This window comes from Mesoplodon densirostris, chromosome 5, assembly GCF_025265405.1.
Source record: "Mesoplodon densirostris isolate mMesDen1 chromosome 5, mMesDen1 primary haplotype, whole genome shotgun sequence".
Taxonomy (NCBI): domain Eukaryota; kingdom Metazoa; phylum Chordata; class Mammalia; order Artiodactyla; family Ziphiidae; genus Mesoplodon; species Mesoplodon densirostris.
The window spans coordinates 123037381-123325738 of record NC_082665.1 but is presented as its reverse complement, the minus strand read 5'-3'; the positions used below and the strand labels follow the sequence as shown (position 1 = coordinate 123325738).

The following is a 288358-nucleotide window of genomic DNA, read 5'->3' as shown; positions in this document are numbered from 1 at the left end:
TGTAAGATGACCAGAAGTTGAAGTATGAATGACAACTTGGTGAAAAAAACCCTGCGGCATATACCAAATACCAAGATGTGCATCCTCTGCCCATCCTCATTTCTGTATTCCCACTCATCCCATCGTAATTAGATTCTGCCACTTTTCTCCTGAGCCCTATAATAGTCTCATGTCTACTCACTTCCCATCTCTTCCCCGTCTTTTAATCTCAAATGCCGTTCATACATACAGAACGTCACCTGAATGATGTTCATAACTGATGGCTGCTTGCTTTCTTAAGAATACTTAAAAGATGCAGTGTTGGAAGAGAAAGCTGTCACCACCTGCTGACTTGTGCCCAAAGTCTCCGAGGCTGAAACTTCTGCTTTCATAAATGGGGAGGCCCAGCACAGAAGTGAAATGAAGAAGTGCCATAAAAGAGCTTATGAGCCTTTTAAAGACTTCCCAGGAGATATACACACACACATACATGTACACAAGATGTTCAGTGTGATTTCAGAGAAATTCTCAGAGACCTCATATGTCTCGAACACTGGGTAAGACCTCTGCTTCCAGACATTCTAAAATTTACTCTTGAATAATGCAACCCAGAGAGCGGTGTACTTGGACCAAATTACTTATATCCCTTATAGTATTATTTCTGGCAAATTACCCCATCTGCTTTTGGCTTGCGTAACAGACAATTGCAAGAATTTCTTTTCTATCTATTGGTAGAGGTCCTCTTCCATCACATCCTTTATACAAAGACTATATAAATGCACATAATGTCTTACATATTATTTCATAGGTTTAAGAGATACTTGGTGTCCAATGTAGAATAACATGGACTATGGGCTAACCATGTTCTATAAAGAATAAAGTAGTTCTTTGTAAACTAGACTGTTTATATATTTCATACACACTCTGTTTCCCAGTTATTCTCTCTTATCACTTAATAAATTTCTTTTGATGTCTTTTCTAAAAAAAAAAAAAAAAAAAAGAAAAACTATGGAAATGAAGGTGAAGTTGACTAGGCCTGAGGAAAATGAGAAGAGTGAGTTCTACCAGCCTTTTCTCCCTGCTCCTCCATGGTGTAAAACAGCCTCTGCTTCTCTGATTTGCAAATGTCTGCTCAGTGATGCCTCTTGACTCAGAAAAAAGCAGTTTCAAAGCGATTGCGAGGAGTATAAGCGTGAGTAGGCAGCCAGCAGTGTGAGCCAGGGCTGGAGATGAGGTTGTCAAACAGTATAGTTGTGACCCCAACACTTGGGAAAAGGACTAGAAGGTTTTCTGACCGGCAAAGTTCAGAGGGAAATTTCTGTTAATCGGGTAGCCTCCTCAAGGGCCAATTGTGTTGGAGCAATTCAATGGTGTAGGTTGGTTTGAATGTAGATTTGGGGGTTTTCCTTCATTTTGATGGAACCACTGAAGTCCTGGTCCCTGGCCCTACTTATTAATGTGAATGTATCAGAAATGACTAAAAAACCTTTTTTAAAGTGAGAAAAGACTCCCAACCTTCCTCTTTACTTGGCTACTCTCATGGAAGTCAGGGATTTAATTTGTCCCACTACATCAGCCCTTTCATCTTTCACGAAGTTTGCTAACACAGCGTGATGGTTAAGAATTCAGACTCAGAAGCCAGACTGGCTCAAAACTGCCACTCTGATATTTACCAGCTGTGTGATCTTGGGCAAGTTATTTGACCTCTCTGTGCCTCTGCTTCCTTCTGTATAAAATGGGGATGATAATAATAGTACCTATTATTATTATAAAGATTGGATGAATTAACAGAAGTAAGACGGTTAAAATAGTGCCTGGTACGTAGTAAGCACCATATCAGCATCAGTGATTTTTGTCATTATTGTTACTTTTAATAAGTCAGTCACTTTCACGGTCAACTGTTTAGGCAGGTCTTTTGAAGCCACTGTGAAGATTATTAGGTCAGCATGGCTCAGGCCAACCCCCAAATTCAGGCAACCTGCTTATGAGATTAAGTGTTAAATGAACAAACTATTATGCAGGTACTAGGGTTAAAGGTGAATAAATGGGGCTTAAGCAACATTGCTCAGTGGACAGACATCTCTGCAAGTACACATAAGTGCCCTTGAGATGTGTGTTGCTATGCTGGGCCATGTGAATATAGGCCCAATAGAAGCTAAGGTACCATACCTTGAGATTTAAATGGCATTGGCTCAGAGTTCAGTGTGCAGTTGATATAGCACACATCTCTTTCTATATCTCTGGGAATTCTGAAAGTATGATTTATGGTTTCCAGGTCACTTCTGGCTCCAAGCTTCTGTTCCTGATGAATTATTTCATCTGTGGATCATCCTGCTGCAGACTGTGCAGTCCCTGTCTATACTATGTTGCTCCGGAGAGGGAAAAGAGACACTTTCTTGACGGCCCTCACAAAACGCCACTGGCACAAAGCCTTTGTGTATGTAGTAGAACCTTATTAAACGTTGGAAGCAATAGAGGGGTATTGTGTTATGGAGTCAGAGCAAAAAGCCATAAATCTTTTGGCTGTTAACCATCTACTTAAAAGCACTTTGGCTGACCTCACTCTCCACCTATTTCAGTCAAGGTTTTTTGTTGCAAGCAATAGCCACAGTACTTTTGGCTAATTTAAATAGAAAAGGAATCTCATAAAAGACTGAAGAACCAGGTTGGAAGTCTGTGTCTGCAGGAACAACATGTGGAATCATGTTGCAGAACTGGTCCAGTGAAGGAGCTTCAGCTGCTACTGCTGGCTACTGAATGGCATCACAGCTTGCACAGCTGACCTCAGTGGATATCGCTGCTCTGACTGATGCCAGGGCTGCTGCTGCTGTCACTGCTTTGTGGCATAATTAGTCCCCTATTCAAAATTTAGGGTCGGTGCCTCTCATTGGTGTTGTTTAGGTCACATGCCCAGGTCTAGCTGAAAGAGAGGCTGGGAAAGCAGTCTCTCCCTGTAAAGTGAGGGATTCTCAAATCCAAGAATGCAAGTTGTTTAGGGCAAATATTCTCTATGTCAGTGCTTCCTGAACTTTCATGTGTTTGTGAGACATCTGGAGATCTTATCAAACTGCAGATTCTGATTCAGTAAGTCTAGGGTGGGGCCTGAGATTCCACAGCACCCAGATTATGCAAAGCTGCTGGCGTGAGGACCACACTTTGAGTAGCAAAGCTCTATACCAAAGATTTTCAAATTTAGTTGCATATTAGATTAACTTGAGAAAACTTTTTTTTTTTAAGAAATACTGATGTCTGGGTCTCATCCTGAATTAATTGGTCTGGGGTAAGGCCTGGGAATGTGAACTTTTAAAAGCCTCCAGATGACTCCAATGTACTCAGATAACATCTTCCATTGCAGGCTCCAACTTTTCACTTTGCAAGCTTATTCCTTTTTTCCAAATTCCCAGATTTCCACTTTTCCAGCCTTGCTCGGTTTCCCTCTTCAGATCAAATTACTCCCATTTATTATGAAGGACAATAGGACACTCCACCCACTAGTTCCTGGGACCTAACTTTGCATATCCAGAGACTGGATAAAAAGTTCTCCTAATCCAGTCTTTTTCTATTGCTCTGGGAAAGTGTGATCTGAAGTGATCCACAGACCAATATTGTTTTAAATGTTAATAATTATATATTTTAACATGCATTGCTAAAAAAAAGTAACTAACACAATAAATGTGATTTCATAAATATTTCTGCTTATGACAAGTCAGTTTTTAAAAAGTTAGGTAAATAATGAAATAGAGATTCAGAGCAGATACAACTTAAAATATGAAAATGGTTTGCAAATGAATGAAGTTTAAGAGTGTTTATACTGCTAATTGTAAGCCTTCTATCCAAAGCCACAGGCTTTAAGAGCACAAAAGAACTGGCAGAGGAGTTTAAAAATCAGTCTTTTTTCTTCTCACTTCCCTATCAGTCTTGGAGGATAAGGAAGCAATATAGAGATTTATTTCTGAATTTATGTGAATTATGCTACCAATCTTAACACATAGAAATAGTAACAGTTGGGCTTCCCTGGTGGCGCAGTGGTTGAGAGTCCGCCTGCCGATACAGGGAACACGGGTTCGTGCCCCGGTCCGGGAAGATCCCATGTGCCGCAGAGCCGCTGGGCCCGTGAGCCACGGCCGCTGAGCCTGCGCGTCCGGAGCCTGTGCTCCGCAACGGGAGAGGCCACAGCAGTGAGAGGCCCGCGTACCACAAAAAAAAAATAGTAACAGTCAATCTTAATCTTAAATCAATTCTTTTTCTCTATGTTACGTGACGATTCCATAAGGTTTTAAGAAAATACTATCAAGCTTTGAAAAACTCATGAGCTAAACAAAAATCACCATAAGAACTGCTTATGGAATATGAAAAATAGGTTAAATTCCCTAACCAGTTAATCTTTGACAAGAAAATGGGTGAAATTTTTTAGAATTCTTGAAAGCTAATCTACAAATCCAGAGAGCCCAAAAACTCCTAAGGCGAAAAAAATTTTAAAACTGTACACCTTGTCACATCACTGTGAAATTTCAGAACACCAAAGAAAAACAGATCTTAACCAGCAATTAGATTGATAGCAGATTTCTCAGTAGCAACAGAAACCAGAAGATAACAGAATAATATGTTCAATATTCTGAGGAAAAAAGACAACTGCTAACCTAGAATTATATCCAGTAGAATTATCTTCAATGAACAAGGGCAAAATAAAAGCATTTCGGGTGGGAAAAAACCTGAGTTTACCACACATCACACTTATTAAAGGAAATTCTATGGAACTTACTTCAGGCACAAGGAAAACAATGCAGAAGAAAGATCTGAGATATGCAAAGAAATGGTAAGCAAAATATTTTTACACATGCAGGTGGCTTTAAGAAACATGATGTCTAATTCATAGAAGGAAAACAGGATAGAACTAAAGTAGTGATTAATAATAGCTTATAAATTGGGAGGGGTGTGCCAACTTAAAACATCCTAAGGTCTTTGAATTATCGAGAGGAGAGCAAAGATATTTACTGGTTTGAGACTTTGTTTACAAGTTATAACATAGTAGAAAAATCACCTTACAATATACATAGAGTGTATGACTCCAAATAAGAGAAAAAGACATGTGCCCAGGCGTATGCACACACACTCCAAAAGAAGTTTCTTTTGTTAAGTTTTTGACATTTTAATCTTCATCGTTTGCCATTCTTATTCATGGTAAATGGTATGTTATAACTTTTCACTCTGAGTTTAACTTTAAAGGGTTCTTTTCTCATGAGAATCCCTTTCAGCCTTTTACGGAAGCATCCCTCCAGGTTGGTTTTACATTTTTTTCTGCTAGGCATTCCAGTTGCACCCTGTCTGGGATCTTTTTGGGGGGAGGAGGCGAAGGTTAAGGGGAATCAATTTCTAGCTTTTGAAATCCCAACGCCACATAAGTGCTCCAGATTTAAACTCCAAACTCCAAACTCATGAAATGCAGGTCTAGGATTTTAAAATTTCATTGGAGTTAAATAATTTTCATTTTCACCCAGAAATGGGATAAGCTTCCTCACTTGCTTGTCCACTGGGTGTTTTACATTGTCCCTAGTCCACCCTTCTCCTGAGCTGATGTCTCTCTGGGACAATGGCTTTTTGTAGCGTATTCAGTACCAGCTCCCACCCTGAGCTATTCCAGACCCTTACCTCCTGTCCCTATACTTTCAGGCCTCAAGTTACAGAAATTAACGTTTTGCCCACACCTAAGATGACCAACTCTCCTGGTTTGCCTTGGACCTGGTCTCCAAGAATTTGGGTGTTTTCAGGGCTAAAACCAGGAAGGTCCCGGTCAAACCAGTTGATTAGTCACCCTACACTCCAGCCCTCACACCCAGGGGCGGAGAAGAATCTGTTCAACAAGTCACTGCTCTCTGATTTTCAGTTTATTTTGATTTCTGGCCTCTTGGGATTTCCCTTCATTTCTTGAGTTTAACTGCACATTGAACTGAAGACATGAAGTTATTATATTATCCAGTAATGCTAGCTGTTTGTGGTCAGTTTTCCGGTTACAGATGACCACCATTTTGCCAGCTCACAAAGTAACATTTTCTAACTTTTCATCAGTACCAAAGTGAAGTTGGAGGATAAAAGTCACAGTCAGTTACCCGCTGTGGATACAGGGTGCTGGAGTGGTTCCCAAAGTTATGTGACTTGCTCCACCAACTGCCCCACAGCTCTCCCTTGCTCTAGGCCCTGTTTCTCCGACCTTGATAAAGTTCTAGAATTCTCTAGACAGGCCTAGCTTCCTGTAAGGCCTAGAAGAAAAAGTCTTCCCCTCACAACTTGAACTCCCGGAGCGAAGGAATGTTTGGCTGTTTTGTTCACTCCTACACCTTGGGTATCCGGCAAATCGCACACCTAGATAACTATTTCTTGAAAGAATGAACGTCTTGAACACCAAGTTGGCCTGCCCTAACTGGTGTTCCTTCCAATCCAACCCCATCTCCCTCAGACTTGACAGAAAGTCGTCCAAGTTTCTGGACTTTTGATGTCTCCCTACCTGTTCTCCATATACGTGTTTCTATTTTCTATTTCTGTTGGCATTTCAATTGATTCTGCGGCCGATGATAGGAATAATCGCCATCGATCATGCTAATCCTGTAACTTCAGGACGCCATTTTGATACCAGCGCCTGGACACATTAAAGTTTTGTTTTTAATTTTAACACATATTTGGGAATGCATACTAATTTCAGGCGTGCCTCTAAGGCACTTTTGGGGTGATGCCTGTCTCTGTGGGTCGGTGGGCCCCTTCGTCTGGGGCCGGTGCCTGGGGCAGGGGGAGAGGGGCATGATGCCGGCCCGCGAGCACCCCCTGCGTGCCCCCCGGCCGGCACAGTCGTGCCCCGCGAGCCCCCCACCCCCACCCCCCCGCCATGGGGGGCGGCAGCGTGGCCGCCCATTGGCTGACGCACCTCTACGACGAGCCCCCCTCACCCTGCGCAGGAGCCACGTCCGGGCGCTCCGCTGGCCACGCCTCAGTCGCCCTGCGCCCCTCGGCCTCGCCAGCAGCCTCCGCTTCTCTTCGCTCGTCCACCTCTGCTTCCTCTGCCCAGTCAATCCGGGCGGTGGGTACGAGCAGGCCTAACAGCAGCCCCGGTGCCTGAAGCCAGCCTCAGCTTCTTCTCGAACCCCTCTGTGGGAACACGGGCTGCCGCCATCATGGTGAGTGGAGGAGGCCTGAGGGGGTCCTCAGGGCGGCCGGGGCGCTGAAGGGGGCGGGGGACAGGAGCCGAGAGCGTGGCTACCTGGCTTTCCTGTACTTGGGCCCGGCCTGAGGGCGAAGGGGAGGCGGTCCAGCACGGCCTGCAGGGCGTTGAGGGCCGGTGGAGGGGCGGGAGGCCTGGCTGTGGGAAGCGAGTGCCCGGGGCCCCGCCTAGCACATGTAAGGCTTGCGGCCATCCCCCCACCGCAGCCAGGGTGTGGAGGAGCGTCCGGCCTCCACCGCCAGACTGGGGGGCGGGGACCCTGCTCCGCCCCACCCCCACCCCACCCCAGAAGCTTCCCTTCCAGCGCTTACTCTGAGGAGCCAGGCGGTGCGGCCGCCACGAGATGGCGTCGTGCCTGCTGAGCGCCGCGTGGCGTGGCCTCGGGGGCGCCTGCGTGCAGACGCGGAAGCTGGCCCGAGCCACCTGGGGAGGCGGGGCCCCACGGGTCTGCCGCGGGGTGGGGGTCGGGGTTCCTGCGGGGCCTTTGGGGGCGTGTCCAAGCCCGGAGTGGGGGCGGGGCGGGACCTGGAGAGCTCGAGCCTGTGATGCCCCTGGGGCAGCCTCGTGCCTGCGCAGTGGCGGCCGCGGGGACCTCAGGGCGGAAGCTCACCCGACGCCATCATTTCCCTACGAGGTCGGCCCTGTCCATGCCTCTGAGCGGCCGCAGGTTGGGGAAGTCTAGCAGTTTTTAACCCAGAGAACACTTTTCCCCAAGAGAAACCAGAAACCTTCAACAAAACGTCCCTAGAGTATTACATGCTCTGTTGGGTGACATTTATGTGAGTTTTGTTAAGTGCATTTAGTTGATTTCACCACCTCAAGGTACAACTCGGAGAACACTTTTGATCAACCATCAAGTCACAGGTGTATTATATATGTGTAGTTGTCTGTAGTGTACTATTTTCTGTTTTTATAGAGGTAAAGGGAGGAAATTTATATACAATTTATTAGAACATATAAATTTTAAAGTAAAAAATTGTGATTGTATGTAACTTTGTAATAATTATGTCATGTACGTGTCCATATCAATAATCAATCATCGGAGTTACTGTAATTATTTCCAACTTTGTCTTTTTAGATGAAAAGGGGAGATGCTAATAACTTTATTGATTTTTTTTTCTGATACAAAACTAATACATTAACTCTTTGGAAGGTAATCAATGTAAGAAAGTAGAGGTCCATCTTAATCCCAGCATTTAACCACTATTGAAGTTTAGATGTACGTATGCCCTTCCAGATTGTTTTCAAGCATGTATTGCATATATATAGGTGCATTTTATTTTATAAAAATTTTACTGTGCTATATAATACTATCTTACAACCTGTATTCTTCATTTAGTGTAGTGGGCCTTATTCCAAAGAGAAATTTAAAATAATTTTGAATATATACTTAGTTATTTTGCCAAAAATTATATATTTCTATATTACCATTACTTAATTTTACCAATTCTCTTATAATGAATAATTTGTTTATGTTCAAACAATACCATAATGAGTATGTTTGTGCAAATGTTTTGGCATGCTTATCTGTTAATAACTTGAAATAAATTGCCAGGAGTGGAATCACTGGGTGAAAAGGTTATGCCCATTTTATAACAATTTTGAATTATACATTTTTCTTAGTACCTCTTGATAAAGCATGCACTAGTATATATTCCCACTGATGGTGTGTAGTATGACCCCTTCTCCACACAGTTTCCAATGAAAGGTATTGCACTTTTTAAAGTTGCCAGTCTAATAACTGGAAAATATTTTACTGTGTTGATGTACTTTTTCTTTTGTTTATCATTAGTGAAGTTGAAGTTTGTCATTAGCTTTTTCCATTTCTTTTTTTTTTAATTCTTAGTCCACCTTTCTATTTGCATATTTATCTTTTCTTGGTGATTTATAACAACTCTATATTAACATATTAGTCATATATAGGAAAAAATTTATAGGTGTGATGAGAGACCCTTATTTCTAATTTTAATGTAAATTACTACCATGTTTCACTTTAAGCTTGATGATAGCCTAGACTTAGATCAATAGAAAATAAGATGTTTTTATTTTACTTGGGTTTTCTAAAAATTAAGAAATGGGGCCTCCCTGGTGGCGCAAGTGGTTGAGAGTCCGCCTGCCGATGCAGGGGATACGGGTTCGTGCCCCGGTCTGGGAGGATCCCATGTGCCGCGGAGCGGCTGGGCCCGTGAGCCATGGCCGCTGAGCCTGCGCGTCCGGAGCCTGTGCTCCGCGACGGGGGAGGCCACAACAGTGAGAGGCCCGCATACCGCAAAAAAAAAAAAAAAAAAAAAAAAAAAAAATTAAGAAATGGATGCTGTATTTTATCAAATGCTTTTGCAGTGGTGAATTACAGTAACAGATTTCCTAAGAATGAACCATCCTTGAATTTACAGTGTAAACTGTTCTTTTTTTTTTTTTTTTTTTTTTTTGCGGTATGCGGGCCTCTCACTGTTGTGGCCTCCCCCGTTGCGGAGCACAGGCTCCGGACGCGCAGGCTCAGCGGCCATGGCTCACGGGCCCAGCCGCTCCGCGGCACATGGGATCCTCCCAGACCGGGGCACGAACCCGTATCCCCTGCATCGGCAGGCGGACTCTCAACCACTTGCGCCACCAGGGAGGCCCTAAACTGTTCTTAATTGTATATTTTTTTTGTATGCTGCTAGAAATTTGCATCTCAGTGTTGGGGGCAGGGGTGGACCATCTTAACCAGGTATTGTTATTTAAATAGTGTTAGTTTTATAAAATGCATTGAGAAGTATTTTCTTCTTTTTTTCTCTGAAAAATTTTTTTTAATATTTGAATTTTCCTTCTCTTCCACTCTCTCTCCTGTCTACCGTTGTTTCTGTCTAGGTGCGCCCCCTCTTACCACCCCGCTTGCCCTCCACACAAAAATTACCTGTTTCTTCATAGTCTGGGAAAACTCCCAATGAAACTGACCCAGGAATTGAGTGCTCTTTCTTTTCTTAAGTTTGTCCTTTAAAGTTTACATTTCTCTGGAAAGTTAGTCACATCAAGATTTCCAAACTTAGTCCTACAGAGCATTCTAATCTGTACTCATATCCCATTTTTTCAGGACTAATGTGTATTTTTGTATTCTTGCCTTTTTCTTGCTTAGCTTTCCCAGGATTGTTTGTTTATTGGTTGGATTCCCCCTGTCCCCCCGAGTCCATTCTTTGATTCACTTAAAGGGTTTTATTCTGATTTTCATTTACTATTTCCTTAATAGAATTTCCTTTTCTCTGTAATAACTACTACCTTCTGTGGATATGACGCTGATGACTGCAAATTATTTCAGTTTGCTTTGCATGTAGGTGTAATAGTTGAAGAAAATGTCGGAGAGCTGACATCCCAGAAGCTTCAGTAATGATAAAGGTTTTTTCCCAGCTTTTAGTTATCTTTGTCATTTGGTCATCCAGATATAAAAGGGAATATATTACTGTGAATAGCAGTGATGAGAATTGTGTATATGATGGCCTCCAAGTTCACCCCTACTTAATATTCCAGAATTACTCATTTCAGAACCCATCAACTCACCTGAAGGTGTAATTAAGAAAAATAATTACTTCTTTCATTTAATTTACATTCAGTTTATTTTCTACATGCTGTTGGTAGGTAAGATGAATTCCTCACCAAACTTTGCTTTAGCCTAAGAATTCATTTGTGAAGTATTTCTGGCAATAGTTTAAAAGTAACCAAAGGTTGTGTATGGTTCTGGATTTGTATATATAAGTTATAACTATGTAAATACACACACAGGCAAAGTTTTAAAATCTGTTTTTCAGGCGTCTTAAAAGGGAGTACTTTCCTTAGTTTAGCTTTGAGCACCATCTGCTGGCTCAGGACTAGGACGGACATAACGATGCCTTCCTTAAGACATAATGACACTAGTGAAATGATTTGATCAGTTTTATACTTAATACTTCAGTTAAGCAGACAGTCAATTTGTACAACCCGAAACCAAACTTTCTATAATATCTAATGGCTTTTTTCTTTTTCGCAAATTACTGTTTAGTTGTCTTAAACATCAACTTTACTTTTGTAAATAGGATGTAAGAATTAGAACTTCTGGGCTTCCCTGGTGGCGCAGTGGTTGAGAGTGTGCCTGCCGATGCAAGGGACACGGGTTCGTGCCCTGGTCCGGGAAGATCCCACATGCCACGGAGCGGTGGGGCCCGTGAGCCATGGCCGCTGAACCTGCGCGTCCAGAGCCTGTGCTCCGCAATGGGAGAGGCCACAACCGTGATAGGCCCGCGTACCGCAAAAAAAAAACACAAAAAATTAGAACTTCCCTCTTCAATTCTGGCAACACTATCACAGGTTTCTCAGCTGTGACCCTGTGCAGATTTGGGGCCAGATAATTCTTTGTTGTGGGAGGCTCTCCTTTGCATTATAGGATGCTTACTGTATCTCTGGCCTCTGCCAACCAGATACCAGGTACAACCCTCAATCGTGACAACCAAAAATTACCCCTGGGCCACAAAATCTTCCCTGGTTGAAAATCAATATATTATCATAACTCTTTATAATCTGGTACAGTTTTCTGGTCTAATGTTATACCTCTAATTTAAAATACATTTATCCATTGTGGTTCACAGACAGCTAATACTATAAATAGTTTGTCAAATAAAAAGGTATCCAAAGTTCATCCACAAATGAAGGGGAAATTGAGAAGGAGAAAAAGTCTATAAGAATTTCAGAACCACTATTTTGTTTTATTCCTGTTTTGGGTTTTTGAATGTGAGCTAATTGAAAGAGATTGGTAAATTGTCTGTCACGAAGGGAAATCTAGTCAAATTTCTCGATAGTTCAAGGTGTGTGACTTACATAATATGGTCCCATTCAGAAAAAAATAAAATTATAAAACATTAAAAAATGGAAAAGCTTGAGAAATAGTTTTTACTTTCTCTGATTTTATTTTCTTGGAATATCACTGTACCATAGTTAAAGGAGAGAATCAGGAACTATTCAAACAGAAACACTGAATAGCAAATATGAACACAAGTTAATAGAGAAAAGCCCAAACACTCAAATTTGGTAATTTAACAATTTTGATTTCATAGCTAATTAGTACAGCAGTTTGTAGAATCTTAAATTTATCAGTAATTTCTAACACCTAACAAAGTAGGAACTCTACCTGCTTTTCATTATTGTAACTAATTTCTGTAAAAATTATTTTGCTTATCTTTTAAAAAATATGTATCAGTTGGTCTCTTTTGTCCTTTTTGTTTTCCTTCACAAGCTGAAGTGTAATAGCTATCTCTCTCTCTTGCAGCCTTTTGTGTTTACTACTTATAATCAATAGGCACTTCATAAATGAATTTCAAATGAGCAAATGTGCCATAAAGTAGTTTCCTGAGGTTCCAACTCAAATTAGTTGTTAATTAGTAGAGTATCTACGAAATAAGTACATAAATCGTAAAACCAGGAAAGAAACCTTTCTTTAACCTATTGAAAATAAATTCAGATACCAGGATGCTAACTTGTATTGGCATACCACTTTATAGTTTACAAGATGAATTCACAGACGTTATCTCACTTCATTCTCAAAGCAGTTTTCCAAGAGATAAACAACTGCCAAGTAAGTGATTTATAACTTAGTAAGGGACACGAACGTCTGACTAAATCAATTTTTAGATCTCCTGGCTAAATCAGTTTTTGTTTCCGAAATATGTATTACCAGTAAATCCTGATTCAGAAAAATCTACATTAATCTTAGCGTAGGAAGCCTAAAGACAGAGTTCTGACCAGAATTCAGAAAAATAATAAGTTTCTTGTGTGGGTCTCTGAAAATAAAGATGATACCATTTGTATCTTATCAGCCCATTGTGAAAATTAGAATTATCAGTAGGACTTATTTGGTATTATTCAAGAAGAAAAACATTATTTTAAAGATGCTATGAACACCCTATCATTAGGGAAAAGGATTATAAACCCTTTTTTTTTTTTAAGCAGGAGCTATGATATGTGAGCAAATGATGTTTTCATGATCCATTTCCAAAGTAAAGCAGGCATACTAACAAAGGAGTGTTAAAATTATAAAGTCCGTGTTAGTTTTGGTGAATAGGAAGATGAGGCAAAACAAATTGGTTTAAAACTTTCTTGTTTTGGGCTTCCCTGGTGGTGCAGTGGTTGAGAGTCCGCCTGCCGATGCAGGGGACACGGGTTCGTGCCCCGGTCTGGGAAGATCCCACATGCCGCGGAGCGGCTGGGCCCGTGAGCCATGGCCGCTGGGCCTGCGCGTCCGGAGCCTGTGCTTCGCAACGGGAGAGGCCACAACAATGAAAGGCCCACATACCGCAAAAAAAAAAAAAAAAACTTTCTTGTTTCCTTTTGATGCAACTTAAAAAAAAAATTGGTTATCTTTAAAACCATACTTTTGAATAAGGTACTCAGAAAAATGAGAATTTGCTTATTGACGTACAACAGGATGATTTTAGTAACCTTACTTTTTACAATTCTAATTACTTAACCAGTTCACGTAGTATTTCACAAACTCAATATAAAATCAGTATTCTGCCACAGCACTGTACCAGGGATAGTGGTGAGTGACACTGGGTTTGAGAAAATACTATATACCCTTCTGTTAAAATTTCATGATGATCTACTCTGATTACCCTAGACCTTGAGCCTGAACTAAGCTATATTGATGACTAATTTACAATCAAAGTAATTTATATGAAAATATTTTGTATTTTAAAAACATAAATTATATTTCATATCATCTGTGATTTTAGCCTGTATGTCTAGTGCTGATATCTGCTTTCCAAATTACAGTCTGCTGCAGATCCTGACACTCCAAACTCAACCATCTCCAGAGAGGCCAGCACCCAGTCTTCATCAACTGTCACCAGCCAAGGCTATGTTTTACCAGAAGGCAGAATCATGCCGAACACTGTTTTCGTTGGTGGAATTGATTTTAGGGTATTGTATTCATGTTTCATTTATTTTTAAAAGTATTTTGTGAATAGTGGGATTTGGGACCTGTTGTAAACATAAGGCTTTTGGGGGGGATTGTTTTTATGTTTAACCTAATAGGAACTAAAAATATCTTTGACAAAGAACTACAGGTAGTTTGGGGATACATGGAGGAGGTACTTCCACATCATCAAATCTTCTTTATAGTATACTTGAAAATTTTGAATGTTGAATTTTTAATCTTGAAGTCAAATTTTTCTTCATAGATGGATGAAACCGAAATTAGAAGCTTCTTTGCTAGATATGGTTCAGTAAAAGAAGTGAAGATAATCACGGATCGAACTGGTGTGTCCAAAGGGTAAGTGAAACATATGTTCAATATAAATTATAATAAATACCTGAACTATAGCACCTATAGAGTTTCAGAAAATAAAATTTCAATTCTGGTATTCTAACATTTGTATAAATGTAATTTGTTACTTTGTAATTTCTTTCATGTAGAGGATAAAAGTTTGCTGCCAGCTCTTTTATTTAATCATTTGCCTAGTGTTTGTATTGAAATGTTTCCCATCTTCATTTGTTTCACTTAAGTGGATTAATCAGTTTTATTGAAGAATTGTTTTCTTCACACATTTCACAGTATCTTAAATTTTAACCATCTTACCATAGATAGTAAGTTAAATTCAGGTTCATAGGTATGAATTTTCTGTTAATCTTTGTGCATTCTGATATAGATGACGGTAGGAAAATAAAACAGTATTTATAGAGGATCTATCATGTATATCTTACAGTTATTTATCTCAGTGTATTCTTCATCCTTTATCATTATTCTGTCAATTATTTCATGGAATACTGAAGTTTCAAACCATGTACTGTTACGGTAGTGATTTTATACTCATCTGCCTTTCTAGCTATGGATTTGTTTCATTTTATAATGACGTGGATGTGCAGAAGATAGTAGAAGTAAGTAATCTTCTTTTGGAAAAAAATCTCTTAATTACCTTATGGATGCAGTGTTCAGTATTGTTTTGAGTCCTGAATATTTACTCAGTCTTGTATAATGTATAGAAATAAATATATTTTATGTTTGAAATCCAGACTTAGAATAATCTTACATAACTTGTGAGAACCTATTTATTTTTGATTGGGCATCCAGCCTCATGATCCAGAGACAGGAAAGATTAGAGACCAGAGAGTAAAGGTTTTTGATCAAATTCCACAATACCTCTCAACATTTGATTAGAGTAGTGAAGGTAAGTAAGGTATCTTCAGGCTGATAAATTTTGATTTGGTATGTTCTTAGCACTGATCTTCTCCGATAGTAGTAATTTTAGAGAACTTGGGTGTTTACCAAAGTCTTGGAAGTAAAGATTTAGACATTGATTGTAGTTTTGTTACTGTTTTATTTTCAGTCACAGGTAAATTTCCATGGTAAAAAGCTGAAACTGGGCCCTGCCATCAGGAAACAAACTTTCTGTGAGTAAAGAAAGCAGTTGTTTTCGTTGACACGTGTAGCTTTTCAGAGAACTAAAAATAGGCTTTGTTTTCTTTTTGTTCTTTAAAAAGGTGCTTATCATGTGCAGCCACGTCCTTTGGTTTTTAATCCTCCTCCTCCACCACAGTTGCAGAGCGTCTGGAGTAATCCACACACGGAAGCTTACGTGCAGCCGCCACCCGTGATGAGTCCTATAACTCAGTATGTTCAGGTAAGAATTACCTACATTCCTGTTTTTTTTGTGTATTCTATTAGAAATCTTATACAATGAGATGGGGGCACCTTAAAAATTAAGCCAGTCTCATTTCTTACCCTCTGTGGAATTATGTCAACAATTTCCATAATAAGTGACAATATTATTCCTGTTTGAATATTTTTGAGTGGTGGGACATCTGTTACTTCTGTTAGAAATCTGTCATTCTTAGTGTTACTTCTTGTACTAAGCTAAAATCTGCTTCTATATAGTTTGCAAGCCTTTATCTTAGAACTGATGGCTGTAGCCACATAGAATATATCTTTTTTTTCTTTTTCCCAGATAACTCCTAGAACATTTGAAGGCAGCTTTCCTCATGTGTTTGCCTGGTTTGTTCTTTTCTAGGGTCAGCTATTCTTTATTTGCAATGATTTCCAGATGCCTCCTCATATAGCTTGTTGATTTCTGGATGTATTATGGTTCTAGAATGGATAAATATCTGATGACTTAACTATATTTGTAAACTCTATGAGTTTCTGGCATATAATTTGTCTTGTCTTGGTTACTTTAATATTTGAAGTGGGATTTGGAATACTTGCCTCCCATTGATAATATTTAGTTTCTTCTTAGTTCAGTTTACTTTCTTCAGTTTAAAAGACATTTTAGGAAAAGAAAGAAAATAATAGTGAAATAGTTCTGCAGTGTCTCTCATTTGTTTACATTTTCCATCTACCTGAAGTGTAGGATATATCTTTTTTTACTTTTCTTACTTAAAACACAGCTAGAAGAAAAGCCCTACTTGTTCCTAACATTTACTATGAGGTATTATTACCTATTCTGGTATATTTATGTATGCTACTACCTAGATATTTTCAATCAATAAATACCTTTTGAAAGATATAAGACATTGTATTGTCTCTTTTCTAGTTTGGGGTAATACACTGCCCTTAACTTTTAGAAGTGAAATACAGAAAGAGCCAGAAAGTCTGTAGCAGGATCCCATGTTACCCCGAAATACTGTCAAAGGAATACAAAACTGCTTAAAAGTATTTTTACAAAAAAAGAGAACACATGTATTAATATAACTCTAACATGGAAATCTATTCTAATAGAGTCTTATCATCATGGAAGAAAGAACTAATGGGTGGGAATAAATACACAGATAAGGTAAACTTAGGCTGGCAAAATCAGTCACTTACCTTATTTATCTCTTCCTTCTCCCAGCCCAAAAGACTAACGTTTGACAGAGAATACTTATTTCTTCATGAAGCCAGTCACTCAAATAGAATCTAGCATTGTATATGAAGAAACTAAGATTTCCTTATTTTCATATTTTTGTTACATTGGGAATAATATTCCTTCTTTCTGATTTTTAAAAATATACCTCATTCATTCATTCTTTCTGTAAAATTTATTTTCAGGCTTATCCTCCTTATCCAAGTTCACCAGTTCAGGTTATCACTGGATATCAGCTGCCTGTTTATAATTATCAGGTAATTTAAGAGGGATCAAAATGATTTACATTGGAATATTATTGAGGCCTTTATTTATGTAAATTTCCCTAATAGTTTGTCGTTTAAAGTAGTTGAGTGTGCTTAAAATTTTTTTAAAAAGTTGGAATTAGTCTAGAATTAGGGCTTCTCTATTACTTAGAAATAAGGGAATGAGCTTAGCAAGAAGCTTTTGACAGGAATGAGTTTAGGAAGAAGCTTTCTCTTGTACTGTCTTACAAGATTTGGTGTCGCCTTCTATATTTCAACATGTATTCTTCATCTTTTCTGTCAAACAGCTGAAACATCCAGGCTGACTTTTATGAGTTTTTCTAATGGCATAGGTTGAAATAAAATGATTACTCAATTCTTAAGAGCATTGACTTCCAGTTACGTTTGATAGTGTTTATTTTAGCTGGCTGCTACAAGATAGTTCTCTGAATTTCTGTCCATGGATATGGCCATATCTATGGTAATATATTCAAAGAACTGTATGTTTGAGTTTTCCTGTAGACCAACTCCAGAAAATTGAGAAAAAGATGGAGTTTATATATGAAAGTAACAATAAAATCCTTAGGTATCAGAAACAAAGTACTTTATTCTTGCATTTTGTTTCTTTTATTATAACAAGGTCAAGGAGCCAGCATGACAGATAGCTCAACATTGTCTATCTCATATCTTTGTGAAAACGTGAAGGTATATTTAAATAATTATTTCCTTTTTTTTTCCTAAGATGCCACCACAGTGGCCTGTTGGGGAACAAAGGAGTTATGTTATTTCTCCGGTAAGGTGAATTAGCGAAACATGTACTTCCTACTGTTTAACTATTATATATTTTAAAGTAGTTTATTGTTCAGCTGTTATATATTTCTTGACCTTTTGCCATATCAAGTATGCCTAGAAATATTTTAAATGCTCTTTTACATTGTGTTATGTTTTATTTCTTGTCAACCCAAGTATATACTCCCATGGGAGAAACTGTGCTTTTTGTTTCTCAGGTTGTTGTGTGTGTACTTAAGCAATGGCTGCCCTGCATACAACAAGTGCTCAGTTACTTGTTGATACAATATGTAACCAAAAAAGGTAGTATTAATAACTATGCTAATTCTAACTCCAGGGATTTAGAATTAGTATTGAATCTGCCTCTAGTTTTCTAGCCATAAAAAAATGTGATGAAGAGAAGCAAAAATGTTTTGCTGTCAGTACTGTTATATGTCATATAAGAAAAGGAAAAAAGAGAGGGTGCTACCTCTAAAACACCTGAGCCTTTGTTACCTTCTGTCTTTCATCAGGATTGGATATTCAAAGGATATAGTATGAGCTGAAATTCTCAGGCACTAGGAAATTCCGTTCTCATTCCCTTACTATATGTTGGAGTTTCTTTTTCTTAGGGAAATTCTCCTAATTCTGATTGTGTTGACATTTCAAAATAAAAATTGCCTTATTGCATTTCAATTCTACAGTTTGAAATAGTTTCTGAAATAATGTAATTGAACTTCACAATCCACATTTAGACTTTCAGTGTCAACTCACCATTTTGAAGAATAGATTGTTTAGAAATGTATCTCATGTACATCTCTTTAATTACACTTTTATCATTTTAAATGTAGGCTTATACAGCTGTTAACTACCACTGTAATGAAGTTGATCCAGGAGTTGAAGTTTTGCCAAGTGAATGCTCAGTTCATGAAGCTACTGCATCCTCTGGAAATGGCCCACAAAAGGCAAACATCTAATTTTGCTTATTAATATTTATATTTTTATATTTATTTTTTTCAAGTTTTAATAATGGCCGTTTGAGAAGCAAGCATCTTTGCCCAAATTTAAATACATTACAGAGCTTGAGTCATTGACTAATAACTTTGCAATTTACGTAAAAGTTAATGAAATTTTAGGCATCCCCAAACTTTCAGTGTGTATATATAGTTGCTGATTCACTAGTCCTTCCCTCTGTTCTGTTTTCATTGGGGTTTTTTTGGTTGTTGTTTTTTAACCGTAGTTTAATAAATATTAATGTGATTTGGTGGAGTGCAATGGGTTGGTTTCCTCAAGAATCCTACTCTTCAAAAGAGGGATTAGTATGAATTATATCTACTTTGTCTTTTGCCAGTTTAAACGTTTATTTAGCTAAATAGTAATATACAGTTATTTACGGTATTCTCTCCGTAACATTATATATGGTAGCAGCTCTCAAGAGTGGTGGAGCCACTAGTAATTGAAATACTAAAACAGGCAGAGTTGTTTCTTTTTTATCATTAGAGCAGATCCCTATAACAGTGCCCTCACTCTTGAATTCTGTGTTTTCCTGTATGGGTGAGAATATGGAAGTAATTGATGTGATTGGAATGTGCATAACATTGGATGATTCCCATTGGAGTATGTGTACTTCGTTCATGTGTTTCTCAGTGGAAAAATGTTGAGAACTACTGAACCTGGGGGGTGAAAAAATTCCCAGATTTGTTACACAACTTAAAATTTGAAAAAATATCGAAATAACTTACAGTATAATTATATTACCAAAGTTTAACCTAAATGTTTCTTGAAATGTTGAAGTTCACTGTTTTTTGGGTTTTTTTGTTTGTTTGTTTGTTTTGCGGTACGCGGGCCTCTCACTGTTGTGGCCTCTCCCGTTGCGGAGCACAGGCTCCAGACGCACAGGCTCAGCGGCCATGGCTCACGGGCCCAGCCACTCCGCGGCATGTGGGATCTTCCCAGACCGGGGTACGAACCCGTGTCCCCTGCATCGGCAGGCGGACTCTCAACCACTGCGCCACCAGGGAGCCCGAAGTTCACTGTTTTTTATCTAACAGGAAAAATTAAAGAGGCTGAAGCAAATATCTTAGGGCTTGACTAACTGAGCTTTTTAAATCAGTACTCTTATCACTAAGTTTCTGAAATTATTCTTAAATTTGGTACAAAAGTTAACAAACTAAGTGACATGTGGCACGTATTACAAAATTACCTGAGAATTCTTTAGAAATAAGTGTATGTGTTCATTAAACTTTTTCAAAAAGCTTGTTACCAGTGAGTAAAAGGAGGAATAATCTTTACCGAAAACTTTTGTGTTTCAGAAATCTGTGGACCGAAGCATACAGACAGTGGTATCTTGTCTGTTTAATCCAGAGAACAGATTGAGAAACTCCTTTGTTACTCAAGATGACTACTTCAAGGTATGAAAGGAATAGTACACAGGATAAAAAGCACAGTTGTCAGCCATAAAGTATCTTTTTTCTGTGGTATATATATTTTGATACTACATAGAGCATATATCAGTAATTGAACTGTTAGCTTTTGACTGTAACCCAGTAAATCTGTGAGTGAGTTTTAAGTGGCAGTGTATTCTAGCTGCTCAAGTCTTGATATAGTGTAGTTTGCCCTTAGGGAAGATATCTTTAGCAGAAGCCTATACTGTAATTGATAGGGTTCATGAGAGTTGAATGAGAATATTGGCTTGGCCAAATAGGAAAAGAGAAAATTTTAGAAGCAGAAAGCACAACTTAAGAGTACGTAGATATTAGACTAAAGAAAAGAAATCGATCACTCAGATGATGCTTGAACAGTGTTTTGGGGGGAGAAAAGAGGTAAAATGAAATAGTAAAAAGAGCTGAGTAGAAAGAAATGGAAGTTGATTCAGAGTTGGTAAAGTGGAGAAGAATATGGGTGTTTGAATTTAAGAAAGTTCTGGTTTCTGATTCTGGTTCTATCACCTTGGACAAATCACTTAAATCTTATTAAGGCTCCAGTTTTTACAAGTCTGAAATGAGTCTCTAAGATCCCTTTAAGTTCTGAGTCTCTGAATATGGAAAGGAACCGGTCGCTTCAATGGGGGAAGAATACTGTGCTTTTTAGTGAAGGGAAGGTTTTTGTTGTTTTTGGTAACAGGTTTATTGAGATAACGATTTTCATACCCTACAGTTCACCCATTTAAAGTGTGCAATTCGATATTTTTTAGAATATTAACAGAGTTGCGCAACCATAACGACAAATCAATTTTAGAATATTTTAATCACCCCCAAAATAAAGCCCCTACCCATTAGCAGTCACTCTCTGTTCCCCCAAACTCTCTAGCCTTAGGCAACCACTAACCTCCTTTCTTTAAGGATTTGCCTGTTCTGGATATTTCATATAAATAGTATAATATGTGACCTTTTGTGACTGACTTTCACTTAGCGAAATGTTTTCAAGATTCATCAATGTTACAGCATGTATCAGGACTTCATTTCTTTTTATTTATGGATCTGCCACTTTGCGTTTATCCATTCATCACTTATTTGATAGACATTTGGGTTGTTTCCACTTTTGGGCTCTGATGAGTAACGCTATGAACATTCGTGTACAAGTTATTGTGCGGACATACGTTTCTATTTCTCTTGAGTATATACCTAAGAATGGAATTGCTGAGTCACATAGTAACTATGTTTAACTTTCCAAGGAACTGCCAGAATTTTTCCAAAATTCACCATTTTGGAACCATTTGTAAGCCATTGCTTTGTATCTTAAAACAGGGAAAGGAGGGCTTCCCTGGTGGCACAGTGGTTGGGAGTCCGCCTGCTGATGCAGGCGACGTGGGTTCGTGCCCCGGTCCGGGAAGATCCCACGTGCCGCGGAGCGGCTGGGCCCGTAAGCCATGGCTGCTGAGCCTGCGCGTCCAGAACCTGTGCTCCGCAATGAGAGAGGCCACAACAGTGAGAGGCCTGCGTACCGCAAAAAAAAAAAAAAAAAAAAAACGGAAAGGAGAATAGCTTTTTCCATCTATGAATGGAAATAGGATAAAGCTTAAACTGTTTTTAAAAGGAATACTTAGGAGTTCCTTTAATGCAGAAGACTAGAGCTGTAGCAGAGTTAAGTTCTTAACCCCCTTCTCATTGGGGAGTAAACCCATTCATTTAAAGTTGATCTTTGTTCTCGTTTCATTCTGCATAGGACAATTTAAAAGGAAAGAACTGGGAGCTGTAGGACAGCTTACTTTTGCCCAAGGTTCTGCAGGTTAAATAGGGAGTGCTAAAGGATTTGTTTGCAAAGCAGAAAATCTTTAACCAGCAAGTCTTTAAGCTTGAATTTTTACCTGGTATTAAAAGTTTCCCTTTGAACCTTACAAAATTTTCTGCTCCTCTGAGCTAAGAGTTAGAAGTTGTGTAGCATATCTAGACCTATTTTGATTAGCTAAATGTTGTTATTGTTGTTTTAATTGAATTAGAATGCACTGAGGCAGGATGTACACTGTTGCCATGATAAATCCCAGCTCCTTCATAATCTTTCATATCCTGCCTGATCTCTGAAGATACTTGAGTTTGTGACCAGTTTTCTGGGCTTTAACCTAAATAGGATATTACCCTGTTAACAGATTACATAATTTCCAGAAGTCACCCTTCTTTATGTGACAACGGAATTTAATCCCTAGGAACAGGGCACAATTAAGCTAAAAGTGTAGAGAAGAAATGCTATTATTTTATTGCTGGTTTACTCAGCTCCATTCCTCTTTGTAAGGCCTCATTTCTTCTATCTGCACATCTGCAAGCAACATAAAGTGAAAGGAAATTTTTGCATATATTTTTTCTATTCATTTCCTTAAAAATTATATATCTTCATTACAGGTTAAGGATATGCCTTTAAATATGCCAGAACTTTTTGTCTTTTAACCTAAAAGCATAGGGTTTCAGATTGAAGTGGATTACTCTTCTCAAGCCATGATTTCTGTCAGACGTATTTTAGTAAAAATAGGACTTTTAAAAATCTCATGTGCTTTTCACCAGCTGTCTTTTCGGGACATCACTGCCAAATCATGAGTTAATCTACATAAAAGGGTATTGATTCGAAGTCCTCTTTTTCTGAGTTACTGATATTTCTTTTTTAACTAAATTGTTGAATAAAACTGGTCATTGGTACATTGGTTATCACAAAGTTCAGGAATGCTTCCCCAAAAGGATCACTTTTCTTTCATTATTTATAGTGTTTAAACCCAAAATAAATGCTTTAAGTACAATATTTTTCAACTGTCTTAGGTCATAATGGTAATAGGAATTTTCAGTGAAGTAAAATGGAGTATTCCTGTCTTTTCTAGGATAAACGAGTTCATCACTTCAGAAGAAGTCGGGCAGTGCTTAAGTCTGTTTGATCCTCTGCTAACTTTCTAGTCTCACAGGAAGTTCGAGGTTTTGAATAGTGAGACTGAAAGTTTTTCCACTATTTTAGAGATTTAATTCTGAATTTTGATAAATCACACTCAGACTTTCTATACAAGTTATATTAGATTGCTTAGTTTTATTTACATTAGAACTGTTTTTCATTAGACATTTACTTAGAAACTGGTTCTGTGTTGAATATATGGTTAAAAGTAAAAAAAATTGAGACTGAAAGGAATAACTTTAAGATTTATCTGTAAGGATTTTTTTAATTGACATTTTAAGAGTTTAAAAGCAAATGCTGATTTTCAGAAAAATTGTTTTAGAAAACCTATTTTGAAAGGTCAGAATTTTGATGGTTTAAATACAAGCACTTCACTTCTCCAACAAGTACCTATGAACAGTACAGTATCTACAATACTGTGCTTTTATGATTTGTCTAGAAATTTACCACAAAAGCAGAGTTTTTAAAACTGCATTTTTAATCAGTGGAACTCAATATATAGTTGGCTTTATTGAAGTTTTCCTTATCTAAACCCAGTAAAACAGATTCTAAACAAATAGTCCAATCAGTGGGTCTTACACTTATTAGTTCAAAATATTTAATCTTATCTAGAATCCACACATAGAGATATCGAATTGGGATGGTAACTAGGATAACTAAAATTCTGGGCCTAATTTTTTTTTTAAAGAATCCAAAACAAACTGAACTTTACTAGGTACATAAGCTTCTCAGTGAGTTACCATTCTCCTTTTTTTCTTTTACTTTTTTTTCCTTGAAATGATAAATTCAGTGGCTGTATCTTAAATTGTGCAAAATATTGGTATTAAAGAAGGCTGAAACTTTTTTATGTCACTTAAAAGTTAATCAGAGTATCTGAAAGGAATTGTTTTTATAAAAAACATTAAAATATTATTTGTTAAAGAACAGGTCGATTTTTATTTTTGTTTTTTTTAGCTTCTTATATTTCCCTTTTAAAAGTAAAATATGTCTAGGAGAATCGAATTAGTTTTGACATTTCTAAACCACGAAAGTTGTTGAGTAATACGCATAGCCCAAAAATATACTAGCGTTAAGTATTAACAATCCATTTTTAGATTAGCTAAGCTCCTGGTTAGACATTGTAAATCGTGACAAACAACTAGAGATCCAGAGCCCCTTTGCTCTACCCACAGTCTTGCTTTTCCAGTCCATAGCACCATTCTTCCAGGAGGTTTGCTCTTAGAATAGGTGATGTAAAGAAGAGAAGTAGCAGTATAAGCAGTATTTGGGCTAATAAGCCTTGGAAAGGTAGCAATGGGATAATACCTTTCTAAGGGAAACACTTGTATCAGGCATCATTTGACCTGCCGTGGACATGAGTTTAAAGTGGCTTCCTGGCTTTTCTTTCATTGGCCTGCCCCTTCACTAAAACATGGAAACTCCATTTATCCTTATCCTAATGAAGCTTCCATGGGCCATATCATCAGTGCCCATTGTTTTATAATCCCTAATAATTTTCATTCTGAATCTGAAGGGAGGAGTCTTTTAACTTGAGGATCCCCAAGAGAGCTTTCTTAGGCCTCAAAATTTGAAAGTGCCCTGAAATTTGTTCTTTTTAAAATTCTTTGTACTTTTTTGTGTGTGTGCTATAACATTCTTACATGTATTATTCTGTGATTAAATCTCCAGGTTACTGTAAATGATACCTAAATTCTAAAGAGCCAATTCTGATTATCCCAATATGACCTTAAGAAAAGGAAGGAAATAAATTTTTGCCTCCTGTTTTGTTGGACTGAAGTATTTAAAAGAGTAAGGTAGAAAGAGACAAAATCCTGAACCTTTCAAAATGGAAAATTAATTTTAAACTTAAAAGTTTAAACTTAAAAGTGTTCCTGTTACCTATGCTGATACTGTCTTTGCATAAATGAATAAACAAATAAAACTTTTTTGAAAAGCGTTTTAACCTACTTACTCATGTCATCTAAAAAGGGATTTGGGTGGGTAGTATGTGACAAGATTTAGATCCTTGAAATTCAGGAGTGTAAATATTGTTCAGTTTCTTAATCTGGCCGAGTTCGTTTATAAAAGCACATTTTGGTACATTGTATTTTTGCTCCTCTCTCATGAAATTAAGAGATTTTCATGAGAAAATAATTTCTCTTAGTTGAGTTGGAGATGGTTAACAGTGGGTTCCAATGCAGTGCATCAGCAGAGCAGTGCCTAGTAGGAATGCTGGAGAGTCATGTGATATTACTGCAGTCCCATGGCCAAGGTCCCTCTCTGTAAACAACTTGGACTTTATAAACACTTAGTTGCACACTTTTGGTCTAATCTCTGTGACACTATTATTTTGGGGAATTGCAGTTGTCGATAATAGAGCTTAGATTTTTCATATTGCATGTATTTCATTAAAAAGAGTGCCTTCTGAATCACCAAAGATTAAATTTTGATGTTTAAAGTATAATTTGCTGACGATTAGTAGTACTTAAATGTCTGTGTATACTCATACATATATACTAACCATTATCCAGATTATTTGATTAGTTCTGATCAAGCTAAATTACAGTTTATAACATTTTGAGATCCTGAAACTATATATTTTAAAACAGTGGCTTTCAATCTACTTCATAATTTAAGCATATTTGCAGTTGAGGATTACCACAAAATTCTCAACACAAAGCCAAGTCTTTGGGATTGAAAAAAATTTCATAGAACACCTTTTTGTAAAAAGTTGCAAGTTACGGCAAAATCAAACAACTCCAAAAAGTTTGCTCACCTCTGTAAGAAGTTTATTCTGCGTGCTTTTTTTTCTTTTCCTAGTAAGAGCATGTTATCTTTGTAATTGTTCAAAATAACTATTCAATATTGATTAGCACCCTTAAATTGCAAGGAAGTCATTGAGTTTCAAAAATAAATACTCCACTGCAGTTTCCTGTAGTTTATAAAGCCCTGTACCTACTGCTCTAAAATTCTCTTGGTTGTCTTTAAAGGTAAATTCATAAAAATGGGCTGCCACATTGCTTAATCGTTTTGCCTGCTTTCATTGCCATTGTTTGAGGGTAATTAGCAACAGCGATAAGGCAGCATGCCACTCTGCTTTCACAAAGAAGTATTGGAGAGGGTGGGGGACCATAAGGCAGAGAAAAGCTTCCCATTGACCAAATCTTACAAATAGGCCCAGCTATTGAGTGTGATCATTTGGAATCCCTGTAACACTTCTAGATGAAGATTGCTCCTGTACATATTTCAATAACTATGTAATCTAGCCCTTCCCAACATAATGTGTAATATGTTTTCTCTGTGTGTAACTGAATCTTTTTGAGCAGTTCCTCACCACCCATCATCGAAGACTCTGTAGACAGTACATTTGGTAGTAGAACACAATAAACATAAGTTCAAACTATAAACATGCGTTTTTGAATGTTCATGCAGAATATTCAATCTGTATAGCAAAGAAATGATAGGTAATTCTGCATTGCATTTAGAATTAAAAACGTGTCCAGTATGGCTGTAGCTGTGGGCCAATCCTAAGAAAATGCAAAAAATTGTCTCTCAATACAGAAACTGAAACTGCCACTGTACAATTAAGCTCTGTGGTAGCTATGTTTTATGTTTTTAACTGGTCTGAAAGCTTTCCAGTTGAGTCTCTAGTTCATTTTCCCAAGGCACACGGGGCTTTGTATCATACATGCACCTCTATTAAGCCTGCGTGCCAGGAATTGGCTTTTCTCGTACGAAATTCCCAGATACCAGTTCACTAGATCTCTTAACAATAGAACAAATGCTTGCATTACTGGGATATTGAAGTCATGAAAGCTCTTTATAAATTTGAAGCAACAGTAACATTTCAAGCAGTTCAGAAAGTTGAAGGTTTTAATCCTTAATCAGTTCTTTACAAAAAGCAAATGTAGCAAAAGTACATTAAGGCTCTAGTCACATCTGTTGTCTTTCTCCAAAAGAAAATGAATAGAGACACGCTGTATTCTGGCTCAGTGTTGGGTGAAACTATTTACTACAGAAGAAAGGCAGGGCTGGCACTCAACTGATCTGTGCTGGTAAAGCCGGATCAGCTGTTTCTAGTGGGCTCGTCCCCTCTGCCCATGCACACATGTTAAACATTTTTAATATTAGCAACAGCCCCATCCCCCAGGATAAATCTGGCTGGACCAGTGAGAATGGGGAGGGGTAATTTAAAATACAGAGGCCATTTTCTCTTTGATTTTATCTAAGCTAGAGCCCCTTCACGGTCAAGTCTGAACAACGTTAAAATAGTATACCTGGTAAATGAGAAAAGTTTAACTGCACTTTCTTTCTGAACAGGGCGTGGTTGCTGCTCATTATTCTGATTGGTGGTGTGTCTGTCTTGGACAAAGTAAAAACCCATACACTCACTATCCAAGGTTTTATCAATGATTAGATCAACCTCATATTTAACAGGTCAAGTTTCAGTGATCACAATCTCACAGGGAAGTCAAAAAACATCGGAACCATCACCTGGGGTGTTTCTCAGAGATTCAGACTCTGGCCCCATGCTTAGATATACTTACTCTGTAGTCATGGGTGGGCTCAGTAATATGCATTTTTTTTTAAGTCCCTTGGGATTCCTACCTCTGTGACATTCACTCTGAGAAGTACTGCCCCAGATGGGGATCTCAGCATCTCAGGCTACCCCTAGTTTGAGGATAGCTGAATTTGGAGAACAATGCTGTCAAGTCCATTTTGACTCCTTCATAAGGGAGTTTGTTGGCTTGCTTAATCTTTCCCTGCCAAGCCTGTGCCCAGGAGCGCCAGTTGTCCTCAGACCAAGTTGACTCGTGAACAGGCTGGAAAGTGGATTGAATGAAGTCTGAAAGCCAAGACTTGTGACCAAAAATGAATGGTAAGAGAGAATGACTGCAGGAGAAAAGCCGGATGTTGAGGCCAAGTGTAGGCCGCGTGTGAGCGACTAGGCTCAGCTTGGAGGGCAGAGTGGACTTTATGGAGGCTGAGATGCCATACTTCCTTCCTGGAGGGTCTTTGGCCCACTTGGCTAATTTTAAAAACATACTACCTGGATTTTAGAAAAGTAAGGCCTGTCATTTCTCCTATTCCTGCCTTGGAATTAACTAGTATGTCTCATTCTTAACAAGAATATTAATAACACGTCAACATTGGAAATAATATGTTAAAAAATCAAGTTCCAGGGGCAGTCTTGAGCATACTGAAATCTGAATTGTGTTTATGTGTGTGTATTTAAAAAATTCACCCATAATTCATGTGAAAATGAGTATAGAAATAAGTATACCTTTAAAGAATAATAAAACACCCAAGTTAGCATAAGAATTTACCAATGAATAACAATTCCCTCCTCAAAAAAAATAGCAATATTCCATTAATTTAAAAATTCCCTATATGCCTTCCCTCATCACACCCTCTTCCTCAACAGGAAGTAATCACTAAATTGAATTTTGGTTTAATTATCCACTAAATCGTTGGTTGTTTCTTTTCATATGTTTTTTTAGATGCTTTTAAATTTTTCACTTTTTTGAGGATTTTATTTAAAGACTTCATTTTTTCAGAGTAGTTTTAGGTTCATAGAAAAACTGAGAGGAAGGTACAGAGATTTCCCATATCCCCCCTGACCCCACACATGCCAGCCTCCGCCATCATCCACATCCCCCAACAGAGTGGGACAGTTGTTATGATGGATGGACATCGACACATCATAATCACCCAAAATCCATAGCTTACTTTAGGGTTCACTCTTGGTGGTGTACATTCTATGGGTTTGGACAAATGTATGACGTGAATTCACCATACAGAGTATTTTTACTGCCCCGTAGATCTTCTGTTGCCTATTTACCCCTTCAACCTTACCCCCAATCCCAAGCCCTGGCAACCACTGATCTTACTGTCTGCATAGTTTTGCCTTTTCCAGAATTTCATATAGTTGGAATTTTACAGTATGTAAACTTTTCAGATTGGCTTCTTTCACTTAGGAATATGTATTTGTTTCCTTCACGTCTTTATGTCTCGATAGCACATTTCTGATGAACGATATTTCATTGGATGTACCACAGTTTGTTATCCTTTCACTACTGAAGGCATCTTGGTTGCTTCCAAGTTTTGGCAATAAAGCTGCTATAAACATCCATGTGCAGGTTTTGGGGGGTTTTTAAATTATTTATTTTGGGCTGCATTGGGTCTTTGTTGCTGCATGCAGGCTTCCTCTAGTTGCGGTGAGCAGGGGCTACTCTTCGTTGCAGTGCGTGGGCTTCTCATTGTGGTGGCTTCTCTCGTGGAGCACTGGCTCTAGGTTCGTGGCTTCAGTAGTTGTGGCACACGGGCTCAGTAGTTGTGGCTCGTGGGCTCTAGAGCACAGGCTCAGTAGTTGTGGCGCACGGGCTTAGTTGCTCCGTGGCATGTGGGATCTTCCCGGACCAGGGCTTGAACCCTGTCCCCTGCCTTGGCAGGCGGATTCTTAACCACTGTGCCACCAGGGAAGCCCCCATGTACAGGTTTTTGGGCAGACAGTTTTCAAATCGTTTGGGTAAATTCCCAGAGTACAGTTGCTGAATCATATGATAAGAGTATGTTTAGTTTTGTAAGGAACCACTAAAGTGTCTTCCAAAGTGGCTGCACCATTTTGCATTCATTCCCACCAGCAATGAATGAGAGTTCCTGCTACTCCACATCTTTGCCAGCATTTGGTGGTGTCAACGTTCCAGATTCTGGCCATTCTAGTAGGTGTGTAGTGGTATCTTGTTGTTTTAGTTTGCATTTCCTTGATGATATATGATATGGAGCGTCTTTTCATATGCTTATTTGCCATCTGTGTATTTTCTTTGGAGAAGTGTCTGTTAAGGTCTTTGGCCCATTTTTTAATTGAGTTGTTTGTTTTCTTATTTCTGAGTTTTAAGAGTTCCTCATATATTTTGGAAAACAGTTTATCAGATGTATCATTTACTTTTACTTTCTCCTCCAGGATGTTTCAGATGTACCTTTTGAAAATATTTTCTACAAGTCTGTGGCTTGTCTTCTCATTCCCTAGAAATTGTCTTTTGCAGAGCAGAAATTTTTTATTTTGACAAAGTCTAGCTTATTGATTATTTCTTTCATGGGTCATGGTGTTGCATATAAAAAGTCATCTCCATACCTAAGGTCATCTAGGTTTTCTCCTATGTCATCTTATAGGATTTTTATAGTTTTGCATTCTACATTTAGTTATATGATCCATTTTGAGTTAATTTTTGTGAAGCGTGTTTAGATTCTTTTTTTTTTTTTTTTTTGCATGTGGATGTCTAGTTGTTACAGCACCATTTGTTGAAAAGACCATCTTTGCTCCATTGCATTGTCTTTGCACCTTTGTTAAAAATCAGTTGACTACATACTTATATGAGTCTCTGTCTGGGCTCTATATTTTGTTCCATGATTTCGTTTTTCCTCTTCTGGTTTTTCTTTTCTCCCTTCCTTCCTTCCTTCCTTCCTTCCTTCCTTCCATTTTAACAGCTACATTAAAGTTGTATAATTGGTGTACATTAAACTACATATATTTAAATTGAACAATTTGATGAGTTTTGATGAGTATAGACATACATATATACACAACCATCACAACAATCAAGAGAAGTAGCATTTCCATCACCTCTTTGTAATTCATTCACAACTCACCCTCAACTACTAACCTTCTTTTTGTCACTATAGATTTGTACTTTATAGAATTTTATATAATGGAATCATACAGTGTATATATTCTTTTATGTCTGGCTCTTTCAGCACAATTATTTTTAGATTCATCCATGTTGTTGCATGTATCAGTAATTTCTTCCTATTTATTGCTGTGTTGTATTCTGTAATATAAATTTACCACCATTTGTTTATCCATTCTTCTGTTGATGGACAATTGGATTGTTTCCAGTTTTTGGCTATTGCAATAAAGCTGCTATGAACTTTTGTGTACAAGTCTTTGTATGGACATATGCTTTCATTTCTTTTCTATAAACACGTAGGAATTGAAGAGCTGGGTCCCATGATAGGTTCATTTTAAATTCGTAAGGAAACTTCCAGACTGTTTTCCGGAAACACGCAAGGATAAGGTAGCATCATCATCTCTCCTGTTAGGTTTGTGCTACAATGATGTTTGAAGGTTCTTATAAAATTAAATGAGAGCATCTGTTTCACCTGTGCCTCTGATTGCCTGGAGATTTCTTCTTTTTTGCTCCTGTAGTTCCTAAAACAGTGCTTTGTATAAGGCAGATGTTTAATCCGCCTTGGATGAATGAATATCAGGTAATGGTTTATCTGAACAAATGTGATGATGATTTAAGCACCAAAATGAATGACAGAGCAAAATTTGAGAGATCGAGAAATAGGTAAAATAAATAAAATAGGTAAAATAAAATAGGTAAATAAATAACACTGTCTTTTAAAAATTATGCAAGTAATTCATTATGGAAAAATCAGAAAATACAAAATAGATTAAAGGAGAAAATAAGTCACCTGTGATCCTTCCCATTCCCTCTTTTAAAAAATATTTTACTGCTGTTCTGTTTTTCCCCCAATATACTCTTATTAAAGTTAGGGCCAGTGGTTCTCAACTCTGGCTACACGTAAAATCACCCAGGGAGCTTGCAATGGACTGAAGCCCTCATGAGTGGGATTAATTCTCTTACGAAGGGCCTGAGAGAGTTCTCTTGCCCCTTCTGCCATGTGAGGTTACAGAAAAAAGATGGCCATCTAGGAAGAGGGCCCTCACCAGGCACCTGAATCTGCCAGGACTTGACCTCAGACTTCCCATCCTGTAGAACTGTGAGAACTAAATTTCTGTTTATAAGATTATAAATCAACTGGTCTATTGTATTTTGTTATAGCTGCCCAAACAGATAAGATAGAGCTCTTATCTGGGTAGGTCCAAAGTCTGGGTTCCATCCCAGAGATTCTAATTTAATTGGTCTAAGGTGGAGTCTGGGTGTCAACAGTTTTCAATCAACTTTTTCGAGGTGTAATTTACATACAATAAAATGCATCTATTTTAGGTGAACAGGTACAGTTTTGGCAAATGTATATCCCCTTATAAACACTATAATCAAGTATAGACCGTTCCTATCATCCCCAAAATAATCCCTGTTCCATCACCAGGTAACCACTGATCTGGCTGGTCACTGTAATTGTGACTCTGTAAGCACTAGAATTTCTTGTAAACAGAATCAAGCAGTCTGGCTTCTGTCACTGCATCATGTTTATGAGAGTCATCATGTCGCTACATGTTTCAGCAGTTCATTTTTTTCATATAAATGTTTTTTAACATCTTTATTGGAGTATAATTGCTTTACAGTGTTGTATTAGTTTCTGCTGTATAACAAAGTGAATCAGCTATATGCATACATATATCCTCATACCCCTCCCTCTTGCATCTCCCTCCCACCCTCCTTATCCCACCCTTCTAGGTGGTCTCAAAGCACCAAGCTGATCTCCCTGTGCTATGCAGCTGCTTCCCACTAGCTAGCTATTTTACATTTGGTAGTGTATATATGTCCATGCCACTCTCTCACTTTGTCCCAGTTTACCCTTCCCCCTCCCCGTGTCCTCAAGTCCATTCTCCTATTACCATTTTCTTAATTGTTTCAGGTTTGTTATTGTAGGTCTTTTCCTTCTCTTTTGTTTCCTTCCTAGAGAAGTTCCTTTAGCATTTGTTGTAAAGCTGGTTTGGTGGTGCTGAATTCTCTTAGCTTTTGCTTGTCTGTAAAGGTTTTAATTTCTCCATCGAATCTGAATGAGATCCTTGCTGGGTAATCTTTGTTGTAGGTCCTTCCCTTTCATCACTTTAAATATGTCCTGCCGCTCCCTTCTGGCTAGAGTTTCTGCTGAAAGATCAGCTGTTAACCTTATGGGGATTTCCTTGTATGTTATTTGTTGCTTTTCTCTTGTTGTTTTAATATTTTTTCTTTGTATTTAAATTTTTTTTTTTTTTTTTTTTTTTTTTTTTTTTTTTTTTTTTGCGGTACACGGGCTTCTCACTGTTGTGGCTTCTCCCATTGCGGAGCACAGGCTCTGGATGTGCAGGCTCAGCGGCCATGGCTCACGGGCCCAGCTGCTCTGCGGCATGTGGGATCTTCCCGGACCGGGGCACGAACCCGTGTCCCCTGCATCGGCAGGCGGACTCTCAACCACTGCACCACCAGGGAAGCCCTGTATTTAATTTTTGATAGTTTGATTAATATGTGTCTCGGTGTGTTTCTCCTTGGGTTTATCCTGTATGGTACTCTCTGTGCTTCCTGGACTTGATTGACTATTTCCTTTCTCATATTAGGGAAGTTTTCAACTATAATCTCTTCAAATATTTTCTCAGTCCCTTTCTTTTCTCTTCTTCTGGGACCCCTATAATTCAAATGTTGGTGCATTTAATGTCTCAGAGGTCTCTGAGACTGTCCTCCATTCTTTTCATTCTTTTTTCTATATTTTGCTCTGTGGTAGTTATTTCCACTATTTAATCTTCCAGGTCACTTATCCATTCTTCTGCCTCAGTTATTCTGCTATTGATTCCTTCTAGAGAATTTTTAATTTCCTTTATTATGTTGTTCATCATTATTTGTTTGCTCTTTAGTTCTTCTAGGTCCTTGTTAAATGTTTCTTGTATTTTCTCCATTCTATTTCCAAGATTTTGGATCATCTTTTCTATCATTACTCTAAATTCTTTTTCAGGTAGACTGCCTATTTCCTCTTCGTTTGTTTGGTCTGGTGGGTTTTTACTTTGCTCCTTCATCTACTGTGTATTTCTCTGTCTTCTCATTTTGCTTAACTTACTGTGGTTGAGGTCTCCTTTTCACAGGCTGCAGGTTCGTAGTTCCCATTGTTTTTGGAGTCTGCCCCCAGTTGGTAAGGTTGGTTTAGTGTGTTGTGTAGGCTTCCTGGTGGAGGGGACTGGTGCCTGTGTGCTGGTGGATGAGGCTGGATCTTGTCTTTCTGATGGGCAGAACCATGTCCAGTGTTGTGTTTTGGGGTGTCTGTGAACCTATTATGGTTTTCCACAGCCTCTCTGCTAATGGGTGGGGTTGTATTCCTGTCTTTCTAGTTGTCTGGCATGGGGCATCCAGCATTGTAGCTTGCTGGCCGTTGAGTGGAGCTGGGTCTTAGCGTTGAGATGGAGATGTCTGGGAGAGCTTATGCTGTTTGATATTGCATGGGACCGGGAGGTCTCTGGTGGACCAGTGTCCTGAACTCGGCTCTTCCACCTAAGAGGCTCAGGTCTGACACCAGCCAGAGCTCCAAGACCCTGTCAGCCACATGTCTCAGAAGAAAAGGGAGAAAAGAAAGAAAGAAAGAAAAATAAATAAAATAAAAATTATTATTTTATAAAAAAAGTTATTAAAATTTTTAAAAATTATTTAAAATAAAACAAAGAAAAAAGTAATAAAAAAGAAAGAAGAGAGCAACCAAATCAATAAACAAATCCACCAATGATAACAAGTGCTAAAAACTATACTAAAAAAAAAAAAACTGGATAGAACCCTAAGACAAAAAGCAAAGCTATACAGAGAAAATCACACAAGGAAGCATACACATAGACACTCACAAAAAGAGAAAAAGGAAAAAAAAAAAATATATATATATATATATATGGAAGAGAGCAACCAAATCAATAAACAAATCTACCAATTATAATAATCTCTAAATACTAAACTAAGATAAAAATTAGAAGCAGAACGCAAACCCCAAGTCTACAGCTGCTCCCAAAGTCCATCGCCTCAATTTGGGATGATTCATTGTCTATTCATGTATTCCACAGATGCAGGTACATCAAGTTGATTGTGGAGATTTAATCCTCTGCTCCTGAGGCTGCTGGGAGAGATTTCCCTTTCTCTTCTTTCTTCTCACAGCTCCTGGGGTTCAGCTTTGGATTTGGCCCCGCCTCTGCGTGTAGGTTGCCTGAGGGTGTCTGTTCTTTGCTCCGACAGGATGGGGTTAAAGGAGAGGCTGAGACAATGGTCTCTTGCCTCTTCGGCAGGTCCAGACTTTTTCCCGGACTCCCTCCCGGCCAGCCATGGCGCACTAACCCCTTCAGGCTGTGTTCACGCCGCCAACCCCAGTCCTCTCCCTGCGCTCCGACCGAAGTCCGAGCCTCAGCTCCCAGCCCCGCCCACGCCGGCGGGCAAGCAGACAAGCCTCTCGGGCTGGTGAGTGCTGGGCGGCACCGATCCTCTGTGTGGGAATCTCTCCGCTTTGCCCTCCACACCCCTGTGGCTGCGCTCTCCTCCGTGGCTCCGAAGCTTCCCCCTCCGCCACCCGCAGTCTCTGCCCGCGAAGGGACTTCTAGTGTGTGGAAACCTTTCCTCCTTCACGGCTCCCTCCCACTGGTGCAGGTCCCGTCCCTATTCTTTTGTCTCTGTTTTCTCTTTTTTTCTTTTGCCCTACCCAGGTACGTGGGGAGTTTCTTGCCTTTTGGGGGGTCTGAGGTCTTCTGCCAGCGTTCAGTAGGTGTTCTGTAGGAGTTGTTCCACGTGTAGATGAATTTCTGGTGTATCTGTGGGGAGGAAGGTGATCTCCGCGTCTTACTCCTCCGACATCTTGAAGGTCCCCATATCAAAATTTCTTAATCTCTTCACCTGTTGATCAACATTTGGGTTGTTTCCAGTTTGGGACTTTTACAAACAAATGTTAAATGTTGCTACAGACATTCCTGTATAAGTCTTTGTATGGACATGTGTTTTCATTTCTCATGTAGATACCTTGGACTGCAATGGCTGGATCATATGGTAGATAGATGTTTGACTCTAAGTAAATGCCAGACTGTATTCCATTTTGTATTCCCACTAGCAGTGTAGGAGAGTTCCAGTTCCTCCACATCTTTGCCAACACTTGGTGTACTCAGTTCTTTTGATTTTGCTTTTTAAACAGATGTGTAGTTGTTTTAATTTGCATTTCCCTAACAACTAATGATTTTGGACATCTTTTCATGTGTTTATCATCCATATGACTTCTTTGTGGAAGTGTCTATTCAAATCATTTGCCCATTGTTTTATTAAATCATTTGTTTTTTAATCACTGAAACTTGAGAGTTCTTTCTATATTCTAGATGCAAGTCTCTTATCAAATATGTTCTGTGGAAATATTTTCTCCCAATCTCTAGCTTGTTTTCTCATTCTCTTAACAGTGTCATCAGAAAGACCAGAAGTTTTAAATTTTGATGAAATCCAATTCATCAGTTTGTTCTTTTATGAATTGTATTTTTGGTGTCATATCTAAGAAGTCTTTGCCTAGACAAGGTCATAAAGATTTTCTCCTATGTTTTCTTCTAGAAGTTTTAACATTTTAGGTTTTACATTTAGGTCCATGACCCATTTTCAGTTCATTTTTATATATGGTGTAAAGTATGAATTATTATTTCTTAATTTGAATATCCTATTGTTCTAGCACCATATATTGAAAAGACCATCCTTTCTCCATTGCTTGCGTTTGTACCTTTGGGAAGAAAATCAGTGTCCACATATGTGTGAGTCTCTTTCTGGTCTCTCTGTTCCTTTTCATTGACCTCTTTTGTCAATACCTGATGTAAATGTTCAACAATCAGCCCTCAGGAAGGACCCTGTTTGTAGTTTATCAGTGGTGTAAATACTCTCATAGTGGCTGATTTCAAGTTTCTTTCTTTCCTCCTTCCTTCTCTCCTTCCTTCCTTCCTCTCTTTCCCCATCCCTCTTTCATTCCTTTTTTCCTCTCCCTCCTTCTTTTATTTTTTCCTCCCTCCCTTTTCTTATTCTCTTCTCCCTTCCTTCTCCAGAATTTGCATTGCATGACAGAAAGATCCAAATGTTTGTCTTAGTCGTTGCTTAGTAGTGTCAGACACACAATAGATGCTCAGTAGATATTTGTTGAATGAATGAATGACCCATTTTTAATGCTGTACTTCCAGCATTTAATAACTGTTCAAAGTAGATGGCATTTTTTTTAATTTTTAAAAGAATTGTTATACAATTTTGAAATGTTACTTTCCATTTACAGTTATTACCAAATATTGGTTATATTTCCCGTGTTGTACAATACATCCTTAAGCTTATCTTACACCCAGTAGTTTGTACCTCCCACTCCCTGACCCCTATGTGCCCCTCCTCCCTCTCCCCATTGGTAACCACTAGTTTGTTCTCTATGAGTCTGCTTCTTTTTTGTTATATTCACTAGTCTGTTGTATTTTTTAGATTCCACATATAAGTAATGTTATACGGTATTTGTCTTTCTCTGTCTGATTTGTTTCACTTAGCATAATGCCCTCCAAGTCCATCCATGTTGCTGCAAATGGCAGAATTTCATTCTCTTTTATGACTAATATTCCATTGCATATATATACCACATCTTCTTTTGGGGGTTTTTTGTTGTTTTTTTTTTTTTTTGCGGTACACGGGCCTCTCACCGCTGTGGCCTCTCCTGCTGCGGAGCACAGGCTCCGGACGTGCAGGCTCAGTGGCCATGGCTCACGGGCCCAGCCGCTCCACGGCCTGTGGGATCTTCCCGGACCGGGACATGAACCCGTGTCCCCTGCATCGGCAGGCGGACTCTCAACCACTGCACCACCAGGGAAGCCCCACCACATCTTCTTTATCCATTCATCTGTCAATGGATATTTAGGTTGTTTCTATATCTTGGCTATTGTAAATAATGCGGCTATGAACATCTGTGTGCGAAAATCACATAGTTTTAAAGTAACCAAATACTGTTTAGCACTTTCAAGTTTGCAAAGCACTACCTCACATGTCATCTCATACAACCTGGGCACCATCCTGAGAAGCAGCCAGACAAGGTGTTCCCCTCCCCACTTCACAGATGAGGAAACAAAGACGCAGAAAGGTGGAGGTGCCCACCCCAGGTCACACCACAAATGACATAATCTGCAGGGTCTGACTCCAGGTTTGGGGCTCTTCCCCAAGGCTGCCAGTGACCACCCGGCTCTGGGGGGATCTCAGCAGGGAAGGCTGGCAGCTTCAGGGAGAGTTGTCCCAAGGAATAGGAAGGCAACAGAGGGAGAGTGGGAAGGGGCAGCTGATACCAGGGGAAGGCCTACCTGGGCCGCTACCAGGCTGTGACTCTCACCTCAGGGCCAAAACAGTGGTGACATCAGACCCCCCACCCCATTCCTGTCGCTGGACGTTCACGGCCCCCTCTCACACACCCAGCTTCCTCCAGAGAGCAGGCTCACTCCTAGCATCCGCGTCTTCTTACATGTCTATAAAAATGAACAGCAGAGACTGAAAGCTGAGACCCACAAGCTGAATTCAGTCCCCATGTATGACTTATTTAGTCCCTGCAGGGTTTTAAAATGTGGGCCAATTTACAGAGCAGGAGACTCCACGTGGGTAGTTGATTTCTTTTGGCAAAGAGGGAAATCTGGCCACCCAGGCTCACAGTCCCTTCTGGATGCCCCCTGAGACCAGATAAGTGTTGTCCAGGTCACCACAGTCCCCACCATTTCCTAGCACTTCTCCAACCTCGAGGACAGCCATCACCTGCTGTTTACTTTCACCCTCACACTGTTTATTCTTTTTGTTGAGAAACATACCTTGGAACCCATACCGCTAACAAAAGGAGGAACACAAAACATGTAGGACCTCATGATTTTATTACATCATGACAGGTAGTCATCTGAGTCTGAGCGCCTTGATTTACATCTGCTTTCAAATACACCCTCTCAACAATCCCACAAAGAAGGCTTGGAGAACCACCATTTAGGAGAGGATCCTGGGGTTCAGAGGTTGAGGGGCTTACCCAAGGCTTTATAACTAACTGGAAGCAGACATAAAACTTGAACACAACATCTCACCCGGCACGGAAATCTGCATAAATTGCCTTTGCAGCCACACACTGCCTTTGTGTCCACTGTAGGACAGTGGGTGCAACCTGACAGAACAGCCCTGTGTAATCTTCCGCGTGCCCATTAGGTGGCGCCCTAAGCCAACAAAGCTTTTCGGGACAATGCCTTTGTGTAAATTGGTTTTCTTCCATTATTACTGAATTTTAAGCAGAATGGTTTTTCCACTTTCTCTAAGAAAAAAAAAAAAAAAAAAAAAAGGTCTTTCAGCACAAAATAGAGCATGGCTTTCGTGCCAGGCGTAAAATGAAATTTGCTTTAATCCATCGCCTAGGGAGAAAGTGTTTATGTGTCACAATTGACATCTGTTAAATTTTAAAATGAAGTAAGCAAGCAATAAGAAGGTCTGAAACACATTCTTTGTTCAAGAAGTTGTGCAGACACTGCTCAGCTGTTCTGTACAATTAGAAATAAAACAAGCACCTTTTCTTCCCCAGCAAGCCCCGCTGAAAGCCCCAATGAGGGAAAAGGCGGAGGGCGATGGACCTGGACTCTGAGAGAGGTTAGCACCTGCGTTCAGGCAAATCTGCCCGCACAGCAGGGATGACCTGCTTCTGCCCAGAAGCCCTCCCGCTCCTTACCTGCTCCTTTTTTTGCAGAGTGTAAGAAAGTGTGAGGAATTTCAGAGCAGCCAGGTCAGTTTTAACCACCAGCATATTTTATGGTGAAATCTATTCTTAAACCGATAGACATTTGTTCTTTTGTATTTCACACTAGCAAGGAATTTGGAACCAATCGCTCCAAAGTTAGCCCTTCCTATCTATTATTCAAGCTCCATTATTAAAAAGAGAATGAGAGCAGACATAATTCCAATATGCAGCTTAAGTATCAGTTAACAATCTGGCCTTTTGAAGATATCCTAAGACCATCAAATGAGAAAGCAAGACCTTGCCTATAAAACCAAATATTACAGTTGTGGAATGGGGTATTTGGGTATTGAAATTTTTTGATAAATGTGGGAATAGGAAGCAAAGTCCCCTTCACTGACTGTATTGGACATGTTATAAGAGAAATACTTTTTTGGTGTGTTAAGCCACTGAGATTTGGGCTTAATTTGTTATTTCAGCATAACCTGTCCCATCCTAGAAGGTAGGACTGTGCCTTTGATCACTGGAGCCTTGAGCCCTCGGTAAGGAGTCGAGGGAAAGAAATGCTTGTTGAACACGACTCATTTGGACAATCTTCCCTTAGATTATTTGAAATACTTCAGTATTCATGAATAAACTCTCCTTTCTGATCAGCTAGTTTGAGTTGGGGCTTGCCATTTTCAAATAAGATGTCTGCTTAACATAAGTCATTTCTCTCTCCAGTTCTGGAGTCATTCTTTTTTCCTGATAAATAACTCTTCTTTTCAAATTTTTCTTCTCTTGTCTTATATGAATTGGTAAAAATGTACAAGTGAAATACATGTAAGTATTTAATTTTTGTTTCTTTTATTCAGGAAAATGTCTTCAAGTTTAATAATGGTTTTCTTATTTCAAAAGCATGATGTACTTATTAAAGAATAATCAGAAAATACATATGGGCCAAAGAGGGAAAAAAGTGCCTACAATCCCCATGCCCAGAGAAAAACATGGTTCATATCTTACTGTGTGGCTATAAAGATAGTATGATTTTTACAAAATTGTATCACATTATATGTATTTTATTTTATTTTATTTATTTATTATTTTTTTTCTTTTTTTTTGCGGTATGTGGGCCTCTCACTGTTGTGGCCTCTCCCGTTGCGGAGCACAGGCTCCGGATGCGCAGGCCCAGCGGCCATGGCTCACGGGCCCAGCCGCTCCGCGGCATATGGGATCCTCCCAGACCGGGGCACGAACCCGTATCCCCTGCATCAGCAGGCGGACTCTTAACCACTGCGCCACCAGGGAGGTATATGTATTTTAAAAGCAGATTTTTTTCATTGAAGTACATCTTTTCATTTTGGTAAATATATTTCTATAACAATGGCTACACAATAGTTCATTCTGTGACTATTTGATCATTTAAACATTTTTCTATACATGTTAAATATCATAAACATCTACCAGATCTTTGTCTGAATTGTATCCTTTGTTAATTTCTTTTTTAAATATTTATTTGGCTGCTCCGGGTCTTAGTTGCGGCACACGGGATCTTCGTTGCCGCATGCGAGATCTTTCGTTGCGGCATGTGAGATCTTTCGTTGCGGCATGTGAGATCTAGTTCCCTGACCAGGGATCGAACCCGGGCCCCCTGCATTTGGAGCACGGAGTCTTAACTGCTGGGCCACCATGGAAGTCCCTCCTTTGTTATTTTCTTAAGATAAATCCCCAAACATGGAATTTCTGGGTCAATGAAAAGACACATCTTTAAAGACTTTTGATACATAGTGCCAAATTGCCTTCCAGAAAGTTTCTGACAAATTAGAGAACATAAGTGCCCATTTCCCTGCCGAGTATTGTATCTTAAAATATTTCCAACTTGGTAAAACTCATTGTTTTACCAAATTACAATAATAATTTGTATTTTTAAATTACTAGTAAAGCTATTAGTAAAGCTTTTTTTCATACGTTTATTCTAATAATTTTTTGTTCATATGTTTGTTCTATTTTTCTGTTAAGGTATTACTGTTTTGTTGATTTGTAACAGCTTTTACATATTTGGAGATTAATTCCTTCTTATCATGTATTTTGCAAATATTTCCCAAATTTTTCAGTCGCTTTTTAATTTTTTATATACAGACATCTTATATTTTATAACATCAAATGTACCTAGCAATCTTTTTTTTTTTTGTAATTTCTGCCCTGGAGTCATGCTTAGCCAGGTCTTCCCCATCCTAATATGACATAAATATATGCTCATATTTTCTCCTAGTTCTTCTGTGGTCTCCTATTTCCATTTGAACATTTAATCCCCTTGGAATTTATTTTGGTATATTAGTTTTTAACCAGTTGTTCACAGACTATGTAATTAGTCTATCTTTTCCCCATCTATTGCAATTGCCAATCTAATATATGATAAATTCTGATCTCTGGATTTCTGGTCCAGGAATCTATCTTTTCATTCCTACATTGGTAACAAACTTCCTAAATTAGAGTATTTGGAAATATGTCTTACCATCTGGTAGAGCCTGTCCCCTTTAATTTTAAAATATTATCTTAGTTACTCACAAATATATTCTTCCAGTGGAATTTAAAAATCAATTTGGCAAGTTAAAAAAAGTAAAGTCAGCAGCTCTAGCCTTCTCATTCAGATGCATGATGTTTCTCTGCACTATTCAGTCTTGTTTCTGTCCAGGTCGTATATTTCTGCTGTATTTGGTCCTAAGTATAGGATCATTTTTGTTGCTTCTGTGAATGGGATATTTTTCTCATTCTATTTTCCAATTTTTGTGACTGAACATTATTCCATTGTATGTATATACCACCGTTTATTTATCCATTCGTTTTTGGTGGACATTTGGGCTGTTTCCACCTTTTGTGAATCGTGCTACTGTGAACATGTGTGTACTTGTGCTTGTGTGACTCCCTGACTTCAGTTCTTTTGGGTGTGTACCTGGGGAGTGGAATTTTGGGTCATATGGTAATTCTATGTTTACTTTTTGAGGAACTCCAAACTGTTTTCCACAGCAACTGAACCATTTTGCATTCCCATCAGCAATGTACAAGTTCCAATTTCTCTACATCCTCACTAATTCTGGTTATTTTTTTTAATTGCCATCTTAGTGGGTATTGAAGTGGCATCTTATTGTGGTTTTAACTTGCATTTCTTTAATGACTAACGATGCTGAGCATCTTTTCATGTGTTTATGGTCTATTCTATATCTCCTTTGGAGAAATGTCTGTTGAATTCCTTTGTCCATTTTTTAAGAAATTGTTTATCTTTTTGTTGTTGATTTCCTAACTTTTGGACAGGAAAAAACAGCTAATTGAAAGTTGCCATTTCATATAGAATACTTTCAAAAGCAAAAACTAGAGGCAATACAAAATGACTTAAATGATAACTTTTTTTTTAATGTTTGAGTGATTACTATATGCCAGGTATTGTTCTAGCATCTTCACGTATTAATTTATTTAAATTTAACAACACTGCAGGGTAGGTACTCTAATCAGTATCTCCACTTCACAAATCAGAAACAAGAGGCACAGAGAAGTTCAAATTCACATAACTGGTAAAATTAGAATTTGAACCTGGGAACTATATTCAATATCCTGTGATAAACCATAGTGGAGAAGAATATGAAAAAGATTGTGTATATATATATACATATATATGTGTATACGTATGTATAACTGAATCACTTTGCTATATAGCAGAAATTAACACAACATTGTAAATCAACTATACTTCAGTAAAATTGTATAAAAAATTTTGAACCTGGGATATCTGACTCATCTCTGTGTGACTCAGTAAATAAGAAAGATTTATTTTCTTACATAATAATAAGTACTTAGAGAGGCATTACCAGCATTGATTGGGTTAGGAGTGAAATATAATTCATGAATCAGGATTTTCCTATCTTCCTAACATGAAAAAGTTCATCCTAAGCATGCTGCTTTGGCCTCGAGATTGTTCCCTCATGGTCACAAAATGGCTACAACAGCTCTAAGCATCTTTCCCAGCAGCACCCAAATGCCAGAAGCAGAAGGTCTCTTTGGTTTCTTCTTCTTTAAGAATGAGGAAGACTTTCCTAGAAGTCTTTCTGGCCCACTTCTCATTGGCCAGAATTGTGTCACATGCCCCATGTTCAACCAGTCACTGACAAGGGAAGCAGAACTACAGTTTGGGACAGAGATAAATCAAGATTTTCACTCTGACACTCCAGTGGGGTCCACCCTCCCAGAAGCACCTGCTGCTGAATTCCTGAACAGAATCGCTTTTCTGTTAACCAAGGACTAGGGCATGGCTACTGGGTTGGTGAGCAACAGCTTCTGCCACATTGCTGTTTGCCTCTGCAAAGCTCAACGTCAGTGATGTTTCCTCCATGGGCTGGTGATTCCTCACCCTTGATTTCTCCTAAGTCCTCTCTCTGATTCCTTGTAGGCCATGGATGCAATGCATGCAGGAGAATTTGAAATTCTGTCGCACAACTATTTGCAAAACCCCGTTTGCCAACTTCTTTCCTGCCACTGTTTCCCTCTGTGGACCACAGGGGCTCCCTTAGGCTGACCTTCGTGAGTTCACGCTGATTACAGATTTAAACTGTAAGCACCAACACTCATAAAATCCTAGCTTCCCTATGTAAAAATTCCCCGAAGTAGCGCTTACTTTCACATGCTTGCCAAATCCTAAATCCAGAAGCAAAAGCTGATTTACCTTTGTGCTGAAACTAAAGCCAAACAAAGCTCTTGGCTTTGGGGACACACACTGGTGTCCTGGGCAACACCTCATAGCAGAGATTTAAGTTAGGGGTCTCCCTGATATTTTAAGTGTAATTGAACTGCTCTGGCTAAAGAGAAATGGACAAAGCTTTCTTCCACATGTACAAGGGTCACAGGCTACCTCTCCAAATGACCAAAATGAAGTAATCCTGGGACAAATCATTTTACTCCATGTTCATACGGTGGATACACTGCCTGGAACATCTGTGAATTTACCTTTTCCTTTTATGTTTCTGCACCCTGCCCTAAGCCAAATTTAATGTATTTCTGAGAATGAAAACAAAAATAAACCCACTTAACCTTCAAAAAGGCAAATGAATGCCAGTCACTTCAGAATCTGAGACAAATATCTGTAAGCATCTGGTCACTGAATCTACACGATGGTCCTTCTGCAATTACTCTGGAGCTTCTGCAAGGTGGCTGTGATTTCACAAAAAGCCAACTCAAGTGGGAAAGCTTGTGGGAGTTAATTTCTTCTTAGAGAAAGGTAGGGAGTTTCCCATCACAGGAAGGATTCAAGCAGAGGGTAGTTGATCTTTTGTCCAGGATTCTTGAATTTGGAGAGGTTGAACATAAAGAATTTATTTAAGATCTCTTCCAAAGGATTGTAAGATGAGTCAGAAAAAACTCTATATTCATATGGTGCTTTACAAGTCATAAAGCCCCTAGTCACATGTTTTATCTCATTTAAGCTTCAAAACAATTCTGTCACGTGGGTGGGTTTATAACTTTCATTTTAGAGATGGAGAAATCAAGGCTCAAAGAGAGGTCAAGCAATTCTTCCAGACTCACACTTTTGGGAAGTGGATAGTCTTAGGACATCGGGGTCAGAGATATGGCCACTCTCAGGACAAGGGGTTGGCCTGTGGCCAGCCCATCACTAAGGCATCGACTCTGGGCAGCCACGCTGAGGCCCAGAGACATATCTGGTCTGGACCATCCCTTTCTCCTACTCCCTCAGGATGTTCCTCGGCGAAGCTGTGTGTCCTCAGGACCTCTTATGGACTCTGTCGGTTACTAGAGTGTGGACCTTCCTGTCTCCTCAGAAGTGGAGTTTGTGAAGCCCAGGGTTTAAACTTGCTCTGTGTTTCAGCCCATACCTGGGGTATTTCCTCTTTAAAAGCACCACAGGCAGAGTCACCCTAAGAAGGGAGCTGTCAGGGCGGCCCTCGGCATGGGAGGAGGAGGTATTTCTGCTCCATGGGGCTCTTTCCAGCCATGCCAACCTGGCCACTCCACCTAGCCCGGATTGTGCGAGCACAAAGGACAATGCCATTGCTTGGTGGGGAAAGAATGCCGGGGGAGGGGACAGGATATCCGCATCAATCCCCCGCAGCCCCCAGGCCCTGGCTGATGGAAGGACAAATCCCCTTGTGTGAGGGCCTGGGAACCGAGCTTTCTACCATGCTGTTCTTCCTATCAGATTTTGCCCTATTCTGGTAATTCAATGGGAAATGAATCCACCCAGGAGTCTGGGCTGGCCCCCGAAAGGAAGGTAAACGTAACAAAGAGAAAGTCATTGCCAATTTTAGAGGTCATGTGTTCACAGGAATAAACAGGAATACAGCAGACTGGGAAAGTGGGCGTTTCACCACACCTTGTATCTAAACAGGCAATAGTCAAGCCACGCTTTGTATCTCTTTTCATTTGGGTTGGCCAGTGGGGATAAATGAGGGGGAATAAAGTATATACAGATTGCTTCAAATATAATAGCTCTGGGTTAAAAATATATATATATCCAGTCTTGATACTCCTAATGCACCAGGAAGTAGTTCCATTTTCAATGAATCTGGAAAGAATTTTTTTCCCTCTGACTAAATATCTTTGACCACATAGTATGACGTTTGGGTCTGTTGGTGGTAGATTTTCTGACTCTGAGGGCCTGAGGAAATCGATGTTCAGAGAGAGGTTGAGTGACTTGCCCAGGGCTGCACAGCTTGGAAATGTGAAGCCGCAATTCCCGCCCAGTCTCCTGACCCCTCAACAGGTGTCTTTCTGTGCACCTGGATAAGGCAGGGCATGAGGGGGCCAGGCACCCCACTACAGAGCAGGATAAATACATCAATACTAACTTTTATGAATATTTCACCGCAAGGGCATTCTCCCACTCAAAGTACAATGGAGGCCCCTTCTGGCTCAGAGGAGGGATGCTAAGAAATAAAAGTGGAAGCAAATGTTTTCTGTCTTCTGCACCAGGGCTTTAGAGACACAAGAGCTTAAAAATCGGAGCTCTAAAGGAATTAAAGCCCTAAGTTTATGCCAGAAACTGTAGAAAGCGGAGAAGAGAGAGGCTTAGGGACCAGGAGTGTCTGGGTGTTCACACACCTCACTGAGAAAGGGGGCGTGACACACACATTTCACACGCACCCAAGGTGGGTGTGGGGGTTGCACGCCTCACAGCAGCCTTGGAGATGGAGCAAGGAGACAGAAGGAGCACTTTATGGACCAGGGACGAAAGCCTAGGACAGCGAGGACACCTCAGGGGCATGGCAGAGTGTGCAGTGACCAGGGACCAGATGGCTCCCGCACATGACAGCCCTTCCCCGCACTCCCCGTCGCCACATCAGCCCCTGAAGTGTAGGCACAGCCCTGGGAGCAGTGGAGCTGAAATATACTGGAACCATACACAGTTGCCAATTTTTGCTTAGAAATGATCAAACTGCAGCCATTTTATATTGTTCAGTGTAATGTCATAGGAACCCCAGAACTGGCTGCAGTTTAGTTTCTATCACCCGGCAGAACGGGAGCTTGAAATGGAAATCAAATTCAGTGGCAGTCAAACAGACACTTGGATTTCCTGCCCCCTGCTTGGGGGCCACACTGCTCACACACTGACACCAAGCAGTTCTTGGAATGCCCAGTGGTTCAGATCTCCTTCTGTGGGGGGCGCCTGGGATGTTTCCAAGACATTCGGCTCTGATTAGAATGGATTCTGCTCCACAACCTGCCATTTCAGACTTACACACCATTTCCTGTATTTTTTTTTTTTTTTTTTTGCGGTATGCGGGCCTCTCACTGTTGTGGCCTCTCCCGTTGCGGAGCACAGGCTCCGGACGCGCAGGCTCAGCGGCCATGGCTCACGGGCCCAGCCGCTCCGCGGCATGTGGGATCCTCCCGGACCGGGGCACAAACCCGTGTCCCCTGCATGGGCAGGCGGACTCCCAACCACTGCGCCACCAGGGAAGCCCCATTTCCTGTATTTTGATGGACCATGCACGAAGCAGGGAGAACTCGTTCTCTCCTTACAATTCAATCCAGTTTAAAGTCTTACCTGTGTCGCATGTGAGTACAGGGTTAGAGAGATGTAGGTCATTTCAGAGAACAAGCAGGCGCCTACAAATCCTCACCGTGACTTTGTAAATGGAGTGAGTTTTGCTGTAGGCTTCTTACTGGGGTAAGGCAGGCCAGGTGGGGAAGCTTAGTCCCCACTGGCTGAGGACTGGTAGCAAGGACATTTCTGGGAAACTCATCAGCACTCACTCCTCCTGGTGTGACACTTGTGTGAAACTTAGTGTGATATGTAATGTGAGGAGTCTTGGAAGAGCTGAGGAAGTGATTGCCAGAGAGGTCGGCAGGCGTTGCCCCTCCAGAAGAAGCCATATCTTGGTGTAGTGCAATGACTCATACAGCCAGGGGGACAAGGACAACTCTCTAGGGCAGTGGTTCTCAAATTGTGTGTCGAGGCACCCTGAGGTGCCTCACTGAACACATAGGAGCACTGAAGGATAGTTTAGATTTCTGAGGGAAATGCGTTAACTTCTCAGATACTGAATAAAACTACTAGCTCAAGATAGCTTATGTTTGAACATTAGGTCATGACGTCATGTCTTTGTGAAGCTGGGTTTCAGATGGTTGCTTTGATAAAAAGTACGCACTATGCAAATATCAATGTGGAATAGGAAATAATGATGTTGGTATCCAATCTGAGTCCGTCATGCAGTGCCCAGCACTACTATTAAGAAACTGTGGTATTAAAAATGAAATTAAAATATTATTGCTTATTTTGATCTATTTATATTTTTTTCACATAGGTACTAAGCCATTAAGAAAGACATAATTATTAAATTATTTGAAACTAATTAATAAACAAATCTTTGGGGCATTTCTTTTGACTTATAGGTGCCATGAAAAATTCCTGAGATGCTAAGGGAGCCGTGAACCAAGAAAACTGGGACATCTCTGCCCTAGGAGGTAGGCAAGCTAAAATGAACGTGGGCCTATGGATGAACCACCCTGCATTGCCCACTACCCTAGATGGTCTTATGAGAGAGAAACAAACTCTATTTTGTTTGAGCCATTGTACTTGGGGGCTCTTTGTTACAGCAGCTTAGCTTGTTTCCTCACTGATACAGTAGTGCTCAGTAAACATTTGTTGGTGAATAGACTTGGCATTGATTTCCTCTATAGTTTCATATTCTGGATTTGCTTATGGAACAGTAATAAGAAGTGGGTTATGAAAAAAATATATATATATAAAACAGCAAGGGGCCATGGGAAGCATAAAGGAAAGAAGATTGGATACTCACTGGTCATTTGAGTAAGCTCCTTGAATGTCAGGCTCCAATTTAGCTACCTTGTATAACTTATGGTAGTGGAAACTGGATAAGATAATAATCATGAAAATACTTTAAGGACTATTATACAAATAGAAGTAGTCTTAATTATTGTAACATTTACAAAAATACTAATGACTCAAGGATTATCTTCAAAGGGGCTTGTCCATAAGAAGGAAAGCCTGAATTAGTGGAGAGTCTAAATAATCGAGTTTCTTCTTCTTTTTTTAAATCAAACTTTATTTGCTCAAAAGCAGTTAAGCGCTGCCATTTAGAGGCTAAGTTTTAACAGGTAAAGAATCATTTATCACTTGAAAGTAAAATTCCAGCCCCAGTAGCTTACCTATTTATGTGGTATGACTACCAATAAATTCATCAGGGTCCCAAAACATTTAATTCTCTTAAGTAGTTAAGCAATCTTCTGTTTTATTGATACCTTCCATTTATTAAAAATCTTTCTTGTCTTTGTCAATGCCATTGTTAAACCCCACTCCACCCCCTGTATGAGTTCTTATAATATCAAATTAGTAGGACCTGATTTTATAACAGTTTGGGATAAATCAATCAGATCCAAGGAACCCAGGAAAGAACGATTTGAGAGGTGGCCCTGAAGGGGGAGGGGTGCCAGGCTGTCTGGCATCCACTCCCCTCTGTGACTCTCCCCTCTTGTCCCCTCTTGAGGGGTTTTCCATCGTGTGGAGACTTAGAGGTAGGAATACAGTCAGGGGATAAGGCTTTGCCATTTGGGCTCAACCTCCCTTCCAGGCTCTGAAAATCTGAAAACCATGGGGCAGTGGTGGTCCCAGTTCTTCACAGGCTAAGGAGGGATGTGCAGGTCATTCCTAGGACATGGTCCTTTTCACAACCCCCTTGGTTCTGGGATCGTAACCTACCGTCAAGTCAGTGAACCCCAAATGTCCTTCCAATTACACCCCGCTCTGTCCAAGAGAGCCAGAATCAGTTTTTTTATTTGTAAATAAATACAGGTAAATACAGATAGCCTAACTACTACAATGTCTTTTTCTGAACAGTTTTTCGTCCGCAAACACTTTTTGAGCTGATTTAGGGTGCCATTGGTGCTAAGTATTTAACAGGAAGGAAATCAGAGTGATTTTAGAAACAAGAGCACTCAATCCTGTTTTGATCGAGAATTCCTGAGTTGCAGATTTAAGATGTATCTGGAAGAAGTCTGTGTGCTCTTAAAACGTAGCCATGTTTCCATAATTGATATATTATACCTTTATCATATTCTTCATCTCTGTGTGGCTGCAGAAATTATAAAGAAAAGTTTCTCTTCCCAAAGGAGAACTCCTCTATGGAAAACTGTTTTTTTTTTTTTTTTTAAAGCCACAACCATACTTCTGAGAATGTTTATCTCACTTTACAAAAACCTCATGGGCATTCTTTATTCTGACACTTATGACTCAAGTAAGAACACCATCCACCTTGGGAGAAAAAAAGAGAATGCTTCTTTCCAAATATGCTTACTGTTCAATTTAAAGTGTGTACATAGTGGAGAAGGGGGAGGATGGATTTTTCCTGAAACTTTTGAGAGGCTAGTTATTCAACATTGTCTATTTTAAATAACATTTATATTCTGAAATTATTAAGAATTTAGGTGTTTGGAGGTTGACTTTCTTGATGTTGGTGTTATATTCAAAGGAAATGGATATAACCCCAATAGCTATGTTTTGGCTGAGATATTTGCTCCGAAGAAGAGACTCTAATTAGGAATGCAAGTCTGCCTTTTTGTGTATGGAATTATTTACCTTACCTTCTTCATTTTTGATTCAGCTCTGTCTGTCCTGATCACCCAATTCAATCACTTCCCTCTTTATCTACTTCTCTCCAATTCCACGGCCACCATCTTGGTCCAGGTTGCTGCCACCTTCCACCTATATTAACGCCTTTTATCTGCCTTCATTGCCTCTATTCTCACCTCCCACTTCCTATCCCCATTCCATTTTCTTTTTTTTTTTTTTTTTTTGGTGGTACGCGGGCCTCTCACTGTTGTGGCCTCTCCCGTTGCGGAGCACAGGCTCCGGACACGCAGGCTCAGCGGCCATGGCTCACGGGCCCAGCTGCTCCGCGGCATGTGGGATCTTCCTGGACCGGGGCACGAACCTGTGTCCCCTGCATCGGCAGGCAGACTCTCAACCACTGCGCCACCAGGGAAGCCCCCCCATTCCATTTTCAACAGCTAGAGAAATCTGCTAAACACACAAATCTGGTCATTTTATCCTCTGTCAAATATCATTCAATGTCTCCTCATTGTTCTTAGGATGAAAACAAAATCCTTAACAGACTGAGAAGGCCAACAGTATCACTGTACTTTTAGCACTAAAAAAAAAAAAAACCCTGAGGGCTTCCCTGGTGGTGCAGTGGTTAAGAATCCACCTGCCAATGCAGGGGACACCGGTTCAAGCCCTGGTCCGTGAAGATCCCATGTGCTGTGGAACAACTAAGCCTGTGTGCCACAAATACAGAGCCTGCGCTCCAGAGCCCACGAGCCACAACTACTGAGCCCACGTGCCACAACTACTAAAGCCCACGTGACTAGAGCCTGTGCTCCACAACAAGAGAAGCCACTGCAAAGAGAAGCCTGTGCACCGCAACAAAAAGTAGCCCCTGCTCGCTGCAGCTAGAGAAAACCTGTGTGCAGCGACAAAGACCCAGTGCAGCCAAAAATAAATAAGTTAAAAAATAAATAAATTTTTTTTAAAAAAACCCTGAAAGATGAAAGGGTCTTATAGTTCATACTTTGCGAACAAATTCACCAGAGCTGGATTTTTAAAAATTCATAACTTGCAATGGCCTCATCTTTCAATAACCGTTTATCAGTAAATTAAATCTGTCAAATTTCATAATTTTGACAAGAAAAAAAAAACCCTGAAATGGTGAAGCAACAGAAATGCCTGGTTCAATGGAAAGAAGATGTTGAAACTAAGCAAAAGTGTTTAAGTTGGCAAAAATTAGAGCCAAGAAAAAGTGGAGAAAACAGGCAAGCCCATCCATCAGGCAGTGCCTGGGAAGTGCCCACATCCAGACTGGAACAGGCAATCCCAAAGGTTGAAAAATATGTGGACAAAATGTACCTTTGACCTAGTGTTACTTTTCTTTAAGGGAAATGTGTGTGTGTGTGTGTGTGTGTGTGTGTGTGTATCAGTGGGAAATAAAACAATATAAGATTTTACAATGAAATTGTTCAGGCGGCAACAACTTCCTCAGTGCACATGTATCCCCTCTGGCAGGGAGCCAGAGGGAGATATTCAATGCCAGAAAGGAACAGCTCTCATAGCCCCTGACTTCAGGTGGGTCGTCCATTGGGTGGTGTCCTGAGTGGCAGCCTCAGCCTGCCTGCGAGAAAGGACTCATGCAAAACTCTAGTTTTTATTCCCCTGGCGAGAAGTGATGGATCAACCTGCAGAGATCCACTGCTTGCTGTAGGTTGAGGTTTAGGAGATCTATAAAATGGCAGGTTTGGCCATGAAAAATCTTCCATCTGTGCTGCGGATACATTCTTTAGAAAGCCAATGACAACACCTTTATTTTCTGGAGGAAACGTTTGGAGATTATTACTTATTAGGCACGTCCCATGAACCACACGACGGTCTGAATTTCATAATGTAGTTAAGGTTATTCCCACTTTAAAGATGGAGAGATAGAGTCTTAGAAAGAGAATAGACACCTGCTGTTTCCTCCATGCTCAGCATCCTTCCCCTTTGTTTCTGGTTTTCTTTGAGGGACATGCCTCCCCCAGTCTTGGTGGGAGTTGAGGGGAGGCTACCACCCATGGTATCCTGCTCTCTTCTAGCCGATCTTATGCTCTTCCCAAAGAATCCCAGTCTTGGTAAAGTACCATGGATGGAAAATGGTTGGAGCTCTCCTAAAGTATCTGCTCCCATGGTCTCCCTTCTAGCCTTTCTAAAGCCTGGTTCTTCAGCTTTTCCTCTATTACTTCCTTTCTGGCCTAAGTTGTCCAGAGTCGGTTTCTGTTGCTTGCAATTAGATAGTCTTGGCTGAAACGAGTCAGTAGCTTGCCTGCACACGTTCCCACTTCTTGTTGCCTCAGTCTTTCTGCTTCCTCTCCTTACTGCCTGGGGTTACGATTTCCGTGCACTGGGTGCATGATGCATGTGGGCCTGACCCTCTCTTCCACACAAGGAGAGTGAAGGAGGTGGTGCGTACTATGCTCCCTGGGCACAGCTGCCCCAGTTCAAGGCCGTGGGTTTGTGTTTCTCAGTACAGCTGCACTGTATACAAGCTGAGCTCCCATCTCAGTGTGATTTGAAGGTGACCAAATAGTCTGGCGGCCTCCACGTATCCATCCCCAAACTGCATCTGTGTCTGAAACTCTACCATGAGAACCACTAGCTGTGGGACTGTTTCTGAAAGTTCTTGTTGAATAGCATTAAGCTAGGGGTTTAACTCTTACATGATAGTAGGTGTGTATTCAGCATCTACTGATTACCTAATGCTTATATAATGCTTTTGAATGAAATCTTATTCATCACAATATCGCATGTATACATCTAAATAATAGTGGTATAACCCTATGCAAGATACATAAGAGATTGAGTTCATGGACAGTAAAGCATGCAGGTGGATTTGGGAGTCTCCTTGCACAAAATGTGTGCCCCCATCCCCAAAAGCCTCCTGTCCTGTAGGTGGGGAACCAGCCCAATAATCCCTGCAGTACTTGTTACCACATCAGAAGGATTCTTTCATCAGAGAGTAGGGGTCACAGGGAACAGCACCCAGACAGACCTGTAGAGGATATGGGTTCTGCAGGAAATTTGAGAGGGTGTTTGACTTGGCAGGGGGCAGGGGTGGCTTTAAAGACAATTTTTGCTGCTTTATGGCTTGTTTGGGTTTCTTTGAGCCAACTCTCTTTGAGACTGCGTGGTGGAAATGTAGTAAGTACAAGTCCTGATTTTAGGAACACCAAATTTCTTGCTAAAATTGCCTTGTGCTTGAAAACCTGGGCCCACAGCTGGGGTTTGGCAACCATACCCTGCGTGTTTTCCGGCTGAGTCTAAGGTGCTGTTGATTGTATGAGAGATTTGTGTGGGCAGAGGTTATGGGAGGGTGGGGAGCCCAGTCTGCAAGGAGAAAAGGGATGTTTGTTTAATCTTGTTTGAGGATAGACCCTGTGGAACTGATTAAAGAAACCTCAGCTAAAGTTGGAGCCAGGCCCAGAGGGGGAGCTGTCACACCCCACCATGCATCATCAATTACTCTGAACAAGAAGAGACTCAGGTCTAGGACTCCATCAGAAGGTACCTCTACTTACTATCCAGCCGGAAGAAAACTGCCCTCTGCCCAGGGCAGCCCAGCCAATCAGAGACTGTAGCAGCTCAACCAATGAGAAGCCTCCATGCTTTGGAACACTAGCTCTTTCAATGGACTCTTTTGGTTATCACAGCCCTGCCAACTCCCCCTTTTTTCTTTTTTAAATTAATTAATTAATTATTTTTATTTTTGGCTGTGTTGGGTCTTCGTTGCTGCGCAGGCTTTCTCTAGTTGCGGCGAGCAGGGGCTGCTCTTTGTTGCAGTGCTCGGGCTTCTCATTGTGGTCGCTTCTCTTTGTTGCAGAGCACGGGCTCTAGGCACGCGGGCTTCAGTAGTTGTGGCATGCGGGCTCAGTAGTTGTGGCACACGGGCTCAGTTGCTCCCTGGCATGTGGGATCTTCCCGGACCAGGGCTTGAACCCGTGTCCCCTGAATTGGCAGGCGGATTCTTAACCACTGCGCCACCAGGGAAGTCCCCCCTTTTCTTCTACAACAGCAAGTTCTGGGGCTTCCCAGAACACGGGTCACTTACTATACCCAGGTCTGTTGCTCTTGGAACCCTGGCCTCACTCCCACAGTGATTGGAAGCCTCTCCAGGACTAACCTTTAAGGAATGTGTGGCCTGTTCCCCAAATTTGTGGGCACACAGCCCAGTGAGTGAAACACAAAGAGGATATTTTGCACCTCAGTGTTATCAGCTCTAGGAGTCAGGGTATCAACCAACCTCAAGGGTGAGGCATTATTCTCAAGGAACAGAGTGTACCCCAGCTATGTAAACTTGAGGCTCAGTCTCTTCATCTGTAAAATGGGGATGGCAATGCCTCCTATTTCAGGATTAGCTTCAGTTAGAATGACAGAAAATACAGACTAACAGTAGCTTAAACAAGAGAAGTGCATTCTTCTCTCATATAAACAAATTCTGGAGAGGTACAGTCCAGAACTCACATGGTGGCTCCATGGTAATCAAATACCCAGGCTTTCTATATATTTGTTCTGCCATTCTCACTGCATTTCTTCTACTTCATAGTCCTAAATGGCTACTCTAGCTCCAACCATCACATCTGTTTCCATTCATTGGGAAGGAGGAAGGGGCAAAGGAGAGCACTTCTCTTTAAGGTCACTCTCTTCCTGGAAGATGCACATGCCCCTTCTGCTTACATCCCATTGGTCAGAACTCAGCAAATTCTAAATCTAGCTGCAAAGGAAGCTGTGAGGCCACTTATCTAGCTACAAATCAGGAGTTCCATTACTAAGAAAGAAGCGGGGGGAATGGATATTGAGGTTGCTGGGAGGATGAAATGAGTTAAATGTAGGTAAGTTATCCAGCAGAGGACCTTCCTGGCACTTAGGGTATACTAGATAAACACTAATTGTGAATCTTTCTTTCCTTCCTTTACAGGTTTCCTATAAAACATTCCTGCAAACCATTCCAATTTGGTCATATCTGCTTTTAGATATGAACAAAAAACTGATCAAACCCTTGTCTTCTGGAGGTTTTATTCTTTTCTAATTTTTCTAATTTTGTTATAGGAAAGTTTTTTTTTAATGCATCATTAATTTTTTAAGTTCCTTGCTGTTCTTGAAGATTTCTTAGTAAAGGAATGCTCTTTTTTTTTTCTAATGCTGTAATCCTTGGCTCTCTACTTTCCCTTACTGTAATTAAGGCCCATCACAGAAGGCAAATAAAAATGATGTCAGTGTCATAATAAAGTGTAATAACTGAAAAAGCAAAGCACCATACTCATCTTTTCTTGGCCTTGAGATCATTATTGATATTCATGCCACTTTCCAAAAGGCGAATAAGGTCTGCCACATATAAGCTATTAGTACTTGGGCAAGTCAGTTCCCGCTCTAAGCCTCAGTTTGCTGATCTGGAAGACAAGACTGTGGGAATGAAATGGAAGGATTGATGGGAGAAAAACTCTCCACAGACACCTGGCACATTGTACGCCCACCACAAAGGATAACTCTTACTTGCTTATTTTTCTATTCGAAAGACTATCAGGCTTAGTTGGAGATTTTTACTGAGGCTTCAAGTTCATGACATTTTAGCTTTTGTTATAATAAAAAGCAAGTACTTAACAAGATTGTTTATAGCAGATTTATTCACAGTACCCCAAACTGGAAGCAGCCCAGTGCATCAACATAAGAGTGGATAAACAAAGTTTGCCTGTTCTTACAAAGGCACACTGCTCAGCAAACAAAAGGAACGAGCAACTCTCCACAGCCACTTGGGATGGGTCCCAAACCATTGTGCTGAGTGAAAAGAAGCCAGCTACGAAAGAGTACCTAATACACGATTCTACATCTTTGTGGCAAAATTAATCTGCGGTGGAAATAAAAACAGAATAGTGGTTGCCTCTGGAGGGTGGCGGCTGGGAGTGACTGAGAAGGGATTTGAGGGAACGTTCTGGAATGTTCCAGGGTCCTCCACTCGGGAGCGTTTCTTACAGTGGTCATTTGGCACATCTGGTGGAATTCTGTCCTCCTGTCTGTGGCCCCATCAGACTGCGGGTCCCAGGAGGCAGGGACGAGGTTTGGCTCACCACCATCTTCCCAGCCCCTAGCACAGTAGCTGGCTTAGGGCAGAGACACTTAATGTGCATTGGATGAAAGAGGAGAAGGAGTGGGTGGCGGCCATGAGGACCCACCCAGCTGACCTCCAGGCACAGGGAGCACAGATGATCAGGGCCCTGTGACTGTGCTCAGAGGTGGAGGCCACACCAGGGACCAAACACAGCAGAGCCTTGAGGCAGTCCTGTTCCTGGGAGACATGGGACCCCTGGACGGCCAGCTTTGGCTCGAGGCCTCCCTAACAGAACCGGCCAGACCTCACAGCAGTCTAGAACGCTCCCACCCAATCCTCCTTCCCTCACTCCTCCACCTGGGCCAGACCTGCATCCCCAGCAGGAATCTCCTCTGATAGAAGCCTTGCAAGGTGCATCCCGTCTTGGCATCTGCTTCTCAGAAGATCCAGACTCACAGAGAGGGAGGGAATGAAGTGGTGAGTAAGGGATCCAGCCCTGGCTCAGCCCCCAGTCACACCCTGAAGGCTTCACGATGACGGCACCTCCTAGCTGCTGACTTTTACGTTGCTCTGTGTTGCAGTTCAGAGTTTCCTCAGTGCCCTGCTGCCACCGTTAGCTTCCTGAAGGGGGAAGGAATGGCGGTGTGCTTCGTGTAGTTTCTGCCTTTTCCAGAACAGGAAAGCAGACCCCAAGACACCTTGTACACAGAGGAAGCAAAGTCCTAGGCACTCAAAAATAGCCATTCAAAGGATGAGAAGCACCATTTTCCAAATTGTAGCCTGTGACCCATCACTGAGTCAACTGAGTGAGTCTCAACTACCATTAAAAAAAAAAAAAAAAGGAAACTGAAACAGAGTAGAACAGAGCAAGGTGTAAGTATCAGGTTCTGTCACAGAAAGAAGGGGCCAGTTTTGTGTCCTGAATGCTTTCAGTGTTTACAGACAGGTGTGTTTGTAACAAGTCATGGGCTGAAATGTATTTCTTAATGGTGGTGAGTCATGGTCAAAAATGTTTAGAAAACGCTGATCTACTGGCATCGACTAGTTCAGCGTTGCTCCAGGACACACTTATCAACCCAAGTGATCCTTTCGAAAGAGATTTCCTAGGCAAATTGGTAGGGCAACTGGGAGCAAACCGCTGACTCACAGAAAGAAAATCTCCTCAAGCAGCCTCAGCCTGCTTGGAGGTTTACAGGAGTTAAGGATGTTAAAGACTGCGTCTGCATCATCAAATCTATTGAACGTAGAACTTTTCAAACATGTTTGAGCTCTGCATGCCTCCTCCCTCTTTTATTTTATTTATTTATTTTTTTATTAAAAAAAATTTTTTTTTGTGGTACGCAGGCCTCTCACTGCTGTGGCCTCTCCCGTTATGGAGCACAGGCTCCAGACGCGCAGGCTCAGCAGCCATGGCTCACGGGCCCAGCTGCTCCGTGGCATGTGGGATCTTCCTGGACCGGGGCACGAACCCGCGTCCCCTGCATCGGCAGGCAGACTCTCAACCACTGTGCCACCAGGGAAGCCCCCTCTTTTATTTTGAATCACGCTGGAGCACCTATGTCTCTCTCCCTAGATGCGACCGTGGAGAGACGCTGACCCGGCTCATGCCCTGCTCCATGGATTCCTCACCACGCTGTCCTTGTTGGTAGGACCGGGGGCTGACCCTCACCCTTTGGCATCTCACCTCCCTCTCGGATGATAATTTTGTATGCAGCTTCTTCATACACTCAGAGACCCACTCAGAGGTGGTGGACATCACATGGCTTTTCCCGTTATTCCCCATAGGCCCCCAGGATACATTTGCACTCTTCTGTGCCAAGTGCATGCATTTGCATGATGGTGGCCTCTCACTGGGGTAACCCCTGGGCCATGAAGAGAGGGAAGTTAGTGGTCCACATGGGGACTGAGCTGTGACCTGGGCCTCATTCCCATGCTTGGCGATACGGAGTTAAAATAGTCAGATGCTCTCCAACAAATGAAAGTAGGTTCTATCAGCCCACCGGCCCCTGCCGCTCTCCTATAATTGGCAAGGAGGTTAGTCTGACTTTGAGGACAGTCTGGGAGTCGGGAGGTCTCAGTTCTAGACTATGTCCTTGCTGTGGAGCCTAGGCAAGCCCCTGGGCCTTATGGGTAAAATCAGGTGTCAGTCTCAGTGATCGCATTGACACAGAACAGTAGAGGCAAAGTGGGCCTCAGAAGGCTTTGGTTCATGTTTTTGGTTGAACAGATGAAGAAACTGAAGCCCAGAGAGGCCAAGTAACATTTACTAGGCCACACAGCACAGGTGGGAACTCAGATGTCTGACTCCTATTTTAGTCCATTCCTATCTGACCAGCCTGTCATCCTAAGCCCCCTTCCAAGTATTTTCCAATATATAAAGTAATCATAGTAGAGGGGCAGATGGCACACAGCTCATCTGAGAGATTTTTAAATGGCCTCTAAAAAGAACCCCAAGAAACCATTATAGAAACCGTCATTGTTTAACCGTAGTACTTGCATACTATGATATGTCTAAGTGCTTTTAAAAGGCTTCTAAGCTCAATATAAGTTCATGAATCATTTCTCCCATTTCCCCTTGGCAAACTTCTTCCTTAATTACAAATAAATGGCATTTACCTTATTGGGTGTGTTTGTCTAAGCTCTTGATTAATCAAGAATCCCAAGTACAGTGGATAGAAATTCAACTAAATCAGTTTGATAAAAAGACAGATTTATGGCTCACATAAGTGGAAGTCCACTCACAATGACATTCAGAGACTTAAACAAGATTGTAATTAGCTCTTTTTCCCTTGCTCTCACATGCATTCTAAATTCTGCACGTCCCTGTGTGGTTGTGGTCTCCTTTTCTCCTTCTAAAGACATGCTTTCTCCACGTGGGGAAGATGTTTGCCAGCAGCCCATTTCCAGTTCTACCACCAAAAATGATGATTTTTTTTTCTGTACCTCTAAATAAACAATCCTGGGGGATAAGTCTGATTGGTCCTGCTAGGGTCACATGACCACTTGTAGACCAATCACTGGGACCAAGTGGTTGGGTTATGATGAATGGCTGGGCTCAGGTCACGTGCCTACACACCTGTGGCCAGGACATCCTTCCTGGGTACAACAGTCCCACTAGAATCTGATGATTAAGTCTTGGAGGCGCATTCCCCACACCAAGATACAGAGCCAAATACAAATGGTTAGTTGACTTAGAAAGCTGAGATCATATACGAGAGACAAATGGTCTGCCTAAATTCCAGGAATGAAGTCCTTTCCTGGAGCAAATATTTACTTGTCCACACCATGTTCACAGGTATGTATTTGTAAAAATAATGCAATACCATGGATCTGGCTGATCTAACTCCCATTCTCAACCCTTTATCTATAGCTACTTTTTAGCTGGAGGTGGCCAAGTTATGTAATTCTGACCAATAAGACACAAGTTTGTGTTTTCTTTGTGGTTTTTGGAAAAGCAAACACTTCCCCCAAATAGGTGTTGTTTCTTCCTTCTTCCTTCTTTCTTCTAATGGAAGATGGGTGTGATACCTGGAGTTGCAGCAACCATCTTGCAAACATGAGGGAAAGGCCAAAAGAATCATAAGCTGCAAACCAGGGCCAGCAAGCTGTTGCCCTGAGACTTTTTATTGTATAAGAAAAACAATCCCCTATTTGTTTAAATCACTCAAGTCAGTTTGTCAGATTCTTGCAGCCAAAATATTCCTAACTGATAAAACGGATAAATGAGTTTCCTTTGTAGCCATACATAAAATCTTAGAAGTTACAGAATCTGGTACAGGTCTATGTATCTCTCTGTTTTACTCTGAGTTTTCAGTTTCAAACTTAGGGGAAGATGAAGAAGACACAGTCCTTTTACCCAGAGGAAGCTTACAATTAAATAGAGCTTAAAATTTAGGCCAGTGTTGAACAAAAAATTCCTTCTCATGTTTAATTCCCCAATGCTGCAATTAAGCCCATTTGCTTTTATTTCATCCTCAGTAGAGCTCAAGAATGGCTAGTTACCATATTTTTAAATAAGGAAGATGACTTAATTAAAAATACACTTCCATCTCTGTGATGTGCGTGTGTGCGCACGCATGCACACGTGCGTGTTTCAGTTTGTTTTCCCTGGTTTCTTTGACTTTCTTCATAGGTCTTATTTTTCAAACCTCTAATCTTTATGTGAAATTTGATCAAACAAAATGTAGGGTTAGAGTTTTTAAATATTTGTGTGGTCACTTAGGATCTCTGGTTTATCTGGAGAATAAAATTGTAAAGACTTTTTGGCTTCCTGCTTTCAAATCCCTCCAGCCCCAATGCTGGAGCCACATAGCCTCTCCTGGGTGATTAAATCTTCATGTTAGTGACTCTGGCTCCAAATTCTGGAATCAAAATTGTCCCTGGGTAGAGGAATCAGATGCAACATAGGCTGAAGGACTCCTGACTCTGAATGGGGTCTATGGGCCTTTCATGAGCATTTAACCCTGTTGTCCTAGCTCACCAGTGACTGGATTCTCCACATGCTCTTTAATTTCCTCTGTTAGGGGTATTTTCCCTGTCTGGTCTTATCCCTCTTATTCTGGCACCTGTTCACTGGTTTTCCTGCAGCATTGCCCCTTCTTTACTCCTGATCTTTGTAGTTCTAGTGAAATTAACTCCAACTCCAGCTCAAGGGTGAGCATGTGACTCAGGCTGGCCAATCAGAGCATCACATCATCTTGGTCACAGTAATCAGTTCAGTGATTGTCATGTGACCAAGTCTGGCTGCTCAAAGCCAGTGATACTCAGTGATGGGAATTTTTTGGAAGAATGATTGAGAAAGGAAAGCCCTTTCCCTGCTGGGGCTGCTGAGAGGAGAGATTATGAGCTTGGCATTATTGGCAGCCATCTTGCCCCCTAAAAGGAGAGGCTTCCAAGAAGAGAGCCCACAAAAAGGCGGGAAGAACTGAAAGAGAGAGAGAAAACTAGATCTTTTTTAAAAAATATAAATTTATTTATTTATGGCTGCGTTGGGTCTTCGTTGCTGCACGCGGGCTTTCTCTAGTTGTGGTGAGCAGGGGCTGCTCTTCATTGCGGTGTGTGGGCTTCTCATTGCAGTGGCTTCTCTTGCTGTGGAACATGGGCTCTAGGCACGTGGGATTCAGTAGTTGTGGCACGTGGGCTCAGTAGTTGTGGCTTGCAGGCTCTAGAATGCAGGCTCAGTAGTTGTGGCGCACGGGATTGGTTGCTCCGCAGCATGTGGGATCTTCCCGGACTAGGGATCGAACCTGTGTCGCCTGCATTGGCAGGCGGATTCTTAACCACTGTGCCACCAGGGAAGTCTGAAAACCAGATCTTGAGGATACTCCTTGAGCTCTGGATCCAGCCTGGGTCAGCACTTTCTATTGACTTTCTCATTTCATGATCCAAAATATTTCCTTTTTAGCTTAAGCTAATTTAAGTAGATTTCCTGCCCTGAATCCTACATGTCTTCTGAGTGGTTCCCCAAATCCCATTTGGATTAGACACCTTGATGTGCCATGAATGCACCTCCCACTCAACACTTTAGCATCTCCTGTCCTAAGGATGGACCTCCTGGACTTACCTGAGACTCAGGTCCTTACCTACCAGTCCCTATAGAAATTAGCCCCTGAATATGCCCTCAGAGGCCCTTGCACCTCACCCAGATTCCCAGTGGTTCTTCTACTGGCTGCTGCTAGTGGCTCCCATGGCAGTCCTTACCTGAGAAGTGCCCTTAGGAAACTGGAGTTGACTCTCTCTGACGTACCTGGGAGTTACAACCCATCACCTGGGGCTTCTTTGAGCTAGTGGTTGACTAATGTCAGTGTACAAGAGCCCTACTTCTTTGCCTCAATGCAGGACAGATGCTACATAACAATATATGCTCCAGAGCTCCTCCCGAGATGGGGCTGAGGCTAGAGCTCAGTTGAAACCACATCTCACTTAGCTTCTCCTCCTTCCCTGTTCCTTAATAAGTGACTACACAAGAATCCCTATTTCAAGTTCTGCTTCTAGAGAACCTGACCTGTGGCAACTTGTAATTTCCAAAGATGGCGGCCATAATGTCTCTCACCCCACGTGCTCTTCTTACAACTCAACTTCTCTCATTGGAGGAGGGCGTCTATGTCCCTCCCCTTGAATCTGGGTGGATGTGACTGTTCTGAATAACAGAGTATGGTGGAAATGTTACTCTGTGTTTAGGTCATAACAGGCAGTGGAGCACTGGTGTTTTGGTGTGATTTGTTGTTCAGTGACAGAGTCTGGAGCCCTAAGACATCATGAATCCTTAGCCGTTATGCAAATGTGCATGATGGCCTCATCTTTCCTGGTCCTGTTTGGCAGCCCAGACAAGCCAAGTTCTGGAAACATCCGTTGGTAGTCCTCCTGGCAAACACGCCTGGAAAAGCTCTGGCTTTCCAGGATTCCACCATCTGGGAGACAATGCTGTCATTTGTGGGTTATCGTTGTCATTCCAACACCCAGGAGGGTTTATGTATCAGGAATAGATGATGCACTACTTGCTGTGTGGTTAACCAGATGAGTCAGGGGCTGTACTTTCCCTCCTGAACACATTTTACTTGTAATATTAATAATGCTTTCTGGGAAATTCCCAGACGTCAAGGTTTGAAAATCCTGAAGCAGCAGTTCATTGTGTCTTGGTTTTGCTTAAGTAAAAATGCTAATGAAAGTTTCTTCTGAGTGTTAAAAGGAGAACCAAAAATAGAAACTCAAAGGTGAGGTAAACTTGGCGTTCTCTAAAAGTAACAGGAATGCTTATTGTCATTGTCCCCTTGTGAGCCAAAGGGCTCTCTATCCAAATGATCTGAAGATTGCATGAGTCCACACAAGGTGTGCATGTATGTGTGTGTTTTAAAAGGCTTAGTGGAATTTTTCTTGCATATTCTAACCAGTGTTTTTAAATAGGAAAATGAGCATCTAAAAATTATAACCCTATTTTTAAAAAGAAGATAGAGTCACAAAAACAGGTGCATCCACAGACAAAACACCACCTGATATCTTTGGCTTAGGTTTGTTTTGTAGTAGGGATGAGGAGGAAAGGCATGGGGGCGATGAGGAGACTGTGGGGGTTTGCTTCAGGTTATTAGCTTTACACTTAAGAAAACAATCTGTATGCCACTGAAATTTCAAGGTTTCCATTCATTCATTGCTCATTTTCTCATATATCTCTCTAACACCAGGAACTCAGCAATATAAAGTCTGGGGCAGGTGGAGGAAATCAACCTGGTGAGAGCATCCTGCTTAAACAAACTGTTTCTGATCTTTTTCTTACACTCCTTTGCTCCCGACTGTTCTGGTTAGCTATTGCTGCATAACAAATAACCCCCAAACCTAGTGACTAAAACAACAGTCATTTAGTTTTTATCATGATTTTTGTGAATCAGGATTAGTGGAAGTCAAGGCTAGGTGGTTCTGGTGGTGTGTCAGTGAGGGGCTGGAGTGGCCTGGGACTGACTGGGCATCTCTTCCTCATGTTACTGCTCTCAGGTCCTCTCTGTGTGGTCTCTGTGAGGGCTAGTTTGGGCTTCCCCACAACATGGTGACCTCAAAGCTGTTGGACTGCTTGCACAGTAGCTATCAGTATGTTTCGTGAGTGAATTCCAGCTATCTAAGTGGAAGCTTTATTACCTTCTAGCTACAGAAGTCACACAGCTTCACTTATACCACATTCTACTGGTTACAGGTACATCACAAACTGCTCAGATTAGGGAGAGGGAAATTAGACACCCCCTCTTTTGATGGGGGAATGGTAAGGTTCTGGAAGAGAACACAGGGCAGGTGATACTGCTGCAGGCCATCTTTGGAAGATACAATTAGCTACACTGCCCAAGCCTGGTTCTTCAGTGTTCCCATTGATTCTGTGAGCTTCCCAAAAGCCTTTTTCTGATTTTCTTTACACTTTAAGGTAATCAGAGCCCAGGTCTCTAGTGTGCAACAAGAACCCTTCCTGGCACCCTCTCAATTATTTAAAATGAAGTTTACTTACAGATTCTTGGTTAGAACCTCTAACTGGAATTAGAGCAAAGACAGAGTGAGGTGGCTTTTGGAGCCAGAGTTTCCCTTAAGATAATCAGATCAGTATAATGACCTGAAGAGAGGAGAGGTGAGAATAAGACCTTGCCTTGTGGTGTCTTGACCACCAAGGTCTTGTCCTGCATGACTTTACTAGCTGTCTTTTCAGGAATTGATAACACTTGAAAAATATTGGTAATTCCTTAATAATAGCATTAGCAAAGCTTATACTAATGCTTGGAGAAGAAGGCAGATGTTTGAAGCTGGCCTATTGTGGTCCAGCTGTTGCTTAGCAGAGGCTGCACGCCAAAAACAGGCCTTAGGCCTGTTAAAAAGTCTCTCATGCTCTTTCCCCAAGCTGCCAGGGCTGTCAGCCTGACTCTTGATACTTGGGCCTGGGAACACTAGGGCTGAGAGAAAAGGCCTCAGTGGTGACTAATGGAGAGCTCTATTCCAAAACTCCCATTTCAACTGAGTAGAGAGACAACAGACATTGGGAGGGAGGAAAGTGGGCCTGGAGCCACTGGCATTTAAACCCCCTAAATGTGTTTCACAAAGGGACAGGTAGAACAGAATGAGTTAGGAGGAGGGAAAGCGTGGGCTTTTCAAGAGACATTATTAATCCAACTTATAAGTTCTGTATTAGCTCCTGGTATGAATGGCCTTAATGTGTGCATCCCCTCAAAATTCATATTTGAAACCCTAATCCCCAAGGTGATGGTAGTAGAAGGTAGGGCCTTAGGGAGGTGATTAGTTCATGAGGGTGGAGACTTCGTGAATGGTATTAGTGCCCTTATAAAAGAGGCCCCAGGGACTTCTCTGGCGATCTAGTGGTTAAGACATCATGCTTCCACTGCAGGGGGCATGGGTTCGATCCCTGGTTGGGGAACTAAGATCCTGCATGCCATGCGGCCAAAAGGTAGAAAAAAAAAAAGAGGACCCAGAGGCCCCTGGTCCTTTCCACCATGTGACAATATATCAAAAGATGGTTGGTTATCTAAGAAGTGGGCCCTCATCAGACAATGAATCTGGTGGGGGGCAGGGAATGATCACGGACTTCTCAAGCTTCCTGAACTATTAGAAATCAATGTTTGTTGTTTATAATCTAGCTGGTCTATGGTTTTTAATTATAGGAGCCTAGACTGACTAAGACAAATGATATTCACCTGTTTATCCTATTTATTCACTTATTCATTCCTTTGTTATTTATTCATTCATCATATGAGTTTATAAGCCAGAGCATCCCAGGAAATGGAGAAATGACTAGATCAGAACCATGAGATCCCTCCTGCAGCTGGGGAAATAGGAGAGGAGTAAATGGCTACATAACAGGCAAGGCAGTTAAATCTCAGTTAACAAAACCTCTTGAAGGAAACCCCTTTTATAAGAAATCATGTTTGGAAAGGTTTTTTAAAAAGCAGATACCTTGAGAAGCTGTGCTCACAGTGTAGAGCCTGAGCCATATGCTAACTGTTAAGAGTTTTCTTCTATACGGCACAGGGAGGGGTGGGAGGAGGACCTTATGTTTGTTTGCTAATCGTCAATGTCATCCTTCAAGTGTCTAATCTCCCCTCTCATATCAGACAGACACTTACCTATTAGCACAGTAGGTACTAAGATATACTAAGAATAAAACTTATGTTCCTATAACAACATTTCAGGGGGGCAGACATGGTGGAAACTAATTCCCAGTCAGTTTCAGGATTGGCCCCAGCTCCCCTAGACTTGCGCATAAGTTCTGGGGGGCTCGTATTGTGCCAAACCCTTAGCAGGATTAGCAAAACCGATCGGTGTCATCTACATCCAGGATGGCTTCTGTTGGGACATCTTCGGATCCTCTGGTTGCCTATTGTTTTGTACTGCTCTCTGCTGTATTATCCCTAAGATTTGTCACAAGGCTCCTGTTGGTTCAGATCTCTCAGCTTCTTTCAGTACATGAGAGCATTTTTGCTGCTTTTGTGCCTTCACTCACTACAGGAATCTTTGTGGGACTATTTTATGACTTCCGTGCTTCCCTCAGGTCCTCAGGAGTCATTTTATTTCTTCCACAGTATGGTATGGTCATGGTCTTCTTCAGATCCATCTGTCCAGACATACCATGCTGGGTGCCACCCTGAGCTCTACTTGGTGAAGGAGCCATGAGTCCCTTCTGTACTTGGGTTCTTCCAAACACATCTCAGTTTTCTATTATACCACCCACCAATATTATTCACTTTTATTTCAGGTATTCAGTTTTAGAATTTCCATTTGGTTCCTTTTTTTTGTAGTTTCTAGGTCTCTGCTGCAATTTCCTATCTGTTCCTTCATTACAAACACATTTTCCTTTATATCCCTGAGTATAGTTATAACAGATGCTTTAACATCCTAACCTTATTTCAACACCTGGCTCATCTTGAGGTTGGCCTCCATTAATTAATTTTTCTCTTGGATATGGGTTACATTTTCCTTTTAAAAAATGTCTAGTAATTTTGGATTGTATTGTGGACATTAGTGAATGATATATTGTCAAGACTCTGGATTCTGCTATCTTACTCTCAAGAATATTATTTTTTACAAATGTTAGCAGGCAGTTAACTTTGCTGAACTAAAATTCCAAACTTGGTCACCTTTGCAATGGGCACTGCTTGGAGTCTACTTCAGGGGTCAGCCAGTGGTTACACAGTCTGGTGCTTCCCATCTGTGGCTCTCTCATTTTGGGGATTCTGCCTCTCCCTCTCCAGCTGCTGTGATCACTCTGAACTCTGTCCTCTGTCCTCTGATTCCTTAGCTGGTATGACTGTGGGTTTCTGTCAAAGTTTTGGCTGCCCTCTCAGGGACTAAAGGGGCCTGGCCTCAGGTGAAAAGCCATAAAAGAATGGAAAACCCACCCACGGATGTTTCCATTTTTCAAATGTGGACTCCCTTCCAGCTTATGCCTATTTTTAGTTGCTTTCCACTGCCTCCAGAGAGTTATTTTTTAGAGCTTGTCTAGAGTTTATCTGTAGGAGAGTTGGTTCAATACAAACTACTGTACCATGTGGAGTGGAATTTGCTCCCCTTCCTTCTAGTTAAACTGTAGGGGCAGGATATTGTGTCTCCCTTTCTCAGGGACCTACAATGTCCATTCACTCCCACTCCTCCTCACATTCTTCTCCCTGCCTGCAGCCTAGGGTTATGTTATGCACTCTGAGAAGTTGGGGAGATTTTTTTCTGCCTCTTTTTTTTCTTTCTAAATTTTGAGTCCCCTTGGATATTTGAAACTCAAAAGTCCAAGCTTTCAAGGCCTCAAAAGCTTTTCTTTGCCCTTTTGCTGAAACTACCATTCCTTGGGCTATAGATGCCATATGTATGATTGGTTCCCAAATCAAAGAAAAGGGATAAGATAACAGGAAGTATTGGGATTGGAAAGCACATCAATATTTCAAAAAAAAAGTATTCCTCCATATCAGGAATGACACTTATGTTGAGTGATTATTTGGCTGTGATTTAGTACAAGTGAGACTGAGTGTGTCTGATATTTAGATCAATAGTTGTAAGTATTTAAGCCTTCTTATTTCATTCATTTATTCATTCAAACATGCTTCACTCATTAAAAAAACATTTAGAGAGTGCCTATTATTTGTTAGGCCTTGTGCTAGGTACTAATTATGGAATAAAAAGTTGTATTTGTTAAAGACATTTCAGGTATCAGCCAACATTACGGAGAAAGGCATAAGGTAGCCTAGAATTAAATCTCGCCGGCTCGAGCAGACTTGAAGCAATACAGATGCTGTTACTTTAAAGTCATTTGGGATAGTGAAGATAGCACAAAATTTGGATTCAAAAAACTCAAGTTTAAGTCCCAGTTTACCATTTATTAATTGTATTACTTTGGGCCAATCTCTCAATTTCTCTGGGCCCTAATGATAGAAAATGATTCATTTTCAATCATTATTAACTGCTGAATGTTGCTAGACTGAAAGCTTTCTCCCAACAGTACCTGTTCCTTCCCTGCTGTATCCTAGCATAGTGTTGGCACACATTAGGTTCTCAATAAATACTTCAACATTAAATGAGCAAGTAAATAATAACTCTTATTGCTTTTCGATATGGACTTTTCTAGCTGGACATCTTGAGAACTACCAGGATTCCAGGTTAATATGGGAAATGCTCCTCTAATTGGGTCCCTCCTTTGTATTTCCAGCTCCCAGACATGCTTGTGATGTCTTCCAGAACATTTGATGGATTCTAATAGGTAATAATCAATTAGGATATTGTGCTGCAGAAACAAACGACTTGTAGTCTCAGTGGCTTACAACAGGTCATTTCTTTTTTTTTTTTTTTTTTTTTTTTGCGGTACACGGGCCTCTCACTGTTGTGGCCTCCCCCGTTGCGGAGCACAGGCTCCGGACACGCAGGCCCAGTGGCCATGGCTCACGGGCCTAGCCACCCCATGGCATGTGGGATCTTCCCGGACTGGGGCACGAACCAGTGTCCCCTGCATCGGCAGGCGGACTCTCAACCACTGCGCCACCAGGGAAGCCCCAACAGGTCATTTCTTATTCATGTTCCGTGATCATTACAGGTTTGATGGAGGGTTCAGCTTCTCACAACCATTCATGGACCTAGACTGGGGAGCAGCCACCATATAGAATGTTGCCAGTGGCCTTGCTAGAGAGAAGAGAGAGCTCTGGAAGGTCTTGTCCTAACAATTAAATAATTGCTGTGGATTGATATACATCACTTCTGCTCACAATTTGTGGGCCAGAACTAGCCATATAGCCTCTCCCAACCACAAGGAGCCAGGAAGAGCAATTCTACCATGGGACCAGAAGGAGGGGACCAGAAATATTGGAGGAACAGCACTGATGATCACCACAGTCCTGCCTTGCAAGGAAGATCCTGAGCTGGTCCACTCAGGCTCATCTAAGGACAGGTCTGATGGGAAATAAGTGGGAGTATCTCTCATACTCCTGGGTCTTCTCACTTCCCTCAGGGTGGCAGGGCCCTACTCTGTCTCAGGTGCTTCACAGCATCCTAGGCTATCAAATGAGGACTGAACTCAAGGAATAAGAGTGATGACCCACAGGTGGTGCTCTGGCTGCTACTGATGGGAGTTCATTTCCAAATGTCAAGCTCCAAGAGTTGTTGTCTGGTTGTATACAGGGTTCCCAAGTTGTTACAGATGGATGATTCTCATCTGAGTAGAGGGAGCTGGGTTTCTGAATTCTGACTCTGATCAGTCCCTGAGTCCTGTGAATTGCACCCTATTGACATAGCCCCTCTGTCTCTCCCTCCTCCCCCTGCTCCAGTCTGGCAACTTCGATCTATTCCTGAAAGGTGTGTGTGTGTGTGCGTGAGTGTGTGTATGGGATGGTGGTGGGTAGAGGAAGGAAAGGAGATATGATAGGGGACAATGCTTGATTTCACATTTTTCCATATCTTTTTCATTTCATATTTGGACCTTGACTTTGGAAACCCCAAAACCAAGAATTTGGCTTTTTTTTTCTGGTATTGTCATGGTAACTCTCCCTGGTGGCAAATGATGCCTTCTCTAGCTGTCTAAATTGGTGGGAAGAGGGTTGGTACAGCATAACAAGAAATACAATAGGGTCCAATAGAATATTACTCAGCCATAAAAAAGAATGAAATAATACCATTTGCAGCAACATGGATCGACCTAGAGATTATCATACTAAGAGAAGTAAGTCAGACAGAGAAAGACAAATATCATATGTTATTGCTTATATGTGGAATCTAAAAAAATGATACAAATGAATTTATTTACAAACAGAAACAGATTCACAGACATAGAAAACAAACTTCTGGTTACCAAAGGGGAAAGGGGGTGGGAGAGGGATAAATAGGAGGTTGGAATTAACATATACACACTACTATATATAAAATACATAAACAACAAGGACCTACTGAATAGCACAGGGAGCTATACTCAACATCTTGTAATAATCTATAAGGGAAAAGAATCTGAAAAAGAATATGTATATAACTGAATCATTGTGCTGTACACCTGAAACTAACGTGACATTGTAAATCAACTATAAGTCAATTAAAAAAAAAGGTTAAAAAAAAGAAAAAAAAGAAATACAGAGGGGGAAGGGAAATCAGATCAGTTCATATATCAAAATATTATCCCATCATTTATTTAGTGAGTTATTTCCACCATCTCCTTTATTTTTTTACATCTGTGGAATATATAGGCTTCCTACATATTCTTATATATATATATATATATATATATATATGTATTTTCTATCTCTGGTAATAAAGTTTGTTCACAAATGCGAGTTGATAGGTGTGTCCCATGAATGGAATAACCAGTGAAGGGGTATGGATGTGGACGGCTTTTGGTAAAGCCAGAGGCTTCCTCAGGCTGCCAACAGCAGTGTGCTTCATACTATATTCCTGCAATTTATTCTCTCGCAGCTCTTTGCTCCAGAGAGCAAATTCTATCTCAGCCACAGGAGGGCCCCTGCTCCCCTGAACTGCCTGTCAGACAGATTGGGAATTCAGAGGTGAAATGCAGAGTGGATTCAGGAGCAGAATAACAATCTTTTTTTTTTTTTTGTATTGGGGTGAATGGAACATTTGGCAATCATCTGAACATTTCCTCAAATTGGTGGTGCCTATGGGTGGCAGATGCAAAGTATTAGTTTGACTACACTTTGGACAAAATTCCCTGGTCTTGGCCCATCAATGCAAACATACAGAATATCCTGACAAGCTCCCTGCTCCACCCCAATTCACACTCCCACACGGCTGAGGGGGTCACAGGGCATGTTTGGACACTGGCATGAAGGTGCCCTGCTCCATTCTGGACTCGCCAGTGGCGTGTCTGTGAGGCTGTGACCGTCACAGTGCACGCAGGGCAGGGGGCTCCTTTGAAACCACTGGCTCTGGGGCACCTTATAGGAACTCTTATGGGAATGAATGTTACCCTACATGGGGCCAGCTTTCTGCAGCCATTTATTACAGAGCAGCTGGCCAAACTGTGATCTCACTGTGGCTGCAAACCCACTTAAAATATTAACAGTGATGATAAAGATGAATAATTCCTGTACCTCCAGGGCATATATAAGTTTGCTTATCTCTCCTGCCAGCCCTGAAATGTTGCTGTTCAGCTGCCCGGGAGATGATCTGGTTTTCGTGGTCCTGCAAATAAACAATAAGGTCAGTAGCTCCCAGGTTCTGCAGCTTTTTTTTTTTTTTGTGGTACGCGGGCCTCTCACTGTTGTGGCCTCTCCTGTTGCGGAGCACAGGCTCCGGACGCGCAGGCTCAGCGGCCATGGCTCACGGGCCCAGCCGCTCCACGACATGTGGGATCTTCCCGGACCGGGGCACGAACCCACGTTCCCTGAATCGGCAGGCGGACTCCCAACCACTGTGCCACCAGGGAAGCCGGGTTCTGCAGCTTTTGATGGGTCTGTTTTCTGCAGAAGTTGTTACTGCTCTCTGCAGAATAGCAGGCACTGAGCGTTTCTGAGCTAAGCTGGGAGAGAGGAGTTGAGTGAGGTGGGGTGGTGGTGAGGGTGGGAAAGAGGTGGGCAGAACAGAAGGTTAGCTGGGGTTCTCCCTCTCTCCAAGCCTCAGCGAAGCTGGGATGCAGCACAACTGCCCCGGCTGCTGGTACCCATGGCCTTAATTATCTCCAGGGTGGGATGATGCTGCTGAGGCCAAGGGAGAGAACTGCTCCAGCTGGGGGGCTCCTTGAACCCAGCTCTTCTAGGAATTGAACAGTCTGGCCACGGCTGCTTCTTACACTTGCCTGGGCTGGCTTAACTGCTCTTCTTTCTACTGGGGCTGTGAGGGGAACCAGTTTCCTCATTAACTTGGGGCTTGCGTTTTATTGATTGCGAACACTCGGGATCCCAGTTCTGGAGCCATCTGTGACCTGTTGTGCTGTAATAGCTTGGTTTTCCCCGTGTTCAGCTCCCTCTCCGAGTACTTAGTGTTAAATCATAGGGGGAGGAAGTGTGAGCAGAGGAAAAACAGCACTATTACATGACCCCCGATGAGACCGCTGTGATAGAATTAAAAGCTGCTGCCCTAGGACATTCTAACAGCTGACATTGTGAGGTTGCCAAGGTAACCCACCAGGATACAGTTCCAGCATCTTTGGGATTGATGCTGGGTAGGCGAGGTCAGTCAGAGGTGAGGCCCAGCTGCTCAGGGTGTGTCCCCTGGCTGGCCAGTCCATGGCAGTCAAGTGGAAAATCAAGGCTGACCTTTACACAACACGAATGAACCCAACCTTGTCTCCTCATTGGCTATTCCAGGTGAAAGAGAATCAGAATACTCCAGGTAATTGTTCAATGTAGGTTACACAGAGCCGAAAAAGGTCCGGATAGGAATGACTCACCCATTCATTCCATAATGTTGATTAAACACCTACTATGTACTAGATAGGAAGCGTCAGAATATCTAGGCGGAAAGGTCGGGAGTTCTAGAAAACCTAAGAAAATGCAGGTCCAAGCAGGGAAAAAAGACATTTACACATCATTACTACTCAGGAAAAGGTTGAGTGGAAGAAAATAAAAACAATCAGAATAACTTATTAACCCCAAGGACCTGGTGTTAAAAAAAAGGTGCAAAAATTGTATAGAGTGGAAATTATCTGCTTAAAAGAAGTTAACCTCTTCCTCCAAACACACCAAGTTATGCTGCATTCCCTTTTCCCTTTATCTTCTTTTAAATACTCCGTGTTTACTTTTGAACTACTGGTTAATACCTATAAATGTTATTTTCTTTCTCCCAGGTAAGGATCGGAAAGATTTCAGATGGGCCCTAGCTCGTGATCACTCAAGGCTTTGGGCATATAAATAACAAAGATCCCTCCTTTGGGCTTCCCTGGTGGCGCAGTGGTTGGGAGTCCGCCTGCTGATGCAGGGGACGTGGGTTCGTGCCCCAGTCCGGGAAGATCCCACATGCCGTGGAGCGGCTGGGCCCGTGAGCCATGGCCGTTGGGCCTGCGTGTCCGGAGCCTGTGCTCCGCAACAGGAGAGGCCGCAACAGTGAGAGGCCCCACCTGACACTTGTCTCCACATAATACTGTTTGCATCTGGACTTGGGCTGTCACCTGATCTTGTTATTTTCTCCCAGATGGCAAGCCAAGCAGAGGAGAGAGTGGGGGAGATTGGAGGCGGTGGTGGTGAGTGATACCAGCGAGTGGCGGGGTGGAAAGGGAAAGGGGCGAAAAACAAAAACAAAAACAAAATGGTAGTGGGGGGAGGGGGAGGAACACGGAACTGGGATGGCTAGGGAACAAGCAAACAAGGAAGAAAATCTCTGAGAAACTGTGGTTACAGGAATTCCTGCAAACAAAATAGTGCCTCCTTACCCCCTGGGGGTGGTTATTAGTACCGGAAGGACATCATTAAAACACTGCTGGGGCCTACACCAGCCCTCCATCCTGTGGGCTCCAATGCTTAAGGCCCCCTCTTTGGCCAACCAGAAAATGTAGATAATTAGATTATGTCAGTTGTCTTACTGCAGTCCCCTAATAATAATAGTAAAGATAATAATAATATCAACAACAACAGGATAATAGCTAAGTTATAGAGTGCTTTCCTAAACACTTTACTTATAAAACCCACCAGAAAAAAGTGCTACTTAACAGAGAAGGAAATAGGAACAGAGACGTTAAGTCACTTACCCAAATCACACAGAAGGTAGATATGGATGAGGGCCCGAGGCCCAGCCTGATGATTTGGCTCTAGGGTTCCCCGCTATTAACTCTTACACTGCGATTGTGCTTTGTTTAAAAAGCTCCAGGAAGAAAGACTTTTACAATGGGCTCACTGCCTCCCATTTTCCTGTCACTAAAGCAGCCCTGGCCTGGCTTTTCATTTATAGAATTGTCTCCTTGGCCGGCCTAAAGCTGCAGGCCAAGATGGTTCCCCAGTTCTTCTCAAACCTTCTGGGCGCCTGAAGTAGGTGGGCTAGGGTGTGGCATGAGGACAGTGGCATTGTCCCGCTCCTTAAGCACTGACTCCCAAGCAATAACGTAGAGCCTGGGGATGGCCCCACCTGTGGAATGGGGAGGAGGAATGGTCCACTGTTAATGGTCCTCCCCCGCCCTCTCCCAGCCATCAGCGCCTTAGTGGCAGTCACCCTCCAGCACCCAAGCCCAAATTTTGAGGGCTCCGAGTCCCCCACGCGCGCTCCTGACGCACGCAACCTTGGTTACCAGGGGTCGAGAGGGTGGGCGGGGAGCCATGGACCTCTGCGCCGTGGAGCGGCGAGGGTGATTGGCTGGGGGGAAGCCGCGTGCAGCGCGCAGGTTGCCGGCCGCCTGGAGGCGGCGGCGCGGGGCGTGGGGGGCGGAGGGGGTGCGGGGCGGGCCAGCTGCTCCCGCGGCGGCTCCCCCGAAGACGCAGCGCAGCATATTTTGCACATGAGTTCAGAGGAAGAGGAAGTGTAGCCGGCGGACGCGCAGCGGCGACGGGGGCGCGTCGGGGCTGGAGCCGGAGCGCGCCGGGCTCAGGGCGCAGCGAGCGGGAGCGCGGCGGCCGCGGGCTCCGCTGAGGGACGGACGCACGGATTGCAGGAGGGACGGACACACGAGCACGCCGTGCCGCCTGCCCCGTCCCCACCCCCTGGCGCCCACGCCTTCCCCGCGCTGCCTCCTCTATATGGCAGAAACTTTCCTCCCGGGACGGAACACGCTGTCTCCGGGAGCCCGCGCCCGCGCCTTCTCCTCGGCTTAGTCCAGAACGGTAGGTGGGCGCCTTGCAGGATTCGGGATGGAGGCGGGCGCAGGCGGGGCGGGAACCCGGCGGGCAGGGGGAGCCTGGCGGGGCGCCTCCCTTCAGGTTGCCGAGGCTGGGCGTGCTTCCCAGGCGCCGGGGCTGCCAGAGGGCCATCCCCGTCCCCTGCACCCCGGCCCGAATTGGATGGGGCTGGGGACAGGATCCATGGGACGCAGCGGTCTTGGGCCAACTTTTTTTTGGAAAAAAAAAAAAAATCATCCCTGGCGAGCCATGGGGCGGGGCACCCCAGAGCAGTCTGTTGAGGGTCGTGGGCTCCGCATGCTCGGGGCGCCTAGGAAGGAAGCAGAGGGGAAGCTTCGAGGCTACAGGTGGGTGTAGGACACTGCTGCAGGGGGTCCTCGGCAAAGATCAGGCGGGAGCTGGCCGAGGAATCCAGGTTCAGGAGGGCGCGAGGCCGGGGTGGGCTGGGGTGGAGGCGGCTCCCGCTGCCCTTCTTCGTGCGCCCCAGGAGGTGCGTTTGTTCCCGGGGCAGCGGTGCTGGACGGGCGGGAGCAGATGTGCCGCGCGTTCAGAGGAAGCGCCACGGCCAAGGAAGGCTCAGAGCCTCGGGGCGCGGGAAGTCCCCGGCACTGAAAACGGGCATCTCCCCTTCTGTAAAGGGGGTTTCTTCCCTCGTCCTCAACACTTTCCTAGGCCCAAGAGACGCCAGGGTGGACCTGGGTGAGGGCGGGGTAGCGGCGGCGTTTATTTCAGGAAGCCCCGTTGTCAGGCATGTACACCCCCCTCCTGCGCCAGGGCTCATGCCCTTCACCTAGACTGCCGCTGTCTTTGGCCACGAGAACCGCGTGGAGGCCAAAGTGCAGTAACCCAACCGCCCTGCCTCCCTGGTGCTTGCACCTGGCTGCCCTGTGTCGTTGTGGGTGGTCCCCAGGGACGCTGGGTGGTGTCAGTGAGTTTGTTAGGGGGTTTAAGAACAAAAAAGTATTAAAAAAAAAAAAAAAGTCTGGCACCAGTTCCTATGTTTGAGTGACTGACTGCCCTGGTCTCTAGCAACCTAGTTTCCTTTTTGTAATTGGTACAGCTGTTTTCAGATGGTGGGCGCAGTCGGGCGAGGCCTCTTCCAGCCCCTGCCATCGTGTGTCATCTCAGGATAAGTGAGGCCCTGCCAGGAAGGAAGGCAGGCGTAATGTGAGCCACCTCTGGGCCCGTGCGTAGGGCTTGCTCTGCACCCCACGTGTCCCTGGCCACAGGGATTCCTAATTTGTACCTCTGAACAGCTGAATTCCCTACCAAGTTCAAGTGACCCCAGATGTCACCAAACCCCACAGAGGGGTAAAGCAACAAGCTGTTTGGGGCTCTTTGGTGCGTGTGTGTGTGCTAACCTCATTGAAATCACTTTAACCTCAGAGGGAGCTCTGCATCCTCTTTTTTTTTTTTTTTTTTAAACATACAAATGTTTATTAGAATACTTATTAGGTTCGTATTTCTGCGTAACAAATTTCCACAAAATTAGCAGCTTAAAACAATACCCATTTGTTATCTCACCATTTCTGTGGCTCAGAAGCCCTGATGTAGCTCAGCTGGGTACGCTGCTCAGAGTCTCATTAAGGCTGAAATCAAGGTGTCACCTGGGCTGGGTTCCTGTCTGGACCTCAGAGTTCTCACTCAAACTCACATGGCTGTTGGGAGAATTCAGTTCCTTGTGGTTGTATGACCGAGGCTCCTGTTTATTTGCTGATTGCCAGCTGGGGCCACTTTCATCTCCTACAAGCTACCCGTGGCCCTTCTTTTGCCATAAGTGGGGTTTCTGGCCTGACAGCTGGGAGGACACCCCTCTGGCTGCATTTGTTTAGCAAGTCGCTGGGTCGGTTTTTCTTTGTTTGTCTTTTGGCTGCATGGACGTGGGGCAAATGGAAGAGAGGTGTTGTGCCGTTAGCTAGTAAATTTGGTGCAGGAACTGAAAGAGAATTAATTGGGAATACGAGTCAGTGAGTTCTTTTTCTCCCTCTTGAGAAGGAATTTTTGGCTTCCATTCAAATAATTGCTTTGTCTGTAGGGAAACAGGCAGAAAATCTTTGGCATGAGTGATGTGAGTTCCTGTAAAGCTACTTGTGTTCTTCCAGTCTTAACTTTTCAGCAGAATCGAAATTATGTGGGCCCATGGCTTGGTGGGCATGGGTGTCTTGCTAAATTTCTAAGTTGGTGGACTAGGGAGAGGGCCCTGTGACTCTTTCCCCCACTCACCTCCTTTTAAAAAATATAGAAAAGTTGCAAGAACAGTGACCACCCAAATACCCGTATCTAGAGTCTATAATTTTACAATATTGGGTTTATTACACATCCGTCCATCGGCAACTTATTGTTTTATGCATTTTAAATTAAATGACAGACATTGGTACAGGTCACCTCTAAACGTTTCAGCACACATTTCATTATTTAGAGTTCAATATATGTTCATGATTTTCTTAAGGTAAAATTTATACATATGGTGAACTTTTACATACATACATATCTCCATATAGTGAAATGCACAGACCTTGAGGGTAACATTTACATAATGTTTCGACAGATGCCTACACCTGTGTAACCCTCATCTCTATCAAGTAATGTTGCCATCTCCCCCAGAAAGTTCCTTCATCCCGATTCCCAGTCAGTCCCTGTCCTCACCCTTTGCTTCTCACTCAAAGTTAGTTTAGCCTGGTCTTGAACTTCATATAAGTGGAATTTCACAGTATTGTGTAAAGCTTCTTTCACTCAGCATGTTTTTGAGGTTCACCCATGTTTTATGTACCAGTAATTCAGTCTTTTTTATTGCTGAGTTATAATCCAGTATCTATTTATAATGCAGTTTGTTTATGTATTCCCCTGTTGATGGACACATGAGTTATTTCCAGGTTTGGGGGGTATTGTGAATGAAGCTGCTGTGAATATTTGTATACAAGTCTTCCTAGGGACATATGTTGTCATGTCTTGTGGGTAAATGGAGTGGAATTGCTGGGTCATAAAAGAGATGTATGTGAACCTTATAAGAGACTGCCAGACCTTCTCCCAACATGGTTATACCATTTTACACTCCCACCAGCAAAGAATACAAATGTGAGATTCCAGGTACAGCAACTCATTTTCCTAGCCAATCAAGAGCGTGGTAGACCAGTGTTCTTCTGGGGCCCGAGGGAGCCAGAACTTGGAACATCTGAGACAGTCTGGACCATGTTTTCATAGATGAAGGAGCTGAGAGAAATCCCTGACTCTGCCAGTAAATGGGTTTACTCTTAAATTATTGCAGACAGTCAGACAAATATTTTATTTTTAGAGATCTTCAGAGAAGGGAATTCCACAGGGGAACGTCCCCTTGGTTGTGAAAGAAGATCGACTGCTTTCTATATAAAGAAAAATAAACCCCAAACCCCAAAGAATTCCACTAAACTTCTGCTTCGAAACTCCTGGGGGATTTCTGGCGTATTGGTCTGGTTGCTGTGAATCTGGTGGAGATTCCCGTTGGATTTCACCGGCTGAGGCAGCTGGCTGTTGAAAGCGGTTGTGTTTGCTTTGTGAGGCAGGTCAGATTTGGCTTTTTGAAGGCTGCGAGAACAGGTTTCCTGTTAAAGTGATGTGACCTGTCAGTGAGAAACATGGCCTGTCAACACCCCTCTTATTGTCCTGGCTGAGAAAATGGGCCGTTCCCTCTCAGGTCCCCTTGCACCTTCGTCCCCGTCTGTGGGCCTATAGCCAAACCTGGTCTTGGCTGATCCAGGAAGTAGGAATGGAGTCTCCTGCTTATGTGAGACCCAGGATGAAGCTTTGACATCTCGCCGAGGTGTCTCATTGAGGTTAGCTGACAAGTGGTACAGAGTCTTAAGACATTGGACTATGTTTGGAGACTGTTCCCTTCACCCGCCAGCCTAGTGCATTGCCTGCCACAGGGTAGAGGCACAGAATAATTCTCATGGTACCCATCTGGGTGACTGCCTGTCTGGAGGTTGGCAGGGATGGCCAAGATGTCAGGACCCCAAGACGTATTTTACTAGAGGCCACTTTACTGTAGCCCGTGAAACAGGTTCAAAGTGTTAGGAAAACTTTGCCAACTGTAAACTTCCATTCTAGTAGCACAGTTTTTATTTTATTACAGATTTTACTATTGCTGTTAACAAAATTATCATTATAGCTACCCCTTGCCAGGCGCCCAGTCTTTGCCAGGCACGGTTAGGCTCTTTACATGCGTGCTCTGAATCTAATCCTCGTGAGAGGCAAATACTATTATTATCTGCACTTTGGCCTTGAGGAAACTGAAGCTTAGAGAGGTTAGGGAACTTGCCCCAAGTTCACATTTTCATGTTTCCTGGACATTAAGGGAAGAGGCTGTGACCTTCTGGTTTCGCAAATGCAGATTCCATCTGCAAGCACAGATTTCCAAATACACGAAGCTGTCGTAGAAGAGAAATGTAAGCTGGATGGGGGATGGAAGTTGGAACAAATGACACACTGGAATCACTTTCTTAAGTCTTTTGCCTTTTTCTTTTTGTTTCAGGCTTTCTGAGATTTGGGGCACCTGGAGCCTGGGTAGAGGTACTAATTTTGGTGACAATTTAAGATATTGTTGGTTGTGATGATTGTAATTTTATCGTAGGGAAAGAAAGACGTTGCCAGCTGTTTGGTTTGAGTGTCTGTCGCTGAGCTGTCCACTACAGTAGCCACTGGCTACATGTGGCTATTTACATTTAAATGTCAATGAATTAAAAGGAAATACAATTTAAAATGCAGTTCCAGTCTCACCGGCCACCTTTCAAGAGCCCTAGAGCCACATGTGGTTATTGGCGAGTGAATTTGACAGAGCAGATGTATTTTCATCCTTGTTGAAAGTTCTGTTTGATGGGGCTACTCTATACTAAGCATTTCTCTTTTGTCCTTCAGTTTAAGAATTGGCCACACTCTTGGCTAAAGCTTAGGCTGTTTTTCACTGACAAAGAGATAAATTTAGCCAGACATTTCTTTTATGTTTATAAAAAGGTTTGTGTGTGTGTGTGATCCTTCCTTCCATTCACATTCAGTTTTTGACATAAATTTGAGTTTCCCTTTTCTCCTGGGCCCCCAAAGGGGCTCTCGTTATTATCGTTGTGTATTTTACCAGGATGCTTTCTCTGAAAAGAACGGTACAGCGGGCAAGCGATGGCCACTGCTTGAGGCCCTGTTAATTTCCTTGCTCTCCAAAGAATTCAGTTCAGCTTTTAAATATGCATTTGTGCGACTTACTCCCTACCTGGGCTGAATTCAGGAAGAAAAAGCGCTCTCAGCGGGGCCAGAACCAAAGAGCTAGAAAATCAGGTCACATTCAATGTGTGATGGCTACCTGCCAAGACTGAGGTGGAGCAGACATCCTTTGGGGTACCTGGGGGCTTCGTTAGGGGGTTTTCCTGGGTTGGGCCTGCCCCTATGGTGCAGGGAGCAGTGGAGGGGCCGCAGCGTTGTGTCTGATGGTGCAGGATGGTGACGGAGGGACGTCCTCTTTAGGGGGTGTCCACTACTCAGGCTCGGTTCAAAGGAGAGGGGCGCCAGCCCACGGGGGTCAGTGGGGAACCCAGCTCCCCCAGAGCTGGGAAGTCAACATCAGCTATGTTTGCTCAGCTTGTTTGATGCTCACCAACTCTCGTGCTACTTTATGAAGCTGTATTGGATGTTTCCACACTTTTTCAACTAGGAAGCCAGCTGCACTTCACTGACTACGTTCTTTGGCTTTTGAAACTAAACTGTCCCATTGTGTTGTTCCATAGACAGACCCCCTGGATGGGCGGCATTTATTCTTTGCAAAGGATTATCAGCTTCCATTCGTGTGTGTGTGTGTGTGTGTGTGTGTGTGTGTTTGTGTGTTGGAAGTCCCTGAACAGTATTTCACCCCGAGGAAATAATTCTGAGGAACCTTCAAGTTTTATGGAATAACTCCCAGATTACTCAGATTTGGAGAAATTTTTGTAATAGACCTTATCCATTAAAGTCGGATGAGAAGAGATTAGGTTAATCACAGACTCTGGTTAATGGAACGTGACCCTATCGTGTATTACAAGATTTTGGAAATGCAGAGTACAAGAAATCAGACTGTTCATTTGAACACTAATTTAGAGAGGTCTTCGGGGATTTTTCCAGTGTCTTGGGACACTTTATAAGCACCCTTTCAGTGTGGTGTAATTATAGCAGGTTAACATGCTAACCTTTATCGTGGATAACAAGTAGTACTAGTAGTAGTACTTATAATGGTTAACATTTAGACAGCCATTTCTAGGTGTCTGAGCTCTTCTAAGCCCTGTTAAATTAACTTATTTAGTCCTCACCCTGCAAGTGGATTCTGCGGTCATCCCGATTTTATAGTTGAGAACCCTGAGGTTAAGTGGCTCCCTTGACGTCACTCGGCTAAAAAGTAGGGGCCCTGGAACTTTAACCAGGCACTCTGGCTCCAGAGCCTCACCAGCCCCTGTGCTGTGCTTTTAAAAAGGCGAACTTGGGAGCAACAGGCAAATATTCCAAAGGCCCTTCCCATCCTTTTCCAGATAATAGGCACCTTTCCTTCTCCAGAAGTCTGTTGACGGAGTAGGTGTTCCTGTGCATCTCTTGGGGCAGGGCATTGGGGTAGTTGTTGTTGAGGATGAAGATGTAAACTGCCTGCGAGGAGTTTGCTGTCCCATGGGAAGATGGGGCGGTACCCAAAGCTCCAGAGCTCTCTCCCTTGAGCTGTGGACTGGTCCATCCGGCTGCCCACCCCACCTCCCCTTGGTTGGAGTTAACGCATCCAGGACAAACTCCGGTCTCCTCTGGCCCAACTGCTCCTTTCACGGCGTCCCTGTCTTGGGAGGTGGCCGCTGCAGCTTTATAGGTGCTGAGGCTACAAACCTGAGAGGAGTCTTGGATGCCCTCTTTTTCTCATGCCCTGTCTCCAAACCACTAAGAAATCTCACTTCCTTCCTTTAAAACGTATCCAGAATTTGACCTCTGCTCACACCTCATCACCACCTGGTCTCCCTGTTCCAGGGTCAGAGTGATCGTGTCTCCCTCGGGGCTTGAAACCCTCCGAGAGCTCCCATCTCACTGGGGACAAAGCCAGCGTCCTGTCCTGACCACGGCTGCCCAGGCTACCCCACTTCCCCGGGCAGGTCCAGGACATCCCGGCCTGCTTGCACTTGTGGCCACCTGCTCCCTCATCCTAGCGCTCGCCCTGTTTGTCACCTTCTAGGGGAGGCCTTCCCTGATCACGCTGTTTTTTTAAAAATTGTGCCCTCCCCTGTACTTGCTAATACTCCTCTCTGCCTTACTTGTCTTTATGTGACATACTTTTAAACTTGAGCTTCATTTATTATTTTTATGTGTCTGCTCCTGAAAGTAAGGTCCACGAGGGCGGGGTTTTTCTTGTTTTGTTTTGTTTTGGTATTTGTCTCTGTTTCACTTCGGTATCCCCAGCACTTGGAACAAACAGTGCCTTGCACCTACTAAGTGCTCAGTGAAGGAGGGCGTGATGGTTAATTTTATGTATCAAATTGGCTACCCCGGGGCTACCCAGTGTTTGGTTAAACAGCAGGCTAGGTGTTGCCGTGGGGTATTTTTAAAGATGTGATTAACATTTGAATCACCCTCCATAATATGGGCGGGCCTCATCCAACTAGTCCGAGGACTTAGAAGACTGAGGTCTCCTGAGGAGGAAGAATCTGCCTCCAGGTGGGCCTGGGGCTCAGCTCTGCACCATCACCTTTTCCCTGGGCCTTTGGCCTCCTGGCCTGTGCTATAGATTTTGGACTTGCCAGCCTCCAAGTCCAAAGACAAGTCCTTTAAAACAAATCTGCCCCAACTTCTCTCTCTGTAGATATCTACATAAGGACACACATACACACAAGAAACCCAGGAGGAAGAACAGGCTTTTGGGGCAGAGTGTTGTGTTCTCTTTGGGGCGTATTCATCTGGAAGTGCCGGGAAAGTTCCAGGTGAAGATGTCAGAATGGGTCCGTGGGCATGTCTGCTGGAGTTGGACAGCAGTCAGGCTGGGAGGGGAATCTGACAGCTAAGGGGGAGATGATGCAGTTATGGAACCTTTTTGAGCTGACATGCCTCCCTGTATTGGAGGTTCCCAAACTCTGTACTAAGGCACCCCAAGGCACCGCAGCAAGTGGTACTTGCATGTTGGATACCACCCTCATTACTAGCCCGAGGTAGTTCACAGGATCAACATCAAAGGCCACCACTTCCTTTTGATGATGTCATATCTTTGCAAAGCTGGATTTGGGGTGGTTGCTAAGAAGATCATTGTTGAACAGGAGATGAGGGTGGTGGTGTCCAGTGTGACTGAGGTTTGAGAAGTTTTCCAGTGCCAAATGGATGCACACATCCCAGTAGTAAGTAATTATGGTAACTTAAGGATGCAGGAAAAACTTTTTTTTTCAGTTCGTGTAGTCTATTCTTTCAAAAGGATGCTAAGTTGTTTATACATAATTATCAATTTGTTTGGACCTGACTACTTAATAAATCGAGCTGTGGGTATTGCTTTTAGCCTGGGGGTGCTGTGAACAAACGTATAGGGTCACTGGGGGTGCCATGACCTGGAAAGTGTCATGTATTGTTTTGCCCTGTATTGTTCTGGGTATTATATGTAGTGTGTACAGGATAAGGACCAGGGACAGAAAGACAGGGGACAAAGGGACAGGAATGAGGGCTGCACCCCAAAAGTTGTATTTCTACAAAAACAAAAGATGTGAGCAAATAAAATATAAGTATCTGTTAAATCATGGTAGTGGGTACAGAGATGTCTCATTTTTTTATCCTTATCCATATGTTTGCAGTGGTTGGTAGTGAAAGTAATTTGAAGAGAGGGGCAGAAGGAGGCTGGAGATAGAAATTTGGGGGTGCCCTTGTGTTAGGGATGACAGCAGAGAGCCTGGGAAGGGAGGGTATGAGGTCCAGAGAGATTCAGGGGATGCAAGGGTGGAACCAAGGGGGTCAGCAAGAGCACATTCTTCTAGACTGTGGTTCTCAGCCCTGGCTAAGCGGCCTAAGAGAGACCCTGGGCCCTTGCGGCCTGGGTGTTAGGAGACTGGAGAGGGTCAGGAGTGGGAAAAGACAGGGTTTGCTCTGAGGGCGTTGATTCTCAATCCTGGATGTCAGTTAGAATCACTTGGGGGGGTGTCTTAAAAATGATGCTTGGGCCCCACCCCAAATGCCTGGACATCTGGACATCAAAACAGCTGTCCAGGTGATTCCAGTGTGCAGTCAAGATTGAGAACCACCGCCATGGTCCAGGCTTTCTCAAGCTTTACTGTGATTCAGACTTTGATGAATCGTGTGTGAAAAGGTGGATTCTGATTAAGCAGGCCTGGGTGGGCTGATCCGAGGAGCGCCAGTGCTCCTGGTCTGAGGACCATACTTTGTTTGAGTAGCAAGTTCTTCTGAGGGGAGGCTGTTTTGTTTAAGGGTGGTTGTGATGGAGGCTAGTGGGAGAGAAGAAAGAAAGGTGGTCTGGATCAGTCTCCACTGAGTGTTTTCCTTTGAGAATGTAAATACCCCTGGTATTGCCTTATCTCTTGCTGTGTAACACATTACCCCCAAACTGGGCAACCGAAAATAGTAATGAATGTTTATTATCTCGCAGGGCTTCTGTGAGTTAGAAATCCAGAAGCAGCTGAGCTGGGTGGTTCCGACTCAGGGTCTCTCACGAGATTGTGGTCAAGATGCTGGCTAGGCTGAAGGCTGTTCTGGAGCTGAGGGATGCTCCCACTTGAGTGTTGAGTTCGTCGTGGCTGTTGGTTGGAGGCCTCAGTTCCCTGCTCTGGGGGCTTCTCCACGGGGTTAATAGGGTGTTCTTACAATATGGCAGTGGGCTTCCCCCAGGGACATATCCTACTGACTACACAGGTCAGCCCTGTTCAGTAGAGGAGGGGACCACTGGTGAACGGCAGGAGTATTGAGGGATATCTTGCAGGCTGTCTGTGATACATCTTGTTGTCTTCGACTAGGAAACGTAATGCATATGCAACACAGAAAACTTGAAAATATAGAAAACCATAAAGAGAATGTCTCCCATCACCTCGTGACCCAGAGGAAAGTTCTGTGAATATCTTTATTTAACCTGCCAGTTAAAAAAAAATGTGGATTTTCATATACAGATACACACATAGACACTTAAAAAAAAATAGCACCATAATATAACCCCGTTTCATACAGATTGTTCTTTTCCTTGGCATTGAATCTGGAATACTTTCAATGGGTCAGTTTTAGTTATCCTTGGGTTTCTGTCTTAGTTTGTAGGATATCAAGATTTGACACCATCCGTACAGCTGATTGGATTTTCAAGTTTTCATTTACATTTCTGGGTGGAGAGAGATGTTCTTATCATGTAAAAACTTCTTAATTTGGATCATCAGTTCCTACTTTGGGTGCCTGAATGATGTAATAAACACACCCGAGTCTTTAAATATAGGATTTGAGTGGAGAAATAAAGAATGAGTTTGCCAGCTGATCCAGCATCATTGCGTATAATTGCCCCATCTCTGGTTGCTTGTCATGAGCTGTTGGCAGTTGTTAAAATTAGCTTTACAGTCTGCCTCAGATTAGCAGCAAGTGTGGTAAATGAGGGCTCACTGTTAATGAAACTAATTCGTATTTGAAAATATAACTACATTTATTGCCCCCATTATTTAAATGTGTGCATGCTAGTTGATAGTAAAAATAAACCTTTAAACTGAGGGATTTTTTTTAAACCCCAGCTGAAAAATAATTGTTTAAGGAGGTGATGCTTTTTGAAGTGGTTTTCCAGTGTTTTACGTGCGTCTGGGGAAGTATTTCAAAACCAAAGTAGAACTACTTTAAAATAAAAATTCAAACATTTCAACATTTAAAATGACACAGAACATCGTGCCCCATGGCTGATCAGCTTTTTCTGGAACCAAGTCTATGGGGATGTGCCCTCTGTTTTATATCACAGCGGTTTTCTCCGAATGCCCTGCACCCCTCCCAGACTTCTAGAACAAGCCTCACTGTACCACGTGTATTTCTTCATTGTCTTTCTTCTCCTTCACCTGTGATCTCCTTGAGGGTAGGACCTGGCCTTTTCATTTTTGTATTTCCTAATTGAGGGCGTGACTCAAAAGAGGCCATAATAAATGTGCATTGGATGAATGAATGCATGAACTTGGAACATGAATTCTCTCCCTCATGGAGCTGACAGTTCCTGCATGAAACTGGGCCCACATATACCAAAGACACACCTCCTTCTAGGCTTGATTCAGAAAGAATTGATTTTTCCAGAGTGTCACCAGTTGAGGGATCTTTGCTTCCAGGTCATTTGCAAATGACCTCTCCTTGTAGTGGGTCTCAGAAACCCCCAGTGATTCCCTTATTTTCTTCCCTAGTCTGTCTCCAGTCCTAATAACGTTCAGCCAGTTTCTGCTAAAGAACTGTAAGGATATTTTGGCTGTTTTCCCACTGTCTCACCATAGGAGTGGGGAAAGACCTCCTCTCTTTCTTCTACCTGTGAAGACCCCTTGGATGGTTTTTCTTGGTGCCTTGATGCTAGAGAGACCCATGCACTTGGGTGCAGGGATGTCTTTTGGGAAGATAAAGACGTAAAAAGAAGAAAAAACCCTCCTGTGTGACTGTCAAATAATCAGAGCTGATCCAACCATCAACGCACACAAAAAACAAGTAACCTGGTTTCCATAGGTGTCAATGTGAAGTGACTATGGGAATTTGGAAGGGCAGAGCTATGGGGGTTGGATGGACCATAGGAAAGTACTGGAAAAATGTCATCACACACAGGTGATTTTTAGCAAGTGTCCTTTACAAAAACAGACAGTAATGAAAGGAGGAATAGCCATGAATAGCACTGCTGGTCATGATTCCCTCCCAGTGAGCTGATGCCCCAGGGTGCGCAGGGGTGGAGGAGCTAAATCTGTGGAGTCTCAGAGGGTCTCACCTTCCACTGTGCCTCTCCCAGGTCAGCATCTGGCCACCCTGAGTGTGTTATTCATTAACAAGATCCTGTAGTTACCGTGTAGCCCAGCGATCCCGCCCCTAGGTATTGCCCTAGAGAAATGAAAGCTTATGTCCACATCAGAACTTCTACGTGAATGTTTACAGCCACTTTTTTTAGAATCGACCCGAACTGGAAACTCCCCAGATGTCCTCCCAGCGTGAGTGGCTGCAGCAGGCCCCTGACTGCAGGCTTGGCCAAGGAGGCAGCTGGCTGTGGTCATTTGGAGCAAACTTGATGTAGAGGTTACCTGTTGTATGATGCATCACGCCAAAACTTAGAGGCCTAAAACAGCAACAGTAGTGTATTTTGCTCAGGAATCTGCCAATTTGGCAGGTCTTGGTGGAAACAGCCCATTTCTGCTCCACGTGGTATCAGTGGCTTGACTGAGGCCAGAGGCTCGTCTTCCAAGGCAGCTCCCTGGCACGATGGCTGGCAAGTTGGTGCTGGCTGTGGATTCCTCCATACATGGGCCTCTCTTTGGGGCTGCTTGAGCTTCCTCATGGCATGGTGGCTTGGTTCCAAGAGCAGGTGTCCCAAGAGTCAGGCAGTGGATGCTCCCAGTTTCTTAAGGCTCAGGTCCAGAAGCTGGCACTGCATCATCCAACACTTTCTATAGCAAGCAGTCACGGAGCCCAGATTCAGGGGAGGTGACATAGGCCCCACCTCTCGATGGCAGGAGTGTCAAAGGATTTGGGGGCCACATTAAAAAACTATCACACTTACTGTTTACCTTCTGCCCTACCTTGACCCCTGAGACCCTCCCTGAATGTCTGTGCGGGGGATGTGCAGCTATGCCAGCCCCATCTGCCGGCATCCGGTGAGGCTGTGCCCTTCACGCCTTCCTCCTCCTCCACCTCTCACTGCCCTCCAAGGCCCATATCTGGCCTCTGCCCCAGCCTCTTGTGGGATTCTAATACAACCAGGGTTTGGGAACCTCGCAATGGAAACAGTGAAGTTTACAAAATGTAGATAATCATGTAAGGCACTATTATATCTTAGTTTTTTTTTTTTAATTAATTAATTTATTTTTGCTGTGTTGGGTCTTCGTTTCTGTGCAAGGGCTTTCTCTAGTTGTGACAACTGGGGGCCACTCTTCATCACGGTGCATGGGCCTCTCACCATCGCGGCCTCTCTTGTTGTGGAGCACAGGCTCCAGACGCGCAGGCTCAGTAGTTGTGGCTCACAGGCCTAGTCGCTCCGCGGCATGTGGGATCCTCCCAGACCAGGCCTCGAACCTGTGTCCCCTGCACTAGCAGGCAGACTCTCAACCACTGCGCCACCAGGGAAGCCCCTATATCTTAGTTTTCCTTCTTCTTTTTTTTTTTTTTTCGGTATGCGGGCCTCTCACTGCTGTGGCCTCCCCTGTTGCGGAGCACAGGCTCCGGACGCACAGGCTCAGCGGCCATGGCTCACGGGCCCAGCCGCTCCACGGCATGTGGGATCTTCCCGGACCGGAACACGAACCCGTGTCCCCTGCATCGGCAGGCGGACCCTCAACCACTGTGCCACCAGGGAAGCCCAGTTTTCCTTCTTTTTGTAAGCTAGATTTTGTGACTTGTTTGAGCATAGTAGGGACTGTAACAGACATTTTTGGAGTGATGTAAAAGTCTTTCCTATTTTGACAGGGGTGGGGGTGGTGGAAGAATGTAGGAAAGAACTAGGAGGAAAGCAAATGTGTCAGTAGCAAGCAAGGTAGGGCCCTAACACGAACGAGTAAGAGGAACAAATTCACACTAAGCTTTTGGTGGCTGGCAACGGCTTCACCATGATTCCCTTCCCAGAGAGAACTGTGCTTTAGAAGCAGTTGCTTAACCAGGGTTGCATGCCCTAAAATTGGAGACCTCAAGGATTCACTGATATTACAGTTTTGCACCTGGCTGGTACAGTGTCTGATCACATAGATGATTTCCCAGGGTCTCACTGTGTCCTGTGAGACAAGCACAGTGCCCTTTGGAGTGAACTTGGACCTCAGGTTTGGGATAGTCTGATTAAAACCTTAAATTCAAAGTTATGAATGGGGAGTTTTTCTAATACTCCCTGGCATGCCTCCCTGCAACCCCAAATTTGTCTGAGACTATCTTACTCATCCTGATAATCCTCTCCTCCTTTTTTTATGCTGTGCGGGAACCTGTCCTTGAGAGAAGAAATTAAATCATACTAAAGTGTTAGTGGCTACCAGGAGCTTGGTTTGTTGCCCGTCCCAGGGAGATATTTGCGGTTTCAAAGGCGATGCCGAGGTAGGGTGTTCTCAAAGGAATGAGTCTCTAATGCTAGAATTTACCTAATAGGATAGCAAGAATGGGAAGATTTTTGAGGAAGGGTTTTTTTCTTGGAGGTCCCCAAATGCTCAGTCTTTTGTAGGGAGGAAGACAAGTGAGTGACTGGTAAGCCTTTGGGTTATTTCCAGTTCTGTTCTGGCAGTGATAGCACTTATCTCACCAGCCTACCTGTTCCCCAGTACTTAGGGGCCTCCCTGTCTGCTTCTGCTTTGCCCCAGCGGATGCCAGGCGGTTTGCTTTTTAGAAGTTAAATATGCAGCCTCTGTGCATATCAGCTATTATATCTGCAGAACTGCAGAGTATTTTACAAGTAATCAGTTCATGCAGATTGCACATAAATCATGTCTGCTCTGGCCCTTTGGACACTAATGTTCTCTTATTAAGGCATAAGTAAGCCTTCCTGTTCTCATCTATCCTTCCAGACTTTTTTAAATTACTGCAAATATTGTCGCTTTGGTTGTCGCTTCATCAGCCTGTTCCCTCCCTCCCTGGCCTCACTGCTTTTGTGCGGTTCATCTTGTTTTTTTGGAGCTGGCCAAGTTGCCGTAGGAAGCTGGGTACCTTGTGAATGGATTGAGCCACCGGAAATTCTTATCTCAAAAAGGAAGTGGTCACCACGTTTCTGTTTGTGATATTCTTGACGAGTTAATATATTTGTGAAATATGTTCTGATGGCAGCACCGGTGCCCCAGAGAGGAGGGAACTTAGCCAGGCTCAGTCGCAAAAGGGAAATATCTCCCGCTGAAGTCTGGGGAGTGGATAAAAAGTCGTTTCATGAATGTCATTCTGCCTGAATAAACAGAGAACATTCATTGTTTTTAATCCCCTGGAAGTGCAGCCCACCCTCGTATGCACATCGTATTAACATTTCTCCGTTTTCTTTCCAAACCGCAGCCACGGATCTTTGCTCCGATACACGTGGATTCTGCTTCCAATTTCTGCGGCCCTGCTCTTAGCGTTCAGCCAGTTTTCATTTTGGTCTCAAATGACTCTGAGTCTGGAAGAACCACTCTGTTCCTGTGGTTTGGTCTAAAAAGGAACAAACAGGGACTTTTTAGACGAGGCCTGTAAAAGTACCACCATCTACTCTGAGAGGTGTTTTTTGAATGTAAAATCCTGTCTAAATAATTACTGTTGAGGGTAGAAAGGACTTTGCAAATCGTAACAACTTATTATCCCCTCTTAGAAACCACAGTGGAGCGACATCTCTCTTGTTTTTTTTTCTCAGATGGGCTGACACCATGATGCACTTGTATTGCTTTTTAGATCCCATTTTTTAATCATGTATACAGACTGTAGTGGAACTGAGGTACTCTGGGGTGTTATTTTCCTCAGATGGGGAGAAAAATGATGTAAAACGGTATTTTTTTTTTAACATCCTTATTGGAGTATAATTGCTTTACAATGGTGTGTTAGTTTCTGCTTTATAACAGAGTGAATCAGCTATACGTGTACATATATCCCCATATCCCCTCCCTCTTGCATCTCCCTCCCACCCTCCCTATCCTACCCTTCTAGGTGGTCACAAAGCACAGAGCTGATCTCCCTGTGCTATGCAGCTGCTTCCCACTAGCTAGCTATTTTACATGTGGTAGTGTATATATGTCCATGCCACTGTCTTGCTTTGTCACAGCTTACCCTTCCTCCTCCCCATGTCCTTAAGTCCATTCTCTACGTCTGTATTCCTGTCCTGCCCCTAGGTTCTTCAGAACCTTTTTTTTTTTTTTTTTTAGATTCTATATATATGTGTTAGCATACGGTATTTATTTTTCTCTTTCTGACTTACTTCACTCTGTATGACAGTCTCTAGGTCCATCCACCTCACTACAAATAACTCAATTTTGTTTCTTTTTATGGCTGAGTAATATTCCACTGTATATATGTGCCACATCTTCTTTCTCCATTCATCTGTCCATGGACACTTAGGTTGCTTCCATGTCCTGATTATTGTAAATAGTGCTGCAGTGAACATTGTGGTACATAACTCTTTTTGAATTATGGTTTTCTCAGGGTATATGCCCAGTAGTGGGATTGCTGGGTCATATGGTAATTCTATTTCTAGTTTCTTAAGGAACCTCCATACTCTTCTCCATGGTGGCTGTATCAATTTACATTCCCACCAACAGTACAAGAGGGTTCCCTTTTCTCCACACCCTCTCCAGCATTTATTGTTTGTAGATTTTTTTGATGATGGCCATTCTGACTGGTGTGAAGTGATACCTCATTGTAGTTTTGATTTGCATTTCTCTAATGATTAGTGATGTTGAGCATCCTTTCATGTGTTTGTTGGCAATCTGTATATCTTCTTTGGAGAAATGTCTGTTTAGGTCTTCTGCCCATTTTTGGATTAGGTTGTTTGTTTTTTTTGATATTGAGCTGCATGAGCTGCTTGTATATTTTGGAGATTAATCCTTTGTCAGTTGCTTCGTTTGCAAATATTTTCTCCCATTCTGAGGGTTGTCTTTTCGTTCTGTAAAACAGTATGTTTTTGGTGTCATTTCAGAATCACAGGCTGGCTGGTAATGGTATCTTATCAGCAAGAGAAAGCAGCCTGAGCATAGAGCCTCCAGTGTTCAGGTCATGGGTTGAACTGCGCTCTAGATTTCAGCCAGGCTGAGGTCCTTTATGTGTTCTTCAGGGAAATGATGGGGTCGTTTATACTATGGTGTGTAAAAACAACATCTCAGGAAGAAGAAAATCATCCCCCTGTTTTTCTCCTTTTGCTGGCAGCTGCTGAAATGGGTTGCGGATTGAACAAGTTAGAGAAACCTGATGACAAACGGCCTGGAAATATCTATTCGACGTTGAAGAGGCCGCAGGTGGAAACCAAGATAGACGTGTCCTATGAGTACCGCTTCCTGGAGTTCACCACCCTCAGCGCTGGTGAGTGCGGGGCTCAGCCCAACCCAGGGGTGGGGGGCTTGATGGGGCTTCGGCCCAATCAGCGCTGGAGGGACTGCCCAGGACACGCTGGGGGGTGGGTGGCCGGGGACCGTGGGGGGCGTTGGGAGGTGAACTGCAAAGGGTGGGCCTGTTGAGAAGGGCCTGCGCTCAGAAATCCAGATTTTTAGGTGAAATCTTTCATTGTTTTGAAAGCTAACGACTAATTTAAATTGTAACATATTAAAACCGGGTGTGAGCTAAAGAGTTCACGTGGGTGGGTTGCATTTGGTCCTGGGCCCGCTGGTTTACAGACTGTTTCATGACAAGACGCGCGGAAGAGGACAGTCGCCATCTCTCCGCGTGGTCATCTGCCCATCCACCCAGGTCTCCCTGCCCCTTGTCCGCCGGCGTCTTTTGAGACTTCTCGTCCAGCGGGCTTGGCCCTGCCTCACCCCCGTGTCCCAGTGGCCCCCGGGTGATTGGCGAGTGAGGGTCAGTGTTTTCATCCCGAGCATTTGCTGAGCACCAACTGTATACGGAGAGTTGGGGTGGTGCTGTGGGAAAAGCACGCGGCCCGTCCTGGTTTCCAAGACTCATACACATGGAAAAACTCAGCAGGCTATAACTGTAAGTCAGAAACATGTAAACTATGTTTTCGGAAGAGGAAGAGAACATTCTTCCTTGTGGGAGACCCCTGGAAGCCGTGAGCCCAACCCAGGAGCTTCCTAACACAGACATCTTAAGACTAACTTTCTCCCTGGGCTTCTGTGAATATGTTAATCTGCTAGTAAGAGAAGAGGATTCATGAGAAAAGCCCTCCGAGTCGTGGGTTTGAGCCCTGGCTCTGCTGTGGAGCAGCCGGGCCTGCAGTGTCCTCATCTGTGAAGTGGGCACACACAGACCAGCTTGCAGGGCAGCACTGAGCATCAGGAGAGGCGACACATGTTCTGAAGCTCTTAGCACGTCCAGCTCCAGTTGGGTTGCTGGCATCACTACCCCAGCTTCCTCCTCCACTGCTTTGGCCCGACCACCTTCGTGCTGAAGCTCCAGATGCTTCCTGAGCCCCGAGAGGGATGGGCAGCTGGGCGTCTCTGTAGGGCTGGACCTGGGCACCCCTCACGTCCCCCAAACTGAACCCGGCCTCTTCCTCAGCAGACTGCTTCCTTCTGGCGCCGTTGATGAATATAATGTCACCATTGTCCTAAACGGCCAGACTTGACACCTTAGTCATTGTGACCGTGCCTCCCCCTCACCCACAGTTTCCATTCTGTCACCCAAGCCTCTTAAAACTACTTCCAGAAATGCTAATGATGTAGCTGATGTAACATGGACAAATCTGAACCTAGAAGCATTTGGAGTATTTCATCATCCAGTATTTGCTCAATGAGTATTTGAGCACTTTCAGTGTGCTGGGCCTTGTAGGATGGTCAAGGAGAAAACCAGAGCATGCGTAGGAAAAAAGATCCAAAGGAAGTATAACAAGATGGTCAATATTGATTGTTAGGGTGCTGAGATGGTGGGGGAATTCTTTTTCTCTTTTTCATATCTTTGTGCATCGTGGTTACATTTCTTTTATTACTAAGAAGAGTGTTTTGCGCCTTTTGCTTTTCTTAGTAATAATTTCCGGGAATATGTCCCACCCTCTGCCCCCCACTGATTCATCACTCATTCCCTGAGCTATTTCCCTGGCCTCCTTGTTTGTTTCTCTGCTGCCTTGTGCTCCAGTCACGGCACCTACATGGCTTGTTTTGATTGAATTACCTTTTGTTTTCCGATTATAAAGTGGATATATGTTCATCATAAAAAGTTAGGAGCAACTTCCCTGGTGGTCCAGGGGTTAGGACTTCACCCTCCAATGCCGGGGGTGAGGGTTCCATCCCTGGTCAGGGAGCTAAGATCCCACATGCCTTGCAGCCAAAAAACCAAAACATTAAAAAAAAATAAAATAAAATAAATAAAAGCAATATTGTAACAAATTCAATAAAGACTTAGAAAAAAAGTTAGGAAAACTCTGGAAAAATTCTAGCTGGTCTCCCTGCTTCTCTCCCTTTGTTCCCACCACCCTCAGATCACATCACCCCTCTGCTCCAAACCCTGCCATGGCTCCCCGACCCTGAGACACCAGCTTCCCTCTGCCTCAGTCTCCCATCGTCCTGCGTGTTCTACCACTGCGGCCTTGCTGTTTCTCAAATCTCCCAGGCCTCCTCAGGGCCTTTGCACTGCCTGTTCCCTCTGCCTGGAAGTTTTCTCAGATGTACCCTGGGTTCAAACCCTTAACCCCCTTCTCTGGGAAACCTCTCTGACTGCCTATTTAAAATTTCACCTCCCCCGACACCCCATCCCTTTCCCCTCTTGATTTTCCACGTAGCGTATCCTGCCATCAACATGCTTTATATTTCGCTTGTTGTTATTCATTTCCTTGTTTGTTGTTTGCCTTCCTTCAGAAGGTGGAATCCCTTCTAATGAGAGCAGGATTGTGTCTATTTTATCCTTTGCTGTATTGTTGGTGCTTTGAAAAAAAGAACAGTGCCTGGCACATAATAGATAATCAATAATGTTTGTTGAATGAATACTCAATGTATATTTTTGTATCCTGTTTTTTTGCATCTTAACATTGTACCGTGAGGCACACACCTCGTGGTTCTATATGTTCTGAAAATATGATTTAATGGCCCCTATATGCTTGAATCACTCAGGGTGCCGTAATTTATTTAGGATCCCCTTTTACTGTTTTTTTTTTTTTTTTTTTTGCGGTACGCGGGCCTCTCACTGTTGTGGCCTCTCCCGTTGCGGAGCACAGGCTCCGGATGCGCAGGCCCAGCGGCCATGGCTCATGGGCCCAGCCGCTCCACGGCATGTGGGATCTTCCCAGACTGGGGCAGGAACCCGCGTCCCCTGCATCGGCAGGCGGACTCTCAACCACTGCGCCACCAGGGAAGCCCTAGGGTCCCCTTTTATTGGACATTTAACTTATATGGGGCTTTGGGCTATTATAAATAATGGTGTGATAAGCAACGTTGTACCTAAATCTTTGCGTGTATTTCCTATTATTTCCTCAGGAATGACTGAGATGAAAGATATGGATGTCGGGACACTTGATAAATTGCCACACTGCCCCCTGGATGGGACCTGCTGGTGTAAAGCCCAAATCTGATCATGCTGAACCCTTTGGCTGGTTCCCCGGATAAATGATGGGAGGGTTGCAGCTAGTGCTCAGGAGGTCCTCATCTCTGGAGGACCGTGGGCCTGGGCCCTTGGCCTTGCCAGCTGCCCCCAGCAGGACCCTCCCTTCCAGTCTCCCCGCTCTGGTGCCGTCAGGCCACCTTCTGCACAGTGCCTGCCCCACCCTCCCTATTGCCAGGATCTCCCCTACCTGAAATTGTTCTTTCTGGACATCCATCCCATCAGAATTGCTCTTTTCTGCATGGCCGTAGTTTGTCACTATCATCTTTCTGACACTTTTATCCCATCATATATTAAACCCATTTGTGTTTCCTTGAGGGCAGAGACCAAGCCTTTACCATCTTTCTGTTCATCTTTCTTGTTTATGCTTTCTGTCCGAGAACAGCGTGCCCTAAATAGTTGGGTTCTAGTACACCTTCAAAGTCACTGTTACAGCTGCTGTTGCGGTTCCCTGGCAGCCTGTCAAGTTTCTTTTCCAGAAGTTCTAATGGGATCATTCATTATTGCTCTAGAGTGGAGCCAACATTTGTTAAGAGCCTACTGTGTGCCAGATCCTGTGATGGGGCATTAGATCCCTGATCTCATTTTTTTTTTTAACTTTTCAGCTTTGCCAAAGTATTATTTAAGCGTACCACACTGCACATCTTTAAAATGTTCAAACCCATGAAGCCGTCACCTCATCAAGATGTAGAACGTTTCCATTGCCCCCAAAGTGTCCTCATGCTCCTTTGGAGTCCCTCCTTTTTTCCAACCCTCTGTCCCCAGACAGCCAGTGATCTGCCTTCTATCACTGATTTTATTTTCTAAAATTTTCTATAAATGGAATCACGGTGTGTAGTCATTTGGTCTGGCTTCTTCCACTCAGCTTACTTATTTTGAGATTCATTTATGTTGTTTGGTGTATTAGTGGCCCATTCCTATCTTGTCACTGAGTAATAGTCTATTGTACGGATTTACCACAGTGTGTTTTTCCATTCACCTGCTGATGGGCATTTGGGTCATTTCCAGTTTGGGGCTATTACAAATTAAGTTGCTATGACCATTCGTCTTTGTGTGGTTTCTTATGTCATCTTATCGCCACAGTAACCCAGTGAGGTGTATGGGGACACTCATTCCTTTTTTGCAGAAGAGGAGATGGACCCTCAGAGAGGTTAAGTAACCTTTCTAAAGATGCAGTGCTAGGAAGTGACTAGGGTGGAATTTGCATATGGATCTCTTGGGCATCCGAGCGCTTGTGCCTTGTAAACTGCAACGTGCCAGAGAAATAGGCATGGACACCAGTCAGAACGTCCTTGCTAGAAAACTTGTGTTATAGTGTAGAGACGCATAGGAGTACTCCTCTTCTATAGGGTTTTGGCCATAGGAGATTTTTGAGTAGCACTTGACATGCTTATTTTTCATAGAGAAGGTGGTCATCTGACACTTTAATGAATTTCAAGTTGGGGACCTTCCACCTGCTGGCTTAGGCAGGAAGGGGACCACGTGCACTTTAAAACAATCAAGGTCAGAGCCAACATTGTTCTACCTGTCCCTTGCTTAGAGCTCGGTGCTTTTGTGGATGATACTGGAACATGCAGCCTCGCTTGTAGGGCTGGCGGAGGCAAAAAGCAGCGGGAGACTCACATGTAAGCTGCCAAAAATCTCAATTCTGGGTGATTCCATTGGATCTTAAATTTTCAATTAACTCTGGTCGCCGAGGGATGAACCTGCCCTTTGATGGGTTTCATCACAGACAGAGGCCCATGAAGCATCACAATTTCTGCAAAACGGTGCCTCATTATCCCTTTTATGTGTGTGTTTTGCCAGCTTCTCTGTGCCAGGCCACTCTGACACCACTCAGAAGCTACCTGTGTCAGCTCTGTGAGAATCCACTGTGTTTATAACATGCTTGGTGCAGGGACAGTTGGCAGTCAGAGACCTGTAGGATGAAGTTAGTGCCCAGGGCGTGATCCTTGCTTGAACTGTCTAGTCTTGCACTGTCTAGTACAGAAGCCACCAGCCACATGGTTACTGAAATATAATAATTGATTACCACTGAATAAAATCAAAAATTCAGTTCCTCTGTCACCCTGGCCACACTTCAAGTGCTCAGCATGCACATGTGGCTGGTGGCTACCATACTGGACATCGCAGATGGAGGACACGCCCACCATTGCAGAAGGGTCTGTTGGGCAGTGCTGTTCTAGTTGGTTTTCAAGGGAGGATAACTCGGTGGCAGGTCTGACTCTGTATCCCTAATGCACATTAATGTACCATGTTATTATGAAAGTTTGCCCTTGGGTTCACCACGGACTGTAGGATAACAACTTATTGATTTCACAGATATTTATTGACTGTTGACCAGAGGCAGATGTTGTGTCCTGAGCACATAAGAGTGAACCAGACAGGAGGTGCTCCCTTGTCTTAGTCAGCTGGGCTGCTGTAACAAAATGCTCCAGACTGGTGGGCTTAAACCACAGATTTTTATTTTCTCATGGATCTGGAGGCTGAAAGTCCAAGATCAGGGGGCCAGCAGGGTTGGGTTCTAGTGAGAGCTTTCTTCCTGGCTTGCAGATGGCCGCCTTCTTGCTGTGTCTTCGCGTCTGAGAGAGACAGAGAGAGTCCCTTCTCATGTCTCTTCTTATAAGGACATTAGTCTTATTGGAGTAGAACTGCACCCTTATGACCTCATTTAACCTTAGTTGCGTCCTTACTCTAAATACAGTCACATTGGGGGTTGGGGCTTCAGCAGTTGAATATTGAAGGGACAATTCAGTCCATAGCACTGGTCTAGCCCACTGGTCTACATGGCTTCAGCATCTTACAGATGAAAACCAAGTGACTGTAGTACTTGAAGCTAGAGTGCTGGTGATAGAGGGGATGTGGTGGAAGGTTCCCTTGTTGGAAGATGTGTATGTCAAGGAAGGTTTGAGATCTGCAGGTGAATTTGGAGTTGGCCAGGCAGGAGAATGAGACTGGGAGCGGGCGATCTTTTCAGGCAAAGGGGACAACCTATGGGAGGGGCCAGAACGTGGAGACAGCATTGCATGTACGGGAAGCTGTAGGTGGTTCAGGTCGGTTGGAGTGTGGCTTTTCAGGGGCCAGATGACTAAAGGTCTTAGGTCTTGGACTGAGGAGTCTACGCTCTCTCAAGAGCCCTGAAGGATTTTAAGTGGGGCGAGGGTAGGTGATGTGATCAAATTTATGTTCTGGAAAGCCTGCTCTGGGTTTAGAATGAAAAAGGGTGGCAGGGATAAAACTGGGGGAGAGGAGAGCATTTGGAAACCATTGCAATCATCAGGCAAGGGGTGCAGGTGGCCTCAGCTGAAGGGGTGGCAGTAGGGACGAGGGAAGTGAGCAGGGGGGTGGTCAAGAGAGATCAGGAGGTGATCCCAGGGACTGACTGGCAGGCGAGGGAGTGGGGAGTAGAGGAGGAGGTAGTTCACTGGGTATCTGGACGGCTGGCATGGGGGCCACACGGCTGGATGCTCTGATTCTGCTTTGAAGCAGTTTCTTTTTTTAAAAAATAAATTTATTTATTTATTTATTTTGGCTGTGTTGGGTCTTCGTTGCTGCGCACGGGCTTTCTCTAGTTGTGGCGAGCTGGGGCTACTCTCTGTTGCGGTGCGCGGGCTTCTCATTGCGGTGGCTTCTCTTGCTGCAGAGCATGGGCTCTAGGCACACGGGCTTCAGTAGTTGTGGCGCGCGAGCTCAGTAGTTGTGGCTCGTGGGCTCTAGAGCGCAGGCTCAGTAGTTGTGGCGCACGGGCTTAGTCGCTCCGCGGCATGTGAGATCTTCCTGGGCCAGGGCTGGAACCCATGTCCCCTGCGTTGGCAGGAGGATTCTTAACCACTGCGCCACCAGGGAAGTCCAAAAAGCATTTTCAAATAATGATCTCACTCAATCATCCAAGTGGCCCTGAGAGCCAAAGCAAAGGCAATTTTTTTCTCTTTCTTTTTTCAGATGAGGAAATTTCCTTGATATGTAGTAGGTAGTAAGTGGGACCAGAATCCAGTGCTTGTACTCTCTTCACACAGCATTTTTCTCCTGCACGTGAAGGAGAGCTCAGGCCTCCCGAATGGCATAGCAGTATAAAAAATAACTTTATTGGGGTATAACTTATGTACCATAAAATACACCCATGTGAAGTGTATGGCTTGATGAGTTTTGGTAAATGTAAACACCCGTGTAATTACCACCACACTCAAGATGTAGAACTTTTCCATCACCCTAGAAGATTCCCTGCCCCCAACGCCCGCCCCAGACAACTGCTTATTTGCCTTCTGTCACTGTAGGTTCATCCTGCTTCTTCTCGAATACATAGCAGTGTAATCATACAGGGTATATACTTTTGTGTCTGACTTCTTTAACTCAGCATAATGCTTTTGGGATTCATCCATGCCATTGTATATATCAAGAGCTCATTCTTTTGTGTTTCTGAGTAATATTCCACTGTCTGGATGTGCCACAATTTTTAAATCATTTTCCTGTTGAACACTTGGGCTGTTTCCAGTTTGGGGCTATTATCAGAAAAGCTGCTATGAACATTTGTAAACAAGTCTTGTGTGGACATATGTTTTCATTTCTATTGGGTAAATACGTAGGAGTGGAATTTCTGGGTTGTTGGGTAAATGTCTGTTTACCTTTATAAGAAACTGCCCAGCTGTTTTCCAAAGTGGTTGTACCACTTTACATTTCCAACAGCAGTATATGAGGGTTGGGAGCTTCATCTTTTTACATGTGATAATTACAGCTGCTATTTATTAAGCACCTAGTGTTGTGTTAATCACTTTTAAACAAACTAAGGACAGTCTTATGAGGTGGGTGGTATAGAAGGCTAATTGAGATCTTGAGTTTGGAGAGGTCATACAACTGACTTGCCCTAGGCCACCAAGCTGCTGGATGTTTGTAGCAAACTCCATCATCTTACTGAACAGTAGAGCGTTCACTTTAGGCTGTCTTGATTCCTGAATCACCTGCACGCTGTGGTGGGTTTCAACTAAACTGAAGGGCTTCAACATGATAAAATTGAAAAGTACCTCATGGTCCATCACGTGTCTTCTTCAAGCTCGTCTTCTGTGTCTCCTCTTAAATTCTTGCTTGTAAAACATTCCCATGACACACATTAAAATATCTAGCATCAGTTCACACTGCCACATTTTTAAAATTCCCGTCTGTGTGGTTTTCCTGTCTAAGAGGTCTTTGAGAGCTGACCTTTGGGATTCTTTTCTTCGCCATTATGCTGACCAGGCTCATACTTGGATTTTGGCTGCGAGCATTTTAGCCTTAAGCCCTGTATATAAATTTTGGGTGGTTATGAGAATAACACAGGGTGACATTAATTATTCAAAACATGTGTATTGTGCAATGAATCATTTAAAGGTCCAGGTTTTACTTCACTTCCAGTCTGGGTAACCTTATCCCCAAACACGACTGCAGAAGCAGCTGATAATCTTTGTCTCTTTAAGTTGTCCTCTCAATCTCTCTTCCCAACTGGGAAAAAGAACTCCTCTAAAAAGATGGATCACAATTTAAGGTCTAAAAAGTAACAGGTTAAAGTGTTTTGGGGCTAAGAGCTTGGGTGCCTAATGGCTCATTATAAATCCCGATACTGTTAGCCTGTCTGATTTCATGGGTCGTCGTCAAGGGAGGTGATAAGCAAATTCTGAAATACCATCCGAAATAATGTTAACCTCCAGAGAACGACTGTAGGCCTTTAGAATTAATCTCTTCCTTAAAGTGGTGGTTCTCCAACTTGATGGTGGGTCAGAATCACCTGAAGAGCTCTTTGAAACCCAGAATCCTAAGCTCCAGAATTTCTGATTCATTAGGCCTGGGGCAAGGCCTGGGAATGCATTTGTAGCAAGCTCCCAGGTGACGCTGATACTGCTGGTCTGGGGACCACACTGAGAACCTTCCAGAACCAGATGGACTGCAGATTTCTTTGATCTGAGTGGAGATGGCAGAGAGAAATGGTACTGGTGTGATTTTTAAGTATAAAATAAATTCAGTAAATATACACGTATGTAATGACCACTCATATTTTATTTCCTTGAAGTAGCTTGCAGTATGTTTAGAAGGACAGCCCATACTCCTAAAACAAAAATACTACCAGTTGGACACAATGATTCTCAAACTTTTTGCTTAAAAGATTCCCATGGCCAGGCTGCACCCCAGACCAGTGAAGTCCATCTTGGGAAAGTGAGCTAGACCTCAGGGTTTTTTGAAACTTATAGGTGATGCCGCGTGCAGCTGTGGTGCACCCGTGGGCATTTGTGAAGGGCCAGGTGGTCAGTACAAGCCTGGGTACCCCAGCTGGTTACCCTCAGGTGGGTCACATATACTGAGACTTTGTTTCCCTTCAGCCCTTGGAGCTGTTTGAATCTCCTGCACGTCACTTCCAGTTCCCTGAAGCCTGGTTTCTTTCTCCAGAGCACTGAGCAAGCATGTGACATGGTGTAGTTGGGAAGCCCAGGTACAAACAGTTAGTTGTTCTCAAACTGTAGCAACACCAGAATCACCTGGTGGGCTCCTTACACCGGATTGCTGAGCCCCTACCTGTGGAATTTGTCGTCTGGATGTCTAGGGTGGGGCTCAAGATTTTGCACTTCTGGCAGGTTCCCAGGTGATGCTGCTGTTTGCAGTTGCTCCTACAGGGGACCACACTGAAAACCAATGGGCTAGACCGTGGGCAGTAGATTCCCACCAGCAACCACAGTCATTCTCCTGAGCTGAGTCCTCCACATCTCCGCTGTAACTGAATCCCAGCTGTCCCCGGTGGATACCCTGCCTCCCCAAGGTGCCCTAAAACCTTAAATGGTTGTCTGTCAGAAAAGCCAGTCCTGATGTGGGACCACACGGCCCTGCCCTCTTCCCCTGTGTGAACTGCGTCCTATGTGGAGCGCTGCCCTCCCCCCGCTACAGCCCCGAGGCTAACTGGGGTCCTCTGTCTTCTTCAAAGTCCTAGAAAATCTTCACCTCCTACAGGCTCTCCTCCCCGAGAGCCCAGCCCTTGCGGGTTACCAGCCACTGTGGAGGGGGGCAGGAGGTGGATGGGTTTGGGGGTGAGAGGCTGTGTAGTTGGAAATGAGTGTTTGCAGGGCGGATGCTGGGCTCAGCTGAAGGAAGAGGAGTGAGAGGTGGGTTTAGGAACAGTTTCGTGCTGGCTAACAGGCGTGTTCCCAGTGGTCTGGGGTCTGCGGACAGCCCCTTCTTGGCCCAGGGACCTTGACTACTGGGTATCTGTATCCTTCCCTCTCATCCAAGGTGGAGGGGGAGGTGTAGCCCACCTGGGGGACAGTCAGTATACTGTGGTTTGACCAGCCCACACTGGGCATATTAGGGGCCTGTTACACCTCAAACATCTGGATTGGCCTTTGTTTTCATTTCCACGGCTCATCACGTCTAGCTCGAAACACTGCACCTTAGAAGCAGGTCTGTAGGCTGCTCTTGGGCCCCAGTGGCCACATGGTACAGCCTCCTCCTTGGCGCTTTTCTGGAAGGCTTTGCCTTGATTAGGTCTCTACCACTTCTATTCCCTGCACCCCTTTTCTACTCCTTTGCTGCCCTTGCCTGTGTGACCAGGTCCCATAGAAATGACCTAGATCCTGGGCATCTATCCAGAGAAAACTATAATTCGAAAAGATACTTGCACCCCTGTGTTCATTGCAGCACTATTCACGATAGCCAAGACATGGAAACAACCTAAATGCCCATCGACAGATGAATGGATACAGAAGTTGTGGTACATATACACAATGGAATATTACTCAGCCATAAAAAAGAACGAAATAATGCCATTTGCAGCAACATGGATGGACCTAGAGATTATCATACTAAGGTGAAGTAAGTCAGACAGAGAAAGACAAATATCGTATGATATCGCTTGTATGTGGAATCTTAAAAAAAGACACAAATGAACTTATTTACAAAACAGAAAGAGACTCACAGATGTAGAAAACAAACTTATGGTTACCAAAGGGGAAAGAACGTGGGGGAGGGATAAATTGGTAATTTGGGATTAACATATACACCCTATTATATATAAAATGAATAACCAATAAGGACCTACTTGTATAGCACAGGGAGCTATACTCAATATTTTGTAATAACCAATAAGGGAAAAGAATCTGAAAAAGGATATATGTACATATATATAACTGAATCACTATGCTGTATACCTGAAACTAACATGACATTGTAAATCAACTATACCTCAATTAAAAAAAAAAAAAAGAAATGACTTAGAGTTGACAACCTAGAACGAGTGTTGATGGACTGAGCTTGAGACCTCGAGGGATCAGGGCGCTGGGGAGGAGTGATACCTGGCTGCAGGTGCCTGCAGGTGTGAGTCCCCCTTTTCGGGGAAGCCCTTGGTAGGAAGCTCTGGAAAGGAAGGAAGAGGATTGGGGGATAGGTAGTTATTTGCATTACAGGAGGAGTCTTGGTTTAAAGTGGGTTTCACCGTGGGGTTCCTTTAGTGGAGCCTGGAGTGCCCTGAAGTGTTTGTTTTGCCATCCAGAATGAGGTATTTATTACCGCACTAAATGTGGTAACTGCAGCTTTAGAACATAACAAGTTCACCTATAACATTTGCAGCTCTTCAGCAGAATCGAACATAGTCACTGATGTTGATGGCACATTTTTGCAGGGAAAACAAACAAACAAACCTTGAAGCAAAATGTCAGAAGCCAGGAAGGAGGAGAGGTGGATGGATAGAAGGAAGGCCCAAGGCAGCCCTGATGGTACAGCATAAAGCAGGGAGGGGTCCCCCGTCTGAGTTGGGGGGATGATTTTTTACACCCCCAAACATTAAGCTCATCCCTGAGGGAGGGTCCTCCTGCTGCAGCCCTTAATCTTAATGGCAGAAAGGCTTTCTGCTTCTGTGCCCTCTCTTGGTTTGCTGAGGATGCCTGCAGATGATGAGGTGTGCCAGGAGCCTTATATGATGATGATGATGATATTATTGGTAACGGTAACAATGGTAATGACAGCTAATGAGCCACGCACCATGCTTGGTTTAAGTTAATCCTCAGGGGATCCTGATTTTCGAGATGAGGAAATGAGGCTCAGAGAGGTTACCCAATATGCCCACGGTCATACAGCAAATATGTGATGGGGCTAGAATCAGAACTCAGACTTGCCTTCTTCAAATCCTTTGCTCTTAAGAGGTGTTGGCTGTACCACAGGCCTCTCAGGTACAGCTTTGAGGCTCGGTAGGCTCCGATCTGTCTTTCAAAGATTCCCGCTGCGATGGCCCTTCCTTTGACTGAGCCCTGCTCCAGGGAGAACTGACGCATATGGTTTGGTGACTCATAGCTGGTGGGGATGAAAATAGCAACTGAGGGTGATGCTGTATTCGTTGCTGTACAGACAGGTTCGTCGACTTCGGCTCAAGTAACGCAGCTCTGGAGGTGACTTTCAGTCCTGTGTATAAACGGGGAGGCTCAGTCACAGGGCGGTCCTGTGCCAGAGTGTTGGTCTCCCTGCTGCCCAGGACCCTCAGGATCTGGGGGTCAGAAACCACGTTAAGATCACGCTGCCCGTAACCTATTAGAATCACGACTGTTCTTATTTGCCACAATCGCGAATGCGGGGTAATAACCCACTGGAGTGGAGTGTTGCTTTCCATTTGTTGCTGGTTTTAAAATCGGGCTGTTTGACCTCTGGCTCAGATTTGGAGGCCAAGTAGCTGTGGATGGCTACCATGCAGTCCTGGTTTTGTCAGCGTGCCAGGCTCAGAGCTTCTCCTGTGCTGAATATAGGCGCCTCCTTTGCTGAAAATAGTATGGGCAGTAGGTAGGGGAACATTTTTCTTTCCTAGAAAATCGCTGCCTGTGCCTCTAGGCTGCACTGACTTCTGTGAAACCGTCTGTTCCTTCCGATGTAATTTCCAGACTATTAGATTAAACAGTTTCTCCTGCCCCACGTTCAGCTTCTGTTTCCTTTTGCTGTTCATTAATAAATTGTATGGTGGAGTTTTCATGGACAGGGTGTATGTATGTTTATTTAATTTCAGTTTGGGCAGTGGCAGTCGTTGGGCCCTGTGAATTTATTTAATTTCCTACCCGTGTTTCATTTTTGTCTTTAGTTTCTGTAATTGCTAAGAGTTGGTTGCTTTTTTTCGTTTTGTTTCTGAGACTCATGAAAGGAAGTCAGCTGCATGAGTTAGGGGTTGAGGTTCTGGTTGGGAGGTGCGCTAAAAACAGACCCTTCTGTTTTTAAACAGGAGATACAAGGAGTGGTAAGGAAATCGGTTCCCATTAAACATGTCTTATCACAGATAAGTACACTTTTACAGAGTCTGTGGGGTTTTTTAAAGATAAATGAGATAATATGTGTGACAGGGCTTTAAGCTTTCCTGAGCGAAACTACCAAATTCGTCTTCCGTATTGTTGCTTTTGAGAACGCAGCCAAGTCTGCTATTAGTATTAACGTTATTGTTAAATATTCACTAATGGAGGTAATAAGATTAGATTTAAGAGGAAGGAAGGCATTCTTTGCATTCCTTCCTTAATGTAAAAACTCTTCGTGCTCTTTTCCCAGTGACTCCAAATCCAGACCAAGAAACAACACTCAGTCTTGTGTGAAAATGGGCTCAGGGGTGTGTGTGTATGTGCGCAAGCAGTAAATTTCAGCAACTCAAGCCTTCCTTCAGTAAAATGAAATTCCTTGGTGATGACTGTTATCTGTCAAAGCAAAACCAAATTCTTTTTCTGTAGGGATTCATAAAGGCAGCGCTGTGATCGTGGTAATAATTTTTATCTAATTTGGTTTAAACAGAACAGAAAACAAGTTAATGTTCTATGCACTCTACTAATTATGGTTATTAGTGATATTGCTTCAAAGAATTTTTATAAAGAGGCTTTAGCCAATGTTTGGACTAGCTTTCACTGATGCTTCAGAAGAAAGGAGGCCTGTAGAATTTTTTCTATGAAATATTTTCAAATAGTGTAAAAAGGTAGGTGATTCTGCCTTCAGGTTGCTTGTCACTGTCATTAATTCTAGAGTCTTTTCCTCAGTTCTGCGTTTCAGACATGCCTTAAGCTGTTCTTTGTTTACGGGTCGGATCTCCTGATAAATAAAAGTGAGCTGGGCTTCCCTGGTGGCGCAGTGGTTGAGAGTCCGCTTGCCGATGCAGGGGACGCGGGTTCGTGCCCCGGTCCAGGAAGATCCCACGTGCCGCGGAGCGGCTGGGCCCGTGAGCCATGGCCGCTGAGCCTGCGCGTCCGGAGCCTGTGCTCCGGAACAGGAGAGGCCCGCATACCGCAAAAAAAAAAAAAAAAAAAAAAAAAAAAAAAAAAGTGAGACAAGCAGTTGGTACTTGCTGGAGTCATCAGCAGCTGAGATTTTTCCGCATTTTGTTGCATAAACATGCTTGTCAGGTGCATATATATGATTCATTAGGAGGAGGATACATTCATTTGAACAGCCTTATTGGGCCCTCTTAAAAGAGAAAGGGGATTATTTCAGTTGGGCATCTTGGGTGTAAATTCAGAGTTGCTTGGTAAGCATGAACACAATATGGAGCCATATGGAATGTGTGTTACTGTTGATGCAGGATTGGTAATATATTCCTAAGGGCTCTGGCATGCTTGATGGGTGGACTTTCTTTAATGCAGAAAGCAGTCCCTTCTGACAGGGTTATTCAACAACATCAATTCATTGGATATTTATTGATTACCTACCTGCTCTTTCTCCGGCTCCAGGCTGGGCATGCAAAGGTGAACAAGATGGCGAGACCTCTCAACATAGGAACTAGTGTCTGAATCATCCCCATCCAATTCTACGTTATTAATGTCCTAGCCCAGTGTCTGCTTTCCCATATCTGGAAACCAGTCCAGCATGGCCGTAGCCTTAACAGAGTCTGTGTGTTATCTTGGAAAAGCCTTTTCCTTGACTTACCATGACTTATCTTTGACCTGGCAGGCCCTGCATGGCTGGAGCTTTGTCTGCTGTTTGGTGGGCGCAGGAAAGCCCTGGACAGCTCAGACCAGGTCTGATCCCTGGGCCCACCAACCTGAAGCTTGGAAAACCCCTGGGTTAGTGCCTCAATCAAACCAGCTTCCCAGGGCTGAGGGACTCGTCTGGGCTGCTCGTGCCTTCAGGCTGAGCTTTGGGAGACTTAACAGGTGCATCCAGGATGCCCTGGATGTATGCTCCAGGCTTTCAGTCCATTATGCTTTTTTGGTAAGAAATGGTATGTTGGTCTAGAGTGAGATGAACCTTGTGAAAGAAAAATTACTGCTGCTTCTTCCAATAGCCTGGGCTGAGATAATGCCAGAAACATGACTAGGCACGGGGAGAAGGGCACCGAGGGTTTTCTGGATGGCCTTGCTTTATCCCCCAGACGGGTGGCCCAGCTCTCCTTGTGTAACCACTGTTTCTTGCCCATCTGGAGACTGTAAATTCAAACAAAAACTTATTCTTCTTTCTACCCGGTGGTTTCTCACTGTGGACTCCATATAAATGAATTAGACCAAAATAGCTAAAATCTAAGACAACTTTTCTCCTAATACCCTTTACTTTCTTTGCTGTAAATGAGAAGCCAGAGGTGGCTTCAAAGGCAGGTGATGGGGGCTAGTGCCCCAGAGAGGTGAGCCAAACATGGTTGTGTTCTCAAACAGGGCAGACTCTTAGAGTCCTGGACAGAGCTTGGAGCTGGGAGCCAGGTTAACGGAGGTAAAAACAGCTTTAAACTCAACGTTTCTGATTACTGGCTGTGTGATGTTGGGCAGCATGGTAGGTGCCCTCCAGGGTGGCCCCCAGTGACCCCTGCCTCCTGGCGTTCATGCCCTTGTATAACCCCCTTCCCTTGGGTGTGGGAGGACCAGGAGACTTGCTTCTAGTGAAAGTGGTGGGTTGGCACTTCCGAGATTAGGTTATAACAAGATGGTGGCTTGCACCTTGATCCCTCTTGCTCCCTTGCCCACTCCTTCTGAGGAAGCCAGCTGCCATGTTGTAGGCGGGCCAGTGCAGAGGCCTATGTGGCAGGGAACATAGGGAGGCCTCCTGCTAACAGCCAGCGAGGAACCTTGTCCAGCAGCCCTGGAGGACCTGAGTCCCACCAACACCCGCGTCCGTGAGCTTGGGGGTTGGTCCCCCAACAGACCTCGAGGTCCCTTCCGCCTGAGCTGATGCCCTCATACCACCTCATGAGAGTCCTTGAGGCAGAGGCACCCAGCTAAGCTGCACCTGGATTCCTGACTCGCAGAAACGGAGGTAATAAATGTTTGTTGTTTTAGGCTGCTATGTTTTGGGGTAATTTGCTGCACGTCATTAAATACAGTTAAGTCCCCTACATACGAACGAGTTCCATTCCTAGAGCATGTTCGTAAGTCCAACAAAGTTAGCCTAGGTACCCAGCTAACACAACTGGCTATATAGTACTGTACTGTAATAGGTTTATAATATTTTTCACACAAATAATACATAAAAAAATAAAACATTTTTAATCTTACAGTATGGTACCTTGAAAAGTACAGTAGTGCAGTACGACAGCTGGCATACAGGGGCTGGCATCGAGCGAACAGGCGAGAAGAGTTGCTGGTTGGAGGAGGGAGGGGAGGTGGGAGATGGCAGAGCTGAAGGATCGTCAGCAATAGGGGACGGAGGGCAAGCTGCAATGTCACTCACGCCTGACGTTGATGGCACAGGTTCTGGTTCCTAGCTGGATTCAATTCTATCCACCCTCTTGAAAAATGATCCAGTGATGTCTGGGTCGTAGCTCTTTTTTTCTCGTCATAGATGACACGGTAGCACTGGGTTACATTCTGAGCAGCTGCTGCAGCCTTCGTGTACCGTTCTACGTTCAGGTCCTGTACCTCAAAAACGAACAGCGCCGCCTCAAGTAAAGAAAATCCCCTGCCATTTCCTGCATTGTGAGTCTCTTCGGTTCTTCAGTTGCTTCTTCTTCCTCTTGTCTCTCTTCTTCCTTTCGCTGGGCCCCCAATTCCATCAGGTCTTCATTAGTAAGCTCCTTGTGTTGCACAGCAAGGAGTTCAATGAAGTCATCCTCTTGCAGATCTGGCTCCAGCTTCTCGCTGAGGGTCACTATGTTGGGGAAGACCTCTTTGGACTCCTCATCCGCCTCCTCAAATCCACAAAAATCGTGAACAAACTGCGGGCCATGGTTCTTCCAAACCCCATTCACGGTGACGGCTGTGACCTCACGCCAAGCAAAGTCAGTGTTTTTTAGGATCTTGTTCGTGTGACGTTCCTGCCAAAATTGTCGCAAGGCTGTTACTGATTCATCACTTGCCTTTACTGCCTGACGAAAAGTGTGATGTAAATAATATTTCTTGAAAGTCGTTGTAACTCCCTGGTCCATAGGTTGGATGAGCAACGTAGTATTCAGTGACAGATGCACTACTTTGACGTTGGGATGAAAGTCATCCATGATTGGGGGGTGGCCCAGAGCATTGTCGAGCAGCAAAAGAATGTTTTCCTGGAACGTCCTCCTTCGAGCAATATTTCTCTACATCTGGGATAAAGTGGTGGAAAAACCAGTCCTGGAAATGGCCTTTGTAACCCAGGCTTTTCGGTTACTCTTCCACACAACAGGAAGAAAGCCCTTGGCTGTGTTTTTAAGGGCTCTTGGGCTCTCTGAATGATAAACTAAGAGAGGCTTCAGCTTCATATCGCCGGAAGCATTGCCACCAAACAACAGAGTTAGCTTATCCTTTGCTGCTTTATAGCCTGGTGAGCTTACGTTTGCATCTTTGAAAGCATGCAACTTGAAGGTTCGTATGTAGGGGACTTACTGTTAACTAACACAGGAAGTTTATGTTAAAAGTCTTGCTCCTGTATGAGAGGCAGCCTTGTGAGTGGTTGAGAGCACAGACTCTTGAGCCAGACTTCAAATTCTGGGTCTGCCACTGATTAGCTGTGTGACTTTGGGAAAGTCACTTAACCCCTCTGTTACGGTTTCCTCATCGGAAAAGGGAAATGTAGTTTTTGCCTTCTAGCCTCTGTATTCTAGGAAGACTAGCTTGAGGCAGGTGGATGAGTTTTAACTGACACAGTCTACACTTTCTGCCACAATGAGTAGAAAGAAGGGACCACTTTAATAGCCTTTATGACTCTCTCAAGCCTCTTGGGTGGCTCCCATTGGGCTGAGGGCAGTTTTCCAGAGGAAGGGGCAGCTAACACACAGCACCGGGGGATGGGTGCACGGGTCCCTTAAATATTGGCCATTGGGACTTCCCTGGTGGTCCATCGGTTAAGACTCCGCACTCCCAGGGCAGTGGGCTCGGGTTCAATCCCTGGCCAGAGAACTAGATCCCACCTGCCACAACTAAGAGCCTGGTGCAGCCAAGTAAATAAATAAATATTAAAAAAAAAATAGAATGGCCATCAACAGGAGTGATCCCCTACGGTGAGTGACCTGCTAGTCCGGAAGCAAAGGACCACTGTTCATTTTTCCATCCTTGTCTTTTCTTTGATGCCATGAGCTGTGTCCATAGCATCTCTAATTTCATGCTGTAGGACTTGTTGAGCAGAGTGCATCTCTTCTCAAGACTAAATTCTATGTTTAAGAAAAGCCTTCTGCTTTGCCCACAGTTATTCATCAGTCTAGATGTAAATCAATCGTTAAGCCTGGCTTCCAGCTGTGAAAGTCAAGATTTGTGACAGTTGAGCCTATTGATGAAATGCAAATGCCCTGCGGTTACCCTTCAAGGCCCTAGCACTTAGAGAAATTAATGACTGAGAAGGAGTTGGAAGACATGGGTATCCAAAACCATGAACTTGAGAATTGTTCCTCACTGCTGCTGGCATCTGGTCACCCCAGTGACCATGACTACTGGCCAGTAGTAATGAGGTTCACTCTTCCCAAAGGGCCCCAGTTCACTGTAGGCTGTTTAGTTGTAGATACAACTGGATTTTTTCTCCCTTTTTTCTTTGTTTCTTTCTCTTTTCCTTCCTTCACTCCTTCCTTCATCCCTACCCTAAAAATAAGCGTCAATTTTTTGTCTAGGGAAAGACAAATATATATATAAATGAGACTAGCTCTCCTCAGTTTTTGAGTTTCTCGTGTGTTCTTTTTTTTTTAAAAATACATTTATTTATTTATTTTATTTTTGGCTGCGTTGGGTCTTCGTTGCTGCGCGCGGGCTTTCTCTAGTTATGGCGAGCGGGGGCTACTCTTCGTTGCAGTGCGCGGGCTTCCCACTGTGGTGGTCTCTCCCGTTGTGGAGCACGGGCTCTAGGTGCATAGGCTTCAGTAGCTGTGGCTCATGGGCTCCAGAGCGCAGGCTCAGCAGTTGTGGCACACGGGCTTAGCTGCTCTGCGGCATGTGGGATTCTCCCAGACCAGGGCTGGAACCCCTGTCCTCTGCATTGGCAGGCGGACTCTTAACAACTGCGCCACCAGGGAAGCCCCTCTCATGTTTGCTTGCTGTTTTCACTTTCTCTGCTCTCTAGCAGGAAAATAAAATTGCATTCGATTGACATGCTGTCCTGCTGGGAACCCAAGATCTATTACACCATTTTTGTATGTTCCTGGTTGTGATGAAACAGTGGGAAATCTCTGGCAACCTTAGACGAGATAGGCGCTGGCAGTTTATCCAATATCAGGAAGGAATATAATTTACTCATTATTTTCCCCATTAAAGAAACACTGCCTCAAAGAGTTGAAGCAGCTGATGCCTTGGGAAGATGAGTGTGCTTTAATGGAGATGCCATTAATAATTTTCTTTTATAATGTAATAGTTGCCATTTTTGTGACCAGAAATTTGTTTCAACCCCTGCATTATGGATGAAAAGTAGGATCAATTAATATTGAGTGATGACGGCCTTCCTGCAGAGAGAAAATGGGAAATCTTGGTGTCGTCATCTGCCTTGTGACTAAGAAATAGCTTTTCTTAATTGTACGGAACAGAGGAACCCAGGGGGATGTGATTCATTTCTCTCTAGCTTGCGATGTAAATTGAAAGTAAGGAAAAATAACCACACGCCAGAGTGGGGATGTGAACTCAGCCACTGAACAAGGTCCAACTTGTAGGGTTTGGTGGAGAAAAGAGGACAGCTTCCTCCGTGATGGACCATCTCCATCCACAGCTCCCATACCGCTGATGGTGTTCTGGAGCTTTCTGCCTGGGGGGCTGGCTCCCACATCTTCTTAGGGCTAATTCCTTCCCTCATCCAACTCTCTGCTAAATGCCACCTTCTCCAAGGGACCTTCTCTTACTGTCCTGCCTAAAACGGCCCTTCCCCTTGCCCCATTCACTTCCACCTGCTCCACCACCTGCTTTATCTCCTTTGAGGAACTTGTCACCATCTGAAGTCATACTCTTGTATTGTTTGTTGTTATTTATGGGGTCCCCCAACCCTAATGTAGGCTCCCTGAGTGGCACGGCATTGCCTTGTTCATTGCTAAGCCTCGGAGCTTTCCTGCTGAGGGCACTTGTTGACTGAATGACTGATTAATGTAAAAATTCCAGGAATGCAGAATAATTTAAAAACTCTTGACTGTGCACAGTAGCCTTCCTTAAAGGTGTATTGTCTCCAGGAAGATAACACAGTCTGAGCTGATCCTCTGAATGTGGTTTGGTGCCATTATGCTTGTATATCTCTGCCAATAGCCAGAAGTCCCAGAATGTAACCATGCCATTGACATCCTTCCCAAGACCTTCTGGGACGTACTCTCAGAGGAACCTGTACACCTTCGTGGCAGTGATCACAGTTCCTTATTTGTTCAGTGGCTTCTCCTTGCTGGGTTTTAAGCACCCGGAGGATTGGGGCCCTTTCCACCTCGTTAACTGCTCTGTCTTCAGCACCTACCACTGAGCTCCCTGAGGCTGCCTCCAGCGGGAGGGGGCGGGGTGGGGAGGGGTTGGAACCAGCTGCCGCCTCCAGGTGAAGTGCTGCAAACACAAGAGGGAGGTCCCTTCTCCCCTCACCTGCCGTCCTGTCTCCATCTAGAGCCTGCACTGGCGGACCCTGATAGGAAGTCGGCCGGCAAAGGAGAAATGCTGTTTGCGGACTTCTAGTTCACAGCAGAGATCAGGGTCTAGCAGGGGGATTTGGACCTGAGAGACAGCAATGAAATGACCAGCACAGTCCACCCGTTCTCATTCTCGGCATCCATGCACCCTTCTGCACATTTTTAACTCCACGTAATGACAAAACAACTCTGTTTCTATGTAACGAGATGCCACGGCTCTTCACACAAGTGATCTCCCTGTTTCATCATAAAGAGGAGACACAAAGCCCCAGGGGCACGGTGTCCTTCTCTGGGGGATGGGAATTCTTTTTCTTGTGCAGTCTGCAGGGTACGGGATGTTCAGGTGGGACTAGTGGAACCAGAAAAGGAGTCAGCATTGCTCAGATATGGATACCGTGACTGTGGGGACTTGGCTTTTGCCCTCAGCCAACACCTCACCTGGCTGGGGTTCATTGCCTGGTGGAATGATCTAGGAATCGAAATCCTTACTGGTTCTCCCCTCCCCACCCCCTCTCCCCCCAGTTGCTTTAGTTTTCCATAAATATTTACTCTTGGACATGAAAGTACCAAGAGAAACTCCAGAGACTTCCCTGGGTTCCATTTTTTGGCAATGTCCAATTTCCCCTTGGAAATCGGGATTACTCACACCAGTCGGTGCAGTAACTATCTTCTTAGCCTCTGGGTTCTGTGGCATTGGTCATCCAAAATGGCCTAGGGACGGTCTTAACTTTCAGCTCAGTGAAACCATTGCTGTGTTGTCTGGTAGCAGGTTTCCCTTGGGAACCAAGACCTCCAAACCAGCAGATCCAAAGTTGTGGGACCAGGAAGCAAAAGTTCTACATCCATTAGGTTTTCTTTTCTTTAAGATTTTTTTTTTTTTTTTGATGTGGACCATCTTTTTAAAAGTCTTTGTTGACTTTGTTACAATATTGCTTCTGTTTTATGTTTTGGCTTTTTGGGCCGCGATGCATGTGGGATCTCCCTGACCAGGGATCGAACCCGAACCCCCTGCATTGGAAGGCGAAGTCTCAACCACTGGGCCGCCAGGGAAGTCCCCATCTATTAGGTTTAAGAGGAGATGAGCCATCCCTACTCCCAGCCTTGATTGCTGGAAGTAGAACTGATTCAATTTATATTCCTCATCCTGCAGGAGTGAATTCCAACTTGTCTGGATGTCTCCCACCTGGCTCCACAGGGAATGTTGGACCAATACATGGTTGTTGTTTTTTAACGATGTACAGCATTTTGCATACACAGTGGTGGCTGAGGCTCTTTGGATAACACCGCATCGCATGGTGAATCAGTGGTTTAAAAATTGCATTGGATGGAAGCCTATTTTTTTCCCTCACCTCTCCTTGAGTGCTTTAAAGTGGCCATCAGACGCCTATAGATGTCCAGTCCAGCATCACTCATCACTGCAGGGCTGGCTGCCTTCCTGGGGGTGTGCTGGCATCTTTCTCATGGCCCCAGGATCAGCCTGTGTTTATCTTGGAGAAAGGGGGGCAAGTAGCAGCAGCATTAACTAATTAATCAGACACTGTTTATCAGTCCGTCACCCTGCACATTGGGGAATAGCGCTGGTGGAGTGATTAAAAGCGTGGGCTTTGGTGGAGCACAGATCTGAGTCTGAGGCTGCAGACCTAGTGGGAGAGCCATCTCTCTCATTCACTCTGTGCTCGGAGTGGGTTCCTTAAGCCCCTCAGAGTCTTACTTTCTTATCTGTAAAATGGTGATATATTCCCCGGGGCTGTTAGAATTGATTAGAGTCATCAGATAAAGTACTGGGTAGCCCCATAGATAAGGCTCAGGAAATGGCAGCCATTTTTTATCACATCAATGCAAAGAAGAGTCCATTAAGAATAGTGTCCAGGACCTGCTAATGCAGGGGACACGGGTTCAAGCCCTGGTCTGGGAGGATCCCACATGCCGCGGAGCAACTAGGCCCGTGAGCCACAAGTACTGAGCCTGCGCGTCTGGAGCCTGTGCTCTGCATCGGGAGAGGCCGCGATAGTGAGAGGCCCCCGCACCACGATGAAGAGTAGCTCCCGCTTGCCGCAACTAGAGAAAGCCCTTGCACAGAAACGAAGACCCAACACAGCAAAAATAAATAAATAAATTAATAATAATTTAAAAAAAAATACGGTCTTTGAATGCAGAGAAAGTGCTTTAAAAAAAAAAAAAAAAAAAAGAATAGTGTCCAGGAGAACCTGACAGGATTTACTGCCCAAGACGCAAAGGATAAAATGATTTTGGGGGGCCTTCCTTCCCTTACCTGCAAAATGAGGTTGTCCTTGTTGATCCACCTTTAGGATGATGGCAGGTGGTGGTTCACCACCTTGGGTGGGAAACTGCAAGACAGAACACGTTGGAAGTGGTGTAGCCCAGGCCACAAGGACCACAGGCTTCCAGAGAAGCTCCCCCTCTGAGGTGGAAGCCTCTGGGTGGGAGAAACTAGTGATGTTTGATATTAATAGAGTGCTTGCAGGAATACAGAGTGCCTCTGTGGACCTTATCTTATTTAGTTCTTTGATAATTAGCAGCTTGAGTCTTACTGGGTTTATCAATAGGTGTGATAAGCAGATGATCACTTTTTAGAAATCTGGTGCCTTGCAACACCCCATGTTGACCCAGTATCATGGCATCTTGCCCAGTTTGGGGAGCTGAGGTCCTTTACTCTGGCCAGTGGTGTTGAACCAGCTCTGCTGAAGGAACAGACCGGGAGATTGCATCTGAAGTTATAACGTGTGTGTGCGTGTGCGTGTGCGTGTGCGCACACAGGTGATGGGAAATGGGTGTTATCAACGAGGGCGTTCATGGCCAACAGTGATTTCCCGGGAACGTTTAGGAGGGAGAGCGGCCTCCGAGGTCACCCCGCCCAAGGGTGACCCTGTGCGGATGAGGAAACCGAGGCTGTTGGTGGAGAGAGCTCACCCAGGGCCAGTCAAGCTGGTGGCGCCAGGTTTCTTGGCAACTCCTAGTCTCACCACGGCCCACGCTGACCGCGTTCCTCAGCTTTCGGTCACTGACCATTGTGTTCATTACTTTGGCTTCAGATGGCCCCTCCCGTGTAATTAGGAGAGCAGACCGTGGGCCTGCGAAGGTCATCATGTGTTGGGACAAAGCCCACCTCTGATTCAGACAGGAAGTCACATTCACCTGGAGTTGGACACGACACAATCTGCCTCTGCCTTGCCGAGCTTCCTCACCGAGTCGGGCCGGGTGTCCTTGCAATTCCAGAACGTTCCAACCGAATCTCAACCATGCCTCCCGCCATACCCTTGTCAGAAATTCCTGGAACCCTTTGGGCTTCTCCAAGTTCTCCCTCTCCTTTCTGGCCTCAGTTGTTTTGGGTCTTGTTCTGAGAGCTTTTTAAGGATCTAATTTCTTCTCCTCACAAAACGAGGATGGCACGGAGGCTCCTGGCTCTGGGTTGTTACCGCCCGTGTAGATGCGCCCCGCTGCTTCCATATAGTCAGTGTGTAATGATTTCTTGGGTTTCATCTCACAGGGAGGCGGAGGGCTATGTGGGGAAGGGTGTCGCCTCTCTTCTTGGCTCCCTGTCCCAACACCTGTTTGGTTTTTTTTTTTTTAAAGGCAAAATCCCAAGTTTCATAAAGAATTATAACACTCCTCATGTCAGGCAAAAAAAAAAAGTGACTTTCCTTCCTCAACTCCTAGACAGTTGTTTTTTTACAGCTTAAACTTCTTCATGCTGTGTCAGCTGTTGGGAAAATGGGAGGGAAAAGAAAAGAAAAACAGTGAGTGCAAGAACCATAAGCACGGGGTGCCCGTTCTCCCCACACCAGAGTCTGCAATGAGGTCCTTGACAAAGATGCTGTCGGAGATCACGTGTGAGGCGAATTCTGAGGCTCCGTGTGGGCGCTAATGGAAATAATTGGGAAAAAAAAGGCACTTATGAACTACTATATATAAAATAGATAAGCAGTAAGGTCCTGCTGTATGGCACAGGGAACTCTACACAATATCCTGTAGTAAGCCATAATGGAAAAGAATATGAAAAAGAATATATATATGTATAACTGAGTCACTTTGCTGTACAGCAGAAACTACCACAACATTGTAAATCAACTCTACTTCAATAAAAAATTTTAAAAAATTTAAAGAGGGCTTTCCTGTTGGCTCAGTGGTTAAGAGTCTGCCTGCCAGTGCAGGGGACGCAGGTTCAAGCCCTGGTCTGGGGGATCTCACATGCCGCAGAGCAACTAAGCCCTTGGGCCACAACTACTGAAGCCTGCACTCCTAGAGCCCATGTGCTGCAATAAGAGAAACCACCACAATGAGAAGCCCGTGCACCACAATGAAGAGTAGCCCCCACTCACCGCAACTAGAGAAAGCCCGCACGCAACAACAAAGACCCAATGCAGCCAAAAATAAATTAATTAGGGCTTCCCTGGTGGCACAGTGGTTAAGAATCTGCCTGACAATGCAGGGGACACGGGTTTGAGCCCTGACCCGGGAATATCCCACATGCTGTGGAGCAACTAAGCCCGTGCGCCACAACTACTGAGCCTGTGCTCTAGAGCCCTGAGCCACAACTACCGAAGCCCGCACACCTAGAGCCCATGCTCCGCAACAAGAGAAGCCACCACAGTGAGAAGCCCACACACCACAACAAAGAGTAGCCCCTGCTCACCGCAACTAGAGAAAACCCGTGCGTGGTAACAAAGACCCAACGCAACCAAAAATAAATAAAATAAAAATAAATAAATTTATTTTAAAAAATTAATTAAATAAATTTTTTTTAAATTTAAAGAAACAAATTTTTTTTTTTTTTTTTTTTTTTTTTTTTTGCGGCACGCAGGCCTCTCACTGCTGTGGCCTCTCCTGTTGCGGAGCACAGGCTCTGGATGCGCAGGCTCAGCGGCCATGGCTCACGGGCCTAGCTGCTCCGCGGCATGTGGGATCTTCCCGGACCAGGGCACGAACCCGCGTCCCCTGCATCGGCAGGCGGACGCTCAACCATTGCGCCACCAGGGAAGCCCTAAAGAAACAAATTTTTAAAGGCATTCATGTAAATTTCCTAGGCTCACATCTTAAGACCTTTCAAATTCAAAGGAAGAAAATGTTTAAAAGTCAAATATTCTACTTTTTAGATATAACGTTTGGATTGAATTTGTGACATGACAAGAGTTGTGCTTTTTATGTGTTTTGCACATTTTAGAATTCTGAAGGAACTTGGAATAACCAATTTACTGTGCATTTGTGCCTATTTGAAGAACTTTTATGAAGAAGTGATTTAAAATGGAAGCATGGATCCAGGTGCTCCTCCCAGGTCTGTAATCTGCTCCTGGGCGATGCTGGTCAAGTTACCTCCCCTCTCTTACCTCCTGTTTATTGAGCACTTGACTCTGTGCCATGTAAGTCCCTGAATGTGAATTATCACACTAATCCTGTGAGGCAGGTACTCTTATGATCAACAGTTTCCACTAAAAAGAAATGATACAAATGAATTTATTTACAAAACAGAAACAGACTCACAGACTTACAGAACTAAGTTATGGTTACCAGGGGGGAAGGCTGGGGGGAAGGGATAGTTAGGGAGTTTGGGATCGACATGTACCCCCTGCTGTATTTAAATTAACCGAGAAGGACCTACTGTATAGCACAGGGAACTCTGCTCAATATTGTGTAACAACCTAAATGGGAAAATGCACAGCTGAATCACTTTGCTGTACACCTGAAACTATCACAACACTTAATCAACTCTACTCCAACGTAAAATAAAAAGTTAAAACAAAACAAAAAAAACATTTTCCAGTTGGAAAGTGAGGTGCAAAGAGGCTATATAAGTCGTGCAGGGAGACATAGCTTTTATGTCGTGAGGTTGACATCTGAGCCAGGCTGTATGACTTCTAAGCCGACAATGGTAAACCACTATGCACACTGTCCCCGCCTTCTGCATAAAATAGGCTATGTATGACATGTAGCTCAGTTTTGCTTTTTAAAAGGATTTGTGGTGGTAATATGGGCATTACAGGCTTTGATTTATAACACATTATTATTTGTCTTTATGATTTATTTAAAAACAGAGTTTTGATCATAAATTCAGCCCTTGAGTATAACTTGTTCCTTGAGGAAAGGCTGTGCATATTAAAATGGTTTGCTTTAATGTATGGTTTCTGGGAACAGATGTGAAAATTGGGGGCCACCTGAATTCGTAATGTTAGGTATAGCATATGCGAAACTTTTCAGAGCTCTTTTTCTTGCCTGACTTTACTCTCAGCTGTGACGTAGGTTCAGCAGATATTGAGTGTATTTCTAAAGCTGCTTTAAAATTCTTGTCTAACTTCCAGATCAGTATGGGATCAGTTTTCATTGATTGTCTTCTTTCTGGAGCACGAGCCACATACTCAATTGATTTTGAAATAACTTTGGATTGTATCCTGGACATTGTAACTGTTATGTCATGGAGACTCTAGATGCTGTTATATTCTTCTGATGAGTATTGCTTTTTCTGTTTGTTTGTTTTAGCAGGCAGTTTACTTGATTGGACTTCAACTGGGAACTCTGTTTCTTGGGCGGTGGCTTCAAGTCTCAGTTCGTTCTTTCAGCCTTAATTGGGCTGATTGGAGACTACCTGATGTGTGCGTGGTCCAGGGGTTAGCCAGAGACATGGACACACTTTATACTCAGAATTTGAGACTTTCTCTGTTTGCCTCTCTCTTTTCTGGAACTCCCCCTTAATATTCCAGCAGCAGAAGTACCCCTGGATTCTGTCTTCTGTTTCTCCAAGCCAGTAAGACTGTGGGTTCCTGAGTTTTAGTTGCCCCTGTGGTATAGACCGGGACTTGACCTTGGGCTAAGAGCCGTAAGTAACAAAAACTTGGTGCACTACCTTTCTTCCAAATACCGACTCCCCTTTAGTACCTACCTGCCTTGGCCCACTCTCCAGTGCCCTCAGATAGGGTTTTTTGGTTTTTGGGTTTTGTCCAGTGCTTTTGGTTGTCATCTGCAGGAGAGTCGATCTGATAGGAGCTTCCTCAGTCAAACAGAAGAGGAGCTGGAAGGGCAAATGTCAACATCCTCATTTTAAGATGGATAGATGAAGGCACTGAGGGGTTCCATCTCCGAGCTTGTTAATAATGGCTGAATACAAGTTCTTGGGTCTGTAGCCTGGTCCTCTTTCTTCTTTTCTGTCACTTCCCATCTACTTCTCTCTGAAGTTTTCTACTTCAGTGCCATTGGAAAGATACCGAAGGCCCTCCTGTTGATTCTGATAAACCGATCATTCGTGGAGGGCAGGCACTGTGGTGTGTGGTGGACAAGGCGTGTTTTAGGGTCTCTGACGGATCCAGGTTCATATTTCCCTCTGCTGCTTGCTAGCCCCGTGATCTTGAGCAGGTTAGCTCACCTCTCTGAGCGCACAGCAACATGGGGTCGCTGTCGGGGAAATGAGATGCTGTATCTGGAGGGCCTGGTACAGAGTAGACCTTCAGGAAATGTCTCTGTGTCTACAGAAAGAGTCCTTGGGGTGTATTTTCTGGGATTCATCGTCCCTTCTCCCCAAGGGGCTGGCCTTGGCTCTGCAATCCACGCATTGGTGATGTGAGAGGGGGGAAGAAGGAAGAGCTTCATGTTCAAGGTGAGCAAGCACCTGCCAGGCCCAGGGCCATCCTCCTTGGAAGTCTTGGGCGGGGGGTGGTCCCAGACTCAGGGGTCTGCCCTGAGCTCCCCTCCATGGACCCTGATCCCCCACTCTCCCTGGAGTCACGCTTCCATCCCTCAGTCCCTGGGCTGGGCTTGTGTTGAAGGCTGTAGACGTACCTTTGCAGGGCCTCTCAGCGTTGGCTTGTTTCGCTATTCCTATGACTAGTGCCCGGTGTTTGTCCTGCTAGGATAAGTGTAACAGCCTTGCAACTGGCTGCTGCTGGCAACCCCTGCTATTGTGAAATGCTTAGTAATAAAGATACTGTCATGGAGTCTTAACAACAACATCACAACAGCGACCGACTGCTTGGATGGCACTTATTACATGCCAGGCACTGATTGAAACCCTTCACGTATATTAGCTCGTTTAAGCCTCATAACACTCCAACAGCCTTGTACTATCGTTATACCCATTTTACAGATGAGAAAACTGCTTAAGGAGTAGCACAGCTGGGATTTGAACTCAGGTACCCAGCTCCAGAAGCTGTGCCCTCGGCCGCTTTGCTAAACAGATTTTTTTTTTTTTTACATGTAGCCGGGCGGGTACCTGGTGGGTAGGGACCCTGTTAATCTTTTACTTACTTGGACCTGGAGTAGGCAAGGAACTCAAGGATTCTGAGGGGGCCTGTTGCCAAAGGAACCCCCGCCCCCCAGCGGCCTGCCTTCAGATGTGGTTCAGGCAGGCTGCGGGGTGGGAGGATGGGCCGGCCTCCTGCCAGGGGAGAAGTGGCTGCATGCAGGCCTCGCAGGTCAGCCACAGGAAAGGGAAGCTCGTGTACCCTTTACTGGCTGCGTCTGACTATGTGGCATTTTCTGTCTCTGTTATAAAGATATAATTGCTCCATTGTACTGGGGCTTCGGGGCCTCTTTCAAGTCATCTTTTATGATTGGTGAAAATTGGCTCAGCTGGAATTGGCTTCAGCTAGTCGCCATTTCCTTACCATTTTGAATCTTAGATCTTATTTTAGCCTTATCTTTTTTGTGAGTCAAGTTTTGTTTTGGTTTTAAACCTCAAATGCTGGGTTGTACTTGAAGCAATGCTTCAGCCTTTTTCTCCGCCACATCACTCTACTTGGGCTGACTCTGGCATTGAGCATCTAATCGAAAGATAGTAAAGATATAAAAAAACATCTGAAAAGGTTTCTGTGGATTGGAAAAGAAAACTGTGGTGACGGGGCGTGGGGAATACATTGAACAGCCATGGGGTGTAGACAGACAGCATCAAAAGGAGCCCTGCTTGTCTATGAGAACTCCGTACATCAGAAATTAACAACAGCAAGGATCTGGAAAATCCTGAAGATAAGTTTCCCAATGAAAAAGATAAAAAGCTTGTCACCTGAAAGAGAATGAGGTATGAGCCACATACATTCAGCTGACAGAATGTCTAGAAAGCGAAAAGTGTGCAGAGGCGTCACCCACTGTGACATAAAGTACATCTCACCCCATTACCGTTCCGGGGGCTGGAGTCTCCGTATTGATGTTTCTGTGCTTCAAGTAAGCACTTCCTGAGTGTTCCAGTCTCTAAGTCTGGAGGGCTTGATTTATGAAGAAATGATGACGATCATGAATGGAAAAGGTTTGCTGAGGAATTAATTGGGGGTTGGTAAGAGTGAGCCTGCTTCTCTCAGCCTGTTGCCCCAAACTGTTGCTGACGTGCGGGCAGGGAGAGGGCTGAGGGGTGAGATGCTTTACGGCCCTTTCCTGTGGGTTAGTCCCTGCTCTGTTTGCTGGGAACAGCTCTCATCCTCCTGGGTGCTGAAGGCAGTTGGTGTTTTATTTGAAAATCGGGAATGGGCTTGAGGTCCAGCTCAGAAGGCGAGGAGGGGACGGCTGGTCACCTAGGAACTGCCTTCTTGATGGTGATGCTCAGTGAGCAGAAAGGACGAATCCACTACATTCTTTTTTTTTTTTTGCGGTACGGGGGTCTCTCACTGTTGCAGCCTCTCCCGTTGCGGAGCACAGGCTCCGGACGCGCAGGCTCAGCGGCCATGGCTCACGGGCCCCGCTGCTCCGCGGCATGTGGGATCTTCCCGGACCAGGGCACGAACCCGTGTCCCTTGCATCAGCAGACGGACTCTCAACCACTGCGCCACCAGGGAAGCCCTCCACTACATTCTTTCGTGAGCTTCCTGAACCACCAGTGGGGAAAATGAGAGTCGATGCTGTCAGGGGTCTCTACAAGCTTTGTGACTCAGTCATTTTGGCAGTACTTTTACTATCATAAGTAAATGACTATGGAGATTTTTATAGATAGTCCATCTTTAAAATAGAGTGAAATTCTCCAACATTTTTCATGACAAATTCTGAAGTAAGAATGTGGTCCTCGAGTAGAGCTTTATTCCTTTGCTGGTTCGGATGGTGGGATGATGTGCTTTGAAGGGGTTCCTCACTGCAAGAGCAGAACAGACAAGGCAGAGAGGCTGGAAAGTAAGTTTGGGGAGAGTCACAGGAATGTGGAGCCCCATGTATGCTGTGCTCAGGGGCTGGGGCTCCAGAACTGGGCATAGGGGAGCCATTGAAGAATTCAGAGCATGAGTGTCATGGAATGCTGGGCTCACCCATGGAAACGTGAGCTAAGTTCTGCTTTTGCCTTTCTGTCTCCAGAGCATTCTAAGCATGGGAGGAACCAACTTTGGGATCCTGTCAGGGTGGCCTTGAGGGCCCTTCCTTTCTCCCGACTCTGCTTTCCTCACTTCTTAGAGGAGTTCGTGTTTCTTTATAAGGACGTGATTCCATTACTTTTATATATTAACCTTTTTCCTCTCTTACCCCCTACTTTGCACTCTCCAGCCATAAGTGCATTTTTCCTGGGAAAATGGGGCTCTGTAGTTGGCAAGAGGCAGACACGCTCAGATCAGCCTTCTGCATAAGATGCAGTGAAACAGAAAAGGCTAGCTGCCCCTGACAGGTATGTGCGTGTGTGCGTATGTGTGTAGATGTGTGTATGTGTAATTGTGTATGTGTGTGCATGTGTATGTATGTAGGTGTGTGTATGTGTGTACGTGTAGGTGTGTGTGTATGTGTATGTGTGTAGATGTGTATATGTGTTTGTGTGTAGGTGTATGTATGTGTAGGTGTGTGTGTGTATGTATAGGTGTGTGTGTGTATGTGTAGGTGTGTGTATGTGTACGTGTGTATAGGTGAGATAATTTTGGCGATCCTATGATTCTGAAATTTTTAGCATCCATAATTGACATGGGGTGCTAAGTTGCACCACTCATTAGATTGTACAGTTTTATTAAAAAGAAGCAAATTACCTTGTACTTGTATTAAGCAGAGCAGGGGAAAAGGAAGATGGCCTTTCTTTTAAGTCATTATTAAGTTTGGAACTGTATCAGATGTTTTTCTGTTTTGTTTTGTTTAATCACGCACTGTGTGTGTGTGTGTGTGTGTGTGTGTCCTTGTCCTTCTTAGTTGCCATCTTCTGCTGGGGACATTTTTCCCCCTGGCTCAGGGACTGCCTTGATGAAAGCTTTCAGAAATCAAATGGATAAAAATTGAACACATTCGTAAAGGATTCTTTTCATTGTTCTGCCTAATATGTTTATTTTGTGAACAACACAATAAAAAAGTCCTGTGAAATATTAAGACTTTCTTATCTCAGAGTGGCATCCTTGACTACTTGCCTTCTTTTATTTGTTTCAGCAGATTTCCAAGGTGACTGCTGAAATTCCTCGAATTTTCCAAAGATAAAAGGGCCCTTCATTGTGTTTGCTGGGACTCCTTCTTTTTATGTATTGGGACTGTCTGGTTTAAAATCATCCCTCTCTCCTTCCTGTGTTAATCTTTAAAAATGATTATAATGAATCATTGTGATAGGAAGCAACTTAGAAAGATGGGGAGGCAGCTGGACTAAAAAACAGGGGATGCATGGATGCAATCTTCTCATAAAGTTGACTGGTAAGTCACTAAACTGAGCTCCAGTTTCCTGGATCCATATAAAACAGGCTGGCAAACTTTTTCTGGAAAGGAAAAGATACTAAATATTTTGGGTTTTGAGGGCAATATGGTCTCTCTCACAGCTGTTCAACTCTGCCCTTGTAGAATTACAAAATGCAAAAGCAGCCCTACACAATATGTAGATGAATAGGTGTGGCAGTGTTCCAATAAAAATGCACAAAACCTGGCAATGGGCTGGACTTGGCCTGTGGGCCATAGTTTACCGACCTCTGGTTTCAAAGATAGAGGAATGAACGTTGCTCTATTTTTTCTTATAGGTTTACAAGGGGAAGATTAAATGTTGTAATGAAAGCACTTTGAAAAATTTAAAGGAGGGATTTCTGTTTCTGGGTAAGATTGAGTAGTTTGAGGCAAACTAATGATCCCAAGAACAACAAGAAAACCATATAAAATGTATTTTAAAAAATCATTGTGGGGCTTCCCTGGTGGCACAGTGGTTGAGAGTCCACCTGCCGATGCAGGGGACACGGGTTCGTGACCCGGTCCGGGAAGATCCCACATGCCGTGGAGCGGCTGGGCCCGTGAGCCATGGCCGCTGAGCCTGCGCGTCCAGAGCCTGCGCTCCGCAATGGGAGAGGCCACAACAGTGAGAGGCCCGCGTACCGCAAAAGAAGAAAAAAAAAAATCATTGCGTTTACAGGCATCTGAGAGGTGTTGAAACAATGAGGACCTGGCGGGGGTGGGGGAAGGGTGCTGAGTCTTGATGCTGAGAAGATAAAGATTAGAGTTCAGGAGCGGTTTGGGGAGGTTGGGAGGAGTGAGGGCACAATGAACACACGAGACCCTCAGCTGAGAGCCAAGTCCTAGGGAGAGAGGTAAAGCAGTCCCTCACTGGTTCAGGGGATCAGCCCCACCCCACCCCAGCTCCGTCTGCCTAGCGGAAGAAAGGGAGAGCCATCTCCTGAGGAAGATTCATCAGAAGGCTCTTTTCATTTTTTTATACGTGATGTCTGATACTAAGCAGAAGTTATTAGTCATTCCATTGTCACTGAAAAAGCCAAGAGAGAAACAGATAATAGAAACAGACTCATAGGTGATCCAGAATTAAAAAAAAATTTTTTAAATAACTATGATTGATATGTTCAAGAAAAAAAAATTGGGGGACTTCCCTGGTGGTGCAGTGGTTAAGAATCCACCTGCCAATGCAGGGGACACGGGTTTGAGCCCTGGTCTGGGAAGATCCCACGTGCCGTGGAGCAACTAAACCCATGTGCCACAACTACTGAGCCTGCGCACCGCAACTACTGAGCCCACGCACCACAACTACTGAGCCCATGTACCACAACTACTGAGCCCGTGCACTGCAGCTACTGAAACCCATGCACCTAGAGACCATGCTCTGCAACAAGAGAAGCCACCACAATGAGAAGCCCATGCACTGCAACGAAGAGTAGCCCCCGCTCACAGCAACTAGAGAAAGCCCGCACGCAGCAATGAAGACCCAATGCAGCCAGAAATCAATCAATAAATTTTAAAAAATTATATAAAAACCTTTTTAGTGGAGAAAGCAGATGAAAAGATGGAAAATTTCATCAGAGAATTGGAATTGATAAAGAATCAAATGGGGGCCTCCCTGGTGGCGCAGTGGTTGAGAGTCCGCCTGCCGATGCAGGGGATATGGGTTCGTGCCCCGGTCTGGGAGGATCCCATATGCCGCGGAGCGGCTGGGCCCGTGAGCCATGGCCGCTGGGCCTGCGCATCCGGAGCCTGCGCATCCGGAGCCTGTGCTCCGCAACGGGGGAGGCCACAACAGTGAGAGGCCCGCATACCACAAAAAAAAAAAAAAAGAATCAAATGGAATCAAAGAATCAGTCAAATCTATAAAGAATCTATTCCTGGCAAAAATATCTGAACTTAAGAACAGAAGATCACATATGGCCGAAGACAAAGAGTAAGTTGGAAGTTATTCAGACTGAAGTACAGGGAGTTAAAAATGGAGCCTACAGAAAAGAACTTGAGAGACAAGTGGGCCGCAATGAAAAAAATCTAAGATAGGTATAATTGGCGTCTCAGAAGGAGAAGGCAAGGACAGAATGGGACAGAAGCAGTATTTGAAGAGCTCGTGGCTAAGAATGTCCCCAAACTTGTGAGAAATATCAACCCACAGAGTCAAGAACCTGTGCAAACTCCAAGCATAATAAATATAAAGAAAAAAATAGAGTGCTGAATGGATAAAGATGTTATTAGAAATACACAACACCCTGGCATTTTAGGTTTCTGTTACTGGTGGGTGAGACCCATCACTGGATGAGAGGCCAGCCTCAGGCTTATGTCTTTACCTCCCTGACCCCTCTCCTCCTCCAACCGAACCCGTCTACTCTACCCGGCCCTTGCATTTTCCCGCTCTCTGCTTTTGTCAAGCTCAACCCGTAACACCAGCCCTTGGCACTTCCCACTTCCAGGCCCCCTTCCCTTTGGCCTTATCATTGTCACAGTTAACGTCCTCAAGGCACGTGTAAGGTCAAGTGAGAGCTGTATCCATTAAGGTGCTGTATTAGGTTCCTAAGGCTGCTGGAACAAACTACCCCAAACATGGAGGCTGAAATCAACAGAAATGTATTCTCTCACAGTTCTAGAGGCCGGAAGTCTGAAATCAAGGTGGAGCAGGGCCATACTCCCTCTGGAGTCTCTGGGGGGGGGGCATCTGTTTCATACTACTTTCAGCTTCTGGGGGCTGACGGCAACCCTTGGCTTGTAGCTGTACCTCTCTGGGCTCTGTCTTCACGTTGCCGTCTGCTCTGTGTGTCTGTGTCCTTTTTTGTGTGTCTGTCTTGAAACTCCCTCTGCCTCATTTTCTAAGGTTACACGTGATGACGTTTAGGGTCCACCTGGACCATCCAGGAAAAATAAACTCCTCCCTTCAGAATCCTTAACTTAATCACCTCTTTTGCCATCTAAGGTAATATTTACAGGTTCTGTGGACTAGGTGGTGGACATCTCTTTTTGGGGGCTACCACTGAGCCCATTAAAGATGATGATGTTGTAATAATAATAGTAATTGCTTACAAAGGTAGTATGTGTCTAGGACTGTACTAAGTGCATTACATGCATCATCTTATTTAGTTCTTGAACCATCTGTCTAAGATACAGGCCATCATTACCACCTTTGTACAAGTGAAAACTCTCAAGCTCAGAGAGGTAAGTACTTGCTAAGGTCACCTTGCAGCTAGTAAGTGGTAGAGCCAGGATTTGAACCCAAACATTTAGGCTTTGGAACTCCTTCCCTAGCCTTCCCGGTAAGCTGGATTTCTGGTTGGACTGCTGGTGGCAGCTGGCTTTTAGAGCTTAGGCCCCGGGTGCTACTTTTTAGCTCTAAAATTCTACGATCCTATGAGTTTTTATCAGAAAAAAACAAAAACAAAAAACTCCAAGCCTGGATTATTAAGAATATAACAAATTTTTATCTGCCAGGTAATGGAGAAGAATTTGCTTACACTGCTTACAAACGAAGCTGATGTGAATTTACTGTTGCACATTTTGATATTTGCTGATGGCGGGGGCGTTCTGGAGTCACCGGCCAAATCTATACCATCTGAGTAAATTGAGGTAATTACTCAGATTATTTAGACCCTGCCTGCCAGGTAATGGAGGGAAATGGGCTTATTAATTTGAAGTAGCTAGGCAATTGGGCCTGCCTCCTTTGATAATGTAAACATGGTCCTAGTGTGTAATTGCATAATTGGCTGAAAGGGTTCTATTCTTTCTCTTGAAGCGTCTGCTATTGTCTGTGGCCTGGCCCTTGGGTTACAGAGTGTTAGATTACTACTGACAAACCCCGGTATTTAGCTTGGCTTTCCTAATGAGAAATACATACATATATGTGTATGTGTTTATATACGTGTGTGCATGTATATGTATATTCTTAAATTAAAAATGAGAATATAGGGGATATTTTGAAGTTTGACTATTGCTGATAATTCATGTAAGAATTTTAAAGAAATATTTGCTTCCAAAGCAAATGGCCTTCGAGTCTATGTGAGGAGATTGGCCCCTCTTTTATAAGAGGTTTTTTCTTTGACTCCCTACCAGAATGTCTGTATTTGAGCGTAGCAGAGATTAGGCCTTGTCAAAGATGGTCAAAGGAAAATTAGCTTCGGTTCATTAGCTGCTACCTAACCTTCGCCCAGTGGGGTCTGTGTTGTGGTTTTGCTGTTGGGTCATGGACATTTTTCTCCATCCTTCCTATGCCTGGTGCTGGCCCCTGTTGTCACAGCAGCTGGGCTGCCTCGGGAGCCTCTGTGGGCCTTTATATATCTCCCTTTCCATAATGACTGGTGTCTTCTGAGATGGCTTCATTTTATATTGGGGCTGAGCCTGCTTTGCCTATCATTTTGTTGAGGAAGTCTGGTCGTTCAAGGGTAGGCGTTGCCTTATGAAGGGTAAAATTCTTTACGGGGCGGTTGGAGGTGGGAGGGAGTGAGCTATGTCACAGCCGCGGAGGCCACCTGTCTCAGATGTTCTGAAGTCATCTGGTTCTAGAAGATTCTTCCTGGTTTCAGACCTTCCATCCTGAATTTTGGCTTGGAAAATGAGGCTCACGTGATGTCTGTTCACGTCTCTCGTTTTCATAACAGGCCTCTGATATGATACTTCTACCTTAGTCAAAAAAAGGAGAAAACTGGGAGGAAAATGTCAGTTAAAATGAAATATTCACCACCTAGCCTTTGACTGAAGTGTGCAGCTTGGGTCTTGGTCGATGATGTTGGTGGTTGACAACCATTGATCTGAGTGTTCCATTCCCTGCTTCACTTTGCTTGCCCAGATGTGGTCCAAAGAGTTCAGAGGGCTGTTCAGACAAAACTGGGCTCAGTACATTCAGATGAAATGTCCACCTGGGCTTCCTGAGGTCTTCCCTGTGGGCTGTGAGTTTATTTATAACTTGATGGGCCTTGGGGGAAGGAGAAGGGAGGAGAGGAGGAGTCTCCTAAAATGAAAACCAAATATAGCTACTATAAACCTCCCCGCGTGCAACTCACCACCGGCCTCCAATAAACGTACAAATATCAAAATAACACACAACAGAAAAAAGTCCCAATGCAAAAGAGAAATTGAGACAATTTCGGTGTTTTACAGGGCCAGAAAATTCCATGTAATTTACTTCTTCTGCAGTGTATATTTTACATACTGTACTACATTATCTGATTGTATGTAATATTCATGTGGATCTGGATCACCACTAAAACTCAGAAAAATTCAAACCAAAGCTATGTCCACATACAATGTTAAAATTAGCCAGTCGTGTGGAAAATTCGTGCTTTTAAAACCTCTTGGTTTTAGTTATCTGAGAAGAAAACATCACATTTAATTTTCTTAGTTTTCTGTTTTAGTTTGCAAATGTCAAATAGCTCAAAGTTATAGAAAAAAAAGAGATGAACTGAATGTATGTAAATATTAGAGTTTACTTTTTTCTAGCATTTAAACAAATAATAGTGGTCAACATTTCTGTAATAATATGTTCTTTTTCATCTTTTTTCTATATCATGGTACTGACTAGGTCATTATAGATAGAAGGGATAGCTAGTCAGGCAAGTGAATTCTAGAAAAACTAGAGTTTTAAAGAAAATTTTAAAGAAAATTTTGAGTGTAGATTTGAGTTTGAGTTTTCAGTCTTTTGACACATGGGAAATGAAAAATGGTCTTTCACTAGGGCAAAAGACTCTTCATATAAGAGTTTAGATGTCTGAAATACTTTTTGGACATTACTTAGTCCTTTTTGGTTCTGTTCATTCAGTAAAAATCGAGGTGTACTGGTTTGTAACTTTATAGAATCCATGAAGCCGAGCATTATATTTTCAATTTACTCTGCAGATTTTTGTACTTGCAATCTGCTAGAAAAAAAAAGATGAACAAACTCTCTATGTGTGTAAAATAAAAGTAACTATAGTCTGAGACACTCTTCAAAAGGGACTAAAGTTTATGGAAAGTTGCCATGGTTTTGAGAATTCTTTTGGCTTCTTTGTACTTTGGGTTTGTTTTGTATGCCTCTGAGTTTTTAGTTGCTGGAATTTGACATCTAAATAAGAGGCTGTTACTATGATATGTAAATAGAATGTATGGGTTGAGATACTTGTCATTATGAATGTTGAAAGGACAATTTACTATTTACAAAGACGGAAAAGCTCAATAAAGATCCGTATTGAAGAGCTGGTGCAATAGGAAAGCTGTAGATAGATGGGCTTCTTGGGAATGAACAGAATTAATGACAACTGAGAGGAAAAATTGACTTCTCTGGTAGAAAGACGTTTTCCCAATGTCAGCAAGAACAGTACTCTCTCTCCTTTCCTCTACCCTCACCTGGGCTAAAGGCTCTACTACCTGAGGCCCCAGGACCCACCCCGAGCATAACTGGACCCTAATAGTACAGCAGACAGGTGCTCTGTGGATCTGTTTCCATCCCTGCCCACTAGACTGTGTAAGTCCCCATTGGCCAGACACCTTGTCTGGTTTCTTTTTATCTCCCTGGCACCTAGTACAAGCCTGGCACATAGCAGGTGCTCAGTAAATGTCTATTGAATTAATATGTCTTGATGACAAAAAATCTTCTTTTTGTAGGAATAATTTATGTATTCATCTTATTCCCTATCCTATGATGAGAGCCGTCGTTTAATTTTTGCTTCAGGTAGCATTTACCATTTTCAATCAGAGGAACTGAAACAAACAATGAGAATTTTATTAGTTAAAATTCATAGAATTCAGTAACTTCTTTGGTAAGTCTGTAATGCTTATACTTCTGAAGTTTGAGCTTAAAACTGCCTTGAGACTTTTGGGGTACCTTGTATATTGTCAAAGAAGGTTTACTAATAACTGGTATTTGGTGTGTACTTACTATGTCTTAGGTAGCTAACCCTTTTGATTTCTATAAAGAGCCTGACACATAGATACTGTTGCTGTCCCTTTTTATGCTTGGGGAAGCAAATGCACCAAGAGATTAAATAACTCACCCAATGCCACCCAGCAAGTGTCCAAGCCAGCATTTGAACCCAGGAGATCTCCCTGTAGAGGCTGCACTCCTAACCACTAAGGGAACCTGCCTCTGGGGAGTGACTGGCCTGAATGTGGTATTTGTTGAAGGGACTTCATTTACCCAGGCAGGCCTGTCCCTTAGTGGAGACATTGCACAACCTGTGTAGAAGCAGTAAGTCATCTATACCAGCAGAGGCCATAAAACACATGTGCTGAACTATAAAATATTAAAGAGCCAGTTTTCTTGTCACAGAAAGTTGCACTTGTTGAAGTTCTCGTAGAGCTGGCATCTGTCATTCTGTAAACTTTTTATGGACGTGTTGGACACAAGGAGTGTTTAGATTTTACGACAGAAATGATTCTTGAAACAGTTGACATCTCTGTGTCAGCCAGAGGCCAGCAGTTCTCAGAGTGTGGTCTGGAAACCCCCGGGAGTTCCTAAGGACAAAAGAATTTTCAAAATAATAGTGAGATCTTTATTTGCCTTTTTTCACTCTTATTCTGTCACGTCACTTTTATTCTGTCTCGAGTCCACGGTAGAATTTTCTAGAGGCTACATGAAATAATTAGCATCATCGCTAATTAACATGTGCTTGGATATTATTGTTTTAAAAAATCTTAGTTTAAAATTTTCTAATATAATAAATTTCACTAGATATAATCCACATAAACAGAAGCTCTTAGGGAGATTCCCAGAATTTTTAAGACTGAAAGAAAGATTCTTTTTTTCTTAGAGTTTGGTCAATAAATATAATTTATTTATTAATAAATTTATTCCAAATATACCTGAGTCTGCAATCCCTTTGCAGTGTGTAAGCAGTTGGCCAAAATGAAATTTGCCTGAGAAAGACAAGCTATTCTTCTCTTTGAGCTACCTCACATCTTTTAGAATATCCTCAAAGCCCTGAGTAACTTATCTCCTGAAAGGAAGGGTATTCTTTCTATCTTCGTTCTCCAAAGATTGGGCCCTCATTCTAACCTACAGAGTGCACAGCCCTCGTTACTGTAATTGTTAATAAGGCAGCCTGCTGAGTGGCAGAACCCATTTTTGTGTGTGATCCAAACTAAGCTGCATCCCTCCTTCCTGACCTTTCCTCCACTCCACTTCCAGGTTTTGAGAATTAGCTGTTCGTAGATTAAGTGCCCTTAATCAGTTCAGCTTACATTACAATGTGAAGTTTCTCTCCTGTTCAGCAGAGAACTTGATTTTCATCTGATACGTGCGATCACAGCATAGTAAGTAGATTCCCGGGAAATTTCATGAAGAGGAATGATAATGCAGAGATGGGGTGGAGAGTGTGGGGATGTCGAGCTAACTGATTAGTTTAGAACCTTCTAATTTCCATGAGGAGTGGAGGCGCCCAATTTGTCTTTCTCCTTCTTGGCATGGTATCCTCACAGATTGTCTGATGTTTCATTATCATCTTGACAGAACAGCTGATGTCTAATTCTGTGGAGTAGGATATCCGCTGTGTTTTTGCCATGTGCATTTATTACTTCATGATTAGGTTATTTGGACTCTATTAGTTGATTAATCTGAGAGCTGGGGGAGTGAGCTCAGAGCAGAGTGGACCTCTCTGGGTCCTGAATTTTCAGTGTCACTGGTCCTTTGAATATAGTGGACACCTTCTCCCCCAGTGCTAATAGATTGGGCTTTGGGGACCATAAATGCCTGGCATGAATGTCCTCTCCTAGTAAAACTTCTGGGCAGAATATCCCTTCTTCAGAATTTTCCTCATCTCTACATACGGCCAGCTTCATAGTTTCCTGCCTGTCATCACTGGCCCCTCGCCTGGTTCCAGGGTGAATTTGTGCGCTTGTCATCCTGAGGTTTTTATTTTCCCGCCCCTGACCTGTTTATGGAGCATCTTCCCTGTGGGTTTGAAAACGCCCAGTTTCTAGCGTGAGGATTTTCACACCCACACGCAAAGCTCAGGCCAACAAATTGTGTTTGTTGGCCAAATAAGCCTCCTGGGTGTCCCCTGCCCCCTAAAAATAACGTCTTTCCTCCAAGTGACAGTTACAGAAAACCATCACAGAGCAAGTTTTTCTCACAACCACACACCACCTGAACAAACCGGGGTGGCTCTGCAAATGCTTCTGCAGCTGCTCCCTTAACCCCACTCACTGGTGCCCGACCACCCGCCTGGAGTCTCCATCACTCGCCCAGACAAGGCCGGGTACCGGAGCGGGGACTTCGCTGGCTGCCCGCCCTCATTTGTCAGCCTGTCTTGCCACCTCTCTGGAGGACCAGGGATCTTGGGGGAGGCGACACGGTGCAGAGGAAGAGGCAGTTTTACCCATTTGTCCTTCCCAGTAACTGACTCTGTATTCGTTCTTAGTTGTTTATTCGTTTGCTGAGTATTTATTGAATTCTGGTTATCAGCTAGGCAAAGAGGAGGCCAGTTGTGAGGGGACAATATGGGCAAGACAAAGTCCCAGCCTCTCTGGGGGAGGCGCTTAGAAATTGTGAGAGCTCCGGGGATGTCTGGAGGAAGGCTGGGGGGTAGGCTGAGGAAGCTTCTTCTAGAAAGAGCTGTGAAAGATGATAGGGGTTCTCTAGGCAGACAGGGACAGACGGGGAGAGGAGAGAAGGTAGGCTGGGATCTCGTCGGTCTGCGTGGATTCCCACTTCCGCCACCACGCAGGCATCACTGATCCATTGGGAACTGTCTCCTGGCGAGCTCACCCTTTGCCCACAGTCTTTTCCAGAACGTGGCTCCTGAAGCCTGTCACACAATCCTTCTCAAACGTGAGGGAGCCAAGGAAGTAAATGGCTCTGGTTGTCCAGATGCAGATCCGACTCAGTAGATCGAGAAATGGCCCGGGAGTCTGCATTCGTAAGCAGGCCTCCCCACCGCCCCGCCCTCAGGTGATCCTGATGCAGGTGTGCTCAGCAGCTGTGTTGAGAAATAGGCCCTTGATCTCCCTGGGTTTACACAGGAGTACACGCCTAAAAGATTCAGTGTATAGTAAACCGTGCAAACTTATTTTTGTTGATAGGTAAAGCAAAGTGAAGTTCCAGGCTTTGGTAATTAGAGCCAGGCTTTCCATCTACAAAGAATATCCAGTGGGATTTTCAAAAAACGTGTGGGAATCAGGACAGTTCTTAGTGGGGCTGCCCTGTGCACCGTAGCTGTCCAGCTTGCTTGGCCTTCACCCAAAGTAGTGATGAGCAGAGACAGCCATCCCCTGTGAGGACCACTGGACCAAACTTTGGGGCCATGGGGTTTTTGTGGGGGGAAGGCGTGCCAGCCTGTGTTTTTTTTTACCCAGATAGTTGGTGTAGACAGTGTATGGAGGGCAGCCTGGAGGCATCGTGGAGATCAGGAAGGCTGAGGCCGTGGCAGTGCAGAGGAGGGGGCCTCATAAAGGAGAGTTCAAGAGAGGCTTGATAGGTAGGATGCAGCGGCCAATTGGATGTAGAGAAGAGCGAGAGGTAGATGGAGGCATCTGTATTGTTTCAGATTTCGATCTCTGTCACCCTCGGCTGTGATGCTGTAAATCACATGAGAAAATGCAGGAGGCAGGGCAAGTGCTGGGAACATGAACGGGTTTTGTTTTGAACATGTTGAATTTTGATGCCTTGTGGGATTTGCCGATAGAGATTTTTCTGGACCAACTGCAGATGTGGGTCTGGAGCTCAGGAGACGGAGACTTAGGAGTGTGGGCCACACGGAATCATCTGGAAGGAAATAGTGGTTGGAGCCAAGGAGTGCATGAGGTGTGGTTCAGGTGTGTAATTCCTCCTGGCCAGTTAGGAAAGGGGGTCACAGGGACATGGGCAGCGATGGTCCTGCTGGTATTGGAGTCCACGACTCTGTGTTGTGACTCTCTCCAGCAGTCCCCACATAGTGTGGGTCCGGGGGTGGGAGTGGGGGAGAAGCCTCAGTTTCCCCTTTTGCAAAACGAGAGTCTTTTCCGACTCTAAAGTTCGAGCAGTGTGTGTGTGTTTTTGAATTGTTGAGAAAAATAGGTTACTAGGCATGAACACAAGGAATCTGCAATCTAAATTTGAATAGTATTGAGTGGGCGGAGAAGAAAGGTATCTCAGTAGCTTCAGAAGAAAGAGGGTCCTGGATATTTAACTCATTCTCTTACGGGGCTGTTGGCCCTGCTCAAACTCTCTATTCCTGGACCTCAGCACATGTGTACAGGACTGTTCTGGAGGCCAAGCACTGCCTAGCACCGTAACGGAAACCCAGTTCTAGGCACTCATTTATCTTAGGGGTTAGTGGCATCACCTTCAACTATAAATGGGGTTTTTAAGATATTAACCCAATCCTTTCATTTAGAAAGGATGCTGTGTAACCCAGAAGCCTTAAAGTTTTAGAAGTTTTGATCATGTATACTTTTAAAACTTTTATGTCAGGAAAAGACAAACAAAATTGCAATACAGGCACATCTCAGAGTTACTGCGGGCTCAGTTCCAGACGCTACAATAAAGTGAATATCACAATAAAGCAAGTCACAGAAATATTTCGTTTTCCCAGTGTATATAAAAGTTATGTTTATACTGTAGTCTGTTAAGTGTGCAGAAGCATTATATCTAGACACTGTGTACATCCCTTAATTAAAAAATACTTTATTGCTGGGAATTCCCTGGTGGTCCAGTGGTTAAGACTGGGGGTTTTCACTGCCGTGGGCCCGGGTTCAATCCCTGGTTAGGGAACTAAGATCCCGTAAGCTGCACGGTGTGGCAAACAAAACAAAACAAAACTTTATTGCCAAAAAAGTGTCAACCATCATCTGACCAGGCAGGGTTGCCACAAACCTTCAATTTGTCAAAAATGTGGTATCTGTGAAGGACAGTAAAATGAGATGTGCCCGTATGCATAACAGATAAAGGACTAGTACCCATCTTAGAAATCTTACTGCAAATCAGTAAGAAAAAGATAAGCCGGGTTATGGGAAAATGGGCAGCAGGAATCTTAACTGAAGAGTATGACATATATAATTGTATATAAAAAGAGTCTCACCTTGTTACCAGTTATAGAAATTCAGAATAAAACAAGAAAATCATTTTTCACCTATTGGATGAGTAATGTGGGGAAATAGGCATAGATTGGACTGTGAATTGGTCAGACCGTTTCGTAGGGCACTTCGGGAATTCCTATCAAATCTTGAGCCTGTAAAGATATATGAACATGGGTTTTTGGAAAAGCATTAACAGTAATGACACGAGCAGAGCAGAGGTGAATGGGGAAACCTCGTTACAGTGGCACGCCCCGCCCCATACCAGGGGATGCTCAAGCCACGTATTGCTCAAACTCTTTGTAGAGGTCCGCCAAGGCACCTGGTGACCTCCTGGCCTTGACCTTTGTCCTCTGCCTGCCCCTCTGCACTGTGGGCAGGAGTCCAGGGACATGGAGAAGATCAGCAACATGTTATTTGCATTTGCTCACCTGAATTACGTCCGTGGCCGCTTTATAAATGTCTTTGAGTATCACTGTGAAAATTTAAATTTTAATATTGGATTTGCTTTTAAACAGTTGCTTTACTTTCGTGTGCCATACCCTGAAATGAAGCAAGTCTGGTTTCTGATGGTTATTTATAATCACTAGGTAGCCATTCTTATTCTTCTGGTTCCCGAATTGTAGATTTCCTGGCTGTGAACATGGTGCACACATCCATGCTGTACTTTTTTTTTTTCCCATCGTGATTACACTGCCACATTCATTGAAGAAATAAACGCTGCATTTCAAAGAAAGGCTTTGTTGTGATCAGCCTTTCAAGGAGAACACTGATCCAAGCAGTTGACTCTTGATGGAACGGAAACAAAACGCAGAACCTTGGAAGGAGCACCATGGAGGCCACAGTTGTGCAGAAGCAAGGACACGGTGCCCGTTGGTTTCTAGGAGTCCTTTTGTTCTGATCCTGCCGCACCCCTTACAGTTCTGTGGTACAGTGAAAAGAGCATGATGTGTAGTCCAGGGGTCTTTCAGAGTCCTGATTCTGCTGCTAGGTGTGTGTCTATGGCCAGTTGTTTAATCCCAGGGGACATCAAGTTAGGATCTGTAAAATGAGGGGACTGACTGGCTTGGGCAGTTAGGGAGACTTCATAGTGTCAAGGTTAAAGACATAGGCTCTGAATGCCTGGGTTTGAATCTTAGGTCCACCACTTACCAGCTGTGCAGCATTGGGAAAGTTACTCAACCTCTCTGATCCAGAGTTTCCTCATTTTTAAAATGGAGATAATAATAATACATAGCTCAAGGGTGGTTTGATAATTAAATGAGGATGCATGTAAAGCAAATAAAACTGTCTGGCATAAGATATATGTTCAATGGAAGTTAGCTATCATTGTTATCACTGTTGTTAGTATTATTTCTGAAATACTTCTATCATTGTCACAAGCATCATCGTCGTCATCATCGTCTTTAAGGGCTCTTTTAGCTATAAAATCCTTGGAAACCATGGTTCTCAGGAAAGCAGGTTAGAAAGCACTAAAACACTAAGTGGAAAAGAATATGATAGCTGGGGAAGAACAGGCTGCAGGGTCGTCAGATGACAGTTGACTTGTCCCCAGCCTGACTTTATCTACATTTCTCCACTCACAGCTGTCTCTAAACTCTGGGATGGATGTTTCCTACTCCTTGTCTTACTGAAGGGCTTGGCAATGCTGGCCACTCCCTCATTGTCACAGCTGAGACCAATATTGGTTAGTAAATCAAAAAAGTTGGTTTGTACAGAGAATCATTCATATATATATGTGTGTGTGTGTGTGTGTGTGTGTAATATGCCTTAAACATTTAATTTAGCATCAAACACAAAAATGTACATTCATGTGCCTGTCTCTTAGGTGTGAGGATGTGGTCTTTGATCATGTTTCTGATTAAAGATCTACATTATCTTTTTGTGTAAACCCTCAATATACCATCTAAACTTTTCAATTAAAAAATTTTTTTAAGATAGAGGGAGACCTTCGATGCACACAAAGCAATCGGAGTATAACATTGTACACTTAAAAGTTACTTCTCCCTTCCTCTCTTATTATTTTCTCTCTCTCATCCACTTGGACAGCCATTTCTCTTAGCAGCTCTCTCTTATGGAATCCTAAGAAACAACTCTCGTTCACTCTATTTCGGTTTATGTAATGATTGATTAAACTTCCCCTTTATAACCGGTATAAGTGGCATCGGCAGGCTTGGGACTGGGCCCAGCTGGTGCAGCGGAAGGTCGCAGGTGTATGGTACAGTCTGCCAGGCCGGGCGTCCTAGAAGGCAGGAGGGCTTTGGCTGACCCGGGGCCCTGGGTCGGAGGGGGGTCGCTTATGATGCTTTCTCCTGCTGCTTCTTCTTCCCTCCTTCTTGGCTTCTCTCCCACGCTCTCCTGGTTTTTACCCTACCTCTCTGGCTGCTCCTCTGCCTCCTTTGCAGATCTGTCCATCTTCGCTTGGCCACTGAACGTGGAGAGTTTGGCCATCTCGGCTGTAGGCCTGCTGTTCCCTCTGCGCGGTCTCTCGTCACGAGGGATTATCTGAGCCCAGGCCCTCAGTGAGCATTTATGCTTAGTAGATGATTCTTGGACTTGTATCCCCAACTCAGAGTTCTCTTTCTTCTGAGCTGCAGACCTCATAGCCGGTGGCCTACTTACTGTTTCCTTTCAGATGCCACAGAGCTCATTGCAACCACCATGACCAACACCCAGCACTGCCTATCACCGCCATCCATTCAGTCCCTGCAGACTGGAGCTCCAGGAGCTGTGTTCACCATTTCGCTCTCCCTCATCTCCCGGCCATTTCTTTGGTTTTGTTTTCTTATGGGGGAAAAAAAAGGAAGAAAGAAAGAGACTTGAAAATAGGGTCTCCTAAGAAGGGGAACAGATACTAGGTTAGTTTCTTTAGTGTTTGTTAACCCTGGGTTCAGAGTACCTGTCCTGTCTCAGGAGCAGTCAGAGACAGGTTGATGTCTACCTGGTGTTGTTTGATGAAACTAATTGCCTACGAAAGTCCCTGGATGCAGCACAGGTATGAGAGACATTCATACCTGACCAGGCTGCTGGCAGACTTCAGGTCATACAGCTAGTGAGGCGTGGCACTGAGATTTCAACTCAGGTAACCCCTGAGCTATGTATTTTTATTATCTCCATTTTAAACATGAGGAACCTCTGGATCAGAGAGGTTCAGTAACTTTCCCAAGGTTGCACAGCTGGTAAGTGGTGGACCCAAGATTCAAACCCAGGCATTCAGAGCCTATGCCTTTAACCTCAACACTGTGAAGTCTCTCTCATTACCTAAGCCAGTCCCCTCAATTTACAGATCATAACATGATGTCCCCAGGGATTAAACGACTGTCTATGGACACAGAGCTAGCAGCAGAATCAGGACTCTAAAAGACTCCCGGACCCCAACCCAGTGCTCTTTCCACTACACCACAGAAGTGCAACCTTGGCCGCTACACCACCCATCTCTGCCTTAGCCAGCTTTGAGACATCACCAACTTTCTACCCTATAATTCAATTCCAGGTTTCTGTTCTCTATTTGCATACATTGTTTAGAATTAAGACAGACTGAACTGCAATGGTAACAAAGTAATAATAAAACTCACTTCTTACTAATATGTGGGAATTCAGAATATCATGAAGCCTTCATCCTACCCTCAAAGGAACCAGGCAGGGAATCCCAGGAAGGGAGACGGCTCTGTTAAGTAGAAACGTGGCCACAGGGTTGTTTATTAAGTGCGTGAGGGAGAATTTGCATTTCTGGAATGTAACATAAATCATCCAGAAAATCCAGTCCAAAGCACTTCCAAGGACTTAAAATAGACTGGCAGGTCTATTGATATTTCTGATATGAATAATCTCAGCCACGATGCTGGCTGGCTGGTGGCCTCTGCAGCTGTTGCCGGTTTTGCCAGAGCAGTGATTTACAGGTGAGATGCTCAGTTTGAGATTCCCCGCGTGGGGGGAGAGGTGAGATTCGGGAGGGTGTTTGAGCTGCCGATGGAGTAGGGACAGAAAAAGGCTGCAAACCCACTTGCTCCAGAGGAGTGAACACTTTAGGAGCTGGTGTGATTGTGATACTAGGAAGTCTCCAAGGGCAAATATTCAAGGGCTCAGGGACGAAAACATTGAACGCGAAGATTGTAGGAAGTTTTGCTTTTTCCCCCTCCAATTTGGAGTAGTGACAATGAGTAAGAAGAAAAGATTTAATGTGCTTGAAGGCAGGTGACTCACTGATCCCACACTGTAAATATTCTGGCAGCTTTGCCCCGTTCCTTGGTGTTAACAGGTTTATTTTGGGAAGAGAAGTGACCTTACTGATGGCTGTGGCTAACGTATGCTTAGTAAGGAGGTAAATTGTCAGTTTAGTAAAAGAAGAGCAGGGATCATGTTTCTTAGACTGAAATAAGTTTAAAATAAATAAATAAAATAATTAATTAATTTAAAATAAAAGGTTCTAGATCAAGCCTATCCAGTTGAAATATAATGTGAGCCATAGATCTAATTTAAAATAAAATTAGAGGGCTTCCCTGGTGGTGCAGTGGTTGAGAGTCCGCCTGCCGATGCAGGGGACACGGGTTCGTGCCCCGGTCCGGGAAGATCCCACGTGCCGCGGAGCGGCTGGGCCCGTGAGCCATGGCAGCTGAGCCTGTGGGTCCGGAGCCTGTGCTCTGCAACGGGAGAGGCCACAACAGTGAGAGACCCGCATACCACACACACACAAAAAAATAAAATAAAATAAAATTAGAGCAGGGATCATGTTTTTTGGACTGAAATTAGTTTAAAATAAAAAATTTAAATAAGTAAATAAATAAATAAATTTAAAACAAGAGGTTCTAGAACAGATCTTGTCCAATAGAAATATAATGTGAAGCATGAATCTAATTTAAAATATTCTAGTAGCCACCTTAAAAAAATTAAAATAGGTAAATTAATTTTAAGGATATATTTTCTGTAGCACAGTATATTCAGAATACTGTCATTTCAACATGTGATCAGTAAAACACTCTGAGATATTTCACATTCTTTTCTTTCTATGAAGCCTTTGAAATCTTGTGTGTTTTTCACACTTCCAGCGTATCTCAGTTCACACTAACTGCATTTCAAGTGGAAGAGAGGAAGGAGCAAGGGAGGGAGGAAGTGTTAGAGAAAACTTAAGACGCCTTATGAGCACATAGATCCCTATCAGATCCTCACTGGCAATCTCCAAGGCCAAGCTTCCGGGTGGTCCATTTCAATATGTATCACTGGCCAACTCAGGGAAGTCCTTTTTCCTGCCTGGGTAATATCCATCTTTCCCTTCTTGTGCAAACTGTCATTGATAGATGGCATTTTTCTGGGTGTCAATACAAATTATTTTTTTTTTTTTGCCATGTTTCTTCTCTGTTTTATTATTCTGAAGAATATCCGTTGCCCATTATTCTACTTAATCTTATTCTCAAGCTTTTCCGCTCTTCCACTAAACTACATGAGAAGGCAGCTGGGAGGGACTTACATGCATGCATAGACCCCGGACACCATCAGGGGCCCCCCTTTTAATAGTGGGAACCAAAATGTCTCTTAAAATCAGTCTCCCGAGGCATCACAGACCCCCATATCTTATATGGCAAAAAATAAACTGGAGAGTGCTGATGACAATTTTGCATGCAAATTGTTTAGCGGAGCCCGTGTGTATGATTTTCTATTTCCATGCACCAATTTGGGAGCTTACACATGAAAGTAGTAATTGTTCATGCAAAGCTGAAAATGCAGGTGCTCGAAACCTTTTTTAGAGCATGAGACCTGTCTGGTCCTGTCCTCATTTGAGTTCTGTTGAACCTTTTGTGATGTCATACACATAAGAATTTTATTTATTAACACGCATTTGCAATATATGGAACTTTTGGTAAGTTTGTGAATGGTTTATTGACTGTGCCACAGAATACGTGGTGTGTCTCCACTACAGTAAGGAAAGGAGAATCCACTGATGTGCATTTGTTGGTGTGTCTGGGGATCGTGCCTTTGAACCTACGAGTGGGCTTCCTTTATGAGTAGAAGTTGTACTAAGCCTGGAGAGAGTGGGATTTATTCTGTCATAAGCACTTAAAACTAGTCTTGTGCATGGTGAATTTTTATGCTTTCCAACAGTTTCCATAGTGTATTATTTTATCGTATTATATTCTGAAATAAAAAATACTCTCCTAAGTAAAGACTTTATTGACATACCAATGTAAAACTCTGTTATAGAGTGGAGACCCTTATGATAATGACTCAGGATAAAATGAAATAGTAATATTCTCTTGTGTCCTGTGTAAATACCAAACTGAAGTGCACTTATGCCATTGGGGCACCAGACTTTTGGGGAAATTCATTTTTTTTTTCCATTTTATGCTGTTTGGGGTTAAGATGCATAATCTTTGTGCTGTCATTTGGTTGCCTCTGCAAAGTGAAATTTTTTACATTCTTCCTTCGCTTCCGTTGTCATATCAAATTTGATTTTTTTCCAGTGGCAGATTTTCACATTTGGGAATTATTATGACTCATAGCAGCTTTTTTTTTCTCCTTGCTGCTCTTGTAACTCCTGCTCATACCAGAGCGGAGAGAGGAAGGAAGGATGGAGGTGAGGTGTCCTTTCTCCTTGGGTGGCTGAGGTGAAGGGTTGGGTGGGAAGTGCAGGTGACACTTGCACTTGGTTAAAAGAAGGTTTCCTGGAGGTGCCTGGTGGCGATGGTTGCACAACAGTGTAAATGTACTTCAGGCCATTGAATTGTACACTTAAATATAGTTAAAATGGTACATTTTTATGTATATTTTACCATGGTTAAGAAAAAATGTTCATCACTGGGTGATGGTTTTCTAGGACTATTTATGGTTTCTTTCATTTTGGTATCGTGACCAATTTACTTTGGAGCCCAGAGGGGGGACCTCAGAGTTAACTACCCCCCCGCCCCCAGTAGCTGCAGGTGGCAGTTTGCATTGGCCTTTCTTTGATAGAAAAAGTACTGGTGCGGTCATGACGTGTGGCTGTACCAATCAATGGAGAATTTCTTCATTTAACAATGATTGTTAACGAGCTTTCTCCAGGCATTCTGGGTTGGCCAGCTTGTTGGCAAATAAACCTGGCCTGGGCTCTGGCCTGGCAGAACTTATTTATTGGGAAGGACAGAAAAAAAATTAAATGAATAATTTGTATAATTAAAAATAGTGATAAATGTTACAACAAATGATTGGTAGTAATCGTAAGAGCAGTGCTGTCCAGTGGAAATATATGTGAGCCCCATATGTAAGTTTAAATTTTCCTGTAGCCACATTTAAAACAGGTAGAAATTCATTTTAATATATTTTATTTAATCCTCAACTATCCCAAATGTTGTCATTTCAGTGTTACCAATATAAAAAGAACTTCTTTACTTAGGTATTTTACATTCTTGTTTTCGTGCTAAGTCTTTGAAATCTCATGTACATTTTACACGTATGGCACATTCAGTTTGGACTAGCCACATTTCCAGCGCTGAAGATTTTCAGTGCTGATTACTTTTATGCAGTCTTGAGACTTTATCATGGAAATCCATATAGGGTCTCATTTACATTCTAAATAGTTTCATTTCCATATTGTTTGTACATAGTCATTAGTGGCTGGTCTTTGATGCAATCAGTTTATTGTATTCTCAAAATCAAACTTCAGGAGTGTCAGCTATAGTGCTATCATGCTCAGTTAGGAAAATGGCATAAAATACTGATAACTAGCTTCCCTTCTGACTCATGCTAAGCTCTTCTTGGATCTGGTGTGGATGAGTTTGGTTAGAAATTCTGAAGACTTGGTAATCCTTCATGTCATCTCTTCTCTATAAAAAGTACTTTTAAGTCTGTGAAATATTTTATTAATACTCTGGGTTCAGTTTCTAGCTGGCTGCTTTTAATATCTGAATACTCCCACTGTGAGATCTAAGCAGCACGGTACCTGGTGTTTCTTGAAAAGCTTTCTTGATGAATCTTAGCCTGTGTCTTCTCTGACAAAATGGACTGGTGAGGTGAGATGAGCAATCATGCCATCTTCGGAGTTTGATCAATGGGTATCGTCAACGGGAATTATTCAGGCCCTCTCCTTACAAACACCAAGACATTGAATTTTTTATAGTACAATATTGTGTGTGTGTGTAATTCAGTGACTGTGTGTGACTCTTTGGAATGACAAGCAAACCAATAACAACTTGACCCTCTGCTCCCCTTTACAACCCCCCTTTTTGTCACAGAGTCTGATTGTTGTTGTTTTTTTTTTTTACATCTTTATTGGAGTATAATTGCTTTACAATGGTGTGTTAGTTTCTGCTGTATAACAAAGTGAATCAGTTATACATACACATATGTTCCCATATCCCTTCCCTCTTGCGTCTCCCTCCCTCCCACCCTCCCTATCCCACCCCTCTAGGTGGTCACAAATCACCGAGCTGATCTCCCTGTGCTATGCGGCTGCTTCCCACTAGCTATCTGTTTTACGTTTGGTAGTGTATATATGTCCATGCCACTCTCTCACTTTGTCACAGCTTACCCTTCCCCCTCCCCATATCCTCAAGTCCATTCTCTAGTAGGTCTGTGTCTTTATTCCCGTCTTACCCCTAGGTTCTTCATGACATTTTTTTTTTCTTAGATTCCACATATATGTGTTAGCATACAGTATTTGTCTTTCTCTTTCTGACTTACTTCACTCTGTATGACAGACTCTAGGTCCATCCACTTCAGTACAAATAGCTCAATTTCGTTTCTTTTTATGGCTGAGTAATATTCCATTGTATATATGTGCCACATCTTCTTTATCCATTCATCCGATGATGGACACTTAGGTTGTTTCCATCTCCTGGATGTTGTAAATAGAGCTGCAATGAACATTTTGGTACATGACTCTTTTTGAATTATGGTTTTCTCAGGGTATATGCCTAGTAGTGGGATTGCTGGGTCGTATGGTAGTTCTATTTGTAGTTTTTTAAGGAACTTCCATACTGTTCTCCATAGTGGCTGTACCAATTCACATTCCCACCAACAGTGCAAGAGTGTTCCCTTTTCTCCACACCCTCTCCACATTTACTGTTTCTAGATTTTTTTGATGATGGCCATTCTGACTGGTGTGAGATGATAGATATCTCATTGTAGTTTTGGTTTGCATTTCTCTAATGATTAATGATGTTGAGCATTCTTTCATGTGTTTGTTGGCAGGCTGTATATCTTCTTTGGAGAAATGTCTATTTAGGTCTTCTGCCCATTTTTGGATTGGGTTGTTTGTTTTTTTGCTATTGAGCTGCATGAGCTGCTTGTGTATTTTGGAGATTAATCCTTTGTCAGTTGCTTCATTTGCAAATATTTTCTCCCATTCTGAGGGTTGACTTTTGGTCTTGTTTATGGTTTTCTTTGCTGTGCAAAAGCTTTTAAGTTTCATTAGGTCCCATTTGTTTATTTCTGTTTTTATTTCCATTTCTCTAGGAGGTGGGTCCAAAAGGATCTTGCTGTGATTTATGTCATAGAGTGTTCTGCCTATGTTTTCCTCTGAGAATTTGATAGCTTCTGGCCTTACATTTAGGTCTTTAATCCATTTTGAGCTTATTTTTGTGTATGGTGTTAGGGAGTGTTCTAATTCTTAACACCTTAACTAAATCATGGATAAACTCAAGAGGGAAATCTCAGTAGGAGTAAAAGTACTTTTTTTTTTTTTTTTGCAATACGCGGGCCTCTCACTGTTGTGGCCTCTCCTGTTGTGGAGCACAGGCTCTGGACGCACAGGCTCAGCGGCCATGGCTCATGGGCCCAGCCGCTCCGCAGCATGTGGGATCTTCCTGGACCGGGGCACGAACCCGTGTCTCCTGCATCGGCAGGCGGACTCTCAACCACTGCGCCACCAGGGAAGCCCAAAAGCACTTTTTTTTTTTTTTTTTTTTTTTTTTTGCGGTATGCAGGCCTCTCACTGTTGTGGCCTCCCCCGCTGCGGAGCACAGGCTCCGGACGCGCAGGCTCAGCGGCCATGGCTCACGGGCCCAGCCGCTCCGCGGCATATGGGATCCTCCCAGACCGGGGCACGAACCCGTATCCCCTGCATCGGCAGGCGGACTCTCAACCACTTGCGCCACCAGGGAGGCCCCAAAAGCACTTTTTTAAGCTTCCATAAACCTAGGATCCTACAGGTCAATCAGGCAGGAATTGACAAAGCAACAGATGCTCATCAAATGAGTTCCTAAGATGCAGGCCACTGGTCCACAGATGCTTGTTAAACATCAGACTATCACTATCCATGATTTAGTTAAGGTGTTATGAATTGTGTTTTATGAAAGCAGATTGGTGGTTGCCAGGGGCTGGGGGAGAGAGGAATGGGGAATAACTGCTTAATGAATATGCATTTTAGAACTAGACAGAGGTGATGGTTGTATAACACTGCAAATGTATTAAATGCCGCTGAATCGTTCACTTTTAAATGACTGATTTTTATCTTAAGTGAATTTCATTCCAATTAACAAAATATGAAAGAATAAATAGTGTTTTAACGGTGTGGTCTCCTGAGCCTGGATGTGTTAAACATGAGTTTATTTGATAAAAAGATGACAGAAGTCTGAATTTGAAAATCCTAAAAGTTTTATGCCACAGATTTAGAAATAACACCGAAGACATGGGCTGCAAACATTATTTAAAAAATCGAATTCCTGAGACTTCCCTGGCAGCCCAGTGGTTAAGACTCAGCGTTTCCACTTCAGGGGCCACACGTTCGATCCCTGATCGGGGAACTAAGATCCCATATGCCGTGTGGCGTGGCCAAAAAAAAAAAATTGAATTCCTATTTTTTACTTATACAGTGAAAAACCCCACATCGAAAAGTGATTGATTTTAGTTTTTTGCTAAATTGGATCTACTGCAAAGTCCAGCCAGATTGATGTTATAGAAACGGTGGCCTTCAAGGAAATTAGAGAAAAAAAGATTTGGTTGAGCAGTGTCATTATCAGCTTCACCTGAGAAGGAAATGACCCGGGGGAGAGAGTGTCTGTCTCTCCTGTTGGGCTCCCTGGTATTGACAGATCCATTAGTGGGTGTAATTAGAAAAGCAAAGTTGGACTTTGAGTAATTAGGTTAAAGTCACAAATGATTGCTGGGCAAAATCATAGGAACTGTTGAGGGTCAGCGTGTGTTGCCTGCTGTGGAGACTTGAGTGAGATGTGAGGTCATTGTGCACAGTGCTTTCTTTCTTGTGTTGGAAGCTGGTACTTTGCCTGTAATGAAGTTTGAAGTAGCAGAAACATTGCTTTGGCTCTTCTGCAGATGTCTGAAGGGCTTCGTTTCCAGGGAATAAACAGGGCTGCAGAATGTCTGCTAAACAAACATAGTCATAGCAAAAACACAATCTCCTTTATCCCAGGAGTGTTAAGAAATATGTGGTTTGGTGGATTATGCTTTTTCCCCTGTTTTCCTTCCTTTCTTTTTAAACTCTAGGAATAATGGTTTATTTATTTATATGGAGTTATTTTCTGAAAGAAAAAACCCCCACTTATTTCAAAACAAAACCTTTGGGCTCTCATATTACCCAAAATACATTTCTAGCAGTATTTTCTGTGTTTTGATTTTTTAAAAAGCCTCTTATTGGTAATTGAATGAGGGAAAAAAGATTTCCAAGGGATTTGAAATATAGTTATGTGGTTCTAACCTCTTTGTTCATGTCTACATCAGTATAGAAAAGGGAGGGGTTTGGGATTAACATACACACACTACTGTCTATAAAATAGATAACCAACAAGGACCTACTGTATAGCATAGGGAACCATACTCAATATTTTGTAATAACCTATAAGGGAAAAGAATCTGAAAAACAATATACATATATGTATGTATGTATAACTGCATCACTTTGCTGTACACCTGAAACTAACACAACATTGTAAATCAACTGACTTCAGTTTTAAAAAAATATGATATATAGATACAATGCAATATTATTCAGCCTTAAAAAAGAAAAATCCTGTTGCATGCTGCAACATAGATGAACTTTGAAGAAATTATGCTAAGTGAAATAAGCCAGTTACAAAAGGACAAATATACGATTTCCCTGGTATGAGGTACTTCCAGTAGTCAAATTCATAGAGACAGAAAGTAGAAAGGAAATAGAGGCGTGTGTCAAATGCCTGCGGACATGTCCATGAAGACTTGGATAAGTCGTGATGATGTGGGAATGAGCACACTGGTAAGGTGGTCATTGCCTGACTGGCAATCACACCATCCCTTGGCAGCCACCATCAGGGATGGGAAGGGTGTGGGGCATCCATCCTCCCACGTTTTTCAAATGCCTCAGCCAGACACTGCGACCTACCAGGTCTTGGCTTTGGGCCATATGGGGTTGAAAATAAAATAGGACTTACTTGCCAAATCTAAAGATTAGGAGAGTTTCTATGAGGATCAAGATTTCTGACTTCTTGAAGGTAAGAATTAGATCTTCTGTCACCAGTGGGCCCACGTGCCCATTGGCAGTAACCAGTCTAGAAGGACAGGATGCCACCCCCTTGGGGAGGTGGGCCCTCCGTGTTCACTGCTCATCCCCTGGCTCTGTCTCTTGCTTACTTTATCCATCTGGGCCCTGGGGCCCCAGTTCCTGGCCTTGGGATCTGTCCCAGACCTGCTACAGGTCATAGGATGAGACCCAGCCCCTGCCAGGCTGGAGAACTGGGCTTTGCACAGCAGCAACATGAGTCCCCATATGGGAAGAAGACAGCTCCCTGAGCGGGAGCACGGGGATGTCCAGCCTGGACCCCGGCTTGCAGACTGATTGCTGTTAACTAAGTGTATGGAACAAGACAGTTTAGAAAGTGGAGAGAAAAGTGTGACCTTCAAATGGGTGTTGGGCCCTAATGGTGACACTTCCTCAGACTGGAGGGTAACACTGGCCAAGACAGCCCCATCAGTGCCTTCATCTTCAGCGGTGACTTTTATCCTGCTGCACCAGCAGCAGATTCTTTTCCTGCCTCCGTTTCCATCTCTCTACCCACCCGAACATGTGGTTGTTCCTTAATTCTCATTTTGGCTCTGGTTTGGGAGGACTCTTCAGTTCACGCTGGAAACATTGATTGTATTCTCTTCCAATGTCACTTTTTAGTTAGAAACTTGTACCTTAGTCTCCAAATTGAAATGATAACATCATTGCATTTTAAAGTTGGAAGCTCCTTTTGGAATTGCCTGTCCGGGGTCTTCATTTTAAAAATGAGGTACCCAAGAGATGGGGTGGGAATTACGTGACTTGCCCAAGGTTATGTAATTTGTAAATGAAATCAGGCAAATATTACAAAACAAAAATAGTGGAGAGGTCATTTTGATGGGTGGGGTGAGAAATAGACCAAGAGCCCTCGATTGGTATGTTCATCCAAACAGATAAATCATTCCCTTGTTTGTTTTCCTAGTAGTAATACTGGGGGATTGGTCACTTTACAAGAACCAGCGTTTCTTTTTAAGGTTAAGGTTCAAAAAGAAACTTGAAATTAGGCCTTTAATCACATTTACAGTTGGCGTTTTTTTTTTATTTTTATTATAGGATAGTTGAGATTCATTTTTATTTGTTTTTTAACCATGAAGCTCAACTTTGACAGCATGCATACCAAAAATTAAAGCTATAAAATTGCTGAGTTTTGACAGGAGATACATCCTTAGATTTGAAGATAAAAATTTTAAAGGTATTATGTTTCATTCAGGAAGCATTTAGCTATAAAGTGGTTGATGGACTAATATTTTTAGTGCACTGATTTGGAGCATGGAGGTGAAGGGCTGTGGACGGGGATGGGGAGGGTTTAATGTCCCTGCACCGAATTGTCATCAGCGGCTTCAGCGGACCAGTCCGTCTGCCACCTCCAGCACCACTGAACTCCGCTGTTCGGAGCTTCATCGGTTACGCACGCCTCCTTACAACCACTCTCTGATGGAAGGCAGGCCCACATTGTCATCTCCGTTTTATATGCGGAAACTGACCATTCACAGGCCCAGGATCGATGCCAGGGAGGAGCATAGGGCTGATCCTAGAATCCCAAGTCTTCTAAACACATCAGCTGCTTTTATTCATTTTTTAAATTATAGGATCATGCATAAGAGGAAAGAAACATACAAATTATCAAAATCTTGGCACAGGTTTATTTTACCATAGCAGAGAGAGTCTGAAATACTCGAAACGTTTACAAAATACCGACCTGTAGAGACTGACTTTGAAGTCTCATATTTGATGACTCACAGATGCTCTTTCTGTACAGTTTTATCAGAGAAGAGGGGATCTTTGTGCCGCGTGGTATTTTTAGGTCTGATGGATATTATAAAATTACCCTCCAGAAGGGCTTACACTCCTACCAAAAGTTCATGCAGTTTTTCAAATAAAACAACAGCGTCTGTGACACACACGCTCCTGTTGCTTCGTCATCGCCTGACAGTGCAGGAGACCTGCCCCTGGTTCCCCTGGAACAGCCTACATACAGGCCCACTCCTGTCATTCGCAGGGGCCTGGACAAGAGGGCAAGAGATGTTGGGCTGGGCCGGCACTGGGGTGAGGCAAGTGAGGCAACGTCTTTTAAAAAGAGGAGATCAGTAACAGGGCTGTGCCGAGCTTGAGGCAAAAGAAAAATCAATAATATGGATGCTGTCCTTAGTAAAATTTTTGATAGTTTGTTCATTGTGGACTTTCAGCATTCACGTTCACTTTTTAACATACTGCATTTAATGTTGATTCGTACTGGTTACTGAGTTTTTGGTGCTCCTTAAATGTTGCCCCTGCAGCAGTGTCTCCCCACTCGCCTCCCCCTAGTTCCTGTGCCGCCTTGGGCCTGGGGGTGCACACAGACTCGGGGAGAAGCCTGTGCAGACCCCCACAGTGGACCTGGGGCTGCCACAGCAGGGACAGCCAGGGTCCTGGCTGTGTGGAGTTGGGGTGCAGGTCACAGGTGGGTGAGTGCCCTTAGATCCAAAGGTTCCCTGCCCTTTAGAGGAGTGCCAAAGGGAAACCCTCTAGAAGGTAGTTCTCAGCCTCTTAATCTCCTCGAGGGCTTGTGAAGACATAGACGGCTCCGATTCCGATTCAGTAGGTCTGGGGTGGCGCCCAAGGGTCTCCATTTCCAAGAATTTTGGGTGTTGCCTCTGCTGCTGGACGGTGGGGCAGGCTTGGAGAGGCTGCCCCTCTGGCCCGCCGGGTTGCTGTGCCTAGGAGTGTGGACAGGCTCAGCGTTCTTTCCAGACTTACCTTCAAGATTTTTTTCTATCTGGCGGCATATGTAGAATGTAGTCTTCAAGGGAAAGATTGCATGCTTTCCAGCTTTCCTGGCCAACCTTATCTTTGTCACTGTTATCATGGCGATTTCTCCAGGATGCTAGACACTTGCTTTAGAATGAATCATTGCTGTAGATTTTTCTTCCTGTAAATTTCTTGCCTGATGTATGGAAGTGAGGGCTACAGTGGCTGATGAGTATTCTTAAGTACCCCTAGATTTTGTTTTTAAGTTTGTTTTAAAGTAACACAGTATTTTTAAAAATACATGAAAATTTTAAATATTTTTCACATATAAAGAAGAAAATTAAAATGTCTCATAAACCCTCCACCCAAACGATTGCTGTATTGACGGTAATAGTATTGAAAGTACAAAATAAAGTAAAAACTACCTTCTCATCCTCACCTCCCTACTCCAGTCTCTTCAATATTGATGTTTTTGTTATTTCTTCCAGAAAAAAATTTTATTCATGTCTATCTATCCTTCTAATTTTTTTATACTAAAGTATCCTTCGATAAACACTGTTAAACACCTTGTCTCTTAACTTAGTCGTGGATCTTGGGCACATTTTCATCCGCATGTAACACATATTAATGGTTCAGAGGATTCATCATTGGGGTGTCCCAGTGTTGAGCTAGCCCTCCAAAGAACTCCTTGGTTCTAGGTTTTTGCTGTTGTGATGACCCTGTAGTGAATATCTTTACCCGTATATCTTGAGAAACATTTAGGAGTCCAGCCACAGGCATAAAACTCAGTGGCGAGGTTGCTGGACAAAGTGCAAATGCACTTTTAGGATTGAGGGAAAATACCACACAGCCCTCCAGAAAGGTTCAGCACTATCAACCGCCATGAGCACGACTGTTTCTCCAACATTCTTGCCCACGATGGAGATCACAGAAGTAAAAGGAGAAAAAAAACAATTCAAATAGCAATAAAATATAAAATAACTAGGAATAAACTTCCCAAGTATGCAGTATCTATGTGAAGAAAATTTTAATATGCACCCGAGGGACTCCCAAAGAGTCTTGAATAAATGAAAATCATGCAATGTTCTTGGATGGAAACTTGCAGCGTGATGAAAATATCCGTTCTCGGGAGGTTGATGTTGTTAACTTGCTGTAAAATATTGTTTGGCTTCAATTTCCAATTCCTGTGGATTAAAAAATATAATCAAATAGTGTGAGGGGGAGCAATAAATTAGGAGTTTGGGATTAACATATCCACACTACTATATATAAAATAGATAACCAACAAGGACCTACTCTACAGCACAGGGAACTATATTCAATATCTTGTAATAACCTATAATGGAAAAGAATCTGAAGAAAAACAGACATATGTAGATATGTATAACTGAATCACTTTGCTTGTACACCTGAAACTAGCACAACATCGTAAATTAACTATACTTCAATTTAAAAAATGGTTAAAAAGAAAAAAAATCCATTCCCTCTCAGTTCAGCTGTAATTTGAACATGATCCGATAAAAGTATCAACAAGTTTTTTTTTTTGAGGGACAATTTGATGACCTGATTTTAAAGACCATTTGGAAAAACAAATAATTGAGAAGAAACAGGAAGATTCAGAAAATAAACAGGAAAACAGGAAGATTCAGGAAATAGCCTGACCAGATTTTAAAACATAATATGAAACTAAAATTGTTAGAATAGATTAATAGATCACAGTCATAGACTTAAATATACTTAAGAATATAATATATGATAAAGGTGACATCTCAAATCAATGTGGAAAAATGGATAAACTGGGGGTGGGTGGGAAAGGTTGAATTCATATTGCATAAATTCCAAATGGAGCAAAGATTTACATGCAAAAACTGAAATATTACTACAGGAAATCACAAGAGAATTGTTTTATATTCCAGGTCTCTCTGCTATGACATAAAACTCAGAAGCCATTGAAGGCAAGATTGATAAATTCAGCTTTATTTAAAAAAATCTTCATGGCAAAACCCGTGTCATGCAAAGTCAAAAGACAATAATTTGGGAAAGATATTTGCAACTGTTATTACAAATAAGAAATGAATTTCCTAATATATAAAGAGCTCCTACAAATCAATAGAAAAAAGACCAATAACCCAGTAGAAAACTAGGCAAAGATTTTGAACAGTTAACAGAAAAGGCAACATAAATAGCATTTAAACATGAGATGTTTAATAAGAAAAAGTACAAATTACATAATGAGAAATATAAATTACCACCTCACAGTGATCATTTTTTTTGCTGTGAGATTAGCCAGGGCGTGGGGAAAGAAATACCTTTGTACCTCACTGATAAAGGCAAGCCCTTACTGCACTGTGGAGGAGATTTGGCAGTCTCTAAAAAAATTACAATGCATTTATCTTGAGCCCAGCAATTCCACACCTAGGAATTAACTTTTTTAGGTATACCGTACATGAATGCATGTGAAATCATGTAGGAGTGATGTTTTTCATTGCAGTATTACTTATGAAAGCAAAAGTTTGAATAGTCTGTGGTACCTCACACAATGGAACACTTGTGCAGCTGTAAAAAGAATGAGGAAGAGCTCTGTGTACTGCCATGGAATGATCTCCAAGAAAAGGATACTGTTAGTTGATAAAAATGGATAAAAAGCTGGGTTGTAACATTATCCTACCATTTGTGTAAAAAAAGTGAGATAGATATATAAACTTATTTGTGTACAGATTCAGCGATTATTAACATATATACAAAAGAAAATGGATAATACTGGTTGCCTCTAGGGAAAGAGCCTGAGGGGCGGGGGATTGAGCTGGAAGCCTTGTCACTTGAATCTGTTGACTTCTGAAATCTTGTCTGCCCTTCTCAAAAAGGTTTTTTTAAACCCCAATTTTAAAATAATTCAATTGGGGGAAAACACTTATTTGTTTTGTTTTGCATAGTTCTAATGTTGAGTTAATTTGAGTGTCCTTTTATGTATTGATTACCCTTTTATGCTTTTCAGGAAATTGCCTGTTTGTATGTTTTGCCCATTTTTCTTGTTTTTGTTCTTGTTTCTGTTTTTTGCCTGTTAAAGAAATTACCCTTTTGTCTTAAGTGGCACGGAAATGTTGTTCCAGTCTGTCTTTGGACTTTGTTATGCTGCTGCTTTTTGCCACCCGGCAATTTTACGTTTGTGTGCAGTTGTCATCGTCTTGTGATCCTCCTCCTTCTTCATTTCTTTCTTTTTTATTTTCTGAGGGGGTGGAAGTGACTTTTCCAGTGTGATCTCTGAGAAACTGGCTCTAATTTTAAGCCATCCGATCACCAGTACTTATGGATGAGTTGGAAGTTAACCAGCAGTTTTGTAGGTTCCCTTGAAGACAGTAGTTAAGATGGGAACAGACTCACGTGACTGAGAGGCGACCTGGAGATTTTCTGCTGAGCTGAGGGGAGAGGGATGTGGATGCGTGGGGTGGCCGGTCTGGGTGGGTCTCTGATGAGCCTCCCCTCTCTCCACTCCCAGCCGAGCTCCCACGGGCCTCGGCCGTGAGGCTGGCCTCCCTTCGTGACCTGCCCGCCCAGCTGCTGGAGCCGTACCAGCAGGGCTTCTCGCTGGTGGCCCTGCACCCCTTCGTGCAGCCAACCCATGAGCGGGAGAAGACGCCCCTCGAGCACATCTTCAGGGCCATCCTGATCAAGAAAGCCGACAGGTAAGGCCTCTGAGGGTGGGCGGTTAGCTTAGCATCATGAGGTGCCTAATGTGTGTTGAATGAAGAAGGGAGGGGAAAGGAATAGGGTTTGCGGGTGTGTGTGTGTAGAGTTTGCATCTGTTCCCAGGACTGCCCTCTGACAGGTAAGGCCAAACATTAGACAACTAAAGAGTTTCATAGCCTCTTGCAACTGTCCACACCAGACGGCATAAGTAGAGAATCCACGTTACATCCTTTCCTCCTTTAATTTACTGGATTACACTCAGCTAGAAAACTGTCACACTCCCAGAAGAGAGCGGCTAGTGAAAGTATACTATTAATCTGCAAAGCATGGCTGGAAGACACACTCATTTTGGTTAGAGGCTGTATACAAACTTCATATCTTCCCCCAAACTCCAGAAATACTTGAATATTTTACACCCATCATACTTTCTGTCAATCACTTGGGAGGAAAAACAAAATTCACTTGAATCAAGTCCTGTAATTGATTTGGTCTTGATTTTGATTTTCAAGGCTTGGATGATGTTTTTCAATATGGCTTTCCCAAGAATGCTTACTCTTATATTTTTATTGGGTCTAATTAGGAAAAGAGAGGTAGAGATCGGTTTTTCAAAAAGAGCAATATTAATTTTAAATGCTTTTTTAAAAAATGATGAAGGGGCGCAGAGGGATAAACTAGGACCTTGGTATTAACATATACATACTACTATATATCAGTATAAAGTGCATAACCAACAAGGACCTATTTACTGTACAGCATAGGAAACTAAATATTTTGTAATAACCCATAAGGGAAAAGAATCTGTAAGAGAATATATATATATATATATACGTATATATATATATGTATATATATGTATATAAATCTGAATCACTTTGCTGTATACCTGAAACTAATACAACATTGTAAGTCAACTATACTCCAATAAAAATAAATGAATGAATAAATAAATAAATAAAAACAATGAAGGTGGGATAGAAAGCACATTATGTTTCTGCTGCTCTTGTAAAAATAAAAATTGAAAGCCTGGCAAAGGAAATCAGATCTGTCTTTTGGCCAGTTATCGTGGGAGAAATGACAACACGTGCTATATTTTAAAAAGAGAGTAGAACAACTGCCCGTCTTCCCGCTTGCTTGGCCCACTGAACAGACGTTTGTCTGGTGACCTCAGGAGAGACAGCTGTGGGGCGTGAGGCTGTGTGACGAAGACGGACCCCTCTCTCCTGGCCAGCAGAGTTCTTCACTTCTTCACGGCTGATCGAGCTCTGGGGCCCTCAGTCCATGTTAATTTACGTTAGAATTTGAAGTGAAAGGTGGCGTCCGCCTTTGCTGACGTCCAGAATTACCATGATTTTGGCAGAGTGAAACTTTTCTCAATGTCTGCCTTTTTTGCATATTGGCTTCTTTATGTTGAGTGGCAGTGGGTCAATATCTGGTCAATCACAAGAGGAAATTGTTCTGGGAGCCCTAGTGGTTTCAGGTCCCACTGACACATGGGACGTACATGATGACAATAGGTCTCATTTACTGAGCGCTCACTGTGTGCCAGGCTTTGTAAGTATCACAGCATCCTTATAATCAGCCTATGAGGTATGTACTGCTTTTATTTCCATTTTAAAGATGAGGAAGCTGAGGCCCAGACATGGAGTTAGTTATCAAGGTGGCAGGGATGACAGCAAGCATCCTCCCCAGCAGGCTGACTCTTGTACCTGCAACTGAGCCCTGATGTGAAGCACCTGATGTCCTCCTGCACCCATGATTCTGTGGATGACCACTTTATGAAAAAAAGTGGGAGAGTGCATATTTGATTTTTAGATAAGGTGGTAATTTGTGTACTCTACCTTTCCTCCATTTTACCACTTAACAGTCTTCAAATAAATCAGAATTTCAGAAAAGAGACAAAATAAGACCAACTTACCATGTGCCTTCCTAGTTACCTAAGACGTACGTTGGGCCCCAGTGTTTCTGTTCCTTAGGCCATTCCATTGGCCTTGATGTGTGGAGGGGACAAAAGTCCCCTCTGGTCAGGACACAGGAGTATCCCTCAGTATAATTCCACTCTAGGTGATGCTAGCACAGGACTTGCCATGAAGTCAGCAGATCATAAATGAACTTGATTCTAAATGCGAAGCTGTCTTTTTTCCCCTGCTGTGGAGCAGCACTTCTCAAACTTTGATGTGCCTTCTTTGAATCTCCTGGGGATATTGTTCAAATGCAGAGTCTGATTCAGAAGGTCTGGGGTGGGGCCTGGTACTCTACATTTCTAACACGTTCCCAGGTGATCCCGATGCTGGTGGTCCATGGACCACACTTAGAGTGGCAAGGGCGTAAGGAACTGTCTACTTCTGTCTGGCTCAATGCCTGACACTCACCAACACCACTTGGCTCCCAGAGAGAGTTTTGAGCACCAGGAAAGGGGAGAAAGCACATAGGGCACCTGATTGGAGGGCCTGTGTTCTGTGCTGCACTTGGGTCCTAGCAGGTGATGTAGTGTAAGGGGCACATCAGTAGATTTTTCTGGGCCTCCATTTTCTAGCTGGTACGATGTGGGATTTGTACTAAATGATTTGCAAGACCTGAGCCAACTCTATATTGTAGTCTGATTGGATGAAGAGGGCAAGAAAGCTTCTCTGCAGGAATAAGAAATAAACGATCCCATTTTAGGAATAGTTCATTACAAGCCAGCGGTGGAGCTGGGGCGTTCAGTAGGGGTTCATTCCTCCCATTGAGGACAGGCCCTGAGCTAATGAACTTACTTTCCAGAAGAGAAAATGGGTCAAGCTATTAAGAAGAAGGAGGGGGGCTTCCCTGGTGGCTCAGTGGTTGAGAGTCCGTCTGCCGATGCAGGGGACACGGGTTCGTGCCCCGGTCCGGGAAGATCCCACATGCCGCGGAGCGGCTGGGCCCGTGAGCCATGGCCGCTGAGCCTGCGCGCCTGGAGCCTGTGCTCTGCAACGGGAGAGGCCACAACAGTGAGAGACCCCCGTACCGCAAAAAAAAAAAGATGACATTGTCCTTGAGTTTGAGTTCACTCTATCCAGAGTGTCTGGACCACCTGTCTGGATGACTTTAATGAACATTCCAGCTCCTTAATAAGCAGATACAGAGCAAGAATTGCTTGGATAACTTGGTGCCAGATCTTTGAAACTGGCCCCCACCCTTTTAAAGGAAGTTGCAAAAGCTTGGTAATTTGCCAAGTATGGTAATGAGAATGGTAATTTGCCATTCTCGTGACAAAAATGACCAACAGAATTTCCCCCACTTCTGTTTAGTATTGCATTATACAATTTTAAAGTTCAGGCATTTTCTCCCCTAGCAAATGCAATAACTGTATGTTTTTGCATCATGAGGGAAAGACCCCATGCTATGAAAAACAAACAAACAAACAAAACCCAGCAGAACATTTTCTGTATCAGTAGGGAGTCGTATGTTTGTTTTTTTAAGTATTGATTTTAATCTAATGTTCATAAGGCAGCCTTTAGAAGCTCACTACCTGGTCTTTTAATTTATTTTTGGCTGCGTTGGATCTTCGTTGCCGCATGCAGGCTTTCTCTAGTTGCAGTGAGCGGGGACTACTCTTCGTTGTGGTGCACGGGCTTCCCATTGCGGTGGCTTCTCTTTGTTGCAGAGCACGGGCTCTACGCGCCCGGGCTTCAGGAGTTGTGGCTCGCGGGCTCTAGAGCGCAGGCTCAGTAGTTGTGGCGCACAGGCTTCGTTGCTCCACGGCATGTGGGATCTTCCTGGACCAGGGCTTGAACCCGTGTCCCCTGCATTGGCAGGTGAATTCTTAACCACTGCACCACCAGGGAAGTCCAGTAGGGAGTTTAAGTAGTAAAAAATGAAATAAAGGAAATCCTGTGTGATTAGTTTTTAATATGAGCAGTTGATGGTATTTTTCACCAAGTCTGCCAAAGTTCTGACAGCTATAGATGCTGGTAAATGAAATGATTAGCTCTCAAAGAGGAGGTAAATGCCTTGGTTAATATTGTCTAAGTAGACAATATTGAAAGAGCTGTACATAAACTTTTTAGATTACTATCAGTTTAAATCAAGTTCATTAGCAAGAATCATCATGGAATGACTACTTGAAACTTGGATATCAACCTTAATGTGTTTGAAAGGTGAACATAAAGTTTGTAGCAAATAATTAGCCTTTGGGGTCTGCAGTAAGACCAGGAAAAAAAACCCCAGAACCATACAAGCTTGCATTCACTCACTCACTCACCGAGTCATTTGCAGACATTTAGCTTGTGCTCTTTGTAAGGTATCGTGCTAGGGACTCTTCTTGGTGGGAAGGGAGAGGGTGCAGGCGCAAGATTCAGCTGCCCGTGGAACCTGCCTTCCAGGTACCTGCAGTTTACCTGAGAACATAAGACATCCCTCACGCCATGGGAGTTTGGAAAAAGGAGAAGTCACCTCCTGCTGGAAAGAAAAACTAGGGAAATGTTTCAGGAGGAAACATTTCTTTCGGGTAGGCGTAGGAGTAATATGTCTGAAGTGAGAAGAGTTTATTCAGGTCTCACAATGAAATGTTTTCTAGTGAATTTTGAGTAATTTGAGAGCGTCATGGACAGTCTAACTGTATCATCAGTTATTCCCAAAGCACAGTGCAGTAATGTTCCTCTGAGGCCTCTGCCATTTTGCTAAATTTCACTTCAATCCATGAAAAATTGCCTGATCCTTTCTTCTGAAAATTTTGGTAACTGCCATTCCATTTTAAGATGGCAGGCCAAACCACACATCTGAGTCAGTTGTTCTTGATCCTAAGTGTGTTCAGTTGAGTCAGTCAGTGGCTTTGAAAACTGACTCAAGAATGAATAGCCGAATATGAGATATTTGGTAAGTAAAAGGGCGATTGTACTTCCTTCTCTCAGGTCTTTCTTGGGAGCACAGAGTGATTTGCACCAGACAATGTAGTTGCATTCACTCTGATTTCTGAGTGCATTTAAGTTGTGCTTCATTTTCTTCGGGCAGTTTTCCTTAGAACGAGTTGCCAAAGATCTTAAAACTTGATGGCTAAGAGAAGTCAGTTATTAAAATGTCACTCTGATGTTTCATGAGTGTGGGTTTAATTCTAGGTCGCTTTATGGTTGTAGACGTAAGTACAGAAATGCATTGTGCTGCTCCATTTTTCAGCTGTTACAAACTGTCGTTCACACACAGAGCTAGTTCAGGGTGTCATTGATGTGTTTTTTCATCACTAATGGGTTGAAGCCATTTGGGTCCAGGTCCCCTGGAATAATGCCTTATATGGTACAGGGAACCAGGACATCTGTGCCCTCTGTCGACATTCATCAGGTGCCTTTTGGCTTAGGGTCAGGGAGTGGGGCACCCAGAGGAGCTGCAGCTAATGCAGGGGGTGGGATTCCGAAACCCTGGTGGAGGGTGAAAAACGCATATAATCAAAGCTGCCCTTGAAAATCTCTTTAATTGCCCGTGAAATGTAATCCTGTAGCATCTCTCTACCCGATGATGCAGGCTTTCCTTCAGGACTAGATCAGATTGGTGTTTCCAGCAATGAGCCCCGTGGGGAATGAGTTGGTTTGGGTTTAGAGTGAGTGTTCATTAGAATCACACCTAGGGTGGTGAGATGCTTGCACCCAGAGAGGCGTCTGTGGGAACTGAGATAGAGAGAAGAGGATCTCCCCCCTCCCCCAGCCCCGCCCGCCACTGTCTCACATCCATTCTGGAACACATCTGCCTGAGACTCGAATAACTAGCACCGTTTTAAGTGGTAAACGTTTCCGCCCTTTCAGTTAGATTTTTCTAAGATAAATGAGCAAAGAGCTCCCAGCTCTCAGGAAACTTATCTGCTAGGAAGATGTAAAGTCTATATGCAAATTATGTGAATGCCCAGCTTCATCTATGGGTCTTGGTTTTTGTCTCTCACCTGGAATGTGTTAATGGGGGGCCTTCAGAAAAGGAGGCTCTGTGACTCCCATGTGCTCTGGGTCTGGACTGATGGGTAGATTTGAACAGGGGCACCAGGGGTGGGAAGGGCCTCCCAGGCAAGGGGGACCGGCCCAGGGGAGCCTGGAGCCTGGAAAAGCAGACCACGGATGATGTGGGGTGACTGGAGCGTGAGGCCCAGAGGGAGACGGGGAGAAAAGGCATGAGAAGGGTGAGGGCCTGGATCACGAGGCCTCTGATGGCTGGGCTAAGGAGTTTGAACTTTATCCTGAAGTCAGTGGGGAACCACTGCAATATTTTTGTTTCGTTTTAGAGGAACAACCACTGGAAGTGCTGAGTTTCCAAAAGCCTAAGAGGGGAAGAAAACGGAAGCTGAGAAAACATGGCGCCTGTCATGGTGGGAGGTGATGGGTAGCTAAAGGCGGTTGTAGTGAGAAGGTGAGGGTATGTGTCCCATAGGAGGAAATACTGGATTTAATGTTTAGCTAGCAAGGGACAGCATGGAGGAAGAGGGAGAATCGAAGTCTTAAGTGAGCTTTTGACTCCGAGGGCCTGGGAGGGGTAACTGGAGGGGACAGGGGTGGGGAGGGGAGGGGATGTGTCTGGGTGGGGTTCTCCCAGGCGCAGACCCCAGAGGAGGCTTCACATGCAAGTGATTATTAAGGAAGTGCTCCCAGGAGGAATCAGGAGCGGGGACATGGGGCAGGGAAGGGGAGGTAGCCAGCAAGGGTGGCTGGTCCTCTGGGGAGCAGCGAGTCCACCCTGAGGCTGGGGATCTGGTTCTCACACTCCTGCATCCGGGAGCTGTTGCCCGTGAGCTTCCCCGCACACTTCCAGGTCTGGGGCACATCCAGGTGAAGCAGCTCCAATTGCCAAAGATGACTGCAAATCACGCAGAAGCTGGGGGGACACACAGAACCGGGAGGGGGGATGGGAGGGACCTGGGTGGAAAATGGAAAGCATCCACCACAGGAGGAGATGAATGGCATCAGTTTGGTCGCATCGTGTTTTGGCTGTTGCTGGTGGCACATGCCCCTGGGAGTTATCCCCCGGGGAGCCGGGAGCCAGGAGGGAAGGCCGAGCTGGGGGAGGCTGTGGAAAGCCATGGGAGGCCGGGGTGAGCCCATTAGGACCAGCACACTTCTGTGTTGCTGACCGAGCCCCAGCTGCTGTGGTCCTCATTTTCTGTACCAGATGCTTCCAGTGATCCTTAGGAGAGATGCAGTGGCTTGCTGAGAGCTGTGCTGAGTCGCTGTCTTCCAAACGCACCATATGCTTGGAGCCTGAGAAGTTTTTCCTCTCCGACTGCACCAGCAAGCTGTTCTCACAAGTACTTACTTAAGAGCAGCACAGAGCCTTAACTGAGTCAACTCTGGCTGATCAGTGTCAAGGGATGCAGAGACAGACAATTCTGTTGGCTTTTTGCTGTGTTATTTCTAGGAAAGCAAATCTCAGAGTGTTCAGCTTTCCCCCTTGTTTCCCTTCTTAGGGTAGGATTCTGAAATCTTGACGACTCTGCCTTTGCCCTAAGACAGGGGCTTAAAACGCAGATGCCTACAGGGGCCAGGCTCCTTGAGTGAGGACTCTCGGGTATTGGAGAGCCCATGCCTACCTATCTCTGCTCCGTTGTTGCCAAGTGTTGCCAGATCTTGTACTTTTTTTAAGAAAAGCCAGAAATCTGGATTTTTATGTGAAAACTTCTCTTTTTTAACCGTTGCCTCACTTTTTCAAAATAACATTGTATATCCTTGACCCACCCCACTGGCTGTCATCTTGTAACCTTTAAGATTTCTGTGTGGTGCTTGCTTCGGGGGAGTTCATCACCTACCCTTTGAGCTGCCTGTTCTCCTTTCACACACAGCAATCGTCAGACTTCTGACTCTCTTGTTACTGTTTTTCGTATGTCTGCCCACCTCCCCTCCCCCTTGCTAAATCTTCTTTCCTCTTTGGATTCCCATTACTTACTTAGTGTGCCAGGTGCTGAGTAGGTGTGGATCAATAGAATTTACCTGAATTGAGTGGAATAAAACCGTGCCATGGAATTTTGCTACCATCTTCCACTAAACGACCATAAATCCATTGAAAGATGGATTTGTCTTTGGTTTACACATCTAACCAGTACCAAAAGTGCATCTTGTTAATGTAGCCACACAGCAGCATGGACCCCAAGTAATGGAACACACACACACACACACACACACACACACACAAGGTCCTTTCATTGACTCAGCCATAAAAAGAAACGAAATTGAGCTATTTGTAATGAGGTGGATAGACCTAGAGTCTGTCATACAGAGTGAAGTAAGTCAGAAAGAGAAAGACAAATACTGTATGCTAACACATATATATGGAATTTAAGAAAAAAACAAATGTCATGAAGAACCTAGGGATAAAACAGGAATAAAGACACAGACCTACTTGAGAATGGACTTGAGGATATGGGGAGGGGGAAGGGTAAGCTGTGACAAAGTGAGAGAGTGGCATGGACATATATACACTACCAAACGTAAAATAGATAGCTAGTGGGAAGCAGCCGAATAGCACAGGGAGATCAGCTCGGTGGTTTGTGACCACCTAGAGGGGTGGGATAGGGAGGGTGGGAGGGAGGGAGACGCAAGAGGGAAGGGATATGGGAACATATGTATATGTATAACTGATTCACTTTGTTATAAAGCAGAAACTAATACACCATTGTGAAGCAATTATACTCCAATAAAGTTGTAAAAAAAAAAAAAAAGATCCTTTCAATTGCCAAATAGCAGTGATTTGCCACAAGAGTAATGTACATTATTTTTCACTCTTTTTTTTTTCTTTTTAAAAACCATCCAAAGGATGGCCTTCAAAGGAAGGGAAATCTTTGTGGACCTTAAGTGGAGTACAAATGCATTACCTTGCTGTATGGTCAGGCCAATAAAGATGGCTGTTCTCTCGCTCTCTGTACATCCCCTGCTTGATCAGTACCTGCTTCACCTATACCCTACTCACAGGAGTGACCTTCTTAAGTACTTGCCCCAGACCCCAGCTAGTGGTGGTTCTTATCAAGGGACAATAAGGGGGTGCCCCTCTGCTGGTTTCCCTGGTAACTGATGAGGCAGCCTGATGTAATCCCCCTATAACTGGTAACCTCCCCTCTCGCTGGGCGTGAAGCCTGCCTTCAGGTTCTGCCTGCCTTTGGCCACACAAGTTAGGGTGTCCCTCCAAGACCTTGCTTCAGACGTGTAAGCTCCCCCATCCATGAAACCACTGATGTCTCTGTTGGTGACTCAGGGCTCTTTCTTCGGTCTTAAGGTCTTAAAGCCGGGCAAGTGCAGGCCTTGAAGGCCTGCGGGATGCAGCCCAACGATTGCCTTTTTTTTTTTTTTATAGCCCACAAGATAATATGAACCTTTTCTTTGGCATTTGAAAAGGGCAGAATTGGGAAAGTACAAAATTATATTGGAACTGAACAGAAAATTCTTTTAAAAATTATAGTCGAAAGTGTCCTCTTTAAGAGGGCTTGTGTCTCTTTATGTCTAATTTCTACCAATTACTTTGACTCTTGGGAGAATTATGGGGCTTCCAGAAAGAGGTTTCATAATTAAATGAAATACACAGGGGCTGGGGGCGCCTTCTGGGATGTGCCCTAGAAAACGCTCACGCGCGAGGCTGGGCTTCAGCCTGGGGCATCTGATTGTTGGAATCACACGTGAGGAGGAAAAGTAATGCTGGGCCTAGCGGTGATTGACACGTGTTCCTGTGGTGCAAAAACCACAGCAGCTGGTTTATTCCCAGAGGGCAGAAACTGAGGAAGGGGGACTCAAAGTTCTTTTCTTAAATCAGGCGGGGAATAAAGGTGTTTGTTTAGCGTGGAGGTTGTTGTTTGGGGTTCGGATTTGGGAAGGGCCCTGCTCTTTGCCCACGGTTGCCCCTAGCTGCTGGCGTGGGAGCATCCTTCATCAGCTTTCTCAAGCTTCCCGAGGTGTCGGGAGAACTTGATTAGCTCTCCAGGGCTGCCGCCCGCCCCCTGTGGAGCTGTCCAGCCTCACTGAAGATTACCTTAATGTATCCCTCCTATTTTCCCGTCTCACTCCTGAGTGACACTCTTTTCTGGCGTGTTGAAGTTTCAGGATTCACTGTTAATTATTGTGTTTGCACTTTCCAATCTAATATGCCGGTGTAAAGCCGCATTCTCTTGGGGAGAGAGAGTTTTTTCCCATCCACACCCCTAAATGGCTTGCCTACCTATTCTTCTTCTGTCTCTCCAAGTGTCGGTCTTTATCCCAGTGGAGAGAACAGGAAAGCCGTGCGTGGTTCGTGTGAGACCTCATTTCCCTCCCCTGTTTGATCGCTGTCCTCGATTGCCTGTGTCTCTCCCCACATTTTATACCTTATTTATTTTTTTGCCTCCTCTGAGAGAGAGAATTAACATGCTAGTGATTTCCAGTCTTTCTCAGAAGTCGTTTGGAATGGCAGAGAACAGCGAGCAGATATCCAAAATGCAGCAGCACAAACACTACATTTCTTTGAAGTTTCCTGTTGATCTTAAAACCTGCGCGAATACTACGGTACCATGACATGTCTGTATTTGTTTTAAAATAAGGTAAAAGCCCTTTCCTCCCACACTGTACACACAATCTTTAAATTAAAATGGACTCTAGGAAGGTTTATTATGTGACATTGCAGGTGGGTTATAGGGACACTTACTGTTATGAGGGCCATGTGCACACAATATAGGTCATTTGCTTGCACACAATTTTATTTGTGTCAGATTTTTGTACTTGCACGCCTATTCCATATTAGATTTAGGAACTCACATTGTCTTCCTGGCAAAGTCATTTTTGTCTTTACTCTTCTTTGTCAATCAGAGGTAACTTAGATTGTGTCTGTTTCTCAAGCTAAGAAAGATGCAGTGGGCATTACCAGTGCTGGGGCCTGGAAAAGGCTAGTACTTATTCAATTTTGCGTTTTCAGCTATGAATGCAGCGGCAGGTGAGAAATAACTTCCAGATCCATATAAGTACATTGCTAGTGATTGCAGCATTCTTGAGATCTTGATGTAATGATTATCTCTATGATCTATCTAGCTGTTTTCTATAATTTTTTAAATGGTTGAAAGATGGAACCATTTTACAAAGAGGTAAATGCTGTAATGTGATTTAGTGGAGTACATCATTTCATTTGCTTCCTATTCGGCGACCACGGGATGAAACTTAAAATGGCTACAAAGACTTTAAAAACCAAATTAGTAACTCCTATTCATACAACACCTGTTTCTGAGGGCCTGAGAGCACTTTTGCTTCATTCCTGTGTGTGTTAAGTGTTATAATTTTGTCTCACTATGTCCTCATGATGGTTGTTTTTTGCCGTTAATATTTGTTGAAACCATTATTATGCGTTCAGCTGAGGTTTTAGACTTCCTCTATTTTATAGCTAAAAGGTACTATTATCTTCTGTTATTCCTTGCTTCCATTTTATTTCCTAAAAAATTAGACGGAAGAAGTTACTAATGACTTCTCAGTACTGAAGTGTGGGGCATGTGAGTGGGAGGGTGTAGTGGGGATGGGACTTATGTTCCATCTTGAGGCTCATGGCTCAGAAATACACCATCTTTCAGCTCAGGGGCCTGGAGCTTATGGAAGGGTCCTCAGAGAATTCCCAGAATCCTCTGGACTTCGCAGTATCAAGGGTCCCCATAGCAAGGCTATGGGACCACAGGCCTGGTTACCCCCAAGCTGGTTTCAGGACATAAGGCTGCCACTACAAACCAGCTGGAGCCCCCCAAATGGCTCCATTCAGCAGGCTAGCTGGGCCTTGTCAGTTTCTGCACTGAACAGTTGTATGCAAATGATGGTTCTAAGGCCATTAATGTACTATTTCCCCCTGTTCCCTAAAAGCAAAAGCAAAATGTCCTAGGTGTCTCTGTCTTCTAAGGTAGTGACCCTTGTAAGAGAATGAGGTGAGCACAATCTATGCTCTGGGGGGATTTATAACAACTTGAAATTTTCATCCTCGACTTCTATAGTTTAAGTCCCCAAAATTGCTCTGTCAGGCAACCTGGATCTTAACAAAAAGGGAACAAAAAGCCCATTTTTCTTGTGAAGAACATTTATATGTTTGCAGGCACTTCTTCTTTTAAAAAAAATTATTTTATTGAAGTATAGTTGATTTATAACATTTTATTAATTTCTGCTGTACAGCAAAGTGATTCAGTTATATACATAGATATACATTCTGTTTTTCATATTCTTTTCCATTATGGTTTATCCCAGGATATTGAATACATTTCCTTGTGCTATACAGTAGGACCTTGTTGTTTATCATTCTGTATTTAATAGTTTGCATCTGCTAACCCCAAACTCCCACTCCATCCCTCCCCCACCCGCCTCCCCCTTGCAACCACAAGTCTGTTCTCTATGTCTGTGAGTCTGCTCTGTTTTGTAGATAAGTTCATTAGTGTCATATTGACATTTTAGACTCACAGGCACTTCTTAATATGATTTACCATTTATGTTATTGGTCATAATAGCTACCATTTATTTATTGCCGTGGCCAGAGTCCCTGCTCTTTGCTTCATGGTGTGCCTTGTCTTTCCTCTTGAAAGCCAAGATGAAGAAAACGGTACTTTCTTCTGAGTCACCCTTCTGATGGTGTGGAGGAGCCAGGTTTCTCATCAGGATCTTTCTACTTCTAACACTGTTCCTCTTTAACTTTGTAATCATTAGGGTTAGGGTTTGGGTAGGATTTCTCAGCCTATGTAGTTTCTCAACTGTTGACATTTTGGGCCAGGGACCATCCCGTGAGTTGTAGGATATTTGGCAACATTCCTGACCTCTGCCCACTTGATGCCAATAGCAAACACCCCCCCCCTCCCGCCCTTGCATTTATGGCAATCAGAAATGTTTCCAGATGTTATGAAATGCCCCTGAACAGGCAAAACTGCTGCCCCTAGTTGAGAACCACTGGATTAGCGTTAGGGTGTGAGGTAAGGGATCTAACTGTATTTTCTTCTACCTTTGTCAACAGCATTTATTGTATTAACCTAACTTGGTGAATGAAATGCCACCTTTATCATAGGTTGGATTTCTGCATACATCCTAATTTATTCCCGATTCTTTATTGTTCCTTTGATCTATTGATTGATTTTTTGTGCTAATCCCATGCTATTTTGATTACAATAAATGACAATAAATTTGTAGTGTATATTAATACCTAGCCAAGCACTATTTTTTTCAGGATCTTGGCAACTTTGGCATATTGATTTTTCCATATATTGTCTATAGTCTAAAGTTATTTTCTTCAGTCCCCAGTAAACCCTGTTGAAATTGTAATTTCATTTACATACTAATCTGAGAAGAATTTCTACCAGGTGTTTTTAAGACCATAGAGTTCAATATTATTGTTGGAAGTACATTTTTTATTCTAGAGCTTTGTGATTATTCTGAAAACTCTATGCACCGTCTAGACCAGTGGTTACCAAAGGTGGTAGACATACCTATGTTGAAAGAGAATTGAAGCTTCTGTGTATGTTTATTTATACTGAAAAATTAGGAGAGAAATTATGCATTACCAATATTTAGCTTTCAGGTTGAAGGTGGTGCCCTGGCTGGGTGTAGATGTCAGAGGGCCCTTGTCTGTGTGAAGCGGGGTGTGACGGGGGGGATCCTGGAGGAGACTGAGGTCAGAGGAACATTTGCAGCTGAGAACCCAGGGAAGTGGATTTGTGGATTATTTTTTGTAGTTTTAACTAAGTTAGCCCTCATGAAATATACACATGGCTTAAAAAATTCCTGTAAATTCATTGCAGATTGCAGGGAACACAGAATACCAGTAATGTAAATGTGAAATTCTCCTCCCTCGCCCCTCCCTTATCTTGTTCTTTGTCCTTGGAGCACCACGCCTCTCTCCCTCTCTATCTCTCTCTCTCTGTCTCTGTCACACACACACACACACACACACACACACACACACACAGACACAACTGGCCATATCGATCCTTCTCTCACTGTGTGTAAGAGCTTTCTTGGTGACATAAAAAAATCGATGCCTACCTATTCCAGTCTGACAAAAGATGGCTAAAGAATTTTAGACTCATCAAGAAGACATTTTGCAATGTGGATTTACTTCCATGATTGTTAACAGTGAATCTCATTTCAAGTGTATATTGTACCTTGGAATATTAATTACTAATAATAGGGACCTATTGCGACTACACTTTTTAAATATTGCTTATTTCATCTGTTTCTAATCTTCTAAATGTTTTGTGTCCATTGTTTTCTAACATAGGTAAGATGTTGGTACAGTAGTACTCAGGAGACTTTTACTTGAGGGTTTTATGATCTAAAGCTTTGGAGACCACCCACTCACGAGGCTTCCAGGTCACACTGGTGGTTCCCGAAGCAGTTCCAGTCTTTACCTTGGTCTGTGCACCCTCAGCATCACCTGGCAGCCTCTTAGAAATGCAGATCCCAAGCCCCACCCACATCTGCTGACTCCGAATTTGCATTTTAACAGGATCCCAGGGGATCTATGTGCACATCAAAATTGGCCATCATCAAAAAATCTAGAAACAATAAATGCTGGAGAGGGTGTGGAGAAAAGGGAACACTCTTGCACTGCTGGTGGGAATGTAAATTGGTACAGCCACTATGGAGAACAGTATGGAGGTTCCTTAAAAAACGACAAATAGAACTACCATATGACCCAGCAATCCCACTACTGGGCATATACCCTGAGAAAACCATAATTCAAAAAGAGTCATGTACCAAAATGTTCATTGCAGCCCCATTTACAATAGCCCGGAGATGGAAACAACCTAAGTGTCCATCATCAGATGAATGGATAAAGAAGATGTGGCACATATATACAATGGAATATTACTCAGCCATAAAAAGAAACGAAATTGAGTTATTTGTACTGAAGTGGATGGACCTAGAGTCTGTCATACAGAGTGAAGTAAGTCAGAAAGAGAAAGACAAATACCGTATGGTAACACATATATATGGAATTTAAGAAAAAAACATGTCATGAAGAACCTAGGGGTGAGACAGGAATAAAGACACAGCCTACTTGAGAATGGACTTGAGGATATGGGGAGGGGGGAGGGTAAGCTGTGACAAATCGAGAGAGAGGCATGGACATATATACACTACCAAACGTAAGGTAGATAGCTAGTGGGAAGCAGCCGCATAGCACAGGGAGATCAGCTCGGTGGTTTGTGACCACCTAGAGGGATGGGATAGGGAGGGTGGTAGGGAGGGAGACACAAGAGGGAAGAGATATGGGAACATATGTATATGTATAACTGATTCACTTTGTTATAAAGCAGAAACTAACACACCATTGTAAAGTAATTTTACTCCAATAAAAATGTAAAAAAAAAATTTCAGAACAGAGCTAAGCTGTGCTTTTCTATTAGTGAGCCACTAGGCACATATTATTAATGAAAATTAATTAAAATTAAATAAAATTAAGCATGCATTCCCTCAGTGGCACTCGCCACATTTTAGGTGCTCAGTAGCAACATGTGGGTAGTGGCTACTGTATTGGGCAGTGCAGAGATGCAACACGTCCATCGTCTAACTCAGCAGGTTGGAGGGTGCGGGTAGGAAGACCCAGAAAAGAAGGAAACGATGAGCAAACTTGAATTGGGATGTGTGCGTTAACCGTAAATAAAGAAGACTTCCTGTCTCTCAGCTGGACATGGCTGGTGAGCGTCTTAGGAAGGGCATTCACGTGTGTGGCTACTGCTGTTATTTTTGTTTGCAGATCATGTGACTTTTCTGAACCAGTAAGTGCCAGGCAGACCTGCCTTTATTCAGTGTTATCTTTGTGAAAAAATAACATTTATGCATCAGTACTACTGCATCAGTCGTCATTTCCACATGTTTCATAGTCAGCCAGAGCCTTGCAGTGTTCATGAGAAAGCAGGACCCTGCCCCAAGTCTGATTTCATGTGGCGGTGGTCCTCTTTGCTGTAGTCCGGTGTGGTGGGGATTGAATTTCTCTCACAGCTACATCATACAGGGACCACTGGGGGTAAAACTTGTTTTTCTTGCCTTTTAAGGTTAAAGGTGAACTCCTTGTGTTGTGCAAGTCACTGATGGCTTATCTACCAGAGAGCCGGCTCGAGCAGTAAAGAGTGAGGCAGGATGTGGCAAGATTTCTCTAGCATAAATAGCAGCCGTGGCTCGTTAGGGGCCCATGATGCCTTGCACCCGCTTGGCAGTGCACAGCTCCCTGGGAGAATGTGTGGTTAGAGTATCATGTGCACATCTCCCCCCATCATCTCTGGAATGTTCCACGGAATACCACACCCTTATCCACAGATGGGGTGCATGTCTGTTGGTGAAAAAAGAAGGGAGAAGAAAGACCAGTGACCCATCTAAGAGTTGTTTCCTTCTCTCTGCTTCCTACTTCAGCACTCCCCTGATAAACTCTGTAATTAGGTGCTTTATTGAAAGATTCACTAGGATTTGTTTATTTGGCTTTTTCTCCTTCCAGCATTTCTCAAGCTTCACTATTAGGGGAAACTTTTGACTCCAGCAGCCTCCTTTTGGTTTTGTAGATTTGGTTCACTTTGCAAAGAGGAGGTCACAGAGATTATTGGAACCTTTTCCCCGTTGATCTGAGAGCAGCTTTGGGGAGCAGCAGTTTATTCCCCTCCCCCCAACCCAACCAGCAGCACCTGCAGGAACAAGACACACCTCAACTCTCTCTCCCATCCATCCACTTCCTCTGTAGAAATTTTAGGTCTCATTTCTGCTCTCCTAAAATGTTCTTCCAACTCTTCCTCCATCATACGGAGTGCTGCTTGCTTAATCTTCCTAAAATCTGTACTCCGTATCTTCTTTCATCTAAGACCATCCATGACTCCCCTTTACCTCAGAATGAAGGCCAGTCCCACCCTGTAGCGACACACCCCTGTCCTTTCTTTCCAACCCCGTTTCTCACTTTCTGCTCCAGCCAGCACTGCAGGGCCCCCATCACAGATCTATTCCAACAGCAAATTCACCCATACATTCGCCAGGCTCGTGTTTACTGATCCAGCCGAATTAGCATAAACAAACCTCGCCTTCACATATCTTTTACCAAACTGACCTATTTATTATTTCCACCATGTAACTCATGCTTTTTTTCCAACTAGATCCTTCCTATTTCTGTTCTCAGTGCCTGGAATGTAATTTTATACATTGTCCCATGACTAATTTTCACACAGCTTCAAAGACTCTGCTTACGTGCTCTTTGCTTTTTAAAACTCCCTGATCCCTGACTGTGGAAGCAACTGAACTTTCATAGCTCTTCTCTATGGTTAGAATAAATAGCAGTGTTGGGTAGTTAGATGCCCATAGACTCTAAGTTTCTTTTTTTTTTATTATTGAAGTGTAGTTGATTTACAAAATTATATGTTTCAGGTGTACAGCATAGTGATTCACAATTTTTAATTAAAGGTTATGGTCCATTTATAGTTATTATAAAATATTGGCTATATTCCCTGTATTGTACCATATTTCCTTGTAGCTTATTTTATACCCAATAGTTTGTACCTCTGAAGCCCCTCTGCCTATGTTGCCCCTCCCCCTTTCCCTCTCCCTACTGGTAACCACTAGTTTGTTCTCCATATCTGGGAGTCTGTTTCTTTTTTTGTTATATTCACCAATTTGTTTTATTTTTTAGAGTCCACGTTTAAGCGATAACATGCAGTATTTTTCTTTGACATTTCACTAAGCAAAATATGAGACTGTAAGTTTCTTGAGAGGATGTAACTCCAACCCTTCCTGTGGTCAGTGGTCAAGCAAGTGATAAGCTCATGAAACTAGAAAAAGCCTTCTTTTCCTTTCGCGGATAGATCTTTCTCAGATGTGTAGTTCATTTTCCTCCCTACTACTCCTTTAAAACAACAACAACAACACACCATTCTGATCATTCTACTTGAACCTGGCGTTGCCTTGAGGGAAAAATCTGAAAATTTCGTCCTGTTTCCCAGAGATAGAGAATTTGCTTCTGTCAACTGACATTTAATGATTTTTTTTTCTCTCGTTGGAGAAGTGCCTAGTAATCTAAGTTTGTGTTTGTCACCATTTCTTTCTGATTGTTCCTCAATGAAGCAAAAATAGCCCTACTGATGAACTGCACATTCTCTCTCATTTCTTTTCATAACTCAAGTTCAAACTGTGCTTTGTGTCCTGGGAAAAAGAAGATGTTGCTTCAACTCATGATCTTTGAAGCTATCTAAGGGATTAATGAGTTGAAGTGAGATCTGTTACATGTTTATTATTTAAAAGAAGTGTGTATGATAGTTTTTATTAACATGTTTATTGTTTAAAAAGATAGTTTATAGTAGACTATAAACAGGCATCTGCTTTTTAGTGGCCTGATTTCAGCTCTGTCCATGAGACCAAAATAGGTATTCAGCTTACTGCTTGACATTTCATCCGAATAATTTGAGGATTAACCCTTTATGACTGTAACTCATAAAGCGTTACAGTGTTTGCTTGCAAACATGTTTTTTTAATGGCTTAGAAAAGGGTTCTGTCCCAGCCACTGTGAGATCAGGCAGGGTCAGTGTCGATGTCCTGACCACGGTCATGGGGAGTGGGGAGGGGAAGAATCTGCCCGCTCATTACAATGGGTGAAATATAGGACTTGGGTTTACGGTTAGTTATTCTGACAGTGATATAGTTGGATAATCTGTTCGCTCTTATCTCTTGCCTGGCATCCAGCCTCTGTGACTCACATTGGAGCATTGTGTATGGAACCCAGAGGGCAGGGACTGATGGCCCAGAGGTCAGATTCAGTCCCAAAGATGTTGGATTACATAATAGTAATAAACATCGTTTGGAGCCAAAATTTGACATTTGTGGCCCCCAAAAAACATGAGGTAATGACTCCTTTAAAAAAGTTTGAAGATTTGGCAACCCTGGCCTGGAGTACCTAGCAATGGTTGGGATAGAAACTGCCCAGCTCACCATGGTTTCCACTGCTCCCGTCTGCTCCCCAGTACGGGGGTGACTGGGCCGTGCCACTTGACATCACCCGTGCACTGGGACTTTTCCCCTGGTGGGTCAAGTTTCTCTGTAGCCACGTCGCTCTCAGAAATTGGAATGTGGAAGGGCATCAGACAGGACTCTGTGTTCGGAGAAAAATAGGAGAGCGCATATTTCTTGGTGGACATGAAGACCATTTCTCTTTCTTTTATATGAGAACAAAGTGATCGGGTTATATCTTTTGGTCAAAAAAATATCCTCTTTCACTCAGTGTTTGTGGACCTTTGAGTTTGCTTCCCTTGGTTTGACCTTCTGACTCTCCAGCTGCCTGGGGAATGACCACACAACCCTTGGCAGATGTGGCAGTGGTGACGTGAGGAGTTTGTGCACAGTTTTTATGACAGCGGATGTTTGTGTCTGAGTCATGAGGGCGACATGACACGGAATAGGTGGTGTTTTATTATGGTCTTAAACAGCTCTGATGTCTGGGGCCAATCGTGTTGACCTCTGAGGTACTTGGGCATGTGGGCTCTTTGCTGCCCTGCCCTACGGTTAGGAAAGGTTTGTGCACAAGTGCGCAGCGCCTGAATCTACTCTCGTGTGTTTGAGAAGCCTTTATCTAAATTTTCCTACATGTTCATGCTCAGTTTTGGCCCAAGTCCCATTTATATGGTGTCAAAGGAGCAAGGACTGTTTGGGATGATGAAGAAGTTCCAGAAATGGTTGGTGGTGATGCTTGCCCAACATTGTGAATGTACTTAATGACACTGAATGTATGCTTAGAAATGGCTAAAATGGTCAATGGTATGTTATGTATATTTTAGCACAATAACACATAAGAAGAGTGAGGAAACCAAGAAGTGGGAAGTATTTTTGAGTTTTTCTAACTGAAAGAGTCACAGATAGAGCTGTCCATTCTTATATTTCCTTAAGGTCTGGTCCTTTTTCTGGGAGGTTTGTCTTCTTCTGAGGGGCTAGGAGTCTACATTGTTGGTCTCTACAAGTCCTTCTTTCTGTGTTTCCTCTTTTCCGTGGACTTGCTCAGTTACGGCCAAGGAACATCTCCAGGAGAGCAGCCGCTGCAACACAGCCCACCTAGACCGTCGTTCTCCACTCTGGTTGCCCATTAGAATCACTGGGGAGTTTCTAGAGCCCCTTGGCCCAGGCCATACCACAGACCAATTAAATCAAAATTTGTGGGAGCTCACCGAGTGATTTCAAGGTTGAATACAGCCAGGGTGGAGAATGCCTGCCCGACGGGACACCCAGTCTGATGCACAGAGCCCAGGGTTTGCTTGTTGGCTAGGTCCAGTGCCTAAAGTTAGGGCACATCAACGGAGATTATTCTTTTGTCCCCCAAACCCAATTATTTCAGTCATTGCCTTCATGTGATTTGAGGGGTCTCTTACATAAACAGTATAGTCAGGCAGGGGTGTTGGTGTAGTTTAGCACTAGAAACACTTACTCTGAGAATAAATATTACAGAATCAAAACAAACAAACATACACATCCCCCAGAGTGTCTGATGGCTTTCTTTCTTTTTTTTTTTTCAGTAACTTTTATTTGGGGATATGTTAGATTTAACAGAAAAGTCACAACCCTTAGGCCCTTCACCGAGTTTCCTCCATCATTAATATCTTACATTACTGTGGTACATTTGTCAAAACTAAGAAATTGACTTTGGTATATTACTAATAACTAAGTTGTGGATTTTTTTTGGATTTCATCAATTTTTCTATTAATGTCCTTTTCCAGTTCTGGGACCCAGTCTAGGGTACCACAGCATTTTGTTGCCATGTTATGATGGTTTTTGAAAACTTAGCTGGACTGTGAGGTCTTAGCTGCTTCTCCAGTGTCTTAATTGGTCAGGAGTGCTCTGTTTATGTGCCTTGTTATCGTTGCTGTGCTCTGAGAATCTGAATTCATTTTGTCTTACTCATTCTTGGCTTTCAGGACCTTGAATATCTGCTCCATGATATACTTTCATTCCCTCTTCATTTGAGAAGCTCCCTTTGGAATGGCTGGAAATAAACCCCTCTCAACTCTCCAGTGTGTACAGGTGGGGACCCCAAGATGTGAGATGGGTCAGAGATCTTTTTAGTTAATGCTCCCTCCAGGCCATTTCTGAGAAATGACCCAGCAGCATGGAGATGGTTTCTTTTCAAGGAGCCAAGCTACTTGGAACCCAAATCGGCAGATTGATTTGACAGTCAGCCCTTGTAACAGGATAGTCATATATAATATTAAATGTGAACTGATTTCTTCGCACCGTTTTCTGTAGGGTGGATTAAATCCAGTTTCTCTCTTGGGATTTCAAGAGGATAAGTAAATTGAAGAGAAGATTGTAAATATGTTAATTGAAGCAATGGACAGGGTGGCTCCTACCCTCCCCTAGATGTACTTCCTTGATTTGATCCAGGACTGCACGTTCCCTTGGTTTTCTCTCTTCCCCCATGGTTGCTCTTTCTTTGTCTCCTTGGCTGCTTTCTCCTCTTTTCTCCCCACCCTCTTCATGGTGGAGGGTCCCCAAGCTCAGTCCTTGACTCTTCTGTCTATATATTAATTGAGATCTCATTCAGTCTCATGCTTTGAATACCACGTGGAAGCTGATAACTCCCAGATTCACATCTCCAGCCCTCTCTCCTGAAGTCCAGACTCGAATATGTATTCAGCTCTCTACCAGATATCTCTCCTTGGCCGTCTGCTGGATAATGTCAAATTCAGTACCTAGGAAGCCGAATTACTGATCTTGTCCCCAAGCCTGTGACCATTCCCGCCCCAGCCTTCCCCATCATGGTTGTGTCAGCATCATCTGCTCTCTCGGTGGCTGGAGCAATCCTTGGAGCCATCCTCATCTGCTTTCTTCCCTTCACACCTCACAACCTGTTCTGTTCATAAGGAAGTCTTGAAGGTTCTACCTTGAAAATATATCCAGAATCCACCACTTCCCAGCGCTGCTACGCTGCTACCAGCCCCCTTGGGGTCACCATCACCTCCCGCGTGGACCACTGGGTTAGTCTCTTAGCTGCCCCCTACAGCCAGAAGGCTCCTTTTAAAATAAACATGTACCCACTTCTATATATAAAACGGATAACCAACAAGGACCTGCCGTAGAGCACAGGGAACTCTACACAATATTTTGTAGTAACCTATAAGGGAAAAGAATCTGAAAAAGTTATTTATATATATATATATATATATATAATATAACTGATTCACTGTGCTATACACCTGAAACTAACACAATATTGTAAATCAACTATACTTCGATAAAAATAAAATAGATCCGATGGTGTCACTTCTCTGTTCAACAAGGGCTTCCCCTATCGTTCTGAGTAAAAGCCACTGTCTTCACCGTGGCCTGTAAGTTCTACAGTCTCTGGCTCCCCTTTGGCTCTCCGACCTCATCTCCTGCCCCTGGTTCATTGAGCTCCAGCCACAGGGCTTTTTTGTACCATCTCACCTTAGGACCTTTGCACTGGCTGTTCCTCTGCCTGGAAGCTTCTTTCCTGGCTGTCAGCACGGTCACCTCCCGTAGATCTTTATTACAAGTGTCGCCTTCCCAGTGTGGCTGCCCTGACCATCCTCATAAAAACTGCAGCTTCCCACCGCTCGTGATTCTCTACACCTTGCTGCTGCTTTTTTCTTTAACACTTACCACCGTTGAACATACTCTCTGTGCTCGTGAGTATTTCTTGTTTATTGCCTGTCTCCCTCCACCAGGTTGTGAGCTCTGTGAGAGCAGAGATTTCGTCTCTTTTGTCTATTGATGCTAAAGAAGAGTGTCTGGCACAAAGTAGTAGTGTGATCAATATTCGTTGAATGAATGAGTAATTAGGAACTATGAAAAGGGCTAGGAATGCACTTACAGATGATAGAAGTAGATCAGCAGCTACTAATATTTGTTGAGCCCGGACTTCTTGCCATGCCCTATGCTAAGGGCTTTACATGCTTTTGTCTGATTTAATCCTTACAAGGATGCCAAGAGATAGCTACTCATAATATTCCCATTTGACAGTGAAAGAAACTGAGGCATAGAATGTTTAAATACATTGTCCAAAGGCACACAGCTGGGAAATGATCCACCTCTAGTTAGCTTTAGGACCCGCAACCTCTAACTAATAAATCTAGAGGAAATTATGGAGGGGAGGTATGCAGGGAGACGGGGAAGCATATTTCATTGTTAGCAATGCTCTTCTCAGAGTGTCTGCATTTAATCTTAGTGTATTTACTGTTAATTTTTAGATAAGGGAGCCTTTGTCAGGTAGTTAATCCTACATCTCCAGAAGTGCATTCTGTGTCCCTGTTTTTTTTTTTATTGTTTAGACCCAGATCTTTCTGTCCCTTCTGGAAGTGGAAGCCAGTGGGCTTCAGTCCAGGTGGGTGTTTGATAGTTTCCAGTATCCTTTTCCAGGACAACACAAGGACATGTCCTTTGGGGAAACATAAGTGGTGTTTCCCCTCCCCCACAGGAGGGTGCAGGCCCCTGCTCAGCCAGTGATGCATCTTAAGGATTCTTAGGCACTTGACTGACTGCAGGACATCTACTCCCCTGTGCTGGGGGCCAGGCCATGGTTCCTGGACTCACTTCTAGGGCATGTCTGCTTCTTGATGCCAGGGTGGTCCTTGCCCTCTGGGACATGAAACACTCATCACCTGTCAGAGGCTCTTCTCAGGTGTCTGGCTGGGTCTTGGGGCCTGAGCCTAGACCCAGCCACCAGCAGGAGGCCTGGTCTGAGCATGAAGCTGCCATGTCTTCCTGCTCGGCAACTGCATGAGTTTTCTACGCTCTGTAATAAATTACCACAAGTTTACTGGTTCCAACAACATACATTTGATCTCAGTTACTGCAGCTTTTCTGGGCACTCTGTTTCAGGTCTCATCAGGCTGCAGTGGAAGTATTGGCTGGGGCTGCAGTTTCATCAGGGGCTTGACTGGGGAAAGGTCTGCTCCCAAGCTCTGTTTGGTGGTGGGCAGCATTCATCTCCTAGGGCTGAGATCTCTGTTTCTTGATGGCTGTCATCCAAGGACTGCCCACACGGTGCCCTGGCAGCCTGGCAGCCAGCAAGGGCAGGGTCTAGCTCTCATCTGCTAAGGTGGAGTCTTATGGTGTCACGTCATCACGAGAGGGATCTCCTGTCCCTTTGCCTGGTTATTTTGATTAGAAGCACGTCGCAGGCCCTGCCCCCACTCAGGGGGAGGGACTCTACAAAGGCATGAACACCAGAAAAGGAAGGTCATTGGGGGTCACCTTAGAGCAACCATGGTCACTGCCCTCCCTCCACCCAACCTCCCCCTAGTGCTGAGAAGCCCAGAGGCTCCCACTGGCAGGCCTGTAGGCAAGCTTCAAGCTTTTGTGGATTTGATACAGTTTTTCACAGGGCTGCTGGCAGGGAGGGGCTTTCTGTGTGACTGTGCCACCCACCCAGCTCTGGCCTCACCCCTCACAGAGTGCTGACTTGAGGGCTTGGGCATCTGTCCTTGGAGTAGTCAGGGGTCCTTGCCACACCCCTCCCCTGCAGCTGCTCTTCAGTGTTCCAACCCTTTCATTTTAAACTGTGGAGGTAATTCCTGTAAGGCAGGGGAGACCTTTAGTTACTCACCTATTCCTCCAATATGCATGGCTTTGCTTTAAAGTGACCGTAGGCCGAGATGTGAGTTTTCACGTTTCATCTAGAAAATTTGTAATAATGCCTATTTTTGTCCACCTTTTGTGCTTCTTTCAGTTCAGATGTAGCTGAGTTAATTATCTGATGAAATGAACCAGAGCTTGCTTTCCTCCTCAGAGTACTTCTTGTTCTAGAAGCAAAGCTGAGAGTTATTAGATCCTGTACGAACAATTATCCCTTGCGAGTCTAGCGAGTCTGGCCTGTGAGTTGTTTAAAGACAGACCTGTCTTCCCTCCATTCATTTTATGGGTGTTTTACAGAGTGGATACAGTGTTGACTTATTTTATTTTATTGCTTTGGTTTCTTATTGAAGGATTCTTTTTTTTAATTGAAGTACAGTTGATTTATAATGTTGTGCCCTGGAGCAACTAAGCCCATGTGCCACAACTACTGAGCCTGCGTGCTAGAGCCAGCAAGCCACAACTACTGAGCCCGCAAGCCACAACTACTGAAGCCCGCGTACCTAGAGCCCGTGCACCGCAATGAAGAGTAGCCCCCGCTCACCGCAAATACAGAAAGCCTGTGCGCAGCAATGGAGACCCAACACAGCCAAATATAAATAGATAAAAATAAATACATTTATAAAAAAACAAAACAAAATGTCAGTGGGTATTTATAAATAACCTTGTACAGTCTGGTGTCCCTGTGTGACAGCAGTGGGGATTTCACATCCTATTTTCCTCCTCCTATTCCTGTCTTTGTTGTTTGAGATCCCACACGATGCATATGACAGTATCTTGACTAAGTCTTCTCTTTCAAAAGTCTGGAATCTTCTGCTTTACTTCCTCTTAGCATATCTTTTGTTTACGGTGGGGAGAGAGTAAGAACATGGGGGAAAAAGGGAGAACACGAGTCTAATCTCTGATGAAGTTTTTAGGCGAGCAGGCTGAGGTTCAGAATTGGTCGATTCTTTTGGAATTAGTTTATTCCAGTTTGGCCAGTTTGGAATCAGTTGATTCTTTTACATTTCAAAAGTATGCACCTCAGTCCCTACCCCTGAAAGGATATGTTAGAGAGAAAAGTAAAATATCACAGTTGCACACCTGGGGAAAACCAAATCCTCTTTAATTTTTCCACTTTTGAATTTCGTGTGAATCATACTCAGATGGTTAATGGCAGCATAAATTGCTTTGAATGATATATAAGACTCCTAGAAATTCATCTTTAAAATATTATAGCAAATAGGCATTCAGAAACTGTTTATTTTGTGGGATATACGTGTCTCAGGAATTCAGTATGAAGGCACCCGTCCTGGCTGCACCTGCTCTCACAGGGGCTGCAGGGGCCCCTCCTCGGTAGGGACCCTCCTAAGTCAGGTGGGAGGGCCCTGCTTTGCCCTCGGCAGTGGAGAGTTGCTGTACATGTGGTGTGAGCCCTGAAGAGCCCGGCCCTGGTCTCCAAGTCCCCCTTCCCACGAGGAAAGGGCATGGTCTGCCGGCCCTTGACTGATGTTCACTTCCTGTTGTCTGACGTTTGGCAGGGCCAGCCAATCACCTTCAATTTCTGACAACCACGTGGTTCCCAGGAGTCCATCAGCCCCATAGTGTCACCCAGGGGTCCCTCAAAGGAGTGACACGGAGTGGTGGGATTTCCTTCTGGTGACCACTTGCTGCTGGTTGTCCCAAGTGCACCCAGCATTGGGTCACGTGCACATCTATATGAGGGGGATGGGGAAGCAGCCCCACCACCTGGTTGGGGGGCGGTGATGGGGGGCAGGGCACACTGGACGCCTCCGTCTCGACCGCAAGGTGTTCGGTGTTTGCTTCAGACAACCCTTCACGTCCGCTCTCGTCCCAGGATTTCTTCTTCAGTTGCCTTATATTCTTTTCTTCATGCACCTTTAGTTTTGATAGATTTTGCCGGATTGCCCTCTGTAGGGGTTGAACCCTTTAAAAGTCTTTTAAAAATTAATTTTTAATTTTCTAAATGATACGTGAATATATTCTCTTCCAAAAAAGTGAAAAAATCAGGGATACAGCCAAACTCACTTTTGATCACCAGCACCATCCCCGCCCGATTCCCACACTGGCCCTCACCATCCCCCAAGAGGTCACTGCTATTATTGGTTTGCCAATGGGAAATATACATTACTGGACTGTGTGTGTGTGTGTGTGTGTGTGTGTTTGTGTTGTTTAAGGTATAAACCTTATTGTACTAAACCCATCATTCTATAATGATGTGTTTTCCTTGATGATATGTCTTGGAGGTCTTTCCATGAAGTATTAATAGGTCCCTCTATATTATTTGAGTTGTTAACCATAAATTATTTTTTCAGAACTGCCTTTTTGACAGTTACTTTCAGGAAAGAAATTAGGATTTCATTCAACACCCAGTGATTCTTTTTTTTTAATATGTATATTATGCAAAATCTTAACTTGTGCGTGTGTGTGTGTTTCTCTTTTCAGATCTCAGAACACTGATCTTCACAATGAAGGCTACATCTTGGAATTAGATTGCTATTCTTCCCTAGACCACCTGACAGACCAAAAAATCATCCCAGAGTTCATTAAGAAGGTGAGTGCTGCAGTCAGGATGCAATTGAACGGGCTTGCCGAGCGCGTGCCTGAGTGAATGGCTGGGGGCTGGCTGAGGGCAGGTGGGCTGCACTCCCCAGGCCTGTTCTGGCCTGGGACTTTGGGTGGCCTCGTGGGGCGCAGTCCACTTCCACTCAGGCTGGCCTTGGCTCTGGAACAAGGTGGCTTCCCCTCCTCCAAGGATGGCAGACCCTGTGTTTTTAGGGCTGGAGTGGCGTCAACAGCTGACAGGCCTGCCGGCCCACTGCCAGCAGCCCCTTCAAATCCTCAGGGTGGTGTGAGCCCCCCACATCCCACCTTCCACTCCCCCGTGGGTCTTCATTGTCACGAGCCCCCTTTCTTTCCTAGAGCGGGAGCGTGCCACAGTCCGGTGACCACTGGCATGCGATCATAGCAGGGAAAATTGCCTCGTTGCAGGGGGTTCATTTTCTGCCCTGAAATATGTCTGGTTTTGAACTTCTCTTTGAGCCACATGAGGTTTCCTGCCTAATTGCAGGGTGCGCTGAGTTTCAATACGCTGACGTTTACTGCAGGAGGAATGTCCTTGCCCAAACTGGGGCTAAGTTCATCGCTTAATGCTTGCCTTGTCCTCCCCTTCCCAGTCTCCCAAAATAATTGGCAGTCCCCCATGATGTAGAGGAGATTGTGGTTTGTCTGAGATCCAGTCAATCAGTGAATTCTTTAATAAATATTGTTGGCTGTTGTCAGGCCAGAAATAGTACTAGGTGCTGGCACGCAGAGAACAAAATAGCCGTGGTCCTGCCCTCGTGTCCTCACAGTGAAGGCTTTTCTGAACCCGAGTGATGAGCATGACCACGAGGGAAGCAGCGGACAGACAGGGTGTGGTGTGGGAGTCGGGGAGGCGCCTCGGGCTGAGACAGTAGGATTAGGCCTGATGGGGCTGCAGTGGGCGGGTTGGGGTCCCTCGGAACAGAGGGAGCGGCATGTGTGAGGGCCTGAGGGGAATGAAAAGAAGATCAGAGGACCTTTGGCAAGAAAGTGGCCATGAGGGGTGGAAGGAAGGGGCCGGACTCGGCTGTGAAAGCAACAGGAGGCCGCGGAGAGAAGTTCTGCAGAAAAGTGGAATAATTGGATGGTCCCTTTAAACAACCAGTGATTCTATTTTTTTTTTTTTTTTTTTTTTTTTTTTTTGGTTCACTCTCTGCCTCCCTCTCTTCAACATTTGTGGAGTGTTCAGGCGCTACAAGGCCCTGGGAATAACCACTCTGGTATGATGGGAGCCGAGACCCGTAGCCCAGGAATCGGATGACCTCTTAGGTCAGACATTTGGGTAATTTTACTAGGACGATGGAGACTCTTTCTGCTATGGTAGAATTCAGATCATTTTTAAGAAGTGGGAGGAAAAGCAGTTTTAGTTCACACATGCCTAAGCCTGAGAACATGGGTGCTTTCATAACTCAGAGAGATGTCTGTATAAATAGGGCCATCTTCTTTGGATTGCTGCAAATAAAATGTTCTCATAAACTTGGTAGGGGCATTCTAGAGGTGGGATTTACCCCGTGATCTGAGCACTGGGGAAAAATAGTTGTAGAAATGGTTTTGTAATTAGACTCAGATGCTTGGAATATTTGAGGGGCGGGTTGGTAAGATGAGGGCATCGGCTCTGGCCATACTATCAAACAGGCTCTTTTAAAAACACGTGATTTGGCACTTTTGTCTTAACCAAACCAGATCACTGCAGGACTGACCCGTTGCCTTGTGGCCATATCAGGTTGTAAACAGCCTGCTGAGTGGACACTCAGATGCCGTGTGTCTGCAGTGCCTGCAGTGCAGGTGGGCGTCTGTCCCACAGAGGACAGAACCCCAGAGTTATAGTTTATATGCCCTGAAGGACATCAGCCACTTTTGTGTTAACTTTTACTTTCATCCCAACATTCTTTCCCCCCCCACTGATTGTGTGTGTGTGTGTGTGTGTGTGTACACATGGCAGTATCTCATGATTTATTCAATAATTGGTTAAATTGATCATTGACACCTGCTCATTCTATGTTTGTATAAGAATTCTGTTTTTAACATTAAAAATTATTTTTTTTATTGAAGTATAGTTGATTTACAATGTCGTGTTAGTTTCAGGTGTACAGCACAGCAATTCAGTTATAAATATGTGTATGTATATATACATGCATACATATATACGCACACACACACACATATATTCTTTTTCATATGCTTTTTCTTTATACATTATTATAAAATATTGAGATAGTTCCCTGTGCTATACAGTTGGTCCTTGTTGTTTATCTGTTTCATATATAGTAGTGTATTTATGTTATTCCCAAACTCCTAATTTATCCCTTATGGTAACCATAAGTTTGTTTTCTGTGTCTGTGGGTCTATTTCTGTTTTGCAAATAAGTTCACCTGTATCTTTTGGTTAGATTCCACATATAAGTGACATATCATATTTATCTTTCTCTGTCTGGCTGACTTCACTTAGTATGATAGTCTCCATGCGATTCTGTTTTTAACATTTTGAAGAGGATACACTTTAAAGCCCACTGTGCCATCCTGCCTCTGCCTGTGCAGCAGGCACAGGGTGCCTCTGTACCCCTGGTTTTCGTATACAAATGACTGGGTTCGGGCAGACTAGACAACTTGCACACTCAGGTAGCACTGAGATTTCTGAGCCAGAATTGGTCTCCAGATGTGTATCTCGGAGTCTCTCATCTCTCTTTCTCTCAGTAGAGACATAGTTCATGGTTGTGGTCAGCAGAGTGGAAGGGAAGCTACCCACTCTGGAGAACCCAGGTGTTGAGGTGGCCTGGCCATTTGGCCCTGCCGTGTCGGCCCGTGGCCGGGGGCTCCACCTGGGAGGATCTAGTGTTTCTGGCTGTCACTGCTGGCTGTGGCTCTAGTTCTAGGCCAGTGGCCATGACAACCAGGAGAAGAGGTAGAAAATGATGGGACTGGGCCCCCTTCCCTTTGCCCCCCTTTTCTGTTGTTGCACATGATTTCTGGAGAAAACACCGCCTCTGGTGCAAAGAGGAGAGGAATGGGGGCCTCTCTGCAAGGTCAACAGCGGTTGCAGCTGATGGCTGAATTGCACACGTGTGTACATTTTCCTGTCATCACACGGGTAGAAGACTACAGGAGTTCCCTGGGAAGAAAGACAGTAAAAATTATTTTGTGTATTTTTAGTAAATATTTAATGAATAGCTTGGTCCCTATATATATGTATACGTGTGTGTGTGTGTGTGTGTGTGTGTGTATAACAAGTGGTGACACTTGTTAATTGCCATTCACTTAGGCCAAGATGAAGCTGTGTCACTGGCAGCTACTGCCTACAGCCATTCCTTTTTTATCTGGGTCATTATTTTGTGTGAAATAATGGCTCCTGTCCCTATGACAAGTAGATCCATCTTGCGATGAGACGGTAATTAACTCATTTTGTCACTGTGCCATCATCCAGGATAAGCTCATATTCTTCTCTGCACAGTAGAATTAAACTCAAAGTGATTAGAATTTTTCTTTTCTTCAGAACAATGCCTCAGTGTTGTTTTTCCACCAAATGTTTTAAATTAGCAGAACCTTTGGATAGAGGACATGGACGGAGGGAGGGAAAGGAGATTTCATTATTTTCCACAATGAGGAAAAATAAAATCACTTGTATCTGTGTCATGTAAAATTAGCTGAAGATGCCATAATTCACAGCCCCACTCCATTACGATTTCACACGGAGGGTGAAGGGAGCTGTATAAAAAAGATGACTCTCTTCCTTTCCGTGTGGCTTAATGATGCTCTGAGCACTTTGGCTGATCAAATTAAACCTGGGCTACTGCACTGTGTTCTTCCCTCTGGTATCCTGCTGTGCTCCATCTAACTGACCCTTTATGTAAATTATTTATTGTGGCCCACAGAACATTTAAGATACAGTTTTATGGGCAGACTTGGAGAGAATACATCTTCCAGGCCCTAGAACGGAATGCTTGAGAGACAGCTGCAAGGCCGGGAGCACTTCAGTCCTGCCTCTGTTCCTCTGAGACAAAGGTTCAGCCTGCCAGGGAACTCCCAGAGCCTGTTTCCTGTGGCTGGTGTGTTTGTGGGACCCTTTGGAATTTCTGTTCCCCAGAGTTCCCAGAGGATTGTAAAGAAGACAGGGTGATAGAGAATGAAGAGTCTACACGTTCATCTTCGAATGACTTTACATTCTTTGGAGCTTCTTGGGAAAGTGTCTGGATGTTTCGAAAGCACTTTAAAGTTTGCCGAGGCACGGCACACACTTTCTGGTTGGTGCTGCACAGTATTTCCGTTCCGGGGGCCACGCTGGCAGTGATGTCTCCCTTCTAGACCGGAGGAGACAGCTCAGAGAGGACGGGGGCTTTGCCAGGGGCCGCGACTGCAGAGCGATGGGGCCTGGGATGGCCCCAGCGGGTGCCCATGGAGCTGGGGAGGAGGGTCTGGGGAGGGTCTGTGGCCGGGTGGCCTGGGAAGGCTATGGAGACGTGAGCTATAGGATGGGGGCTCTGAGCAGCGAGTGATGGGCGCTGGCGGAGGTGGAGGGGCCTGGTGGACAGTGCTGTTCCCGGTGTAGACGGAAGCATGGAGGAAAGGCTCAAGGCTGAGAAAGAGCCACGTCCTGATTGGCTGGAGTTTAGGATGGACAGTGGGAGGAGGAAGGCTGTTCTGGGCACCGTTCTTTTGGTTACTTGAAAGGGAGCCCTACTCAAGCCAGCTCAGGTGAATTGGGGGTGGGGAGAGAGGGTTCCTTCCTCTAAAGATGCAGGAAATGGCCTGGAGTCTCCGGGGGCAGGAATACAAGGGAAAAAAAAAAAGATGAATTAGTCTCTCTGTGTGTATTATGTGCTGCTCCCATTTATGCGTATATAGGTTAATGTGAAGTTTAAATGGGATTTTACTCCACAGAGGCAATCCCCCTAGATGCCAGGCAGACCCTGGGCTGAAGGGCTGTTACAAGCACTATACTCTTAACCCTCATCTCTGCCTTCTGAAGCCTTATCCCCGTTTTACAGGTGAAGAAACTGAGGCACAGAGAAGCTATGCAGTTTGCCCAAAGTTACACTTGGGAAAGGGAGGACTGGGGTTGGAACCCAGCCTGTCTGGTCCAGGGGCCACACTCCTGACCACTGGGCCCTGCCGCCACTTCTGCGGAGCCCTCAGGAACTGGGAGGGAGCCGTCCAAGCCAGAAGGCCGGGTTGGGCATGGGAGGCAATTGGGTGTAACCGTGTCTGGTACGTGGGGACAGATTTCGGAGCAAGTCCAAGGCCTCCTCTGAGTGGAGTCTGGGGCTCCAGGCCTGGTTGCCCAGGGGAGAAAGCCACACCCCCTGCCACTGTCCGGGCGAGATTCAGACCCTCAGCTCCGGGCTCTCACTTTCTCAGATTAACTCCTTTTACGATGGACCTGAAGGACCTACTTAGAACTAGGTTTCGGTTTTCGCTGGACCACGGAGCCTTGGGAATGAAGACATCGAGGGGAAGCAAGGCAGACCCCTGCGAGGTTCTGTGTGGGAAAGCTGAGAGACTCAGTGGCCTGGATTAAACTACAGGCATTGCCCTTCAGGAAACCAAACGATGCTGCTTACATCTTGTCCTAAAGAAGAGAACCCGACAGGTATTTCAAATCTCAATGGCTCCTTTTAATGAAACAGAATATCTCAAATCCCCAGGATTATGAAACTTTGCCTGTGGTATCTAAATGACTCATCGTTTATTCTGGCTAATTGTTGAGTATTCGGGGGCTTCATTTCTACAAGTGCTGTGCAGGGTGTAATTTTAATTAGTGCGAGTTGCCGACTGAGAGTGAAAGGGAAATTATATTAAAAAGGCTTCCCTTTCCTCACTGCACCCTCATCTACTCTCAGACCAAGGGGTTGGTGGCATTGTTTAAAAGGCTGCCCTGGTAGGGCTGGGGGAGAGGTTAAGGCAAAGTGGAGTGTGGTTCTAGCAGAGAGGGTACCCTCGGCGTGGAGGGAAGTGGCTCAGGGCTAGGGCTGGACGGAGAAGGGGCCGAGGCACTGCAGGGGGATGGGGTGTCCTGTTCCCTGTTGTGTCTCCAGAACTGAATACAGATTTGTCGAGTGACTGAACAAATTAAAAGAGAAATGCAGAGGAAGAATCATTAAGACTTTGTGTCACAGAGGAGGGAGGGGAGCCTAACATGACACTCAGGGGACTGAAGTGTCAGGCGGGGTCATTTGCAAGGATGAGGAGAAACACACAGCCCGAGGGGCCGTTTGGGGGCGAGAGGTAATGGGGCTGGTGACGGTCATGTTTGGGACCGAGGGGCCAGTGGGACCCTCTGGGAAACATTCCAGAAGGCAGGTATGGTTACACCAGAGCTTGGGAGGAGGCGGGGAATGGGGACGTAGTTGAGGGGCAGGTGAGATGGTGGGGAAGTGATTCTGGGGGGCACATGCCCATCTCAAGGGCTTCAGCCCATTGCTGCCTCGTGGAAAATACAGACCCAGGATCCTAAGGTCTTCTGTTGCTTGGCTGGCTCGTTGGTTGACTTTGTTTTAGAGAAGTGGATAATGTTTTTTATTTTCTTATTGGGAAGTCTTGGTTTCTCAGTGTAAGCAGATAGATCCATCAAAGAACTGCAAGATCTAGACCAGATTCTCTTATTCTCAGATTCTCTGTGGTGAAGGACCAGGTTTTGTTTGTTTTGTTCTTTTCCAGTTCATTAAGGAGGGATGCTTTTGTAAAATACAGTGAAACATGGTGGCAACGTTGAAGAGCTAGAAAAGTATATAAATGCTTTCTCTTGCTTTGTGTACCTATCTTGTCACAAACTGGTAACAGAAAGTTGGTGGACCAGCAATGGGCCGAGGACCACATTTTGAGTAGCCCCTGGCTAAGATGGCAGAGACGTGGACAGGATGAATTCATGATGGGAGAGTTCACTCATTCCTGCAGAGGGAGAGAGGAGAGAGCTCTGAGGAGGATCCAGAGAAGGAGGAAAAGAAATGGCTTTTAAAGGAAGCAGGGGGAGAAAGGGAAGAGCGTGATGTTCCAGAATCTGCGGGAAGAGACCAGGGAATACCATAACAGCAGGAAAGAGGTCAAGTTGGAACCCACTGGGGGTGGGAGGTCGCCCACTGGGTTTGACCACTGGAGGCCACTGATAAATCTCACAAGAGCAATTTTTAAGGGATGGGGCAGGCAGAGACCCCTCACATTCTGGGTTTAAGAATATGTAAGTATAGATAGAGACTAAGACAGGGTACAGGTCGAAGGAATTCTTGTTAGTTTGTTTTGAATAGGAGAATTGAGCATCTTTAAAAGCTGAAAGGTACTGATAGAGAAGGAAAAGTTAACGGGCGTTAGAGGTGATAAAAAGCAGAGGCAGGTCCAGGGTGGGGTGATCTGCACACGTGGCATGGGACACCCTCTCCCTTGAGGCCAGGGTAGGAGGCAGGAGGGCCTCACAGGCTTAGACGCTCACAGTGGAGGGGACAATGCAGGAGCTGCTGCCTGGAGGCCTGTTTGCTTATAAAGTTCCTTTTCTGCTCTTTTCACTGGCCTGTGAGCTCCCTGTTCTGGCCTGGGAGGTTAGCTGAAGTTAATGTGATCCTGAGGGGAGGGAGGGCGTTGTGTGCTTGTCTTGGTCACTCTGCCCAAAATGAGACAAACTCTTATGCTTCATTTTTTGCCCTGTGCGTGAACCCAAGGCCCAGTACCGGTGGCCAGGGTTCACCCATGTTTCTGTGACCAGACCTTTGAGGTGTCGTCTGGGGAGGCCTTAGCCAGTCCAGGTACTGTCCCTGGTCACAGGAGGCTCACAGCCCAGCTGAGAGCAGGTGGTCACAGGGTGGAGGTCTCATCACAAAGGTATGTGCTTCGTAGTAGAACATGAGGGGCCCTGACCCAGGCAGGCGGTGGGGGGAGAGGGTGGTGCACTGAGATCTGAGGGGTAAACAGGTGAGAGAGAGTGGAGGTAGTGGGGACGGGAAGGACTTGGAAAAAGGCCAGGAGGTGGGAGGGGGCATGTTTGGTCAGAGGAAAGGGACGGAGGCCGTTTTTTTTTTTTTTTTTTTTGCGGTATGCGGGCCTCTCACTGCTGTGGCCTCTCCCGTTGCGGAGCACAGGCTCCGGATGTGCAGGCTCAGCGGCCACGGCTCACAGGCCCAGCCGCTCCACGGCATGTGGGATCCTCCCGGACTGGGGCACGAACCCGTGTCCCCGGCATTGGCAGGCGGACTCTCAACCACTGCGCCACCAGGGAAGCTCACGGAGGCAGTTTTGACTTGACCGCAGAGATTGGAGGGTGAGGCTGGAGAGTCAGGACTCACGTGTGCAGGACCCACAGGCCAGCCGCAGGATTTGGGTTTTTCTCCCAAATGCAGTGGAAAGCCACTGGGGGGGCGGCTTTTAGGAGCAGCTAGAGAATGATACCAGATTTACATTTTGGAAAGATCAGAACGGCTGCGGGGTAGAGGCTGGATGGGGGGCAGGGGTGGGTGTGGTTAGGATCCTGTTGTAGTGTCTCTTTGTAGATGGTTAGGTTGTAGCTTAGCTTACAGTCAGAACAGCATCATGGTGGAGATGTGGTTGGATTTAAGGACTGCGGAGCCAGGGGGATCACCAGGGCTGTTTACCGATCGAATAACGGCATGGTAGGGAGGGAGGGACCAGGCTGGTTTGGCCTGTGCAGCTGAAGGAATGGAGGCCTCTGCTGAGATAAGAAAGTTTGTGGGACAGGCCATCGTTTCTGTGGTCCAGGAGCTCAGGGCAGTGGTCTGGGCTGGAGATACCAGCTGGCAGATGGTGAATGATGCCATGGCCATGATGAAATCACTTAGGAAGGAAGGGAGGGTGTGAAGGAAGAGGGCCTCCATCGGAACCCAGAGGAATTCCAGCATTCACTGCGGGCAGAGAAAAGAGGCAGAAAGTGAGTGGCTAGAGAGGTCCAGGGGAAACTCGGGGAGGGCGGGTGATGGAGGCTGAGGATGCTTCAGCAGGGGAGGGCTTGTCAACACTGCCGGTGCTTCTAAGACTAAAAATCAGAAATAGCCATTGGTGGGATGGCCATGAGGTCATTGGTGATCTCCACGGAAGCTACTGCTGTGGCCCCTCCCCTCCCGGTACATACTTTACAAGCCTGATCCAAAAAGTCTTTGGGTTATAATTAAAAGCCACTGCCCGGGGCTTCCCTGGTGGCGCAGTGGTTGAGAGTCCACCTGCCAATGCAGGGGACACGGGTTCATGCCCCGGTCTGGGAAGATTCCACATGCTGCGGAGCGGCTGGGCCCGTGGGCCATGGCCGCTGAGCCTGTGTGTCCGGAGCCTGTGCTCCGCAACGGGAGAGGCCACAACAGTGAGAGGCCTGCGTACTGCAAAAAAAAAAAAAAAAAAAAAAAAAATACGTTGGGGTCAACTTTACTATATAACCTTTGAGGAATATATTTGAAATACATTTCCTTTTAGAATATTAATTATTAATTTAGTTCTTCATGCATATTTTAACTTATCTAAAAACACATAAATTTGGAAATAGTGCTTTCCCCGTCCCATGTTTACATTTCATGAAACAATTTTGTTCCAACCCTTTTCATGCATCTTTGCCCTCAGTGTTTCTGTCATCACCAGAGGGACTTCTGGGAGCTTCTAACACAGGTTTCAAGCTCATCGTGTTTACTTTCATCCAAATTGTGTGGAATTCGGCACTTTTAAAATTCATGAATGATGCTATCACTGGAAACTCTGTCCTAAGTCCTAAGTGCCCATTCATTTAACATTAGGATAGTTGTTTTTTCTTATCCAGCTCATACGTGAATGAGAAATCACCATAATGCAACCACGTACTCTGCATAGCTCTTTTAAAGGTCTCTTTATTGGGCTTCCCTGGTGGCGCAGTGGTTGAGAGTCCGCCTGCCGATGCAGGGGACGTGGGTTCGTGCCCCGGTCTGGGAAGATCCCACGTGCCGCGGAGCGGCTGGGCCCGTGAGCCATGGCCGCTGGGCCTGCGCGTCCGGAGCCTGTGCTCCGTAACAGGAGAGGCCACAGCAGTGAGAGGCCCGCGTAACGCAAAAAAAAAAAAAAAAAAAAAAAAAGTCTCTTTATTAAAAATAACATAAATACGGGAGAGTGCATAAATCGTAAGTGTACCGCTCAGTGAGTTTGCACAAAATGTACTCACCTGGGTAACCAGCACCCAGGTCAAGAAACAGAACAGCTCAGGGAACCTCCAGTGGCCACGCCCATCACCCCCCCTCCTTCTCCTCCCCAAAGGTAGCCTCTGTCTAGTTTCTAACAGCAAAGGTTAGCTTAGCTGGGTTTGGAACTTTATATAAGTGTCATCTTTGTAAATGGCGTCTTTTGCTCAATACTCTGTCTGTGAGATTCATCCACGTCCCAGTAGTACATTTGCATTCGTGCACAGAATTCCTTGCATTGTTTTGAAAAGCGGTCTTTAAGAAGCATGCTTACTACAGCTCCCCGCAAATTTTGTTTCATGCTGTAGGAATTATTTTAAGTTTTTGTTGAATGTATTTACCTCCTTTTAAAAAATCAAACCCATCAGATGACTTCAGTAAACATCCAAAATCAGCTTTGACTAGTGTGCTTTCCCCAGTCAGTATTTGTTGTTCAAAATAAAGTGACAGAGAGTCGTTGTCTTGTGAGAGACTTTGTAAAAGTCTGTAAATGTGTGTAATTCCCTCTTTCCTGAGAAATAACATTTGGGGGGGTAAAACCCAGGGGACATCCAGGTTACATCCTGGAGATGCAGCGTGGGATTATGTATGGACTGTGTATTTCCCCTTTCAGCTCACTGTGAATCAGGCCACCAAGTTGTGGTTACTGAATTCGGTCTAACTCTCGGCAGGGGACATCACTTTTATGAACCTTCTTCCCTCTGAGATACCTGCGTGGCTACTCCCTCCCTTCCTTCAAATCTTCGCTCGAGTTCGCTTTCTCAGAACCCTGCCCATCATTTTATATATTTGTTATTGAAGTATAGTTGATTTACAGTATTGTGCTAATTTCAGGTGTACAACAAAGTGATTCAGTTACATATATATGTAGATATATATATATTCTTTTTCAGATTCTTCTCCCATATAGGTTATTATAAAATATTGAGTATAGTTCCCTGTGCTATTCAGTAGGTCCTTGTTGGTTATCTATTTTATATACAGCAGTGTGTATCTGTTTAAAGAGCACCTTAGAGAATTCCCCGGTGGTCCAGTGGTTAGGACTCAGTGCTTTCACTGCCGGAGTGCGGGTTTGATCCCTGGTCAGGGAACTAAGATCCCGAAAGCCAGAGGTGCCATCAAAAAAAAAAAAAAGAGCACCTTAGCCCCTGCCCTCCCCACCCTAGTGATTCCCTTCACTCTATCTCTCTTGTATCTGTACCTCTTTTGCCTCTGAAGATACTTGACTTTTTACTTAATTATTATGTTTATTATTTCCCATCTCTTTTCTTCCGTGCCAGGAAGAGTGGGGCTCATATAGTACCGGGGTCCCCAACCCCCGGGGCAGCGGCCGGTTAGGAAATGGGCCGCACCGCAGGAGGTGAGCGCCTGGGCGAGTGAGTGAAGCTTCATCTGCCGCTCCTCATAGCTCGCATTACCGCCTGAGCCATCCCTCCCCTCGCCCCCACCCCCACCACGAAACCGGCCCCTGGTGCCAGAAAGGTTGGGGACCGCTGATATAGTAGATGCGCAATGAATATTTATGGAATGACACTGTGGATTCCCGAGCGAGACACCGTGGATTCCCGAGGCTTGAAAGGTGTCAGAACTGTATAGGGACAGAGGCTTTTGGAGGTGAGGCAGGGGACACCAAGGTGATGGACACTCACGTGTTTTCTCCTTCCTGTCACTTGCGGTCGCTTTTGTCTGTGCTTGGGGGTGGTCGAAACTTGCTGAGTCAGCCGTCCCTGGAAGTGACTTGGGAGGATTAGAATGTCACCCAGGTCCCCTTCATTCTTCCCACCAGACGTGTTTACAAATATGGAATTTGCTGTTCTCACCAGGGAAGTTTCCAAAGTGGCATGTATGGCATGCAAAAAATATATATCTTTTATGGGAGGGGAACATGTTGTGAGTGCTAATTATGTGCTGTCAGTGAACACATGTGGTAGCTGACGGGTTTACAGCCCGATTGAACTTTCCCATCTGGGTTGTTTGGAGGTGCTGAGCATCCCTGCTCAGTGAGACCTCTTGTCTGCCGATTTGTCTGGGATCCAGCACAGATAACGAGTGTGGGAATTTGGCCTGACCTCTTGGCATGTGGAGGGTGGAGTGTCTCGTCTGAGAGATGGAGTTTATCCTGGCGGGTAGCTCTTTCCCCCAAACTGGAAGGTCTCAATTTTATTGCTGGAGATTACATGGAATCTTTTCGGAGGGTTTTGAGAGCCGGTGTGACAGGGTTACAACCCACGTAAGGTTTTCCCCTCTTCTGCTTTTGGGAGAATTCCCGTTCAAAGAGCCGGATCCCATTAGGACCAGTCAGCAGTGTTGAGGATGGCTTGGGGAGTGGGTAAGGAGGGGCTGCTTACCAAGTACTCAAGTCCTGAAACCAAGTTGCCGCTTCCAGGAGAAATCTGGAACTTTAAAAGCCCAGTTCCAGAATTGTCTCCTGATTCCACTAAAGGAAACCTACTGCTTAACGAATCATGGGCTGGCATTTAGGAGGGACACATCATTTTCTCAAATTCTTGGTTCTCTTGTGTGTCAAATGAGTTTTTGCACATCAGTCATCTTGAATATTCTGTGATTGTGTGGTCAACCTGACTTTTAAATTATTTCTCCCTCATTATCAAAAAAAAATTATTAATTCTGGTTTTTAATGGTGGTGTGCTGAATTTCAGTGCCACATGCCCTCATTTTGTGAATCTTGCTGGGCACATCTTAGTTATTCCCTGTGCTCTTCATCTAGTAAATCAATGTTTGTTGACTGACAATGATTTTTGTCTTCCCCCTTAACTAATAACTGTGATTAGAGTTCAGTACAAGAGCTATTATTCTCTTTTTTTTTTTTTTTTTTTTTGCGGTATGCGGGCCTCTCACTGTTGTGGCCTCCCCCGTTGCGGAGCACAGGCTCCGGACGCGCAGGCTCAGCGGCCATGGCTCACGGGCCCAGCCGCTCCGCAGCATATGGGATCCTCCCAGACCGGGGCACGAACCCGTATCCCCTGCATCGGCAGGCGGACTCTCAACCACTTGCGCCACCAGGGAGGCCCTTATTCTCTTTTTTTAAAGCTAAAAGTAAATATTGCCTTTTAACACTCCAATGGAAAAAAAAAATCCGTTGTAAGGAAAATCTAAATGATTCACTTATGACTTCTTAAGTGTTTAAAAGACTGAAAAATAAGATAGATGACCATTTTGTGAGTGGTGCTGTAATCTGTAGAAGTATGTTTGGACAAATGGCCCACATATTCTAATAACTATTATAAATCTAGCCTAAGCAATAAGAGAAAATAGGCTAAACCAAGGTTTCCCATCTACTTAATTACTTCCCAGTCTACGTGTCCATTCTGTTAGCCTTATAGCAGCATTCCTAGGTACTGAAAAGGTCGCTGTGGAGGATGGCTAGTAGGGATGTTATTGTTTTGGATAGCAGAGATGTTATTGGTGGCGTAGTAGAGAGCTTGCTTTTTTCCAGCTTTATTGAGATATAATTGACAAATAACATTGTGTAAGTTTAAGGTGTACAACGTGATAATTTGAGATATTGTTAAATGACTACCACGTGAATCCAAAGTTACCATTTCCCATGTGTGCTGAAAATATTAACATCTGCTCCCTTAGCAAATTTCAATTATACAACACATACAGTATTGTTAACTACAGTCATCATGGTGTCCATTACATCCTCAGAATGTATTCATGTTATAACTGGAAGTTTGTACCCTTTGACCAACATGTCCCCATTTCCCCTACCCACCTAGCTCCTGGTAACCACCATTCTACTCTACACTTCTTTGAGTTTGACGTTTTTAGATTCTACATACGAGTGATAGCCTCCAGTATTTGCCTTTCTTTGTCTGACTTATTTCACTTAGCACAATGCCTTCCAGGTCCATCCATGTTGTTGCAGATGGCAGGATCGTCTTCTTTTTCGTGGTTGAATAATGTTCCATTGTACACACATACCACCCTTCCTTTAAGTAGGGACGTTATCGTTGGCAGTGATAGGGATGCTATTGGTGGCGTGATAAGGATGTTACGAGCGTAGTGTACCTGAAGAGACGGAAAAACTTTAAAAGAAAGTGTTTAAATATATTCTTGGTAGAAATAAATTTAGCTTTTTTTTTTTTTTTTTTTTTTTTTGCGGTACACGGGCCTCTCACTGTTGTGGCCTCTCCCGTTGTGGAGCACAGGCTCCGGATGCGCAGGCTCAGCGGCCATGGCTCACAGACCCAGCCGCTCGGCGGCATATGGGATCTTCCCGGACCGGGGCACAAACCCGTGTCCCCTGCATTGGCAGGCGGACTCTCAACCACTGCGCCACCAGGGAAGCCCCAAATTTAGCTTTTGATGGAACTCTTCATCGTTCAGTTGGGGTGGAAACTTTATTTCAAGGACTTCCCATTTTGAATGAGAGATGCTGTTGCCACTCTGACCTCTGAGACACTCCCCAGAGGGCCAGGGAATATTCTCTTTATGACACCTTAAGAACACACATGGATTTTTTTCCGAAGCCCCAAGCACAGGGTTTCTCGGTGACTTTTTCTGAGTCTGATGGTGCTTGGGAGTGTGGGCATCGTCCTGTGGCGTTCCTAAGTAGTGAGACATCGTCACTAATTCATGTGCTGTGCATTTGTAACATGTGATAAACAAGAACCGAGCCTCCATGTGCCTACAGTTTTGCTCAGCCAGTTAATAACGTAAGGCACGCTGCGGGGGCCGTGCTTACCTCCGGGGGCCCGCCTATGCCACCAGTTCAGATGCATCATCACAAACTGAGAGGCTAATTACAAACTACTCTTACCTCTTTATTAAAGCAGGTCCCTAGAGGCCCACTCCTTGGAAGTGTGGGCCTTTATAACAGCATCCTTTATAAAGATTGTGGATTTTACTTTAAGAAAGTACTGCAGTTTGGTATCTTCCCATAGGTATGAATTACTGAGGATTACTGTATTTTAAGAGAATGTCTATTGCTGTGTAACAAACCACCCCAAAACATAGTGGTTTACAGTGACACCATTCATTGATTTTGCTCACAAATGTGCCACTTGGGCAGGACTTGGCAAGGCAGCTAATCTTTGCTCCACATGGTATCCTCTGGTCAGTGGCTGGGGAATCCACTTTCAACATGGTGCACCCACATCGCTGGCGAATAGTTGCTGGCTACAGGCCTCTCCACAGACTGCTTGGGCTTCCTCAAAACATATGGCTGTGTTCTTCCCCCAAAACAAGGTGGAAGTTCGTGGAAATTTTATGACCAGGCCTCAAAAGTTGCATAGTCTCCTTTTCACTTTATTCATTGGTCAAGGGCTATACTGGTCCAAGGAGACATATATAGATTGCACCTCTTGTCGGGGGAGTGACAGGGTTCCAGCCTGTCATGTGGGATGAGAGATATCTTTGGAAAATACAACCTGCCACAGACATGAATTCAGACATGCTATGTTCATTTACAAAGAGAGAACTTTGAGACCATTTGGGGCTCATATGGAATACAGAAAAAATAAAAATGAAGGCAAGAAGTGGAAATAAGGAGTTGAGTATTGAATAAAAGTGTTATTGGGCATTGGAAATCATCTTTAAGTGTAATTCTCAACAGTTGGAAATGGAAAGTCCTCTTCCCGCATAAACAACCATCCTATTTGTTACACAAAGAGATCACATATCTTCACGAGATCTGAAACTCTCAGATCATTTTCATCTTCTAGAAAAACCATCCCAGAGTTCTCCAGGGTATTTACAAAAAGAACAATAAAACATTCATTTCTTTAGCACACTGTAATGGAAACCATCCCCAAGTACTTAGTTTCACTGCTCTGTTTACTCTGAGGGTTTCAAATGCCATTAGGACTGTATTATATTTTTGCTGGTCTGGAGTCATGGGGACAGAAAAGGGTTTTTTTTTTTTTTTTTTTTTTTAAACTAAGGGTTAAAACTAGGACAGCATTGGTCCAACAGCGCCAGCTCAACATTTTGTTAAAGTGCCTTTCATTAATGTTCTGGAGGCCTATGTAAATCAGGCAGTGGTGGGGAAAAAAAAGTCATGAATTCTGGATGTTAAAGCAGCAATGTGGTGTGAAGGGAAACATCTGCTCCTGGTTAAACTTCTTTAAACTCAGGTTCTTTTGCCTCAGTCACTTAACTGTGGTGCTGAGATTTGAGTTCCATAAAGACTCTCAAACACGTTTTCCAGAACATTCCCAGGAGTCTTAATAAGCCCTTGAGGTTCTTTGCCCCCAAGCTTATAATTCCAGGGTCACTGCTATTACCAAAGGATAAAATTGGGGCTGTCAGCATCAGCAGTTCCAGGATTCTAGATTCTAGCTGGTTTTTTTTCTCTTTTCTTTTTTCTTTTCCTTCCCTTCCCTTCCCTCCCCTCCCCCGCCCTCCCCTCCCCTTTCCTTTCCTTTTCTTTTCTTTCTTTTCTTTTCTTTTTTCTTTTCCTTCCGTTCCCTTCCCTTCCCTCCCCTCCCCTGCCCTCCCCTCCCCTTTCCTTTCCTTTCCTTTTCTTTCTTTTCTTTTCTGGAAATGCACTGTCTTAGGCAGTGCCTTTTGAAAGAAGGCCCAGTGGAATGCCCAGTTATGAGGCATTTTTTTACCGTGATGACAAGTACTGATATTAATGAATTGTTCGCCTCTGCGTATTTTCCTTCTCCTGAGGGGAAGATTGACCTGGTTTGTTACCAGATGAACTGGAAACCCAAGGACTGCCAGGTACCTGCAGCCTCAGTTTTCTTCACTGTTAAAAATGATACAAGTAGCGAACAATGTGCACATTTTCACAATCTCAAATGAGTGTATTTGTAAAACATTATTGGCCCCAGATGGATATTTCCTGAAACTGTAGACTCATAAAAGTTTCCTTTTAGAAGTAACCTCAGATTCTGCAAATTTGATCTCCTGACTATTCATTCCTTGCATAAACATTTACTGAGTACTTACCAGGGACCGGGAACTGTTTCAGATGCTGGGGACAAAGTGGGGGACAAAACGGACAACACTCCTGCCCTCACGGAGCTCTCATTCAACTGGGAAAGACAGACAATAGTTTAAAAATGTGGAAATAAGTGATATGATGAAAGTTAAACAAAGAGATGTGCTGAAGAGTGACCGGGTGACCGTTTTTTAGGTTGGGATGTCAGTGAAGGCCATATGGAAAGTGGGTACCCTGGTGACAAGGAGAAACCAGTCGTGGGGAGGGGAGGGAAACAGCATCCCTAACAGAGGAAGCTGCAGATGCTGAGGCCTCGGATGGGAACGGACTTGGAGTGTAAAATAGCGAAGGTGGAGGAAGTGAAGGAGGCGTGGGGTAGGTCCCACGGGGAAAGACAGGACAGGAGAGCTGGCAGAGGGGGCGGAAGGACTGCAGGACAGCCGAGTCCACTGCCGGTCTAGATGGAAGACCCTAAGCTGTTCTTTTTGTGACCGTGAGTGGACTGGAGGGACTTGACCTTTGTGGGAGGGGCTAGCCAGAGAAAGCCAAGGATGTAAGGGCAGGAGGGATGGCTGGCGGAGGAAGCGGGTCCCATGCTGGACACGGAGGGGTGAGGAGAGCTGTCACCTGTGTGTTTGGTACTTTTCTAAAGCAGCTTCCTGGGTCCTCACTGCTGGTCGCGTGTCACGAAGTGACCCTGTGTCTGGGTTAGCTTGGACTAGCTCATGCCTGTCATCACAGACTAATTGTTAATAGCTTCACCTTTTGCTTTCAAAAGAGTCAAACTGTTTAAAGTTTGCACGACAGTTTACCAATGGTTCAACACACTGGAGACTCGTGGTGTATCACCTTTTAGTCCTGGACTGCCGTGTCTACTTTGGGTCTCCCGTCTACCTCGCCCATCCTTCCCCATGGCAAGTGTAAGCTCTTGTGGCCTCTCCCACGAGCCCTGCGGTGACTCCCGGGCCCCCAACCACTCTCTTTGCCTCCCTCCTTTTACCCTCCTCCCCCATCCATACCACATCCTGTGGAAAGATTAATTTTGCTTGGGAAAGGGCTGATTATGTCACTGCTGCCAGAAACCGTGATGGCATCTCGTTGCCTCCAGAAAAGAAGTCCAGACTCTAAAGATTCAGCACTCTGCAAGATCAAGCCCTGGTAGTTCACAGTATAGCTTAGAGTGTAGGACATACCATAGTAAATACACGCTCTATAACAGGTGGGAATATGGACTCTGAAGCCAGGCTGACTAGGTTTGAATCCTACCTGCCGTTTGCTAGCTGTGTGCCCTTGGGCAAGCTGTGCAACCTCTCTGTGTCTCAGTTTTCTGATCTGTAACATGGGGATAAAAAAGAAAATCTACTCTTATTGTTACAAAAGGATGAAATGAGTTAATCCACGTAAAGCCCTTAGAACAGCTTTTGGCACACGGTAAGCTCTCGGTAGACGGAAGCTACTGTGATTATGGATTTTTGGTGCAGGACGTTTGTCCTTCTCTGCATAACTTAGGACACTTTCTTACCTCTTTGCCTTTGCTAGCCTTGTTCCTTCTTGGATTCTTTCCCCCAAACCATTCCGTATGCACATATTCTACCTGTGGGTCAGGTTATTTTACCAGCCATGGATTTCAGCAGCCACAAGACTGAGAAACCGTGAAGTCTGTTGCACATCCTTCAACTTTCCCTTGCGACTCTGATGAAAGTCTCTTTAAATGCTTTGCTGACATAAGCTTTTGAGGTTGATTTCTCCATTTTCTTTGTGGGTGTGCACTGGCCTTAGCGGAAGCCTGGGGGCATCCTGTAGCCTTGGTGGGAGATGCAGATCCATCTGAGGTCCTGTGACTTGAAGGTCCCTCAGTTTTCCTGCCTGGATGATGCCACAAATTTCAAATTTTATTTCCCATCAGATGATGTATCTACATGACAGATATTAAATATGTATTTTTTCTGCCCTGAAATTCCTTTTCTTCTGAAAGCTGCTTTGTTCCCACAATCCAGCTATGTGAATTCCAGAGGAGCTACCCTAACAATGGCCAGAGCTGATTGGCCCAGAAGTGGACACCTGACCTAAGCTGAGCCAATCAGAGCCCTTCCCTGAGATCTTTTACTTGTGTGTAGCCAGGAAGTTTTAACATTCTATCTCCAGTGGCTAAGCTATGAGCAGAAAAACTCAGAAGTTGGCAATGGCCATAGTTTCTGCCACATGGAGAAAATTGGTCGTGGAAGAGAAAGAAGAATGATGGTAACAAATAAAAGCAGGGACAAAACCTGGAGCGAGTTTACTGACAGTGCTGGAGATGCTGGTCCCAGGTCTTCCTAAGATCCTGCTCTGGCCCTACCCTGCTGGCGCTTGCTCTTTGAGACACCATTGGATTGCTCCCCACAGATAGGTCTCTCCTTGTTCACCTCTCTTTTGCATCTCTGATTTAGACTTTTTTTTTTTTTTGCGGTACACGGGCCTCTCACTGTTGTGGCCTCTCCCGTTGCGGAGCACAGGCTCCGGATGCGCAGGCTCAGTTGCCATGGCCCACGGGCCCAGCCGCTCCGTGGCATGTGTGACCCTCCCGGACTGGGTCACGAACCCGTGTCCCCTGCATCGGCAGGCGGACTCTCAACCACTGCGCCACCAGGGAAGCCCTGATTGAGACTTTTGACATTAGGTTGGGATCTTCTGATGGGTTGGTTTTCACGGGGCTTTAAAAACCAGTTGAAGATCTTTGAGGGAGCTTAACAGCACACCCCCTCTTAGTTCTACTGATTTCCCATGAACTACATTTTCAGGGAACAGTGAAATTATAGGCACAATCTAAGTGAAAGAACCGAATCAGTTAACACAGGTAAGGAAGGCCACTAAAACTCCTTTTGTCAGGAATACCTTCCCTGAACCACCAAAGGATGGATTTGTTCTCTGCTCCTACCCCAGTGTTGGACCCCATCTCTTCCTTTTGCTTTTAAGGGAGTTTACAGTTTTCCAAGTTCTTCCATCATTTCCCAAGCTTCCCACCAAATCACTCCTAATAGCAGAGGAGAATAAAATAGTACCTCTTCCTTCACCCTCAGCCTTGCCAGAGACTTAAGGGGGCAAGCAGTGGTCCCTCAAACTGAGCATAGGCAGGTTGAGAAGGAGAGATCACATGGACTCTTCAGAGTCTCTGAGTTGCCCCTTGAGTTAGATCAACACATATTAAACTCAAGAGGTCAGGGATAGTGCCTGTTTGCCTCCCCAGTACCTAGTGCCCAGCACATAGTAAATATTGAGTAAGTAGTTAGTGAATGAATAAATGGGTATTATTATCCCCATTTTATAGATTAGGAAACTGAAGCTCAGATAAATCAACTGAGTTGACCAGTAACATAGCTAGCGAATGGCAGTGTTGAGTCCAAAGCTTTAGGTCTCAGACTCCTTGTCTAGGGCTCGTTCTGAGACCTCTCAGTCACTGAAAGAGAAAACCACAACACCAGAGGTCTACATGATCTTTCCTTGTGGCCTCATAACGGAGCTAAACACACAGCAGCACTTGGTCAAAGTTTCGATTCCTGAGGCAAAGTGTTAACACGTCAGAACTAAAGGCAGCTTCAGACTTGAGCTAAAACCCATGTTATTTTTGAACCTCCGTTTTCAGAAAGCTGGTACAAGAGTTTAGGCGACAGAAGATGAGAAGGGTTGTGTGTGTGTGATAAAATATTCACTGTAAAGACTCACGTGTAACCGTGCAACCCAGAACAGCATTTTTGCACCTGTTCTTGACATACGTTACATGCCTCTGTTTGTAGGTTCCCTATGTATGTCATGGATCCCCAAAGACTTTAAAATGTCAGCTGTCACGAAATGGTGGCCCACGAGTTATGAGGAGGGTCACAGTGGGCATTGCTCTGGTCTAGGGTCCATTTGGGATGTTTGTGTGTGTGTCTTGGTCTTCACCCTGTATTATATGCATCTGCATTCATTACTGAAAGCTCTGTTTCCATTGCTCCGTATTTCATATGGTTTATTATGCTCCACAACAGCACTGTCTATCCAGTAGAACTTTCTGTGACGATAGAAATGTTCTATATTTGCACCAAATGTTCTATATTTGCATCCAATACTATAGTCACCAGCCACAGAGGCTATCGAATACTTGAAATGTGGCTGGTGTGACTGAGGAATTGAATTTTTAATTTTATTTGAATTAATTTAAGTTTAAATAGTCACACTTGGCTAGTGGCTACCATGTTGGATAGTATAGCTCCATATTTTTAAGAGGTCAGTAAGTTTCTGATTCCTGGCACTAATTAGCTCATTAGTTATAGAGATTCCAGTAAGTTCATCCTAAAGTTAGAAACTGCTTATAACTTATAGAAATTAAATCTAACAGTTAGAGATTTAAGTCTTTCACCTCAAAATATGGTGGGGAGATTTCTTTCACCTGGGCAATGGTGACTGCTCTCCACCTTCTTGTACACTTCAGCCTCTCCCTGGGCCCTTTAATCAACACCAGATTGAGTCCTTCTTTGTTCCTGTTTGGAGCACATTTATCTCCCTGTCTTTTGGGAGCTCTTATCCATGCCTTACTTTCATACCCACTCCGGTTGGAATTTGGAGACCTCTAGCAGCCTGCCCTGTGCGGTCTTCTTCCCCTCACTCCCTTAACCTGCTTTTCTCCTGTATGACATTTCTCCAGAGAAACAACTCATAGGGTTATCTATCTGTCTATCTGTCTGTCTATATCATGAGACTGGAATTGAGATTGATTTATTTTAAGGAATTGGCTCATGTTATTGTGAGATCTGGCCAGTCCCAAATCTGCAGGGCCATTTGGCAGGCTAGAGGTTCGGGTGAGAGTGATGTTGCAGCCTTGAGTCTGAAGGTTGAAAACTCAGGCAGATTGTCTGGAGGCAGAATTCCTTCTTCTTTGGAAGATCTCACTCTTTGCTCTTAAGGCCTTCAACTGATTGGGTGAGGCCCACCCACATGATAGAGGGTGATTTGCTTTACTTAAAGTCAATGGACTGTAGATGTTAATCACATCTAAAAATACCTTTACAGCAATTTCTAGGCCAGTGTTGACAACTGGTCACCATAGTTTATCCAGGTTGACACATAAAATGAACCATGACATCTTCTTCATTAGATTCAGACTGAATTGTCCTGGACTCCCTCTGACCCTTCACCTGTGCCATCTCATATGGCCTGTGGGTACTCCAGTTCTTACTCACCTGTCAGCAGGAGTCTTTTCTGCTCCTTTTCCTGTGTCACCTATGTCTTTCATTTTTCCCAGACTCAACCCATGTCCCATTTCTCCCTAACTGGTTTTCCTTGTTGATAAATGTACTCTAAACAAATATGTGTATAGGACCAGACAAAGTATATATTTGCACTCAGACGCAGCAGCATGGTATTCATTTTGAAAGTAGAGTAACAGACAGGATGTCCTAGAGTATCAGGGACTATCCCAATGTCATGGTGTTATCTTTAATCAAAATGATTCTTGAAATATATAACCAAAGATGACATCATTTGCCAATGCATTGAGCTTTTATAGAAATAAAGTTTTAAAAAAGAAAAAATAAATCTTTTTCACATCATGATCTCTGGTTTTAGGTTGAGAAAATATAGTTACCATTGAATTTGTTCTTACTCATCATAGATCAGTTGAATGAAGTCTTGGGTCAGTTGAAAATGTTAATTTTTGATGCCTAAACCAGCAATTGTTACTCCTTTAAGTGTTGGGGGTGGGATGGTTTTTAAATGCAGCAAACATGAGAAAAGGTGGATCAGGGTGTATTTCAGTTTAAACTCGTATCCGATTGGGCATCTTGGCACAGGTTGGATCATGTAATGTGGAAGAGTGCTGTCCTGAAAGCGCACCAGTTTGCATTAAGACACTCAGAGTCAGATCTGGGCTTTGCCATCATCTAATCACAGATGTTAGAGAAACTCTTTGGGCATGCGTGTGACAGTCTGTGGGGAATTCCTTACCCAAAGTGGCTTGGACATTCAGGATTTGATCTTCTGTATGGATTCGATTCCACAATCTTGAAGACCTGGTGTAGCTTGAAGTCATGGTGGTGTCCAGCTGCTGATGAGCCCCTGAAAGTAAAGGGATCTGAGAAGTCTGGAGAACGGGGGAGGGATTCCAGGAACATCGTGGGATAAACCTGGCAGGATGTGGTGAGCAGTTACACAGGGTTACAGAAAGGGAAGAACTGAAGAAGATGCCTTAACTCCAGTGTGAGGGACAAGGTCCACAGTAGACCCATCAGCTGTGATCATTGGTCATGTAGGTCTGAGCCCCAGAGGAAAGTCAGGACTGGAGAGTCCAAATTTGGGAATTATTAACATATGACTAGTGGTTAAGTCCAGGTGAGTAGAGGAGGTTCCCATGGGGGGTTTGGGGTGAGGAGAGCTGGTGGCCAGGGATGAACCCTGATGAACACCATCTAGTGCCCACCTTTCTGATGTGCGTGAGACCTGCTTAATGCAGGTTAGGAATGAACAAATGAATACATGAGTAAATGAGAAACAAACAGGATTCAGTTTGACAAACACAGTCAAGTGACATTACGAAAAAGAAAACAAAGTCCCCGTTCTAGGATAAGGTAGAAAACCAAAGGCGTCAGGGCCCCTAGGGTGTAGCCAAATATTGATCTTTATAAAATCTAAATGGGGGTCTTCTAGTTAAAAAAGACTACTCACCCTTTCTGGTAAACAATATGGGGGCTTCCCTGATGGCGCAGTGGCTGAGAGTCCGCCTGCCGGTGCAGGGGACACGGGTTCGTGCCCCAGTCTGCGAAGATCCCACATGCCGTGGAGCGGCTGGGCCTGTGAGCCATGGCCGCTGAGTCTGCATGTCCGGAGCCTGTGCTCTGCAACGGGAGAGGCCACAACAGTGAGAGGTCCGCGTATCGCAAAAAAAAAAAAAAAAAAAAATCCTGTGGGGACTTCCCTGGTGGCGCCGTGGTTAAGAATCCGCCTGCCAGTGCAGGGGACATGGGTTCGATCCCTGGTCTGGGAAGGTCCCACATTCTGTGGAGCAATGAAGTCATTGCGCCACAACTCCTGAGCCTGCGCGCCTAGAGCCCTTACTCCACAAGAGAAGCCACCACAATGAGAAGCCTGCGTACCGCAATGAAGACCCAACACAGCCAAAAAAAAAAAAATCCTGGTAAACAATTTGGCGTCCTGTACCAAGCCTTTGAAAAGCTGATATCCCTTGACCCATTAATTGCACTTCCAGGAATCCACCCCAAGGAAGTAAATAGAGCTGCAGACAAAGATTTGTGCATGAAGGTGTTTCATATTCTTGAGACACACTTTCCCTGGAAGTTTTGCAATGGGGAGAGGGGAGCATCTTTACCATTTAACTTGAGTATCTTTTTAAAAGTTTTGATATTATGCAGTACTAGGTGCAGTATACCACGTTTTCATTAATGTTTAAGATAAAAGATTAGCATTCAAAGAAATCTTGTGCTTTGCCCTCAGACCCTCACCCCTCACCTCCTCTGTCTCAAGAGTTACTATGGTGCGAAAGTTAGGGACCTGTTGCTGTGGGGTGAAGTCAGAGCCTTTGTTGGCTTGGTATTCTGTGACATCGATGATGTGGCCCTTGTGATTTCCAGCCCAGCCTCATTTCTGCGCACTCCTGGCTTCTCGTGTCATGTTCCAGAAATGTTTCTAGAAATTTCTTCAATACTCAGGCTGTTGCACACCATCAAGTCTTTGCCCGTGATGATCCGTCCATCTCTTTACCTGCACTGCCCTGTCCCTTTTTTTCACCCATCTGGTGAACTCCTATTCATCCTTCAAAGCCTCCCGCAGATTGGGTCCCCAAATAGGATTGGTTTAGCACGATATTTTGGGAAAAAATTGAATTTGAATGTTGTCGGTGAGGCATGCACATTCCAGCTCTGTCACACCCCTCACCTCTTCCAGTTGTATTGCAGTCTTACTCCATTTCGTTTATTACAGCCCTGACCTTCTGTGAGAAACGTCTCAGTGTCCCCTTCAGGCAGAAGTTATCTATACCTTTCTATACCTTTATATCCATTATTGCGCTTAGCACCCTCTATGAGAAATTTCTGGAATATTTACTTTTTTCAATTATAAAGGTAATATGCATGCTTATTAGATAAATTTTGAAAAATTACACACAAATATTATACAGCTGTCGTAATACTGTGTCTAAAAAGTGTAGAATCTTGATTTTTTAATATAACATTATAATATAAGCATTATTGTGCCATGTTAGTATAATATTTTTAAAGTCTGTTTACAATAATTGGCTGAATCTTTTGAAAGTCAGGACTTCTATTTTGTATCCCCCAGAACCTCAGTGTGATGTTGGTTTGAGCCAGTATAGGGACTTAATAAATGTTTGTTGGAGTCTAGGGCTGAAAAATCAATTGGTCTCCATCCCTACCTTCTAGGAGCTCATTCTGGGAGAGGAGACACATATCCACTCATTATGTAATGTATTCATTCATTCATTCATTCAACAGAACTTATTGATCACCTCCTGTATGTCAGATAAATTACTAGCACGTTATGCTTCTCTCTTCTTGAGCAGGAGTCTTTCCTTATTTCGTTTGGGACTGTGAAATCCATTGCATTTCTCTTTTTGCTCGTGCTGCCAGGAAGCTCAGAGCTATGCTTTGTACACATTACCTTCCCTCAACCTAAGGCTCTTTGGTATAATTATCTCCTCAGTCTTTTCTTTTAAAACTTTTGTGACCTGTGTGTTGTTTTAGAAGCTTTCCAAAACAATTTCTAAGAGTAGATAGATATCACAGATTAATGGGGAAAAAATGACTTTTCAGGATGGAAAGGATGACTTTAAGTTTTTTTTTTAAGTTTTGAAGCATGAATTGAGCCAACCATGGGCATTTGTGTGGGCATATACATATCCAAGAACTTGATGCTTTGACATGTATCCACTTGACCTTGTACTTAAGAGAATGAACTTGGGCCCAAGCCAGACCTGGCTTTGAACCTGGCTACCCACAGCTTACTTTATGACTTTAATGTCTCTGGGCCTTAGTGTCCTCATCTGAAATGAGGATCATGATACCATGCAGGGTCATTCAAGGGTTAAGCAAAACAATTTATATAAAACGCATAGTATAGGGCTTGACACATAGTAGGTCCGTGATAGATGGCAATTAATACTGTTGTTATCATTACATCTAGCACAGGCTAGGCCTTATAGAAAGACTGGGCTGTACATTCGTGTAGCTGCTCCAGGCCATTTTCTAGAATGGCCAGTGTTGAACTAAAATGACCTCCTGCTTTAAGTTAGGGTGGGTCATCCGGGGAGGGCTGCCAAGGCTTGCTTCTCCTTTAGAGAGTAGCTCTGTGCTGGTATTTCTTACTAATTCTCAAATGACAGGAGATGATCACCGCAGAAGCCTCGAGATTTTCTGAGGTCATCCACTTGGGGGTTGGTGACTAAGACTCACAGAGCTCTGAGGTCTCCACCTCCTGAGTTATTTGTAAAGTGACTTGAGCATTCTTGCCCAGAAAGTCCCCTAAAGCCCGTCTTCTAGTTTTGGCCAGCTCTTGCTTGATTTTATTTGGCTATTACTTTCAGTTTGTTTTTCACTTACGACTATTACATTCAATTGCCTGGGGTATTTTTTAGGGAGGGGAGCGTTCACGGGGTACAGAGCTCAGTGTGGCCATCCGTCCCCCATCTTGAGGCTCAGGAGGTGAGAAGGTGCCACCTGTTACCTGGACTGGATGGTGGATGGAGAGTCATGGGTCAGCCCAAAGTAATGCCCGTGGGCTGGGTGTGGACTGATGTCCTTATATGTTCCCTCTTGCGGGGCTGCGTGCGTCAGCTTTTGCGCGGTGGTGATTCTCCCCACCTCTGCCCTTCTCTGCCAAAACAATTGTTTCAGAGAGGAAGCTCTTTGGGTCATAAAATGTCATCTGGTAGTTAGTATATCGTTATATAGACGTATTATATAGTAGCCTGATGAGCAGGAAGTAGGTGATTCATCAGAAAAAAAAAATAACAAGAAAATAAACTCTTACCAAAATGAACTTCCTCTTTCAGCCACTCTTTGTTCCAGCTCATCCTTTTAGAACCTTCTTCCAGCTTCTTAGAAAACAATTGCTAATCGGGACTAACACAGTGTTTCCAAGAGAGGCCGTCGCAGCCCTTCATAGCCAAATGCATTATTTTTCCATAGTTTAAAAAAAAATAAGCCCCACACTCTCTGTCCCCAGTTGGGCCAGGGTTGGGGTGTGGGCGCTGCCTTGAGGACACGGAGCCTTTGTCAGCTCAAGAGACTTCACGTTCAAACAGAAACGTCCTCCAAGGCCTCCCTGAGGTATTTCGTTCCCCCTTTGCTAGAACATCCCATTCACTTGTTTCCCTTCGTTCTGTTTACCTCACAGATCCAGGAGGCTGCGAGTCAGGGCCTGAAATTCGTCGGGGTCATACCTCAGTACCACTGCCCTGGGCACTCGGCAGGTGGCAGCCCCCCAGCGGATGCCCGGGATGCGACAGAGGAGCCTGGCAGGTGTGTGGCTACGGAGAACCTGGGGGCTGCCGACGCGCCGGTGGGGATGGACAGAAGCCCAGAGCCCGGCCAGGGCCCGAGAGAGGAGGTGCCCACCGCCCAGCAGCCCGGCTCGCCCTCGGGAGCCAGGGATGGCACAGAATCCCCTCCATGCGGGGTGAGCGAGACTCTGGATGGACCGGATGGGGACCCACTGGAAGGGTATGGAGAGCCACTCTTGGGAAGTAAGTATGTCAGTGCTGGGACTCTGACCCGCCGAGAGAGAGGCTGCTAGCTTGTCAGTAATCCCCTTGGCATTTTAGGAAAACGAAGGGAACTAGAGTGTAGAGGGAGCAGTGCATCAAACAGGAGAAACTGTCAGGCCATTTTCTGGGCCTCCTGACTGTTTCTTGCCTGAAGCTGTCTGTGACTTTCAGGGGTGTGGAGGAGAAGGGGGGGCGGGGCAGGGGGCAGGACCACATGACGTTGACTTGTACTTGCTCCAGATTGTCACGTGTGAAGTAGGTTCTAGAACGGGAGGTCGCTTCTCCCGCACGCCCTTGCACAGCCCCTGACTTACCCCGTGTGAACACAGGAAGTGTGAACTTTGCTGGGCACCAGTGCAGAAAGCAGCCCCCACTTTTGGACCTCTTGCTTTGAATATCTGCCTAAAGAAGGAAATCAAGAAAGCCAGCTGAGGACAAATAGTGCAGGAAGCTGGTGATTCAGCTCACCCAGCTGTAAACAGCCAGATTTCAGGGAGTTGTATAGTTGACAGATGAGCACTGTGGAAAGAACACTGCCAAGGAGAGGCCACCAGTAAGCGACTCCGCTGAATCACGTTGTAACGGCCGTTGGAGCGCGCCCTTTAGGTTGGGGATTTCAAATAGTGACACAACACAACAAGGATGATAATAGCCAACGTTTATTAATACTTCCTGTGGACCGGGCGCTGGGCCAGCAAGCTTTCCTATGACTGTCTCTTCATTTTTCCTATGATGTGGGTGAGCTCTTCCATCATCGCCCATTTCACAGCTGAGTAAACTGAGGCTCAGAGAGTCCATCTGTTGCCCAGGCTGATGTGTGAGCCCAGGCCGGCCCTCTGCCTGGTCTTTACTGTGTGATACTCAGACAGACGAACAAGGTTTACTGAGGCCCTCAGTCTACAGGGAGCTAAGTTTCTCTTCATTTTCCTGTGATTCCCTTTCGTCTTCCTTCTCCAGGAAATCTAGCCTCGAGCCATTTCCTGAGAGCCAGGCCCTCGTATGAGCTGCGTGGCCTCTTCTAGCCTTTGGGAGGTGACAAGTGACAAGACTGACAGGAGGCGGCCATAGGTCTTACGAAGCCTTTCTCTTTAGGCCTTCCTGGATCATCTCCCTGGTTACTATTTACCTACTAATTCTTGAAGTTAGCCTCTTAGAAATGACGAGGAACCATTTATACTTTGAGAATAGAAAAGAGGGTGAGGGACTTCCCTGGCGGTCCAGTGGTTAAGACTCCGCGCTTCTGTTCCAGGGGGTGCGGGTTCGATCCCTGGTTGGGGAACTGAGATCCCACAGGCCACGTGGTGTGGCCGGAGAAAAGAGAGTGAAATAGTTTTTCTTGTTATGTCAGTAGTTCCTGAAAAGAAAACTGTGGGCTGGTTAATTCTGGGGCTTGTTTGCAAAGTTGACCTTGGAGGGGGAGTTGGCAGCAGCCTCAGTTCTGGGAGAGATTAGGACCGTTTCGTGAAAGCCTTGATCCTTCTTAAACATGTGCTGAAGTAGAGACTCAGTTGTGGAACTTCTGCCCCCACAGAGTAGCTGAGAGCACGTTTGGATCCCGTGGGTGCCTCCCATGGAACATACCAGTCTTATTTCAGAATCCCCCATTTCTGCATGGCTGTCGGGCTGAATCCCGAGAAGGAGGACTGGCCTCCCTGGAGCCCCTCTGTTGTACCATCTCAGGCCCTGGGAGGGTGACGGATCAGGGCATCACAGGCCCCAGGAGAGAGGGCAGGGAGCACAGGGGTTAAGAACCAGACCTCTTGGGCAAGATACCCTCCTGTGCCTCAGCTCCTTACCCTGTAAAATAGGGATGGAAAAAAAAAAGTTTCTTGTAGAAAGGTGAAAGGAGAGATGTATTTAAAGCACTCCTAAGTGGTGGTTCTTATGACTGGGGTACAGGCTCCGTCGTCCTGACCATTGCCCCCACCTCTGCACAGAACCCTGCTTTGGGGAAAGGGGGCTCTTGATACTGAGGGTCCCCTCAGGAGTTTTCTCGTTCCAGAATCCACTTTTCTCCAAGATTCCTTCTAGACTTCCTGCCTCCTGGGGTTGAGTTAACTGGGGAGACTTGTCCTGGGACCTTCCGCCCCAGGTCACTCCTGCTGTCCTGTGACTGTTCCCTCCCTCACTCAGACACTCCCCCCCATCGCTGGGCACACAGAGACCGCCCCCCACCCCCCATGATACCCCAAGTGTCTTGGCCTGCATCTCATTTCCTCAAGTCCCTGTTCTCTATGAGAAAATCAGTTCCTGCTGAGGAATAGCAGGTTAGGGTGTGTCTGGAAGTGGTCAGCCCAGCAGAGCATGAGAACTCCAGCTGTGAGGGGCTTATAGTGCCACCGACCCCCCCCCCCCCCGCTTGCTCGGTCGGCAGCTGTGTGTGTCTGTTGTCTGCTCATGGGCCTGGCACTCATCTCTCTGTGCAGGAGGCCACAGGTCTCACTGTTACCCTTTATTTCTCTTTTGGTGGAATAAATGAATCTTTGGATCTTTTTCATCAGTCAGTGACACACAGGGGTTACAAGTGCACAGGCGTGGCCTTGCAGGGGATGGACAGATGTCATCATGGTGACAACCCTCTGAGTGGACTGTTCTGAGCTCTTCCTGTGTGTCTTGACTGTGCTTCACAACAGCTTTGTGACAGAAGATGCTATTATTACACCCGTATCACAGATAAGGACAGTCGCCTGCGTGCCCTCACAGAGTTAAATGTTATCTCCTCGTCTGAGCATTAGTTGAGCAAGCATAGTTTCAACCTCCCAGAAGGCCGGCCGGCTGTCCAGGGACCCTGTCCCCATTCACAGCCCTCACCTGACCCCAGCTTCTCTCCTAATCGTTTTCCGGGGAAGTCTTTCCTTTCCTTCCCTGGGAAGTCCATGCACCATCACCCACCCCTTCCCCAATGCCCCCTCCCCGCTGCTCACTCAGCTTTCACCTCCCTTTCTCTCAGGGCCCCCTAAGGAGGGTGAAGTGTTTTTAATTCCTCTTTCTGCCAGGTGGGCTTAAATAGGCAATCACAGCAAGACAATTAAAAAAAATCCAGAGGGAGCCTCTCTCCTTCCCCCTCCCTTTCCTCCTTTAATTTGTTTCCTTTATAGGAGCCTGGGGGAGCTGGTGGGGCGGAGGCTGCTCAGGAGGGCTGCCAGGGAGCTCTCATCTGGAAACAGGGCAGGCTTCCCCTCCCCCTCCCCACGGGCTGCAGGGACCGCTCTGGTCCAGGCGTTCTGCTCCCCATGCCCACCTGGGTTTCTTCCTGCTTGTCCTAGGGAATTTCCTGTAGGTTGGATGTCAGGCCGTGCAGACATCACCTGGGCCTTGCTGCAGGCTGCTTCCCTTCTCACATCTAGCTCGCCCCGGCCTCCTGGTGAAACGCAGAGCACCTGGGAAGAGCAGGACCACGTTCCCATGCCACGTTCTCCATGCGTTTCTGTGCCGGGGGGTAGCTTCCTTCATTCACCGCAGACAGGCCAGTGCACGGCAAGGTTAGGGAAGTGTCGCAGGACGGACCCCTGGCACTTCTCTCCTGGCCTCCAGCGTTCCCATCTTGTCTCTGTCGCTGAAACTTGAGCAGGAGAAACAAGGAGGCCACACAGGTTCACGCAAAGTCAACTGGTTCTCACTGGCACCGAAATAATAATGCAAAATCTTCCAAGAGTTACCCTTCCTACCTGCACCTGCTCACGTAAAATGCCTACAGATGCAGCCAGGAACCCGAGCCAGGGACTGCAGTGTCCTTCTCTGGAGGGGGATTCTATTCAGCAGGGATCCTTGGCAGGCAGCCTCTTCTGGGGGGATGCCCCCTGAGCCTGCCCGTCCTCCCTGGGCCTTGTCCTCCCCTCCCGGAGCCCCCAGAATAGTTCTACCCTGTGGTTCTGTCCCCCACCCCCAATCTGCCACCATCTTCCTGGCCTTTCACTCAGTCCATTAACAAATAGCTATTGAACACCTCCCCGGCCCCCCCACCCCCGACAACACACACACGCACATCGTCATTGTCAGCTCCCGCTTTCCATGTGCCGATGAAATTAGCCTCTTGTTAGATTTCGGACACAGCCCAGCATTGGGGGTTTGGAAGAGTCTTGGCTTTGCTACTTACCAGCTTGTGATTCTGGGGGATCCACTTAAGGCTTCTGGGCATAGAAGGGACACCGTTCCCCCATGGAGGCTGGAGTCATGTGAGATGATGGCGGTGGTGATGGCCCTCGTTAATACATTCCCATCCTGTGGGCCGCTGACATCCTTACAAGTGGGCCCCGTGGATTGCTGTGCAGACAGCGGGTCCCACATTTTGCCTGGCAAGCAGGCCTCCCCCAGGCCCAGAGGTGCCTGAAGCAGCCTCCTCCCAGATGCAGGGATCTGGCCAGGCCTGAGGCCCTTCTGCCCTTTCTTCCTCCAGAGACAGCCACAGCCTCGTCTTCGCCATGACACCTTTCACCTTAGCTCCCCTGCCGTGACCTCAGCAGACCTGAGGTCCCACCCAGCCTGGCTCCCAGGCCAAGTCTGACACCCACTTGTCCCTTCCAACCCAGCCAACTTGCCAGCCTCCTTCTCCCAGTCTGGCCCTGGGAGCCCCATGCTTTCAGCCAGACTCTGAACCCTTTCTTTCCTGCAGCCTGGAGGTCCCCTGGGATGCCAGGACCCACCTGCTACCTGCAAGTTACCACCTCTCTGGGGCCGCAGCTGCAGACAGACTGCAGGCTTCCGTCCTGTGCCTAAGTCCCTACTGCCTGGCACCTGCCTCCGAACCGGGCATCTGCCTTCTTCCTCCTTGTTCCCGAGGAGCTTGGCAAGGCCTGAGCGGACCCGGCTGGCAGGCCGGCAGCGGCCAGCTGGCCCCAGCTCCAGGCCCACGTCCCCTCCTCCCCCCTCCACCTAGCTCCTTGCCCTTGTCTGGCTCAGGTCAATCCAGCAGACACAGGTGTGGCACCTGCCATGTTTTCTGGACTACCACCTTTTCTGGACACAAAGCATCTAAATGACACAAGGCAAGCCCCCCCCACCCCCAATGTCAGGGGAACACAGCAAGACAGCGAGACAGAAATAGAAGTGCAAGACAGAACAGTCTCGAAGCTCCTTGGGTGCCCTGCCAGGCCAGTCCTGCGGCCATTCTCAGAACATTCTCAGAAACAATGCCTTCTCCCTCCTTTGGGACTTTCTGTCCCATGTCTGGAAAAATCTTCCAGCTGGGGTCATGGCAGAGTCACAGAGCAGCTGAGAAAATGTAAACAAACTTGGTCTTCTTTTCGGAATCCCTGGTGACTGCTCCTGTGAGGATATGTATTGGAGAGTCAGAATATTAAAACATCAAAGGGCATCGTTTGGGACAGTTTTCCTTGGCTGGTTCCCATGTGAGTAGAAAGAGGACCGTGGCCAAGGCGGCAGCGGGACAGGAGTTTACTGAAGGCTTGGGCATCTGGAAGCAGGTTTCTTCCAATATTTCATTGCTGCTCATGCTTTGGAGGCTCTCGGTTCCAACAGCCTTTCCTTTTCCTTCCTGAAAAATTTATTTCTGGCGCTGGCGTTGGTCCTCCTCCCTGGGGAGGATCCAGACGGAAAGCAGGGGGCGCTGTCGGCACCCCACCATCCACCTTTGTCTCCCTGCCCTGCCCCCAAGCATGCTGCTGCTGCTTCTGCCTTCCCTCGTTCTGTTTCATCACGCGTGAGGGAAAGCTGTGGTTTTGTCTTGCCGTGTGACTGGGGATCCTTCTGTGTGATCAAGTGCTGTCATGTATTTTTGGACTTGGGCCACTTCTCAGTTCCCCACTCATCCTCCCGTGCAGAGGCTGTGATTTCTTTTTCTTTTTGTTGATCATTCGTATGCATTTGGGCTTGACCGTAGCAGACCCTGGGGACTGGTGCTCTGGCCCACCTTGGGGTCACCTGAGGACAGCTTTCCTAGCCTCTGCCTGCAGGTGTTCTCTGGAATGGGCAGATGTCCCAGGGAATTAATGCCTCAGGAGTGGCCTCCATCCCTGAAGACAGATGCCCGGCTTCCTTGCCCCTCATAGAGCAATATGGGCTGTGCATATATGGTGTGTCAGGTCCCCAGGTGCCGTGACAGTGACCCGCTCATCAATGCAGCCTTCCTTGGCTTTCAACTCTTCTCTGTTTCTCGTTCCTGTTCTCTCTCTCTGTTTCCTGGGATTACTTCCCAAATGAACGACTTGCACCCAAAAGCTTACAGAGTCTGCTTTTGAAGAAATTGAAATGAAGTCAAGGACTCGCTAAAGCATGACTTACCCTCTTGCCTTCAGTAGCTGCAGGTCTTATTTGAACTACTGGCACTTTGGACTGGAAAACACCCAATCACTTGCTGTCTCACCCCCCAGCTCTAATCCATTGCTTGATTTCCCTCCTTTACAAACCTTCTGTGCTGTCTGCATGACTCCATTCCTAAAGTGTGTATCTGAAAGTCACGAAATAGTCTAGGGATTGCTAGCTCCGTATACCAAGACCTAATTTCTCCTGCGAAAGCACTTCCTGGCTGGATTGTAGTTGGCTTCCTGAGTCAGATAAGCGGACCCAGAAAGGTAATTTGGGCTGGGGATGATGAACAGGCCAGCGGTGGTTGTTGAAGATCCAGGTGGCCGTTTGTGAAGATGGGGACCCCTCCTTCCTAACTGGCTCTACCCCATGGATAGCTTGAAATGGCCTCCCTGTCGGCCTCACCGTTGCTGACGACAAAGTCTGTGGCCCAGCGTTGCTCCCCGGAGGTCTCTGCTGGTGCTTGCTCAGCTGGGGCTGTGGAAAGCCTTCCTTTGGTCCCAGAATACAGTTGCCCTGTGAGATAATTTGAGGTGCTACGTGGATGGACATTTTTGGTGTGAACGTGCCTCATCATTCGCGCTCCTGTTTACTGCAAATGGTAGTGGTTTCCCTTATAGTCGTGAAGCAGAGTTTCCTGTTTAAGTGCACTTATTTAGATAAAGCAGAGTGAGTCCATTTTAAAAAGTAATGTACTGGGCTTCCCTGGTGGCGCAGTGGTTGAGAGTCCGCCTGCCGATTCAGGGGACGCAGGTTCGTGCCCCGGTCCAGGAATATCCCACATGCCGCGGAGTGGCTGGGCCCGTGAGCCATGGCCGCTGAGCCTGCGCGTCCGGAGCCTGTGCTCCGCAACGGGAGAGGCCACAGCAGTGAGAGGCCCGCATACCTCAAAAAAAAAAAAAAAAAAAAAAAAAGTAATGTGCTCGGATACTGGAAAAATTGTGAAATACTGAAATATGGGATGCAGTGTCCCAGAATGTGAGTCTAGGCGAGGTATCTCCTGCAAGGAGCGTGGATGTCCTTTGTCCTTTTTGCTAATGTCAACCATTGTTTATGACCTTTAAAATATTTCTTTGGAAGAAGGGTGGGGACTTTCTTATTATCCAAGTAGATATTTTTGGAAACCAAAGCATATTCCTGACTAGCCCGTGTAAGCAAAGCTTTTTAAGCTGGGTGAGCTCTGATTGCTTGACTAAATGAGTAATGCAAAAATAGACCTCCAGACTTCGATTGAAATTCCAGGTGTTTGCTTCCGGAGGCTGACACTGCTCACTCACGGCCAGTAGCGTGTGTCACAGGAGGCGAGGGTCAGCTGTGGGGTGTAGTGAGTATTGATTTTTAAAGAACTGAGCTATAAATGAAGGCACGGGAAGCAGAGCCTCAGTCTCAGGGCCTGCTTGGCTGTTTGAGCGGCCTACCACTCCAGGCAGGAACCTGCATTTACTGGAACGTATTTATTTTTACGTATCAATGATGTATTTTTGATGTACTTGATTAAGTATTATGGGTCTGGCCCCAGGAAACACCACTGCAGTTTATAAATAGTCAGTTCAGGGATGTACAAGGTTCCAGGAATTACAGCAGTATTTTTGTCTTTCTGTGCCTCTGTGCATTTACTTATTTTTTTAAGACCAGCTCTCGCCCCAAACTATGTCTGCTTTTTCTTCTAAAACACACCTTCGTATGAATTTCTAGAAATGTCTACTATGTCCTTTGCTCAAACACCTAACTGTACAAATGAATCCCAGCTAACAGCTATTCATCATATGCCAGATTCAAAACCTAAGTCCTGCAACATGAGACTTGCTAGTTAGTTTTATTTGGGGCTAAATGAGGATTCTAGCCTGGGAGACAGCGTTTCAGGTAGTTCTGAGAAACTGCTCCAGAGAGGTGGGGAGAAGGACAGTGTTAGACATGATTTTAGTGAAGGGGTCACGTGCAGTGGAGCACACGTGTTGGCAGAGGCTGGCTGCTAGTCACGAGAGCAGGTGTCACTGTTAATGATTTTAGTGCTTTTCTAGATACGAGGAGATGCAAGAATTGGGCTCATAATGTCTTCTCCTGAAAATATCTGACTGTCTAAGAGCTTGATCTGCCAGTTTTTCTCAGAGCGCAGAGGGCCTCCTTCCTGATCTCCACCCTGAATGCCTTTCAGGGTGTGTTGAGGTCGGTGGCTGCAGTGGCTAGTGACCTCATCCTTGTAGAGGCAGATGGCAAGTGCCACTTTTTTGTTGGCAGTCACCTTAAGACTCAACCTTTGAGGTCCATGTCACTTTTTTTTTTTTTTTTTTTTTTGTGGTATGCGGGCCTCTCACTGTTGTGGCCTCCCCCGTTGCGGAGCACAGGCTCCGGACGCGCAGGCTCCGGACGCGCAGGCTCAGCGGCCATGGCTCACGGGCCCAGCCGCTCCGCGGCATATGGGATCCTCCCAGACCGGGGCACGAACCTGTATCCCCTGCATCGGCAGGCGGACTCTCAACCACTTGCGCCACCAGGGAGGCCCCCATGTCACTTTTAAGCCACCCTAACATACTGCTTAGAATTGGGGTTTTTTTTTGTTGTTGTTGTTTTAAATTAAAAGAAATTGATTTTGGCCGCACCACGTGGCACGTGGGATCTTAGTTCCCCGGCCAGGGGTCAAACCCGCACCCCCTGCAGTGGAAGCACGGAGTCTTAACCACTGGACCGCCAGGGAAGTCCCTGGAATCGGGTTTTATTATTAAGTAACAGTGCAAAACCTAACAGAACTTTGGCCTTTGATATCGTTTCTTCAGGCTCCTGAGAGATCCCGTCAGGCCCAGTGAGGCAGTATGTCACCATGTGACCTCTTCTCTCCCTACTCTCTTTACAAATCCCAACAGAAATGGAGATTTTCGCCCTTTTCAACAAACCGAAGAGCCATCAGAAGTGCCGGCAATACTATCCCGTCACCATTCCCCTCCGGGTCTCCAGGAATGGCCAGACGGTGAGCAGTTTGGATGCCAACTGGCTGGAGCACATGAGCGACCACTTCCGGAGGGGCGGCGTCCTGGTGAACTCGGTCTTCTCCCTCGGCTTGGTCAACGGTAGGGAAGGCACAGCCCACCCCTCGGGGGGCCCTTCTGAACTCTGCTGCTTAACTCTTGTCCTCTCAGCCCGTCTTCAGAGCCTGCCCTATTCAGAAAGCTCTGCAGCGGATCAGCATGCTGTGTTTGATTTCTGATGAACACATCTAGAGGAATCTTCCATAAAGCGCACCACCCATGTTCTGTCAACCCCTGCAGGAGTCAGCCAGGTCTATTCTAACATGACAGAGAAGCGGGAACAATTCTGTTTCATTGATGGTGACCTCGATCTAGGTTGCTTTTAAAACCTTTTCAAAAGGTTTTCCCAGGGTTTGTTAATTACCCCCTAGGATCATGCCGCTGCAAAAGTACTAATTGTTTGTAGACACCATTACAGTTTGAAGCAACAGTAGCAGCCCCTTGGAATTAACTGCAGAGAAGTGCGTTGGTTTCTGTAAGCTCCATGGGGATACACACTGCTCCTGGGTCTCTCGGCACCCAGTGGCTCTGCCAGTAATGGGTTCTCTCTGGGGGATTGCTGCATGAGTAGCACTCTTGGTGTCAGCTTTTCTAAGGCAGAGAGAAAGTTTGCCCAAAGTGGGGAGACGTGTCACAGGCAAAGAAAGGGTTTTCAAGTTAACACGAAGGCAAGTTGAGTTGCTAGGGGCGTCGAAATCGGGAGACAATTTGGGGAGTAGGGCCAACCTGCCAGCATGTGTGGATGCTGAGGGCTGCAGGATCCTGAAGTAAGTGAAACGTAAAGTAACACCAAATCCGATGATCCCAGCAAAACGTGGCAGGGGGCACTGACAGCCCTGCGTCTTGGTTGTTGAGCAGTTTTCTCTCTAAAACTTAGCAGCGTCAGGAACAGTTTGGATGCTATATTACTTGAGACCCTTGAGATGCTAACAAGCATCCTTGGAAGAGACATCAGTCTTAATTCTGAATGTACATACATGCAATCATCCAAAACCTTAGAACACTGTACAGTGCAGGTCCCTTGTCCCTATCTTAGTAGCAATATCTAATGTTAGTATGTTCATATAGTAGCAGCAGGCATTGTATGGTATCGTGGGCCACGACTATTTGTGGGTGGGTGAAGGACATAAGAAAGGTGACGGGCGGTCTAGTAGAACTCGCTGTGTCGACGGGGCTGTTTTGTATGTGTGCTGTCCAGTATGGTAGCCACCAGCCATTGGTGGCCGCTGACCACTGGAGATGTGGTACGTATGACTGAGGAACTTAATTTTTATTTTATTTAATTTTCATTAATTTAAATGTCAATAGCCACGTGTAGCTCATAGCTAGTGTATTGGACAGTGCAGTTCTAGAGTATATTTTCATTAATACAACTAAGCACGAGTCAGTTCCATTCCCTGGCGGCAAGATCAGTAAACTCCCTCTGCTCCAGGAGGCCTTCCCTTGGTGCCTGCAGAGTTCCTGGAAGCCAGGGGTCGTCCCGGCCTGTTGAAGATGCACCGTCCAACACCAGGGTGTGTGCTAGGGCCAGATGTTTACAGCCCTCGTCATTAGCATTAGGGGGGGGCCAGGGAGGAACCCTCCACCCCCTGCTTCCTGCAGGGACACCCCGTTGCCCGTCTTCGTCTTCGGGTTTGGCAACAACAGCCCCTTTTATCTCCTTTTGGGCCCAGAGGGGCTCCCTGTGACTGTGCATATCTCCCTGGGAAACTGATGTTAGTTGCACTAACATCTTAAAGATAGGTAAGGAGGCGCTGGACGTGGCAGCCACCAAGGCAGCCACGGGTCATGTCCCCACCTTGGGAGAACTGGGGTTTCAAAGGGGAAGTTTTCTCTCTTGCCTGCGCGTGTCAGAGGCGAGCTGAGCCCCAAGAGAGGACACCTTGAACTTGAAAGTTCACGCTGCCGTTCGTTGTCTGTCTAGCCATTCTGCCTTTGGCAACCAAGGCTCCGTTACCACCTCCAGCCCTCCCCCAGCCCCGATCTCCAACCTTGAGTCCAAAAACACAGATAAGGTATACAGTCTTGCTTCAGATTTGACTAGAGTGTTGGAAATGCTGTTATATCCTCCCTTGGCTTTAGCTGCATGAAATCCAGCCTTCCTGCCTTGAAGACAGAACATGAAATTTTCCCTGGCAAGTGCAGCCGAGCAGCCTGTGCTGAGCCTGTGATGTCTCCACAGCAGGGCTGCCCACATGTCGGGCTGCACCGTGGCTGCACATCCCTGTCCCGGTGACGGCTGCAAAATTCTCAGAACAAAATGCGTCTGAACCCACTCAAAATTCAAACGCGATTTCACCCTGACGTTTCTGATAGGAGGCAGCGTGTGACCTGGGAGAAGGGCTTACTGGGTTAGCGCGTTTCTGCTCTAGGAAAGCCCAGGCTTTCTGTTGGCCAGGGAGGAAACATGCATATGTTCTTTAACCAGAATTTAAAAAAAAAAAAAAAAAAAAAAAAGCAAGCTAATCATCATTATAAAAAGAACCCATTTCTAGTAGGATAATTAGTGTCCTTACAAATAAACCTGGCAGAGCTAGGAGCACATCTTTAAGCTGTTTGCCATCTGGAAAAGCATCAGTCTTCTTAACTAGACATTTGTGCTTCAGAATATTTTCCACAGGGTCATAAAATGCATGAGAGCTTTGTCCCATAAACGAGGTGATGTTTAGCCCGAAGAATCCAGTGAAGACTCCATCTTCTGTTTTCGAGTCTTTACCTCCCAGGACATGGAAAGGCTTGTACCATCCTCGAGTTGGGCTTCTGCTCGTGGCCTCCTGGGCGTCCCTCCTGAGAATGCCCAGGTGTCCTGGGCTGGGGAGGCTGTGGCCTTGGGGTCTGGTAGACTTCAGGCATAGGTGATAGGGCAGCAGAATGATGGTAACACACCCCTAGCGGCTCCTGTGCGCTGGTCCTCGGCCAAGCAGCTCACACAGCAACTCATCTGATCCCCATGGCTGAGTGGGGTGGGTACTGTTGTTACGTCTGTGGAGACCGAGACACAGAGCACTGAAGTCATTGCCACGGTGCCCAGCTGCTAAGTGGCAAGAAAGTGGTTGGAAGAAAGAAGGGTGTGGGTGGGGAAAAGGGACTCGAGGAGAGAAAAGAGGTTTGAGGTTTGAAAAGAGGTTGAGGCCCCCGGCTGGGCCCCTGTGGAGGGGAGAGCTGAAAGTCACCCTAAGGGAAGTAGCAGGACCTGGTGGCAGCCAGCAGCGTGGATGAGCCCAGGGGATGCTCAAACAGCAGGATGGATGGATGCACGGAAACACTGCAGCCAGTGAGATGAAGGCCAGAATCTACGCTTCCCAAGGGTGGGAAAGGCCGGGCAGGGAGACCCTCTGCTGAGCTGGCTGCCGCTGAGGGCTCGGGTGGGTACCAGGAGTCTGGGGTAAGGGCGAGGTGGAGCTGGCTGCCCACCTTCTGAAGCTTGTTTTCCCACCAAGGGCTTCCAGGCCTGCAGAGTCCCTGCCGCCATCACTGGCCACCACCAGCTGTCCTTGCCCTGCTCTCACCCGCCTTGTCCCCCTGGCCCCGTCCTTGCTCTGCATCCCGCTTGGTCTACCCTTTGCCCTCCCCTCCTTTCCCCACCTTGCTCTGCCCTTGGCCTTGCCCTTGGCCCTGTCCTAGCCCTCCCCCTCCCTCTCCCTGCCCCCTGGCCTTCCCCCTCCCCTCGCCCCACCTTCACCCTCTCCTAGCCGGGCAGTCCTTCCGCCTCTGGCAGCATCATCTCTACTCAGCCCATGTTCACAGGTCTTCCACTGTTTCCAAAATGTCCTTTGCAGCAAGTAGCGCAAACCAGAATCCAGTCCAGCAACAGACACTGCATACGGTGACCACGTCCCTACTGCTCCTTTACCTGGAAGAGTCGTTCTTCATGACCTTGACTGCTTGAAATAAACCTAGCCTCTTAGAATGCCCTGCGCTCTGGAGTTGTCCGGCCAGTGCCTCATAAATTTATCTTGTTTCTCCAGTCTCTGTTTCCTATAAACTGGAATTTAGCTCTAAGGCCTTGATAAATTAAGCCCTTAGGTCTAGGATACATTCCAGATGCTGTTGTGTTTGACGAGCTGTGTCACATCAGGAGACACGTTGTACCTAGAAGTCCCTCCCTTCCTACCTCTTTAAAGATTAGGTTTTCCTTAAGACTCTCTCTGATGCCCCAGCTTCACGTCAATCCAAATAACATTTGGTATTTAGACCGCATTTTTGATGCCTGGCATAAACCAGATTACCTTGTATTTGCAAAATACATAGGTAAAAAACATGTATGTATTTTAAATAAAATACATGTAGGGACACATTTTAGGCAGACATGTTTGCAGGCCCTTGGGCAGGGCCTGCTTCCTATGCTTCTTAGTGTCCTGGTGTCTGTCCACTGTGCACTGTATACAGGAGGCGACCAATAAAGGTTTCCGGATGCTGCTCAGTAATGCGTAGTGCTGGGGGAAGCTGGCGTTGGGGTGTGCATCACCAGGCCCCTGCAGACTGGGGGAGCAAGGGAGGATGGGGTTGCAGGAAGTTCACGGCCACTGCCTTGTCTGACCGCAGGCTCCAGGCATGTTGGCCTAGTGGTCGCAGGCGTAGCTTCTATTTCAGAGGAGCCGCTGAATAACATAAGGGGTACGTTTCACTTACACCATGAAATGCATTTTCTCCTCTATCCATGGCACATCTTTTAAGTACATTTTTTCTTGCAGTATAGCACACGTACAGAAACCAAGACAGATCCTAAGGGTCCAGCTCAGTGGGTTTTCACAAGGCGAGCACACCCGTGTAACCAGCACCAGATCAAGAAACAGGGCATCCCAGCTCCATCAGAGTCCCACTCACGGCCTCACAATGCCTCTCCCCCAGGGCGACCACGGTCCTGACTGGAAGCGTCACAGGTGGGGCGTGAACTTTATGTGGGTGGAGTCTGCCCTTGCGTTTGGCTTCTTTCTGTTTGGCTTCTCTTTGTGAGATTCATCCACATTTTTACACGTCACTGCAGATCATTTTTTCTCGCTGCTGTATGCTGTCCCTTGTGTTGATAGATACAGCTTATCCATTTACACACATATTTTTGTTCTTTCTTTGCCCCATGCAGGAAGGCATGGCCTCTGCATGGATTTGGCCCCAAACAGAAGCCGTAAGGCCATCTCACTGCAGCCCCACTGAGATGCACACAGAACACGAGGACAGGCAGAGCAGCCTAGTGGTCAGAGCACGCCTGCTCCATGAGGCTGGGCGCCTAGGCTGCTCATCCCCCGGCTGGAGCACAGCCCCTGGCACATCCTCGTGGTAGCAAAATAAAATATCTGTCACCTGTTGAAAGAGCATAGGCTTTGGAGTCACACAAACTACATTTCAGGTCGAGATAGGCCCTTGTAGGCGCTTGAATGTGGACAAATGGTTTTCACGCCTATAGCTTGCTTCCATCTTCTCACCACTTAGAGGGAATGATAACCTTGCAGAACTTGCGGCGGGGGGAGGCATTCAATGAGAAGCCATGAATGTGCCTGGCAGAGGGCCTCCTAGCTGGCAAGCACAGAATCAGGGCGTTTCCTCCCCATCTGGTCATCTGGTCTGATAAATGACACTGAAGTTGCAGGCTGCCCCTAACTAACTTATTCACCGCTTCAAACAGGGACTGCAGGAAGGCAGGCAGGCTGGCCGAGAACAGAAGTGAGGGCTGCAGAAGCAAGAGAAGCAGCAGGCCTGCTCCACTCTTGATAATGTCAGCAGATTAGCTGTGGGGTGATGGGGGAGCTGCACACACCATTGTCCGATTGGTTGAGTGCGGCTGCGTGTCCCTATCACACGGGCGATTATGGCTATGCAGTTGGTACAGGCCACTCCTGGAACCAAGGTGGTGCCGTGAGTGCCATGCTGGGGGGGAAAAGGGGTTTCAGGGGACCAAGGACATCTGTTAGGCCAGTGACCCCAGTGTGGGCATTTAAACCATCCTAGCTTGTTAAAAGGAGAATGGTAACATTTTCTAGTAGACTACATGCATCGACCCCTATGTCGATGGCGCGTGCATTTCACACTGGACTTGGGAGAGGACCGGCACCTAGGGTGAGCCTGAAGGGTACTTGCTAGAGGGAGTCTTCGTGTCCCAGAGGCTGCAGGGGAAGAGCAGTCTTCTCATAGAATTTACCTCTTGGGATAATAGGGCAAATCTCCTTTTCTCACATCCTTCTTGTAAAGCATAAGCTTGGAAAGTTAAGGTGTCCTTTTGCCAAAAGACCGGCATCAAATATTTATACAATGCCAGGGCAAATAGCTTTCTGTGCACAGTAGGGAAGCATCTTTACTTTACTAAAAAATGCAGTGATAATGGAATGTTTTCCATAGATGGAGGATGATTTAACCTTTTTGCGTGGGGAGCTGCACTCTGAGAGAGACGTATTTATACCAGCTCGGAGCACGCTACAGCGAGGCTGAACGAGGAAGGTGATGAAGAGACGGGTGGTGGATGAGGCCGTCAAAACAAGGGGCTCTTTAAAAGCCCAGCTGTCTGCTGTCTGTGGTTCACTGACTTTTTTGCTGTTACAGATGACCGAATTTTGACAGCCATTCTGAACTTGCTGTGTAGTTAAGTGGGTGAATCAGCACTCTGGGTTCGGAAGAGCAGAGCAGTGGGCTGAGACGCTGCAGGCAGGACTGAATGAGGAGGATGGTAAATAAGGACCTGGCGTGTTCCTGCTTCACACCCCCAAGCCTGGACCACACAGCCCTTCTCCCAGGCTTGTGACTTGGAGCGAAGGAGGGGATGCCAGGCAGGGGGTAGGAAAGAAAGTTGGATGGGCTGCACTGTCTCCTTCCCCAGGTGGACCTCAACTCTGTCTATATCGTGCTGAGCACTCTAATACTTAGAGCATGCGGTAGGAGCATTTAAAGGGCTTGGAGGCTTACCAGTAAGGACATCTGTAGGTAGAGACTTTGGAAATTGGGTATAACATATTTTTGTAGAAGCCTTGAAGAAATGTGTGCTGTGGTCATATGCTACTGAAGGATCAGTGAGTATCTTCTGGTCCCAAGCATCCCCAGGTCAGGACTTGGGAAAGCTTTATTCAAAGGGGTTCCGTAGGGCATCCCTACTGTGGCAGGGGCTCCAGCTGGACCTGTGTTACCCAGAACTTGATAAGTGAGCTGGACTATGGTCCGTGCTTGTCCTGGAGCCCAAAATATTTAAATGTGGTTCAGCCAGAGAGCAGTTCTGTCCTTCCTTGGTCACCTTAGTCAAATGTCTTTTAGGAGGACATTGAGCAAACACTTGGGGGGAACTTTTTAGCAGAGCAGATGAGAGAGGCAAGCTTAGCACTCTTTGCTAAGGCTGATTGGTAACAGACTCTCGGTATAGGAAACAAATACAAAAATGGAGCATAGTATTGATTAACCCACAGGGATCTTATTTGAAATGGAGTATTGTCTTGCCCGGTAGAAAGAATATCAGGATGAGGCTGCTGTGCTCCAGGAATTCCCCTCAGAGCTGTGGTTTGTTGAGTTGGTCAGGCCCCTCTATCATTCTGGAATAATCAGGAATATTCCCCAGGCTAAGTGAAGTACACTGGTCTCAGATTTCTTAAGTTTCAATTGGGCGTTGTAACAGTCAGATATTGCCAGGATGATGCTGTGTAACAAACCACTCCAGAGCTCATTGGCTTAAAACAGTAATAATTTATTGTCTCATATTTGTAGGTTGCCTGGAGCAGCTTCTTTGAGGCAGCTGGGCCCACTCTCAGGTCTGTGGATCAGCTGATCTAGGCTAAGCTCCACCAGGGCAGCTCTGTTCCAACAGACTAGCTGGGGCATGTGCTCTCAAAGTGGTGGCACAGATGTGAGGTCAAGTTCAACCACGCCAGTGCTTTGCAAGCCCCTGCTTGCGTCACACCCACTAAGATCCTACTGGCCAAGCAAGTCACATGGATAAGCCCCTGGTTGGCTTATCTCCCCACCATTGTCTCAGTCTTGAATTTCTTCTCATGATTCTGCTGCTTGTCTGGTCCTTGGTGGCCCCTCATTCACTCTGCATTTCTAGTCAAGCTGTGCCCTCTACCTTGAACCCTCAAACCCCACAGATCCATATGCCTGGCTTGCAGTTAGTTCATATCTCTACTCAAAGTTGGGGGAGACCTACCCTGAGCACTTCTTTCAGAAACAGCCGTGCCATTGCCTCTACCTCCATGCAACACCCTGCCCCGCCCCAGCCCACTTTATATTCTCATAGCATTTATCCCCTGGGACATTATGTTTTCTCCCCCTGCAGGGCAGGGGAAGCTCCATGGGGGCGGGGTCTTCATTTGTCACCAGTGATCACAAGAGTGCCTGGCACATAATGGGTGCTCAGAATAGACTGAAAGAGGTAGGGTTTCTGAGTCAAAGAGGATGGACTTTTGTGTTTCTGTCTTTTGAGACATTGTTAAGTTGTTCTCTGGAAAGGTTGTGCAGTTAAAATTCCCTTCAGCCCTGGAAGATTTTTTTTTAAAAATTAATTAATTAATTAATTAATTAATTAATTTATGGCTATGTTGGGTCTTCGTTGCTGCACACAGGCTTTCTCTAGTTGCGGCGGGCGGGGGCTACTCTTCGTTGTGGTGCGTGGCTTCTCATTGAGGTGACTTCTCTTGCTGTGGAGCACGGGCTCTAGGCACGCGGGCTTCAGTAGTTGTGGCATGTGGACTCAGTAGTTGTGACTCTTGGGCTCTAGAGCACAGGCTCAGCAGTTGTGTTGCACGGGCTTAGTTGCTTCGCGGCATGTGGGATCCCAGACCAGGGCTCGAACCCATGTCCCCTGCATTGGCAGTTGGATTCTTAACCCCTGCACCACCAGGGAAGTCCTGGAAACTTTTTACATACAATAAAGAGTGTTAAGCATAGCCATTTATTTATTACTTATTTTTGTTGTTGCAAATAATTTTCTCATTCTGACAGCTTTTTGACTGCGCTTGTGAGGTCTGTTGGAAGACAGAAGCTGAAGGTTGCTATATGTTTCCATCTGTCTGTCTTTTTGTGACTTCTGGAAAGTGCTGGCAGTTCCTGAACTCCAGTGTGACTCAGGGGGCTTTCTGTGTTTGTCTCCCTTTCCTTCCTGATGAAGAAAAGATCACATTATTGTGTGAATTGTCCTTTATATCACTAAACATATTTTTATGTCTGTTGCCATAACAAAACACAGACCGGTTGGCTTGAACAATAGACACTTATTTTCTCATAGATCAGGAGGCTGGACGTCCATGATCAGGAAGTTGGCAAATTCGGTTTCTGGTGAGGCCTCCTTCCCTGACTTGCAGATGGCCACCTTCTCTGTGTCCTCCTATGGGCTTTCCTCTGTGCAAGGTTAGGGGGTTGGGGTGGGTGGTGCTCTGGTGTCTCTTCCTCTTCTTGTAGGGACATCAGTCCTGTTGGACTAGGGCCCACCCTTATGACCTCATTGAACCTTAATTACCCCTGGAAAGGATCTATTTCCAAATGTACTCACTTCGGAGGTTAGAGTTTCAACATATGAATCGGGGGTGGGGGGTGGGGACAGAGTTCAGTCCAGAACAGTGGGACTGAGCAGTGATTTGTAGAATACTGACCAGGAGGAATCCTCTGTCTACAACCCCCTTTCACAGACAAGAAACCAAACCCCTCGAAGGGTCAGATCCCTTTTCCGATAGAGCATGGGCCCAAACCACCTGCTTCTGAGTCCATTCCTCTGTTTCCACAGCCCCTCGTCTAAGTGAATCTCGGGTATTTAGGAGCCATTAATTTAAAAAGTGCCTCCTTGAAAGTCTTCTTCAGGGGCAAGGACCCTGTTGTGTTTTTCTTGACACCCTCATTGCCTGAGACAGTTCTGAATCATGCTATGTTCGATGTAGGTTTGTTGAATTATACGGAACTCGGAACTTTACCATTAACTATAGCAGTGCCCAGGGAAACATTTTCAATGGTAAATCATTTTGAAAAATTCTCCCTTCCCCCAAATTTCACCTCCTGACAAGATCTGCGTGAAGTGTCCCATGTACTGCACCCACGTCACACAAATGTCGAGGAATCGGCGCATCTGGACTGTGTCTGCAAGCCCAGAGCTCTGCGTTGCATCTCTCCCCACTTCAGAATAATTTCTCTCACCTCAATATAGTTTTCTCCTAAAAACTCTCTCTAAATGACTGCATTTCCCCCGAATAAGTTCTCCCCAGTGCATCCTGACGTTGGAGCATGAAAAGGAAGGTAAACACGTGAAATCAAATGGTGATTGCTAACAATGAAATTTGGGCTCATAAAATCAAGGGTATTATTCAAAACGGCGAGGTAAATTAGTCTCATTCATTCTGATGGGGCTAGACTCTATGGCTGTGTATGCCTTCTTTAATTAACATGCTGAAAAGATGTTCTGATTGGGATTATTAATGAATGCAGTGAACATTTTTGCTGCTTGTAAGGCTTCTGCCACAGACGGTTTACAGCAACCTCCTTCCAACCCGCCCCGCCTTTTCTTTTTCCACAGATTCCTTACACGGCTTGACAGATGGAGTATTCATCTTTGAAGCAGTTTCCACAGAAGATAGCAAAACCATGCAAGGCTACGATGCTATTGTAGTGGAACAATGGACGGTTCTGGACGTAAGTGTTGGGATTGGCAGTGGTGCTTTTCTTGTTTGGACAGTGATTGTTTTACCCGCTCACTCCTCTGAGCGTGGCTGCTGCTGGACGTCGCTTTCCTCTGAACGGCAGTTGGACCTCCATACACCCTGTGAGGACCCCTTTCGTCCTTTGGTGCCCCTCCTATGCCACCCCCAGTTGGGGGATGGGCCCCACTTTTCCCTTTCTGTAGAAAAAACACATTGTGTGTGCCGGGTAGAAAAGATTCTTCTTTCATTAATTTGCAAACGCTAAGTGACATAAGTGAGGCAAACGCATAGTTTGTGGCCCCCATAATAATTAGAGATTCATCGTTATTGGAGCTAGACTGTATGGCCCCCTCTGACAGGGGGCCATAGAAATTTATATGCACCTGCGCTCTTAACCTTCGCAATAAGTCTGAGTACTGTGATTGCTCCCATTTTACAGATGAGGAAACTGAGGCACAGGGAGATTAGAATCCTGGCCCATTAAGTGTCGAAGGCGGTCTTTGAGATATATTGACCCGCAAGGCCACCAGATTGCTGTGGGCAGAGGAATTCCTCAAGCTGTGTTGGTCTGGGATTTGGGAAGGGGAGAGCTGATTTCTTTCTGAGGTTTGCTGGTGTGTATTTTAAAGGCATTTCTGCAACTGTTGAAACATGGACTTTATAGACCAGTCTCTTGTCCACCCAGCATCTGGCATGTTTGAAAATAGGGGACTGATTTCTGAATGCTCTCAAGTTGGCCCTAGAAGGACACAGGGTGGGCGTCGCTCCGAGGGGCCCTGCCAGACAGGGGGGTCTCTGTGCCAGAGGAGGACAGATGAGGAAGCAGCTCTTGGTGCAGAGTGCGGGGCACGGGAACCCGCCACACCCTTGTGCCCTTTGGCACTGCAGCCTGTGGCCAGTTCCCCGCCTGGACGGGGGTGGAGTGCCCCACGAGCACCGTTGCTTAGCCTTTGAGCCTTCAGCCGTTCTGAGGAGGCCTGGTGTGGGGAGCAGGGGTGCGGGGGGCAGCCTGCATCTGAGTAGGGATGGGAAATAGCTGCCTGAAAATGTGACAGAATAGAGTCCACAGAAAAACTGTAATAATCAGAAACAGGAATTCCAAAACCACAGCATCCAGGGCCAGTTAGGTTGGGGGCCGGGGGTCCTGCAGGCGTAAGTAGTGAGGAAGGTGAGGAGGTAGGTGATGACCTGCTTTGCTGTCAGTCTCCGCCAGTGAGTCCCGCCCGCCGTCGGTCCCAGTGAGCCTCCGTGCCCCTAACTGGAAATGGGGTGCAGAGGAAGTGAGGCTCTGTCGAAAATGCAGAGTCCAATGTGGGCAGGTCATGTCCCCCCTGGGGACCCTAAACTTCCACAGCTGTAAGATGGGGCGGTCCGTTCACCCAGCCTGCCACGTGTGGTAGATGCAGGATCTCAAGGACCCCGTCCGGACAAGCCCATGCTGGCTGCCCTGCACCCACAAGCTGCAGCACTCGGTTTGCTCTGTGACACAGGGCTGTATCAGCAAGCGATGCGTGGCTGCACCAGAAACACATTGCATGATTTTGCACATGCGATCGGCCACAGGGCCGTGGGGACGTGTATAAAATCCCTTGCTGTCTGCACATTAAAGTGGCTGTGAAAGGCAGACTTTGTGGCTTCCTCAATAAAGATGGTTTGATGGCAATGATCCAAAATTGCCTGAGAAAGTGGTTCTCAAAGTGTGGTCCCAGGACCAGTAGCAGCAGCACCTGGAAGTTGTTAGAGATGCAGATGCTTGGGCCCCACCCTGGACCTACTGAATGGGAAGCCCTGCGGGTGGGCCCGGACATCTGGGTTTTAACAGGCTCTCTAGGTGGTTCTGAAGCTTCCTCAGTTTTAAGAACTAGTGTCTGAAAGAATGGTACAGATGCCACTTTCCCCAGATGTCTATGGTCGTGTGATATTTGATGAAAAGGGTGATAGGAAAAGCATCCCAATGATTCGTCTTTCTTCAGCCTTTGAAATATTGAAATTTAAAAACGTGACCTTGATGCGTAACTGGAGGGAACGCCTACTATCTAAAAAGTCTGTGGGAGGGAATTCCCCGGTGGTCCAGTGGCTAAGACTCTGCACTCACAGTGCGGGGGGCCCCGGTTCCACCCCTGGTTGGGAAACTAGACCCCACATGCATGCCGCAACTAAAAATATCCCGCGTGCTGCAACTAGGACCCGGCACAGCCAAACAAATATAAAATATATAAATATATAAATATTTTAAGAAATAAAATGTCTGTGGGAGGGAGATAATGGTTACAAACTCAAGTAAGGACACGGTTGTCATTTTTTGCCCCTGTCAATTTTTTAAATGGTTATTTTTTTAAATTGAAGTATAGTTGATTTACAGTGTTGTGTTAGTTTCAGGTGTACATCAAAGTGATTCAGATATATATATATATATATATATATATATATATATATATATAAAGTATGTAGAATATATAAAGTATGTATATATATATACACACATATATATATATTCTACATACTTTATATATTCTTTTTCATATTCTTCTCCCTTATAGGCTACTACAGAATACTGCGTATAGCTCCCTGTGCTATACAGTAGGTCCTTGTTGGTTACTTATTTTATATATAGTAGTGTGTATATGTTCATCCCAAACTACTAATTTATCCCTCCCCACCTTTCCCCTTTGATAACCATAAATTTGTTGTCTATGTCTGTGGATCTATTTCTGTTTTGTATTTAAAGTTATTTATATCTTTTTTTAAGATTCTACATGTAAGTGATATCATATGCTATTTGTCTTTCTCTGTCTCACTTACTATGATAATCTCTAGGTCCATCCATGTTGCTGCAAATGGCATTACTTCATTCTTTTTTATGGCTGAGTAATATTCCATTGTATGTATACACCACGTCTTCTTTATCCATTCATCTGTCAGTGGATGTTCATCTTTCTTTCTCAAGGCATCCAGTAAATGCTTCCTGAATTGGGTTGAAAGCCTTTTGGTTCAGCCCAAGGGTAGACCAGTGTTTCTCAAAATTGAGCTTGTGTCTATCTGGAAAGCTTTTTAAAAGACACACGTCCAGGCTCTCCCCCCGAGTTTCCTATTCAGCCCACTGTGAGAATCAATCCCTGCCTTAGAGGAGCCACGTGTATGCAGCTGTTACCAGCACAGCCCAGCAGGGTCCAGTGTGGGGTGGGCTTGCCCCTGGCCCAGCAATTGGAAGAGCTCTGTCCGACCCCTGCTCTGACCCACAGACAGCTGCTCCTCTGCCTGTGCCTCGGGCTGTATGGGGGGGTGTCCAGCTCCCTCACCTCTATCCTCGAGACCATCCCCTTCCTCTCCTCCCCACCGTTATGGCCTCTGGGGAAGGCCTTTCCTGTTCAAGCCCTGGGCAGCTCCCTCTTGGCTTGTGGTTGATCCTGCTTTTCTGGCAGCCACTCTCCTCCTGGAGCCTCCCAGGGCTCTGACCACAAAGTATCTCGGACCAGCTTTTTCTCTTTTCTCACAGTTGGGATTGACTTGTCCCTTTCCTGCCCCTTTACTCCTCTGCCCATTAATATCCTCAAGCTCTGTGTGCAGATGTGCCAGTCTAATTAGGCCACATCTTCCTGGCTTTCCTCTCCCCTGCACCCCAGACCACACACACACACACACACACACACACACTTTCACAAGACAACCTACCTGGCTCTTTACAGCTCTGCAGACAGTGCGGTATGTTGGAAAGAGAATGTGGATTCTCGAGTCTGGCCCGGGAAGGCATCCTGCTCTCTTATTTCTTGCTGAGTGTATGAAAAGGAAACCACCCCGTCTTTGCTTTTCCATTTTTCAATTGTACAAATGGAGACACGGGTAACAACCTCTCGAAGTCGATGAGAATGAAAAGAGATAACGTATTTAAAAGTTGTGAATGTCGTACTTGCCATAGAGTAAGTAAATACTGTTTTCTTGTATCGGTCACCCGGGATCATCAATTGGAAAGATCCTCTGCCTATTGTGTTGACCTTGTTCCAAAAGCACAGAGGAGGCTGGGCTAGGGAACATGTGGAGTCAAATGCAAATAATTGCATTTTTCTCAGTTGGAAACCTATGGCCTAAAATTAAAGGCAGTTGTGAATGGGATGAAAGTCCATCCATAGGGTATTTATAACAGGTATTTGGCTTGTGCTCTATGAGTTTACAATCTAGAGTGTGAGCAGAAAGGGTGATTCTTTGAAAGGAAAGGGGGAAGCTACATAGACGGTTAGGTGAAGAGGAAGAGAGAGGCAGAGAAAGGGACTGTCATCTTCTCTCTGTCTGCACGTCCTTCAGCCTGACCGCGCAATGGACTTGGAGGATACCACCAGGAGCTTGTGAGCCACAGAGCCTCTCCATCCTCATCCCGCTGCCTGGACTGTCTTCTAGCTCACAAGTGCTTCCTGTGAAATTTGCCACCAGAACTGAACATAAAACAGTAGGGAAAGCGCTTTGAGTTGATGCAGTTGTCTTGGGAACTGGTGGGTTAACTGAAAAAGTCAATGAAAAAGAACCAAAGAAAATCATATTCAGAGGGAAGGATTAGGAGTTTGGGATTAGCAGATGCAAACTATTTTTTTTTTATTTCAAATACATATATGATTTTTCCAAGTCTCCAAGTATTTTTTTCTGTTAGTTTCTGCTCTATAACAAAGTGAATCAGCTACACATATACATATATCCCCATATCTACTCCCTCTTACGTCTCCCTCCCACCTTTCCTATCCCACCCTTCTAGGTGGTCACAAAGCACCGAGCTGATCTCCCTGTGCTATGTGGCTGCTTCCCACTAGCTAGCTATTTTACATTTGGTAGTGTATATATGTCAATGCCACTCTCTCGCTTTGTCACAGCTTACCCTTCCCCCTCCCCATATCCTCAAGTCCATTCTCTAGTAGGTCTGTGTCTTTATTCCTGTCCTGCCCCTAGGTTCTTCATGATCTTTTTTTTAGATTCCATATACGTGTGTTAGCATACGGTATTTGTTTTTCTCTTTCTGACTTACTTCACTCTGTATGACAGACTCTAGGTCCATCCACCTCACTACAAATGACTCAATTTTGTGTCTTTTTAAAGCTGCATAATATTCCATTGTATATATGTGCCACATCTTCTTTATCCATTCATCTATCGGTGGACACTTAGTTTGCTTCCATGTCCTGGCTATTGTAAATAGAGCTGCAGTGAACATTGTGGTACATGACTCTTTTTGAATTGTGGTTTTCTCAGGGTATGTGCCCAGTAGTGGGATTGCTGGGTCGTATGGTAGTTCTATTTTTAGTTTTTTAAGGAACCTCCATACTGTTCTCCATAGTGGCTGTATCAATTTACATTCCCACCAACAGCGAAAGAGGGTTCCCTTTTCTCCACACCCTCTCCAGCATTTATTGTTTGTAGATATTTTGATGATGGCCATTCTGACCGGTGTGAGGTGACACCTCATTGTAGTTTTCATTTGCATTTCTCTAATGATTAGTGATATTGAGCATCCTTTCATGTGTTTGTTGGCAATCTGTGTATCTTCTTTGGAGAAATGTCTATTTAGGTCTTCTGCCCATTTTTGGATTGGGTTGTTTTTTGTTTTTTTTTTTTTTGATATTGAGCTGAATGAGCTGCTTGTAAATTTTGGAGATTAATCCTCTGTCAGTTGCTTCATTTGCAAATATTTTCTCCCATTCCAAGGGTTGTCTTTTCGTCTTGTTTCTGCTTTCCTTTGCTGTGCAAAAGCTTTTAAGTTTCATTAGGTCCCATTTTTTAATTTTTGTTTTTATTTCCATTTCTCTAGGAGGTGGGTCAAAAAGGATCTTGTTGTGATGTGTGTCATAGAGTGTTCTGCCTATGTTTTCCTCTAAGAGTTTCATAGCTTCTGGCCTTACATTTAGGTCTTTAATCCATTTTGAGTTTATTTTTGTGTATCGTGTTAGGGAGTGTTCTAATTTCATTCTTTTACATGTAGCTGTCCAGTTTTCCCAGCACCACTTATTGAAGAGACTGTCTTTTCTCCACTGTATATTCTTGCCTCCTTTATCAAAAATAAGGTGACCATATGTGCGTGGGTTTATCTCTAGGCTTTCTATCCTGTTCCATTGATCTATACTTCTGTTTTTGTGCCAGTACCATATTGTCTTGATTACTGTAGCTTTGTAGTATAGTCTGAAGTCCAGGAGCCTGATTCCTCCAGCTCCGTTTTCCTTTCTCAAGATGCTTTGGCTATTCAGGGTCTTTTGTATCTCCATACAAATTGTGAAAATTTTTTGTTATAGTTCTGTGAAAAATGCCATTGGTTGTTTGATAGGGATTACATTGAATCTGTAGATTGCTTTGGGTAGTATAGTCATTTTCACGATGTTGATCCTTCCAATCCAAGAACATGGTATATCTCTCCATCTGTTTGAATCAGCTTTAATTTCTTTCATCAGTGTCTTATAGTTTTCTGCATACAATTCTTTTGTCTCCTTCCTTAGCTTTATTCCTATGTATCTTATTCTTTTTGTTTCACTGGTAAATGGGAGTGTTTCCTTAATTTCTCTTTCAGATTTTTCATCATTAGTGTATAGGAATGCAAGAGATTTCTGTGCATTAATTTTGTATCCTGCTACTTTACCAAATTCATTGATTAGCTCTAGTAGTTTTCTGGTAGAGTCTTTAGGATTCTCTATGTATAGTATCATCTCATCTGCAAACAGTGACAGCTTTACTTCCTCTTTTCTGATTTTGATTCCTTTTATTTCTTTTTCTTCTCTGACTGCCGTGGCTAAAACTTGCAAAACTATGTTGAATAATAGTGGTGAGAGTGAGCAACCTTGTCTTGTTCCTGATCTTAGAGGAAATGGTTTCAGTTTTTCACCATTGAGAATGATGTTGGCTGTGGGTTTGTCATATATGGCCTTTATTATGTTGAGCTAAGTTCCCTCTATGCCTACTTTCTGTAGAGTTTTTATCATAAATGGGTGTTGAATTTTGTCAAAAGCTTTTTCTGCATCTATTGAGATGATCATATGGTTTTTCTCCTTCCATTTGTTAATATGGTGTATCACATTGATTGATTTGCATATATTGAAGAATCCTTGCATTCCTGGAATAAACCCCACTTGATCATGGTGTATGATCCTTTTAATGTGCTGTTGGATTCTGTTTGCTAGTATTTTGTTGAGGATTTTTGCATCTATGTTCATCAGTGATATTGGCCTGTAGTTTCCTTTTTTTGTGACGTCTTTGTCTGGTTTTGGTATCAGAGTGATGGTGGCCTCGTAGAATGATTTTGGGACTGTTCCTCCCTCTGCTATATTTTGGAAGAGTTTTAGAAGGATAGGTGTTAGCTCTTCTCTAAATGTCTTGTAGAATTCGCCTGTGAAGCCATCTGGTCCTGGGCTTTTGTTTGTTGGAAGATTTTTTAATCACAGTTTCAATTTTAGTGCTTGTGATTGGTCTGTTTATATTTTCTATTTCTTCAAGGTTCCATCTCAGAAGGTTGTGCATTTCTAAGAATTTGTCCATTTCTTCTAGGTTGTCTGTTTTATTGGCATATAGTTGCTTGTAGAAATCTCTCATGATCCTTTGTATTTCTGCAGTGTCAGTTGTTACTTCTCCTTTTTCATTTCTAATTCTATTGATTTGAGTCTTCTCCATTTTTTTCTTGATGAGTCTGGCTAATGGTTTATCAATTTTGTTTATCTTCTCAAAGAACCCGGTTTTAGTTTTATTGAGCTTGGCTTTTGTTTCCTTCATTTCTTTTTCATTGATTTCTGATCTAATCTTTATGATTTCTTTCCTTCTGCTAACTTTGGGGGTTTTTTTGTTCTCCTCTCTCTAATTGCTTTAGGTGTAAGGTTAGGTTGTTTATTTGAGATATTTCTTGTTTCTTGAGGTAGGACTGTATTGCTATAAACTTCCCTCTCAGAACTGCTTTTGCTGCATCCCATAGGTTTTGGGTCATCATGTTTTCATTGTCATTTGTTTCTAGGCATTTTTTGATTTCTTCAGTGATCTCTTGGTTATTATGTAGTGTATTGTTTGGCCTCCATGTTTTTGGATTTTTTACAGAATTTTTTCCTGTAATTGATATCTAGTCTCATAGCGTTGTGGTCAGGAAAGATATTTGATATGATTTCAATTTTCTTAAATTTACCAAGGCTTGATTTGTGACCCAGATATGATGTATCCTGGAGAATGTTCCATGAGCACTGGAGAAGAAAGTGTATTCTGCTGTTTTTGGATGGAATGTCCTATAAATATCAATTATGTCCATCTTGTTTAAAGTATCATTTAAAGCTTGTGTTTCCTTATTTACTTTCATTTTGGATGACCTGTTCTTTGGTGAAAGTGGGATGTTAAAGTCCCCTACTATGATTGTGTTACTGTCGATTTCCTCTTTTACGGCTGTTAGCATTTGCCTTATGTATTGGGGTGCTCCTATGTTGCGTGCATAAATATTTACAATTGTTATATCTTCTTGGATTGATCCCTTGATCATTATGTAGTATCCTTTTTGTCTCTTCTAATAGTCTTTATTTTAAAGTCTATTTGGTCTAACATGAGAGTTGCTACTTCAGCTTTCTTTTGATTTCCATTTGCATGGAATATCTTTTTCCATCCCCTCACTTTCAGTCTGTATGTGTCCCTAGGTCTGAAGTGGGTCTCTTGTAGACAGCAAATATATGGGTCTTGTTTTTGTATCCATTCAGCCAGTCTATGTCTTTTAGTTGGAGCATTTAATCCATTTACATTTAAAGTAGTTATGGATATGTATGTTCCTATTACCATTTTCTTAATTGTTTTGGGTTTTTTATTGTAGGTCTTTTCCTTCTCTTGTGTTTCCTGCCTAGAGAAGTTCCTGTAACATTTGTTGTAAAGCTGGTTTGGTGGTGCTGAATTCTCTTAGCTTTTGCTTGTCTGTAAAGGTTTTAATTTGCCCGTCGAATCTGAATGAGATCGTTTCTGGGTAGAGTAATCTTGGCTGTAGGTTTTTCCCCTTCATCACTTTACATATGTCCTGCCACTCCCTTTTGGCTTTCAGAGTGTTTGCTGAAAGATCAGCGGTTAACCTTATGGGGATTCCCTTGTATGTTATTTGTTATTTTTCCCTTGCTGCTTTTAATATTTTTCCTTTGTATTTAATTATTGATAGTTTGATCAATATGTTACTTGGCATGTTTCTCCTTGGATTTATGCTGTATGGGATTCTCTGTGCTTCCTGGACTTGATTGAATATTTCCTTTCCCATATTAGGGAAGTTTTCAAGTATAATCTCTTCAAATATTTTCTCAGTCTCTTTCTTTTTCTCTTCCTGTTCTGGGACCCCTATAATTCGAATGTTGGTGCATTTAATGTTGTCCCAGAGGTCTCTGAGACTGTCCTCAATTCATTCTTTTTTCTTTCTTCTGCTCTGCAGTAGTTATTTCCACTATTTTATCTTCCAGGTCACTTATGAGTTCTTCTCCCTCAGTTATTCTGCTATTGATTCCTTCTAGAGAATTTTTAATTTCCTTTATTGTGTTGTTCATCATTGTTTGCTCTTTAGTTCTTCTCAGTCCCTGTTAAACGTTTTTTGTATTTTCTCCATTCTATTTCCAAGATTTTGGATCATGTTTACTATCATTACTCTGAATTTTTTTTCAGGTAGACTGCCTATTTCGTCTTCATTTGTTTGGTCTGGTGGGTTTTTACCCTTCTCCTTCTTCTGCTGTGTGTTTCTCTGTCTTCTCATTTTGCTTAACTTACTGTGTTTGGGGTCTCCTTTTCGCAGGCTGCAGGTTCATAGTTTCCATTGTTTTTGGTGCCTGCCCAGTGGCTAAGTTTGGTTCAGTGGGTTTTGTAAGCTTCCTGGTGGAGGGGACTGGTGCCTGTGTGCTGGTGGATGAGGCTGGATCTTGTCTTTATGATGGGCAGGACCACGTCTGGTGATGTGTTTTGAGGTGTCTGTGACCTTATTATGATTTTAGGCAGCCTCTCTGCTAATGGGCGGGGTTGTGTTCCTGTCTTGCTGGTTGTTTGACATAGGGTATACAGCACTGTAGCTTTCTGGTCGTTGAGTGGAGCTGGGTCATAGCATTGATATGGAGATCTCTGGGAGAGCTTTCACCATTTGATATTACATGGAGCTGGGAGGTCTCTGGTGGACCAGTGTCCTGAACTCGGCTCTCCCACCTCAGAGGCATAGGCCTGACACCCAGCCAGAGCACCAAGACCCTGTCAGCCACATGGCTCAAAAGAAAAGGGAGAAAAAAAGAAGGAAAGGAAGAAAAAATAAAATAAAAATAAAGTTCTTAAAATAAAAAATAAAAATAAATTATTAAAAATAAAAATAATTAAAAAGTAATGAAAAAAGAAAGAAGAGAGCAACCACACCAAAAGTCAAATCCACCAATGATAACATACTATACTAAAACCTATACTAAAACTACACTAAAAAAACAAAAAGAAAAAAAAGGACAGACGAACCCAAAGACAAATGGTAAAAGCAAAGCTATACAGACAAAATCACACAAAGAAGCATACATATACACACTCACAAAAAGAGAAAAAGGAAAAAAATATATATATCTTTTGGGAAGTCTGAGGTCTTCTGCCAGCATTCAGTAGGTGTTCTGTAGGAGTTGTTCCACATGTAGATGTATTTCTGATGTATTTGTGGGGAGGAAGGTGATCTCCACGTCTCACTCCTCCACCATCTTGAAGGTCTCTCTCACCACAAGTTCAGATGCAAACTATTATATATATAGGATAGATAAACAACAAGGTCCTACTGTATAGCCCAGGGAACTATATTCAATATCCTGTGATAAACCATAATGGAAAAGAATATACATATGTATAACTGAGTCACTTTGCTATACAGCAGAAATTAACACAACATTGTACATCAACTATACTTCAATTACAATTTTTAAAAAGAAAAGCATATTCACATCTTACACATTTTAATATAAAATATGTAAGTACACATCCACGTGCCAATCTTTTTGAGTTTGGGGTCTGCTGATTAGAATCCCATTTCATTCTTCTTTTATCAACCAAAGTGTGCAGTCGCTGATGGCCAGCGTTAGTGTCTGTAAAGAGTAGCAAAGGGATTTGACTGCAGAATCCTTCTGTTTTCATGATTTTTTTTCCTGGTCTTTTCCAGCCCCCTCCGCCCCACCAGACAGTGGCCACAGTTGTTATTTTTAAGCAACTGTCCTTTGTCAGGTTTCTTCAAAGCATTCTATCTAGTTTTCCTGGAAACAACTTCTTTGCACTTCCTATCCGTTTTAAATAATTTAAATTAAGACATGTAGCTGTGGTCATGGGTCTAACTGACCTGAACAGGTGTGGGAGCATGGAAGACTTACCCTGGAAGTGCTCACCTGCACAGCATCCTGGGATCCGAAGGGCATCGTGAAGAGCAGCCCACTACCTGCAAGGACCTGGTCTCGCTACAGCTGGACCTGGGCTTCTGCTAGTGCAGCTGGAAGTTGAATGGACTTTGGGGGCACCTGTTACAGCCTGTGAACACCCACAGTTCTCATCCCGTGAGGCGCTGTTGTCAGGTGTTGTCTCCATCCTCCATGTGTGTGTTCAGTCTGCTGTTGAATCGCCTCCCATTGGTTTCTGCCCATTTTTCCAGCCTGCTGAGACATTTGTGATCATGACGGTATCATCTTGCGTCTGGGGGATCGTCCCAGCCCTGGCTTCTCTGAGCATTCCCTACATAGGGTTGCTTCTGTCTGATCCAGTGTCCAACGGGTGGATGGAGGACATGGTCCTTTGGCATGCTGTTGGAATCTCTCCTCCAGGCCCTAATGTGGCCCCAGCCCCGTTTGCAGAGGTTTCATGTGGCCCTGTCATTCCACCCAGCGGTCACCATCTTGTCCCTGAAGGACTCATGAGAGGCTTGGTAAGAGGCATCTCTGTAATTGGAACCCACTCTGGTGTACACTCCACCCCACCTGTCCCACAACCCTATCCAGCAACCTGTATGTCCCCCTTTTTCTGCATGGACATCCGCAGCCTTCTGGGCATCAGTCTTCTGTTTCCAAGGGCTCCTGACCATCCATGTAATGGTCCACACTGGGATTTGCCAGGGAGTAACGTCAATGTCTGCGGTGTCTAGAATTCACCACCTTCTGCTCCGACAAGGGAGCCAATATTTGTTCCTTTTAAACCATCTGGCATTTTTTCTCATTGCCACAATTTCTCCAAGATAATTATTTTGGTTCTGAGATCATAGCCTTTAGTGCCAAAGATAGCAGGTCTCTGCCTTGTTCCTGTGGTACAGAAGATTTTCCCGTGGATGATCACTGCCATGAAAGGACCAGGCCCGCCCTCCCAGGTGGTAACGCCACTCCTTCTAACTCAGAGCAAACCGCAGCTCAGATGAGTCTGCCAGTGGCTGGGACAACAGAATGTCTATTCTCCCAGCTTTCACTTTGATCAAGTTCCTTGCATCTACCTTTGATAGTGACATGCCAGTGTGCTGAGCACCTTTTCCTTAACATGGAATTCTTCTCGGCTTGATGAATTTTAAATTCGTCATTTAAAAAATTGAAGTTTGCTTGGGAGGGCAGGTTGCCAACTTCTATGAAAAATTTTCAATGCCCACCCCTACGCAAGTCCACACCTCACGTCCATCTCTCTCTTTTTTTTTTTTTCTGCATTACGCAAGCCTCTCACTGTCGTGGCCTCTCCCGCTGCGGAGCACAGGCTCCGGACGCACAGGCTCAGTGGCCATGGCTCACGGGCCCAGCCGCTCTGCAGCATGTGGGATCCTCCCGGACCGGGGCACGAACCCATGTCCCCTGCATCGGCAGGCGGACTCTCAACCACTGTGCCACCAGGGAAGCCCACATCCATCTCTTTTGGAGAAACAGAGGCATGTTCACAAGAATGCTGATACCAGGACATGGTTTCAGCATTATTAGTAACAGGAAAAAGGAAATAAGGTGCACGTCCATCAGTAGCAGAAGGGTTAAATAGTGGATGGTGCATCCTTACAGTAATGTATGCAGTCATTCTGTACAGACTGACACGGAAGGAACTCCATGAAATGTTGTCCAGTGGGGAAACAAGGTGCAGAAGAACCGTGATGGTTAATTTTATGGGACAACCTGGCCAGGCTGTGGTACCCAGTTGTTTGGTCAAGCACCAATCTAGATGTTACAGTGAAGGTGTGTTTTAGATGCGATTAACATTCAAATCAGTAGATTTTGAGCAAAGCAGATGACTAACCCTCCATAATGCGAGTGGGCCTCATCCAGTCAGCTGAGACATCAAGAGAGGGCCAGCTCTGCAGACTTTGAACTTGCCAGCCCCCCAATCGCATGAGTCAATTCCTCCAAATCAATCAATCTATCTGTCCATCTCTCTGTGTCTCTGTCTCTTTGTCGCTATCTATCTATCTGTTTAAAAGTCTGTCTCTCTATTCTCTATCCATTCTGTTGGTTCTGTCTCTCAGGAGAACCCTGACCAGTACAGAGATACCCTCACCAGTGTGATGCCATTAATGGGGAAAAAAACTTCACAGAATAATATGATGTATATTGTGTGGGAATATGTAAATGCAGAAAAAGGTCTGGAAGAGCGGCCACCAAGCTGATGATGGTGGCTACATGTGACTTGGCATGGAAGCGTGGAAGGCAGCTTTATCTGGAATATTTTCATTTTTATGTAGAGAAATACTCACTTTACTTGGGTAATTAAAAGTTCATTTTTAGATGATAGCTAGTTCTGTCTCCCCATAGCCTTTCTTCTCTTAGGTTTTAGGTGTACTTATTTTCTCCTTGTGGAAAATAAAGTAAAATAGGAGTTGAGTAATTCCACTTTCTCTTGTCTTCCACCTATTTATTTTTCTTGTACAACTTCTTGTTTTGAACATAATTTTTTATTGAAGTATAGTTAATTTACAATGTTTCAGGTGTACAGCAAAGTGATTCAGTTATATATATATTCTTTTTCAGAGTCTTTTCCATTATAGGTCATTACAAGATATTGAATGTAGTTCCCTGTGCTATACAGTAGGCCCTTGATGTTTATCCCTTTTATATATAGTAGTGTGTATCTGCGAATCCCAAACTCCTAATTTATCCCTTCCCCACTTTCCCCTTTGGTAACCATAAGTTTCTTTTCTCCGTCTGTGGGTCTATTTCTGTTTTGTAAATAAGTTCATTTGAATCATTTTTTTAGATTCCACCTATAAGTGATGTCATATGTGGTGGTCATGGGTATCAATCAGGATGCTTTCCACTGTCAAGGCAGAGTATCCACCTGGCAGTGGCTTGAACAGTAGGGATTTGTCATTGCATCTCACCAGGCAGCAAGTCTGGAGGAAGGTGGGGGGTTGCAGCATCATCTTTTTCAGCGGCTTGAGGACATCATCAGGGACCTGGGGACTGTCACCTTCCGCATCCCGGTCCTCAGCTTGTCTGCTAGGTCTCCCCTCAGGACCCTAATCCCAAGGTGGCTGCAGCAGTTCCCAAGCATCTCATGGGAACATGATGACAGTTGGAAAGAAGGGGGCATTTCCTGCCATGTGCTATTTTTTATTAGCAAGTAAGACCTTTCCCAGGAACTCCCAAGCAGAGTTTCCCTTCTGTCCCATTGGCTGGGTCACAGACCCACGTCACTGTCAAGATCATGGTGAGCTGGGCTGGAGAGGGTGTCAGCCAGGAAGGCGGACCTGGGCTATTGGCCTTGGCAACCAACAGTTTGCCACTGAGTGGGACAGAAGGCAGGGATGCTCCTAGAAGTATTTTAAAGAAGACTAAACTTGGAGTTGGGGACAGCTCAGAGAGTGGATGACAAAGGAAGAATTTGACTTTTACTCTCTGTCTGCACTCTTTTTCTTCCATAATCTCAATGGTCCCGTTTTCTCAGATTCCCATATTTCACTTCCTATGCAAAATTTAGTCATACAAGTAAGTTAGGCCTTTTAAAAATTTATTCAGCGAATAAATATTGAGTTCCTACTGTGTGTCAGCCACTGTGAAAACATGATGAATGGATTCAATCCAGGCAGGAAGGATTGATTCCTTTAACTGGGGGGAAGAGGTGCAGTCATTAAAAATGAATGCTCACCCCCTGGTCTTTCCACACCCGTAAATAACTTCTCTTCCTTGTCAGGCTTCCTGAGGGGTGGTGAGAGACCATAAATCACCAAGAACCTTTTAAGGCTGATGAGAGGGGAGAGGCAAGTGTGTGGTCTGGTGAAGACCATGGGGCAAAGCGAATTTAGAGCCTGGCTGCAGAGGAAGAGAGAGTGAAGGAAATCATCACGTTTTCAGAATCATGGGACGAATGCATTTTTTAAACAGTAGTATGCTTTAAAACATCCAGTGCATGACAAAAAAGAGGCAACCCTCAATGTGATAAGAAGGGCTTTATCTTTAGGTTTTTCCAATGTGTTTGGGATTAGAAGGGTGACGAATGATTCTATAAGAGTTTTAAACACACACACACAATTTATTGTCTTACAGTTTCTGAAGGTCAGAAGTCAGGGTGAGCTCAACTGGGTCCTCTCCTTTGGGTCTCATTAGGCTGAAATCAGGGCTTGGCAGGGCTGTGTTCCTCATTGGAGGCTCTGGGGGAAGAATCTGCTCCCAAGCTCTTCCAGGTTGTTGACCAAATCCAGCTCCTTGTGGTTGTAGGACTGAGGTCCTTGCTTCCTTGCTGGCTGCCATCCAAGGGCTGGTTTTGCTCCTGAGAACTGCCTGCATTCCTTCTCATGACCCCTATAATAATTTTTTAAATGCATAGACAGCCTGGGGGCCACAGGTGAGGACAGGGCAAATGGTTCTGCAAGAACTTAGTATATTAAATCAATGAGTATAGAGGGTTGGAGGGTGTTCTTGTAGTTAAGTGATCATTCATCACCCTTCCTTGGAATTTGTCCTTTTTAAATTCACTTGGCAAGAACTTTAGCAAGATGAAATACAAAGGAAGGGCCTGCTTCCTTTGGAACTGCTTAAGGGGCTACACTCAGTATGAACATCTTTAATTGGATGGGGGTCTTTCTTTGTGGGCCCTATGATGCCATCCTGTGCCTTGTCCTGTTTCACGTCATTTTCAGTGGCTCGTGTAGAGACATAGATGATGGGGGACCTGTGGGAGGCCGTGGAGTATACTGGATGGCCGTCAAGATCCAAAGAACAGGGATGCTCTTGGGCTCCACAAAAACATTTCAGTTGGGCACAGTGTGGGTGGGGGAGGGAAGAATTGAGGGAATTGTTGAGAGCGGGGAGTGGGGAAGATTCTGGACAACCCACCCACGTCAGTGGGAACCAGAGCTGCTTTTTCTGAATCTATCTGCTTTTACATATTGGGCTTCTAAATTAGATTACATTGATGTTTGTGGAAAGCCTCCCACTACTTTTTCAAAAACGGAAAAGAAACAAAACAAGAAGCCTTGAAAATTACTTACCTAATCCAGCTTCTTTTTTGAGTAGGTTTCCCTGATTTCTTAAACTCCTTCCAATCTCATTATCTACTAGTTTATCAATGTTAGGTCAAAACCAGCCCAATAAAATGTAATGGGATACATTTAAGTATAAAAAAATCAATTGTATTTAAGTGCAAAAAAATCAATAACACAGCATGGAGAATACCTGATTTGAAAGCAATTGTAATGAATAAGTTTAATTCAGGTGAACAGTGTACCGACTACTCCTCTCCAAATACTCCAAATGCTCTGAGCTGTGACCGAGTGGGGTTTTCCAGATCACACCCTGGTTACTTGTCCCTCCATTTGTGTTCTCTCCTGCCCTCTGCTGAGTCCCCCCTCGACGTTTGAGGTCCTTGCCCTTCCTGGCCCAACTCTTTGTGACATCATCTTTGACGCTGGATTTGCACTCCCTTCCTTTCAGCACTTTTGGCACCATGTTCCACCTTCCTTAGAGCTATTTAATTTTTTAAAAAATTTATTTTATTGAAGTATAGTTGATTTACAATGTCGTGTGATTTTCTTCTGTACAGCAAAGTGATTCAGTTATACGTATATATGTCTACTCTTTTTCATATTCTTTTCCATTATGGTTTATCCCAGGGTACTGAATATAGTTCCCTGTGCTATACAGTAGGACCTTGTTGTCTATCCATTCTACATATAATAGTTTGCATCTGCTAACCCCAAACTCCCACTCCATCCCTCCGTTCCCACCCCTTCCCCCTTGGCAACCACAAGTCTGTTGTTCTCTATGTCTGTGAGTCTATTTCTGTATCATAGATAAGTTTATTTGTTTCATAATTTAGATTCTTTCTATGTCTGGCCTACTGCACTTAGTATGATAATCTCTAGGTCCATCCATGGTGCTGCAAATGACATTCTTTCATTCTTTTTATGGCTGAGTAATATTCCAGTGTGTGTGTGTGTGTGTGTGTGTGTGTGTGTGTGTGTTTGTGTGTATCACTTCTTCTTTATCCATTCATCTGTCAGTGGACATTTAGGTTGTTTCCATGTCTTGGCAATTATTGTAAATAGTGCTGCTATGAATAGTGGGGTGCCTATATCTTTTCAAATTATAGTTTTGTCTGGATGTACGCCCAGGAGTGGCATTGCTGGATCATATGACATAGAGTTATTTAATTTTTTAATTGCTCTGTGAACTCCTCGAGTCAGGGACTAGCTGTTTCTAATGTTCATGTTCCCTGGATCCAAATTAATTCCTTTTGTGTTACAAGTTTCATCAAACACTGGTTGCGTGGATATGAAACAACATGAGATTATTGCTATGGGTAAAAGATAACTGGCCATATTATGAAATGCACACAGCGGGTGCTTATCTTCTGTTTTCCAGTGTGATACCGGTTGACTGGGAGTCTTATGCCTACCACACTGCTGTATTTGACGAGAAACACAGACGGATTCGGGGGTGGATAGCAATGGAGGACATGCCTGGAAATGGTTGAAGTGGTTGTGTTTATTTTGGAGGAAGAACAAACAAGGGCAATCAGGAAGCTGGTTCCACATCTTCGAAGGGCAAACCTCTGATAAAGGGGATAGACTCTGTTTTCCTTAGTTGCAAGGGGAAAATCAGGATCCTTTGGAGAGTTTTGTGGAACCATCTGGCAGTGGAAGTAGGTGGGGCGTGAGGCTGTCAACTCCCAGGTATCAGGGTGATTCACATGTTCAGTTTACCATCTCTCAGGGGTGATGGAGGTGGCCTTTCTGTTCTGGGCAGGAAGCACTAGAACAGTGCTTCCCAAACCTTGTTGATCCTCAGGATCACCTGGGGATTTGATATGAATACACATTCCCCAGCACCAGCCCTGGCAGTCAGTAGGTCTGGGGGTGGAGATTAGGATATGCATGTTAAAAATCCAAGCAGGAGCCACTGAACGGAGAAACACCCTGATTGCTTCCAGCTTTAATAAGCTGGGACGCATGGGTCAACTATTGCTTTTAAGTCAGTGGCCTCTTTGAGGCAAAATTATTAAACATCCTCTTCAACTATGGTGGAAGGGAGGATTCACTTTGCAAATTAGACAAGAAGGCTCAGAAGCTAGTCTAATGAGGCCAAGACATCTGTTCTTAAATTTTTATAACTTTTTTTTCTTATTGCAAAAGTGATGCATGGACAGTTCCTCAAAATGTTAAGCATAGTTACCATATGACCAACCCAGTAATTTTACTCTAAGGCACATATCCAAGAGAAATAATAGCAGCATTATTCATAATATCCAAAAAGTAGAGACAATCCGAATGCCCATCAAGTGTTGAATAAATAAAATATGTACAATGGAATATTATTCGTACAATGGACTATTATTCAGCAATAAAAAGGGATGGAGTACTAATACATGCTACAACACAGATGAACCTTGAAAACATTATGTTAAAATGAAAGAAGCCAGGTACAAAACATAGCATATTGTATGATTCCATTTATATGAAATGTCCAGATTAGGCACATCTATAGAAAGTAGATTGGTGGTTGCCTAGGGGTGAGGATGGGGGGAAAAAGAGTGACTGCTAATGGGGACAAGAATTTGGGGGGAGGTGATGAAAACGTCCTAAATTTGTACTGTGGTGATGGTTGCATAACTCTGTGAATATATTAAAAACCATTGAATTGTGTACTATAAACAGGTGAATTTTTAGATATGTCAGTTATTCTTAAGGTGTTTTTAAAAAATGACACATGTAATTGAAGACAGTTTAGAAAATACAAATAAGGAAAAGGAAGCAAAAATCATCCCACTTTCATCATAACTGAGACGACAGTCACATATTGGTATGTATTCTAGTATATATTCTGTCTACATTTGCATATATTTTTTAAAAATGGGATTATTTTGTTCACACTCTTTCTATCTCATCATTTTAAATGGCTGTAGAATATTGGTATATGAGCCATCGTATTTTAATTTATTTAATTAGTTTTCTATTGGTAGATTTTAGATGGTTTCCATTTTTTGCTCTTGTACATCATGAATATTCTCTAGCTTTATCATTGTGCTTCGTATCACATTTTGGCTTAAAGGTCCATACTTTTTAAAGCTAGCTATTTTGTATCCCATGGAAACAAGTTTTACTTTTGATTTCACCTTAAAAATGCTTGATGCTGTCCAGAAGGGGACATGGGTCAAGAATGTGAGGATCATCACAAAGACATCACCCTATTTAAAACCGATTTAGGCTACAAAATTGTGCAGAGTCACCCTGCCATATGAAGGCAAAGTCACACTGAAAGAAGCAGGTAGACTTGTCTCTATTAAATGATAGATGTTTTGTTTTCCAGTCTGTATCAGTTAGTTCTTGCTGTATAACAAACCATTCCAAACTTCACAGCTTCAAATGACTGTTTATTGAGCTCATGATTCTTTGGGTCAGCTGAGCAGTTCTTCTGCTCTGAAGCAGTTTAGCTGATCTCTCCTGGGCTCTCTCATACATCAGGTGACGGCCAGAGGATCCAGGGTTGGCCTCCCTCACGTGTCTGACAGTTGGCTGGCTGTTGGCTGGGCCAGAAGGCGCTGTGTATCTTAACATCTAGTAGACTCGCCCAGACTTCTTCACAGTAGGGAAGTCACAGGGTCCCTGAGAGCCCCAGTGTGCTAGCTTACTTACTTCATGCTTTGGTTTGCATCATATTTGTTAATATCCTATTGATTTGTTAATATCCTTTTAATAGCCAAAGAAAGTCACAAAACCAAGCTCAGATTCAAGAGGTGGTGAGATAGATATTATCTCCTGGTAGGACCATCTGCATCACAGTGCAGGGGCACAGATGCAGGATGGGGATGGATTTGTGTGTGGCCAGTTTAATAATTTTACCAATCTTTGCTAAAGCATCCAGTAGCCTTAGTGGTTGGTGACCAATGTGGTTCTGCATTTAATTTTCATACATGAATATACTTCCAACTTCCACATGCAGAAAGGTCAGAAGGATGGTACCACAACATCCTGGCAGATTAACTCCCATTTTGAATGGTAAACTCACGTCTCATTAGTGTTGGATGTGATTTACAGCAATTTTGATAAGATTTTGAGCATATAAGACAGCGGTGGCAGAACCTACCCCAGAAATGCAAGGGAAGGTGCATTCATTCATTCACTCATTTTGTGCCAGACACTTCCCTAGTTGCTTGGGATTCATTGAGAATAAGACAAACCCCTTGGCTTCCCTGGTGGCGCAGTGGTTGAGAGTCCGCCTGCCGATGCAGGGGACACGGGTTCGTGCCCCGGTCCGGGAGGATCCCACGTGCCGCGGAGCGGCTGGGCTCGTGAACCATGGCCGCTGAGCCTGTGCGTCCAGAGCCTGTGCTCCACAATGGGAGAGGCCACAGCAGTGAGAGGCCCGCGTACCAAAAAAAAAAAAAAAAAAAAGACAAACCCCTTGCTTTGTGGAGAATGCATTCCAGTGAAGGAGATAGTAGTAAATAGATAAGCTAATCAGTGTTAAGAAGTGATCAATATGATGAAGTGATAGTGCAGGGGACAGAGGGTAATAGGGGGGTTTTCTTCAGGACCCCATGTAGAGTTGGCTGATCTCTCTGAGGCCATTTTCATTTTCTTGACCTTGGTTTTCTGTTCATCAGCTCCTCTTTTGGTGGGTCACAACCCAGGTGCTGATGGAAACCCAACAGTGCGTCTGTGACAGGCTCTGGTGCGTCTATCTCCAGGCTGTAGTGGAGCAGGAAACCAGAGAGAATGGAAGAACCCTGGTGACAGGGGAGCTGACAGTCAGGGGTCTGACATGTCCTGAAGGCTGGATATTCCCGCTGGTGGTTCCCAGCACCTCGGGAGCCCTAGTAGAAGTCCCCTTACCAGGAGCAGGGTCCCCAGAGGACACACTGAGGGACTCGTGCAACATAATTTGGCTTGAGGGAGAGGGTCCAGTTAGCATCCTGGTAACCATGGCAACAAGAGGCCAACAATTGGGTCACCATCGAGAGAATATTGACCAGAGAGAATACTGACCGAATGCTGAAGTGGGACCGTGGCCCCTTGAATTTACCAGATGGAGAAAGTCAGGGAGGGAAAATGTGCTGAATGTTCTACAACATTACTGTCTTTTCAGAGTGACTGTGCTTTGTGGCTCCGACTGCTGCTGGCCTGCCCTTAACCCTTAGCTTCCATTGCCGCTTCTGCTAGGATTTTGAAGCAGCCTTTGTTCAGGGACATCATCTGGGCTAACGCTTTATGATTATTGGTAAGCAGTCAGGAATCCACTGTAGTTGAAGGTGATAACTTTGATGTAGTTTTAAGTTCGAGAGTTTTTGCTGGCACACGTCCCCACCCCCTCCCCAGTCCAGAGTAAATCCCTTTTAATTATATACTGTGGGAAAGCTCTTTTTAAATCCTCTTTTTTCTAGGTTGTAGATATGGTGGAAAAATAAGAAAGAAAGGCTAAAACTATGATCCCTCATTTACCTCATGTTGTCTAAAGACAAAGTGACAGATCCCATTTATTCCCAGAAAGTCTAATTTCCTCTCACTCCTCAAAGCAAGCGGAAGGGACTTGGCAAGTCCCTGGATGGAGAAAATGTTTCTTGTTCAATTGTTATCAGACCAAGCTGTTTCCAAGTCTGCCTGCCGGAGAGGATGCGCTCACCCCAATGCATTCAGTGTGTGTGTGAAATGTCAGCTTCTGGAGGATGCACGGCTCGCGCTGTCCCAGTATGAGGTCCCGCAGAGCAGCCCACAGGATGTCACGGCTTTGAGTCGCTTAACTGTTTGCGCTCAGAACGGCAGCAGCATCTTCTCCTACTAGTGGTCAGAGTCTGCCCCAGCCGTGCCCCCTTCACCTTGAAACGTCCAGCATCTTTGCCTGCAGCGTAATCTGGGAGCCCTTTGCTGCCACGCACGTGGCGTGATTCTCACGCTGTCGAGCAGGCACGTATCAGCAGGCAGCTCTGATGCATGCACGCATCTCCTGTCCCTCCACCCCATCACCCCTAACCCCTCTCCCGAAGCTGCACGTCCCAGGACCAAATCACCTGCCCGGCCTAGAATCTAGAAGAGTGTTATCTTGCACTGCAGGTTTGGTTTTCCTGCCAGCTGGGCATGCGTGGTACTCTGGGAGAAGTCCAGACAGCATCTCGAGTGAGCATGCTCTCCCCCTGCGTGGGTTTTTCTCTCTCCCTCCCAGGGTACGCTGGTGGCAGTGCTGGGCCTCACGGTAGCTTGTCGTAAATGAGACTTCAGGACTGCGATGTCATGCCAGGTCACAATATGTCTGGCATGTAGGAGATGAGGGCGTGGTGTGCCAGCTTTGAGAGCAGTGAGAAATTAGAAACCCCGAGCTCCATTCAGTAGTAGCTATTACATTCTATTTCTCTCTAATCAGATGAGGTGACTTTCACTCCGATTTTCCTCCTAGAGGTTTGCTGGGTTATTTGGCTCTCCCTAGAATAATCATAATCTATCAGCTTCTCCTGTGGAATAAGGCACCCCAAAGCTTAGCGAATTGAAATAACCAGCCTTTATGGCTGTAGTGAGTGCACAGGTAAGCTGGGTGATCCTGCTGATCTGGGCTAAGCTCCTGTAACCTCACTCTGCTTGTGTGTCACTGGCTGGTCGACTGGCGTCTCGCTGGTCCAAGATGGCGTCCCTCACGTCTGCTAGTTGCTTGGGCCACATGACTCTCATCATCCAGCAGGCCAGCCTGGGCTTGTCCTTGGTTCCCTGAGAGCAGGTAGAAGCAGCAAGGTCACTCGCGGCCTAGGCTTAGAACAACTATGATGTCACATCTACCATATCTGTTGGTCAGAGCAAGTCACAAGCCCAGCCTGAACTCAAGGGGTGGAGAAGTGGACTTTGCCTCTTTATGGGAGGAGCTGGAGGATGCCGTAAAGAGGCCTAGAGGCAGGGAAGTAGTCATTGAGGCCATTTTTTGCAAACAGTGTATCTCAAATAATAATAACAGTCATTGTTATTATTTTGTTGGGCTCTCAATAGGGCTGCAGTTTGTTGCTTTTCTTGTGTGTGAGTGAAAATCAGGCAAAGATGTGAATTAACCAGCAGGGGTGGGTAAATCGTCCTAGAAAGGAAGCTTTCCACGCACTGCATGTATTTTCCTCTGCCCCCTTTTCTACATCTGAGAGCTAAGCTTTTTTTTTTTAACGTATTCTCTTTGAACGTTATGAAAGCCGAAGTTGTCTAAAATGAGACGGACGGCTTTCTTAGGCTCTATTATGTTGGCCTAATTACATATCAGCAAAATGTTTTTCTGGGGCATTGTGTGTAAAACAAAGAGGAAAACAACATCTCCAGCCGGCCCCAGCATCCTTGCCCCTCCCTCTGCTGGCAGAGGCAGTGGTCCTGCAGGAGGCCTGTGGGGGGATGGGGGCCAGGAAGGCAGGGCTGCTGCAGCTGCCACTGGCCTCAGATGGATTTGCCCTTTCCCCAGAGAGAACGAGTGGCACAGCCTTCCTTCCTCTCTCCTTCCCTCCAGCACACCTCATGGTGGCTTGCATCTGGGGAGGGACTGTATGTTAGCTCTCCCCACCCCCTGGACCGGGATCTCCTACAGCAGGAGAAGAGGCTCACACATCTTCGCTTCCCAGGTGCGTGGCACAGAACCAGGTTGACTGGATGTGGAGATTCATAAGTGAATAGTGGTACCTGGTATAGCCGTGCCCTTGGCGATACTGAAGGACTCAACGGAGTTTTCTGCAAGACCGCCGCCGTGTTACAGCCCCTACTTTCCAGTTGATAAATGAAGATGAAATGTTCCTTCTTTCCAGCTTGGCATTCCCCTCTCCTGCCCTGCCCTTGCATCTCTACTTTCTGTCTCCTGAGGGCATGACTCTTATCTTCCCTGTGTGCTGTCATGGCCAGGGTCTCTGCTGGCCATGGCAAAGTCAAGGCAGACCCCAGATTTCCTGAGAACATGTTTACATGCCAGCCACTTCCCTCCTGAAGCAAACTGGCTGTGGTCTCCTGAGACCTCACGGTCTATCCAGAGATGGTTTTTCAGGCTCTGTGTTGCTTGCCCTCTCAAGACATTAGATGGTGTGGATCTTTCTTCTTAAATGTGTTTCCTACCCTGGGCTGCCCTCCAGCCAGTTCAGGGCTTTTTATCACCTTCTGCTCTCCCCTCCCCAGGAGACCGAGTCCTCAGCCAGCCTCACCCCTCCTTGAGTTGTTCTCTGCCCGTATTGGCCAATGCCTCCAAGTCTTCCTTTTCATCTAACCTTTCCCTGTCTTTAGACTGTGTATGAGTGCCCTCCCTATTGCTGCTGTAACAAATTACTACAAACTTAGTGACTGAAAACAGCACAAATTTATTCTCTTAACAGTTCTGGAGGCCAAAAGTCCAAAATGGGTTGTAAGGGATTATAATCAAGGGGTTGGCAGAGTTGCATTCTTTCTGGGAGAATCTGTTCCTTGCTTTCAACTTCTAGAGGCCAACCTGCTGGTGGCCAAGCACCCTGCCCTCTGCTCCCATCCTCACCTTGACCCACCTCCTGCCTCCTGTCTAAGGACCCTTTTGATCACATTGAACCCACCTGGTTAATCTCCCCATCACATGATCCTTAACTTCATCAATCCACCGGATCCCTTTTACCATAGAAGGCAACCTCTTCCCAGGCCCCAGGATTTAGGACGTAGACACATTTGGGGGGAGTGAGTGGGCACTTTTCTTTCTCCCATAGGAATCTTTCCCTCTCATTGTGGTCCTTGTCCCATATGCCTTGGTTCAATACATGAGCAGCCATTACCCATTATGTTGTTATACAGCATTATTTATTTAACAAGCCCAACACTGATTGACAGAGGTGGTGTCCAGTGTTTTGCTATTGTGAACAGTTCTCCAGTGAATAACTCTGTACATTTGTCATTTTTTAATATACAGGATCCATTCCCAGAAGTGCGGCTGTTGGGTCAGAGGGTAAATGTATTTACTTGTAATTTTGAGAGATACTGTCAAATTGTTCTCCCTGAGGTTGAATCTGTCCTCCTGCCAGCCATGTATGAGAATACTTGCCTCCCCACAGCCTTGTCAGCTAAGTAGTTCTCAAACTTTGGGGGTTTTCCAATATGAGAGGTGAAACTATGATATCACAGGGTAGTTTTGATTTGCACTTCTCTTATTGTGAGATTTAGTATATTTTCCTCTGGTTTATGGCCATTAGAATTTCCTTTTCTGTGACTCTCTTCCTAGCCTCATCCCATCTTAAAATTTGGATTACTGGATTTCTTTTCTTACCAATTTTTAGGAGCTACTTTTTTGACTGTAATTTGAGCTACAAATAGTTTCCCATCTTGTCATTTGTCTCTTGCTTTTGCATAGCTTGTCATTTGTCACGCAGTAGGGGTTTTATGTCACCAAATTTATTATTTTTTCTTTATGTTTTCTGGATTCTAAGATGTTTAGAAATGGCTTCCAGTAGGCCCTTTAAAAATTAATAAAATTGTGTTAAATGTGGGGAGTTGGACATAGGTAGCTATTTCTTCTCTCTTCTGAAAAATCCCAGTGAACTGATATTAAAAGAATGATAGATGTATTTGTAAATTTATTTGTAATCCCCAAATCAGTACTCTTGGTGCTTTCACAGTCACTTGCAGATGTATGCTTAGTGGCAAAAAAATAAATAAATAAATTATGTTGCTGACATGCATGTTCCCAGCTAAGCTTTCTCATTTCAGCTGTCATGCTGTAAACAAGTGTCCTGTTTGCAGTTCACTTAGTGCCACATTTTTCACATGCTTGTGCTTTTTGTTGGTGATTTCACTGTATAAAGTTGCCCCCAAGCATAGTGGTGCAGTTCTGTCCTGTGTTCCTAAGAACAGGAAGGCTGAGATGTGCCTTACGGGGCAAATATGTGTGTTAAGTAAGCTTTGTTCAGGCGTGAGTTACAAATCTGACCAGAGGCTAACAGGAAGCTAACCCTGTATTTCCCAAGGAACAGTGCTTCAGTATCTGCTAATTCAGTATTTGTGGCAACATTATAGAACAGAACTCCTACAAATAATGAAAAATGACTTTAGATGATAGATAGATAGATGGAGAGAGACATAGGTAGGTAGGTAAGTAGGTACATGGATGGATGGATGGATAGGAAGATAGATGATAGATAGAGACATAGAGACATAGGTAGGTAGATGGATGGATAGATAAATAGATACAAAGATAGATGGATAGAGACAGATAGGTATGTAGATAGGTGGATGGATGGATGGATGGATAGATAGGAAGATAGATAGGTAAATAGATAGATAGAGACATAGAGACATAGATAGGTAGGTAGATGGATGGATGGATGGATAGATACCCACAAGAACAAAAATATTGGAAGAAGAGAAAGTGGAAGATGTGTGATTTCAACAGATTTTTAGAAGATGGAAGGTGCACGGAGGAAGGCAGATTAATTTAGCAAAGTAGAGGAAGCTGCACCTGGATGTAGAAGGGATCCTGAGGAAAGCTCTGGTCTTCAAAGCCTAACTCGCTGCAGAATGGTGGGATGTGAACTGCAGAGCTGAAAACTGGGGCATTGTGGTGAAGTCCTTACGCAGTGTGGTAAGATCCCTGGCTGCCACCTCTGTCTTGTGCAACCTGGTGACTGCAGAGATAATTCAAGGATCAGACGAAACGACTTATAGAGATAGAATATATGTATCCGTGAAACAAAACCAAGATGCTATAAAAAAGAAATGATCAAAAGAGAAGAAAGAGCTTTGGGGTCTGAAAATAGGGCAGCAGAACATTTTAAAACATACAAAAAGACTGGAAAACAAAATAAAGGACATCTTTCAGAAGGTAAAATTTTTAAAAAGTAAGAAAACAGGGGGAAAGAAAGGTAATAAAATTAAAATATCAGTCCTACGTTTTGACTAATAGCAAGTCCAGAAAGAAAGAAGACAAAAATGGAAGAGAGAAAAATTATCAAAGCAAAAAAAAAAAAACCCAAAACACTTTTCAGAGCCAAAGGACAAGAATCCTTTGAGGGCAAAGCCATTGAGTGTACAGCCCTTTAACACACACACACACACAGACACACACACACACACGAAGTCATGTTGTGAAATTCTGGAACTTCACGGGGAAAAATATCCTAAAATCTTCCAAAGCAGCACAACAGATTACACTCAAAGTATTAGTAATCCAAATAGATATCACAATAGCAATACTGACATCTAGAAGCTAGTGGAGCAATACTTCTAAAGTGTTAAAGGCAAACAGATTTCAGCCTAGACTTCTGTACCCAAACTTAGTTAAAAGTGAAGACAAAGACATTTTTAGGAGTGCAGGGATGCAAATAACTTCCAGGGCATTGTTTCCTAGGGAGCCACTAGAGGATATGCTCCAGCAAAATGAGGAGGAAATCAAAAAAGAGAAGACACCAGCCATAGACAGTAGTGGAGGGAGAACACAGTCCTGGGAAGCATCCACACCAGATTGAAGCAAGGGTACAGAAAGTTCCAGAAATATGTCTCCAAGTGGAAAAAAGTAGAACGAATATATTTAGGTACATGGGATAGTTATTGATGGGCAGGAAGAAGAAGTGTTGGAACATGTGGAATGAATTAGTGATGGGTTCATGTACAACCACACAGATGAAAGAAATTAAGGCCACAGTTAACTCCAGGAAAACTAAAGGACTATATTAAAAAAAAAAAAAAAAAAAAGGTGTGGTCACAGTACATTACTTGACCCAGAAATATTTGCTATAACACAAACAGACTTTTGATTTAATTAAAATTATAACCATTTGGGGCATCAGGAAAGAGAAAGTAAGAAATGTGAATGGGAGCTCTAAGCCTTCATTTCCCATGGTAGGAAATCAATAGACACCTAAAATTGATAAGTAAGGAAATAGTATATAAACACGCCCTGCCAATTAGTGTTAGGCATCAGTGCTTCGGTAGCAATTTTACAAAAGACTGTTGCAGGGCTCTTGCTTCACATGTCCTCTCGGGGAAGGGAAGGGAAGGGAAGGGAAGAGAAGCACCCAGCTGGTGGCTGTCTCCAGTCATTGTTTCAGGTGTGGAGACCAGCCCAGAAGTCCTGCATACTTTTCAGACATGGAAATTGAATTCCTGTCTTCATTCAGAGTCATGAATAAGGAGCAAAGTATCATCTTTTAAGCTGCTTTTCTCCCAGATTCTTCCAGAATGGAAACAAGGAGAAGAAAAGAAGAGCACACTGACTTCAGGATACAAACTTTCTCACTGGACCGATGTGTTTCCTCCCCTGCACAAAGGATCTTTGAGCGGATCAAAAGACACATGCGTTTCTTAGTAAACTCTACATTGTGTTGTTCTGTTTTTGGAGGGTAAGGGAAAGTTGTGTTGGGTGCCTGTTTCTTTAGTGGATTTGCAACCACGGAGAAATTACGGGGAACAAAGGAAAAAGAGCCATAAATACAAATGAATCCCTTTTATACAAGTCAAAGAACCACAGGACATGCTTCATTTTTTTTAACACTCCAGGTGTGATCGGAGATTACGTATCCACACAGGAGAGTGGAGAGTTAATTAAAATTTTTGCACCTGTTCCCAGAAAGAAATGTCTTTTCGTTTGATAAGCGGGCTGGCTTTGGAGTGTTGTTTGTGCTTTTCTCTCCTCTCTGGAGTGTCACAGAAAAGCAGATCAAAGAGAGCCTTCCGTCTGATGCGTTTCCGACCACTTTCTCAGCTAGCTAATGGACTTGAAAGCCTCTTCCACTGACTGCATGGAGTTCATGTCATATTTTAGAAACGTCGTCTTCTGACTCTGTTGATAATATGCAAACCGGCTTTGATAGGTGCTTGTGGAAAACCACATTAACCGTTAATTAAATCGAGACCAGCCCAGAGAGTTGGAGTGGGAGAGTCTGGCAGAATGAAACACCTCACCCCCTACCATTTGTATTTTACTTTTCAGCCCGTTCTGTGACAGCCGGCTGGGAACACTTGTGATTGAACTCTCAGCTCTCTCAAGCAGGGTCATGTTTTGCTGTGTTTTCGCTTCTTCCTTTTAGTCTTTCTGATTCTGTACCCTCTGGCTGACATCCCCTACCTTGAGGGGAAAAGCTGTTGGGGAGAAATCCTGCTGTCTTTCTCTTTAAGATGGTGAATGAGGGGAATAAAATAGAGCAAAGCAGAAGCAGCCCTGCGAGGCCTGTCTGGGCAGGCGGGTCAGGCTGCCTCGGGGGTGCCCATTGTCCTGCCGTGCTGGGTGCCCGAGGAGAAAACCCGGCTGGGGCACAGGCACCAATAAAAGGACTCCATCCTGCCACTCAGGGCTTTGTGAGCACCACGCTTGTCCTGGTTGCCATGGCGACTGTCTGTAGCTGGTTTGTCAGAGTGCTTGATAAAGTGGGAAGGTTATTCTTGATAGACCCAAGTAATCTTAACCTTGCAGAGCTTGAGTGTGGATGTACCATTTTCTCTCCTCTTTAAATCAGGAATGCAGGGATGGGGGCACGGGTTCTCAGGATAAAGCTGCCACAGCAGGTGGTGAGGGCCCTGTCCAGCACAAAGGACACTGGCCGTAACTGGTCTGGAAGGGAGGTCCCGTGTGTCCGGGGGGCCAGCAGAGACAGGGGTGGCTGGGTCACCTTCTGCCGCCTCTGGCCTGAATGGGGGCTTCAGGGACGGGGCCAGAATGGGGTCGCCTCCTGTCCCTCTCCCGTCAGTTGGTTGTATTTGTACCTGTCTCTCCTCTCTTCCTTCCTTTTCTTCCTGCTCCCCTCTTTCATTAACTCCCCGTCCTCTCCTCCTTCTCTTGCCCCTTCCCCACCTCGTTCTTTTGTCCCCCACCTTCTCCTCTTCCCCCCTCCATTGCTTTCTGCTGCACCAGTATTAGTAACAGAGCAGAGCCTTTCAAAGTCCCCCGACTTCTCCTCTCCTGGAGGATGAAAGGAAAGGTAACAGCTTTCCTTTTGGGGAAATTCGAAAGTAACAGCTGATCATTTCTGGCCACAAAATTGCAGACTCTTTTCTGTCATCCGAAGAAACCTAATTGATTATCTAGGCAGTACTTTTCAGACTTAGCTGCATGTCAGCTACTGGAAACACTCTTTAAAAAAAATAGAGCTACCGTATTATCCAGCAGTTCCACTCCTGGGTATGTATCCAAAGAAAAGAAAACACCAATTAGAAAAGATACATGCACCCCAGTGTTCATAGCAGCATTATTTATCATTGCTAAGATACAGAAGAAACCCAAGCGTCCATCAATAGAGGAATGGATAAAGAAGATGTGGTACATATATACAATGGAATACTATGCAGCCATAAAAAGAATGAAATAATGCCATTTGCAGCAACATGGATGGACCTGGGGGGTATTATGCCTATTAGTGAAATAAGTCAGAGAGAGAAAGACAGATACTTTATGTTTCCACTTATATGTGAAATCTAAAAAATAAAATGAATGACTATAACAAATCAGAAACAGGCTCATAGTTATAGAGAACAAACTAGTGGTTATCAGTGCGGAGAACGAAGTGGGGAGGGGCAAGATAGGTAAAGGGGATTAAGAGGTACAAACTGCTATGTATAAAATAGGTAAGATACAAGGATGTAATGTACAGCACAGGGAATATATATTTTATAATAACTATATGGAGTATAATCTATAAAAATATTGGATCACTAGGGGGTATACCTGAAACTAATATAATATTGTAACTCAACAGCACTTCCATTAAGAAAAGAAAAAAAAACAGACCCCTGGGCCCCACCCCCAGAGTTTCTGATTGTGCAGGTCTGGGTGGGGTCCCAAGACTCTATTTCTAACAAGTTCCCAGGTGATGCTGCTGGCTTGGGGACCACACTCTGAGAACCACTGACATAGGCCAAGACTTGCTTTATATAGTTGAGGCTCCCCGAGGGTACGTTGGTTGCCCGGTAGCCACGCTGGGATGGATGCCCAGTGATAGGAGTTTTAAAAGCCGTTGGGAGAAGCAGGGCTGGTTGTTCCCTCATCTCTCTTCTGGCCCCTGGTTCTGTCCCCCAAAGGCCTCCAGCAGGACAGCCCCTCACTGTGGGTGATCCCCTCTGAGCAGCACCGCTCTCCGGGTGAGCCTCTTCTCAGCGCTCCAGGCCCCTCGCGGTCTGCCATTTGTCTGTGCCGGCGTCCCCCCTGGAATGCCTCTTACCCAGCTCCACCTGTCCATCTCCACCCAGCCCCTGAGCCCCAGGAAGCCCGCCCTGACCACGATCACACCACCCCTTTCTGCTAACAGCGCAGCCTCATGGCCCTGCCAGTGGGCTGTTTTGTATTTCGGTCACATGGGTGTTTGTGCCGTGGCCTCTGCTGGACTGAACTCCAGCAGCAGGACTGTGCCTTCGTTCACCTCCGACCCACCTGGGCTCCGAGGTACTTGCTGAATGAGTCCTGTGGCGGCCTCCGCTGGAAGGACTCTACACACGTCAGTAGTGTTTGAAGCCATTACCAGGAGCTGACCGAGCAGGGAGTGGGTGCAGGGTCTACGCAGGGAGGGGTGGGGCTTAGCCTGCCTCTCGAGAAAGCAGGATGTAAGGCCCGGGCTGGCGGCCTCACAGTGGGATTGTCTCCCTGTGGGAGCAGGACTGGGTTTTTAAATTGAAAGGCAAGCGTCAGTCCCCTCCCCCTGCTCCTCCCTGATTCCAAATGAAGCAGCTTTCATCTACTCCTTTACGGCAGGATGTGTAACACAGGTGAAGCTCCCTGTTTGTGTGCACGTGCAGGGTGTGTGTGTGTGTGTGTGTGTGTGTGTGTGGCCTCTGTGGCTGGATGCAGATGACTCGATCGTTTGTCAAATGTAATTTCACTCCCCACAAGATGCTCTGAAACCATCTGAGCAGTGGATGTTGTCATGGGCTTAGGTACGTCTTGGAGCAGAAGTGATGGTGTTTCTTCAGTGAAACTCACAGGAGGCTATTTGTCCAGACAAGAATAAAACAAAATGAATGGGTCAACCCTTTGGCTCTATCTCTTTGCCGACTGCACAGACTGAGTCGGGGCTGGAAAGAAATCCCACGTTGGCAGTCGGGCTCCAAGCTCTTGAAGCATCTTCGGAGCTGGAGTAGGGCCCCAGGCTACAGGGCATCCCACCCCTTTCTGCTTTGTTGGGTTGGCGGATTGGACGGTCCCCTCTCCGTCCCTCAGACGTCATTGGCTTGAGGCAGCTGCAGCCCTGACTGTGGCCTTTCTCCCCAGGGTGTCGAGGTGCAGACAGACTACGTGCCCCTGCTGAACTCGCTGGCCGCCTACGGCTGGCAACTCACCTGTGTGCTGCCAACTCCTGTCGTCAAGACAACGAGGTAACAATAACCATCATTACTGTTACTGAACACTTGCACGGTTCCCCATAAACCCTTCCGTGCGTAACTTATCGAATCCCTGTGAGTCTGGTGCTGTTACATCAGTTCTCCACCTGGGAAACGGCAGGGTCAGGATTTCAGGGTCGTAACTACCCCCCCACCCAGAGCAGCCCTCTTCCCACATGGGGAGCCTCGGCCAGTGAGCCATTGCTGCCTAGCCTGTCACCTGGGCTGAGGGGACCCAGGGCTCTCAGATGCAAAAGAAACTCAGCATCTGCTGTGTGCCCTGTGCTGGGCTAGGCAGGCACATTGCATGCAAAGTCTCATCTAGTCCTCAAAAAATCCTGTGAGGTGAGGTGGGATTTTTTTGGTTGTATTTAACCGATTTTATAGCTGAGGAAAGTGTGGCCGGGGAGGTTGAAGTGCTAGCCCAAGGTCATGGCGCTGGTCAGTAGCCCCATCAAGGGGACATGAGGCCCTGGACTCTCAGCCCTGGCTGTGGCCCTCCCTGTGATTTCACGTTCATGGTCGTTTGTCCACCCTCAGCTCTCCCTGCTGTCCCTTGAGCCCGTGGGCTTATCCTAGTCTTACGAACCCTAAAGCCCTTCCATCTGTCTTTTGGGTTTGCTATCAAGCTGGTCCTTCTAACTACCTGTGGGGTGGTAAGCATAGATGTGGTTCCCATTTTACAGATGAAGAAACTGAGGCTCACAGAGGCTCCATCACATACCCAAGGCCACACAGCCAGCAAGTGGCAGAACCCCCGACTAGACCCTCAGTCTACAACGGGCCACCTCTTTGCTGACCTCTGGGGGTGCCCCCTCCCGTGGCCCTCAGCCCCGCCCTCCCTGAGTCCTGCTGCGTGCTCACGCCCGCAGGTGATGGACGGCCTGAGGCAAGCCTAGTGACCTGGGGGACGGCAGGCGGTGCAGCCCCAGAGCACAGAGGCGGGAGTGTCGGCTCCCATCACTGCCTCTCCTGGGCCCTCATCACATCCCCCACCCCCGGGGTCTGTGCAGCTGCAAGAGCCAGTCTGCAGCCGCCCTTGGGCCCTGGACCACCGGGAGATTTCCGTATTGCTTCTTGACCAAAGTTTCTGTGGGCATAGGGTGGTGCCGTGGAGGGGAAGGAACCCCCGATTTGTGACCCAGAGCTTGAACCCAAGTCCTGAGTCGGCCGATTGTTGTCTACCTTGGTCAAGTCCACGTAGCTTCTTTGAGCCAGTTTCCTAGTCCATGCAGCTAGGAATGCTGCCTGCCTTCTGTTCCAGAGGACAAGAGCCTCCCTGAGAATGTATTTGAATGTGAAGCCCCCGCTGGCTCTGTGCTCGCAGCCCGGAGGGTAGGGACGGTCTCTCTGTCTCAAGCAGTCCCACCTTCTAAATAAGCCTCCGTGATCCTCCACCTTCCTGGCCTTAAATGACCCTTGCGGTGGAGTGGAGAGAGCGTGGGACCGGGCAGAATCCCCGCTGTGTGACCCCCGGCCTGCTCCTTGACCAAGCTGAGCTGTCCTGTCCTGTCCCATTGGTGAAAGTAGGGGTCCCATTGTTTGGAGCGCCGGGTGCAATCGCCCAGCCCGGCCCGGGCACAAAATAGAAAATGCTAGTCCTCTCCCTCCTTTCCGTCCAACACCCCATGTAGTGACACATCACCTCAGCAGAGAAGACGTTTGCCAAATAGAGGTTTAAGAAAGTGATCCGAAGGTGCGGGGTTCGCGGTGGCCAGAAAACAATGATCTCCGTCACAACATTTCTAGCATCTTTAAAGGCAGCTCCTCGAGGTCCTGCCTTCCTGGGAGGAAGACGCACCCCCTGTGCCATAAAAATGAATAGTGCCCCCAGCCCGTTCGTTAATGCCAGTTCCCGCTGCTCACAAGGGTGACTCAGGGTGACTCAGGGTGGTGGCCGGGACCCGTGCGCAGCCAGGCCCTCTGCCCAAACTCCTGTAATCGCTCAGGTCCTCACTGGCCGCCCATCCCAGGCCAACCAGTTCCCTCCTTGGCCTCATTCCCAAAGACAGACTTGGAAGAGGCCTCCACCCTCTGATATTCACTGAGGCCACTTTGTCGTCATTTGGCGAAGATGGTAGCTGTCATTTCACGTCACGGGAAAGGGGGTTTTCAGCCAGGAAGCTGCCTTCCAAGGATGCACACATAGCTTTCGTTGGGCCCCTGAGATAGCAAGCAAGGGTGGGTGGCCTGGGGGTGGGAAGGTGGGGGGCTTCTTGACCTCCGACCTCTCACTCTCTGGCAGACACCTTCCTTCCCACGGGCAGCCGACCTGAATGAAGTTCAGGATGGCGGCCTCCGTGTGAGGTGCGGGGCTCCGCCAGGTATAAAGGACTCATTCTCAGCTCTGCCTGTGTTACAGGGAGGGGAACGTATCCACCAAGCAGATTGTCTTTCTTCAGAGACCGTGTCTACCTCAGAAAATCAAGAAGAAGGAATCAAAGGTGAGTGACCTTGGCTGCTTTGTTTTGCTTGCTCTGTTTTGCTCACCAGAGCCCGGGGACACCTGAGCCCCTCCGGGGCAGGTGAGGGCACCGGAGGGCCTTGTCGCCGGTCTCCTCCTGCAAGGATGCTCAGGCCACCAGCTTCACGAGGCTAAAGGGGGAGTGGGAAGGCAGGTGCCGTCTGACTCGGGCTGGGACGGCTGAGCTCACGCCCAGCTTCTCCGTATCTCTTAATCTCGTTACAAGCTGGTTGACGCCCTGTCCTGCCTGCGGGTCCCTTGGGACATCAGAAGTTTGGGGAGCTTGGCAGAGAGAACCTGCCAGACGACCTTCCCCACAGGCCCCGCCCTGCAGGTCTGAGTGGCAGTGGCTGGTACAGACAGAGGGCATCTCCACTGTGGAGTGAGTCCTCAGGCCAGGCTGTCCTGGGATGGCCAGGGGCCTCCCCCCTCTCCCTGGACGTCACGTGAACTGTCCCAGAAACACAGTGGCACGGAGAGATGTGGCCGTTCTCAGAGTTTTTCCTGTGTTTCCTGAGACTGAGGCCAAGTCCTCCCCTTGTGTGACATGATTCCGATGCCTCACACCCCCGTGCTTTGCCCCCTTGAGTGCTCTTCCCGCAGGTGTTCACGGTCACTCGGGAAAAGAGTCGAGGGAAACTTCCAAGCCCCTGGAGCCGGCTGGCTCCCCCTGTGACGGACAAGGCCACACTGTGGGGCAGAGCCCACCGGACCCGCCTGTGCCCTCGCCGGGCGCCGTCCCTGAGCTCCCCACCCGCAGTTCCTCGTGTTCTTGGGACCCAGAGCCCGGACAGGAGCACCAAGCAAGTGAACAGATTGGAGCAGCCCCTCTGCAGCCAGCAAATCCAAGGGGAGGGGCCACTGGTGGGAGGAACGCCAAGGAAGAAGCTCCGGAGCCAGCTGGGGTGGAGGGCAGAGGAAGGGCTCTTCAAGCTCGGAGATGCCGGTGTGATGGATGACAGCAGCAGAGGACCAGAAGGCAGCCACCGAAGCCACCATTGCCCACCAGGAGCAACCAGCCACCAGCTGGAAGACGGATGGTCCCGGGCTGCCACCAGCCACAGCTTGGCCTGGGCTGTGGAGCCGCGCGCATTCACGCAGTGACCTTCTAGCAGCACCGCTGAGGTCTCCCTCCAGACGCCAGGCAAAGCCCAGCTTTTGCCCTGACGAGGAGGACGTGGTGCTGCCTTTTCCTGCCAGCGCGTCCTTGTGGTGCCAGCAGATCCCAAAGGACAGGTGGCTTGATCCTGGTGAAGGCTGCACATCTCACCCAGGGGACAAGCCAGTGGGAACCCGAGGGCAGGGGGATGTTAGGGGTAGAGCTTTAAGGCTGCTGTAAGAAAGTAGAACAGCGCACCTCAGGGGAAATCCAGGGAGGTGGGAGTCAGCCTTTTCTGGTCAGTAGAGACGTCCACCCCCAGTGAGCTGCACGAACCTGGGCAGACCTGCTCATTCCACGGCTTGGGGTGACAAGCACTGTTCTCTGTTTGACCTGGGGAGGCCACCTCACTGTTACAGCCCCAGATGCGGGAACTGTACCATCCCATCACCCCCGTCATCCACTCCTCGCTCAGCTGACGGGTCATCGTCCTGCTCCCAGGAGACGGTGCCCCCTGCCCCGTGGCCATGGCTCCATCCTCACCGTGCCCTAGCCCCCCGCGTCACTGACACTGTTCTTGCCCTCCATCCCTCGAAGCACCATTTTCTCTTGGCTGTCCCACCACTCTCGCCTGGTTTCCCACCTAGTTCCTCATTTCTAGCCCCGTTTCTCCCCATTTTCTCTCACCTCTTCCTTAGAAAATCTCATCCACCCCCAGAGTGAGAAAATCTCACTCACCACCTCTGTGTCGATGAGTCTTACCTCTGCATGTTGAGCCCTGGCTTCTCCCCTGGGACCCCAGCTCCACCTGCCCTGCGGCTACTCGTGACCTTGCCCTTTCCCACACCGGCCGTCACCCCACCCCCCGACCTTAGAGGAACAGCGCTTCCATGGCCTAGAGGCTCCCACACACCTAGAGGTTGCCCTTGGTGCTTCCATCTCCTTCCCACCATATTCAGTCTGTCCTTAAGGCACATCTGGTTTAGGTCCTAGACATTCTGGAACCCCCTCTTCTCTCCATCACCACCTGCCTGGATGACTCCTCCAATCTCCTGATGACAGGTCTCCCCTTCAGATATGTTCTCCATTCAGAGCCAAAGTGAACTTTCAAAAAAAGTAAATTGAATCGTGTCACTCCACTGCTTAAAATGGTTCTAAAGCTTTGGGTTTTTCTTAAGATAAAGATGGAAGCCTGTATGGTGGTCCACACGGCCCTGTGGGACCTGGCCCCCATCTTCTGCATTCTAGCCACTCTGGCCTTCCTGCGCGTCCGTGCCCCTCGCTGCCACAGGGCCTTTGCTTGGGCAGTTCCCCTGCCCCAGATGTTCTCTTCCTTTGTATTTTTTGGGGATGGTGTTCTCTCCTTTTAGACCAAGCCAGGCTCCTCTGTGATTCACTGGGAAGAACCACGTTCCTCTCCTCTCCGTTTCTAATTTTTGTGATCAATCCTCCACCAGTAGAATCAGACGTTCATTCTGTGAGAACAGACCCTTTTTGTCCTCACTGTTGTATGCCCAGTGCCTGGCTTTTAGTTAGTACTCAACAAATACTTGCTGGATCAATGAGTGAATAATCAAACTTCTGAGCCTGGGACATGCACAGTACGTCTGGCACTGAAATTTCAGACAAGAGATTGCAAGATTCAAACATCAAGGATGCAGCATATTTAGTCCTCTTTAATCAGCCAAGTGGACAAAAGCCTCCAGTCAAGACTTTTCACCATTTGAAAGAAACCTCTCTGTGTACCTCTGAGTGTGGCTTTCAAAGGAAATATTAACCTCCTTGGAAGGTAACAGGTGATTTCTACGACACGGGAGAAGTCTGCCTTCCCACTAAATTACTTGAAGTGGAGGCAGATACGGATGGTTTCTTAATGTGTGAATGAAATCACCAGCCCTGCTGACGTGGAGCTCTGGACACACACGCTGCTGTAAAGCGGAGGATTTTTCCTTTTCTCACGCACTTCTGGCATGGACAGCTAGTCGGGGTTTTTCTCAGTTTAGGTACCGACAGTACACTCACGTGCCATACACACACCCGGCTCAGGAAGGCCATCTACCCTGCTCACCTTGCAGCTGCTGGTTGGGTTCAGAGACTCGCCCTGGAACTGCTCAGGATGTGATGCATCCTTCAGGCTGTGGATGCTACAGTTCTTCCCTCAGAGCCTGCGCATGGAAAGCTCTACCGCCTCAGATCTGAAATACAGTCGACCTTTGAACAACGTGGAGGTTAATCCGAGTGTAATTTGTAGTGGGCCCTCCGTATCCAAGGTTCACTGACCCGAGGATGCAACCAACCACTGACCGAGCAGCACTGTAGTTTTTACTCTTGCCAACCATCCGCGTGTAAGTGGACCTGCATCGTCCAAGGGCCAACTGTAGTTTTGGTTGTTCCGTAAAGACTGTGACTGTCCCCAGCAAAGGAGGAAGGGACGCCTGCTGGTGAAGGGAAGCAGGCGCGATGGTGGAGGAAGCCCTCCCAGGGACGCAAGGCTGGGACTGTGCAAGGACTGGGGACCCTGTTCCACACGGTGAAACCCTGCCCAGCTGTTGTTCTTACCTGATTGGTTCTCACACTGTGGCTCGTGAATCAGCAGTACCAGCATCACCCAGGAGCTGGTTAAAAATGCCAGTCTCCCTCTCCTCCCCAGGCGCCCTGAGTCAGAAACTCCGGGACAGGGTGGGGGACCCGTGTCTGAAGGAGCCCTCCAGGTGATTCTGATGCCCACTCGAGTCTGAGAGCCAGTGTCTGAGTTGAACAGTTTAGGGCCCCTTCTAGGCTCACTGTGTGGATCTCCATTCACATTTTATTATTTTTGATCTTTAAAAAATGGGCCTGTCAGGGAGCTTTCAGTGTAGATATTTGTTTTTAGTAAGACAAACCAAAGCATCTTTCATGGCAGTTATAGCTGGACTTCCATTAGCTGACCCCTTGGCTTCATGAGTCAAGCACCTGACCTAGCAGATGAATCCGAACACCATGAAGTCTGAAAGCTGAGGCACTTAGGGGACGGGCTGAGCTATTCCGAAGGTGTGTGCCCTCTCCCCCTGGCTTCCTCTCCTCCCTTCCTTCCAGAACATGAGCCTAAAGCCTTTTCACCCACCAAGAATGAGCAGATGGAAGATTAGTGTGGGGCCAGAGAAACTTGTGTTTGAATTTCAGCTCTGCTGTTTTCTAGCTGTGTGACCTTGGGCAAGTTACTTAACCCCTCTGAACCTCTACATGCCCATCATAATAATGGTGCTAACAATGCCTAATGAGAGTACCGCTTTGGGGATTCAGGGAAATGGGAAAGCTTGTCCCATTTAGCTTTTAGTTTATATAGACCCTGAGTTTTGGCCACTGCTACTTCCCTGCTTCATGAGAATGCCCCCTTCAAAAGGAGAGAAGGAAAGGAGAAGACTCCAGCCAGAGCCTCTGGGTGACCTGGCTGCAGCACTGGGACAGCTGTGGTGGCTTGGGGACCCCGAGCAGCTTGGGGAGTCAGTGACATCACCACTCCCCATCTGAGGACACAGAAAAACGGTGCAGTCCTCGAAGACATTTGGCTTGGCAGATTTTTCTGGGATGACTCCAAAGGACAGAAAAACATTGGCTGGAGTAGTTCCCATCCAGCTTGGTATGGACAGTCCCAAATCCTTCTCTGCCCAGCAGCCCAGGCAGGGTCCTGGAGGAAGCGGCTGGTGTGCCCGCCACAGGCCCTTTCCAGTCTGTGTCCTTCTGTCGTATTATATCAGATCAATGCAGTGTGATCCTCTACAGGAAACTGGATATGGCCAGGCACCCGAGGAACCATGAGTCTGTTGTTTATTTATAGCAAGAGCAGCCTCTGAGAGGACATCGGGTTTGCATTAGAAAATAGCCAGGGTCCAGGATGGAGTCTGGCACAGGTAGAATGGGCACAGCTATACACCGCCCACCCGCAGAGGGTGCTGTGCTCATCCATTACCGTGTGGGTTGTGCACCCAGACCTGGGGGCAGGGGCAGCTCTTTTGGAGATAAATAACTTGCCCAAAGACAGGCAGCTAACGAATGCCAGAACCGGGGTTTGAACCGGGGTCTTAGCCACCACACTACGTGTAATGCTTTGGTGTCTTAGCATTTAGGGCCTTTCAGCCGAAGCAATCTCCCCAGTTTTTTGGCAAGAGTAAAACTTCCTTCAGCTTCTCTGAGAGTTGACTGCCTCTCAGATCGCTATATATAGGCCAGTTTGACTGGCCTTTTTCTAAGAACATGCAAAAGGCAGAGGGTCTCACTGTTTGGAGACATCCATTAAAAAAAAAAAAAGGCTCTTCCATTTGGGCTGGAATTAAAATGCAGCAGCCTCTGCACACAACAAGGCAGCAGTTATGAAGCATGATTGCGTGGTACCCAAGAGCCATGCAGGGCTGGCATTGGAGGCTGCAGCATCTGTGCTGAGGTCAGAGGTCCTGGTCCTGCACTGATGGTTAGGGGGCCCCAAGATGCCTGCTTGGCAGTGTCTACTGAAGTGGGTGCCTTTGGGTGGGGTCTGAGGCACCCCTTCACCTGCAGAGGGGGTCCACTGTTGCAAACTCATGGCTTGGGTGGAAGAAACTCAAACTACCCCCAGAGGGAAGTCCATCAGCCATCGTACAAGAGAACCCCCAAAAAGGAGTGCCCTGGGGAAACCCAGCCAACACTATAGGTGAACTCATTTGGGATTTGCAGGGAGGGCGGGTGGAGGAAGACAGGATAAATGTTAAATCCTAACCTCAGCACGCACTTCACTCCTTTTCCTCTTCTTTGATGGAATATTCAAATTTACCAGTCTTGTCCAAAAGGGGGTCAACACAGGAACCCCAGGATGTGTTCCGCCTCGGAGCCCTGAGTGTGTTCAGGCAGATGTCTTATTTGAGGAAGTAGACTTCTACCACCGAAAACGCCACAAAGTTGGCAGATTTTTAAGAATTTACATAGCACATTTTTGCTTCTTCCTAGCAAAGTACTCAGATTTATCTATGCATGGTAAAGCCTTAGGAAATGGTTTTCCACTGATGGTGCAACTGCCCTCCTGGGCTCCCCTCTCTAGCCTCACCAGAAGTCATTCGAACGGATGGCTCCCTTTATTTTTCTTTCAGTCACAGAATGGCTTAGATTTAAGTCCATATTTGATGAAACCAGTGTGCTGCGACTCAAGTGGAAAGAAATGAAACGAAAGAAAGAAGTGGAACTTGAAGCGCAACCGCGTGTCCCTGGGGCCCGGAGTTGCACCTGCGGGGTGGCTGAGGCCCTTGCTCGGGGTCCAGGCCCCCGATTCTCTTCCCAGCAAGACCCCTCTCTCCCCGGGGCCTCCTGACTCCAGTCCTCCCCCACCCAGCACTCTTGGGGCTTCGCTCTTGTTCTCCGTGCCTCTCACAGCTGGGCCTGGCCTGTCCCCAGGACCCTGTGGCTGGCGTCACCCCAGGTGTACAGCACGCAGCTCCCGGCCTCTGACTCTGAGCACCGGGGACCTGGGTCTCAGGATGGCAGGGCTCAGAGGGGTCTTTGCTCATGAAGACTTGTTTGGGGAGTGGAAGAAGGCCACAGTTCTCTCTGCGTTGTTACCCAGGAGCGCATCCCTCTTTTGTAAACACAGGGACCCATTTCTCCGAGTCTTCCTTTACTACCCTTCACGTTTCTGTGTCTGCTCCAGCTCATTCGCCCGGATTTATTCCAAGCACACAGGCTCCCAAACTGTCTTCCTCCAGAGCAGCTCCTGCTGTCAGCAGACTCAGCAGGACTTTGAATTTTTCCCCTTTCTTCCTCAAATTAATTTCACTTTCTGGAGATCAGCCAGACCTGATGTGCGGATGCACCAGTAACTCCTCACTAAGGCCCAAGCTGTGTTTTGACTCTTAAGATTTCAGGACCAGCTCCCCTGAAACAGGGAGCTTGGCTAGCTTGGCCGGGCTCTGCCGTCCTTCCATTCATCCATCTCACAAAAGGTTTTGAGCACCTTCTCTGTGCCAGGCTCCGTGCTGTATCCCAGGGATGCAGGGGTGCAGAGGACAGATGGCATCCCTGACCTTCTGAACTCACATCTTGTGTCAGTAATGGTAACAGCAGACACACTGGTATATTGTGTGCTGGGCACAGTGCTAAGCCTGCTATGTGGATTATTGCATCATTGAATCGAAATAAATACCCTCTAAGGCAGAGTTTGGCGAACTACGGCTCTCAGGCCAAATCTGGCCCACGGCCTGTTTTTGTAGATAAAGCTTTATTGGAACACAGTCATGTCCGTTTGCTCACGTGTTACCCATGACTGCTTTTGTGCTATGGCAGAGTTGAATGGCTGCAACAGAGAACGTAAGGCCTGCAAAGCCTAAAATAGTTATTACCTGCCTCTGTACAGAAAAAGTTATTGACCCTGATTTAAGTTAGAGTTACTCCCCCCATTGTATAGATGAGAACACAGGCCAGTCGGGGTGGGGGGGTGGACTCTTCACGTGGGCGGTCTCCCTCCACGGCTTCGATGTGACCCCGTCCTTTCCCAGCTCTGTTGCTGACCGTGTGCTTGGTCCTCTCTGAGCTCCATAGACTTCCCTGTCCCACAGGGAAATGCAGGTGGGGCTCCCTGGGAAGCGGCCTCTGAGATGGATTTGGATGCGGTTTCAGGGGGAGTGCCCTTGGGAATAACACCTGTTGGGGAAGGAGGGCACAGGAGTGGGCAGAGGGAGATGTTGGGCTGTGATTGTAGCTCTGGAGCAGGGATGGGCTTTTAGAGTTGCCCAGAGTTGGTAACAGGAGGATGGGCCGTTGTCCATGCCTGGACCAGTCATTGGTCGTAGCTTGCCCCCGGAAGGGAGTGAGACCTTTGGGGAGGTGGCCAGACCCAGGGGATTGGCTGGGGGCTGTCAGCCTGCCCATCCTACAGGGGGACCTGAGCACCCGGGTTCTGTGCCCTTCTGGCTGGGGTGATCTGATGAGGCGGTGGCCAGTGCAGGGTACCTACAGCTGCTCAGAGTGGAAGGGAGTGGCCGGAGCCCTGGCACTTAGGAAGAACAGGCCCGTGTCCCCTCACCCATCCTGGTCCTCCAAACGATAGGATTTCAGCACCTTCTTTCGCAGGCCTTTGGTATGGGGCCAGCTGAAAGAAATACCCCTCGCCCCCAACAAACCCCTGGAATCCACATCTAAAATCCACGCCATGGCAGGATCGGCAGGCTCTGGGTGGGTGTGACGTTTGGGCTGTGATTCGGTTTGGTGCCAGGAATTCCCTGCTCCGGGAATACTGGGCATTGCGTCTTGCTGCCAGAAGTGACGTGGGCGTGAATGCAAACAAACGTCCACGGGAAGCTCTAGATTCACAGAGGCTGCATGTATTTATCCCCATCTTCTCTGATTTCTAGTTTCAGTGGCGATTCTCCCGAGACGAAATGCACAACAGGCAGATGAGGAAATCCAGAGGTAAACTCGGTGCCAGAGGAAAGCAGCAAGCAGAGGAAAATGAGAGGTATCTAGAAGACCAGTTTCCCAAAGCCGGAGACGTGGAAAACCGTGTGCTGGGGCTGCAGCAGGAGGACTGGGCCTCTGCGGAGGTGAAGGTCCCCGCGCAGGCGGAGGTCCTGGGAGAAAAGCTGCGTCCTGACGGCCAGCTCTGGGTGGAGGCTGGGGCCGTGCAGAACGGTCCCTTCGGCCACAGCCCCGCCCCTGCAGGGGGCTGCATTGGGCACCCCAGTCCTGATCCTAGAGAGGATGCTGGGGAGGGGGATGCTGAGGAAGTGGCTGCAGAGCCCACGGCAGCAGAGGACAACTGAGGCTCGGCAGGTGGTGCTGAGGCGTGAAGAGCTGGCAGACCTGGGGCACAGTGCCAGCTGGGCTGGGGGCTGATGTGCCCTGGTGTCACGTGTTACCCTTCGGCTTGGCTTGACCTCTCCTTGTGAGCTTACCTGAGCCCTCCGAGGAGGGCTGGCTCCCTGACAGTGTTGGTTTCTGCACATCCATTTGAAATGTGTCGTAAGGCCCTGGTGTTAGAACACAAGAGGGCAGGTTACTTCCAGACATGGGGGCTGGAGGCCCAGCCCCGGCCCCACACCACTCCTCCAGGGAGGGGCTGGACCATCCAGTGCCTGTGCCCACCCCCACCCAGAGCCTCCAGGGGGCCTTCGGGCCAAATCGCGGGCCTCCCTGTCTACAAGTCAAGGCTGAGTTGTTCATCCCCACACCCCGAGATGGCCGTGTCCAGCCCGTGCTGTCTGCTGCAGCTACTTGGTGATTGTAACAACCCCTGGTGCCCAGTCGGGCTGCCTTTCTCCATCTAACCCCCCCAGACCTTGCTGCTTTGGCAAATAAAATAACATTGGGAGGGGAGGTGCCCCACCTCCTGGCTTTTCTCCAAGTGTTCCCATAGATACTGGTAATCTGAAAATGAAGAGGTAATTCTGTGTGTGTACCCACTCTTGAAGAATGTCCAAGAAAGTATTCTGTGTTAGTGTTAATGCCAAAAATTTTTTTAAGATTTTGTATTCAGCACATCACATGAACACACGTTCTTTCTGTCATTTCAAGGCAAACCGACTGGCGGCGAGCCCTTGTTACGTGCTATTTTAATCATGTGTCATTAGCCAAGTCACTTCCCATGTATGATATGATGTGTTTATATCATCCAGAATGTGGCTTTAAGTAGATGCAGCTGGCAAACCTTGGAGAGTGTCAACTGTCTTGACCAACATCCTGTCTCTTCTTTTTCTTGTTTAGTTACTTAAAGCAATAAATCATCTATGAGTTTAGTGCACTGTTGAGTATTGAGTATTTATCATGTTGCAGTAACAAGTCCTATAGCCTCGTGTCCCCTATTCACACTTCCTAAGTTTCTAACTCCTGGCAGCAGATGGATGACTTACTTTGGAGGAGAGATCAAAGCTTCTGTGGAAGCAGCGGAGCCAGCTGAGCATGCTCTGCATTCATTTGTAGAAAGAAGACAGAAAGCGGGATTCAGGTGCCACCAGGTAAGTCAGGGCACGGCCATCTCCCATCACCCCGGGGTGGTGGAGACAAGTACCTTTTTAAAACAAAGAAGAAGCCCCACGTCAATTTCTAAGCATGTCTCCAAGCTTTTAATTATTTAATGAGGTCTTTTACCTGCTTGCAAATTTGCTAAAATAAAACACATTTTAATATATTTTTATAGGGCAAAATTGAAAACCCTTACACAGACACATTGTACAGTCATTTTCCTTTTGACTTTTGAGCAAACTTCACACCCAAGCCCCAGAGCTTACAGAAAGGCTGAAGGCTCTGTTCGAAGAGAAGATAGGTTTTTTTTTTTCCAGTTATACATGTGTATGTATTTTTCAGATTCTTTTTCCTTATAGATTATTACAAAATATTGAGTAGTTCCCTGTACTATACAGTAGGACCTTGTTAGTTATCTATTTTATACATAGTAGTGTGTATATGTTAATCCCAAACTCCTAATTGATCCCTCCCTTCATCTTTCCCCTTCAGTAGCCCTAAGTTTGTTTTCTACGTGGGTCTACTTCTGCTTTGTATGTAAGTTTATTTGTGTCATTTTTTTTTTTTTGCTGTACGTGGGCCTCTCACTGTTGTGGCCTCTCCCGTTGCGGAGCACAGGCTCCGGCTGCGCAGGCTTAGAGGCCATGGCTCACGGGCCCAGCCGCTCCGCGGCATGTGGGATCTTCCCAGACCGGGGCACGAACCCGTGTCCCCTGAATCGGCAGGCGGATTCTCAACCATTGCGCCACCAGGGAAGCCCTATTTGTGTCATTTTTTAAAAGATTCCACATATAAGCGGTATCATATGATATTTGTTTTTCTCTATCTGACCTAACTCATTTAGTGTGATAATCTCTAGGTCCATCCATGTTGCTGCAAATGGCATTATTTCATTCTTTTTTATGGTTGAGTAGTATTCCATTGTATATATGTACCATATCTTCTTGATCCATTCATCTGTCAGTGGACATTTAGGTTGCTTCCATGTCCTGGCTATTGTAAATAGTGCTGCAATGAACATTGGGGTGCACGTATCCTTTCGTATTACGGTTTTCTCCAGATATATGCCAGGAGTGGGATTACAGGATCATATGGTAGCCTGATTTTTAGTTTTTTAAGGGACCTCCATACTGTTCCTCATAGTGGCTGTACCAAGTTACTTTCCCATGAACAGTGTAGGAGCGTTCCTTCTTCCCCACACTCGCTCCAGCATTTATTTGTAGACTTTTTGATGATGGCCATTCTGACCGGTGTGAGGTGATACCTCGTTGTACTTTGGGTTTAGATTTCTCTAATAATTAGCGACACTGAGCATCTTTTCACGTGCGTTTGGCCATCTGTATGTCTTCTTTAGAGGACTGTCTATTTAGGTCTGCTTATTTTTTTAGTTGGGTTGTTTTGTTTTGTTTATGATATTGAGCTGTATGAGCTGTTTATTTTGGAAATCAATCCATTGTCAGTAGCATCGTCTGCAAATATTTTCTCCCATTCTGTAGGTTGTCTTTTCGTTTTGTTTATGGTTTCCTTTGCTGTGTAAAAGCTTTTAAGTTTAATTAGGTCCCATTTGTTTATTTTTGTTTTTATTTCCATTGCTCTAGGAGACGGATCCAAAAAGATATTGCTGCGATTTATGTCAAAGGGGGTCCTGCCTATGTTTTCCACTAGGAGTTTTATAGTATCTGGTCTCATTTAGGTCTTTAATCCATTTTGACTTTATTTTTGTGCATGGTGTTAGAGAATGTTCTAATTTCATTCTTTTACATGTAGTTGTCCAGTTTTCCCAGCACCACTTATCGAAGAGACTGTCTTTTCTCCATTGTATATTCTTGCCTCCTTTTTGGTAGATTAATTGACCATAGGTGAATGGGTTTATTTTAGTCCTGTTCCATTGATCTATATTTGTTTTTGTGCCAGTACCACACTGTTTTGATGACTGTACCTTTGTAGTATAGTCTGAATTCAGAAAGCCTGGTTCCTCCAGCTCTGCTTTTCTTTCTCAAGATTGCTTTGAGAAGGTAAAGGAATGTAAATATGTTTTCATACAAATTAAAAAAATTTTTTTGTTCCAGTTCTGTAATTTGATACAGATTGCATTGAATCTGTAGATTGGCTTGGGTAATATGGTTATTTTGACAATATTCATTCTCCCAATCCAAGAACACGGTATATCTTTACATCTGTTTGTGTCATTTTCAGTTTCTTTCATCAGCATCTTATACTTTTCCAAGTACAGGTCTTTTGCCTCCTTAGGCAGGTTTATTTCTAGGTATTTTAAGACAGTTTTTTAAAAAAAAAAAAGTTTTAAATACGATGTTTTTTTTTTTTACATCTTTATTGGAGTATAATTGCTTAACAATGGTGTGTTAGTTTCTGCTTTACAACAAAATGAATCAGTTATACATATACATGTTCCCATATCCCCTCCCTCTTGCATCTCCCTCCAACCCTCCCTACCCCACCCCTCCAGGCGGTCACAGAGCACCGAGCTGATCTCCCTGTGCTATGCGGCTGCTTCCCACTAGCTATCTACCTTACGTTTGGTAGTGTATATATGTCCATGCCTCTTTTTCCCTTTGTCACAGCTTGCCCTTCCCCCTCCCCATATCCTCAAGTCCATTCTCTAGTAGGTCTGTGTCTTTATTCCTGTCTTACCCCTAGGCTTTTCATGACATTTTTTTTCTTCTTAAATTCCATATATATGTGTTAGGATACGGTATTTGTCTTTCTCTTTCTGACTTACTTCACTCTGTATGACAGACTCTAGGTCTATCAGCCTCATTACAAATAGCTCAATTTCGTTTCTTTTTATGGCTGAGTAATATTCCATTGTATATATGTGTCACATCTTTATCCATTCATCTGATTATGGACACTTAGGTTGTTTGCATCTCCAGGCTATTGTAAATAGGGCTGCTATGAACATTTTGGTACATGACTCTTTCTGAATTATGGTTTTCTCAGGGTATATGCCCAGTAGTGGGATTGCTGGGTCATATGGTAGTTCTATTTGTAGTTTTTTAAGGAACCTCCATACTGTTCTCCGTAGTGGCTGTACCAATTCACATTCCCACCAGCAGTGCAAGAGTGTTCCCTTTTTTCCACACCCTCTCCAGCATTTATTGTTTCTAGATTTTTTGATGATGGCCATTCTGACTGGTGTGAGATGATATCTCATTGTAGTTTTGATTTGCATTTCTCTAGTGATTAATGACGTTGAGCATCCTTTCATGTGTTTGTTGGCAGTCTGTATATCTTCTTTGGAGAAATGTCTATTTAGGTCTCCTCCCCTTTTTTGGATTGGGTTGTTTGTTTTTTTGTTATTGAGCTGCATGAGCTGCTTATAAATTTTGGAGATTAATCCTTTGTCAGTTGCTTCATTTGCAAATATTTTCTCCCATTCTGAGGGTTGTCTTTTGGTCTTATGCTTTCCTTTGCTGTGCAAAAGCTTTTAAGTTTCATTAGGTCCCATGTGTTTATTTTTGTCTTTATTTCCATTTCTCTAGGAGGTGGGTGAAAAAGGATCTTGCTGTGATTTATGTCATAGAGTGTTCTGCTTATGTTTTCCTCTAAGAGTTTGATAGTTTCTGGCCTTACATTTAGGTCTTTAATCCATTTTGAGCTTATTTTTGTGTATGGTGTTAGGGAGTGATCTAATCTCATAGTTTTACATGTCCCTGTCCAGTTTTCCCAGCACCACTTATTGAAGAGGCTGTCCTTTCTCCACTGTACATTCCTGCCTCCTTTATCAAAGATAAGGTGACCATATGTGCGTGGGTTTATCTCTGGGCTTTCTATCCTGTTCCATTGATCTATCTTTCTGTTTTTGTGCCAGTACCATACTGTCTTGATTACTGTAGCTTTGTAGTATAGTCTGAAGTCAGGGAGCCTGATTCCTCAAGCTCCATTTTTCGTTCTCAAGATTGCTTTGGCTATTCGGGGTCTTTTTGTTTCCATACAAATTGTGAAATTTTTTGTTCTAGTTCTCTGAAAAATGCCAGTGGTAGTTTGATAGGGATTGCATTGAATCTGTAGATTGCTTTGGGTAGTAGAGTCGTTTTCACAATGTTGATTCTTCCAATCCAAGAACATGGTATATCTCTCCATCTATTTGTATCATCTTTAATTTCTTTCATCAGTGTCTTATAATTTTCTGCATACAGGTCTTTTGTCTCCTTAGGTAGGTTTATTCCTAGATATTTTATTCTTTTTGTTGCAGTGGTAAATGGGAGTGTTTTCTTGATTTCACTTTCAGATTTTTCATCATTAGTATATAGGAATGCAAGCGATTTCTGTGCATTAATTTTGTATCCTGCTACTTTACCAAATTCATTGATTAGCTCTAGTAGTTTTCTGGTAGCATCTTTAGGATTCCCTATGTATAGTATCAATGTCATCTGCAAACAGTGACAGCTTTACTTCTTCTATTCCAATTTGGATTCCTTTTATTTTCCTTTTCTTCTCTGATTTGCTGTGGCTAAAATTTCCAAAACTATGTTGAATAAGCGTGGTGAGAGTGGACAACCTTGTGTTCTTCCTGATCTTAGTGGAAACGGTTTCAGTTTTTCACCATTGAGGACAGTGTTGTCTGTGGGTTTGTCATATATGGCCTTTATTATGTTGAGGAAAGTTCCCTCTATGCCTACTTTCTGCAGGGTTTTTATCATAAATGTATGTTGAATTTTGTCGAAAGCTTTCTCTGCATCTATTGAGATGATCATATGGTTTTTCTCCTTCAATTTGTTAATATGGTGTATCACATTGATTGATTTGTGTATATTGAAGAATCCTTGCATTCCTGGAATAAACCCCACTTGATCATCATGTATGATCCTTTTAATGTGCTGTTGGATTCTGTTTGCTAGTATTTTGTTGAGGATTTTTGCATCTATGTTCATCAGTGATATTGGCCTGTAGTTTTCTTTCTTTGAGACATCGTTGTCTAGTTTTGGTATCAACGTGATGGTGGCCTCGTAGAACGAGTTTGGGAGTGTTCCTCCCTCTGCTATATTTTGGAAGAGTTTTAGAAGGATAGGTGTTAGGTCTTCTCTAAATGTTAGATAGAATTCGCCTGTGAAGCCATCTGGTCCTGGGCTTTTGTTTGTTGGAAGATTTTTTATCACAGTTTCAATTTCAGTGCTTGTGATTGATCTGTTCATATTTTCTATTTCCTCCTGATTCAGTCTTGGCAGGTTGTGCATTTCTAAGAGTTTGTCCATTTCTTCCAGGTTGTCCATTTTATTGGCATCGAGTTACTTGTAGTAATCTCTCATGATCTTTTGTATTTCTGCAGTGTCAGTTGTTACTTCTCCTTTTTCATTTCTAATTCTATTGATTTGAGTCTTCTCCCTTTTTTTCTTGATGAGTCTGGCTAATGGTTTATCAATTTTGTTTATCTTCTCAAAGAACCAGCTTTTAGTTTTATTGATCTTTGCTATCGTTTCCTTCATTTCTTTTTCATTTATTTATGATCTGATTTTTATGATTTCTTTCCTTCTGCTAACTTTGGGGTGTTTTTGTTCTTCTGTAATTACTTTAGGTGCAAGGTTAGGTTGTTTATTCGAGATGTTTCCTGTTTCTTAAGGTGGGATTGTATTGCTATAAACTTCCCTCTTAGGACTGCTTTTGCTGCATCCCATAGGTTTTGGGTCGTCGTGTCTCCATTGTCATTTGTTTCTAGGTACTTTTTATTTCCTCTTTGATTTCTTCAGTGATCACTTCGTTATTAACTAGTGTATTGTTTAGCCTCCATGTGTTTGTATTTTTTTACAGATCTTTTCCTGTAATTGATATCTAGTCTCATAGCGTTGTGGTTGGAAAAGATACTTGATATAATTTCAATTTTCTTAAATTTACCAAGGCTTGATTTGTGACCCAAGATATCTATCCTGGAGAATGTTCCATGAGCACTTGAGAAAAATGTGTATTCTGTTGTTTTTGGATGGAATGTCCTATAAGTATCAATTAAGTCCATCTTGTTTAATGTATCATTTAAAGCTTGTGTTTCCTTATTTATTTTCATTTTGGATGATCTGTCCATTGGTGAAAGTGGGCTGTTAAAGTCTCCTACTATGAATGTGTTACTGTCAATTTCCCCTTTTATGGCTGTTAGTATTTGCCTTATGTATTGAGGTGCTCCTATGTTGGGTGCATAAATATTTACAATTGTTATATCTTCTTCTTGGATTGATCCCTTGATCATTATGTAGTGTTCTTCTTTGTCTCTTCTAGTAGTCTTTAAAGTCTTTTTTGTCTGATATGAGAATTGCTACTCCAGCTTTCTTTTGGTTTCTATTTGCATGGAATATCTTTTTCCATCCCCTTAGTTTGTCTGTATTTGTCTCTAGGTCTGAAGTGCGTCTCTTGTAACAGCATATATATGGGTCTTGTTTTTGTATCCATTCAGCCAATCTATGTCTTTTGGTGGGAGCATTTAGTCCATTTACATTTAAGATAATTATTGATATGTATGTTCCTATTACCATTTTCTTAATTGTTTTGGGTTTGTTATTGTAGGTCTTTTCCTTCTGTTGTGTTTCTTGCCTAGAGAAGTTCCTTTAGGATTTGTTGTAAAGCTGGTTTGTTGGTGCTGAACTCTCTCAGCTTTTGCTTGTCTGTGAACGTTTTAATTTCTCCATCAAATCTGAATGAGATCCTTACTGGGTAGAGTAATCTTGGTTGCAGGTTTTTCTCCTTCATCACTTTAAATATGTCCTGCCAGTCCCTTCTGGCTTGCAGAGTTTCTGCGAAAGATCAGCTGTTAACCTTATGGGGATTCCCTTGTGTGTTATTTGTTGCTTTTCCCTTGCTGCTTTTAATATGTTTTCTTTGTATTTAATTTTTGACAGTTTGATTAATATGTGTCTTGGCATATTTCTCCTTGGGTTTATCCTTTATGGGACTCTCTGTGCCTCCTGGAGTTGATTAACTATTTCCTTTCCCATATTAGGGAAGTTTTCAACTATAATCTCTTCAAATATTTTCTCAGTCCCTTTTTCTCTTCTTCTTCTGTAACCCCTATATTCGAATGTTGGTGCGTTTAATGTTGTCCCAGAGGTCTCTGAGACTGTTCTCATTTCTTCTCATTCTTTTTTCTTTCTTCTGCTCTGCAGTAGTTATTTCCACTATTTTATCTTTCACATCACTTATCCGTTCTTCTGCCTCAGTTATTCTCCTATTGATCCCATCTAGAGTATTTTTAATTTCATTTATTTTGTTTCTAATCATTGCTTGATTCATCTTTAGTTCTTCCAGGTCCTTGTTAACTGTTTCTTGCATTTTGTCTATTCTATTTCCAAGATTTTGGATCATCTTTAGTATCATTATTCTGAATTCTTTTTCAGGTAGACTGCCTATTACCTCTTCATTTGTTAGGTCTGGTGGGTTTTTATCTTGCTGTTTCTCCTGCTCTGTTTTTTTTTGTCTTCTCATTTTGCTTATCTTATTACGTTTGTGGTCTCCTTTTTGCAGGCTGCAGGTTCATAGTTCCTGTTGTTTTTGGTGTCTGTCCCCAGTGGCTAAGGTTGTTTCAGTGGGTTGTGTAGGCTTCCTGGTGGAGGGGACTAGTGCCTGTGTTCTGGTGGATGAGGCTGGATCTTGTCTTTCTGGTGGGCAGGTCCATGTCTGGTGGTTTGTTTTGGGGTGTCTGTGGACTTTTTGATTTTAGGCAGCCTCTCTGCTAATGGGTGGGGTTGTGTTCCTGTCTTGCTAGTTGTTCGGCATAGGGTGTCCAGCACTGTAGCTTGCTGGTCTTTGAGTGAAGCTGAGTGCTGAGTGTTGAGATGGAGATCTCTGGAAGATTATCGCCGTTTGATATTATGTGGAGCTGGGAGGTCTCTGTGGACCAGTGTCCTGAAGTTGGCTCTCCCACCTCAGAGGCACAGCACTGATTCCTGGCTGCAGCACCAAGAATCTTTCATCCACACGGCTCCTCAATTTGGGATGATTCGTTGTCTATTCATGTATTCCACAGATGCAGGGTACATCAAGTTGATTGTGGAGCTTTAATCCACTGCTTCTGAGGCTGCTGGGAGAGATTTCCCTTTTTCTTCTTTGTTCTCACAGCTCCCGGGTCTCAGCTTTGGATTTGGCCCCACCTCTGCATGTAGGTCACCGGAGGGTGTCTGTCCTTCGCTCAGACAGGACAGGGTTTAAGGAGCAGCCGCTTCGGGGACTCTGGCTCACTCAGGCCATGGGGGCGGGAGGGGCACAGAGTGCGGGGCGAGCCTGCGGCAGCAGAGGCCGGCGTGACGTTGCACCAGCTCGAGGCGCGCCATGTGCTCTCCCAGAGAAGCTGTCCCTGGATCCCGGGACCCTGGCAGTGACGGGCTGCACAGGCTCCCTGGAAGGGGGGTGTGGACAGTGACCTGCGCTCGCACACAGGCTTCTTGACAGCGGCGGCAGCAGCCCCAGCGTCCCATGCCCATCTCTGGGGTCTGCACTTTCAGCCACGGCTCGCGCCCGTCTCTGGAGCTCCTTTAAGCAGCGCTCTTAATCCCCTCTCCTCACACACCAGGAAACAAACACGGAAGAAAAAGTCTCTTGCCTGTTCGGCAGGTCCAGACTTTTTCCCGGACTCCCTACCGGCTAGCTGTGGCGCATTAGCCCCTTCAGGATGTGTTCATGCCGCCAGCCCCAGTCCTCTCCCAGCGCTCCGACTGAGGCCTGAGCCTCAGCTCCCAGCCCCGCCCGCCCCGGTGGGTGAGCAGACAAGCCTCTTGGGCTGAAGAGTGCCAGTCGGCACTGATCCTCTGTGCGGAAATCTCTCTGCTTTGCCCTCCACACCCCTGTTGCTGTGCTGTCCTCCGCGACTCGGAAGCTTCCCACTCCGCCACCCGCAGTCTCTGCCCACGAAGGGGCTTCCTAGTGTGTGGAAACCTTTCCTCCTTCACGGCTTCCTCCCACTGGTGCAGGTCCCATCCCTATCCTTTTGTCTCTGTTTATTCTTTTTTCTTTTGCCCTACCCAGGTACGTGGGGAGTTTCTTGCCTTTTGGGGGGTCTGAGGTCTTCTGCCAGCATTCAGTAGGTGTTCTGTAGGAGTTGTTCCACGTGTAGATGTATTTCTGGTGTATCTGTGGGGAGGAAGGTGATATCCGCGTCTTACTCTTCCGCCATCTTCCCCGGAAGTCCCCAAGAAGATGGTTTTTTAAGTTATTTTAAAATGACATTTTCCACAATTATACTCAGAAACATCTATATAGTATTTTGATTTAATACACATATTACCTCTTAGCCCATATCTTAAAGGATCACGACTCTTGAAAAATAGGCTCCATAGCAGCAGGCTGGGACAAAAACCACTCCCATCTCTCAACTCTGAAAAGCATAGAATCCCAGCTGCACCCTTCAGGTGGATGCTTTGCATCACCCAGAGTTGGATATGTTTTTCAATAAGCAGAGACTGTGGGTGGTTGCCCTGGGGAGTGGCCTGGGCCTTGGGATTTGTAAAACCCCCCAGAATTCTATGGTGCAGCCAAGGGTGAGACCCACGGCCGCAGGACAGCCATGAGTCGAATCACAGCTTGTTCCATGTGAAATCAGATGCTTGTTACAAAAAATAAATAAGCCCTTATATCCCAGTCCCTACATCCTGTGTGTCCCTTTTAAGTGTGGGGATTCCTGAAGGAAATTTTACTTTGTTGTGGTTGCTGACAGGGAAAAAGGCTATCGTTGGCACTGACAAGGCCCCAGTGACCAATGCGAAGACTTGCAGGGTCTGGCGTGAGGCTTGTGCATGTGGTCATTAGTCTCTCGGGCTGCAGCTGTCACAGTGGGTCTGGAAGGAATGGGGCGTTTTCAGGGGTGATCAGGTTATGGAGGTGGGGACCCAAGTAGCTGCCATAGGCACTGTGGCCACCACTGTGCAGCCTGATGGGCTGTTACAAAGCATAGCGGACCCCATCCTAACAGAAACATTGTAATAACGTTTAGAGTCTTAAAGTTAGTGGCCTATAAGTAACAAAACACTGACCATCAGTCCAATCCTTGTCTGAATTTTTTCAGACTTCTAACTGGATCATACTTTAGAATTATGCTTGATGGGACCGGTTTCAAGGAAACATTAGAAGGAGATATTCTAATTCATTTCTTATGAAGCATGTTTTATCTGTAATCTAAACGTATTAATCACAGCTTGTTCTAAACCACAAATCATCATAGTTCAGGACGAGTTCTCAAAGCAATCAGTGGACTATTAGTAGTAGTAGGAATACGCTGATGCAAAGCTCACCACCCACACCCAGTGCAGGGCCGTGCTGGCCCTGGGGATGTCCTGCTGGGCTCCCCTGAGCAGGCCGAGAGCAGCAGATGGGATTAAAGATGACGTGAGAGGGCTGGTGAGGGGACGGGCTGGAGGCAGCTGGGCATGACCCCTGCTTCCCGCAGCCTTGCTGGAGGTGCTGGCACCACGTGGGCAGCACGGGATGGCCTCCCAGGGGAGACCGGGTTTCCCATACCTGCCCCAGAGTGACGACATCCCGTCAGATCCAAGGTCAGGACCCAACGAACCTTCGCCTGCGTTTCTGAGGTAGCTGTCCCCAGAGGAGTAAAGTGGTGTTCCCCACAGGTTCCTGTTGCCAGGCGTCGCTTCTGCGGCCAGACCAAAGCTCACGGGCCATAGGCCACTGGCCCCTGCACCTGGCAGGTGCTGGCGTCCCCAGCCCCTGTGCGTTCACGTGGGCACGAGGGGCCAGATCTCTCACTCCCCAGACCTGCGGCTTTAGCTCCTATCCACTGTGCCGGGTGCTGGGGAGACAGAGCCAATCCCGGCTCCCTTGGAGCTCACAGCAGACACCCAGCAGTTGCGTAGGAGTGGTTACTGCACTAACATGGGCCATGGAGAAGCTCAGGGGGCCGTGAAGGTGGGCGTGGGACAGAGGGTGCAGCCGGCTGGGGAGGCTTTGCGGAGGAGATCAGCATTGAGGCTGAGACTTGAAGGCCAAGGTCGGAGGAGCTGTCCCCGGGGAGGCAGCATGCCTGGTAGCTAAGGGCATGGATGCTGGGGCCACGCTGCTGGCTAGAAGCCTGACCCAAGTCCCAGGCATGAGGCCTCGGGCAAGTTACTTACCCCTGTGTAATATGGGGATGATAGCTGTGAGAATCAAATGAATGCATGCAAAGTGCTTGGAGACTGGCTGGCACACAGTAGGTGCTACATAAATGTTAGGAGGAGGAGTCTGAGGGCGGGCTCTGAAGACTCTGCAGTGGACTGGAGAATGAAGAGGGGCTGAAACTACCAGTCACGTGGGAACCAAGCAAGCATTGTCCTTGTCAAAGGCATTTCCTCAGAATAATGAACACTCCAGGGCTTCCCTGGTGGCGCAGTGGTTGAGAGTCCGCCTGCTGATGCAGGGGACATGGGTTCGAGCCCTGGTCTGGGAAGATCCCACATGCCGCGGAGCAACTAAGCTCATGTGCCACAACTACTGAGCCTGCGCGTCTGGAGCCTGTGCTCCGCAACAAGAGAGGCCGTGACAGTGAGAGGCCCACACATCACGATGAAGAGTGGTCCCCGCTCCCTGCAACTAGAGAAAGCCCTCGCACAGAAACGAAGACCCAACACAGCCAAAAATAAATTAATTAATTAATAAACTCCTACCCCCAACATCTTTAAAAAATAATAATAATAATAATAATGAACACTCTGGGGATCCTGCCCTGTCTTGTTTAGGACCTTCCAAGAACCTCTCTCATGGATTCGTTTTCAGGGTTTGAACCACTAATTTTAACATTATTCTACAAAGTCATTGAAATGTAAATCTTCATCCTTTCCTTAAGATCCAGAGAACATATCTTTAATTTCGGGAGTTGTTGGGGACCAGAAGCAGCTGGCTGGGGAGACATCACAGGTGAGGGGTATGGTTGCATAACAGGAACTCTTTATCCTGGGTCTGTGGGCAAAGCCTAAGTTCTGCCCCGAAACGATTCTAATGGTGATGCTAGCAATTACAGCCATGGCTAGCAACTGTGTCTTAGAAATGGGGTAAAGGGATTCATTCAATCCAAAGATGGTTTAAAAACACAGACCCCATGTTGGCTGACTGATGAAAGAAAAGTATTCCACCCCCTAACTAATGCAGTAAAATCTACACTTCCATAGTTAAATGTGTTGCT

The 288358-nt window shown here is 44.9% G+C and overlaps 2 protein-coding genes across 3 annotated transcripts; both read left to right on the top strand.

Moving 5' to 3' along the window:
* Positions 1-7532: 7532 nt before the first annotated feature.
* Positions 7533-23397, top strand: DAZL (deleted in azoospermia like). Its single transcript, XM_060098862.1, has 11 exons — positions 7533-7856; positions 13964-14110; positions 14371-14462; positions 15016-15067; positions 15517-15580; positions 15671-15810; positions 17214-17285; positions 18016-18066; positions 18893-19006; positions 20354-20452; positions 23344-23397. The coding sequence occupies exons 1-11, from the start codon at positions 7533-7535 to the stop codon at positions 23395-23397; spliced, it is 1209 nt and encodes a 402-aa protein (XP_059954845.1).
* A 51958-nt stretch (positions 23398-75355) lies between these two features.
* RFTN1 (raftlin, lipid raft linker 1) lies at positions 75356-276028 on the top strand. Of its 2 annotated transcripts, XM_060099473.1 has the most exons (11): positions 75456-75636; positions 80159-80196; positions 92641-92793; positions 156130-156316; positions 183264-183372; positions 210824-211172; positions 220319-220522; positions 230952-231067; positions 263619-263722; positions 266091-266172; positions 274644-276028. In XM_060099473.1, the coding sequence occupies exons 3-11, from the start codon at positions 92649-92651 to the stop codon at positions 275049-275051; spliced, it is 1704 nt and encodes a 567-aa protein (XP_059955456.1). In that variant the 5' UTR covers positions 75456-75636; positions 80159-80196; positions 92641-92648; the 3' UTR covers positions 275052-276028. The 2 variants fall into 2 exon arrangements, with proteins under 2 accessions (XP_059955454.1, XP_059955456.1); XM_060099471.1 differs by lacking the exon at positions 80159-80196 and having other exon boundaries at positions 75356-75636.
* The last annotated feature ends 12330 nt before the right edge of the window (positions 276029-288358 follow it).

Coding starts and splice junctions, on each gene's coding strand:
- RFTN1 (XM_060099471.1), top strand. CDS start 92,649: ATGGGTTGCGGATTGAACAAGTTAGAGAAACCTGATGACAAACGGCCT. Junction 183,373..210,823: donor TCCCAGAGTTCATTAAGAAG/GTGAGTGCTGCA, acceptor TTTACCTCACAG/ATCCAGGAGGCTGCGAGTCA. Junction 220,523..230,951: donor CTCCCTCGGCTTGGTCAACG/GTAGGGAAGGCA, acceptor CTTTTTCCACAG/ATTCCTTACACGGCTTGACA.
- DAZL (XM_060098862.1), top strand. CDS start 7,533: ATGGCGTCGTGCCTGCTGAGCGCCGCGTGGCGTGGCCTCGGGGGCGCC. Junction 14,111..14,370: donor TTGGTGGAATTGATTTTAGG/GTATTGTATTCA, acceptor TTTTCTTCATAG/ATGGATGAAACCGAAATTAG. Junction 20,453..23,343: donor CTCAAGATGACTACTTCAAG/GTATGAAAGGAA, acceptor TGTCTTTTCTAG/GATAAACGAGTTCATCACTT.